The 223,694-nt window shown below is 47.0% G+C and overlaps 5 protein-coding genes and 1 pseudogene across 5 annotated transcripts; all 6 read left to right on the forward strand.

Moving 5' to 3' along the window:
* The first annotated feature begins 5,396 nt into the window (after positions 1 to 5,396).
* On the forward strand, positions 5,397 to 8,849 carry LOC115334409 (protocadherin alpha-2-like). Its single transcript, XM_029998536.1, has one exon. It carries the CDS (start codon positions 5,455 to 5,457, stop codon positions 8,227 to 8,229), a length of 2,775 nt encoding a protein of 924 aa, XP_029854396.1. The 5' UTR covers positions 5,397 to 5,454; the 3' UTR covers positions 8,230 to 8,849.
* Positions 8,850 to 20,803: 11,954 nt separating this feature from the next.
* LOC115334411 (protocadherin alpha-6-like) lies at positions 20,804 to 23,984 on the forward strand. The gene is given in 2 exon segments (XM_029998538.2): positions 20,804 to 22,360; positions 22,362 to 23,984. Coding segments are annotated over 2 exon segments (2,724 nt in total). The 5' UTR covers positions 20,804 to 20,861; the 3' UTR covers positions 23,587 to 23,984.
* A 12,022-nt stretch (positions 23,985 to 36,006) lies between these two features.
* Positions 36,007 to 38,916, forward strand: LOC115334431 (annotated as a pseudogene).
* Positions 38,917 to 51,488: 12,572 nt separating this feature from the next.
* On the forward strand, positions 51,489 to 54,225 carry LOC115334412 (protocadherin alpha-2-like). Its single transcript, XM_029998540.2, is given in 3 exon segments — positions 51,489 to 53,730; positions 53,733 to 53,984; positions 53,986 to 54,225. Coding segments are annotated over 3 exon segments (2,613 nt in total). The 5' UTR covers positions 51,489 to 51,594; the 3' UTR covers positions 54,211 to 54,225.
* Positions 54,226 to 64,647: 10,422 nt separating this feature from the next.
* Positions 64,648 to 68,568, forward strand: LOC115334430 (protocadherin alpha-2-like). Its single transcript, XM_029998549.2, is given in 5 exon segments — positions 64,648 to 64,660; positions 65,186 to 65,309; positions 65,514 to 65,743; positions 65,746 to 65,813; positions 65,815 to 68,568. Coding segments are annotated over 5 exon segments (3,189 nt in total).
* A 12,293-nt stretch (positions 68,569 to 80,861) lies between these two features.
* LOC115334407 (protocadherin alpha-2-like) lies at positions 80,862 to 186,764 on the forward strand. The gene is given in 5 exon segments (XM_029998535.2): positions 80,862 to 82,742; positions 82,744 to 83,716; positions 143,866 to 143,924; positions 146,200 to 146,288; positions 184,380 to 186,764. Coding segments are annotated over 5 exon segments (2,928 nt in total). The 5' UTR covers positions 80,862 to 81,246; the 3' UTR covers positions 184,691 to 186,764.
* The last annotated feature ends 36,930 nt before the right edge of the window (positions 186,765 to 223,694 follow it).

Here is a 223,694-nt window from a genome sequence, read left to right on the forward strand (position 1 = left end):
AGCTGTACAAGCAGGGCAGAAGGCTGGCTTGGCTGAGCAGGGACCATCTAGAACTTAGGCGGAAAAGGAAGGTGTACGGACATTGGAAAGAAGGACAGGTGACACGGGAGGACTACAGAGATGCTGTTTGCCCCTGTAGGGAGAAAGTTTGTGTGGCCAAAGCTCCACTAGAGTTCAAGCTGGCCAGCACTGTGAAGGACAACCAAAAGGGCTTTTTAAAACATGTTAACAGCAAAAGGAGGATGAGAGGAAACATTGGTCTGTTACTGGATGAGGTTGGCCACCTTACAAATAGGGATGTAGACAAAGCAGAGATGTTTAATGCCTTCTTCACCTCTGTACTTTAACACTGATGATGGGCCCTGGGACGCCCCGGAGCCCTGTGTTAGAAGATTGTGACTGGGGCAATGATCAACTCTGTCATAGTCTGACAAATTCTATGTCTCAAACATCCATTGAAGAGCTTTGCTGGAGAAAACGGCCTCTGTAAAAATGCTGGAGTTTTGTGAACAGGACAATGTGGCCAGAGGAGAGGGCCCCACGGAGGGTGGGAACGCACTTCTCCAAAGCCCCAATTCCTTATCTTAAGCGTCCAGGAGAAGGAACACAATATATGCCTTCCTGGAAGAAGAAGGCCCCATGGAAGTTGGGACTGGGCTTCTATCTTAAGCGGTCATGCCAGCAGGAAAAGAGCGGCAACTCAACAATGAACCCCCCCCCCACCCCGCCAAAGCTCACTGATCGATTCCAGTGAACCCCAGGTGTGGGAACTGCGCATGTTGAGATCATCAACTAACACACTATAAAAGAAGAGAGAACGAGTCCTCAGTGCGCACCCTCCAGAACTGGATCTCTACGCTGGCTGGACCAACGCTGGACCCAGGACTGGTGAAACCCTTCTCTTCTCTCATTCTTTCTTTCTTTGTCTCATTCTCTCTCTCCCTCTTTTCCTTCTCTCTTTTCCACAGTCCCTACACCTCATCCTTTTAAACATAAACCGTTCACCAAGTCTGAGACTAGGCGTGGATCTAGCAGCCCCTGAGCTCCTGTTTGAGAAGGAGTCCAGAAAGCAAGGCGGTCTGCTCTGAACCTCGTGACTCAGCGGGAGGGCTCTTCTCCTGACACAGTTTCATGTTCTTTTTTCCATTTCATTTTTCTATACTTCCCTTCTCTTCTCAAACAGCGGCTTAATGACATGTTGCAAGGTTCATATTAATAAGTTCACATGTGCTTGGACAAAGTTAGCTAGGTTGAATAAATGTTGATTGTTGTTTGAACTCCCCTGGTGTCGTTTCACCTTATTCTGACAAAGGAAATCCACGAACCTGAGTCGCTCCAACTTTGCGACGTGACAAAATCCCAGTGAACTCTGACTTTGTTTGAGACTTGCTGCTCCAGCTAGAGGCATGAAAGTCTATGGAGCCCGGTGGGATTCATTGCAGGGTACTGAAAGAGCTGGCCGATGTCATTGTGGGACTTCTTTCCATTATCTTTCAATGGTCTTGGGAGTGTGGAGAGGTGCCAGGCAACTGGAAGCTGGCAAATGTTGTCCCAGTTTTCCAGAAGGGTAAGAGAGAAGAGCCTGGTAATTACAGGCCTGTCAGTCTGACTTCAATGCCTGGTGAAATTATGGAGAAGGTTATTCTGGGAGTTATTGAAAACCACTTGAGAGACACTGCAGTCATTGGCCATAGCCAGCACAGGTTCACGAGGGGAAAGTCCTGTTCAGCTAACTTAATTTCCTTTTGTGACAAGGTCACCCATCTAGTTGACAAAGGGAAGCCAGTAGATGTTGGGTTTTTTGGATTTTAGCAAAGCTTTTGACCCTGTCTCTCGTAGTATCCTTCTGGATAAAATGTCCAGCGTGCCGCTGTCATACTACTTGTCATAAGAAAGTGCAGAATGTGTTGGGTGAGCAATTGGCTGGTGGGTTGGGGTCAGAGAGTTATAGTAAATGGGGTTACATGAGGCTGGCGGCCAGTTCACTGGTGGGGTTCCACAGGGCTGAATTTTAGGGCCAGTGCTCTTGAATGTTTTCATAGATGATGTGGATTCAGCATGCAGGAGTCGAATGAACATTAAGTAAGTTTGATGATGACACTAAATTAGGAGGAGCTGTGGACTCCCTCGAGGATAGGGAGGCCTTACAGATGGATCTGGATAGACTAGAGAGCTGGGCAATCCCCAGCCGTATGAAATGTAACAAGAGCAAGTGCCAGATTCTGCATGTGGGATGGGGTAATCTTGGTTATCCCTACAAATTGGGGGTCAAGAGGCAGGAGAGCAACCCCACGGAAAGAGATCCTGGGGTCTGTGTTGATGGCAAGATGAATATGAGTCAGCAGTATGCTGTGGCATCCAAACGGGCCAACCATGTCCTGTGGTGCATCAAGCACAGCATCGCTAGCTGGTTGAGGGAGGTGATTGTCCCCCTCTGTACTGCTCTGGTGCGGCCCCACATGAAGTACTCTGTGCAGTTTTGGGTGCCTCAAGATAAGAAGGGCATCAAACTACTAGAGTGTATCCAGAGTAGGATGAGCAAGATGATGAAAAGTCTTGAGTGCAAGACGTGTGAGGAGCGGCTGAGGTCACTTGGTTTGTTCAGCTTGGAGAAGAGAAGGCTGAGGGGTGCCCTTATCGCAGTCTACAACTTCCTCAAGGGGGGCAGCGGAGGGGGAGGTGCTGATCTCGTCTCTCTGGTGACCAGCAATCGGCCACGAGGAAATGGTCGGAAGCTGTGTCAGAGGAAGTTCCGATTGGACGTTAGGAAAAGGTTCTTCACTGAGAGTGTGGCCAGTCACTGGAACGGGCTCCGCAAGGAAGGGGTCACGGCACCAAGCCTGTCAGAGCTCAAGGGGCGGACTGTACAATGGTTGCAAAATGTTGGCAGAATGGGAGTAATTTTTTCTTCTGTCCAGCAACCCCCAAAATCTCTGATACTCTTAAGGGAAAATATCCTTTAAAACCAATTCTTGTGTCCTGAAAATGTTTGTTTTCTGAAGAAGCACGTGGTGATGTTACAGGTAAGTACTCATACAGAAAGATGTGTTTTGAGAGGCTGCTGTAGTTTTGTTCTTGTTTAGTCGTGGTATCTTCATGTTGGATGGACCGAATGTTGCCTGGATGGTAATGCCTGTAGGTTTGGAGCAGCAAAGCACCACTGCCTGCTCTCACTGCTTTTCTGCTGCTTCCAGGCACAGCCTGAGTGTGTGGCAGCAAGCACGTATGGAGGAGGGACCACAATCCCTTTCATGGAGTGGCTGTGTTGGGAGCCAAGGGGATGTTCTCAGTGAGAATGCTGTGGTGTTACTGTTGTGGCTTTTGTTTGTCTGTGTGACAGGTGGATCATGCTAATGAGTGAGAGGTATTCCGTGGGGGCTAATGCCCCTGTGTTGTTCTGGCAGTGGATGCCTGCCTGAAAGGGAATGCAAGAGTTTGCCATTCAGCGCGCAGGTGGAAAAGGAGGCCGGAAGAATAGCTCTTCATCGAGATACATGAAGAGTACTCGGGAGCTGTGTTTGCCCCATGCTCTTCCAGTGTTCTTGAAGGATTGTCGTGCTGGCCTGTGATGGGTTTGATTTCCCTAAAGAAGGACTACCCTGGGTTGTTTGGACTCTTTGGAGCCTGCTGGCAGAGATGTCCAAGTCTGTGGGGCTTGGGCTTGTGTTTCAGAGGGTGGGGGATTCTTTTGTGATGTAGCAGTGATGATCTTTCTTTGCCGTGTGATTGCCTTGCTCTGTTATTTGCTGTGTCCTTGAGAGGACTGGTGGCTGACGAGTGTGGCCTTCTTCCAGAAGGGAGGGACGGGGAAGTGCAGGAGCAGTCTGTGTGTCTTGCATTGGCTGGAGGAAAGCAGGAAGGTTGTTATTCACCTGGAGGGATGGAAGGTGGCAGGGAAGAGGAAGGAGAGCTCTTGCCAAAGGGCATGCCCGTGCTTCATGTCGAGTGCGGTGTAGACGTGTAGAAAATCTTTTGGTAAAGGGGAAAAAGAAGAGAAGAGACGAGGGTGGAAGCAGAAGATAAGGGGAGGCAAGGATAGGGCAGGGTGAGGCAAAAAAGGAAAAGGAAGTGAAGGAAGGGCAGTAGGAAAGAAAAAAGATGAAAAGAAGAGATGAAAGGACAAGGAAGAAAAAGTAATGAGAAAGGAAGCAGGAAATAAGAAGGAACACAAGAGAGAGGAAGATGGCAAAAAAGGACTGTATGCAACGAAGAAAGATAGAAGGACAAGGAAGTAAGGAAGGAAGAGGCGATAGAGGATATTACCAGGATGCACTGATGCTATCTCTACATGTCGAATGGAGGTGAGGACCTCGGCATCCTTGGGACCAAGGGGCGCTGTGCAAGGCTTGATGAGAAGTGGTGAGGAAGGGAAATGATAGCTGTTGCCAGAGGGCATGTCCATGCTTCATGGCGAGGGTGAGGTAGTCATATGGAAAACACGTAGGTAAAGGAGACAAGGAAGAAGCAAAGAGGGAAGAAGAAGAGAAGGGCAGGGATGGACAGGGAAAAGAGGGGAAGGGGGAAAGAGAAAGCAGGGAAGGAAGGAAGACAGAACAAAGAAAATCAAACAAGAACGAAGCAAGCAATGGAGAGAAGGAAAATAAAGAAAAGAAGAAAGGATAAAGGAGTTTACTAGCATGCACGAACGCTATGACTGTACACAGAAAGGTGGTGAGGGAGGGCAAGGAAGGAAAGAAGGATCGGTAGAGGAGATTAGCAAAAGGCACCGACCTTACCTCTAGGCGCTGAAGAGAGTTGGTCCCTAACAGCCTCCGCCTCGGTTAGAGTGCCGCGCTCCGGCGCTGCTGGCCCGTAATTAGCGCTGCTGGCCCCGTCTTTGACGGTGTCCGCCGCGGCGCCGGAGGCGACTGGCGAGCTGCCAGCGGGGGTAGAGAAGAGCGAAGGATGGAAGGAGAAGGGAAAGGGGAGTAAAGACTTGGGCACGTGAGGGCAAGAACGAAAAGGAGAAGGAAGAGCAGAAAGAGGACATGGAAGGTGGAAAGAGAAGAAAGCAGAAAGAGGTTGGAAAGAGAAGACGGAACAGAAGAAAGAAGAGAAGAAAAGTGGCAGGAAAGGAAGGAAGAAGGCGAGAAACGCATAAGAAGAGATAAGTGGGGGCGGAAAGAAGAAAGGCCGAAGGAAAGAGGAAAGGCGCAGGGAGGAAGGGAAAAAGAAAGGAAGGAGGCAAAGCAGGAGGAGCACGGAAGGGAGCGAGGCGAGAGGCGGCGGGCTGGCGATCGTGGGGAGCGTGCGAGGCGTCGGAGCAGCACACGGTGTCGCTGCAGGCTCAGAAACGGCGTGGGAGCGGTGAGGCGGCTCCGCCCCGGTGCGGCGGAGAGCCCGGCTGTGAGCGCGGGGGGGCAGCGCGGGGGGGCGGCGCGGGGCGGGCGGGCGAGCCGGTGCGTCCGGGCGGCGGCGGGGAGCCGTGCGGGGCCCGTGCGGGCGGCGGCGGCGATGGGCGTGTGCTGGGGGCCCGTGGTGCGGGTGCTGGTGCTGCAGGCGGCCTGGGCGCTGGGCGGCGGGCAGGTGCGCTACTCGGTGCCGGAGGAAGCCAAGGCCGGGACGGTGGTGGGCCGGCTGGCGCAGGACCTGGGCCTGGAGGCGGGCGAGCCGGAGGCGCGTCGGCTGCGGCTGGTGGCGCAGGGCCGGCGGGCGAGCGTGGAGGTGAGCGGGGCGAGCGGGGCGCTGGTGGTGAGCTCGCGGCTGGACCGGGAGGAGCTGTGCGGGAAGAGCGCGCCGTGCGCCCTGCGCCTGGAGGTGCTGGTGGAGCGGCCGCTGCGCGTCTTCCACGTGGAGCTGGAGGTGACCGACATCAACGACAACGCCCCGCTCTTCCCCGCCGCCCGGAAAAACCTCAGTTTACCGGAGAACTCCCCCCCCGGTTCTCGGTTCCCGCTGGAGGGCGCGTCGGATGCAGATGTCGGAGCCAACGCGCAGCTCTCCTATACCCTCAGCCCCAGCGAGCACTTCTCTCTGGATTTACAGCGCAGTGAAGAATACCGAGAATTCTTGTTTCTGGTACTCAGGAGACCGCTGGACCGCGAGACGATGGCTGAGCACCGTTTGGTGTTGACGGCGATTGACGGGGGCCGTCCATCGCTGACGGGCACGATGGAGCTGGTGATCTCGGTGCTGGACGTGAATGACAACGCGCCCCAGTTCAACCAGTCGGTGTATAAAGTGCAGCTGCCGGAGAGCACAGCAGAGGGGACGCTAGTGGCGCAGGTGAACGCCACGGATCCGGACTTGGGAATGTATGGCGAGGTGATTTATGAAATTGATAGTGTTTTGCCTCCCTCGGCCTCAGATGTGTTCAGCATCGACACGAACAGCGGGGAGATCAGAGTGACGGGCGCCCTGGACTTTGAGACAGTTACTTTCTACGACTTACACGTTAAGGCGAAAGACAAAGGCTCGCCCCCGCTGTCGGGTCACTGCAAGGTGTTGGTGGAGGTGCTGGACGTGAACGACAACGCGCCGGAGGTGTGGGTGACGTCGCTGTCGGTGCCGGTGCCGGAGGACGCGGCGGTGGGGACGGTGGTGGCGCTGCTGAGCGTGTCGGACCGGGACTCGGGGGCGAACGGTCGGGTGCGCTGCGCGGTGTGGCCGGCGGCGCCGTTCGGGCTGGTGGCGACGTTCGCGGGCTCGTACTCGCTGGTGCTGCGGGAGGCGCTGGACCGGGAGCGGGTGTCGGAGTACGAGGTGGAGGTGCGGGCGGAGGACGGCGGGGCGCCGGCGCTGCGCGCCAGCCGCGGGGTGCGGGTGCCGGTGTCGGACGTGAACGACAACGCGCCGGCGTTCGCGCAGGCCGTGTACACGGTGCTGGCGCGGGAGAACAACGCGGCGGGCGCGGAGCTGGCGCGGCTGTGGGCGCGGGACCCGGACGAGGCGGGCAACGGGCGCGTGAGCTACTCGGTGGCGGAGGGCGTGGGCGGGGCCGCGGTGGCGGGCGGGGGGTGGCGGGCGGCGTCGAGCTACGTGTCGGTGGACGCGGAGAGCGGGCGGCTGTGGGCGCTGCAGCCGTTGGACTACGAGGAGGTGCAGGTGCTGCAGTTCGAGGTGCGGGCGGTGGACGCGGGGGAGCCGCCGCTGTGCGGCAACGCCACGGTGCAGCTGTTCGTGGTGGACGAGAACGACAACGCGCCGGCGCTGCTCCCGGCTGCCGGGGGCGGGCCGGGCGGCGGGGCCGCGGGCTCGGGGGCGTCGGGGCCGGGCTCGGGCTCGGGCTCGGGCTCGGGGGCGCTGTGGGCGTGGGCGGCGTGGGGGGCGCCGGCAGGGCAGGTGGTGGCGAAGATCCGCGCGGTGGACGCGGACTCGGGCTACAACGCGTGGCTGCGCTACGAGCTGTGGGAGCCGCGGGGGAAGGGCCCGTTCCGCGTGGGGCTGTACAGCGGCGAGGTGAGCACGGCGCGGGCGCTGGAGGAGGCGGACGGCCCGCGGCAGCGGCTGGTGATCGTGGTGCGGGACCACGGGGAGCCGGCGCGCTCGGCCACGGCCACGCTGAGCGTGTCGCTGGTGGAGGGCGCCGAGGCGGCGCTGGCGGCCGCGGGCTCGTCGTCGTCGGGGGCGGGGCTGCGGCCGGCGGCGGGCGCGGAGGGCGGCGCGGCGGCGGCGGCGGCGGCGGCGGCGACGAACGTGTGGCTGGTGGTGGCCATCTGCGCGGTGTCGAGCCTGTTCCTGCTGGCGGTGGTGCTGTACGGGGCGTCGCGGTGGGCGCCGCGGGCGGCCGTGCTGTCGGGGCCCGGTCCGGCGACGCTGGTGTGCGCCAGCGAAGTGGGGAGCTGGTCGTACTCGCAGCGCCAGAGCCGGAGCCTGTGCGTGGCGGAGGGCGCGGGCAAGAGCGACCTGATGGTTTTCAGCCCCAACTTCCCGCCGCCGCCCGGCCCCGCGGCGAAGGAGACGCAGCCGGAGGCGCCCGCTCTCGTGGACACGGTCAGTGCCCCCCCCCCTTTGTCGCCTCTCGCCCCTTCCCCCTTCTTGTGGCCCTGGTCGCCCGGCCCCTGGGCAGGCGCTGGTGGGAGTCGAGCTCAGGCGGTGGGGGCTTGGCGGGTGCTTCGGGCTTGGCGGGTGTTTCTTAAGGGTGTTCACGGGACCTTTGCGTCCTTGCCGGAGCCCCCGGGCTCTCGGTGTGGGGGAGGAAGCAAGCAAGGTGTTGCCGCACCCCGCAGCGGTGGCCGTCCGAAGCTGAGCTTTGCCGTCGTGGCTGTGGGCTGTTGTCCCGTGGAATGAAATCCCTGCCGACTGCAATGAGAGGTGCCACGACATCAGCTTTGCGGACGCTCGGGCTTGCTGGTGTGCAGCATTTCCACCCGAGCTTGCTGAAGGGGTGCCAGACACGCAGGCTGTGGTGGTGGCAGTCCCGCAGGCACTATTTACTGCTTCTTAGAGTTGCTTTTTGCTGACCGTGCTGGTATCCGCTGTGGTTTCTTGTCATAAACTCTGTCCTCGTCCTTATTTGATTCCCTTCTGCGAGAGTTGTGATGGAAGGTGACAGTTGGGTGTTCAGGGTCTTCTCTCCCCGTGGTGTAATTTCTGCATTTTTGTTCACCCACTGGAGGAATTATGAAAGTAGGGAAGGCAATACGGACTTTTCCTCTGTTTTTTTCCAAGTGTGTTGTAAGGCTAGTTGCTAGTGTAAAGTGTTCAGAGAGAAGAGTGTCACCCAACAAGGTAGCTGTTAGAGACAGGAATTTCCTTTTCATTTTGTTGTTTCCAGCATCCCCCAGGTTTTGGTCTCTTGTTCGTGGCCAGGGAAGTCATGTGACATACACTGGTCTGTTTTGATGTTCTTCTAATATTTGAATCAACAGCCTCATGGTTACAGAAGCCCTGGAAACATCTTCTTGGGGAAAAACTAACAAACAAACAAGCAAAACCAAACAAGCAGAACAAACCCAAACAAAATAAACCCAACAAAACAAAACCCAAACCAGATTCTGATACGTAGTCAATGTCATCTGTTGCAGTGGGGTGCTCATCAACTCTTGGGTTGTTTTTTCAGAGCAAAAAATTGATGCTATTGCTATTTAGAGCTGTGACAATGTCACCCGTAGAAACAGTCTTGCTCCCAGGTCTGCAACATTTCCCTTGGAGAGAGCTGAAGCATTGCCAGACATGATGGGTCGTCAGCAGAGAGTTTGCTGACAATGTGTACGTGATACCTGTGTGTGTTTTCTTCAGTGGTCTCATTGATGGGAAGCATAAGCAAAAGTCGGAATGAGCCGGGAAAGGAAACTGTGACATGTCGTGGAGGTGATTCTGGCACTGGCATTGAGCAGGGCCTGAGCATTTCCTGATGTGAAGGTTGATTTTGAGCAGTGGGAAGACTTGTCTGTGGGAACCGGAAATCCTTGGGAATTCCATGGCCTATGCCATAAGAAGACAAGAGTGGGAGATGTGTGCTTTTCTTGAGAACGCATGTTGGAGAGTGGGGAGTGGAGGCTGCCTGGAGGAAAGCATGAGGCAGGATGGGCAGAGAGTGTTCCTGCCCAGGATTCTTTTCCAGGCTCCAAGAATCTGGAGCTGGAGGCCTTCTGGGTCTTGAGATAGTTACATGGTATTGAAATGCCCACAATGTTGCACGACTATCTCCCAGCAGAGACAGTCCCTTGTGCTGCTGTCTGATTGCTGTAGGCAATGTGTTGGTAGGAGGGGTTGACATGCAGACTGCTGAATACTGTCTGATGAACCTTTTGGCTCCTGTTTTGGGAAGGATGTTGTGGGAGGGTAGTGTTTCAACCTGCTGTCCTTGTGTAGTGCTGGCATCTATAGCAGCTTCCACAGCTGTTGATGTTGCCATGACCGTAGAATCACAGAATGGTTTGGGTTGGAGGAGACCTTAAAGAGGATGTAGTTGCAAGCCCCCTGCAATGAGCAGGGACATTTTCCAGTATATCAGGTTGGTCAAAGCCCCATCCAACCTGGCCTTGAACACTTCCAGGCAAGGGGCATCCACAACTCCTCTGGGAACGTGTTCCAGTGTCTCACCACCCTCCCAGGAGGTAATTTCTTCCTATTATCTAATCTAAAACTACCCTCTTTCAGTGGTACTGAACCATTACGCTTCATCTTATCACTACACTCCCTTATAAAAAGTCCCTGCCTATCTTTGGTGTATGCCCCCTTTAAGTCGTGGAAGGACGCTATAAGGTCTCTGCGGAGCCTTGTCTTCTCCAGGCTAAACAACCCCAAGTCTCTCAACCTGTCACAGGGGAGGTGCTGCAGCCCCCTGATCATCTTTGTGGCCCTCCTCTGGACCCGCTTGAGCAGGACCATGTCTTTCTTATGCTGTGTGCCCCAGAGCTGAACAGAGTACTCCAGGTGGGGCACCACAAGAGCAGAGTAGAGGGAGAGAATCACCTTCCCCAACCTGCGAGCCACACTTCCTTTGGATGCCGCCCGGGACATGATTGGCTTTCTAGGCTGTGAGCGCACGTTGCTGGCTCATGTTCACTTTTTCATCCACCCGTACCCCCAAGTCCGTGTGCACAGGGCTGCTCCCAATCCACTCATTGCCAGGGCTGTACCCACGTTTGGGATTACCCCGACCCAGGTGCAGGACCTTGTGCTTGGCCTTGTTGAACTTCATGAGGTTTGCACGGGCCCAGCTCTCAAGCCTGTCAAGGTCCCTCTGGATGGCATCCCTTCCCTCTGGAGTACGAACCGCAGCACTCAGCTTGGTGTCATGTGCAAACTTGCTGAGGGTTCACTCAATCCCACTGTCCATGGCCCCGACGAAGATGTTAAGTAATACTGTTCTCCATACAGGCCCCTGAAGGACACCACTCGTTGCTGATCTCCACCCAGACACTGAGCTGTTGAGCGCAACTCTTGGAGTGTGACCATCCAGCCAATTCCTTATCCACCAAATGGTCCACACGTCAAATCCATGTCTCTCCATTTTAGAGGTAGGGTTGGTAGAGGTTGTGTGGGACAGTATCAAATGCTTTGCACAAGTCCAGGTAGCTGATGTCAGTCATGTTCCCTTATCCACCAATGCTGTAACCCTGCAATAGAAGACCACCAGAAATTTGTCAGGCATGACTTGCCATTAGTGAAGCCACATTGGCTGTCACCAGTCACCTCTCTGTTTTCCATGTGCCTTAGCATAATTTCCTGGAGGATCTGCTTCACGGTCTTGCCAGGCACAGAAGGGAGACTGGCTGGCCTGCAGTTGCCCAGGTCTTCCTTTTTTTGCCTTTTGAAAAATGGGGGTAATGTTTCCCCTTTTCCAGTCACTGGGAACTTCCCCAGTCTGTCATGACTTTTCAAATATGAGGGATAGTGGCTTGGCAACTTCATCTGCCAATTCCCTCAGGACCCTCAGATGTATCTCATCGGGTTCCATGGACTTGTGCTCATTCACAGTCTCCAACCTCATCTTCTTCTACGGTGGGCAGGACTTCATTCTCCCAGCTGAGGTTTGCAGTTGTGGGTGTGAATTGTTCTTCTGTAGAATAAAATCACTGCCGATTGCGTTAGAGGTGCCACACCACCAGCTTTGCAGACGCTCTTGCTTGCTGGCGTGTAGCATTTCCACTCAAGATTGATGAAGAAGTGTGAGACATGCAGGCTGTGGTGGTGGCAGCCCCCCAGGCACTATTTTCTGCCATTTCCGTTGCTGACTGCTGTCTGCGCTTGGATCGGATGTGCTTTCTTGTGACAAACTCTGTCATCCTCCTCTTTGATTCTCCTCTGGAAGAGACGTGATGGAAGGTGACAGTTGAGACTTGAGGGTTTTCTCTTCCCATGGTGTAATTTCTCCATTTTGGTTGGCTGAGCAGAGTGGTTATGAAAGTAGGGAAGGCACTGCGGGCTTTTCCTATGTTTTTTTCCAACTGTGTTGTAAGTCTAGTTCATAGGATAAATTTTTCAGGGAGAGAGGTGTGACCGAATAAGGCAGGTGTTAGAAATGGGAATTTTCTTTTGCTGCTCCCCCTTTCCCCCAGGTTGTGGACTACGTTCCTCACCAGTGAAGTGTCATGACATATGCTGGCCTGTTTTGATGTTCTCTCGATATTTGGATCAGCAGCGACAACCTTAAAGAATCCACGCAAGCCTTGTTTTCAACCCCCAAACCCCAACCATCCCCAAATTGTCTGACACGTTAGATATCATCCGTTACAGTGATGTGCTCGTCAGCATTTGGGTTGCTCTCTCACAGCATGAAATCAATGCCCATTGCCACTAGAGCTGTCCCGATATCATGGGTTTAGGAAAGGCATGTCCTGCTTGACTAACCTGATCTCCTTCTTTGACAAGACGACCCGCTTAGTGGATGAGAGAAAGGCTGTGGATGTTGTTTGCCTGGACTTTAGTAAAGTCTTTGACACCGTTTCGCACAGCGTTCTCGTGGAGAAACTGGCTGCTCATGGCTTGGGTGGTTGTACTGTTTGGTGGGTAAACAACTGGCTGGCTGGGCGGGCCCAAAGAGTTGTAGTGAACAGAAGTAAATCCAGATGGCGGCCGGTCACAAGCGGTGTTCCCCAGGGTTCATTCTTGGGGCCAGTTCTGTTTAATATCTTTATCAGTGATCCGGATGAGGGAGTCGAGCGCACCCTCAGTAAGTTTGCAGACGACACCAAGTTGGGCGGGAGTGTTGATCTGCTTGAGGGTAGAGACTCTGCAGAGGGGTCTGGAGAGGCTGGATCGATGGGCCGAGGCCAGCTGGATGAGCTTCAAGAAGGCTAAGTGCCAGGTCCTGCATGTGGGTCATAACAACCCAGTGCAAGGCTGCAGGCTTGGGGAAGAGTGACTGGAAAGCTGCCTGGAGGAAAAGGGCCTGGGGGTGTTGGTCAACAGCCAGCTGAATATGAGCCGGCAGTGTGCCCAGATGGCCAAGGCGGCCAATAGCCTCCTGGCTTTTATCAGAAATAGTGTGGGCAGCAGGAGTAGGGAAGTGATCATCCCTTTGTACATGGCACTGGTGAGACCGCACCTCGAAGACTGTGTTTGGTTTTGGGCCCCTCACCCCAAGAAAGACATTGAGGTGCTGGAGCGTGTGCAAAGAAGAGCAATGAAGCTGATGAAGGGTCTAGAGAACAAGACGTACAAGGAGCAGCTGAGGGAACTGGGGTTGTTTGGTCTGGAGAAAAGGAGGCTGAGGGGAGACCTCTACAACTGCCTGAAAGGAGATTGTACCTAGGTGGTTGTTGGTGTCTTTTCCCAAGTAGCAAGTGATAGGACGAGAGGAAATGGCCTCAAGTTGTGCCAGGGGAGGTTTAGATTGGATATTAGGAGAAAATTCTCCCCTCAAAGGGTTGTCAAGCATTGGAACAGGCTGGCCAGGGCAGTACCTGAGTCGCCATCCCTGGGGATATTTAGAAGACGTGGTGGTTAGGGACATGGTTTAGTGGTGGACTTGGCAGTGTTAGGTTAATGTTTGGACTCGACGGTCTGAAGGATCTTCTCCGACATCAACGACACTATGATCATCTCTGGAAATAGTATTGCTCCAAGACGTGTAAGGTTTCCATGTGAGGTTGCTGAAGCATTGCAAACCATGAAGAGTAAGCTGCGGAGAGTCTGCTGGACACAGTGTATGCGATAGCATCTGTATGCTTTTCTGTGGTGCTGCCGTTGACAGAAGTGTCCACAAAAGCTGGACTGAAAGGAAACTGTTGCATGTTCGTGGCGGTGATTGTGGCAGTGGCATTGAGTAGTGCCTGGGCAACTCCTGATGTGAAGGGTGACCTTTAGCAGTGGGAAGACTTGTGTGAGGGAAGTGGAAATCCTTGGGATGACCATGGGCCATGTTGTAAGAAGACAAGAATGGGAGATGTGTGCTTTTCTCGAGGACACATGTTGCAGAGTGGGGAATGGAGGCTTGCTAGAGGAAAGCATGAGGCAGGAAGGGCACAGAGTATTCTTTTGCAGGATTGTTTCCCAGGCTGCTAGGGTCTGGAGTATGAGGCCTGTTACATGGTATTGAAATGCCCACAGTGTCCCTTGAGGTTATGAATATCTCCCCCCAGAGACAGTCATTTGTGCTGCTGCCTTCCTGACCTAGGCAATGTGTTGGTAAGAGGGGTTGAGATGCAGACTTCTGAATGTTGTCTGCTGATCCATTTCACGCTTCTTTTGAGGAGGGTGTTGTGGGAGTGTAGCACTTCAACCAGCTGTCCTTGCGTAGTGGTGGGCATCCATAGTAGCTTCCACCTCCACTGATGTTGCCATGATGGTTCCTTCTCCTCCTCAGGCAGGATTTGTAAGCGGAAGTGATGAGGAGGTGGCTGTAATCCAATGTTCTTTCTCCAAGTGTGTTGTAACCATAGTTAGTATGATAAAGTGTTGAGGGAGAGGAGTTTCACCCCACAAGGTAGGTGTTAGGAACGGGAATTTTCTTTTTCTTTTCCTGCTTCCCCTTTCCCCCAGTTGTGGAGTGCATTCCTCGCCAGTGAAGTGTCATGAAGTACGCTGCCCTGTTTTGATGTTCGTTCAATATTTGGATCGGAAGTCACATCATTGCACAAGCCCTGGAAATCTTCTTTTCTTACAAGAAAAAACAAAGAAACAAACCAACCCAAAGCCAAAAAACCAGCCCTCCCCAACAAAACTGAAACCAAATTCCCCTACGCAGTCGATATCATCGGTTACGGTGTTGTGCCCGTCAACATATGTTCGTTTTTCCCTCAGAGCATGAAATCAATGCCATGGCCATCTCGAGCTGTCCCAGCGTCACCTTTATAAAGAGTATTGCTCCCAGGTCTGCCACATTTCCTTCTGAGAATGCTGAAGCATTGCCAAACACGAAGGGTCAGCTGCAGAGACTCTGCTGGATGCTGTGTGTGTGATACCATCTGTACATTTCTTTGTGGTGCTGTCTTTGGTGGGAAGGGTCTGGAAAATCTGGAGAGAGCCCTGAGGTGGGCAAGGAAACTGTTGCATGTTCATGGAGGTGAATGTGGCAGTGGCATTGCGTAGGGCCTGGGCATCTCCTGATGTGAAGGGTGACCTTGAGCAGTGGGAGAACTTCTTACCTTTGCTGACTGCAGATCATGCTGGTATCGGCTGTGGTTTCCTGTCATAAACTCTGTCCTCACCCTGTTTGATTCTCCTCTGCAAGAGACATGATGCAAGGTAACAATTGGGAGTCTACCCTATAGCGTAGTTTCTCCATTTTTATTTGCCCAACAGGGTTATTGTAAAAGTAGGGAAGGTGGTACGAACTTTTCCAAGTGTTCTTTTTCCAAGTGTATTTTAACTGTAGTTAGTCGCATAAAGCGTTGAGGCAGAAGTGTGTGACCCAAGGCAGGTATTTCCTTTTTCTTGTCCTGCCCTCCCCGGCTGGGTTTTGGACTTGAGATCCTGGCCTGAGAGGAGGCGTGACTGTACACTGGCCTGTTTTGATGTTCCTTCAATATTTGCATCGCCAGCCATGCCCTTAAAAAACTGATGGAAAAACCTCTTTTCAGAAAAAGAACCAAACCAAAACAACCCCAAAAAGCTAAACAGCTCACCCCAAAAACTCAAGTGAAAATTTTTGTACACGGTAGATATCATCGGTGACGCTGGTGTGTTTGTCAGCATTTGGGTTCTCGTTGCACAGCATGCAATTTATGCCCATTGCCATTAGAGTTGTTCCGATATCACCCCTATAACTATTATTGCTCCCAGTTGTGTAACGTTTCCGTCCGAGGTTGCTGAAGCCACAGGAGAGTGTGGCATGTTGCGGAGGTGAATGTGGCAGTGGTACTGAGTAGGGCCTGGCCATTTCTGGATGTGAAGGTCGACCTTGAGCAGTGGGAAGACTTGTCTGAGGGAAGTGGAAATGCTTGGGAAGACCGTGGGCCATGTCGTAAGAAGACAAGAATGGGAGATGATGTGCTTGTCTTGAGAACGCATGTTGCAGAGTGGGGAATGGAGGCTGCCTGGAGGAAAGCATGAGGCAGGATGGGCAGAGGGTGTTCCTGCCCAGGATTCTTTCCAGGCTCCAAGGGTCTGGAGTATGAGGCCTTGTGGATCTTGAGACAGTATGTGAAACTGAAATGCCCGCAATGTGTTTTGAGTTTATGAATATCTCCCACCAGGGTCAGTAGGTTCCCCTGCAGCCTGCCTGATGTAGGCGATGTGTTGTTAAGAAGGGGTGACATGCAGACTGGTGAATGCTGTCTGATGAACTTTTTTTCTCCTGTGTTTTGGCAGGGTGTTGTGGGAGGGTAGTGCTTCAACCTGCTGTCCTTGTGGAGTGGTGGGCATCTATAGCAGCTTCCACAGCCGTTGATGTTGCCATGATGGTTCCTTGATCCTCCTTGGGCAGGATTTGTAAGGGGATGTAGGGAGGTGGGTGTAATCTTTCTGTGCTCGATTCCCTCTACGTGTTCACTTGCACAGTTGGCCTGGGTAGAGATGGTGTGTCCTGTTATGCTTAAGTCATTCAGAGCTGTGCACTTACACGCCAAAGCCTGCCCAGCTCTGGTTTTCTCTGGTACAAATTCTCCCACGCGGTGGACATTGTGAGTGTGCTTCTGCTTCGGTATTTGGTGTGGTTTTCTGAAAGAGTAAATTCCGTGTGGACAGGTGTCAGAGCTGTCAAGCTCTAATCAAAGGATCTTTACGTTCTAATGCACAGCAGTGTTGTTTCCCTCTGAGATTGCTTGAAAAGTCAGAAAACATTCAGGGTGAAGTTCAGGCAGCTGGGAAGAGTCTGTCAGACACTGTGCGGCTTTGCAGCCCTCCGTATGTATTCTGTGCCATTTGTGAGGGAAAGCGAGGATGTGCAAAGGCCTGGGTCATGTTGAGAACGGGGCTTAGAGGTGGGGCATGTTGTGGGGCTGGAGCAGTACCCGGGTGCTGTGGCAGCGATCCTGTGAGTGGCTGAAGTGTGGCCTGGGCATGCGTCATGAGGAGTGTGACCTTGAGTGGGGAAAGGTCTTGCGTGAGGGAAATGGAGATGCTGGTTAGAACATGGTCTGTGTCATTGGGGAAGAAGTGGAGAATGTCCACTTAGCTGGAGATGCCATTGCCCCGGGTGTGGGATAGGGGATGCCAGTAGAAAACGTCAAGAAGAGGCTCCGCAGACAGTGCTACTTGCCCGGGATCCTTTCAGGGCCTCCAGAATTTCTGCATAGCCTTGTGCCTGTTGTTGTCCTCGTGTGTTTCAATACAGTGGAACGGGTTCCTTTGGTTTTCTTCCCTCCTCTTACCAAAACCTCCCATCGTTTTGTTTTCTCTTCTGTCGCATTGGCAATGTGTTGGTAACAGTGGATGAGATGCAGGTGGCGGAATTGTGGCAGCTGTCAGGTTGCAGACATTTGGGCGGTTTGTCATCATTGTGGGGGATGGCTTTTCCACTCTCTTGAGCTGAGCTTGATGTTGACAGAATGTGCTTGGCTTTCAGGTCTCCCTCCTGCTCTCCTTGTGATAGAAGTGCATAAGGGAGCACTGTGCACTGTCAAGCATTTTCCAGGCTTTTGCAGAACATGAGTAATTTTTTTGTGTCCAGCTTCCCCAGGAATCTCTCATAATGTTAATTGCAAATGTCCCTTAAAGCCGTTGTTTCTGCTGTCCTGAAAACGTTTTTTTTATTTTGAAGAAGCAACCAGGGATTCTACAGCTAAGTTGTTCATACCTGAAGAGGATGAGTTTGAGAGGCAGATGTACTTTTGTTCCTGTTTTGTCATGGTATCTTGCTGTTGGATCAACCGAATGTTGCCAGGATTGTCATGCCTGTAGGTGTGGAGCAGCAAAGCACCACTGCCTGCTCTCATTGCTTTCCTGCTGCTTCCAGGCACAGTGTGGTCAGGCGGCAGCAAGCGTATATGGAGGCGGGATCACAATCCATTACATGGGGTGGATGTTTTGGGCATCGAGCGGATGTTGTCATTAAAAATGCCATGGTGTTACCCGCGTGGCTTTTGTTTGGCTGTGTGATGGGTGGGTCATGCTATTCCGAGGGGACTGATGCCCCTGGGTACTGAGGTTCTTGCTGTGTTGTTCTGGCAGTGCATGCCTGCCTGAATGGGAAGCAAGAGCTTGCCATTCAGCACGTAGGTGGAAAATGAGTCTGGAAGAATGGAGGTATCTTTAGGGTGCTTGGGAGCTGTGGTTGCCCTGTGCTTTTTCGGTTCTCCTGGAGGGTTGTTGTGCTCGGCTGTGCTGGGTTTCAGTTCCCGAATGAGAGACTCGCCTGCGTTGTTTGGACTCTGTGGAGCCTTTTTTTTTAAATGACATCCCTGTATCTGGGGCTTCTGTTTCAGAGAGTGGTGGATTGTGTTCTGATGAGTGTCATGGTTTCAGCCCAGCCACTAACAAAGCGCCACGCAGCTGCTCCCTCACCACCACCACCACCACCACCACCACCCCCCCCCCCCCCAGCTACGGTGGGTTGAGGAGAAAATATAAAGGCAGGCTCGTGTGTCGAGAGAAGGGCAGGGAGGGATCACTCACCACTTATGGTCAGGGGTAAAAGACAGGCTCAGTTTGGGGAAGAAACAAAATCAATTTAATTGACTACAAGTCAAATCAAACCAAGGATATTAGGAAGTAAACCCAAATCTTGGAACACCTTCCCCCCACCCCTCCCTCCTTCCCAGCTCAACCCCACTCCCGTTTCTCTCTACCCGCTCCCTCCGGTGGCGCAGGGGAACAGGGGATGGGTGTTGGGGTCAGGTCGCCACACCTTGTCTCTGCCGCTCCTTCGTCCTCAGGGGGAGGACCCCTCACTCTTCCCCTGCTCCACCGTGGGGTCCCTCCCACGGGAGACAGTCCTTCACGAACTTCTCCAACGTGAGTTCCGCGGGCTGCAGTTCCTCACAAACTTCCCTGGCGTGGGTCCTTTCCGTGGGCCGATCTTCAGCCATGCACTGCTCCAGCGTGGGCTTTCGGCTGGAGTCACGGGCATCTTCAGGGGCACGTGCTCCCCTGCTCACCTCCACGGGCTGCAGGGGGACAGCCAGCCGTCTCACCACGGGCTGCAGGGGCATCAACCTCCTCAGGCGCCCCTCGTCCCCCTCCTTCACTGACCTCGGTATCCACAGAGGCGTTCCTCTCACATTCCAATACCCCCACTCACTGCAGATTCCCCTTCTTAAATACCTTCTCCCAGAGGCGCTACCACCATCACTGATATGGTCGGCCTGGGCCAGAGGAGGGTCTGGCTTGGAGCCAGGGGAGCTTCTAGCAGCTTCTCACAGGAGCCACCCCTGCAGCCCCTCCCCCGCTAGCAAAAACCCCCATGCCACACAGACCCATAACAGATGAGGCAGAGATGTTCTTTGCCATTTGATTGCCTCACTCTGTGATTTGCTGGGTCCTTGAGATGGCTGGTATGCCGAAGGGTGTGTTCTTTTTCAGGAAGATAAGGGCAGGTGCAGATTCATAGAGTGGAGGAAAACAGGAGGGTTGTTTATAGTATGGAAGGATGGAAGGTGATAGGGATGAGGAATGAAGAGCTCTTGCCAAAGGGCATGTCCGTGCTTCATGGCGAGTGTGGTGTAGACATTTTTAAAACTTCTTGGTAATGGAAAAAAGAAACAGAAGATAGAAGGATGGAAGTAGAAAAGAATGGGAGGCAAGGATAGGGCAGGACAAAAAAAAAAAAAAAGGGAGATGAGACGGGAAGGAAGAGGGAAAGGAAGAAGGACAGGAAGTAATCTATGCAAGTAAGAAGCAAGCAAGCAAGCAAGAATGCAAGAAAGAAGAAACAAGAAAGAAGGAAGAGATGATAGCAGAGATTACCAGCATGCACCAACGTTGTATCGACACGATGAATGGAGTGGAGGACCTTAGCACCCTCAGTACTCGGGGTGCTGTGTCAGGCCTGGTGAAAAGTGGTGAGGAAGAGGAAGAAGAGGTCTTGCCTGAAGGGGTGTCCATGCTTCATTGTGAGTGTGTTGTAGCCATTTAGAAATTATTTTGGTGAAGGAGAAAAAGAAAGGAAGATACAATGGCTCGGCTGTTTGTGTATAAACAGAAAGGATTAGGACGCAAAGATGAGGCAGGGCAGGGAAAAAAAGGAAAGAGCTAGGGATAGAGCTAAGGAAAGGCAGAAGGAAGAAGACTCAGGAGAAGAAAGGGTAACGAAAAAAGGGAGAAAAGGAAACAGAAAATGGCAGAAGGGAAGGAAGAAGACAAGGAAGGAATTGGTGGAAGTAAAAAGAAGAAAAGAGGACGAAAGAAAGGAAAGAAGAGACGATAGAGGAGATGACGAGCACGACGTGACCTGTAGACGGTGAAGAGAGTTGGTCCCTAACAGCCTCCGCCTCGGTTAGAGTACCGCGCTCCGGCGCTGCTGGCCCGTAATTAGCGCTGCTGGCCCCGTCTTTGACGGTGTCCGCCGCGGCGCCGGAGGCGACTGGCGAGGTGCCAGCGGGGGTAGAGAAGAGCGAAGGATGGAAGGAGAAGGGAAAGGGGAGTAAAGACTTGGGCACGTGAGGGCAAGAACGAAAAGGAGAAGGAAGAGCAGAAAGAGGACATGGAAGGTGGAAAGAGAAGAAAGCAGAAAGAGGTTGGAAAGAGAAAACGGAACAGAAGAAAGAAGAGAAGTGGCAGGAAAGGAAGGAAGAAGGCGAGAAACGCATAAGAAGAGATAAGTGGGGGCGGAAAGAAGAAAGGCCGAAGGAAAGAGGAAAGACGCAGGGAGGAAGGGAAAAAGAAAGGAAGGAGGCAAAGCAGGAGGAGCACGGAAGGGAGCGAGGCGAGAGGCGGCGGGCTGGCGATCGTGGGGAGCGTGCGAGGCGTCGGAGCAGCACACGGTGTCGCTGCAGGCTCAGAAACGGCGTGGGAGCGGTGAGGCGGCTCCGCCCCGGTGCGGCGGAGAGCCCGGCTGTGAGCGCGGAGGGGCGGCGCGGGGCGGGCGGGCGAGCCGGTGCGTCCGGGCGGCGGCGGGGAGCCGTGCGGGGCCCGTGCGGGCGGCGGCGGCGATGGGCGTGTGCTGGGGGCCCGTGGTGCGGGTGCTGGTGCTGCAGGCGGCCTGGGCGCTGGGCGGCGGGCAGGTGCGCTACTCGGTGCCGGAGGAAGCCAAGGCCGGGACGGTGGTGGGCCGGCTGGCGCAGGACCTGGGCCTGGAGGCGGGCGAGCCGGAGGCGCGTCGGCTGCGGCTGGTGGCGCAGGGCCGGCGGGCGAGCGTGGAGGTGAGCGGGGCGAGCGGGGCGCTGGTGGTGAGCTCGCGGCTGGACCGGGAGGAGCTGTGCGGGAAGAGCGCGCCGTGCGCCCTGCGCCTGGAGGTGCTGGTGGAGCGGCCGCTGCGCGTCTTCCACGTGGAGCTGGAGGTGACCGACATCAACGACAACGCCCCGCTCTTCCCCGCCGCCCGGAAAAACCTCAGCCTCGCGGAATTCACCACCCTGCCCGGTTCTCGGTTCCCGCTGGAGGGCGCGTCGGATGCAGACGTCGGAGCCAACGCGCAGCTCTCCTATACCCTCAGCCCCAGCGAGCACTTCTCTCTGGACTGGCAAAAAACAGAGGAGGACTCTGAATCGTTATTTCTGGTGCTGAGGAGACCGCTGGACCGCGAGACGATGCCTGAGCACCGTTTGGTGTTGACGGCGAGTGACGGGGGCCGTCCGTCGCTGACGGGCACGATGGAGCTGGTGATCTCGGTGCTGGACGTGAACGACAACGCGCCCCAGTTCAACCAGTCGGTGTATAAAGTGCAGCTGCTAGAGAGCGCTGCAGAGGGGACGCTGGTGGCGCGGGTGAACGCCACGGATCCGGACTTGGGAATGTATGGCGAGGTGATTTATGAAATTGATACTGTTTTGCCTCCCTCGGCCTCAGATATGTTCAGCATCGACACGAACAGCGGGGAGATCAGACTGACGGGCGCCGTGGACTTTGAGACAGTTACTTTCTACAAGCTACACATTAAGGCGAAAGACAAAGGCTCGCCCCCGCTGTCGGGTCACTGCAAGGTGTTGGTGGAGGTGCTGGACGTGAACGACAACGCGCCGGAGGTGTGGGTGACGTCGCTGTCGGTGCCGGTGCCGGAGGACGCGGCGGTGGGGACGGTGGTGGCGCTGCTGAGCGTGTCGGACCGGGACTCGGGGGCGAACGGTCGGGTGCGCTGCGCGGTGTGGCCGGCGGCGCCGTTCGGGCTGGTGGCGACGTTCGCGGGCTCGTACTCGCTGGTGCTGCGGGAGGCGCTGGACCGGGAGCGGGTGTCGGAGTACGAGGTGGAGGTGCGGGCGGAGGACGGCGGGGCGCCGGCGCTGCGCGCCAGCCGCGGGGTGCGGGTGCCGGTGTCGGACGTGAACGACAACGCGCCGGCGTTCGCGCAGGCCGTGTACACGGTGCTGGCGCGGGAGAACAACGCGGCGGGCGCGGAGCTGGCGCGGCTGTGGGCGCGGGACCCGGACGAGGCGGGCAACGGGCGCGTGAGCTACTCGGTGGCGGAGGGCGTGGGCGGGGGCGCGGTGGCGGGCGGGGGGGTGGCGGGCGGCGTCGAGCTACGTGTCGGTGGACGCGGAGAGCGGGCGGCTGTGGGCGCTGCAGCCGTTGGACTACGAGGAGGTGCAGGTGCTGCAGTTCGAGGTGCGGGCGGTGGACGCGGGGGAGCCGCCGCTGTGCGGCAACGCCACGGTGCAGCTGTTCGTGGTGGACGAGAACGACAACGCGCCGGCGCTGCTCCCGGCTGCCGGGGGCGGGCCGGGCGGCGGGGCCGCGGGCTCGGCGGCGTCGGGGCCGGGCTCGGGCTCGGGGGCGCTGTGGGCGTGGGCGGCGTGGGGGGCGCCGGCAGGGCAGGTGGTGGCGAAGATCCGCGCGGTGGACGCGGACTCGGGCTACAACGCGTGGCTGCGCTACGAGCTGTGGGAGCCGCGGGGGAAGGGCCCGTTCCGCGTGGGGCTGTACAGCGGCGAGGTGAGCACGGCGCGGGCGCTGGAGGAGGCGGACGGCCCGCGGCAGCGGCTGGTGATCGTGGTGCGGGACCACGGGGAGCCGGCGCGCTCGGCCACGGCCACGCTGAGCGTGTCGCTGGTGGAGGGCGCCGAGGCGGCGCTGGCGGCCGCGGGCTCGTCGTCGTCGGGGGCGGGGCTGCGGCCGGCGGCGGGCGCGGAGGGCGGCGCGGCGGCGGCGGCGGCGGCGGCGGCGACGAACGTGTGGCTGGTGGTGGCCATCTGCGCGGTGTCGAGCCTGTTCCTGCTGGCGGTGGTGCTGTACGGGGCGTCGCGGTGGGCGCCGCGGGCGGCCGTGCTGTCGGGGCCCGGTCCGGCGACGCTGGTGTGCGCCAGCGAAGTGGGGAGCTGGTCGTACTCGCAGCGCCAGAGCCGGAGCCTGTGCGTGGCGGAGGGCACGGGCAAGAGCGACCTGATGGTTTTCAGCCCCAACTTCCCGCCGCCGCCCGGCCCCGCGGCGAAGGAGACGCAGCCGGAGGCGCCCGCTCTCGTGGACACGGTCAGTGCCCCCCCCCTTTGTCGCCTCTCGCCCCTTCCCCCTTCTTGTGGCCCTGGTCGCCCGGCCCCTGGGCAGGCGCTGGTGGGAGTCGAGCTCAGGCGGTGGGGGCTTGGCGGGTGCTTCGGGCTTGGCGGGTGCTTCTTAAGGGTGTTCACGGGACCTTTGCGTCCTTGCCGGAGCCCCCGGGCTCTCGGTGTGGGGGAGGAAGCAAGCAAGGTGTTGCCGCACCCCGCAGCGGTGGCCGTCCGAAGCTGAGCTTTGCCGTCGTGGCTGTGGGCTGTTGTCCCGTGGAATGAAATCCCTGCCGACTGCAATGAGAGGTGCCACGACATCAGCTTTGCGGACGCTCGGGCTTGCTGGTGTGCAGCATTTCCACCCGAGCTTGCTGAAGGTGTGCCAGACACGCAGGCTGTGGTGGTGGCAGTCCCGCAGGCACTATTTACTGCTTCTTAGAGTTGCTTTTTGCTGACCGTGCTGGTATGCGCTGTGGTTTCTTGTCATAAACTCTGTCCTCGTCCTTATTTGATTCCCTTCTGCGAGAGTTGTGATGGAAGGTGACAGTTGGGTGTTCAGGGTCTTCTCTCCCCGTGGTGTAATTTCTGCATTTTTGTTCACCCACTGGAGGAATTATGAAAGTAGGGAAGGCAATACGGACTTTTCCTCTGTTTTTTTCCAAGTGTGTTGTAAGGCTAGTTGCTAGTGTAAAGTATTCAGAGAGAAGAGTGTCACCCAACAAGGTAGCTGTTAGAGACAGGAATTTCCTTTTCATTTTGTTGTTTCCAGCATCCCCCAGGTTTTGGTCTCTTGTTCGTGGCCAGGGAAGTCATGTGACATACACTGGTCTGTTTTGATGTTCTTCTAATATTTGAATCAACAGCCTCATGGTTACAGAAGCCCTGGAAACATCTTCTTGGGGAAAAACTAACAAACAACAAGCAAAACCGAACAAGCAGAACAAACCCAAACAAAATAAACCCAACAAAACAAAACCCAAACCAGATTCTGATACGTAGTCAATGTCATCTGTTGCAGTGGGGTGCTCATCAACTCTTGGGTTGTTTTTTTCAGAGCAAGAAATTGATGCTATTGCTATTTAGAGCTGTGACAATGTCACCCGTAGAAACAGTCTTGCTCCCAGGTCTGCAACATTTCCCTTGGAGAGAGCTGAAGCATTGCCAGACATGATGGGTCGTCAGCAGAGAGTTTGCTGACAATGTGTACGTGATACCTGTGTGTGTTTTCTTCAGTGGTCTCATTGATGGGAAGCATAAGCAAAAGTCGGATTGAGCCGGGAAAGGAAACTGTGGCATGTCGTGGAGGTGATTCTGGCACTGGCATTGAGCAGGGCCTGAGCATTTTCCTGATGTGAAGGTTGATTTTGAGCAGTGGGAAGACTTGTCTGTGGGAACCGGAAATCCTTGGGAATTCCATGGCCTATGCCATAAGAAGACAAGAGTGGGAGATGTGTGCTTTTCTTGAGAACGCATGTTGGAGAGTGGGGAGTGGAGGCTGCCTGGAGGAAAGCATGAGGCAGGATGGGCAGAGAGTGTTCCTGCCCAGGATTCTTTTCCAGGCTCCAAGAATCTGGAGCTGGAGGCCTTCTGGGTCTTGAGATAGTTACATGGTATTGAAATGCCCACAATGTTGTACGACTATCTCCCAGCAGAGACAGTCCCTTGTGCTGCTGCGTGATTGCCGTAGGCAATGTGTTGGTAGGAGGGGGTGACATGCAGACTGCTGAATACTGTCTGATGAACCTTTTGGCTCCTGTTTTGGGAAAGATGTTGTGGGAGGGTAGTGTTTCAACCTGCTGTCCTTGTGTAGTGCTGGGCATCTATAGCAGCTTCCACAGCTGTTGATGTTGCCATGACCATAGAATCACAGAATGGTTTGGGTTGGAGGAGACCTTAAAGAGGATGTAGTTGCAAGCCCCCTGCAATGAGCAGGGACATTTTCCAGTATATCAGGTTGGTCAAAGCCCCATCCAACCTGGCCTTGAACACTTCCAGGCAAGGGGCATCCACAACTCCTCTGGGAACGTGTTCCAGTGTCTCACCACCCTCCCAGGAGGTAATTTCTTCCTATTATCTAATCTAAAACTACCCTCTTTCATTGGTACTGAACCATTACGCTTCATCTTATCACTACACTCCCTTATAAAAAGTCCCTGCCTATCTTTGGTGTATGCCCCCTTTAAGTCGTGGAAGGACGCTATAAGGTCTCTGCGGAGCCTTGTCTTCTCCAGGCTAAACAACCCCAAGTCTCTCAACCTGTCACAGGGGAGGTGCTGCAGCCCCCTGATCATCTTTGTGGCCCTCCTCTGGACCCGCTTGAGCAGGACCATGTCTTTCTTATGCTGTGTGCCCCAGAGCTGAACAGAGTACTCCAGGTGGGGCACCACAAGAGCAGAGTAGAGGGAGAGAATCACCTTCCCCAACCTGCGAGCCACACTTCCTTTGGATGCCGCCCGGGACATGATTGGCTTTCTAGGCTGTGAGCGCACGTTGCTGGCTCATGTTCACTTTTTCATCCACCCGTACCCCCAAGTCCGTGTGCACAGGGCTGCTCCCAATCCACTCATTGCCAGGGCTGTACCCACGTTTGGGATTACCCCGACCCAGGTGCAGGACCTTGTGCTTGGCCTTGTTGAACTTCATGAGGTTTGCACGGGCCCAGCTCTCAAGCCTGTCAAGGTCCCTCTGGATGGCATCCCTTCCCTCTGGAGTACGAACCGCAGCACTCAGCTTGGTGTCATGTGCAAACTTGCTGAGGGTTCACTCAATCCCACTGTCCATGGCCCCGACGAAGATGTTAAGTAATACTGTTCTCCATACAGGCCCCTGAAGGACACCACTCGTTGCTGATCTCCACCCAGACACTGAGCTGTTGAGCGCAACTCTTGGAGTGTGACCATCCAGCCAATTCCTTATCCACCAAATGGTCCACACGTCAAATCCATGTCTCCTCCATTTTAGAGGTAGGGTTGGTAGAGGTTGTGTGGGACAGTATCAAATGCTTTGCACAAGTCCAGGTAGCTGATGTCAGTCATGTTCCCTTATCCACCAATGCTGTAACCCTGCAATAGAAGACCACCAGAAATTTGTCAGGCATGACTTGCCATTAGTGAAGCCACATTGGCTGTCACCAGTCACCTCTCTGTTTTCCATGTGCCTTAGCATAATTTCCTGGAGGATCTGCTTCACGGTCTTGCCAGGCACAGAAGGGAGACTGGCTGGCCTGCAGTTGCCCAGGTCTTCCTTTTTTTGCCTTTTGAAAAATGGGGGTAATGTTTCCCCTTTTCCAGTCACTGGGAACTTCCCCAGTCTGTCATGACTTTTCAAATATGAGGGATAGTGGCTTGGCAACTTCATCTGCCAATTCCCTCAGGACCCTCAGATGTATCTCATCGGGTTCCATGGACTTGTGCTCATTCACAGTCTCCAACCTCATCTTCTTCTACGGTGGGCAGGACTTCATTCTCCCAGCTGAGGTTTGCAGTTGTGGGTGTGAATTGTTCTTCTGTAGAATAAAATCACTGCCGATTGCGTTAGAGGTGCCACACCACCAGCTTTGCAGACGCTCTTGCTTGCTGGCGTGTAGCATTTCCACTCAAGATTGATGAAGAAGTGTGAGACATGCAGGCTGTGGTGGTGGCAGCCCCCCAGGCACTATTTTCTGCCATTTCCGTTGCTGACTGCTGTCTGCGCTTGGATCGGATGTGCTTTCTTGTGACAAACTCTGTCGTCCTCCTCTTTGATTCTCCTCTGGAAGAGACGTGATGGAAGGTGACAGTTGAGACTTGAGGGTTTTCTCTTCCCATGGTGTAATTTCTCCATTTTGGTTGGCTGAGCAGAGTGGTTATGAAAGTAGGGAAGGCACTGCGGGCTTTTCCTATGTTTTTTTCCAACTGTGTTGTAAGTCTAGTTCATAGGATAAATTTTTCATGGAGAGAGGTGTGACCGAATAAGGCAGGTGTTAGAAATGGGAATTTTCTTTTGCTGCTCCCCCTTTCCCCCAGGTTGTGGACTACGTTCCTCACCAGTGAAGTGTCATGACATATGCTGGCCTGTTTTGATGTTCTCTCGATATTTGGATCAGCAGCGACAACCTTAAAGAATCCACGCAAGCCTTGTTTTCAACCCCCAAACCCCAACCATCCCCAAATTGTCCGACACGTTAGATATCATCCGTTACAGTGATGTGCTCGTCAGCATTTGGGTTGCTCTCTCACAGCATGAAATCAATGCCCATTGCCACTAGAGCTGTCCCGATATCATGGGTTTAGGAAAGGCATGTCCTGCTTGACTAACCTGATCTCCTTCTTTGACAAGACGACCCGCTTAGTGGATGAGAGAAAGGCTGTGGATGTTGTTTGCCTGGACTTTAGTAAAGTCTTTGACACCGTTTCCCACAGTGTTCTCGTGGAGAAACTGGCTGCTCATGGCTTGGGTGGTTGTACTGTTTGGTGGGTAAACAGCTGGCTGGCTGGCCGGGCCCAAAGAGTTGTAGTGAACAGAGGTAAATCCAGATGGCGGCCGGTCACAAGTGGTGTTCGCCAGGGTTCATTCTTGGGGCCAGTTCTGTTTAATATCCTTATCAGTGATCCGGATGAGGGAGTCGAGCGCACCCTCAGTAAGTTTGCAGACGACACCAAGTTGGGCGGGAGTGTTGATCTGCTTGAGGGTAGAGACTCTGCAGAGGGGTCTGGAGAGGCTGGATCGATGGGCCGAGGCCAGCTGGATGAGCTTCAAGAAGGCTAAGTGCCAGGTCCTGCATGTGGGTCATAACAACCCAGTGCAAGGCTGCAGGCTTGGGGAAGAGTGACTGGAAAGCTGCCTGGAGGAAAAGGGCCTGGGGGTGTTGGTCAACAGCCAGCTGAATATGAGCCGGCAGTGTGCCCAGATGGCCAAGGCGGCCAATAGCCTCCTGGCTTTTATCAGAAATAGTGTGGGCAGCAGGAGTAGGGAAGTGATCATCCCTTTGTACATGGCACTGGTGAGACCGCACCTCGAAGACTGTGTTTGGTTTTGGGCCCCTCACCCCAAGAAAGACATTGAGGTGCTGGAGCGTGTGCAAAGAAGAGCAACGAAGCTGATGAAGGGTCTAGAGAACAAGACGTACAAGGAGCAGCTGAGGGAACTGGGGTTGTTTGGTCTGGAGAAAAGGAGGCTGAGGGGAGACCTCTACAACTGCCTGAAAGGAGATTGTACCTAGGTGGTTGTTGGTCTCTTTTCCCAAGTAGCAAGTGATAGGACGAGAGGAAATGGCCTCAAGTTGTGCCAGGGGAGGTTTAGATTGGATATTAGGAGAAAATTCTCCCCTCAAAGGGTTGTCAAGCATTGGAACAGGCTGGCCAGGGAAGTACTTGAGTCACCATCCCTGGGGATATTTAGAAGACGTGGTGGTTAGGGACATGGTTTAGTGGTGGACTTGGCAGTGTTAGGTTAATGTTTGGACTCGACGGTCTGAAGGATCTTCTCCGACATCAACGACACTATGATCATCTCTGGAAATAGTATTGCTCCAAGACGTGTAAGGTTTCCATGTGAGGTTGCTGAAGCATTGCAAACCATGAAGAGTAAGCTGCGGAGAGTCTGCTGGACACAGTGTATGCGATAGCATCTGTATGCTTTTCTGTGGTGCTGCCGTTGACAGAAGTGTCCACAAAAGCTGGACTGAAAGGAAACTGTTGCATGTTCGTGGCGGTTGATTGTGGCAGTGGCATTGAGTAGTGCCTGGCAACTCCTGATGTGAAGGGTGACCTTTAGCAGTGGGAAGACTTGTGTGAGGGAAGTGGAAATCCTTGGATGACCATGGGCCATGTTGTAAGAAGACAAGAATGGGAGATGTGTGCTTTTCTCGAGGACACATGTTGCAGAGTGGGGAATGGAGGCTTGCTAGAGGAAAGCATGAGGCAGGAAGGGCACAGAGTATTCTTTTGCAGGATTGTTTCCCAGGCTGCTAGGGTCTGGAGTATGAAGGCCTGTTACATGGTATTGAAATGCCCACAGTGTCCCTTGAGGTTATGAATATCTCCCCCCAGAGACAGTCATTTGTGCTGCTGCCTTCCTGACCTAGGCAATGTGTTGGTAAGAGGGGTTGAGATGCAGACTTCTGAATGTTGTCTGCTGATCCATTTCACGCTTCTTTTGAGGAGGGTGTTGTGGGAGTGTAGCACTTCAACCAGCTGTCCTTGCGTAGTGGTGGGCATCCATAGTAGCTTCCACCTCCACTGATGTTGCCATGATGGTTCCTTCTCCTCCTCAGGCAGGATTTGTAAGCGGAAGTGATGAGGAGGTGGCTGTAATCCAATGTTCTTTCTCCAAGTGTGTTGTAACCATAGTTAGTATGATAAAGTGTTGAGGGAGAGGAGTTTCACCCCACAAGGTAGGTGTTAGGAACGGGAATTTTCTTTTTCTTTTCCTGCTTCCCCTTTCCCCCAGTTGTGGAGTGCATTCCTCGCCAGTGAAGTGTCATGAAGTACGCTGCCCTGTTTTGATGTTCGTTCAATATTTGGATCGGAAGTCACATCATTGCACAAGCCCTGGAAATCTTCTTTTCTTACAAGAAAAAAACAAAGAAACAAACCAACCCAAAGCCAAAAAACCAGCCCTCCCCAAACAAAACTGAAACCAAATTCCCCTACGCAGTCGATATCATCGGTTACGGTGTTGTGCCCGTCAACATATGTTCGTTTTTTCCCTCAGAGCATGAAATCAATGCCATGGCCATCTCGAGCTGTCCCAGCGTCACCTTATAAAGAGTATGCTCCCAGGTCTGCACATTTCCTTCTGAGAATGCTGAAAGCATTGCCAAACACGAAGGGTCAGCTGCAGAGAGACTCTGCTGGATGCTGTGTGTGTGATACCATCTGTACATTTCTTTGTGGTGCTGTCTTTGGTGGGAAGGGTCTGGAAAATCTGGAGAGAGCCCTGAGGTGGGCAAGGAAACTGTTGCATGTTCATGGAGGTGAATGTGGCAGTGGCATTGCGTAGGGCCTGGGCATCTCCTGATGTGAAGGGTGACCTTGAGCAGTGGGAGAACTTCTTACCTTTGCTGACTGCAGATCATGGCTGGTATACGGCTGTGGTTTCCTGTCATAAACTCTGTCCTCCCCCTGTTTGATTCTCCTCTGCAAGAGACATGGATGCAAGGTAACAATTGGGAGTCTACCTATCAGCGTAGTTTCTCCATTTTATTTGCCCAACAGGGTTATTGTAAAAGTAGGGAGGTGGTACGAACTTTTCCAAGTGTTCTTTTTCCAAGTGTATTTTAACTGTAGTTAGTACGCATAAAGCGTTGAGGCAGAAGTGTGTGACCCAAGGCAGGTATTTCCTTTTCTTGTCCTGCCCTCCCCGGCTGGGTTTTGGACTTGAGATCCTGGCCTGAGAGGAGGCGTGACTGTACACTGGCCTGTTTGATGTTCCTTCAATATTTGCATCGCCAGCCATGCCCTTAAAAACTGATGGAAAAACCTCTTTTCAGAAAAAGAACCAAACCAAAACAACCCCAAAAAGCTAAACAGCTCACCCCAAAACCTCAAGTGAAAATTTTTGTACAACGGTAGATATCATCGGGTGACGCTGGTGTGTTTGTCAGCATTTGGGTTCTCGTTGCACAGCATGCAATTTATGCCCATTGCCATTAGAGTTGTTCCGATATCACCCCTATAACTATTATTGCTCCCAGTTGTTGTAACGTTTTCCGTCCGAGGTTGCTGAAGCCACAGGGGAGAGTGTGGCATGTTGCGGAGGTGAATGTGGCAGTGGTACTGAGTAGGGCCTGGCCATTTCTGGATGTGAAGGTCGACCTTGAGCAGTGGGAACTTGTCTGAGGGAAGTGGAAATCTTGGGAAGACTGTGGGCCATGTCGTAAGAAGACAAGAATGGGAGATGATGTGCTTGTCTTGAGAACGCGTGTTGCAGAGTGGGGAGTGGAGGCTGCCTGGAGGAAAGCATGAGGCAGGATGGGCAGAGGGTTCCTGCCCAGGATTCTTTCCAGGCTCCAAGGGTCTGGAGTATGAGGCCTTGTGGATCTTGAGACAGTATGTGAAACTGAAATGCCCGCAATGTGTTTTGAGTTTATGAATATCTCCCACCAGGGTCAGTAGGTTCCCCTGCAGCCTGCCTGATGTAGGCGATGTGTTGTTAAGAAGGGGTGACATGCAGACTGGTGAATGCTGTCTGATGAACTTTTTTTCTCCTGTGTTTTGGCGGGTGTTGTGGGAGGGTAGTGCTTCAACCTGCTGTCCTTGTGGAGTGGTGGGCATCTATAGCAGCTTCCACAGCCGTTGATTGTGCCATGATGGTTCCTTGATCCTCCTTGGGCAGGATTTGTAAGGGGTGTAGGGAGGTGGGTGTAATCTTTCTGTGCTCGATTCCCTCTACGTGTTCACTTGCACAGTTGGCCTGGGTAGAGATGGTGTGTCCTGTTATGCTTAAGTCATTCAGAGCTGTGCACTTACACGCCAAAGCCTGCCCAGCTCTGGTTTTCTCTGGTACAAATTCTCCCACGCGGTGGACATTGTGAGTGTGCTTCTGCTTCGGTATTTGGTGTGGTTTTCTGAAAGAGTAAATTCCGTGTGGACAGGTGTCAGAGCTGTCAAGCTCTAATCAAAGGATCTTTACGTTCTAATGCACAGCAGTGTTGTTTCCCTCTGAGATTGCTTGAAAAGTCAGAAAACATTCAGGGTGAAGTTCAGGCAGCTGGGAAGAGTCTGTCAGACACTGTGCGGCTTTGCAGCCCTCCGTATGTTTCTGTGCCATTTGTGAGGGAAAGCGAGGATGTGCAAAGGCCTGGGTCATGTTGAGAACGGGGCTTAGAGGTGGGGCATGTTGTGGGGCTGGAGCAGTACCCGGGTGCTGTGGCAGCGATCCTGTGAGTGGCTGAAGTGTGGCCTGGGCATGCGTCATGGGAGTGTGACCTTGAGTGGGGAAAAGTCTTGCGTGAGGGAAATGGAGATGCTGGTTAGAACATGGTCTGTGTCATTGGGGAAGAAGTGGAGAATGTCCACTTAGCTGGAGATGCCATTGCCCCGGGTGTGGGATAGGGGATGCCAGTAGAAAAATCAAGAAGAGGCTCCGCAGACAGTGCTACTTGCCCGGGATCCTTTCAGGGCCTCCAGAATTTCTGCATAGCCTTGTGCCTGTTGTTGTCCTCGTGTGTTTCAATACAGTGGAACGGGTTCCTTTGGTTTTCTTCCTCCTCTTACCAAAACCTCCCATCGTTTTTTTTTCTCTTCTCTCGCATTGTCAATGTGTTGGTAACAGCGGATGAGATGCAGGCGGAATTGTGGCAGCTGTCAGGTTGCAGACATTTGGGCGGTTTGTCATCATTGTGGGGGATGGCTTTTCCACTCTCTTGAGCTGAGCTTGATGTTGACAGAATGTGCTTGGCTTTCAGGTCTCCCTCCTGCTCTCCTTGTGATAGAAGTGCATAAGGGAGCACTGTGCACTGTCAAGCATTTTCCAGGCTTTTGCAGAACATGAGTAATTTTTTTGTCCAGCTTCCCCAGGAATCTCTCTAATGTTAGTTGCAAATGTCCCTTAAAGCCGTTGTTTCTGCTGTCCTGAAAACGTTTTTTTATTTTGAAGAAGCAACCAGTGATTCTACAGCTAAGTTGTTCATACCTGAAAGGATGAGTTTGAGAGGCAGATGTACTTTTGTTCCTGTTTTGTCATGGTATCTTGCTGTTGGATCAACCGAATGTTGCCAGGATTGTCATGCCTGTAGGCCTGGAGCAGCAAAGCACCACTGCCTGCTCTCATTGCTTTCCTGCTGCTTCCAGGCACAGTGTGGTCAGGCGGCAGCAAGCGTATATGGAGGCGGGATCACAATCCGTTACATGGGGTGGATGTTTTGGGCATTGAGCGGATGTTGTCATTAAAAATGCCATGGTGTTACCCGCGTGGCTTTTGTTTGGCTGTGTGATGGGTGGGTCATGCTATTCCGAGGGGACTGATGCCCCTGGGTACTGAGGTTCTTGCTGTGTTGTTCTGGCAGTGCATGCCTGCCTGAATGGGAAGCAAGAGCTTGCCATTCAGCACGTAGGTGGAAATGAGTCTGGAAGAATGGAGGTATCTTTAGGATGCTTGGGAGCTGTGGTTGCCCTGTGCTTTTTTATTCTCCTGGAGGGTTGTTGTGCTCGTGTGCTGGGTTTGAGTTCCCGAATGAGAGACTCGCCTGCGTTGTTTGGACTCTGTGGAGCCCTTTTTTTTAGTGACATCCCTGTATCTGGGGGTTCTGTTTCAGAGAGTGGTGGATTGTGTTCTGATGAGTGTCATGGTTTCAGCCCAGCTGGTAACAAAGCCCACGCAGCTGCTCCCTCACCCACCCCCCCCCCCCCCCCCCCCCCCAGCTACGGTGGGTGAGAGAAATATAAAGGCAGGCTCGTGGTCGAGAGAAGGGCAGGGAGGGATCACTCACCACTTATGGTCAGGGTAAAAGACAGGCTCAGTTTGGGGAAGAAACAAAATCAATTTAATTGACTACAAGTCAAATCAAACCAAGGATATTAGGAAGTAAACCCAAATCTTGGAACACCTTCCCCCCACCCCTCCCTCCTTCCCAGCTCAACCCCACTCCCGTTTCTCTCTACCCGCTCCCTCCGGTGGCGCAGGGGAACAGGGGATGGGTATTGGGGTCAGGTCGCCACACCTTGTCTCTGCCGCTCCTTCGTCCTCAGGGGGAGGACCCCTCACTCTTCCCCTGCTCCACCGTGGGGTCCCTCCCACGGGAGACAGTCCTTCACAACTTCTCCAAACGTGAGTTCCGCGGGCTGCAGTTCCTCACAAACTTCCCTGGCGTGGGTCCTTTCCATGGGCCGATCTTCAGCCACGCACTGCTCCAGCGCGGGCTTTCGGATGGAGTCACGGCCATCTTCAGGGGCATGTGCTCCCCTGCTCACCTCCACGGGCTGCAGGGGGACAGCCAGCCGTCTCACCACGGGCTGCAGGGGCATCAACCTCCTCAGGCGCCCCTCGTCCCCCTCCTTCACTGACCTCGGTATCCACAGAGGCGTTCCTCTCACATTCCAATACCCCCACTCACTGCAGATTCCCTTCTTAAATACCTTCTCCCAGAGGCGCTACCACCATCACTGATATGGTCGGCTGGGCAAGAGGAGGGTCGGCTTGGAGCCAGGGGAGCTCTAGCAGCTTCTCACAGGAGCCACCCCTGCAGCCCCTCCCCCACTAGCAAAAACCCCCATGCCACACAACCCATAACTGATGAGGCAGAGATGTTCTTGCCATTTGATTGCCTCACTCTGTGATTTGCTGGGTCCTTGAGATGGCTGGTATGCCGAAGGGTGTGTTCTTTTCAGGAAGATAAGGGCAGGTGCAGATTCATAGAGTGGAGGAAAACAGGAGGGTTGTTTATAGTATGGAAGGATGGAAGGTGATAGGGATGAGGAATGAGAGCTCTTGCCAAAGGGCATGTCCGTGCTTCATGGCGAGTGTGGTGTAGACATTTTTAAAACTTCTTGGTAATGGAAAAAGAAACAGAAGATAGAAGGATGGAAGTAGAAAAGAATGGGAGGCAAGGATAGGGCAGGACAAAAAAAAAAAAAAAGGGAGATGAGACGGGAAGAAGAGGAAAGGAAGAAGGACAGGAAGTAATCTATGCAAGTAAGAAGCAAGCAAGCAAGCAAGAATGCAAGAAAGAAGAAACAAGAAAGAAGGAAGAGACGATAGCAGAGATTACCAGCATGCACCAACGTTGTATCGACACGATGAATGGAGTGGAGGACCTTAGCACCCTCGGTACTCGGGTGCTGTGTCAGGCTTGGTGAAAAGTGGTGAGGAAGAGGAAGAGGTCTTGCCTGAAGGGGTGTCCATGCTTCATTGTGAGTGTGTTGTAGCCATTTAGAAATTATTTTGGTGAAGGAGAAAAAGAAAGGAAGATACAATGGCTCGGCTGTTTGTGTATAAACAGAAAGGATTAGGACGCAAAGATGAGGCAGGGCAGGGGGAAAAAAGGAAAGAGCTAGGGATAGAGCTAAGGAAAGGCAGAAGGAAGAAGATTCAGGAGAAGAAAGGGTAACGAAAAAAGGGAGAAAAGAAACAGAAAATGGCAGAGGGAAGGAAGAAGACAAGGAAGGAATTGGTGGAAGTAAAAAGAAGAAAAGAGGACGAAAGAAAGGAAAGAAGAGACGATAGAGGAGATGACGAGCGTGACGTGACCTGTAGACGGTGAAGAGAGTTGGTCCCTAACAGCCTCCGCCTCGGTTAGAGTACCGCGCTCCGGCGCTGCTGGCCCGTAATTAGCGCTGCTGGCCCCGTCTTTGACGGTGTCCGCCGCGGCGCCGGAGGCGACTGGCGAGGTGCCAGCGGGGGTAGAGAAGAGCGAAGGATGGAAGGAGAAGGGAAAGGGGAGTAAAGACTTGGGCACGTGAGGGCAAGAACGAAAAGGAGAAGAGGAAGAAGAAAGAGGACATGGAAGGTGGAAAGAGAAGAAAGCAGAAGAAAGAAGAAAGATGGAAGAGAAAACGGAGAGAAGAAGAGAGAAGTGGCAGAAAGGAAGGAAGGAAGAAGGCGAGAAACGCATAAGAAGAGATAAGTGGGGCGGAAAGAAGAAAGGCCGAAGGAAAGAGGAAAGACGCAGGAGGAAGGGAAAAAGAAAGGAAGGAGGCAAAGCAGGAGGAGCACGGAAGGGAGCGAGGCGAGAGGCGGCGGGCTGGCGATCGTGGGGAGCGTGCGAGGCGTCGGAGCAGCACACGGTGTCGCTGCAGGCTCAGAAACGGCGTGGGAGCGGTGAGGCGGCTCCGCCCCGGTGCGGCGGAGAGCCCGGCTGTGAGCGCGGGGGGGCGGCGCGGGGCGGGCGGGCGAGCCGGTGCGTCCGGGCGGCGGCGGGGAGCCGTGCGGGGCCCGTGCGGGCGGCGGCGGCGATGGGCGTGTGCTGGGGGCCCGTGGTGCGGGTGCTGGTGCTGCAGGCGGCCTGGGCGCTGGGCGGCGGGCAGGTGCGCTACTCGGTGCCGGAGGAAGCCAAGGCCGGGACGGTGGTGGGCCGGCTGGCGCAGGACCTGGGCCTGGAGGCGGGCGAGCCGGAGGCGCGTCGGCTGCGGCTGGTGGCGCAGGGCCGGCGGGCGAGCGTGGAGGTGAGCGGGGCGAGCGGGGCGCTGGTGGTGAGCTCGCGGCTGGACCGGGAGGAGCTGTGCGGGAAGAGCGCGCCGTGCGCCCTGCGCCTGGAGGTGCTGGTGGAGCGGCCGCTGCGCGTCTTCCACGTGGAGCTGGAGGTGACCGACATCAACGACAACGCCCCGCTCTTCCCCGCCGCCCGGAAAAACCTCAGTTTATCGGAGAACTCCCCCCCCGGTTCTCGGTTCCCGCTGGAGGGCGCGTCGGATGCAGACGTCGGAGCCAACGCGCAGCTCTCCTATACCCTCAGCCCCAGCGAGCACTTCTCTTGGAATGGAAAAAAACAGAGGAGGACTCTGAATCGTATTTCTGGTGCTGAGAGGAGACCGCTGGACCGCGAGACGATGCTGAGCACCGTTTGGTGTTGACGGCGAGTGACGGGGGCCGTCCGTCGCTGACGGGCACGATGGAGCTGGTGATCTCGGTGGAGTGAACGACAACGCGCCCCAGTTAACCAGTCGGTGTATAAAGTGCAGCTGCTAGAGAGCGCTGCAGAGGGGACGTGTGGCGCGGTGAACGCCACGGATCCGGACTTGGGAATGTATGGCGAGGTGATTTATGAAATTGATACTGTTTGCCTCCCTCGGCCTCAGATATGTTCAGCATCGACACGGACAGCGGGGAGATCAGACTGACGGGCGCCCTGGACTTTGAGACAGTTACTTCTACGACTACACATTAAGGCGAAAGACAAAGGCTCGCCCCCGCTGTCGGGTCACTGCAGGTGGGTGGAGGTGCTGGACGTGAACGACAACGCGCCGGAGGTGTGGGTGACGTCGCTGTCGGTGCCGGTGCCGGAGGACGCGGCGGTGGGGACGGTGGTGGCGCTGCTGAGCGTGTCGGACCGGGACTCGGGGGCGAACGGTCGGGTGCGCTGCGCGGTGTGGCCGGCGGCGCCGTTCGGGCTGGTGGCGACGTTCGCGGGCTCGTACTCGCTGGTGCTGCGGGAGGCGCTGGACCGGGAGCGGGTGTCGGAGTACGAGGTGGAGGTGCGGGCGGAGGACGGCGGGGCGCCGGCGCTGCGCGCCAGCCGCGGGGTGCGGGTGCCGGTGTCGGACGTGAACGACAACGCGCCGGCGTTCGCGCAGGCCGTGTACACGGTGCTGGCGCGGGAGAACAACGCGGCGGGCGCGGAGCTGGCGCGGCTGTGGGCGCGGGACCCGGACGAGGCGGGCAACGGGCGCGTGAGCTACTCGGTGGCGGAGGGCGTGGGCGGGGGCGGGTGGCGGGCGGGGGGTGGCGGGCGGCGTCGAGCTACGTGTCGGTGGACGCGGAGAGCGGGCGGCTGTGGGCGCTGCAGCCGTTGGACTACGAGGAGGTGCAGGTGCTGCAGTTCGAGGTGCGGGCGGTGGACGCGGGGGAGCCGCCGCTGTGCGGCAACGCCACGGTGCAGCTGTTCGTGGTGGACGAGAACGACAACGCGCCGGCGCTGCTCCCGGCTGCCGGGGGCGGGCCGGGCGGCGGGGCCGCGGGCTCGGCGGCGTCGGGGCCGGGCTCGGGCTCGGGGGCGCTGTGGGCGTGGGCGGCGTGGGGGGCGCCGGCGGGGCAGGTGGTGGCGAAGATCCGCGCGGTGGACGCGGACTCGGGCTACAACGCGTGGCTGCGCTACGAGCTGTGGGAGCCGCGGGGGAAGGGCCCGTTCCGCGTGGGGCTGTACAGCGGCGAGGTGAGCACGGCGCGGGCGCTGGAGGAGGCGGACGGCCCGCGGCAGCGGCTGGTGATCGTGGTGCGGGACCACGGGGAGCCGGCGCGCTCGGCCACGGCCACGCTGAGCGTGTCGCTGGTGGAGGGCGCCGAGGCGGCGCTGGCGGCCGCGGGCTCGTCGTCGTCGGGGGCGGGGCTGCGGCCGGCGGCGGCGCGGAGGGCGCGCGGCGGCGGCGGCGGCGGCGGCGACGAACGTGTGGCTGGTGGTGGCCATCTGCGCGGTGTCGAGCCTGTTCCTGCTGGCGGTGGTGCTGTACGGGGCGTCGCGGTGGGCGCCGCGGGCGGCCGTGCTGTCGGGGCCCGGTCCGGCGACGCTGGTGTGCGCCAGCGAAGTGGGGAGCTGGTCGTACTCGCAGCGCCAGAGCCGGAGCCTGTGCGTGGCGGAGGGCGCGGGCAAGAGCGACCTGATGGTTTTCAGCCCCAACTTCCCGCCGCCGCCCGGCCCCGCGGCGAAGGAGACGCAGCCGGAGGCGCCCCTCTCGTGGACACGGTCAGTGCCCCCCCCCTTTGTCGCCTCTCGCCCCTTCCCCCTTCTTGTGGCCCTGGTCGCCCGGCCCCTGGGCAGGCGCTGGTGGGAGTCGAGCTCAGGCGGTGGGGGCTTGGCGGGTGCTTCGGGCTTGGCGGGTGCTTCTTAAGGGTGTTCACGGGACCTTTGCGTCCTTGCCGGAGCCCCCGGGCTCTCGGTGTGGGGGAGGAAGCAAGCAAGGTGTTGCCGCACCCCGCAGCGGTGGCCGTCCGAAGCTGAGCTTTGCCGTCGTGGCTGTGGGCTGTTGTCCCGTGGAATGAAATCCCTGCCGACTGCAATGAGAGGTGCCACGACATCAGCTTTGCGGACGCTCGGGCTTGCTGGTGTGCAGCATTTCCACCCGAGCTTGCTGAAGGGGTGCCAGACACGCAGGCTGTGGTGGTGGCAGTCCCGCAGGCACTATTTACTGCTTCTTAGAGTTGCTTTTTGCTGACCGTGCTGGTATCCGCTGTGGTTTCTTGTCATAAACTCTGTCCTCGTCCTTATTTGATTCCCTTCTGCGAGAGTTGTGATGGAAGGTGACAGTTGGGTGTTCAGGGTCTTCTCTCCCGTGTGGTGTAATTTCTGCATTTTTGTTCGCCCACCGGAGGAATTATGAAAGTAGGGAAGGCAATACGGACTTTTCCTCTGTTTTTTTCCAAGTGTGTTGTAAGGCTAGTTGCTAGTGTAAAGTGTCAGAGGAAGAGTGTCACCCAACAAGGTAGTGTTAGAGACAGGAATTTCCTTTTCATTTTGTTGTTTCCAGCATCCCCAGGTTTTGGTCTCTTGTTCGTGGCCAGGGAAGTCATGTGACATACACTGGTCTGTTTTGATGTTCTTCTAATATTTGAATCAACAGCCTCATGGTTACAGAAGCCCTGGAAACATCTTCTTGGGGAAAAACTAACAAACAAACAAGCAAAACCGAACAAGCAGAACAAACCCAAACAAAATAAACCCAACAAAACAAAACCCAAACCAGATTCTGATACGTAGTCAATGTCATCTGTTGCAGTGGGGTGCTCATCAACTCTTGGGTTGTTTTTTCAGAGCAAGAAATTGATGCTATTGCTATTTAGAGCTGTGACAATGTCACCCGTAGAAACAGTCTTGCTCCCAGGTCTGCAACATTTCCCTTGGAGAGAGCTGAAGCATTGCCAGACATGATGGGTCGTCAGCAGAGAGTTTGCTGACAATGTGTACGTGATACCTGTGTGTGTTTTCTTCAGTGGTCTCATTGATGGGAAGCATAAGCAAAAGTCGGAATGAGCCGGGAAAGGAAACTGTGACATGTCGTGGAGGTGATTCTGGCACTGGCATTGAGCAGGGCCTGAGCATTTCCTGATGTGAAGGTTGATTTTGAGCAGTGGGAAGACTTGTCTGTGGGAACCGGAAATCCTTGGGAATTCCATGGCCTATGCCATAAGAAGACAAGAGTGGGAGATGTGTGCTTTTCTTGAGAACGCATGTTGGAGAGTGGGGAGTGGAGGCTGCCTGGAGGAAAGCATGAGGCAGGATGGGCAGAGAGTGTTCCTGCCCAGGATTCTTTTCCAGGCTCCAAGAATCTGGAGCTGGAGGCCTTCTGGGTCTTGAGATAGTTACATGGTATTGAAATGCCCACAATGTTGTACGACTATCTCCCAGCAGAGACAGTCCCTTGTGCTGCTGCGTGATTGCCGTAGGCAATGTGTTGGTAGGAGGGGTGACATGCAGACTGCTGAATACTGTCTGATGAACCTTTTGGCTCCTGTTTTGGGAAAGATGTTGTGGGAGGGTAGTGTTTCAACCTGCTGTCCTTGTGTAGTGCTGGGCATCTATAGCAGCTTCCACAGCTGTTGATGTTGCCATGACCGTAGAATCACAGAATGGTTTGGGTTGGAGGAGACCTTAAAGAGGATGTAGTTGCAAGCCCCCTGCAATGAGCAGGGACATTTTCCAGTATATCAGGTTGGTCAAAGCCCCATCCAACCTGGCCTTGAACACTTCCAGGCAAGGGGCATCCACAACTCCTCTGGGAACGTGTTCCAGTGTCTCACCACCCTCCCAGGAGGTAATTTCTTCCTATATCTAATCTAAAACTACCCTCTTTCAGTGTACTGAACCATTACGCTTCATCTTATCACTACACTCCCTTATAAAAAGTCCCTCCTATCTTTGGTGTATGCCCCCTTTAAGTCGTGGAAGGACACTATAAGGTCTCTGCGGAGCCTTCTCTTCTCCAGGCTAAACAACCCCAAGTCTCTCAACCTGTCACAGGGGAGGTGCTGCAGCCCCCTGATCATCTTTGTGGCCCTCCTCTGGACCCGCTCGAGCAGGACCATGTCTTTCTTATGCTGTGTGCCCCAGAGCTGAACAGAGTACTCCAGGTGGGGCACCACAAGAGCAGAGTAGAGGGAGAGAATCACCTTCCCCAACCTGCGAGCCACACTTCCTTTGGATGCCGCCCGGGACATGATTGGCTTTCTAGGCTGTGAGCACACGTTGCTGGCTCATGTTCACTTTTTCATCCACCCGTACCCCCAAGTCCGTGTGCACAGGCCTGCTCTCAATCCACTCATTGCCAGGGCTGTACCCACGTTTGGGATTACCCCGACCCAGGTGCAGGACCTTGTGCTTGGCCTTGTTGAACTTCATGAGGTTTGCACGGGCCCAGCTCTCAAGCCTGTCAAGGTCCCTCTGGATGGCATCCCTTCCCTCTGGAGTACGAACCGCAGCACTCAGCTTGGTGTCATGTGCAAACTTGCTGAGGGTTCACTCAATCCCACTGTCCATGGCCCCGACGAAGATGTTAAGTAATACTGTTCTCCATACAGGCCCCTGAAGGACACCACTCGTTGCTGATCTCCACCCAGACACTGAGCTGTTGAGCGCAACTCTTGGAGTGTGACCATCCAGCCAATTCCTTATCCACCAAATGGTCCACACGTCAAATCCATGTCTCTCCATTTTAGAGGTAGGGTTGGTAGTTGTGTGGGACAGTATCAAATGCTTTGCACAAGTCCAGGTAGCTGATGTCAGTCATGTTCCCTTATCCACCAATGCTGTAACCCTGCAATAGAAGACCACCAGAAATTTGTCAGGCATGACTTGCCATTAGTGAAGCCACATTGGCTGTCACCAGTCACCTCTCTGTTTTCCATGTGCCTTAGCATAATTTCCTGGAGGATCTGCTTCACAGTCTTGCCAGGCACAGAAGGGAGACTGGCTGGCCTGCAGTTGCCCAGGTCTTCCTTTTTTTGCCTTTTGAAAAATGGGGGTAATGTTTCCCCTTTTCCAGTCACTGGGAACTTCCCCAGTCTGTCATGACTTTTCAAATATGAGGGATAGTGGCTTGGCAACTTCATCTGCCAGTTCCCTCAGGACCCTCAGATGTCTCATCGGTTCCATGGACTTGTGCTCATTCACAGTCTCCAACCTCATCTTCTTCTACGGTGGGCAGGACTTCATTCTCCCAGCTGAGGTTTGCAGTTGTGGGTGTGAATTGTTCTTCTGTAGAATAAAATCACTGCCGATTGCGTTAGAGGTGCCACACCACCAGCTTTGCAGACGCTCTTGCTTGCTGGCGTGTAGCATTTCCACTCAAGATTGATGAAGAAGTGTGGAGACATGCAGGCCTGTGGTCGGTGGCAGCCCCCCAGGCACTATTTTCTGCCATTTCCGTTGCTGACTTGCTGTCTGCGCTTGGATCGGATGTGCTTTCTTGTGACAAACTCTGTCGTCCTCCTCTTTGATTCTCCTCTGGAAGAGACGTGATGGAAGGTGACAGTGAGACTTGAGGGTTTTCTCTTCCCATGGTGTAATTTCTCCATTTTGGTTGGGCTGAGCAGAGTGGTTATGAAAGTAGGGAAGGCACTGCGGGCTTTTCCTATGTTTTTTCCAACTGTGTTGTAAGTCTAGTTCATAGGATAAATTTTTCATGGAGAGAGGTGTGACCGAATAAGGCAGGTGTTTAGAAATGGGAATTTTCTTTTGCTGCTCCCCCCTTTCCCCCAGGTTGTGGACTACGTTCCTCACCAGTGAAGTGTCATGACATATGCTGGCCTGTTTTGATGTTCTCTCGATATTTGGATCAGCAGCGACAACCTTAAAGAATCCACGCAAGCCTTGTTTTCAACCCCCAAAACCCCAACCATCCCCAAATTGTCCGACACGTTAGATATCATCCGTACAGGTGATGGTGCTCGTCAGCATTTGGGTTGCTCTCTCACAGCATGAAATCAATGCCCATTGCCACTAGAGCTGTCCCGATATCATGGGTTTAGAAAGGCATGTCCTGCTTGACTAACCTGATCTCCTTCTTTGACAAGACGACCCGCTTAGTGGATGAGAGAAAGGCTGTGGATGTGTTTGCCTGGACTTTAGTAAAGTCTTTGACAAACCGTTTCCCACAGTGTTCTCGTGGAGAAACTGGCTGCTCATGGCTTGGGTGGTTGTACTGTTTGGTGGGTAAACAGCTGGCTGGCTGGCCGGGCCCAAAGAGTTGTAGTGAACAGAGGTAAATCCAGATGGCGGGCCGGTCACAAGTGGTGTTCGCCAGGGTTCATTCTTGGGGCCAGTTCTTATATCCTTATCAGTGATCCGGATGAGGGAGTCGAGCGCACCCTCAGTAAGTTTGCAGACGACACCAAGTTGGGCGGGGAGTGTTGATCTGCTTGAGGTAGAGACTCTGCAGAGGGGTCTGGAGAGGCTGGATCGATGGGCCGAGGCCAGCTGGATGAGCTTCAAGAAGGCTAAGTGCCAGGTCCTGCATGTGGGGTCATAACAACCCAGTGCAAGGCTGCAGGCTTTGGGGAAGAGTGACTGGAAAGCTGCCTGGAGGAAAAGGGCCTGGGGGTGTTGGGTCAACAGCCAGCTGAATATGAGCCGGCAGTGTGCCCAGATGGCCAAGGCGGCCAATAGCCTCCTGGCTTTTATCAGAAATAGTGTGGGCAGCAGGAGTAGGGAAGTGATCATCCCTTTGTACATGGCACTGGTGAGACCGCACCTCGAAGGACTGTGTTTGGTTTTGGGCCCCTCACCCCAGAAAGACATTGAGGTGCTGGAGCGTGTGCAAAGAAGAGCAATGAAGCTGATGAAGGGTCTAGAGAACAAGACGTACAAGGAGCAGCTGAGGGAACTGGGGGTTGTTTGGTCTGGAGAAAAGGAGGCTGAGGGGAGACCTCTACAACTGCCTGAAAGGAGATTGTACCTAGGTGGTTGTTGGTGTCTTTTCCCAAGTAGCAAGTGATAGGACGAGAGGAAATGGCCTCAAGTTGTGCCAGGGGAGGTTTAGATTGGATATTAGGAGAAAATTCTCCCCTCAAAGGGTTGTCAAGCATTGGAACAGGCTGGCCAGGGAAGTACTTGAGTCCACCATCCCTGGGGATATTTAGAAGACGTGGTGGTTAGGGACATGGTTTAGTGGTGGACTTGGCAGTGTTAGGTTAATGTTTGGACTCGACGGTCTGAAGGATCTTCTCCGACATCAACGACACTATGATCATCTCTGGAAATAGTATTGCTCCAAGACGTGTAAGGTTTCCATGTGAGGTTGCTGAAGCATTGCAAACCATGAAGAGTAAGCTGCGGAGAGGTCTGCTGGACACGGTGTATGCGATAGCATCTGTATGCTTTTCTGTGGTGCTGCCGTTGACAGAAGTGTCCACAAAAGCTGGACTGAAAGGAAACTGTTGCATGTTCGTGGCGGTGATTGTGGCAGTGGCATTGAGTAGTGCCTGGGCAACTCCTGATGTGAAGGGTGACCTTTAGCAGTGGGAAGACTTGTGTGAGGGAAGTGGAAATCCTTGGGATGACCATGGGCCATGTTGTAAGAAGACAAGAATGGGAGATGTGTGCTTTTCTGAGGACACATGTTGCAGAGTGGGGAATGGAGGCTTGCTAGAGGAAAGCATGAGGCAGGAAGGGCACAGAGTATTCTTTTGCAGGATTGTTTCCCAGGCTGCTAGGGTCTGGAGTATGAGGCCTGTTACATGGTATTGAAATGCCCACAGTGTCCCTGAGGTTATGAATATCTCCCCCCAGAGACAGTCATTTGTGCTGCTGCCTTCCTGACCTAGGCAATGTGTTGGTAAGAGGGGTTGAGATGCAGACTTCTGAATGTTGTCTGCTGATCCATTTCACGCTTCTTTTGAGGAGGGTGTTTGTGGGAGTGTAAGCACTTCAACCAGCTGTCCTTGCGTAGTGGTGGGCATCCATAGTAGCTTCCACCTCCACTGATGTTGCCATGATGGTTCCTTCCTCCTCAGGCAGGATTTGTAAGCGGAAGTGATGAGGAGGTGGCTGTAATCCAATGTTCTTTCTCCAAGTGTGTTGTAACCATAGTTAGTATGATAAAGTGTTGAGGGAGAGGAGTTTCACCCCACAAGGTAGGTGTTAGGAACGGGAATTTTCTTTTTCTTTTCCTGCTTCCCCTTTTCCCCCAGTTGTGGGAGTGCATTCCTCGCCAGTGAAGTGTCATGAAGTACGCTGCCCTGTTTTGATGTTCGTTCAATATTTGGATCGGAAGTCACATCATTGCACAAGCCCTGGAAATCTTCTTTTCTTACAAGAAAAAACAAAGAAACAAACCCAACCCAAAGCCAAAAAAACCAGCCATCCCCAACAAAACTGAAACCAAATTCCCCTACGCAGTCGATATCATCGGTTACGGTGTTGTGCCCGTCAACATATGTTCGTTTTTCCCTCAGAGCATGAAATCAATGCCATGGCCATCTCGAGCTGTCCCAGCGTCACCTTTATAAAGAGTATTGCTCCCAGGTCCTGCCACATTTCCTTCTGAGAATGCTGAAGCATTGCCAAACACGAAGGGTCAGCTGCAGAGACTCTGCTGGATGCTGTGTGTGTGATACCATCTGTACATTTCTTTGTGGTGCTGTCTTTGGTGGGAAGGGTCTGGAAAATCTGGAGAGAGCCCTGAGGTGGGCAAGGGAAACTGTTGCATGTTCATGGAGGTGAATGTGGCAGTGGCATTGCGTAGGGCCTGGGCCATCTCCTGATGTGAAGGGTGACCTGAGCAGTGGGAGAACTTCTTACCTTTGCTGACTGCAGATCATGCTGGTATCGGCTGTGGTTTCCTGTCATAAACTCTGTCCTCACCCTGTTTGATTCTCCTCTGCAAGAGACATGATGCAAGGTAACAATTGGGAGTCTACCCCTATAGCGTAGTTTCTCCATTTTTATTTGCCCAACAGGGTTATTGTAAAAGTAGGGAAGGTGGTACGAACTTTTCCAAGTGTTCTTTTTCCAAGTGTATTTTAACTGTAGTTAGTCGCATAAAGCGTTGAGGCAGAAGTGTGTGACCCAAGGCAGGTATTTCCTTTTCTTGTCCTGCCCTCCCCGGCTGGGTTTTGGACTTGAGATCCTGGCCTGAGAGGAGGCGTGACTGTACACTGGCCTGTTTTGATGTTCCTTCAATATTTGCATCGCCAGCCATGCCCTTAAAAAACTGATGGAAAAACCTCTTTTCAGAAAAAGAACCAAACCAAAACAACCCCAAAAAGCTAAACAGCTCACCCCAAAAACTCAAGTGAAAATTTTTGTACACGGTAGATATCATCGGTGACGCTGGTGTGTTTGTCAGCATTTGGGTTCTCGTTGCACAGCATGCAATTTATGCCCATTGCCATTAGAGTTGTTCCGATATCACCCCTATAACTATTATTGCTCCCAGTTGTGTAACGTTTCCGTCCGAGGTTGCTGAAGCCACAGGAGAGTGTGGCATGTTGCGGAGGTGAATGTGGCAGTGGTACTGAGTAGGGCCTGGCCATTTCTGGATGTGAAGGTCGACCTTGAGCAGTGGGAAGACTTGTCTGAGGGAAGTGGAAATGCTTGGGAAGACCGTGGGCCATGTCGTAAGAAGACAAGAATGGGAGATGATGTGCTTGTCTTGAGAACGCATGTTGCAGAGTGGGGAATGGAGGCTGCCTGGGAAGGAAAGCATGAGGCAGGATGGGCAGAGGGTGTTCCTGCCCAGGATTCTTTCCAGGCTCCAAGGGTCTGGAGTATGAGGCCTTGTGGATCTTGAGACAGTATGTGAAACTGAAATGCCCGCAATGTGTTTTGAGTTTATGAATATCTCCCACCAGGGTCAGTAGGTTCCCCTGCAGCCTGCCTGATGTAGGCGATGTGTTGTTAAGAAGGGGTGACATGCAGACTGGTGAATGCTGTCTGATGAACTTTTTTTCTCCTGTGTTTTGGCAGGGTGTTGTGGGAGGGTAGTGCTTCAACCTGCTGTCCTTGTGGAGTGGTGGGCATCTATAGCAGCTTCCACAGCCGTTGATGTTGCCATGATGGTTCCTTGATCCTCCTTGGGCAGGATTTGTAAGGGGATGTAGGGAGGTGGGTGTAATCTTTCTGTGCTCGATTCCCTCTACGTGTTCACTTGCACAGTTGGCCTGGGTAGAGATGGTGTGTCCTGTTATGCTTAAGTCATTCAGAGCTGTGCACTTACACGCCAAAGCCTGCCCAGCTCTGGTTTTCTCTGGTACAAATTCTCCCACGCGGTGGGACATTGTGAGTGTGCTTCTGCTTCGGTATTGGTGTGGTTTTCTGAAAGAGTAAATTCCGTGTGGGACAGGTGTCAGAGCTGTCAAGCTCTAATCAAAGGATCTTTACGTTCTAATGCACAGCAGTGTTGTTTCCCTCTGAGATTGCTTGAAAAGTCAGAAAACATTCAGGGTGAAGTTCAGGCAGCTGGGAAGAGTCTGTCAGACACTGTGCGGCTTTGCAGCCCTCCGTATGTATTCTGTGCCATTTGTGAGGGAAAGCGAGGATGTGCAAAGGCCTGGGTCATGTTGAGAACGGGGCTTAGAGGTGGGGCATGTTGTGGGCTGGAGCAGTACCCGGGTGCTGTGGCAGCGATCCTGTGAGTGGCTGAAGTGTGGCCTGGGCATGCGTCATGAGGAGTGTGACCTTGAGTGGGGAAAAGGTCTTGCGTGAGGGAAATGGAGATGCTGGTTAGAACATGGTCTGTGTCATTGGGGAAGAAGTGGAGAATGTCCACTTAGCTGGAGATGCCATTGCCCCGGGTGTGGGATAGGGGATGCCAGTAGAAAACGTCAAGAAGAGGCTCCGCAGACAGTGCTACTTGCCCGGGATCCTTTCAGGGCCTCCAGAATTTCTGCATAGCCTTGTGCCTGTTGTTGTCCTCGTGTGTTTCAATACAGTTGGAACGGGTTCCTTTGGTTTTCTTCCCTCCTCTTACCAAAACCTCCCATCGTTTTGTTTTCTCTTCTGTCGCATTGGCAATGTGTTGGTAACAGTGGATGAGATGCAGGTGGCGGAATTGTGGCAGCTGTCAGGTTGCAGACATTTGGGCGGTTTGTCATCACTGTGGGGGATGGCTTTTCCACTCTCTTGAGCTGAGCTTGATGTTGACAGAATGTGCTTGGCTTTCAGGTCTCCCTCCTGCTCTCCTTGTGATAGAAGTGCATAAGGGAGCACTGTGCACTGTCAAGCATTTTCCAGGCTTTTGCAGAACATGAGTAATTTTTTTGTGTCCAGCTTCCCCAGGAATCTCTCATAATGTTAATTGCAAATGTCCCTTAAAGCCGTTGTTTCTGCTGTCCTGAAAACGTTTTTTTTATTTTGAAGAAGCAACCAGGGATTCTACAGCTAAGTTGTTCATACCTGAAGAGGATGAGTTTGAGAGGCAGATGTACTTTTGTTCCTGTTTTGTCATGGTATCTTGCTGTTGGATCAACCGAATGTTGCCAGGATTGTCATGCCTGTAGGCCTGGAGCAGCAAAGCACCACTGCCTGCTCTCATTGCTTTCCTGCTGCTTCCAGGCACAGTGTGGTCAGGCGGCAGCAAGCGTATATGGAGGCGGGATCACAATCCATTACATGGGGTGGATGTTTTGGGCATCGAGCGGATGTTGTCATTAAAAATGCCATGGTGTTACCCGCGTGGCTTTTGTTTGGCTGTGTGATGGGTGGGTCATGCTATTCCGAGGGGACTGATGCCCCTGGGTACTGAGGTTCTTGCTGTGTTGTTCTGGCAGTGCATGCCTGCCTGAATGGGAAGCAAGAGCTTGCCATTCAGCACGTAGGTGGAAAATGAGTCTGGAAGAATGGAGGTATCTTTAGGGTGCTTGGGAGCTGTGGTTGCCCTGTGCTTTTTCGGTTCTCCTGGAGGGTTGTTGTGCTCGGCTGTGCTGGGTTTGAGTTCCCGAATGAGAGACTCGCCTGCGTTGTTTGGACTCTGTGGAGCCTTTTTTTTTAAATGACATCCCTGTATCTGGGGCTTCTGTTTCAGAGAGTGGTGGATTGTGTTCTGATGAGTGTCATGGTTTCAGCCCAGCCACTAACAAAGCGCCACGCAGCTGCTCCCTCACCACCACCACCACCCCCCCCCCCCCCCCCCCCCCCCCAGCTACGGTGGGTTGAGGAGAAAATATAAAGGCAGGCTCGTGTGTCGAGAGAAGGGCAGGGAGGGATCACTCACCACTTATGGTCAGGGGTAAAAGACAGGCTCAGTTTGGGGAAGAAACAAAATCAATTTAATTGACTACAAGTCAAATCAAACCAAGGATATTAGGAAGTAAACCCAAATCTTGGAACACCTTCCCCCCACCCCTCCCTCCTTCCCAGCTCAACCCCACTCCCGTTTCTCTCTACCCGCTCCCTCCGGTGGCGCAGGGGAACAGGGGATGGGTGTTGGGGTCAGGTCGCCACACCTTGTCTCTGCCGCTCCTTCGTCCTCAGGGGGAGGACCCCTCACTCTTCCCCTGCTCCACCGTGGGGTCCCTCCCACGGGAGACAGTCCTTCACGAACTTCTCCAACGTGAGTTCCGCGGGGCTGCAGTTCCTCACAAACTTCCCTGGCGTGGGTCCTTTCCGTGGGCCGATCTTCAGCCATGCACTGCTCCAGCGTGGGCTTTCGGCTGGAGTCACGGGCATCTTCAGGGGCACGTGCTCCCCTGCTCACCTCCACGGGCTGCAGGGGGACAGCCAGCCGTCTCACCACGGGCTGCAGGGGCATCAACCTCCTCAGGCGCCCCTCGTCCCCCTCCTTCACTGACCTCGGTATCCACAGAGGCGTTCCTCTCACATTCCAATACCCCCACTCACTGCAGATTCCCCTTCTTAAATACCTTCTCCCAGAGGCGCTACCACCATCACTGATATGGTCGGCCTGGGCCAGAGGAGGGTCTGGCTTGGAGCCAGGGGAGCTTCTAGCAGCTTCTCACAGGAGCCACCCCTGCAGCCCCTCCCCCGCTAGCAAAAACCCCCATGCCACACAGACCCATAACAGATGAGGCAGAGATGTTCTTTGCCATTTGATTGCCTCACTCTGTGATTTGCTGGGTCCTTGAGATGGCTGGTATGCCGAAGGGTGTGTTCTTTTTCAGGAAGATAAGGGCAGGTGCAGATTCATAGAGTGGAGGAAAACAGGAGGGTTGTTTATAGTATGGAAGGATGGAAGGTGATAGGGATGAGGAATGAGAGCTCTTGCCAAAGGGCATGTCCGTGCTTCATGGCGAGTGTGGTGTAGACATTTTTAAAACTTCTTGGTAATGGAAAAAAGAAACAGAAGATAGAAGGATGGAAGTAGAAAAGAATGGGAGGCAAGGATAGGGCAGGACAAAAAAAAAAAAAAAGGGAGATGAGACGGGAAGGAAGAGGGAAAGGAAGAAGGACAGGAAGTAATCTATGCAAGTAAGAAGCAAGCAAGGAAGCAAGAATGCAAGAAAGAAGAAACAAGAAAGAAGGAAGAGATGATAGCAGAGATTACCAGCATGCACCAACGTTGTATCGACACGATGAATGGAGTGGAGGACCTTAGCACCCTCAGTACTCGGGGTGCTGTGTCAGGCCTGGTGAAAAGTGGTGAGGAAGAGGAAGAAGAGGTCTTGCCTGAAGGGGTGTCCATGCTTCATTGTGAGTGTGTTGTAGCCATTTAGAAATTATTTTGGTGAAGGAGAAAAAGAAAGGAAGATACAATGGCTCGGCTGTTTGTGTATAAACAGAAAGGATTAGGACGCAAAGATGAGGCAGGGCAGGGAAAAAAGGAAAGAGCTAGGGATAGAGCTAAGGAAAGGCAGAAGGAAGAAGACTCAGGAGAAGAAAGGGTAACGAAAAAAGGGAGAAAAGGAAACAGAAAATGGCAGAAGGGAAGGAAGAAGACAAGGAAGGAATTGGTGGAAGTAAAAAGAAGAAAAGAGGACGAAAGAAAGGAAAGAAGAGACGATAGAGGAGATGACGAGCGTGACGTGACCTGTAGACGGTGAAGAGAGTTGGTCCCTAACAGCCTCCGCCTCGGTTAGAGTACCGCGCTCCGGCGCTGCTGGCCCGTAATTAGCGCTGCTGGCCCCGTCTTTGACGGTGTCCGCCGCGGCGCCGGAGGCGACTGGCGAGGTGCCAGCGGGGGTAGAGAAGAGCGAAGGATGGAAGGAGAAGGGAAAGGGGAGTAAAGACTTGGGCACGTGAGGGCAAGAACGAAAAGGAGAAGGAAGAGCAGAAAGAGGACATGGAAGGTGGAAAGAGAAGAAAGCAGAAAGAGGTTGGAAAGAGAAAACGGAACAGAAGAAAGAAGAGAAGTGGCAGGAAAGGAAGGAAGAAGGCGAGAAACGCATAAGAAGAGATAAGTGGGGGCGGAAAGAAGAAAGGCCGAAGGAAAGAGGAAAGACGCAAGGAGGAAGGGAAAAAGAAAGGAAGGAGGCAAAGCAGGAGGAGCACGGAAGGGAGCGAGGCGAGAGGCGGCGGGCTGGCGATCGTGGGGAGCGTGCGAGGCGTCGGAGCAGCACACGGTGTCGCTGCAGGCTCAGAAACGGCGTGGGAGCGGTGAGGCGGCTCCGCCCCGGTGCGGCGGAGAGCCCGGCTGTGAGCGCGGGGGGGGCGGCGCGGGGCGGGCGGGCGAGCCGGTGCGTCCGGGCGGCGGCGGGGAGCCGTGCGGGGCCCGTGCGGGCGGCGGCGGCGATGGGCGTGTGCTGGGGGCCCGTGGTGCGGGTGCTGGTGCTGCAGGCGGCCTGGGCGCTGGGCGGCGGGCAGGTGCGCTACTCGGTGCCGGAGGAAGCCAAGGCCGGGACGGTGGTGGGCCGGCTGGCGCAGGACCTGGGCCTGGAGGCGGGCGAGCCGGAGGCGCGTCGGCTGCGGCTGGTGGCGCAGGGCCGGCGGGCGAGCGTGGAGGTGAGCGGGGCGAGCGGGGCGCTGGTGGTGAGCTCGCGGCTGGACCGGGAGGAGCTGTGCGGGAAGAGCGCGCCGTGCGCCCTGCGCCTGGAGGTGCTGGTGGAGCGGCCGCTGCGCGTCTTCCACGTGGAGCTGGAGGTGACCGACATCAACGACAACGCCCCGCTCTTCCCCGCCGCCCGGAAAAACCTCAGTTTACCGGAGAACTCCCCCCCCGGTTCTCGGTTCCCGCTGGAGGGCGCGTCGGATGCAGACGTCGGAGCCAACGCGCAGCTCTCCTATACCCTCAGCCCCAGCGAGCACTTCTCTCTGGACTGGCAAAAAACAGAGGAGGACTCTGAATCGTTATTTCTGGTGCTGAGGAGACCGCTGGACCGCGAGACGATGGCTGAGCACCGTTTGGTGTTGACGGCGAGTGACGGGGGCCGTCCGTCGCTGACAGGCACGATGGAGCTGGTGATCTCGGTGCTGGACGTGAACGACAACGCGCCCCAGTTCAACCAGTCGGTGTATAAAGTGCAGCTGCTAGAGAGCGCTGCAGAGGGGACGCTGGTGGCGCAGGTGAATGCCACGGATCTGGACTTGGGGATATATGGCGAGGTGATTTATGAAATTGATACTGTTTTGCCTCCCTCGGCCTCAGATATGTTCAGCATCGACACGAACAGCGGGGAGATCAGACTGACGGGCGCCGTGGACTTTGAGACAGTTACTTTCTACAAGCTACACATTAAGGCGAAAGACAAAGGCTCGCCCCCGCTGTCGGGTCACTGCAAGGTGTTGGTGGAGGTGCTGGACGTGAACGACAACGCGCCGGAGGTGTGGGTGACGTCGCTGTCGGTGCCGGTGCCGGAGGACGCGGCGGTGGGGACGGTGGTGGCGCTGCTGAGCGTGTCGGACCGGGACTCGGGGGCGAACGGTCGGGTGCGCTGCGCGGTGTGGCCGGCGGCGCCGTTCGGGCTGGTGGCGACGTTCGCGGGCTCGTACTCGCTGGTGCTGCGGGAGGCGCTGGACCGGGAGCGGGTGTCGGAGTACGAGGTGGAGGTGCGGGCGGAGGACGGCGGGGCGCCGGCGCTGCGCGCCAGCCGCGGGGTGCGGGTGCCGGTGTCGGACGTGAACGACAACGCGCCGGCGTTCGCGCAGGCCGTGTACACGGTGCTGGCGCGGGAGAACAACGCGGCGGGCGCGGAGCTGGCGCGGCTGTGGGCGCGGGACCCGGACGAGGCGGGCAACGGGCGCGTGAGCTACTCGGTGGCGGAGGGCGTGGGCGGGGGCGCGGTGGCGGGCGGGGGGTGGCGGGCGGCGTCGAGCTACGTGTCGGTGGACGCGGAGAGCGGGCGGCTGTGGGCGCTGCAGCCGTTGGACTACGAGGAGGTGCAGGTGCTGCAGTTCGAGGTGCGGGCGGTGGACGCGGGGGAGCCGCCGCTGTGCGGCAACGCCACGGTGCAGCTGTTCGTGGTGGACGAGAACGACAACGCGCCGGCGCTGCTCCCGGCTGCCGGGGGCGGGCCGGGCGGCGGGGCCGCGGGCTCGGCGGCGTCGGGCTCGGGCTCGGGCTCGGGGGCGCTGTGGGCGTGGGCGGCGTGGGGGGCGCCGGCGGGGCAGGTGGTGGCGAAGATCCGCGCGGTGGACGCGGACTCGGGCTACAACGCGTGGCTGCGCTACGAGCTGTGGGAGCCGCGGGGGAAGGGCCCGTTCCGCGTGGGGCTGTACAGCGGCGAGGTGAGCACGGCGCGGGCGCTGGAGGAGGCGGACGGCCCGCGGCAGCGGCTGGTGATCGTGGTGCGGGACCACGGGGAGCCGGCGCGCTCGGCCACGGCCACGCTGAGCGTGTCGCTGGTGGAGGGCGCCGAGGCGGCGCTGGCGGCCGCGGGCTCGTCGTCGTCGGGGGCGGGGCTGCGGCCGGCGGCGGGCGCGGAGGGCGGGCGGCGGCGGCGGCGGCGGCGGCGGCGGCGACGAACGTGTGGCTGGTGGTGGCCATCTGCGCGGTGTCGAGCCTGTTCCTGCTGGCGGTGGTGCTGTACGGGGCGTCGCGGTGGGCGCCGCGGGCGGCCGTGCTGTCGGGGCCCGGTCCGGCGACGCTGGTGTGCGCCAGCGAAGTGGGGAGCTGGTCGTACTCGCAGCGCCAGAGCCGGAGCCTGTGCGTGGCGGAGGGCGCGGGCAAGAGCGACCTGATGGTTTTTCAGCCCCAACTTCCCGCCGCCGCCCGGCCCCGCGGCGAAGGAGACGCAGCCGGAGGCGCCCGCTCTCGTGGACACGGTCAGTGCCCCCCCCCCCTTTGTCGCCTCTCGCCCCTTCCCCCTTCTTGTGGCCCTGGTCGCCCGGCCCCTGGGCAGGCGCTGGTGGGAGTCGAGCTCAGGCGGTGGGGGCTTGGCGGGTGCTTCGGGCTTGGCGGGTGCTTCTTAAGGGTGTTCACGGGACCTTTGCGTCCTTGCCGGAGCCCCCGGGCTCTTGGTGCCCACACCAAGAGAGGAAGGAAGCAAGCAAGGTGTTGCCGCACCCCGCAGCGGTGGCCGTCCGAAGCTGAGCTTTGCCGTCGTGGCTGTGGGCTGTTGTCCCGTGGAATGAAATCCCTGCCGACTGCAATGAGAGGTGCCACGACATCAGCTTTGCGGACGCTCGGGCTTGCTGGTGTGCAGCATTTCCACCCGAGCTTGCTGAAGGGGTGCCAGACACGCAGGCTGTGGTGGTGGCAGTCTCCCAGGCACTATTTACTGCTTCTTAGAGTTGCTTTTTGCTGACCGTGCTGGTATCCGCTGTGGTGTCTTGTGGCAAACTCTGTCCTCGTCCTTATTTGATTCCCTCCTGCGAGAGTTGTGATGGAAGGTGACCGTTGGGTGTTCAGGGTCTTCTCTCCCCATGGTGTAATGTCTCCTTTTCTATTTTCTTACTGGAGAAATTATGAAAGTAGGGAAGGCAATACAGAATTTTCCTCCTGTTTTTGTCTAAGTGCGTTGTAACGCTAGTTGCTAGTGTAAAGTGCTCAGGGAGAAAAGAGTCACCCAACAAGGTAGGTGTTAGGAACTTGAATTTTGTTTTTCTTTTGCTGCTCCCCCTTTCCCCCAGGTTGTGGACTATGTTCCTCACCAGTGAAGTGTCATGAATTACGCTGGCCTGTTTTCATGTTCTTTCAATATTTGGATCAGAAGTCACATTGTTTCAATAAACCCTGGAAATCTTCTTTTCTTACAAGAAAAGACAAATAAACAAACTAACCCAAAGCCAAAAAACAGCTCTCCCCAACAAAACTGAAACCAAATTCCCCTGCACAGTCGATATCATCCGTTTACAGTGTTGTGCCCATCAACATGTTCGTTTTTCCCTCAGAGCATGAAATCAATGCCATGGCCATCTCGAGCTGTCCCAGCGTCACCTTTATAAAGAGTATTGCTCCCAGGTCTGCCACATTTCCTTCTGAGAATGCTGAAGCATTGCCAAACACGAAGGGTCAGCTGCAGAGACTCTGCTGGATGCTGTGTTTGTGATACCATCTGTACGTTTATTTGTGGTGCTGTCTTTGGTGGGAAGGGTCTAGAAAATCTGGAGAGAGCCCTGAGGTGGGCAAGGAAACTGTTGCTTGTTCATGGAGGTGAATGTGGCAGTGGCATTGCGTAGGGCCTGGGCATCTCCTGATGTGAAGGGTGACCTTGAGCAGTGGGAGGACTTGTGTGAGGGAAGTGGAAATCCTTGGGAAGACCATGGGCCATGTCGTAAGAAGACAGGAACGGGAGATGATGTGCTTGTCTTGAGGACACATGTTGCAGAGTGGGGAATGGAGGCTTGCTAGAGGAAAGCATGAGGGAGGAAGGGCACAGAGTGTTCTTGCCCAGAATCTTTTTGCAGGCTCCCAATGGTGTGGAGTATGAGGCCTTGTGGATCTTGAGATAGTATGTGGTACTGAAATGCCCACCGTGTCTTTTTTGGGGGTTACAAGTGTCTCCCAGCAGAGACAGTCCCTTGTGCTGCTGCCTGATTGACGTAGGCAATGTGTTGTTGGTAAGAGGGGTTGAGATGCAGACTGGTGAATTTGTTCCGATGAATATTTTTGCTGCTGTTTTGGGAAAGGTGTTTTGGGAGGATAGTGCTTCAGTCTTCCGTCCTTGTGTTGTGGTGGGTATCTGCAGGAGCTTCCACAGCTGTTGGTGTTGCCATGATGGCAGCCTCACCAGGCAGGATTTGTAGGGGCACATGAGGAGGTGAGTATAATCTTTGGACTTCCCCTACTTGTGCGCTTGCACAGGTGGCCGCGGTAGAGGTGGTGTGTTGTCTTGTCGTTATTAACACGTTCAGATACATGCATGTGCACGGCAAACACTGCACAGCAGCCCAGCACTGCGTTTTCTATCGTAGAAGTTCTCTCACCCAGTGGCCATCGTGAGACCGCTTGTGCTTTGGCGTTTGGTGTGGTTTTCTGAAAGAGGAAAATCCGTGTGGACTGGGATCAGAGCTGTCACAGCTCTACTCACAGACTGTTTAAGCACTCTGATGTGCAGCTGTGTGGTGTTTGCACCTGAGATTGCTGAAAAGCAAAAGCATTCTGGGTGGAGTTCACGCAGCTGGGAAGAGTCTGCCAGACAGTGAGTGGGTTTGCATGCCTCCCTACGTTCTTTGTGCTGATCAGGAGGGAAGGTGCGGATGTGCAAAGGCTGGGGTCGTGCTTGGAGCGGGGTTTAGAGCTGGAGCATGTTACTGTGTTGGAGCAATATCTGAGTGTTGTGGCAGTGATCCTGCAAGTGGCAGCCGGTAGGGCCTGTGCAAGCATCACAGGGAGGGTGTCCCTGAGCCGGGGACAGTCTTGTCTGATGGAAATGGAGATGCTGGTTAGAAGACGGTCTGCGTCATTGGGGAAGGACTGGAGAATGTCTGCTTAGCTGTGGAGATTCCATTTCCCAAGGCTCGAGATAGTGGGTTCCAGCAGAAAACCTCAAGAGCACACAGTGGTGCTTGCCCAGGATCCTCTCAGAAGCTCCAGAAGTTTGGCATAGCTTAGGGCGCTGTTGTTCTTTGTGGTATTACTGCTTGTGAAGACATCTACCATGCATGGCTTTAATCACTTGTTTCTGGTGTGGAACGTTGTTGCTCAAAGAGAAGCTTTTCCAAATTTGGATCATGCTGCCAGCCTTTTCTGAACCTCTCCTTGGTTACCTCTCTGCTCTTAGTCTTGCTAGGGAGGGGAAGAAGTGGTCTCCGTATTCAAGATACTGCCAGAATTTGCATTTCACTACAGCGGAATGGGATCCTTTGGTTTTCTTCTCTCCCCTCACCAAAACCGCCCACCCTTTTGGTTTTATTTCTGTCACGTTGGCAATGTGTTGGTAACAGTGGATGAGATGCGGAGTGCTGAATTTTGGCAGCTGTCAGGTGGCAGATGTTTGGGCGATTTCCCATCAGTGTAGGAGATGGCTTTTCCACTCTCCTGAGCTAAGTTTCCTATTGAGAGAATGTCCTTAGCTTTCAGGGTTCCTTCCTGCGTCCCCTGTGATAGAAGTTCATACGGGGCACAGTGCACCGTCCAGTTTTTGCAGAACATGAGTCATTTTTTCCTGTCCAGTTTCCCCAGAAATGCTATGATGTTAACTTAAAATATCCTTGAAAAGCAATTCCCCTCCCCTGAAAAAGTTTCTTTTCTGAAGAGGCAACCAGTGATGCTACAGGTAAGTAGCTCAACACCTGAAGTGGATGTGTTTGAGAGACGGCTGTACATTTGTTCCTGTTCAGTCGTGGTATCTTTATGTTGGATCAACAAACGTTGGCTGGATTGTAATGCCTATAGGTTTGAAGCAGCAAAGCACCACTGCCTGCTCTCGTTGCTTTCCTGCTGCTTCCAGGCACAGTGTGAGCAGCCGGCAGCAAGGAGATATGTGGGAGGGACCCCAGTGCCTTTCTTTGTGTGGTTGTGTTGGGCATCGAGGAGATGTTCTCAGTGAACAAGTTGTGGCTTTTCCTTCGTGCTTTTGTTTGGGTGTGTGATGCGTGGGTCATGCTAATGAAGGAGAGGTATTCAATGGGTACTAAATCCCTTGTGTAACAAGGGTCTTGCTGCGTTGTTCAGGCAGAGCATGCCTACCTGAAAGGGGAAGCACGAGCTGGCCATTCAGCGTGCAGGTGGAGAAAGGGTCAGTAAGAATAGCTCTTCCACAAGGTATATGAAGAGTGCTCGGGAGCTGTGGTTGGCGCCTGCTTTTTCAGCTTTCCTGGAGGGTTGTCATGCTGGGCTGTGTTGGGTTTGAGTTCCCAAAGAAAATCCCCTCCATGCGTTGTTTGGACTCTTTGGAGCCTGCTGGCAGAGATGTCCAAGTCCATGGAGCTTGGGCTTGTGTTTCAGAGGGTGGGGGATTCTTTTCTGATGTGGCAGTGATGATGTTTGCCATGTGATTGCCTTGCTCTGTTATCTGCTGTGTCCTTGAGAGGACTGGTGGCTGACGAGTGTGGTCTTCTTCCAGAAGGGAGGGATGGGGAGGTGCAGGGGCAGTCTGTCTGTCTTGTATAGACTGGAGGAAAGCAGGAAGGTTGTTATTCACCTGGAGGGATGGAAGGTGGCAGGGAAGAGGAATGAGAGCTCTTGCCAAAGGGCATGCCCGTGCTTCATGTTGAGCGTGGTGTAATCCTTGAGAAAAAGTTTTGTTAAAGGAGACAAAAAAGACGACTTGCGTTCCTGGCCAGAGAAGTAGCGTGGTGTACACTGACCTGTTTGGATGTTCTTTCAATAGTTGCATCAGCAGGCACAACCGTACAAGAGACTCAGAAATCTTCAGTTTGATGAAAAACCAACCAAACAATTAAAAACCCCACATCCATATCAAATTGTCCAACACAGAAGATACCATCCATTACAGTGCTGTGCTCATCAAAATTTGGGTTGTTATCTGACAGCATGAAATCAATGCCATTGCCGTTAGAGCCGTCCCGACATCACCTTTAGAAAGAGTATTGCGCCATAGTGTGTAACATTTCCATGGGAGAGAGCTGAAGCGTTGCCAAACATGACGGGTCAGCTGCAGTGTCGGGTGGAGACCGCGCACACGATACCATCTGTGTGTTTTTCGATGGTGCTGTTGTTGATGGAATGGACTGTAAAAGCCAGAGTGAGCCTTGAGGTGGGCAAGGAAACTGTGGCATGTCACGGAGGTGAATGTGGCACTGAGTAGGGCCTGGCCATCTCTTGCTGTGAAGAGTGACTGTGAGCAGCGGGAAGACTTGTCAGCAGGAACTGGAAATCCTTGGGAAGACCATGGGCCATGTCACATGAAGACAAGAATGGGAGATGATGTGCTTGTCTTGAGGACGCATGTCTCGGCGTGGGGAATGGAGGCTGCCTAGAGGAAAGCATGAGGCAGGAAGGGCACAGAGTGTTCTTTTGCAGGATCCTTTCCCAGGCTCCCAAGGGTCTGGAGTTGGAGGCTTTCTGTCACGGAAGGGCATGACTTCCATTGGAGGGATCCATTACAGGGAGGGTGACCTTGAGCAGGGAAGAGTCTTGCCTGAGGAAATGGAGATGCAGGACAGAACACATACGGTGTCATTGGGGAAGAACCGGAGAGTGTCTGCTTAGCTGGAGATCCCATTTCCTAGGGCATGGGGAAGAGGATGCGAGTAGGAAACCTTGAGTAGAATTCTGGCACAGAGTGCTACTTGGCCCGAATCCTGTCAGGACCTCCAGAGGTTCTGCATATCCTTGTGCCCTGGTGTTCTCTTCTTGCATTTCGATACAGTGGACTGGGATTCTTTTGAGGTTATGAGTATCTCTCACCAGACACAGACCCTTGTGCTGCTGCCTGATTGACATAGGAAAGGTGTTGGTAGGAGGGGGTGAGATGCAGCCTGCTGAATTTTTTCTGATGAACCTTTTCCCTCTTGTCTTGGGAAATGTGTTATGGGAGGGTAGCGCTTCAATCTGCTGTCCTTGTGTAGTGGTGGGCATCTGTAGCAGCTTCCAAAGCTGTTGATGTTGTTAAAAAAACCAGCTAGCAGGGCTTCTTGAAAGAGCTTTAAACTAGATTTGAAGGGGAAAGGGGTAAACCCAGGCTTGCTAGTGATAAGCCACAGGGTGGCACGTCAGCATTTGAGGGAGGGTGTGCTAGCGAGGTCCTTCAGTCTGCTCCACGACACGCTGAGGACACTGGTACACATTTGAAACGTCTCCATGCTACTGCGAGGAGCATGAGGAATAAACAGGAGGAGCTGGAAGCTTTGTCCCGGTGCCAGAGCTACGACATCAGTGGCATAAGGGAAACGTGGTGGGATGAGTCCTGTGATGGGTGTGCCATGATGGACAGTTACAGGCTCCTCTGGAGGGGTAGGCAGGGCGGGTGGTGCTGTACATAAAGGAGGGGCTGGACTGTATGGTGCTTGCAGTTGGCGACGACACGGTTGAGAGCCTCTGGGTAAGGAATAAGGGAAAAGCAAATAAAGCGGATGTTGTGGGAGTCTAGTCTGGACCACCCAGCCAGGATGACCACACTGATGAATTATTCTACAAGGAGTCAAGAGATATCTCTAGATCAGCTGCCCTTGTCCTTATGGGTGCTTTTAACTTCCCGGACATCAGCTGGGAATATCATAGAGCAGACACAAACAGGTCCAGGAAATTCCTGGAGCACGTTGAAGATAACTTCTTGGGGCAGGTAGTAAGGGAGCTGACTAGCAAATGTGCCCTCCTGGCTTTGTTGTTTGTAACCAGAGGGCGACTCGTGGGCGAAGAGGTGATGGTGGCTGACTTGGTCACAGCGACCACAAAACAGTTGAGTTTCAAATGGTGGTCAACAGGAGAAAAACTGCCAGCAAAACTTCAACCTGGATATAGGGAGAGCAGACTTTGGCTGCTGAAGGAACTAGTTAGTAAGGTGCCCTGGGAATCTGCTTCTGAAGGTATTGGGGTCCATGTATGCTGGTCACTTTTGAAGAGCCATCTCGTAAGAGCGCAGGAGCAGGCAATTCCAAAGTGTCGGAGGTCAAGCAAGCAGGGCAGAAGGCTGGCTTGGCTGAGCAGGGACCATCTAGAACTTAGGTGGAAAAGGAAAGTGTATGGACACTGGAAACAAGGACAGGTGACACGGGAGGACTACAGAGATGCTGTTTGCCCCTGTAGGGAGAAAATTTGTGTGGTCAAAGCTCCACTAGAGTTCAAGCTGGCCAGCACTGTGAAGGACAACCAAAAGGGCTTTTTAAAACATGTTAAGAGCAAAAGGAGGATGAGAGGAAACATTGGTCTGTTATTGGATGAGGTTGGCCACTTCACAAATGTAGACAAAGCAGAGATGTTTAATGCCGCCTTCTCCTCTGTACTTTAACACTGATGATGGGCCCTGGGATGCCCAGAGCCCTGCGTTGGACGATTGTGACTGGGGCAATGATGAACTCCCAGTGAACTCTGACGTTGTTTGAGACTTGCTGCTCCAGCTGGAGGCATGAAAGTCTATGAGGCCCGGTGGGATTCATCTACAGGGTACTGAAAGAGCTGGCCGATGTCATTGTGGGATTATTTTCAACGATCTTGGGAGTGTGGAGAGGTGCCAGGCAACTGGAAGCTGGCAAATGTTGTCCCAGTTTTCCAGAAGGGTAAGAGAGAAGAGCCTGGTAATTACAGGCCTGTCAGTCTGACTTCAATGCCTGGTGAAATTATGGAGAAGGTTATTCTGGGAGTTATTGAAAACCACTTGAGAGACACTGCAGTCATTGGCCATAGCCAGCACGGGTTCACGAGGGGAAAGTCCTGTTTAGCTAACTTAATTTCCTTTGTGACAAGGTCACCCATCTAGTTGACGAAGGGAAGCCAGTAGATGTTGGGTTTTTTTGGATTTTAGCAAAGTTTTTGACCCTGTCTCTCGTAGTATCCTTCTGGATAAAATGTTGTCGTGGTTTAACCCCAGCCAGCAACTAAGCACCACGCAGCCGCTCACTCACTCCCCCCCCACCCAGTGGGATGGGGGAGAAAATTGGGAAAAAGAAGCAAAACCCATGGGTTGAGATAAGAACAGTTTAATAGAACAGAAAAGAAGAAACTAATAATGATAACACTAATAAAATGACAACAGCAATAATGAAAGGATTGGCATGTACGAATGATGCGCAGTGTAATTGCTCACCACCCGCCCACCGGCACCCAGCTAGTCCCCGAGCGGCGATTCCCTGCCCCCACTTCCCAGTTCCTATACTAGATGGGACGTCGCATGGTATGGAATACTCTGTTGGCCAGTTTGGGTCAGGTGCCCTGGCTGTGTCCTGTGCCAGCTTCTTGTGCCCCTCCAGCTTTCTCGCTGGCTGGGCATGAGAAGCTGAAAAATCCTTGACTTTAGTCTAAACACTACTGAGCAACAGCTGAAAACATCAGTGTTATCAACATTCTTCACATACTGAACTCAAAACATAGCACTGTACCAGCTACTAGGAAGACAGTTAACTCTATCCCAGCTGAAACTAGGACAAATGTCCAGCATACCGCTGTCATACTACTTGTCATAAGAAAGTGCAGAATGTGTTGGGTGAGCAATTGGCTGGTGGGTTGGGGTCAGAGAGTTATAGTAAATGGGGTTACATGAGGCTGGCAGCCAGTTGACCAGTGGGGTTCCACAGGGCTGAATTTTAGGGCCAGTGCTCTTGAATGTTTTTATAGATGATGTGGATGCAGGAGTCAAATGAACATTAAGTAAGTTTGATGATGACACTAAATTAGGAGGAGCTGTGGACTCCCTCGAGGATAGGGAGGCCTTACAGATGGATCTGGATAGACCAGAGAGCTGGGCAATCCCCAGCCGTATGAAATGTTACAAGAGCAAGTGCCGGATTGTGCATGTGGGATGGGGTAATCTTGGTTATCCCTACAAATTGGGGATCAAGAGGCAGGAGAGCAACCCCACGGAAAGAGATCTGGGGGTTTGGGTTGATGGCAAGTTGAATATGAGTCAGCAGTGTGCCCTGGCATCCAAATGGGCCAACCATGTCCTGTGGTGCATCAAGCACAGCATCGCTAGCTGGTTGAGGGAGGTGATTGTCCCCCTCTGCACTGCACTGGTGCGGCTCGCGTTGACTACTGTGTGCAGTTCTGGGCACGTCAACATAAGAAGGACGTCAAACTATTAGAGTGTGTCCAGAGTAGGATGAGCAAGATGATGAAACGTCTTGAGTGCAAGACGTGTGAGGAGTGGCTGAGGTCACTTGGTTTGTTCAGCTTGGAGAAGAGAAGGCGGACGGCTGCCCGAATTGCAGTCTACAACTTCCTCAAGGGGGGCATCGGAGGGGGAAGTGCTGATCTCATCTCTCTGGTGACCAGCAATCGGCCACGAGGAATCAGTTGGAAGCTGCATCAGAGGAAGTTCCAATTGGACATTAAGAAAAGGTTCTTCACTGGGAGTGTGGCCAGTCAGTGAAATGGGCTCTTCAGGGGAGTGGTCACGGCACCAAGCCTGTCAGAGCTCAAGGGGCGGACTGTACAATGGTTGCAAAATGTTGGCAGAATGGGAGTAAGTATTTTCTGTCCAGCAACCCCCGAAATCTCTGATACTGTTAAGGGAAAATATCCTTTAAAACCAATTCTTGTGTCCTGAAAATGTTTGTTTTCTGAAGAAGCACGTGGTGATGTTACAGGTAAGTACTCATACAGAAAGATGTGTTTTGAGAGGCTGCTGTAGTTTTGTTCTTGTTTAGTCGTGGTATCTTCATGTTGGATGGACCGAATGTTGCCTGGATGGTAATGCCTGTAGGTTTGGAGCAGCAAAGCACCACTGCCTGCTCTCACTGCTTTTCTGCTGCTTCCAGGCACAGCCTGAGTGTGTGGCAGCAAGCACGTATGGAGGAGGGACCACAATCCCTTTCATGGAGTGGCTGTGTTGGGAGCCAAGGGGATGTTCTCAGTGAGAATGCTGTGGTGTTACTGTTGTGGCTTTTGTTTGTCTGTGTGACAGGTGGATCATGCTAATGAGTGAGAGGTATTCCGTGGGGGCTAATGCCCCTGTGTTGTTCTGGCAGTGGATGCCTGCCTGAAAGGGAATGCAAGAGTTTGCCATTCAGCGCGCAGGTGGAAAAGGAGGCCGGAAGAATAGCTCTTCATCGAGATACATGAAGAGTACTCGGGAGCTCTGTTTGCCCCATGCTCTTCCAGTGTTCTTGAAGGATTGTCGTGCTGGCCTGTGATGGGTTTGATTTCCCTAAAGAAGGACTCCCCTGGGTTGTTTGGACTCTTTGGAGCCTGCTGGCGGAGATGTCCAAGTCTGTGGGGCTTGGGCTTGTGTTTCAGAGGGTGAGGGATTCTTTATGATGTAGCAGTGATGATCTTTCTTTGCCATGTGATTGCCTTGCTCTGTTATTTGCTGTGTCCTTGAGAGGACTGGTGGCTGATGAGTGTGGCCTCCTTCCAGAAGGGAGGGATGGGGAAGTGCAGGGGCAGTCTGTGTGTCTTGCATTGGCTGGAGGAAAGCAGGAAGGTTGTTATTCACCTGGAAGGGATGGAAGGTGGCAGGGAAGAGGAATGAGACCTCTTGCCAAAGGGCATGCCTGTGCTTCATGTCGAGTGCAGTGTAGACGTGTAGAAAATCTTTTGGTAAAGGGGAAAAAGAAGAGAAGAGACGAGGGTGGAAGCAGAAGATAAGGGGAGGCAAGGATAGGGCAGGGTGAGTCAAAAAAGGAAAAGGAAGCAAAGGAAGAGAAGTAGGAAAGAAAAAAGATGAAGAGATGAAAGGACAAGGAAGAAAAAGTAATGAGAAAGGAAGCAGGAAATAAGAAGGAACGCAAGAGAGAGGAAGATGGAAGGAAAGGACTGTATGCAATGAAGAAAGATAGAAGGACAAGGAAGTAAGTAAGGAAGAGGTGATAGGGGATATTACCAGGATGCACTGATGCTATCTCTACATGTCGAATGGAGGTGAGGACCTCGGCATCCTTGGGACCAAGGGACGCTGTGCAAGGCTTGATGAGAAGTGGTGAGGAAGGGAAATGATAGCTGTTGCCAGAGGGCATGTCCATGCTTCATGGCGAGGGTGAGGTAGTCATATGGAGAACATGTAGGTAAAGGAGACAAGGAAGAAGCAAAGAGGGAAGAAGAAGAGAAGGGGAGGGATGGACAGGGAAGAGAGAGGAAGGGAGAAAGAGAAATCAGAGACGGAAGGAAGGCACAACAGAGAGAAACTAAATCAAACAAGAACGAAGCAAGCAATGGAGAGAAGGAAAATAAAGAAAAGAAGAAAGGATAAAGGAGTTTACTAGCGTATACAGACACTATGTCTGTACACAGAAAGGTGGTGAGGGTGAGCAGGGAAGGAAAGAAGTATCGGTAGAGGAGATTAGCAAAAGGCACCGACCTTACCTCTAGGCGCTGAAGAGAGTTGGTCCCTAACAGCCTCCGCCTCGGTTAGAGTACCGCGCTCCGGCGCTGCTGGCCCGTAATTAGCGCTGCTGGCCCCGTCTTTGACGGTGCCCGCCGCGGCGCCGGAGGCGACTGGCGAGCTGCCAGCGGGGGTAGAGAAGAGCGAAGGATGGAAGGAGAAGGGAAAGGGGAGTAAAGACTTGGGCACGTGAGGGCAAGAACGAAAAGGAGAAGGAAGAGCAGAAAGAGGACATGGAAGGTGGAAAGAGAAGAAAGCAGAAAGAGGTTGGAAAGAGAAGACAGAGGAAGAAGAAGATGGAAGAGAAGAGAGAAGAAAGAGAAGGGAAATGTCAGGAAAGGAAGGAAGAAGGCGAGAAACGCATAAGAAGAGATAAGTGGGGGCGGAAAGAAGAAAGGCCGAAGGAAAGAGGAAAGGCGCAGGGAGGAAGGGAAAAAGAAAGGAAGGAGGCAAAGCAGGAGGAGCACGGAAGGGAGCGAGGCGAGAGGCGGCGGGCTGGCGATCGTGGGGAGCGTGCGAGGCGTCGGAGCAGCACACGGTGTCGCTGCAGGCTCAGAAACGGCGTGGGAGCGGTGAGGCGGCTCCGCCCCGGTGCGGCGGAGAGCCCGGCTGTGAGCGCGGGGGGGCGGCGCGGGGCGGGCGGGCGAGCCGGTGCGTCCGGGCGGCGGCGGGGAGCCGTGCGGGGCCCGTGCGGGCGGCGGCGGCGATGGGCGTGTGCTGGGGGCCCGTGGTGCGGGTGCTGGTGCTGCAGGCGGCCTGGGCGCTGGGCGGCGGGCAGGTGCGCTACTCGGTGCCGGAGGAAGCCAAGGCCGGGACGGTGGTGGGCCGGCTGGCGCAGGACCTGGGCCTGGAGGCGGGCGAGCCGGAGGCGCGTCGGCTGCGGCTGGTGGCGCAGGGCCGGCGGGCGAGCGTGGAGGTGAGCGGGGCGAGCGGGGCGCTGGTGGTGAGCTCGCGGCTGGACCGGGAGGAGCTGTGCGGGAAGAGCGCGCCGTGCGCCCTGCGCCTGGAGGTGCTGGTGGAGCGGCCGCTGCGCGTCTTCCACGTGGAGCTGGAGGTGACCGACATCAACGACAACGCCCCGCTCTTCCCCGCCGCCCGGAAAAACCTCAGTTTATCGGAGAACTCCCCCCCCGGTTCTCGGTTCCCGCTGGAGGGCGCGTCGGATGCAGACGTCGGAGCCAACGCGCAGCTCTCCTATACCCTCAGCCCTAGCGAGCACTTCTCTCTGGATTTACAGCGCAGTGAAGAATACCGAGAATCCTTGTTTCTGGTGCTGAGGAGACCGCTGGACCGCGAGACGATGGCTGAGCACCGTTTGGTGTTGACAGCGAGTGACGGGGGCCGTCCATCGCTGACAGGCACGATGGAGCTGGTGATCTCGGTGCTGGACGCCAACGACAATGCGCCCCAGTTCAACCAGTCGGTGTATAAAGTGCAGCTGCTAGAGAGCGCTGCAGAGGGGACGCTGGTGGCGCAGGTGAACGCCACGGATCCGGACGTGGGAAGCAATGGCGAAATGACGTTCACTGCGAGCAATACTTTTCCCACAAATGGATTAAAACTTTTCTTTTTAGATCCAAAGACGGGGGAGATCCGTCTCAGGGGTGCCCTGGACTTCGAAGACATCCCGTCATACGAGATACAAATCGAAGCGACGGATAAGGGGACCCCCCCGCTGTCGGGTCACTGCAAGGTGTTGGTGGAGGTGCTGGACGTGAACGACAACGCGCCGGAGGTGTGGGTGACGTCGCTGTCGGTGCCGGTGCCGGAGGACGCGGCGGTGGGGACGGTGGTGGCGCTGCTGAGCGTGTCGGACCGGGACTCGGGGGCGAACGGTCGGGTGCGCTGCGCGGTGTGGCCGGCGGCGCCGTTCGGGCTGGTGGCGACGTTCGCGGGCTCGTACTCGCTGGTGCTGCGGGAGGCGCTGGACCGGGAGCGGGTGTCGGAGTACGAGGTGGAGGTGCGGGCGGAGGACGGCGGGGCGCCGGCGCTGCGCGCCAGCCGCGGGGTGCGGGTGCCGGTGTCGGACGTGAACGACAACGCGCCGGCGTTCGCGCAGGCCGTGTACACGGTGCTGGCGCGGGAGAACAACGCGGCGGGCGCGGAGCTGGCGCGGCTGTGGGCGCGGGACCCGGACGAGGCGGGCAACGGGCGCGTGAGCTACTCGGTGGCGGAGGGCGTGGGCGGGGGCGCGGTGGCGGGCGGGGGGTGGCGGGCGGCGTCGAGCTACGTGTCGGTGGACGCGGAGAGCGGGCGGCTGTGGGCGCTGCAGCCGTTGGACTACGAGGAGGTGCAGGTGCTGCAGTTCGAGGTGCGGGCGGTGGACGCGGGGGAGCCGCCGCTGTGCGGCAACGCCACGGTGCAGCTGTTCGTGGTGGACGAGAACGACAACGCGCCGGCGCTGCTCCCGGCTGCCGGGGGCGGGCCGGGCGGCGGGGCCGCGGGCTCGGCGGCGTCGGGGCCGGGCTCGGGCTCGGGGGCGCTGTGGGCGTGGGCGGCGTGGGGGGCGCCGGCGGGGCAGGTGGTGGCGAAGATCCGCGCGGTGGACGCGGACTCGGGCTACAACGCGTGGCTGCGCTACGAGCTGTGGGAGCCGCGGGGGAAGGGCCCGTTCCGCGTGGGGCTGTACAGCGGCGAGGTGAGCACGGCGCGGGCGCTGGAGGAGGCGGACGGCCCGCGGCAGCGGCTGGTGATCGTGGTGCGGGACCACGGGGAGCCGGCGCGCTCGGCCACGGCCACGCTGAGCGTGTCGCTGGTGGAGGGCGCCGAGGCGGCGCTGGCGGCCGCGGGCTCGTCGTCGTCGGGGGCGGGGCTGCGGCCGGCGGCGGGCGCGGAGGGCGGCGCGGCGGCGGCGGCGGCGGCGGCGACGAACGTGTGGCTGGTGGTGGCCATCTGCGCGGTGTCGAGCCTGTTCCTGCTGGCGGTGGTGCTGTACGGGGCGTCGCGGTGGGCGCCGCGGGCGGCCGTGCTGTCGGGGCCCGGTCCGGCGACGCTGGTGTGCGCCAGCGAAGTGGGGAGCTGGTCGTACTCGCAGCGCCAGAGCCGGAGCCTGTGCGTGGCGGAGGGCGCGGGCAAGAGCGACCTGATGGTTTTCAGCCCCAACTTCCCGCCGCCGCCCGGCCCCGCGGCGAAGGAGACGCAGCCGGAGGCGCCCGCTCTCGTGGACACGGTCAGTGCCCCCCCCCCCCTTTGTCGCCTCTCGCCCCTTCCCCCTTCTTGTGGCCCTGGTCGCCCGGCCCCTGGGCAGGCGCTGGTGGGAGTCGAGCTCAGGCGGTGGGGGCTTGGCGGGTGCTTCGGGCTTGGCGGGTGCTTCTTAAGGGTGTTCACGGGACCTTTGCATCCTTGCCGGAGCCCCCGGGCTCTCGGTGTGGGGGAGGAAGCAAGCAAGGTGTTGCCACACCCCGCAGCAGTGGCCATCCGCAGCTGTGCTTTGCGGTTGTGGGTGTGAGCTGTTGTCCCGTGGAATGAAATCCCTGCCGACTGCGATGTGAGGTGCCACGACATCAGCTTTGCGGACGCTCGGGCTTGCTGGTGTGCAGCATTTCCACCCGAGCTTGCTGAAGGGGTGCCAGACACGCAGGCTGTGGTGGTGGCAGTCCCGCAGGCACTATTTACTGCTTCTTAGAGTTGCTTTTTGCTGACCGTGCTGGTATCCGCTGTGGTTTCTTGTCATAAACTCTGTCCTCATCCCTATTTGATTCCCTTCTGCGAGAGTTGTGATGGAAAGTGACAGTTGGGTGTTCAGAGTCTTCTCTGCCCGTGGTGTAATTTCTGCATTTTTGTTCGCCCACCGGAGGAATTATGAAAGTAGGGAAGGCAATACGGACTTTTCCTATGTTTTTTTCCAAGTGTGTTGTAAGGCTAGTTGGTAGTGTAAAGTGCTCAGGGAGAAGAGTTTCACCCAACAAGGTAGGTGTTAGAGACAGGAATTTCCTTTTCATTTTGTTGTTTCCAGCATCCCCCAGGTTTTGGTCTCTTGTTCGTGGCCAGGGAAGTCATGTGACATACACTGGTCTGTTTTGATGTTCTTCTAATATTTGAATCAACAGCCTCATGGTTACAGAAGCCCTGGAAACATCTTCTTGGGGAAAACCTAACAAACAAACAAGCAAAACCGAACAAGCAGAACAAACCCAAACAAAATAAACCCAACAAAACAAAACCCAAACCAGATTCTGATACGTAGTCAATGTCATCTGTTGCAGTGGGGTGCTCATCAACTCTTGGGTTGTTTTTTCAGAGCAAGAAATTGATGCTATTGCTATTTAGAGCTGTGACAATGTCACCCGTAGAAACAGTCTTGCTCCCAGGTCTGCAACATTTCCCTTGGAGAGAGCTGAAGCATTGCCAGACATGATGGGTCGTCAGCAGAGAGTTTGCTGACACTGTGTACGTGATACCTGGGTGTGTTTTCTTCAGTGGTCTCATTGATGGGAAGCATAAGCAAAAGTCAGAATGAGCCGGGAAAGGAAACTGTGGCATGTCATGGAGGTGATTCTGGCACTGGCATTGAGCAGGGCCTGGGCATTTCCTGATGCGAAGGTTGATTTTGAGCAGTGGGAAGACTTGTCTGTGGGAACCGGAAATCCTTGGGAATTCCATGGCCTATGCCATAAGAAGACAAGAATGGGAGATGTGTGCTTTTCTTGAGAACGCATGTTGGAGAGTGGGGAGTGGAGGAGGCTGCCTGGAGGAAAGCATGAGGCAGGATGGGCAGAGAGTGTTCCTGTCCAGGATTCTTTTCCAGGCTCCAAGAATCTGGAGCTGGAGGCCTTCTGGGTCTTGAGATAGTTACATGGTATTGAAATGCCCACAATGTTGTACGACTATCTCCCAGCAGAGACAGTCCCTTGTGCTGCTGCTGCGTGATTGCCGTAGGCAATGTGTTGGTAGGAGGGGTTGACATGCAGACTGCTGAATACTGTCTGATGAACCTTTTGGCTCCTGTTTTGGGAAGGATGTTGTGGGAGGGTAGCGTTTCAACCTGCTGTCCTTATGTAGTGCTGGGCATCTATAGCAGCTTCCACAGCTGTTGATGTTGCCATGACCGTAGAATCACAGAATGGTTTGGGTTGGAGGAGACCTTAAAGAGGATGTAGTTGCAAGCCCCCTGCAATGAGCAGGGACATTTTCCAGTATATCAGGTTGGTCAAAGCCCCATCCAACCTGGCCTTGAACACTTCCAGGCAAGGGGCATCCACAACTCCTCTGGGAACGTGTTCCAGTGTCTCACCACCCTCCCAGGAGGTAATTTCTTCCTAGTATCTAATCTAAAACTACCCTCTTTCAGTGTAAAACCATTACGCTTCATCTTATCACTACACTCCCTTATAAAAAGTCCCTCCCTATCTTTGGTGTATGCCCCCTTTAAGTCGTGGAAGGACGCTATAAGGTCTCTGCGGAGCCTTCTCTTCTCCAGGCTAAACAACCCCAAGTCTCTCAACCTGTCACAGGGGAGGTGCTGCAGCCCCCTGATCATCTTTGTGGCCCTCCTCTGGACCCGCTCGAGCAGGACCATGTCTTTCTTATGCTGTGTGCCCCAGAGCTGAACAGAGTACTCCAGGTGGGGCACCACAAGAGCAGAGTAGAGGGAGAGAATCACTTTTCCCCAACCTGCGAGCCACACTTCTTTTGAATGCCGCCCGGGACATGATTGGCTTTCTAGGCTGTGAGCACACGTTGCTGGCTCATGTTCACTTTTTCATCCACCCGTACCCCCAAGTCCGTGTGCACAGGCCTGCTCTCAATCCCCTCATTGCCAGGGCTGTACCCACGTTTGGGATTGCCCCGACCCAGGTGCAGGACCTTGTGCTTGGCCTTGTTGAACTTCATGAGGTTTGCACGGGCCCAGCTCTCAAGCCTGTCAAGGTCCCTCTGGATGGCATCCCTTCCCTCTGGAGTACGAACCGCAGCACTCAGCTTGGTGTCATGTGCAAACTTGCTGAGGGTTCACTCAATCCCACTGTCCATGTCCCTGACGAAGATGTTAAGTAATACTGTTCTCCATACAGGCCCCTGAAGGACACCACTCGTTGCTGATCTCCACCCAGACACTGAGCTGTTGAGCGCAACTCTTGGAGTGTGACCATCCAGCCAATTCCTTATCCACCAAATGGTCCACATGTCAAATCCATGTCTCTCCATTTTAGAGGTAGGGTTGGTAGAGGTTGTGTGGGACAGTATCAAATGCTTTGCACAAGTCCAGGTAGCTGATGTCAGTCATGTTCCCTTATCCACCAATGCTGTAACCCTGCAATAGAAGACCACCAGAAATTTGTCAGGCATGACTTGCCATTAGTGAAGCCACGTTGGTCACCTCTCTGTTTTCCATGTGCCTTAGCATAATTTCCAGGAGGATCTGCTTCACGGTCTTGCCAGGCACAGAAGGGAGACTGGCTGGCCTGCAGTTTCCCGGGTCTTCCTTTTTTTGCCTTTTGAAAAATGGGGGTTATGTTTCCCCTTTTCCAGTCACTGGGAACTTCCCCAGTCTGTCATGACTTTTCAAATATGAGGGATAGTGGCTTGGCAACTTCATCTGCCAGTTCCCTCAGGACCCTCAGATGCATCTTGTCAGGTTCCATGGACTTGTGCTCATTCACAGTCTCCAACCTCATCTTCTTCTACGGTGGGCAGGACTTCATTCTCCCAGCTGAGGTTTGCAGTTGTGGGTGTGAATTGTTGTTCTGTAGAATAAAATCACTGCCGATTGCGTTAGAGGTGCCACACCACCAGCTTTGCAGACGCTCTTGCTTGCTGGCGTGTAGCATTTCCACTCAAGATTGATGAAGAAGTGTGAGACATGCAGGCTGTGGTGGTGGCAGCCCCCCAGGCACTATTTTCTGCCATTTCCGTTGCTGACTGCTGTCTGCGCTTGGATCGGATGTGCTTTCTTGTCACAAACTCTGTCATCCTCCTCTTTGATTCTCCTCTGGAAGAGACGTGATGGAAGGTGACAGTTGAGACTTGAGGGTTTTCTCTTCCCATGGTGTAATTTCTCCGTTTTGGTTGGCTGAGCAGAGTGGTTATGAAAGTAGGGAAGGCACTGCGGACTTTTCCTATGTTTTTTTCCAACTGTGTTGTAAGTCTAGTTCATAGGATAAATTTTTCAGGGAGAGAGGTGTGACTGAATAAGGCAGGTGTTAGAAATGGGAATTTTCTTTTGCTGCTCCCCCTTTCCCCCAGGTTGTGGACTACGTTCCTCACCAGTGAAGTGTCATGACATATGCTGGCCTGTTTTGATGTTCTCTCGATATTTGGATCAGCAGCGACAACCTTAAAGAATCCACGTAAGCCTTGTTTTCAACCCCCAAACCCCAACCATCCCCAAATTGTCTGACACATTAGATATCATCCATTACAGTGATGTGCTCGTCAGCATTTGGGTTGCTCTCTCACAGCTTGAAATCAATGCCCATTACCACTAGAATTGTCCCGATATCATGGGTTTAGGAAAGGCATGTCCTGCTTGACTAACCTGATCTCCTTCTTTGACAAGACGACCCGCTTAGTGGATGAGAGAAAGGCTGTGGATGTTGTTTGCCTGGACTTTAGTAAAGTCTTTGACACCGTTTCGCACAGCGTTCTCGTGGAGAAACTGGCTGCTCATGGCTTGGGTGGTTGTACTGTTTGGTGGGTAAACAACTGGCTGGCTGGCCGGGCCCAAAGAGTTGTAGTGAACAGAAGTAAATCCAGATGGCGGCCGGTCACAAGCGGTGTTCGCCAGGGTTCATTCTTGGGGCCAGTTCTGTTTAATATCCTTATCAGTGATCCGGATGAGGGAGTCGAGCGCACCCTCAGTAAGTTTGCAGACGACACCAAGTTGGGCGGGAGTGTTGATCTGCTTGAGGGTAGAGACTCTGCAGAGGGGTCTGGAGAGGCTGGATCGATGGGCTGAGGCCAACTGGATGAGCTTCAAGAAGGCTAAGTGCCAGGTCCTGCATGTGGGTCATAACAACCCAGTGCAAGGCTGCAGGCTTGGGGAAGAGTGACTGGAAAGCTGCCTGGAGGAAAAGGGCCTGGGGGTGTTGGTCAACAGCCAGCTGAATATGAGCCGGCAGTGTGCCCAGATGGCCAAGGCGGCCAATAGCCTCCTGGCTTTTATCAGAAATAGTGTGGGCAGCAGGAGTAGGGAAGTGATCATCCCTTTGTACATGGCACCGGTGAGACCGCACCTCGAAGACTGTGTTTGGTTTTGGGCCCCTCACCCCAAGAAAGACATTGAGGTGCTGGAGCGTGTGCAAAGAAGAGCAATGAAGCTGATGAAGGGTCTAGAGAACAAGACGTACAAGGAGCAGCTGAGGGAACTGGGGTTGTTTGGTCTGGAGAAAAGGAGGCTGAGGGGAGACCTCTACAACTGCCTGAAAGGAGATTGTACCTAGGTGGTTGTTGGTCTCTTTTCCCAAGTAGCAAGTGATAGGACGAGAGGAAATGGCCTCAAGTTGTGCCAGGGGAGGTTTAGATTGGATATTAGGAGAAAATTCTCCCCTCAAAGGGTTTGTCAAGCATTGGAACAGGCTGGCCAGGGAAGTACTTGAGTCGCCATCCCTGGGGATATTTAGAAGACGTGGTGGTTAGGGACATGGTTTAGTGGTGGACTTGGCAGTGTTAGGTTAATGTTTGGACTCGACGGTCTGAAGGATCTTCTCCAACATCAACGACACTATGATCATCTCTGGAAATAGTATTGCTCCAAGACGTGTAAGGTTTCCATGTGAGGTTGCTGAAGCATTGCAAACCATGAAGAGTAAGCTGCGGAGAGTCTGCTGGACACGGTGTATGCGATAGCATCTGTATGCTTTTCTGTGGTGCTGCCGTTGACAGAAGTGTCCACAAAAGCTGGACTGAAAGGAAACTGTTGCATGTTCGTGGCGGTGATTGTGGCAGTGGCATTGAGTAGTGCCTGGGCAACTCCTGATGTGAAGGGTGACCTTTAGCAGTGGGAAGACTTGTGTGAGGGAAGTGGAAATCCTTGGGATGACCATGGGCCATGTTGTAAGAAGACAAGAATGGGAGATGTGTGCTTTTCTCGAGGACACATGTTGCAGAGTGGGGAATGGAGGCTTGCTAGAGGAAAGCATGAGGCAGGAAGGGCACAGAGTATTCTTTTGCAGGATTGTTTCCCAGGCTGCTAGGGTCTGGAGTATGAGGCCTGTTACATGGTATTGAAATGCCCACAGTGTCCCTTGAGGTTATGAATATCTGCCCCCAGAGACAGTCATTTGTGCTGCTGCCTTCCTGACCTAGGTAATGTGTTGGTAAGAGGGGTTGAGATGCAGACTTCTGAATGTTGTCTGCTGATCAATTTCACGCTTCTTTTGAGGAGGGTGTTGTGGGAGTGTATCACTTCAGCCAGCTGTCCTTGTTTAGTGGTGGGCATCCATAGTAGCTTCCACGTCCACCGATGTTGCCATGATGGTTCCTTCTCCTCCTCAGGCAGGATTTGTAAGCGGAAGTGATGAGGAGGTGGCTGTAATCCAATGTTCTTTCTCCAAGTGTGTTGTAACCATAGTTAGTATGATAAAGTGTTGAGGGAGAGGAGTTTCACCCCACAAGGTAGGTGTTAGGAACGGGAATTTTCTTTTTCTTTTCCTGCTTCCCCTTTCCCCCAGTTGTGGAGTGCATTCCTCGCCAGTGAAGTGTCATGAAGTACGCTGCCCTGTTTTGATGTTCGTTCAATATTTGGATCGGAAGTCACATCATTGCACAAGCCCTGGAAATCTTCTTTTCTTACAAGAAAAAACAAAGAAACAAACCAACCCAAAGCCAAAAAACCAGCCCTCCCCAACAAAACTGAAACCAAATTCCCCTACGCAGTCGATATCATCGGTTACGGTGTTGTGCCCGTCAACATATGTTCGTTTTTCCCTCAGAGCATGAAATCAATGCCATGGCCATCTCGAGCTGTCCCAGCGTCACCTTTATAAAGAGTATTGCTCCCAGGTCTGCCACATTTCCTTCTGAGAATGCTGAAGCATTGCCAAACACGAAGGGTCAGCTGCAGAGACTCTGCTGGATGCTGTGTGTGTGATACCATCTGTACGTTTCTTTGTGGTGCTGTCTTTGGTGGGAAGGGTCTGGAAAATCTGGAGAGAGCCCTGAGGTGGGCAAGGAAACTGTTGCTTGTTCATGGAGGTGAATGTGGCAGTGGCATTGCGTAGGGCCTGGGCATCTCCTGATGTGAAGGGTGACCTTGAGCAGTGGGAGAACTTCTTACCTTTGCTGACTGCAGATCATGCTGGTATCGGTTGTGGTTTCCTGTTGTAAACTCTGTCCTCACCCTGTTTGATTCTCCTCTGCAAGAGACATGATGCAAGGTAACAATTGGGAGTCTACCCTATAGCGTAGTTTCTCCATTTTTATTTGCCCAACAGGGTTATTGTAAAAGTAGGGAAGGTGGTACAAACTTTTCCAAGTGTTCTTTTTCCAAGTGTATTTTAACTGTAGTTAGTCGCATAAAGTGTTGAGGCAGAAGTGTGTGACCCAAGGCAGGTATTTCCTTTTTCTTGTCCTGCCCTCCCCTGCTGGGTTTTGGGCTTGGGTTCCTGGCCCGAGTGGAGGCGTGACTGTACACTGGCCTGTTTTGATGTTCCTTCAATATTTGCATCGCCAGCCATGCCATTAAAAAACTGATGGAAAAACCTGTTTTCAGAAAAAGAACCAAACCAAAACAACCCCAAAAAGCTAAACAGCTCACCCCAAAAACTCAAGTGAAAATTTTTGTACACGGTAGATATCATCGGTGACGCTGGTGTGTTTGTCAGCATTTGGGTTCTCGTTGCACAGCATGCAATTTATGCCCATTGCCATTAGAGTTGTTCCGATATCACCCCTATAACTATTATTGCTCCCAGTTGTGTAACGTTTCCGTCCGAGGTTGCTGAAGCCACAGGAGAGTGTGGCATGTTGCGGAGGTGAATGTGGCAGTGGTACTGAGTAGGGCCTGGCCATTTCTGGATGTGAAGGTCGACCTTGAGCAGTGGGAAGACTTGTCTGAGGGAAGTGGAAATCCTTGGGAAGACTGTGGGCCATGTCGTAAGAAGACAAGAATGGGAGATGATGTGCTTGTCTTGAGAACGCGTGTTGCAGAGTGGGGAGTGGAGGCTGCCTGGAGGAAAGCATGAGGCAGGATGGGCAGAGAGTGTTCCTGCCCAGGATTCTTTCCAGGCTCCAAGGGTCTGGAGTATGAGGCCTTGTGGATCTTGAGACAGTATGTGAAACTGAAATGCCCGCAATGTGTTTTGAGTTTATGAATATCTCCCACCAGGGTCAGTAGGTTCCCCTGCAGCCTGCCTGATGTAGGCGATGTGTTGTTAAGAAGGGGTGACATGCAGACTGGTGAATGCTGTCTGATGAACTTTTTTTCTCCTGTGTTTTGGCGGGGTGTTGTGGGAGGGTAGTGCTTCAACCTGCTGTCCTTGTGGAGTGGTGGGCATCTATAGCAGCTTCCACAGCCGTTGAAGTTGCCATGATGGTTCCTTGATCCTCCTTGGGCAGGATTTGTAAGGGGGTGTAGGGAGGTGGGTGTAATCTTTCTGTGCTCGATTCCCTCTACGTGTTCACTTGCACAGTTGGCCTGGGTAGAGATGGTGTGTCCTGTTATGCTTAAGTCATTCAGAGCTGTGCACTTACACGCCAAAGCCTGCCCAGCTCTGGTTTTCTCTGGTACAAATTCTCCCACGCGGTGGACATTGTGAGTGTGCTTCTGCTTCGGTATTTGGTGTGGTTTTCTGAAAGAGTAAATTCCGTGTGGACAGGTGTCAGAGCTGTCAAGCTCTAATCAAAGGATCTTTACGTTCTAATGCACAGCAGTGTTGTTTCCCTCTGAGATTGCTTGAAAAGTCAGAAAACATTCAGGGTGAAGTTCAGGCAGCTGGGAAGAGTCTGTCAGACACTGTGCGGCTTTGCAGCCCTCCGTATGTTTTCTGTGCCATTTGTGAGGGAAAGCGAGGATGTGCAAAGGCCTGGGTCATGTTGAGAACGGGGCTTAGAGGTGGGGCATGTTGTGGGGCTGGAGCAGTACCCGGGTGCTGTGGCAGCGATCCTGTGAGTGGCTGAAGTGTGGCCTGGGCATGCGTCATGGGGAGTGTGACCTTGAGTGGGGAAAAGTCTTGCGTGAGGGAAATGGAGATGCTGGTTAGAACATGGTCTGTGTCATTGGGGAAGAAGTGGAGAATGTCCACTTAGCTGGAGATGCCATTGCCCCGGGTGTGGGATAGGGGATGCCAGTAGAAAACATCAAGAAGAGGCTCCGCAGACAGTGCTACTTGCCCGGGATCCTTTCAGGGCCTCCAGAATTTCTGCATAGCCTTGTGCCTGTTGTTGTCCTCGTGTGTTTCAATACAGTGGAACGGGTTCCTTTGGTTTTCTTCCCTCCTCTTACCAAAACCTCCCATCGTTTTGTTTTCTCTTCTCTCGCATTGTCAATGTGTTGGTAACAGCGGATGAGATGCAGGAGGCGGAATTGTGGCAGCTGTCAGGTTGCAGACATTTGGGCGGTTTGTCATCATTGTGGGGGATGGCTTTTCCACTCTCTTGAGCTGAGCTTGATGTTGACAGAATGTGCTTGGCTTTCAGGTCTCCCTCCTGCTCTCCTTGTGATAGAAGTGCATAAGGGAGCACTGTGCACTGTCAAGCATTTTCCAGGCTTTTGCAGAACATGAGTAATTTTTTTGTGTCCAGCTTCCCCAGGAATCTCTCTTAATGTTAGTTGCAAATGTCCCTTAAAGCCGTTGTTTCTGCTGTCCTGAAAACGTTTTTTTATTTTGAAGAAGCAACCAGTGATTCTACAGCTAAGTTGTTCATACCTGAAAAGGATGAGTTTGAGAGGCAGATGTACTTTTGTTCCTGTTTTGTCATGGTATCTTGCTGTTGGATCAACCGAATGTTGCCAGGATTGTAATGCCTGTAGGCCTGGAGCAGCAAAGCACCACTGCCTGCTCTCATTGCTTTCCTGCTGCTTCCAGGCACAGTGTGATCAGGCGGCAGCAAGCGTATATGGAGGAGGGATCACAATCCGTTACATGGGGTGGATGTTTTGGGCATTGAGCGGATGTTGTCATTAAAAATGCCATGGTGTTACCCGCGTGGCTTTTGTTTGGCTGTGTGATGGGTGGGTCATGCTATTCCGAGGGGACTGATGCCCCTGGGTACTGAGGTTCTTGCTGTGTTGTTCTGGCAGTGCATGCCTGCCTGAATGGGAAGCAAGAGCTTGCCATTCAGCACGTAGGTGGAAAATGAGTCTGGAAGAATGGAGGTATCTTTAGGATGCTTGGGAGCTGTGGTTGCCCTGTGCTTTTTTATCCTCCTGGAGGGTTGTTGTGCTCGGCTGTGCTGGGTTTGAGTTCCCGAATGAGAGACTCGCCTGCGTTGTTTGGACTCTGTGGAGCCCTTTTTTTCAGTGACATCCCTGTATCTGGGGGTTCTGTTTCAGAGAGTGGTGGATTGTGTTCTGATGAGTGTCATGGTTTCAGCCCAGCTGGTAACAAAGCACCACGCAGCTGCTCCCTCACCGCGCCCCCCCCCCCCCCCCCCCAGCTACGGTGGGATGATGAGAAAATATAAAGGCAGGCTCGTGGGTCGAGAGAAGGGCAGGGAGGGATCACTCACCACTTATGGTCACGGGTAAAAGACAGGCTCAGTTTGGGGAAGAAACAAAATCAATTTAATTGACTACAAGTCAAATCAAACCAAGGATATTAGGAAGTAAACCCAAATCTTGGAACACCTTCCCCCCACCCCTCCCTCCTTCCCAGCTCAACCCCACTCCCGTTTCTCTCTACCCGCTCCCTCCGGTGGCGCAGGGGAACAGGGGATGGGTATTGGGGTCAGGTCGCCACACCTTGTCTCTGCCGCTCCTTCGTCCTCAGGGGGAGGACCCCTCACTCTTCCCCTGCTCCACCGTGGGGTCCCTCCCACGGGAGACAGTCCTTCACAAACTTCTCCAACGTGAGTTCCGCGGGCTGCAGTTCCTCACAAACTTCCCTGACGTGGGTCCTTTCCATGGGCCGATCTTCAGCCACGCACTGCTCCAGCGCGGGCTTTCGGATGGAGTCACGGCCATCTTCAGGGGCATGTGCTCCCCTGCTCACCTCCACGGGCTGCAGGGGGACAGCCAGCCGTCTCACCACGGGCTGCAGGGGGACAGCCAGCCGTCTCACCACGGGCTGCAGGGGCATCAACCTCCTCAGGCGCCCCTCGTCCCCCTCCTTCACTGACCTCGGTATCCACAGAGGCGTTCCTCTCACATTCCAATACCCCCACTCACTGCAGATTCCTCTTCTTAAATACCTTCTCCCAGAGGCGCTACCACCATCACTGATATGGTCGGCTTGGGCAAGAGGAGGGTCCGGCTTGGAGCCAGGGGAGCCTCTAGCAGCTTCTCACAGGAGCCACCCCTGCAGCCCCTCCCCCACTAGCAAAAACCCCCATGCCACACAAACCCATAACTGATGAAGCAGAGATGTTCCTTGCCATTTGATTGCCTCACTCTGTGATTTGCTGGGTCCTTGAGATGGCTGGTATGCCGAAGGGTGTGTTCTTCTTCAGGAAGATAAGGGCAGGTGCAGATTCATAGAGTGGAGGAAAACAGGAGGGTTGTTTATAGTATGGAAGGATGGAAGGTGATAGGGATGAGGAATGAGAGCTCTTGCCAAAGGGCACGTCCGTGCTTCATGGCGAGTGTGGTGTAGACATTTTTAAAACTTCTTGGTAATGGAAAAACGAAACAGAAGATAGAAGGATGGAAGTAGAAAAGAATGGGAGGCAAGGATAGGGCAGGACAAAAAAAAAAAAAAAAAGGGAGATGAGACGGGAAAGAAGAGGAAAAGGAAGAAGGACAGGAAGTAATCTATGCAAGTAAGAAGCAAGCAAGCAAGCAAGAATGCAAGAAAGAAGAAGCAAGAAAGAAGGAAGAGACGATAGCAGAGATTACCAGCATGCACCAACGTTGTATCGACACGATGAATGGAGTGGAGGACCTTAGCACCCTCGGTACTCAGGGTGCTGTCAGGCTTGGTGAAAAGTGGTGAGGAAGAGGTCTTGCCTGAAGGGGTGTCCATGCTTCATTGTGAGTGTGTTGTAGCCATTTAGAAATTATTTTGGTGAAGGAGAAAAAGAAAGGAAGATACAATGGCTCGGCTGTTTGTGTATAAACAGAAAGGATTAGGACGCAAAGATGAGGCAGGGCAGGGAAAAAAGGAAAGAGCTAGGGATAGAGCTAAGGAAAGGCAGAAGGAAGAAGATTCAGGAGAAGAAAGGGTAACGAAAAAAGGGAGAAAAGTAAACAGAAAATGGCAGAGGGGAAGGAAGAAGACAAGGAAGGAATTGGTGGAAGTAAAAAGAAGAAAAGAGGACGAAAGAAAGGAAAGAAGAGACGATAGAGGAGATGACGAGCGTGACGTGACCTGTAGACGGTGAAGAGAGTTGGTCCCTAACAGCCTCCGCCTCGGTTAGAGTACCGCGCTCCGGCGCTGCTGGCCCGTAATTAGCGCTGCTGGCCCCGTCTTTGACGGTGTCCGCCGCGGCGCCGGAGGCGACTGGCGAGGTGCCAGCGGGGGTAGAGAAGAGCGAAGGATGGAAGGAGAAGGGAAAGGGGAGTAAAGACTTGGGCACGTGAGGGCAAGAACGAAAAGGAGAAGGAAGAGCAGAAAGAGGACATGGAAGGTGGAAAGAGAAGAAAGCAGAAAGAGGTTGGAAAGAGAAGACAGAGGAAGAAGAAGATGGAAGAGAAGAGAGAAGAAAGAGAAGGGAAATGTCAGGAAAGGAAGGAAGAAGGCGAGAAACGCATAAGAAGAGATAACTGGAGGCGGAAAGAAGAAAGGCCGAAGGAAAGAGGAAAGACGCAGGGAGGAAGGGAAAAAGAAAGGAAGGAGGCAAAGCAGGAGGAGCACGGAAGGGAGCGAGGCGAGAGGCGGCGGGCTGGCGATCGTGGGGAGCGTGCGAGGCGTCGGAGCAGCACACGGTGTCGCTGCAGGCTCAGAAACGGCGTGGGAGCGGTGAGGCGGCTCCGCCCCGGTGCGGCGGAGAGCCCGGCTGTGAGCGCGGGGGGGCGGCGCGGGGCGGGCGGGCGAGCCGGTGCGTCCGGGCGGCGGCGGGGAGCCGTGCGGGGCCCGTGCGGGCGGCGGCGGCGATGGGCGTGTGCTGGGGGCCCGTGGTGCGGGTGCTGGTGCTGCAGGCGGCCTGGGCGCTGGGCGGCGGGCAGGTGCGCTACTCGGTGCCGGAGGAAGCCAAGGCCGGGACGGTGGTGGGCCGGCTGGCGCAGGACCTGGGCCTGGAGGCGGGCGAGCCGGAGGCGCGTCGGCTGCGGCTGGTGGCGCAGGGCCGGCGGGCGAGCGTGGAGGTGAGCGGGGCGAGCGGGGCGCTGGTGGTGAGCTCGCGGCTGGACCGGGAGGAGCTGTGCGGGAAGAGCGCGCCGTGCGCCCTGCGCCTGGAGGTGCTGGTGGAGCGGCCGCTGCGCGTCTTCCACGTGGAGCTGGAGGTGACCGACATCAACGACAACGCCCCGCTCTTCCCCGCCGCCCGGAAAAACCTCAGTTTATCGGAGAACTCCCCCCCCGGTTCTCGGTTCCCGCTGGAGGGCGCGTCGGATGCAGACGTCGGAGCCAACGCGCAGCTCTCCTATACCCTCAGCCCCAGCGAGCACTTCGGTTTGGAAGTGAAATCCAAAGACGAAAATAAAATTCTCGTAGTCCTTGTATTAAGGAGACCGCTGGACCGCGAGATGATGGCTGAGCACCGTTTGGTGTTGACGGCGATTGACGGGGGCCGTCCGTCGCTGACGGGCACGATGGAGCTGGTGATCTCGGTGCTGGACGCCAACGACAACGCGCCCCAGTTCAACCAGTCGGTGTATAAAGTACAGCTGCCGGAGAGCGCTGCGCCGGGAACTGTGTTTTTCCAGCTAACAGCGACAGATATAGATGAAGGAATTAATCGGGAGATATATTATTCGTTTAGCGACGCTGTTTCTGGCAAAGTTCAGGACCTTTTCATAATTGACAGGAAATCCGGGGAAATTCGGACTGCTGGTGACCTGGATTTCGAGGACGTTCAGTCGTATGACCTAGAGATCGAAGCGAGAGACAAAGGTTGGCCCCCGCTGTCAGGTCACTGCAGCGTGGAGCTGGAGGTGCTGGACGTGAACGACAACGCGCCGGAGGTGTGGGTGACGTCGCTGTCGGTGCCGGTGCCGGAGGACGCGGCGGTGGGGACGGTGGTGGCGCTGCTGAGCGTGTCGGACCGGGACTCGGGGGCGAACGGTCGGGTGCGCTGCGCGGTGTGGCCGGCGGCGCCGTTCGGGCTGGTGGCGACGTTCGCGGGCTCGTACTCGCTGGTGCTGCGGGAGGCGCTGGACCGGGAGCGGGTGTCGGAGTACGAGGTGGAGGTGCGGGCGGAGGACGGCGGGGCGCCGGCGCTGCGCGCCAGCCGCGGGGTGCGGGTGCCGGTGTCGGACGTGAACGACAACGCGCCGGCGTTCGCGCAGGCCGTGTACACGGTGCTGGCGCGGGAGAACAACGCGGCGGGCGCGGAGCTGGCGCGGCTGTGGGCGCGGGACCCGGACGAGGCGGGCAACGGGCGCGTGAGCTACTCGGTGGCGGAGGGCGTGGGCGGGGGCGCGGTGGCGGGCGGGGGGGTGGCGGGCGGCGTCGAGCTACGTGTCGGTGGACGCGGAGAGCGGGCGGCTGTGGGCGCTGCAGCCGTTGGACTACGAGGAGGTGCAGGTGCTGCAGTTCGAGGTGCGGGCGGTGGACGCGGGGGAGCCGCCGCTGTGCGGCAACGCCACGGTGCAGCTGTTCGTGGTGGACGAGAACGACAACGCGCCGGCGCTGCTCCCGGCTGCCGGGGGCGGGCCGGGCGGCGGGGCCGCGGGCTCGGCGGCGTCGGGGCCGGGCTCGGGCTCGGGCTCGGGCTCGGGGGCGCTGTGGGCGTGGGCGGCGTGGGGGGCGCCGGCGGGGCAGGTGGTGGCGAAGATCCGCGCGGTGGACGCGGACTCGGGCTACAACGCGTGGCTGCGCTACGAGCTGTGGGAGCCGCGGGGGAAGGGCCCGTTCCGCGTGGGGCTGTACAGCGGCGAGGTGAGCACGGCGCGGGCGCTGGAGGAGGCGGATGGCCCGCGGCAGCGGCTGGTGATCGTGGTGCGGGACCACGGGGAGCCGGCGCGCTCGGCCACGGCCACGCTGAGCGTGTCGCTGGTGGAGGGCGCCGAGGCGGCGCTGGCGGCCGCGGGCTCGTCGTCGTCGGGGGCGGGGCTGCGGCCGGCGGCGGGCGCGGAGGGCGGCGCGGCGGCGGCGGCGGCGACGAACGTGTGGCTGGTGGTGGCCATCTGCGCGGTGTCGAGCCTGTTCCTGCTGGCGGTGGTGCTGTACGGGGCGTCGCGGTGGGCGCCGCGGGCGGCCGTGCTGTCGGGGCCCGGTCCGGCGACGCTGGTGTGCGCCAGCGAAGTGGGGAGCTGGTCGTACTCGCAGCGCCAGAGCCGGAGCCTGTGCGTGGCGGAGGGCGCGGGCAAGAGCGACCTGATGGTTTTCAGCCCCAACTTCCCGCCGCCGCCCGGCCCCGCGGCGAAGGAGACGCAGCCGGAGGCGCCCGCTCTCGTGGACACGGTCAGTGCCCCCCCCCTTTGTCGCCTCTCGCCCCTTCCCCCTTCTTGTGGCTCTGGTCGCCCGGCCCCTGGGTAGGCGCTGGTGGGAGCCGGGCTCAGCCGCCGGGGCCCGCGGGCGGTGGGGGCTTGGCAAGTGCTTTCTCTCTGACTGCTGACTGCAGCGTCCCTCGTGTCTTCATTTTCTGGAAACTGTTAATACCACTGCAGTTTTCTCATGTCACTTTCTGTTCTTCCTGGGGACCGGAATTTCTTGGAGGCTTTCTGCAGCCGTTTTCCGTAACATCACGACCTCAATGCTAATATCTTCACGTGATCGTTTACTTCTTTATTTCAGTCTGAGGTGTGATAGTGTAGGCTGCTCTTTTCTGTAGCACCTCGTATGTTTTTGTAGAGAAGGCTGATGTGTATTGGGAGAACAGCATAAGCTGGGATTGAAATGACATGTGGAAATATCGAGTCCAAACCGGTCCTGAAAGGTGTGCGTGTCGAAGCTGGATGAGTTTTCTCGCAGTGTTGTCTAATCTAGTTTTTTACATCTGTGCTCCCTATCATTCTTCATGGTACTACTGCTTTGAAGACCTCTGTTGTATTCCCTTTCAGTCTTTCATTTTTTAACACGAGGAAATGTTTCTCAAATAGAAGCTGCTCTAAGCCTGGTTATCCTGCTGGCTGCCTCTGAAACCCTTCATAGTCTCCTCTCTTCTTCTTGCCCTTGTAGGAAGGCGAGGACCTCCACAAAATATTCAAAGTGTTGGTGAACCATGTACTTCCACAAAGTTGGACGAAACGGAGTTTTTTTCCCATGGTCTCATAAGACTTACCCTTTTGGTTGGCACTGAGAATGGAGCTGATATATGTATGTGTCTGTCTTCCCTATGTGAAAGATGTCATTTCAGAGCCTTAAATGTTTGGTTCAGAGTCAGTCACAGTCTCTGCTGAAGCCACGTTTTTTCCCCCATGTCCTCAGCTTTGTGGTGTCCTGCACGGAAAATCTTTTTGCCATTTTCCCACCTAGGTCTTCAGGGTCATCAAATCTTTCTGCATTTCTCGGCAGACATGTATTTTAACTCTGCTCCATTGTGTAATATCTCCTGTAACTTTTGTTACATCACTCTCTATGACTTTTTGAGATCCCCTGATGAGCACAGTTCCTAGCAAAGATCTCTCCCCGACTGCAGTGTTGAACTTACTCTCTTGCTCAAGTGACCAGGTTTGGTTTTCCTGCCATCTGTGTAGTTAATCACAGCTCCAATCACCTCTTGCAGCCTTATTCCATTTTGTGTGAAGTGTCTTCATTTGAGTACATTTTCCTGTCTTGCAGGTAGGCCAGTTGTAATGAGCTTTTTGCTTCTGGCTACTGTGAAGTGCTGGTTTCCAGTCTTTTCTTAATCAGAAGTCTGTCCTCCTTTTTGATTCTCCTCTGAAACAGAGATCATGCAAGGATACCACAGTTGGTACTCCAGGTTCTTATCTGTTCACCTTGCATGGGATATATTAGTTGTGAAGTAATACAGAATTACTATGGACATGGAGAAGATAGTAGAAACATTTCACGTTGCCCCTTTCCGAGCATGATGTAAATGTACTTTCTAATACAAAGTACTTAATGGCAGAAGAGCAGGAACCAAGGTAAGTGTGAAAAACGTGCAGCTGTAATGCTATATTAGGCAAGATGTATTGCCAGAGAACTTGGTTTTGGTGGGTGAATATATTTGTAGAAGCACCTCAGCTATGGTTCCTGACTCTCTAGTTCAATGTACCCTGCAGTGGTAGGCTTTGTATGTCCTTTCTTTTATTTTTTTTTCTTCTTGAGAATACTTTTAAAAATAAACTGTTACTTTGTGTCTCATTGTGTGTGTGCCTCATGATGATCATGTGAATATGAACTGGGATGACACCTGAAGCTCCTGATTCCCCCATAGGCAGCGTGGCTTAGCTTGCCTTTCTCAGGAGATGTGTCAATAATTGTGAGCAAGAGCCATACTGCTGCCAGTGTTGACTGCCTGATTTCAGAATTTGCGCCACTTGCCATCACTGTGGTTCACTGTCTTGTAGTCTTTTAAGATGAGGTTTTCCTCAAGAGAATGCCATGAGACTTCAGGTTTAATTTCTGTTTCCATCTTCATAGAAGGGGATACAGAAATGCTGGCAATAGAGCAGGGATTTGAGAGGCTGGACAAAATCTGTTTGCTTTTCCAGCCCTGCTTCCCCAAAATCGTGAACAGTGATCCTTGAACTCGGCCCTGACAATGGAGACCTGGGAGTAAATCAAGACAACTGTTACAATAGCAACAGGTGTAATTAAAGATGACCTATCAACAGACCTACCTGGATTTTTTTAGCATTTTGTATCTTCATTTTGTTTTGACCTGTTGTTGCATCGTTGATGCTTCTGTGGTATAACCAGCAGCTCACTACTGTGTGAAATCTTCTGTTTCATGTTGCTGCCTGGCCTGCATGGCGGGGTAGCAGCAAGTGTCAGTAGTTGTGTAGAGAAGGGGCCCTGATGTGTTTATGTTGGTGGATGAGGTGGGAGTGTGGGAACATGTTGCAAGATGAACTGTACCCTGCCACAGCAGTGGTGCAACCCTTTTGTGTTGTCTTCAGTTATGTCATGGCTGGATGACTGTACTGAATCCTGCAGCAGCTCATCTCTGTCAGTAATGGCCGCATTGTTTTGCTGTACTGTGAGTGCCTACCTGCCAAAAAAGGTAAGAAAGAACTTGTCATTCATTGTGCAGCTACAAGTGGGGAATAAAACTTGCAGGAAATACTTTACTGAGACACATAACAACTACTAGAGAGCTCAGGTTCCCTGAGCTATTTCGCCCTTTCGAGAGGGTCTGTGCTATGTGGGTTATGTTTAGACTGACATAAAGAGTTAGGGAGTCACTGATGGAGTTGAGAGTCTTTTGGAATTTGTGTGCATTGCAGATTTCTTAGGTTTGACCTATATTTCAAAAGGCAAAACAATTCTGTTATGGACAGACACAGATATTCTTTGAAATATGATGTCCTTGCTCTATTATTTACTGTATGAAAACCAAGGAGAGTGCATGGGATTGCTCTGCTACATCACTGTCACAAAGCCATAAAAAAGTAAGCAGGTTCTGCCTGGTTTTAGCATTGCTGAACTAAGCACAAATAAATTTGATGTGAATCTATGTCTTCTGGAGACCTGAGTTCTTTCCATAGATAGAACATCAAGGATACAGTCGTCTTCTGTAGAGGAAACAGCTGAACTCTCTTTGCAAATAAAGAAATAAATGAGGAAACCAAGTTATGCCTCCTCAGCAATGTGTAGGGAAGACAAAGTCAAGAGATCAGAAGTGACGTAGGCTCTTTTCAGTGATGACCGTCACAGGTATGATTCCTGGAGAGAAGAGAAAAGGAGAAGAGAAGAGAGAAGAGCCACACCACCTAGTATCGTTTTTGGCGAGGGGAAATGTTCCGAAGGGAAATCGCGGAGCGTGTCGCCCGAGCGGGCGGAGGCACGGCCCGTCCTTCCCGAGCGCAGCGCCGCTGCAGGCGGAGGGAGGCGGCTGCTCGCAGAAGGAGCCGCGCTCGGACACCAGGTGCCGCTGTTGGCCGCGAAGGCGCCCTGAGCCGCTCTCACGGCTGCCGTCAGCGGGCGAGGCGGCGGCGGGATGCAGTGGGCTGGCCGGGCGGGGCGGCGGACTGCGGAGCGACGGCCCGCGAGTGCCGGGGAGCCCATAAGGCGGTGTGTCCGGGCGGCGGCGGCGATGGGCGTGTGCTGGGGGCCCGTGGTGCGGGTGCTGGTGCTGCAGGCGGCCTGGGCGCTGGGCGGCGGGCAGGTGCGCTACTCGGTGCCGGAGGAAGCCAAGGCCGGGACGGTGGTGGGCCGGCTGGCGCAGGACCTGGGCCTGGAGGCGGGCGAGCCGGAGGCGCGTCGGCTGCGGCTGGTGGCGCAGGGCCGGCGGGCGAGCGTGGAGGTGAGCGGGGCGAGCGGGGCGCTGGTGGTGAGCTCGCGGCTGGACCGGGAGGAGCTGTGCGGGAAGAGCGCGCCGTGCGCCCTGCGCCTGGAGGTGCTGGTGGAGCGGCCGCTGCGCGTCTTCCACGTGGAGCTGGAGGTGACCGACATCAACGACAACGCCCCGCTCTTCCCTGTGAACGAAGAAGCCTTTACAGTCGCGGAAATGTCGCTGCCGGGGTCTCGGTTCCCGCTGGAGGGCGCGTCGGATGCAGATGTCGGAGCCAACGCGCAGCTCTCCTACACCCTCAGCCCCAGCGAGCACTTCAGACTTGATCATCAAGGGAATAATGACCAGAGCACGTCTTTGGCTCTTGTTTTAACAAAATCTCTGGACCGCGAGACGATGGCTGAGCACCGTTTGGTGTTGACGGCGAGTGACGGGGGCCGTCCATCGCTGACGGGCACGATGGAGCTGGTGATCTCGGTGCTGGACGCCAACGACAACGCGCCCCAGTTCAACCAGTCGGTGTATAAAGTGAAAGCCTTAGAGGGTTCAGAGCTCGGCACTCTGTTAATCTCGCTCAGTGCCAGGGATTTAGACGAAGGGATCAACAGTGATGTTATATATTTATTTAGTAAGCGTGTCGCTGCTAAAGTAAAAGAAATATTCACTATCGACGAAAACAAAGGGGAAATCAGACTTCAAGGGAAATTAGACTACGAAGAAATGGATAGTTACGAGATTACAATAGAAGCAAGAGACAAAGGCTCGCCCCCGCTGTCGGGTCACTGCAAGGTGTTGGTGGAGGTGCTGGACGTGAACGACAACGCGCCGGAGGTGTGGGTGACGTCGCTGTCGGTGCCGGTGCCGGAGGACGCGGCGGTGGGGACGGTGGTGGCGCTGCTGAGCGTGTCGGACCGGGACTCGGGGGCGAACGGTCGGGTGCGCTGCGCGGTGTGGCCGGCGGCGCCGTTCGGGCTGGTGGCGACGTTCGCGGGCTCGTACTCGCTGGTGCTGCGGGAGGCGCTGGACCGGGAGCGGGTGTCGGAGTACGAGGTGGAGGTGCGGGCGGAGGACGGCGGGGCGCCGGCGCTGCGCGCCAGCCGCGGGGTGCGGGTGCCGGTGTCGGACGTGAACGACAACGCGCCGGCGTTCGCGCAGGCCGTGTACACGGTGCTGGCGCGGGAGAACAACGCGGCGGGCGCGGAGCTGGCGCGGCTGTGGGCGCGGGACCCGGACGAGGCGGGCAACGGGCGCGTGAGCTACTCGGTGGCGGAGGGCGTGGGCGGGGGCGCGGTGGCGGGCGGGGGGTGGCGGGCGGCGTCGAGCTACGTGTCGGTGGACGCGGAGAGCGGGCGGCTGTGGGCGCTGCAGCCGTTGGACTACGAGGAGGTGCAGGTGCTGCAGTTCGAGGTGCGGGCGGTGGACGCGGGGGAGCCGCCGCTGTGCGGCAACGCCACGGTGCAGCTGTGCGTGGTGGACGAGAACGACAACGCGCCGGCGCTGCTCCCGGCTGCCGGGGGCGGGCCGGGCGGCGGGGCCGCGGGCTCGGCGGCGTCGGGGCCGGGCTCGGGCTCGGGCTCGGGCTCGGGGGCGCTGTGGGCGTGGGCGGCGTGGGGGGCGCCGGCGGGGCAGGTGGTGGCGAAGATCCGCGCGGTGGACGCGGACTCGGGCTACAACGCGTGGCTGCGCTACGAGCTGTGGGAGCCGCGGGGGAAGGGCCCGTTCCGCGTGGGGCTGTACAGCGGCGAGGTGAGCACGGCGCGGGCGCTGGAGGAGGCGGACGGCCCGCGGCAGCGGCTGGTGATCGTGGTGCGGGACCACGGGGAGCCGGCGCGCTCGGCCACGGCCACGCTGAGCGTGTCGCTGGTGGAGGGCGCCGAGGCGGCGCTGGCGGCCGCGGGCTCGTCGTCGTCGGGGGCGGGGCTGCGGCCGGCGGCGGGCGCGGAGGGCGGCGCGGCGGCGGCGGCGGCGGCGGCGACGAACGTGTGGCTGGTGGTGGCCATCTGCGCGGTGTCGAGCCTGTTCCTGCTGGCGGTGGTGCTGTACGGGGCGTCGCGGTGGGCGCCGCGGGCGGCCGTGCTGTCGGGGCCCGGTCCGGCGACGCTGGTGTGCGCCAGCGAAGTGGGGAGCTGGTCGTACTCGCAGCGCCAGAGCCGGAGCCTGTGCGTGGCGGAGGGCGCGGGCAAGAGCGACCTGATGGTTTTCAGCCCCAACTTCCCGCCGCCGCCCGGCCCCGCGACAGAAAACGGTTCTGCTGGGAAGGGTCTCTCCCCACTTGCTTCAGGCGTGGTAAGTTTATTCGGAACTGTATTTTTTTTCTTTTTGGGTAGTTCTATTTACCCGTCACTTTTCATGGACCATCTAATATAATAAAATACCTTTTCTATGGTAATAATGTTGCCATGCGAGTCCTAGTGTTGTATTTCTGTTGGGTGCAGCCATAATGATCCTTTTTAGACACGTGTGTTCGCCTTTTGAAATGTCATTGTTTGACTACCTGAACGCCTCGCAATATTTCCATGTCTCCTCCCTCCCCTTTTTTTTCTTGCCTAGGACCTTATGGTTAAACGAATTCTTAGCGTTGTAAAATTCCCCCCCTCCCCCATCTACTACTTAGCGTCAAATGGCGGTGGTAGGTGTTAGCAGATGTTTTATTTCCCCTTTTTTAGTGCCTTTCAACGTGTGAAAACACCGGGGAGGTGCCCCGAAGTTTGGTAGCTCCCTTAGGATGACTGTAATTAGGGTACCAGTTGTCTTTGAAACCAGGTGTGGTTATGCTTGGTTTGATGAATATTGTGTTCATGTGCGCAAGGCTCGCTCGGGTTTTTATTGATTCTGAAGCTCTCGGGTTGGTGGTTCTTAAGAAGGTGAAATCCATGGAGTGACAGTTATGGGGTGCAGGGAGAGAAAGAAACGTTGGTGGAGGTCGTGAGTACTGTTCTGTCTCTAGAAGTCCGGTGAAAACGTGGGGAAAGTGGAGTGAGATACAGGATGCTTCATGAAGAAGTGGAGAACTGTTTGAGGGAGGGCGTGCTCCCCGGCCTCCCTGCACCTCTCTCCACAACCTGATCCCACTCTCTCTGTAGCGTTGTGGCGTCCGTTCTACCTCATTCAACCTAGAAACGTGCTGTGGAAAGTATTGTCGAAAGTTGGTCAGAGTCGAGAGAGGGAGGAAGAGTGGTTAAGGCAAAAGTCGAAGGGAGAGCTTTTATATGCCGTATTGAATAGTCTAGAGATGGTGGGTTAAAAACTTTTGGTTCTCCTAGCAGTAGAGCAGAAGAAACATGGAAACACACATTCAGTTAGAAAGAAGGTTTCGATACTGGTTTCCGCATCGATTTCCCTGTGTGGAGAGTGATTGCTTAATACCCGGGTTCTTTTAACACGGTCATCGAAGCAGCTCAGCTGATCCTGGCCATGCACTGATGGCACTGAATCGACTATGTTCTCATCGACACCAGCTCCAAAGTACTCTTTAAGATGAGATGTTATGGTCATGTTTAGTGTTCCTTGTTTGCTGTTAGAAACGGGATATAACTTCTACAGGGAAAAGTAAAGATCTCTTACATCTGATTTAGTTTGTGTTATATCAGCATAAAAACGAAGTCTGTAGGGCTGCCGGGGTAGTAAGAACAAGCAGTACTTTTATATCATTCTTTTTCATGTTATGCGTTCAATTCGCCAAAGACACCCGTTTGGATAACTACCATAGTTTTATGGCAAAGGGATATCTGTAACGTAGTATATTTCTTCTGAGAACGTACAATTCGTTGGGGTTTGCACTAATAGAAGTGTTTTAGACGAAGGACGCGGACTAAAAAAATTAAAATCGGAGGGTATCGGTTCCAAATTGACAAGAATGGTGCTTAAAGGTGTACCGAAAACCAGTAAAGTTGAAAACTGCATGTCCGTTTTGAAAAAATCGTAGGAGTGGGTTATCTCCCCCTGATCCATAGAAAAATGTGAGCATGTCCCACGAATTTCTCTTGCCTTCCTGCATCTATCTTAGATCACTTAGTAACGGCTTTACGTTTGAGTTCTTTGTGTATTTGCTGGGGTTTGTGTTTCTAGTCTCCTTTGATCATGTCCTATAGCTGATGTGCTTAAGGGGAGTGGCTTATCACCTCTTAAGTATGCGTGAACTACCTTCACCTGTGAGTAGCAAGGCTTATCCCAGAGCTGTAGAGCTGTCGTTTTCTTTCCTTAATTCCCATGGATATGATGGAAGGCAGGAACAGCAAACCGCGATCTCCTAAATGAGAAGCTTCTGGTTAAATTTATAAGAAGGTTTCACTAATTCTGTAGAAGAGGATGGAAAACCACAGCACTTGCGCACAGGTGTGGGAAGCAAATCGTTTCCTTGGGCTATGATTAAGGGCGATGTGGAGTCTCTTTAATGCCGATTGTTTGGGGCAGGGGAGGCTTTGGCTTCAGTACGGTTTCTCTTGGTTTCTCTGCAGTAACGAATTGAAGATCTGAACGGGATTTATTATAGACGTACACTGTCAGGAAGTGTCTCAGCATTTCTTTTAGAAACAAAGCGATCTTAACTTTAGAAACAGAGCTCGTGGATGCTTTTACTTCGTTGCATAGTCTGGCCAGGAGTCGTTAACAGAACGCGCTAGAACATCCTGTCAGTGTCTTGAATAAAAGGGAACAACTTCATGCAGAGTTGTCAGTCGCTGCAAACCGAGACTCTCATTCCCGCTGCATATTGTTTTGCGGAATGAATGCTGATTAACAGCCATGTTATCAGGCAGAATGCAATCGTGGCTGCTGAGGCAGGGCTCGCAGCCGGGTGCGCTGCAGAGCGCTGCCGCGGGCGGCTCTGGGAGCGGGAGGGGCGGTGCAGCAGCGGCTGCAGCTCCGGCACCGCCGTGGTGGCCGGAGGCTGTTTTGCAGCCTGAGAACTAGGAATTTTACAGGCAGGGAAATACCTGGCACGGCTGCCGGAGGAGTTGCGAGAGACGCCGGGTGTTGGGCTCGGAGCTGCTCTGCCGCACGAGCGGGACTGGTCCCCCGTACCCTCTGTCGCTGGTGTCCCCCCCTCCCCGGGCAGCTTCCGCCAAGCCCGGTGGTCTCTGACTGGGGGTAAATAGACCGATCTATGTCCTCGCGTTCAAGCGGCGAGTTCTCGCCTGCGATATACCGAAGAGCACGTCGTGAGTCTGTATTTCTGTGGCTAATGAGGATTTTCGTGGGCTTCGCTGAAATCTCGAAATCCTCTGCCTACGAGATTGTTCTCCCAGGCTCCTTTTAGTCATCTCCGCTCCTGCTGTCCCCACGTAGCGGCTGCGAGCTCCCGTGGCTTGTCGAAAGGGCATCCTGACATCGCTGCCTCGTCTTGCCTTGCCTCTGCGGTGGTGGGGGGGGGTCGGAGCTGCGGGAACAACAGCGGATTAGCCCGGCGCTGCGGCCAACAGCAGAGCTGCTCTGCCCGCTCCTTTCGCCGGGGTAGGCGCAGGGCTGAGTGAGCCCGCGGGGGGGGGGGGGGGGGGCCCACGGGGGACAGCTCACGCGGGGGACAGCGTGGCAGGTAGGCCACGCCGGGTCCCGAGCGGGAGGAGCCTGGTGTTTCGGGTCGCTGGGGGTATCGCCGTCCTTGCACTCATCTCTGCCCGGGGAGCCCGCACACGAAAGGCGATAGCAGGGTCCCTGCACCTCCGGCGGCGGCTCCACGCTGGCAACTTGGGCTCGGTCCGAGGAGGAGCTCCGGTCTTAGTCCGCGGGCAGATCCTATTTACTGTGGGGCTGCCGTCAGTGTACGAGCTTTTCACGTGCTTCTTTCCGGGTGGAGATGAGGGCTGGTGCTGCCGGTGTGTCCGGGGACAGCGGCCACCGCGGAGAGCTCATCGGTTCCCCTCGGAGGAGAAACCGCAGTGCTGTGGCTCCGTCTCCTCCCCCGAACGGATTCAGTCCCTTCTGCTGCCTCCCGCTGAAGCGCCGTGTCCTAATTTAACACGACTGGGCGCCCCTCGGTTCTGGTGGGCGCCCCTGGGATTCTCCCAAGCCTCGGTACCGAGCGGGACGCATCCTGCAAACCTCTGCCGAAGGCACCGCTCCGCATCTGCACCGCCTCTGATGCATTGCCCACGGAAATGGCGCCTTAAAATCATCCCTGACGTAGATGATGATGTTGAAATACGAGTGGCTCTTCGTGTGGTGCAGCCGTGTGCTCCACAGCCCCGAGGTAACCCGGTTTTGCTACTCACCTTTATTTTTTTCACCTTTGCTCACTTAACGGTTTCTTCTGGCTGCTACCATTGCTCCGAGTGTAACATGCACGGCTGGACTAATGACGTCTCGTTGCTGAAAAAGGGGACGGTTGGCTGAAAATATAAGACGGGGCGGGAGAAAGAGTACGTAAGGGATGCTCTGGGCTCTGAGGCGGTGTAAATGCAGTGCTGCAACAGCCCGTCGGGCAGAGAGGAAGAGCTCTGTGAGCACGTCGGGGAGCAGGAGATGATGAGAGGGGTTGTGTAGCAGTGGGTGACACCACGGAGGTCCTGGACCATGCCCTCAGGATCGCAAAAAGTTGAATTTCTCGGCAACTTGGGTCAAACCGGTTTTAAGAACAGGTCAAGCTGAGGGAAGGGAATAGGGAACAGTTTGGAGATCGCAAATTGAAGGCGAACGTGAGATCAAAGACGAGGGGGTTTAAACAGTGGTTACATTATCCACTGTGATACCAAGTGAAGTGTCTATATTAAAGGTGTTTAATACGACTGATGTGCAGATAACGTAATTAGGGTAAGTGACTTGAGATGGAGAGGAGACCTTTGAGACTGGAGACCTTGAAAAAAGGGGTTGGGTGGAAGGGTGGCGAAACAAGAGTGAGAGTGGAGAAACTGAGTGTAAAGGCACCCTTGAGACGCCCAGGGCAGCTGCATATGGGAGGCAGAGCACGAACAGGCAGGGAGGAAGGGGCCTGGGACTCTGCCGAGCAGAGCGGTGGCTTCACACACAGGGCAAGGCTGGATTCTGCCCCCATGGCACAATGGTGTTATTCCCTTCATGGCAGGAGTGGTTGTAGCGTAAGCAGCCCTGGATATTTAATAGTACTAAGCACTGGATTTTGGCTGAGGCCCAGAGCTGTCTACCTGAGTGGTGTGTGGATCAGGTGCTCTTCCAGGCTGGACTAGGAACGCAGTGTGGTAGGAGCTGGGTGTTGAGATGGTGCCAGCAACATGGGTGTTCCAGTGAGCAAAGCTGCCTGACTGTCCACAGCAGAGTGTGGAAAAGGAGAGTAGGCCAAGGGTTGCCAAAATACTAAAGTAGGGTTGTAAGGTTTAAAAATGTTGCTAAAAAGAAAGAGGATTGAAGGCAAGTTCCCTTAGAGCCCTGTAAACAAGCATTAGGCAATGCTACAACATTAAAGAGATGTAGCAGAAAGCTGAGGAAGTTATTTTGGATGGTAAAAGAGTAGTAAATGAGTGAATGTGGTGGGTTGACCCTGGCTGGACACGAGGTGCCCACCAAAGCCCTTCTATCACCCCCCTCCCCTCAGCTGGACAGGGGAGAGAAAATAAAACAAAGGGCTTGTGGGTCGAGATAAGGACAGGGAGAGATCACTCAACCAATTACTGTCACGGGCAAAACAGACTCAACTTGGGGAAAACTAACTTAATTTATTGCCAATCAAAGAGAGTAGGGTAATGAGAAATAAAACCAAATCTCAGAACACTTTTCCTCCACCCCTCCCTTCCTCCCAGGCACAACTTCACTCCTGGATTCTCTACTTACCCCTCCAGCGGCACAGGGGGACAGAGAATGGGGGTTACACTCAGTTCATCACATGTTGTCTCTGCCGCTTCATCCTCTTCAGGGGCAGGACTCATCACATACTTCCCCTGCTGCAATGTGGGGTCCCTCCCATGTGAGACAGTCCTCTATGAACTTCTCCAACGTAGTTCCTTCCCACGGGCTGCAGTTCTTCATGAACTGCTCCAGCATGAGTCCCTTCCATGGTGTGCAGTCCTTCAGGAGCACATTGCTCCAGAGTGGGTCCCCCACAGGGTCACAAGTCATGCCAGAAAACCTGCTCCGTGGGCTCCTCTCTCCACGGGGCCACAGGTCCTACCAGGAGCCTGCTCCAGCGTGGGCTTCCCATGGGCTCACAGCCTCCTTTGGGCACCCACCTGCTCTGGCGTGGGGTCCTCCACGGGCTGCAGGGGGACAACCTGCCTCACCATGGTCTTCACCACAGGCTGCAGGGGAATCTCTGCTCCGGTGCCTGGAGCACCTCCTCCCCCTCCTTCCTCACTGACCTTGGTGTCTGCAGGGTTGTTTCTCTTGCATGTTCTCACTCTGCTCTTTGGCTGCCATTTCTGTGTGCCCTGCAACTTTTTTTCCTTCTTAAATATGTTATCACAGAGGCGCTACCACTATCACTGATGGACTCGGCCTTGGCCGGTGGTGGGTCCATCTTACAGCCAGCTGGTATTGGCTCTGTCAGACATAGGGGAGGCTTCCAGCAGCTTCTCACAGAAGCCACCCCTGTAAGCCCCTCTGCTACCAAAACCTTGCCACACAAATCCAATACAGTGAATTAAAGACAAAATTGGTGTAGGCTGCCAGATACTTCTCAAAAGGTGAGTACATCTTGGAAAGAGGCAAATGTATAATTACTTTGATTTTGGCTGTTGTTAGTTAATCAGTTTCTGTTAGCACTGCTGGTACTTCAGGCACTGGAATGCATAACCACAGCTTTTTATTCCAATATTAAGATTTAAAGAAAATCTACCTTTGAGTGGGTTCGTCTGTTCAACAGGAGGATCTTGGGCCCTAAATTCTTGGGTTTCTTCATTGCAAACCCAGTCACAGACAGGTGAATAGTCTGTGTGTTTTACCTGTGTGTGCACCTGGGACACCAACACCTGCCTGCCCAAGCCTTCCCAGACAGATGGATTTATCTTTGCCGCAGGCCAATGTTAAGGGAAATTTATCAGTCTTTCCTGTGACTTTAATAGGTGTTACTGCATTGCTTCTGGGTGTTTATAATGACTGTGCATCACTACAGAGAAGTAAAACTAGCAACTTTTTCCTATATTGTAGATGACATCATATCTTGGCACAAGGGGAGTCTAGGGCTAATTTGGGGCAGAGGGAGTCTGGATGACAATTTTATGATGACTAAGTGGGAATTGGGGATTTCTGCAGTTAGCAATCAAGGAAAAAACAAAACAAACAAACCCCAAGGTAAACAGCGTACCATAAACACTTACATTGTATACTGTGTGCAATGGTGCATTGAACAAATTTATGTAGTGTGTGAATTAAGGTGGATGCACACCAGCTGCGCAGCTCCTGCACTCCCCCCCCCCCCCCCCCCCCCCGCTCTAATGGGTGCTGTAGTGTCAACGCAGTAGAAGTAAAATGCAACATTCAGGTGCTACCAGGGGCACCTGGAGTTAAAAAAAATCATAAGAACGGCAGATACTTGTGCTGGGGCTGACCAAGGCTTGCTCTGGTGCCGGCAGGATAGGAGCCTCGCTGGAAGGTTTTGCTGAGTTGTGAGGATGCAAACAGATGTATCGATTTTTTTATTTAATGTACAACTTTTGGCTGTGCTCCCAATTTTCTCCTATTTTGAAAGGACCTGATACTATGTAAAATTGAAATGTTCTTTTTCACTTGCCCGGAAATTCTCAGCTGCATAAGGAAACACAACGAATGCAAGAAGAGTTAAGATCTGTCCTTGTGGCACATGTGTAGCCTCTTGCTTTTGATCGATCAGGATCTCATGACAATAAGCTCTAACAGAAGGAAGCTGGAAACGGAGGAGACCAGAGGGGTCGCAGGGCTTGAGGCCCATCTGTGTAAATTGCTGCTGAAGGTCATTCCAGGAAGGTTTTCCAGGAAGGTGTTTTGAAATGCTTTCTGCCCTCTCCCACCTGCTTACGGGGTAGTTGCTAACTGTGCCCTCGGTGCAGAAAGTTGGGGGAGCAGAGTGCTTTGATTCCCCCCCCCCCCGCCCCCCTTCACTCGTGATCTGCTATCTCTGTGTGGTATCAGCTTGTCTCTCCCCACAGTTCCTGGGCATGTCCTAAATGCAACACCTCTGTAGCCTCCCACTTTCCCCCGCCCACCCGAGCCATCTCCATCCTGCTTTGACGGACTGGATGGGAGCTCGTCTGTGGCTGCGGGTGATCCGACTGGGGACTGTCAGAGAGATCCTTCTCTCCAATAAGCCTTGTTAATTTACCTTGTCCAGAAGGCGAAGCAGGAAAGAGGCGCTTTTTTTTTTCCCCCCTTCCCCACCCCTTCCTTTTTTAAAAAAAATTTTTTTTAAGTTTAACAGGGGTAGAGTCGACTGCCTCCTTTAATTGTGCTCTTAAAACCCCTCTGGGAAATGTTGTGTTCAGCCGGAGCGTGCCTGGACTGTGCTGACCCATGTTTAGCCGATGCCTGTCACTTCTCATAGGCGTTTCTCTTCCCCCGCGGTACTCTGACAGCGTGCTGCAGCGCATCCTCTCGCTGCCCCTCCTGCAAGGAGAGCAGGGAGGGAGGGAGGGAGCGGGGTCTGCTCCGCGTCTCTCCTTCACGGAAACACACCCATGCCGCGGACTCGGGAGGCCCGGAGCACCCCCTCCCCGTCCCCAAGATCTCCGTCGGGGCGTTAAAAAAAAGAGGGGGGGCGGAAATGGGGGTGAGGGGGAGCGACGAGAAGCCGCCGTCCGGCGGGGCTGCGGCGGCGGGTGGAGCGCAGCCCCCTCCCCCGGCGGCGCAGCTGGCGCCGCGGCCTCTGGGTGGCGCCGCCGCCGCCGCGAGTCTAAGAACCGCGCGGGGCCGCCGCGCCGGTCACAGCGAGCGGCGGCGGCGGCGGCGGGCGCAGCGCGGCGGAGCGGAGGTGCTGCCTCTCCCCGCACGGCAACCGGCGGCGCGGAGGGGAGGCGGGGGGGGGAGGGAGCTGCCGCGGAGCCTTCCGCGCCTGCAGCCAACTTCTCGCCTTGCCGCCGGTGCTCCCCGGTGCCCGTTCGCTTCGCGCTGGGAACTTGCGGTGTTTGCTGAAATTTTGGATTATGTTCCTGCTGAGCCGATCTGCGGGGAGCTGAGCCAGGGGAGGAAGAATGCGGGTCTATTTAATGGTCTTCTGTCTTATTTGCTGCACCGCGAACGGGCAAGTAGTGTATTCCATCGCCGAGGAAACAGAGCGTGGAGCGTCTGTTGGGAACATAGCAAAGGATCTAGGAATAGATGCAGCTACACTTTCAGCTCGGAAATTTCGCATGATCACCGGTTCAAGTAAGCAATATTTTAATATAAATGCAAGCACGGGGGCTTTGTCTGTTAACGAGCCCATAGACAGAGAGCAGCTTTGTGAATTAAAGTCTGCCTGTCTTCTGAATTATGAACTTGTGTTAGAAAACCCTCTAGACCTTTATAGGATGGAATTTAAAGTCTTGGACATAAATGACAACTCCCCCAGCTTTCCCTTAAGTGAATATCATATAAACATGCCTGAGTTCCTGTCACCCGGGGCACGGTTTACACTCCCCAACGCCCAAGATCTTGATGAAGGTACCAACAGTGTCCAGAATTATACTCTGAGTCCTGATGTACATTTCCATTTGGAAATGCAGACACGCGGGGACGGGAGTAAATATCCTGAATTGGTGCTGAAGAAAGCCTTAGACAGGGAGCAGCAAGCCACTCACAGACTTGTCCTTACAGCCAAAGATGGTGGAGATCCTCCAAAGTCCAGTGATGTCCCAGTCATTGTGACTGTGCTGGATACCAATGACAATGCACCAGAATTTGAGCACTCAGTCTACAGGGCGAGTATATTGGAAAACTCCCCCAGTGGCACTTTGGTAGTGCAAGTGCATGCCACGGACTTGGATGAAGGTCCAAATGGAGAGATCAGGTATTCATTTAGCAATACTACTTCTGCTGATCTACAGCGAATGTTCTTTATTCACCCGCACACTGGGGAGGTGACAGTCAATGGCGTTTTAGCTGTTCAGAGACCTCTCCTCGAGATGCTTATTGAGGCAAGGGATAACGGGGCATTTGGCATGTCCAGCACAGCTAAGCTGCTGGTGGAAATCACTGATGTGAACAATCATGGCCCAGAGATAACAATTACATCCCTTTCCAGTCCCATTCCTGAGGATGCTGTTCCTGGCACAGTGATAGCTCTGCTGAGTATTTTGGATAAGGACCCTGGGGAGAACGGGAAAGTAACCTGCCAGATCCCTGATAACCTTCCCTTCCAGTTAAAACCTTCCCTTGAAAACTACTACAGCTTGGTCACCAGCGGGCTTTTGGATCGAGAGCTGATCAGTGGGTACAACATCACCATTACTGCCACAGACTTGGGCTCTCCGCCCATCACCACTCAGAAGACCCTTTGGGTGCAGATTTCTGATGTGAATGATAACCCCCCTGTCTTCGGTGCTGACACATGTGATGTGTTTGTGGAGGAGAACAATCCACTTGGTGCTTTTCTCTACCAGGTCTCAGCCTCTGACCCTGATATGGGGGAGAATGGACGGGTCTCTTACATGCTCAGGAATTCCACAGTTGCAGGCAGTACCCTGGCCAGCTTTTTGTCTGTGAGCTTGGCCAACGGGAGCATCTATGCAAAACGTGCCTTTGACTTTGAGCAGCTTAGGAGCTTCTATTTCCAAGTGGAAGCCAAGGACAATGGGTCACCAGCCCTGAGTGCTGCCATAACTGTGAATGTTTACATCTCAGACCAGAATGACAATGCCCCAGCCATCCTGTATCCCACCAGCCAGAATGGCTCAGTAGCTGTGGAAGTTGTGCCCCGCCTGGCTGATGAGGACTACCTAGTGACGAAAGTGGTGGCAGATGATGAGGACAATGCACAGAATGCCTGGCTTTCCTATCACCTTGCCCACTCCTCTGACTCTACCCTGTTCCGCTTGGCACCACATTCTGGTGAGCTGCGCACCACACGCTCCATGCGCTCCACTGACTTCCTCAAGCACAAGGTGGTTGTGGTGGTGCGGGACCACGGGGATCCGCCGCTCTCGTCTACTGTGACGGTGGGCATCCTGCTGGCTGACACCCTGCCCCAGGCACTACCGGACTTTGATGACAGCGGGGAGCCACCACCACTGCTCAACACTACAAACATCTACTTGATTGTTTCCCTTGCCTGTGTCTCCTGTATCTTTGCAGCGTTCCTCCTTTTTCTTGCCATTGTGCGTCTGTGCCACTGCCAGACTTGCTGCTGCAGTGGCTGCTGCTGCCCAGATGATGAGTATGAAAAGTATTGCTATAGCGTGCACATGCTTCCCAGTTCCCACCTCCCGCCAGACATGCTGGAGGTCACTGGTGTGGGTAAACTGACGCATACCTACTTGTACAGGGCATCTGTAGGTCTTGGGCCTAGTAACGGCAGCATCCCAAACGGTGATGCTGGGAACATTCCCAGTGGTTCAAGGTTGCAAGTGCCAGGACCCTGCATCCAAGTGCAGCAGGTCCAAAGTGATCGGTTGAGTGCTGTCCTCGTGGTAAGTACTTCTTCCTTTTGCTTTTTTTCTTTGAGGCACATGGCCTTGCATCTACGCTGGGTTGCTGTCAGTGCGGAAGAAGGTACTGAGGGTATTTGCAGGAGAGCAGGCATCAGACCTTCATGGCACCTGGAGGAAACTTGAGTTCCTTTTATATCTTTCTGAAAGCCAGGATCTCTTTGGGTGAAATATGGTCATGGGATAAAAAAAGAGATTTTTTTTTCCCACAAACACTTAGGACCTTCAGACATAACTGAAGGTAAAGAAAATGTAAGTGAAAACTAAATACCTTGCAGGCCGAGCCGTTGTCTTCAGATAGCTAAGTAGGGGCATGATAAGAGGCCATGCAAGTTTCTAATCCATGGATGGTTCTAATCTACACTGTATGGAGGCTGTGATTTTTTTTGTTTATTATTTTTTAACACACCACCCCCCCCACCCCCCCCATTCCTGAGATTTTTTCATTGAGGGGTGAGTATTTTGCTGAGCCAAGATGCTGGTTTACAATGCCCAAGGTAAGCCTGTGGTGGAATAACAGGAATTCAATATCCAGCACCTCTTTAGGAAATGTAATTTGTAGTGCTCATCTCTCTTTCTAAGCAATCCACAGGTTTTGTGGAACCTAAAATAATTCTCTTCTGAGCCTTTGACCAAGCTGGTTTCTTCTCAGCAGTATGATGGATGAATTTGCAGGAGAAGATATCTTATTTTGATCACAGTGTAGGGCTACAATGTGGGATATGTCTGCAGGTCTGATCTGTTGGGTGTTGCTGTCACTTGTCCAAGATTCAGTTTTCTTATATGGAAAACAACGCTGGTTATATTTTTAATAGGTTCTGTGAGTCGTCTTTATATTTTTGTGAAGTTTTGAGATGTTTTGCCTGCAGTCTGTCAAATTTCCTTAGTGTGCGTAACAGTAACTAACCACTGTTGGTTCTGCCCAGGCCAGTACTCTGTCATAAGAGCTATTCCAGATGTTTCTAAGGAAAATGTAAGAACCCACGTTAGACAGACATGGTATAATCTGCTTCCTGCAGTTGTTTTTATCCTAGTTTACAATTATTAAAGGTTGTCCTAAGTCTGTAACCATTATGTTTATTTTCATTTTTTAAATCATTATTATACCTTTAAATACATGTAAATAGCCAGCCCCTTTTTGAACTTGATATAAGGGTAGCTTCAGCAAATTCTTTGGATAATCAAATACATATTTAACTATAGAGCACCTCCTTTTATAACTCTTGAGTTTCCAAGTAGTGATTTTTAGCAAGTTTTCCCTTGTTCTAGAAAAGATTCCTGATTTGCTCTTAATTATGCAATTAGTTTATCATGCCTTCTCTTATTTATCTGTTGGCAAGGTGAAATAGGTTTGTGGGTTGTAGTTTTTTTATCCGCCCTCTCACTGTTTTCTGAACACCTTGTCCACATAAATCCTCCTGACAAGGAAAGATATTTTCTCATATTTGTTATTTGATTTACTCGTGATGGTTTACCTAGTATTTAATCAAAGTCATAATCAGTTTTAAGTTCTGTTCTCTGTAGTGGCAGAGGGTTGCACATGTTAGGGGTCTCTCACTATGCAAAGCTGGGGGTGTGGAATAAATCTTGCAAAAGCAGAAGCATCAGTGTCTTTCAGCAAGAAATTGTAGAGTCCAGGAAAATAGCAGTTGGTAGTATGTAAGCAAGAATTTGTGCCTAATACATTGTGTTCTTTGGGAATATCACTGATTATTTTGAGAATCCAAAAAAAAGGCTGAGTTAGGACCTTTGTAATGGGGAGCTAAAAACCTTTTTGGCAATTTCTTAACTCAGAAGGTGTCTGCAAGAACCCCGACAGTGTCTTGGGGTCATGTGTATCCTTGGCTTCAGAGTAGTTCAAAATTGCAAAACTTCTATAACAAAGGTGATACAAAAAAAACCCTGGTGCAACTAATTTCTGTGTTCTTCTTGAGCAAGATCTTGAAACTCGGGTTACCAACACATTAATGGACTAAACAATAATAAAAATGCAAAAGTATCCCTGATTCTCTGTAATGAGAGCAACCAAAATGTATCTCATTACATCTCGCTATATTTCAGTCATTCAGGTAAATTTTTAAACTTGTAATATGAGACACCTTTTTAGGAGCTTTTGCGAGTGGGCAAAATAAATCCGAGATGTCACCTTTGGCAATTTTATTTTCTTGGCTCCTACTATGCAGAAATGCGTAACCGTAGATGTGACCTACATGAGAAGTCCAAAGGCTGTGCATTAATTGGGCTGAGTAGGGGAGCAGAGACAAGGACTGTGAAAACTTATCTATCCTTAGAAACAGAAGGATGTCAGTTGTTAGTAATTTGGTGCTGATGATTCCAGTGGCTAGTGTACTGGAGAATCAACTACATATGTATACACACATATATGTGTATATATACAATTTACATATTTCTTGCAAAATTTGCAAGTTATTAAAATGGCATTCATACTCAAATGATCAGGAGTAGGCAGAAGCTGCAGTCTCTGTACTTTCATGTCTGTACATGCTTTAGACTCACCAAGATTTAAAATAAAGTATAATTATGTTAGAGATGCTTGGAAAATAGTTTCCATTCATCTGAGGTGTCACATGTTCTTGAAAATTATTCCTTAGTCCAAATCCCTGTGGACTTCAGTATGATTTCTATGCAGAAATATCACAGTGATTTTATTAGTGAGGAATATTTTTACTCATTTTATATTAAAGTGAGAGGATTATAATTTTTCAGTGTTTACCAATAGAAATTTCAGTAAAAAATGAAATTTTAAGTTTGGGTGTTGACTAAATTTTGTCTCAGTGCTTTCACACTGACTCATTTGGAGGTAAAAATATAAGCATAAGTGACCCTTTGAACTTCTGAGGAGGGATCATTGTATTTCTCCATAAGAATATAAATCTAACAAAAAGAAAACATTAAATATTTAAAAGGTACTGGGAGAAACTCCACTGTTATAATTCAAGACACTGGAAATTACTCCAGGATTACAATTTTACCAGAACTTAAATATCCCTGATTTTTTTTTTTTCATTTTTTTTTTTATCTGAGGTGGATATTACAGTTTTTAGTGCATGGAAGATAGAAAAAGTCTACATATATCAAAAGTTGATTGAAATTCCAGAAATTATATGTATTTTCAAAATTTAACTTCTTTATTCTTGGTCTTCATTTGCTACTGAATTAAACAATAGGCTTGAATGATTTTTATATATGCAGATGCATGAGACCATTTTATGCTTCTACATCTTCTATTTAGGTTAGAGCTAAAAATAGAACTATGTATGGCCATAATAGCAGTATAGTAAACTGTAATTGTATCTCTTTCAGTATTTTGCTGTCTCTTTCTGTAATGTAGCATAAGTGACAGCTAAGTGAAAAGCATGTTACACTGCTATGCTACTGTGCTGTATGAGAGACGAAGGCAGTAGTGGGATTACTGAAGTCAGCAGTAGTTCACTGAGTATTTCTGGGATCATGATGTGGCCATGGATTGTTACAGTTCTTTTGCTTGCTTGTGTTGTCCATTGTGCTATGCAAAAGGCCTGTAAGATATTCTACATTTAGGGTATAGTGAACTCTGTGATTTGACATTCAATATTTAGGTTATGTCCAAAAATAGATACAAACCTAGCAAGGGAGAATATTTCTTGCTAAATTCTAATAGGAGTGGAATAATTTTGTGCAATGTGGCATGCATTTCCAGTGACAAAAATGGATGCACTTACATTGAGACAGTGGCATGCAATCTAGGCTGAACTGCTGCAGGCTAAGCATCAGCAGCTTACTCACACAAGTAAAGACCAGCCATGTGAGTAAGCCCTCCCTGCATCTTGTTCTGATGGGAGCACACCCCATAACAAAGCTAAATATAAGGGTGAAGCACCTTCCTAATTTTTTCTGTCTGTGCTGATAGCAACCTGCCCAGAACCAGCAGTCATATGCCCACATTGTAAGAATTCAGTTGTGTAGGCAGATTTCTTGGCTACAGAAGTTACTCTTGGGGTCAGGCCAAGAAAATCTTAGAAAGTGTGATCATCAAAGAAAATTCAGCAAGGGAAACTGCTGTAGATTTCCCTCTTTCTGACCACTCCAATTACCTTTTGCAAGGAAGGATGCAGCTCCAATGTTCAACAAAAGAACACTGTGTCCAGGAAAGGCTACAAATGCCTGGGGTGAAACTTTCTTTGTCTGGTGTCTGCCTTGGAGTATTATTTTTAGAGGTAGTGGAAGGGAAAGTGACAGAAGGAGTAGCTTGAGACAAAGGGCTTGAGGAGATGTAGAGGGTAATGTGACTGTATTTGGAGATGTGTAAGGCAAAGGCAATGATCGGTGGATTGGATAGTGGCCTGGGTTGAGGGAGGGTAGGCGCAAGTAGTAATTCTTGTATGAAAGTATAGAACAAGAAAACAGTTTGGATCAAGTCCAGTCCTTTCCTATATCAGCCACCGTTTAATCTTAAATCTTCAAATTCAAAGATTTAAGTTTTAATTGTAAAAATACTCATTTTAATCGTAGAATTCGCTAGGTTGTGCCCATTATTCCTATTATAAAGTTATTCCTCTAAAGCTTTAAAACCTTCTTCTGACATCTTGTCAACAGTTAGTTGCCATGAATTCATAGACATTTGTTCTTGTGCCAGCAGTGTCCTTTTAGTATAAGTAGTTCTCTTCCCTCTTTGGGCCTTGCTTTCTTCATAGTTTAGAGAGCAACCACATCTTTTCTTAGGCTTTGTTTGATTAAGCTAAACAAGTCATTCTCATTCAGTCTTTTTTCTACAGTCACCTCTGCGCTTGTCTGATCGTGCTAATATCCCTTCTCTGCATCTGTTCTTCCTTTGTGGATGTATATTGCAAATATGTGACCAGAATTATATATAATATTTCAGACAAAGGGCTTCCTACACAGTGATAGGAATACTTCCTGGTTCAGGGGATAGGGAATACATCACCTCATACTTCTTGGGATGGCAGTTACCTTCTCCATAGTTGTAATGTGTTGATTGATCAGTCATGTAAGTATTATTGCAGAACTTCTTTGTGGTAGAGATGGGGGGGGGGAAGGTTGGTTCCCCAGATAGTGGTGGTTCCGCCTTAACTTCATCCATCTAAATGCTTGGTGTTTGAACCTTAGATGTTAAAAAGTCATAGCCACCTGCTGAGAGCAACTCATCCTGTTCATCTTGGACATAAGAGTTGAGACATAGTCTACAAATAGCGCTGAGACCAGATGCACAACTTTTAAATAACTGAAACTAGTTGATATAAGTAGTACCTTATGGGAGTCTGCACATTGGGTTATTAGATGTCATCAATTTCTGTGACAGGTGTCAAGTTGTTCCTCCAGTGAATGATGCCAAATGGTTGTCTTCCGCAACTGTTGTTAGAATAACCCAACTTCTTGTGCCATTGTTCAACTTTTTGATGTAGCGCTGTATGGAATATTTTACTGAAATCAGAATAGATGAGATGAATTTCAGTTTGTGTTTTCATTGAAGAGAATTGAAGACCAGTCTAGCAAATAGTTGTAAGATAAATCTATGAGAATTTTCCTTCCTTTTAGTGTACCTTCATTTCTCATTTATTCCTTCCTCCAAATTTTTATCCAAACAGGCAGGGTAGTGGGTTTGTGGTCACATAGGCTGGATTTTACCATTCTAAATCACTGGCACTGCAGTTGCTTCTCTCCAATCTGGTTATTCTACTCCAGACTTGACAGGTTTATCTTAACCCCCCCCCCCCCCCCAACCCCCCAAAAAACCCACAAAGAAACAAAACTCAAACCAAACCCTCCTCAATCCTACACTTTTATTTGTTAGTTCTTTTAGAAATCTGTGATGGAAATCAGGTAGCGGGGATTTGAGGATGCTGAACTCCCAGCATTTTAATTCTGCCTTGGTGACAGCAATTTGCATTCCCTCAGAGTAATTTGTCACATAGTCAACATCATACTCAAGATAATGAAAAAAGAGGAAAATATAGATTTATTGTCAAAAGATGGGACGGTATCTCAAGGGAATGATTGATCCGCATGTACCATGTTTTTGTACTATTGGCCTGTTCATCCTCTGTATCCTGTTGGAGAGAGGCTGCTGGACTTCTAGTGTGGCCCAATAGACCCGCACTCACGCTATGTATTTTTGGGATTACAGGTAGCTTGTTTTAATGTAACAAAAGGAATTCTGCTAAGAGTGTGACTTCCTGAGGACTGTTTAAAGTCACAATTAATAAAAAAAATAGCAACAAAATCCAATGCCAGAACTGAAAAGGGGGGCAAGCAGGCACATGGGAATGAAGATATTCAGTTGAGATTTGTAAGGCAAAGAAAAGGGCAGGGCAACAGCTCAAAGATTTGATGCTCTCAGAGGCATTTGGAGAATAAAAGCAAATTTGACAAATATGGCAAGTGGAAATTAAATATCAGAGAAAGAAGGTACATTATGAAATAAAGAAGAGTTTTGTAGTCTCTAGTCTTTGAGCAGTCTCTCTAAGGAAAATGAACACCTTTTTTTTCTTTGGATTCTTTCTTCTCCAAAGGAATGATTTTTATATTTTGACCTGTTATTTCTTCTATTTCCCCCTAAGCTTGTCCCAGCATAATGGGTCTTGACACCTCATTTAGTTGCTTTTAATTTCTTTCTTATTCTGCAAAAGCTGCCTTCTCAGTCAAACATCTTTGCGTGATTGATGTGCAAAATCAAAGTTTATGATGTTCACTCATGAAACCTGAGGCTGTTGGTTCCAAAAAGTTCTGTGTTGTTGTTCCTCAACATTTTCCAATCCCATTGTAGGGGGTACAAGCCGAGCAAGGAATATTTACAGTTGAATGGGCTCTTCATCTTTTGAACTACATAGCTGTTTCCTTATGTGTCTTGGGAATGTATTTTAGATAGCTATTAGGTTCTGCTTTCTAGCCAATATGGAGATTGGCACAATATCCTTATGGTTAAAGCAGTTTCCGTTGCACGGTATTACATTCACAGGGTTATGATCGGACCTATAGTATTAAGACATGAAGACATTTCAACATAAGCCTGATTTCAGTCTTCTAACTTTGTGACACTCCACAAATTCCAGTACAAGAGAGGTATGGAGCTACTGGAGACAGTCCAGCGAAGGGTCACTAAGATAGCTAAGGGACTGGAGCATCTCTCATATGAGGAAAGGATGAGACAGCTGGGCTGAGAGACCCCAGAGAAGGCTGAGGAGGGAATCTCATTAATGTATGTAAATATCTGAAGGGAAGATATAAAGAAGATGGAGCCAGGCTCTTTTCAGTGGCACCCAGCGAGAGGAAAAGAGGAGGTTCTGTCTAAGCGTAAGAAAACCTTTTTCTTTTTTTCTTTTTCTTTTCTGTGAGGATGCTGAGCACTGGCACAGGTTGCTTATGGAGGTTGTGGAGTCTCCATCCTTGGAGATATTCAAAAGCAATCTGGACATGGTCCCAGACAACCTGCTTTAGTTGGCCCTGCTTGAGCAGTGGGGTTGGACAAGATGACCTCCAGAGGTCCCTTCCAACCTCAACTGGTCTGTGATTCTGTGTTACCCTTAATGGAAGAGTGTGCTGGGTGTACCCTACCTTACAGAGCTGTGTGATGACAGTGGAGAAAAGGTGTGACTTTGGGGATGTGAAGTATATCCTCTAGTAGGTTTCCATTGGATGAAAGACTCTTGGGCAGTTCCTGGGGGAGAGGGTGGTGCTGGGCTACAAATGTGAGATAGATGTGCTAAAGTGTGTGTAAGTGTGTGTGGGTAAATGCTTGAGGATTGCAGAGACATTGCGGAGATATTTTTTTTTTTTAGACTTAACAAGTTTAAGCCTTTGGTTTATTATAATTGAGATAATAATAACAACTAAATTAGGCCATTGTAAAGTTACAGCATTTAGCAAAACTGTTGGGTTTCATGTTTGTGCCTACAACACAGACCAAGTGTGCTGGTCTGTAAAAAGCATTGTTCCTGGGCATTTATTGCTCAGTCAAAATTAGCACAGTGGAGACTGGGTGGGGGGTGGGATAGAATGGGATAATGTAACAAAAGTTTTTAGCAAGTAGGTACTCTGTGAGAGGATGATCTATCCATGGGATCTGTGGTGCCAAGGAATTTCTATCTGAAACATCACACTCCATAGACTTCTATGAGAGTCAATTTTTGTTTGTATGTACTTTGGCACATCTTTTTTTGGACAGAAAATGGAAAAAAACCAAAACTCAAACCCTCAATTATGTGTTTGCTCAGGGAGACCTTTTCTGTGTTTTTCATTTTCACTTGTCTTAAGATACCAAAGATACCAAGAACTCAAAACATCTGGCATTTGGTTAGGCCTAAAACCTGCAGAATTTGAAGTTTTGCTTAGCAGGAAATGGGAAATTTAAGAATACTGATAAATGCCAGTAACAGTGCTACTCAGGGTCATTGGTGAGTTGAATGTTCAGTGACTAAATCTTGTGAAAGGGCATGGGTCTTGACTTAATATTTTATATTGTAAACCCAATGACCCCTGCAACAATGCAGGCTGAGGTGTTCAGTGGTGGTAGTGGTGGGGGGTTTTGGGGGGTTTTTTGGGTTTTTTTTTTTTTTTTTTTTTTTTTTTTTAAGGTTTTCAGATTTGTAGCCAGAATACCATTTGCTTGCATTACCCATTCTTCTCATACCCCTCACATGCCCAGCCCCTAAAAAAAGCAAAAAAAAAAAGTCTAGCCAAATTTATTCAAATAATCTTAATTCTGCTCTATATGTCAGCCTGCTATTTATCTCCAATAGGTTGACATCATGAGAAAATTTGTAATATTTCAGGAATCATTAAAATGTGATGTTGTAAACATGTTTGCTTCTGTTGACTCAGTTTTCTTCTTTGTAGAATACTAGTCTCATGGAGCACGGCCTATAACAGTTCTATTGTCTATATATATATTCCTTCAAGTGAATCCTTCACTTGTTTGGTTTATGTTGTTGTTGTTGTTGTGGGTTTTTTGGTTTGGGGTTTGGTTTGGGGTTTGGTTTTTTTTTTTTTTTTTTGATTGGGCAATCATGAATACGCTAAAGATAATTGAACTCTAAAGATATTCATTTTCAATATAATATTCATAGGAAGGAAATCTGGAGGAAAAAAAGTGACTTCTTCCAGTCAGAGGAGAGAGAACTGCCACCTTGTCTCACCTTTTTTGGGCTGGTGAAGTAAAATCACCCTAGCAAATGACTTGTTGAATCTGAGTTGCCAGCTGGAATACCTTCAAAGGATTTTGAGTTGTTGATTTAGGACTGCTATTTGCACTTTCATCTTTGTTTTAATCTTATTATATATTTGTCTAGGGATTAGAATTAGCAAGTTCCTGTCTTCTCTTTTACAACATCATGCTTCTCTACAAGGCATTCAATCTCTTTAATGTATCTCATCTTATTTGAAAAACTACAAGAAAAATTAACCTGAGCTAATGCAGAACATGGAAAGATGCCAGTTTGACCATGGTCAGAACATAGCTGTAGAATACAAATCTGCACTGAAGAATGTTATCATTTTGGAGCTCTTAATCTGTTGAGGCCCTTTACTATCACAATGTTATGTTTCATGAAAAAGCTTTTCTTCACTCATACTGCTCAAAGAGGACCCAAATGTTTTTGGATAAAATCTGAATTGAACCATCGAGCCCTGGAGCTGTAGGTCACCATTGTATGAATTAATAGTTCATCACTAAGTGGTTCTCTCTTGTATTGTTTGTATTATCATCTAGGATATGGGGCCAATGCTCTTTCATGTAGGTAATTTATGTTCTTGGAAAACTTGGAAAACAGCCAATATTGGAGTTAAACTTGACTGGAAAAAAACCAAACAGCAAACCCCAAACATAAACAAACAACCCCTTCCCCTCTCCAACCCGCCCCTCCCCCCCAAACCCCCAAACCTAACAAAAAAACATGAAGGGGGGAAGTAACAGTAGTTTTCCACTACCTAACAGGCGTTGCAGCGATGGAGAGAGAGGAAATGGTTACAAATTGCAGCAAGGGAAATACTTGCTGGACATGAGGAAGAAATTCTTCCTTGTGAGAGTGTTGCCACCCAGGGACAGGACACAGAGAGGTGTTTGGATCTCTGTCCTTGAAAATACTCAAAGCTTGACTGGAAAAAGGTCCTGAGCAACCTAATCTACCTCTCAGGTTAGTCCTCTGGAGGTTGAAATAGAGACCTCCTGAGATCCTTCCCAACCTATTGTTTTTCCTGTGATTCTTTGAAATGTGGCAAAATGGAAAGGCTATAACAACTTTTAAATGTTTACAAAAATGATGCTTCATTCTCTTTTCAAAAGCTGTACTGAGGTGTTCACAGGGGTTCTGAAACTACCATATATTTCCCAATAGGTGCTCAAATCCCACTGTGAAAGATATGAAAATCATGCCGAAACACCTGAATTTGTTCCCTGTCAGGTATGCAGCTGGTGGCATCCCCTGTCGTAGATCTTAATGCTGGGTTGTACCCAGCTGTCTCCAGCTGCAACTACAGTGATGATCATACCCAAGCAACATAAGTTTAGGAAGCTTTGCTTTGCCACACAAGCATGAGATCAAAACCACACATATCTAGCTTTGGGGAAAGTTTTGGTATCTGAAACCAGCTTTGTAATTTTAATTTAGTCTTGAGTTTCTTCTGAAGGAATCTTTTTCTGCAATAGAATAGCTATTTTCCTTTTCTAGAAAACATTTATGCTAATAATTCAGCTCCCACAGGAAGCCCAGATCTTACTTTTATCCTCAGCTACATATAACTGAGAAGACTTACATTTTCTTCTCTCTCTCACACCTTATAAAACAAGAGTTCCTTAGATAAAACAGTACTATATAAATGATGAGCCTAGTGACAGAGTGGAAACAGCTGTTGGAGATGTGTGCTCAGGGTTCTAGGATAACTGCGAACAGGGAAGAGGAGAGATACTCAGTGGTGTAGTAACCCAATTCAATGGGAAGCCGTGGAAATGGCTTTACTGCAGCTATTAGTTTGTGGTGTACTATATAAGAATCTGTAGCACATATATTGCCTTTTGCAAGGAGATCCTACTCTACTTTTTCTGCTGTGAAATTCACAGGTTCTGTTACTCTGTCTTGAACCTGTTGGTAACTAGCACCCAACCAAAGTTGATGGAAAGGGATTATACACAATCATTGTAGTCTGGGTCACTGTTTGACAAAAGCAATGATGAATGTCATCAGGAAGTTGATTAAAGGAAATGTCAGTTTTCATACATGATACATACTGAATAATTTATTCTTCTATGTATGGCCTAATTTGAAAGGGTACATTGTGTTGTTTTTTGCTTCTCCTGGATGATGTTTTGTGAACTGTTGAAAGCAGGGCTAAAGAGGCAGACAAATTAATGGGGTAGAGATACCTGCCAGATTAGAAATACCAGTAAGATAAAAGAACAAAAGAGAAGTGGGTTGGTTTTGTTTTTTTTTTTTTTCCTAGTGCACTTAGATTAAGTATCATTCTGATTTAATGTAAAATTCAGTTTACTGAAAATCATTGTTAATACTTCAAAATGAACCTGCACCTGCCTAGATCTATGCCTGCATTGTATCATTGATACCAGCTGAGAGCTAATTATCTGTGATGGTGGCAACTGCACCAATCCTTCCAAACTGAAGTCCTGTAAGGAGTTTTTAATTCCTTTTCCCTTCTGACAGATAGCAAGGAAGTTTTTGGAATAATTCATAAATCTCTCCTTTAAAATATGAAATGATAATGCCATCCATAGGCTTTCTTTGTAATGACCTTTTGAATGCTTACTTATCTACTTGCAATCAAGATTCCAATTAATTTTATGAGAATTTATTTATTCATTGTGCTTTTAACAATCTTGTGGTCAGTAGTACAAACTGTACATGGGGGGAAGAAAAAAGCATTTGAGCATCTGCAACCACATTTCACCTCACTTCACACCTGCCTTATCCCCGCCCCCCCTCACAGGGGATTCTTATCTGAGATGACACTATTGTAAGACTCATGGAGACATTGAACATCTACACTGGATCTAGTATTTGAGATTAGATAGCTTGCAGATTTTCAGGGCTACCACTGATGCTATTCTGCCATTAGAGAAGGGAGATGATAATTTGTTTAATGAGACAGCAGTTACTTCTGGACTTGGAGGACTTTGGGGAGTCTTGGATTCCATCTCATGGCAGTCCAAAATATTGAAAAAGAAAAGGATACTTTTAAATGTCCCTTTTCCCTCCTAACTGATTCTGTAGAATAGAAGTCATGTTAGAACAGAAGTAGCAGAATAATGGAGTTACAATAGCTATGGTTTTGTTGTGTTTTTTTTTTTTTTCCTGAAAACATTGCCATATCTTTTTCTCATTTGTAAAAAACAAAAAAACCCAAAACAAAACCCCAAAACAAACAAAAAAACCACCACAAAAACATTGGCTCTCTATATAATCATAGTCTTGGCATAAGCGTTTTTCATGTGCGCTCTGGAAAATCTCCATGACTTGTGGCCATTTAAAACACATTAAAAATCCCAAACAAATGTGTATGACATTATCTCATAATATATTTCATCTCTCTATACCAAGGGCTTCTAGCCACCTCCACAGAGGTAGCAGAATTATCCTTTTTATCATCCATGATGCTGTACAATTAGACTGTTCCAAGTATATGTTTGGCTACTGCTAATGCTTAAGCCTGGTTTGCTTCCAATAAAGCTGGGAGAATTTTATATATAAAAGTGTTCTGCCTGAAAGACACTTTTTAGTCACTATCATAAGTAGTGTTGAGTCACTTAATATCATGCATTTTTAATGTAAAATTAATTCTTCCAAAAGGAATGTTTTTCAAAATACTTTCACAAAGAGAAACTGGACAGTAGTAATCACTGTATATAGTAGCATCTTATGTTCAAACTGAATTTGCTTCTAGTAGCAAACCTATATTATTTATATGGGGGATATTTTGCTTAAACCAAACAGTAGGTTAATGTGCCATCTGAAGATAATTCTGTCACCTCAGTGACAGGTGGAAGGAAATTCAGCAGTGTGAGCAACTTTCAAATTACTCTTTTTTTTGTATAATGAAAGCAATTGCGATTGGTTATATTGGAACTATGGACTTCTATATTTCCAGCTCTGTCCATTACTGAATGAATGAAAACTTTCCAGTGTTTTAGGCTGTGTTCATACCACTGCTTACTATAAAACTCATCTGATGCTATTTTTTGTAAAAACCCTCTAGTTTCTCAGGGTGATGATATGTGTGAACCAGGGATTGCCTGTTAGACAAGTTCAACTGGACAGTTTGGTCATTCCTCAGGCTGAGGGCAGTGAAAAATATTCTTTTTGCCTATAATAAAAATGTGTCTGATCTTTCCTTTAAAAGTCTTGCTGAAGTATATTTTGGAAAAATGACTTGATATTTGTTATGAAGTGGTCTTTGTGTCATGTTTGATAGCCATTAAGATCTGCCAAGTTTGGCTGAGTTACAAGCTTTTTGAGAAATTCTTGTTCACTGTACTTGATAGATACTTGCAAGATCTGGAAAGCTTAGTTCCCTCTGAGTCCTGCCAGCACAGAGCCTTGCTTCAGCCAAGAGCTGGCGGGACCTTCCTATAATTGCAGTTGTATGATTGTGGCCCTGACCAAGGTTGGGGCATGGGCTGGAACTGAGAACAGGAAGATTGGGAGCAAAAAAAAAAAAAAAACCCAAACCAAAAACCAATGCCCAGACGAGGACCAGGGTGCAGGGAAGGGAAGGGTCCCTAATTTCAGTGCAGAAGGTGTAGAAAGGCACTGCACAGGAGGAGACCAAGTGACTTCACAAGCAGACCACTGAACTGATTTGTGGGAGACAGGCAGGATCTGTTCTTGGTTCTCCTGCATGGTCTTGACGTGTCCTTCTGCCGTTGTAAGTCATTTTCCCATTGTAAGTTTATGTCAGTCCTGCTGACTGTTCCTTTGTGAAGTACTTTGAGATGTTCCAAAGTGAAGCACCAAATATAAGCTAAGTGTTGGTGAATATTATGTGTTTCAGGGAAGTTGGGTGAGAACAGGAGGAAGGGAGAAAGCTGGGAGGTGACTTGGAGGTGGTAACAAAGAAACTGCTGAAGGGAGGAAAGAAAGACGTGGAACAGGTGGGAAAAAAAAAAAGACACATGAGAATGCGAATCCAAGACCAAGTTAAGAGTTTCATCAAATCAAGAGCAGTATGTGTATTTGGAGAGCTGTTATATGTATTGTCTTCTTATGGAGTGGAAGGAAGGAGGCTCTATGAAGATTTCATTATCTGACTGCAGTGGTGTGAGTGGTATGTAGAACTTAAGAAGAGCCATTTATTTGGACATCAGTGAAAAACATAAAGTGCCACTTGGGAAACTATTAGAGAAGCTAGAGATATAGATAAAGAACTGACTTTAAATTCCAGAGACTTGTACTAGAGGCAAAACTCTCCAGAGGGATTTTTCTACAGTAGAGGCTTATGAAAGTTCATAACAGAAAAAGTAAAAGTATGGTTTGTTCGATACAGAAATATGAAAGATGCAGTTCCTATAGAGGAAGGCTGGCATTTCATACAAGGAGTACAGAGTCTGGAGGATTCAAGTGGAATGTGGAAGGGTATGTGGAAGGACAGTGTCTGCTCCTTTAAAGGTATCTGGTCGAAGGAACCATAAACAAGAACATACAGAGACAAACCTGATGGACAAATGATAAGGGAGGTAGTGATAAGGACAAATCTGGTCAGTCACTCTAATTGGTAAGGATAAGTGGAGTGTAAGAATGTTTGGTTTTTCCAGTAAGATTATGTGACTAAGGACCTTGCCAGATGGGGATGATAAGGAAAGGGTGGGAGGCAAACACATGGAGACATAAAACCTAACCAATAAGCATAACAGAGACAATAGCAGAAACAAATCTAGTCAGTTCCATTAACTGATAGGCTGTCAAGAAACTGCAGGCAAACTGGGACTTTGCAGCTGATAAGGATGTAAACCTGAGGTCCTAGCATCAGTGGTTCAAGATGCCATAGCCCTTCGGATCTTGACGGGTCCTACAGACTTTGTACATGGAGTCTTGGCTACTGGGGAGACCAGCATGAATGGACTGGGTGCCTGTTACTAGAGTCATAGGGGGCTGTAGGTCCCTCTGGCCTGTGGTGTCAGCAGCTGCAGTGAGTGGGGGTCTCAGTGCCAGCTAGTGGGGTAGGAATGGTGTGTGTCTTGGAAACCAGCTTATTGGGGGACTGGTATGAGTGAGGGCCTCAGTACCAATGGCTGGAGTGGGATGGCAGTTCACAGCCCATGTGCCTGGTGCTGGGGGGCAAGTGTCTTGTATGTTCCCCATATGGGTGTATGTGGGGTATGCATGTGTATTCACCAGCAAACTTCAAGCTGGAGAGTACAGGAGGCCTTGGATCCGGGCAGGCAGCGGCTTATGGTATCCAGGGGACCCATGAATGTGGGGTACCTATTGGATGAGTGCGCTGCAAGTTTGCAGCGAGCATCAAGCTGGGCCAGCCAGCTTGGGACCTGTGGGGTGGGTCAGAGGGCTGGGAACAGGGCAGGGGTGCTGAGCAGCAGAGGGACTGTGCCAGTACTTGGGGGATCCGTGAATGTGTGATCCCAGAAAGCTGTGAATCCAGAGAGTGGGGGGTGTGTGTGTGTGCATGCATGTGCGCTTTCACTGGTGACCTCCTGTCTCTGCCAGCTGAAGAGAAGCAGACTTGGCTGGCTGTGCTCGTGTCTTATGTGAGTCCTGTATGTGGGTGGTGTTGAAGGCAGCGCCTTGGCTGTGGCAGTCTGTGTGACCAGCCATGTCAGTGTTGCGTGTGTGTGTACCTGCATGTGTCTCTGGGGTATGTACTCAGCTTTGCTACTGGTTGAACCTGCAAATGGGAGAGCAGCAGCTGCATCTCTCAGCCTGGGCAGAGACCCTGTTTCCTGGGGCATTGGGCTGGGTTCCAGCAGCCAAGCAGGAGAGGTCCTGATATCCCTTAACAAAATGCAATTAAAATTTTGGGGTGGAATTAAAATAGTTTATTTTAATACAAGTGGGGTTTCATGAATCAACTGTGGCCGAGGAGGAAAACACATGGATTACAGCATGACTCATAAGCTGCCCAGAAGATGTCTGCATCAGTAAGAAAATGTATTGGAGGACACATTAGTCAAGGTATTTGTAGTGATTCTGGGGGAGTACTGACAACATGGTACCCATGGAGTGGCAAGTTCTGATTTTTGCCAACTATGTTCAAAAAGGACAGCCAGAAATGTAAGAGAAGTTGCAAAGGGTTGTGTGTGTGACTGAGGAAAGAAGAGTGTCAAATGAGAATGCAGTAGAAGGGCTTGGGATGTTTAGCAAGTACTGTTTTATTCTCTAGAAGAACTCCTTTAGCTACTTATGCTAAAAGCCAGTGCTTCTCAACTACAAATGGGCATAAAATAGCTGTGATACATGTAGACTGGTAAGAGAAGAAAGACTGTAATAATTAGAAAGAGCTTTCCACTGGGGTTCAGCACCTACCAGCTTTTAAGACTTAGTTCAGTAGGAAAGGTGTCATATGAAGTGGTACCTGGTGTCTCAGGAGACAGTCTTGAAGGGCCCAACTTCTCCCTGTAATCTTACGTTCCTGTTGCATGTAGAAGAGAGTTGAGCTCAAATGGAACAAGAGTCCCCAGGATTGTTCTGTTCTCCACCCTTGCAGAGCTTGGCATTGTTACTGTCAAAGATTTGTTTTCTGTATGTTTTTCTAACGGGTTCCTTTTATAAGGTATAAAAGTACATTAGAAATACATGTTTGGGTCATGCAGTGCTTGAATTTTAGATCAATTGCTAATCAAAAATCCAATCCTTAGGAATATACAAATGGAGGACAGTGGTGTAATGAATACTTAATTAGATTAACTGAGTATTTACTACACCATTGTCCTCTGTTTGTGTCTTCCAGTGATTGGATATGTGTTTTGGCTGGACAAGGACAATCTTAGGAGGAAATTTGGCTCAAAACTTTAGAGGCTTGTAAGTCCTGAGGGTCAGTTACCACATAGTGGAGATTCATAAGTAGAAAATGTGACATTACTTCTTGAACAAATAGGCCATATGAAGCTTCATGTGGGGGACTAGTTTCACAGTATCACTAAAAACACATTAAAGGAGTGTAAGAAACTAAGAATAGAGAAGTGAACAAATCAGAAGTATCAAAGATGACAATAAATAAACAGAGCTTAACTAAGTCATTGCATGATGCAACAGTATAGTAATTAAACAGAAGTATCATAATGGAAGATAATAGATAAAATGTTTGATAGCTCAGAAATCTAATAGCTTCTTTCTTTTAATACTGTTACCTGGAGCCAAGATGCTTTGTTTCACAGAGATTCTAGCAGGACTGAAAAGTGTAGAGGCTTTTGTATTGCAGCAGTATAAAACCAGAAAATAAGTCAGTAGTATTAACATTTGGCAGAGTTCCCATTGTGGCTGGTTTTATGTGCCAGAATTCTTGAACAAAGAACTAAAAAAGAACTGAATGTCTTTGGTGAAAATAAAATGTCAAGGTTTTTCCCAGTGTATGTACAGTGTATGTAGTGTGACTATGGTGTTCACAGTTGCAGGACTAAGTACCCAAAGGATAAGGAATACTGATTGGGTTGTGCCTCCCTGTCTTTCCAAACCTCTTTTTGGCTCTTTCTGCTTTCATTTTGTCCCCCCCAGCTCTTGTCCCTCTTTCCTCACCTTCTCCTGAGATCTAGTTCCTACTCCTAGAAATGTTTTCAGATTGTACTCTGATTTAAAATATATAAACCCCTGAGAGAGGGACCAAACCCAGTCTCCTGTTCCTACCGTGTCCTTTCCAGGACACAGAACCTGGCTACCTTTTTTGACCTCACAAACCTTGACTTTGTTGGCTGGAGACTGGCTCTGTTTCTTACAGAAATGACTCCCCTGACAGCTGTGCTAATGGTTAGGGGAGATATGGCCACCTTCTCAGTGGACTGGACTTGAAAGTCTCTGAACTTTGTGCCTTCAACCCCTGTTCAGTGTGATAAAGAAACCCAGGAGGAACACTGGTGCTGCTGCTGGATATTACTTTAGTTTTTTCCTAACCACATGGCCAGTAATCCTGAAATCTGTCTCTAAACAGGATAGTTTTAAAAGAACATTAAATGATAAGAATCACGCTGAGACATTGCAGGTCTACCTAGTTGTGGAGGACAATGTTTTGATTAGTACAAGAAGGGAGGATTGATTTCAGTGGGTACATGTGATAGCATCATTGCTTATCACTCAGTCTCACGTGTCCTGCTGTGGTTTCTCTGTTCAAGGATGGAAAAAATACACTGAGCTCAGCTGAGTTGTTAAAAGCTAGAAGTCTAGTGTCATCTGAGGTATACCAGGGCTAACAGATGTATCCCTGTAAGGTTTGCAGATATGACCTGTGGGAGGTCTGTGCCCTTCTGGAAGAGCATCTGAGGACCAGGCAGGATACCCTGCCCTCTGCATCACAGAACAATTGCCTGCTGTTGCAGGAACAGGTACATACAATGTGGGTTTCCCTCAGTACCAAAGAATGAGTTTGCCACGTGTATGATCCGTACAAAATGCATAAGGTAAATCTGAATTAATACTATAGTACTAACTAGTACTAAACACCGGATATAGTCTAGCATTTAAAAGAATATTGTATAAAATCAGCTACGCTGACCTGTTCAGTAAGAACTTTTGTACTCAAGGAAAGAAATATTGAACTCTTAATAATTCAAAACATAAATATTTCGTGTTGCTGAGATTTTAAGAATTCTGAAGAGAAGTTTGAAAACAGATTTGCTTAATGTATACTTAAAATAGCCAGACAGTTGTCTCCTTTCAGCACCCATTACAAATAATAAATTATACATATGTATATGTTCCTTTTTCCTTGAGAGTATCCAAGCATTCTTTACAGTAGTGCTTTAAACCTTGCAGTGGCCATCTGAGCCCAGATATTGCTGACATCTTAGGAACCAATTAAGATACTTGCCAAAAATCATGAAGTCCTTGATGTAACAGTGAACAGAACCCAGTTCTCCTGACTTCCTGCTTTTATGGCATGATCAACTGTTTCTGTCACCATCTCACTTTTGTCTTGTCCCATTTTCAAAAGCCCCAGCTTAGCTCCAGGGAGCTTTTTTTCCCCCTTCTTGCTACTGCATGAGACCCATTGCTTCGCAGTCCTTCCTCTGGGCTTCTGGCCACAATCTGTCCCACCACATACATTGCATCTCCCCTTTTCTTTGCTTCCCCTTCCAAGTACTCTCAGATGCTCTTATGTGCTGTAAATCAGAGGTGAACTTGTTGCACTGGTGAATCTGAACAGACCTATCTCACCAGTGCTGAAGGTGGGCATACAGGCCCTGAACTGGGCAGCTGTGGTCAGTGGCTTTCTGTCATCTTCTTAATAACTTGACCACTGTTTCACCCAGAGGTGTGCCTGTCAACCTGTGCAGCACAGGATTTTTTTCATGCCATGCTGCCAAATCCTTTTTTAATACTGTGTGCAACATTACAGTTCTTGTATTTTCTAAGGTCTGTTCACCACTGCCTCATTCTCTGCTGCTGTTCCCATCCAGGTAGTGAGTTGAGAGATGCTGCTGACTGCTCCCATCTCATCTCCCTCCTGCTCTGCTCCTTGCAACCCCTCCCGCTACCTGGAGCTAGTCCTGTTCTCCAGCAGCAATAGCAGCAGCGAGTGGTAGAAGCTGTGAGGAACTGTGGAGAAGGATGCAGGAGCTGGTGCTGATGTCTGTATGTATGTGAGGAAGTGGACCTGGAGCAGAAAGTTAATATGGCTGTGCCCTCAACCCTTTCTTAAAGTTTCTCTGGGTTGCAAAAGTTATTGTTGCTTGATCTTCTCTGTGCCCTTCCACATAGTGTTGTCTGGTTTTGTTTTTTCTTGGTTCCTCATAGCATCATCTGGCTATTGCTATGTCTCATCCTTTCTGACTGAACCATTACCCTCTCAAGACCTGACCTTATGTACAAATACTGTCTCACACAGAAGAATCTGGAATTGTTATGTAGGAAATTAGTATAACAGAACTGAACGCAAGATCTTGTGGGAGGGAAAAGTGAGTTTTTCCTGCAACATCTCTAAAGTTTCCCACTCTCACTCATTCTCTTATAGATTTTTGCTCACTCACACCCACATACTCACAAGCATCAGCTCACGTGCCCGATGGTTACTGGTGACCAGGATCACTTGTGTGCAGTGTAGAAGACAAGAGATGCTGGCTATCATGGCTCATAGGTTGTCATTCATTGGTGACAATAGACTGATCTGGGACTTGCCATTGATTCCCTTTAGGAATGGGTCCTGTTTGGGATCTTTTGTGTCGTTATTTTGTCTCATCCCTTTATAACTCTTAGGTAAAATTAATTTCACAGTTCTCTTGTATTCCTCAGCTGTGCATTTTAAGGCTCCAGTTCTCTTCTCCATCTTCTTGACACCTCTTTTAGGTAATTTTGTTCCTCTTCATTCATTTGGATTAAATCCCCATATAGGGTGCTCTGTAGCAATTAATGCATACTTTTCCTGTTAATACTTATTTTGTATTTTCTTTCTGTGCTTTCACATGTGCACACATTTATATTTATAATTCCTTCATACTAATCTTAAATATATATTTCTTTTGGCAAATCTTGACATGTAAAAGGAAAGATAATAAATGGGTACAGGTAAAATACCATGGATTACAGAAAGGAAAAACTCAGATTAGTTGTGGGTAATGAACTCAAACTACTGACAAATTATTCACAAGAAGTGGGAAAGCAAAATTGTCGCTGTATTTTTGCACAGAATTATTGGCAGACAATCTTTTGGCACGTTACCAGGTACTACTTCTAAGTGCACAGTTAGAATCCAATGCTCTGTGCTGTTCTGATAACCTTATTAAAAGAAAGATACGACTGAGATTGTAGAAGTACAGTAAAGGGCATAAAATACCTGGAACATAGATTACAAGTCAAGAGAGGAAAAATAACAAGTTTTTGCATGTCTATTTAGGAGAGAGTTGGGGGGCAAGGAGGGTGTGGGATCCTACTGCGTGCCAGGACCCCGAAGAGAAACACAAATATAAAATAAAATCATTGGCAGAGAGTGTAAGTTAGGGCCAAATGCTGTTCCTGGTTCTGCTGAGTAAGAAAATCAATAGGACTTGTCTTGAGGTCAGATAATATCAGCAGAATCTGCAGTATTAACATTTTGCCCCTCATATATGTGGTTATAGGTTAAAAATAGTCCAAGCACAGCACAGTTTGGGCAGATGGATTTTTTTTTTAAATAGGATTTGAAGTAAAAATCTTCTAAGCTCAGAAATGCCTGCTGAGAATTAGCAGACAAAACAAAATATTTTCCTGCCCTACTTTCCCTGCTTAGCCATTCCTGTGCAGACACATGAAATACAGAAAACTGTGGAGCAGCATACTGGTCTCATAAAAAATCCTCACAGACTCAGTATGTTTTATGGGACCTGTGCTCTAATCCACTCCTGCCTCTTTTATGGCTCTCAGCTGCTCTTTATAATAGTTGAAGGGTTTTCATATTCTGTGTACTTGACATCATGGTACATGTATCAGAACTGTAGGCAAAGACCTGCAGCTGAAAGAGCAATTGCAAGGGTGGTAAGAGTAGAGCGTTGTTAGGTATTTGGCCATGTGGCTGAGCAAAGTCTTTCCCATTTGCGCTAAAAGCTGGGTAGATTCTGGGATGGAGATTTTCCACAATCATTTGTTCTTGGGGTGAAGTTTCTTCCTTCCCACCATATAGAGAATTGCAAGTCTAAACAATGACTCCTGAGAGCTCTGTGAAAGGCTGGAACCAGATGTGCAGAGGTTCACTCCACACCATATCTGGCTCTTCTGTCATGGCAGGTATGCTGCCAATCTGCAGTCAACCTGTGTTTGTTGTTGCTCTGGGCTTCCAGAGTTCACTACATCTTCATTGTTCCTTCGGTTGCTCGTCCATTCTGCAGCAAGGAACTTTCATGATATCTAGACAGTTCTGCCTACTTTGGCTTGGAGACAGTACCATAGTGGTGACTGAGCCTCTGGCTGCAGAAAGGATGGGAATTGTGTCCAAGTACAACAGCCAGAGGTAGAGGGGATGATTTGCCTTGCTCCTATGTTTTAAAAAGCATAGCTCTAATGATTTAATTTCCTCACAAATTTGACATTGACTTTTTCCAGCATCAAGAAAACAGCAACTAAGCAGTTAATCCTAAAATAAAACCTTGCAAAGGAAAGTAATCTCTATACTTTTAACTCTGATTAAGCATAATTTGTTCTATTAACTTGACAAACTGCTGAAATTTAGGGCAGCTCTTTACAACTCAGTACAGTAGCATTTTAGGTCTGATTTTAGATTGAGAAACTCTGTCCTTCATAATTTCTGTGCTGCTTTACATATTTAGCTTCAGGTGCAAGCTGTAGCTTGCTGCTGTGTAGGAATATCATGGTGGTTTGGAACAGACACTTGTAGCTCAGTGCTAACCTCCCGTATAGCTTTAGAATGGAGATGTGCCAGGAAGAAAGGACAGAACTGTGACTCTCAGCTGTTGGAAGAAATTTAGAGCAACCTGAAAACTGCTTAGTTGTAACCATTGGATGATCCATCCATCTTCACATTGTGCATCTTGGACTTCTACTTGTGTTGCGGGCTGTCTGGAGTGGCTGCAGGCAGTCTGTTGAATGTATATTGGAATGCATTCCTGTGTAGGGAATAAACACAAACCACTGAAGTCACATTTAAGATGTCATGTGGGACTGAAGTTACCCACAGGTCTGCTGTGCTGAGAAAATGCACTCGGTATTAGCAGCCAAGTGCAATAGGTTAATGCATGCTTCAGCTGGTGGTGTGTATTTTTTGAAAATACCAGGAAGCAAAGTGGCAGCAGGTGTGAGAGGTGAGTCTGGTTTTTCTCTCCCCCCCCCCCCCCCCTTTTTTTAAAATTTTTTTTATTTAGTCAGCAGAAGGTCTGCAACATTTTAGGTAACCTGAAGATGAGTTAAGGATGGATTAGACAGGCTTGTAAAAGAAAGTTGCAGTGAAAGAATCTTTGAATAACAAAAGCATGACTTAACCATTCAGTACCAGTGGTAATCTTGTTAGTATGTTAGAAAAGCAACTGTGCTGAGGAAAGGAGATCTTCACAACGTCTCTTTGTGCAGTTTTGTGGCTCTGAATGGACTATGATTGCCCCGATACAGGGCTCAATAAATTAAGTATTGAAATTAAAGCTCAAGATATGCTTTTACAGCTTGAATTTATCATTTTCTAACTTGATGTACTTTCACAGATTAAGCGAATTCTTGGAGTTGCTATTAGGCAATGCAACAAACCTGGAAAAGTCATTAGGTGAGCAGTGGAGCAAGAAAGAAAAGTGCAAATGAAGGAGGAGAAAGTATTGACCTTCCAAAAAGCAAAACCTGATCTAGCACAAGATGTACAGTTTATAGTTAGGGCATTGACAGTCAATACTTCTAACATGCTCAAAGGCAAACTTAGGTCATCATTAAAACAGTGTGATAACAAACCTATTTGATTTTCAGCTCCTTTTCAGATCCAAACTAGGCAGTTTCAGATTTAGGTGGTTAACTTCTAAGAGAGATTTAGGAGTAAGCAGGGAGCAGAAATAAAGTTAATAGATGTAACTCAGTATGTGTTTTCAAGAGAGTGAATACAGAGTACTTGGGTAGTAGTATAGTCCCTTATAATGCAAACCTGACCTCTTTTGCCTATTAAAGAGAGGCACTGACAGGCTCTAAAGAAAATGCTGTCAGTCTTTCTCAGCAGTGAAGAAGGTGACTGTTCCTCATATTACTCCTTGCCTGTACTTTTGATTCTCACTATCTATTTTTATACCTAGGTCTCTGTTTCCATTGGTTCTGTGCCACTGTTTGGTGCTTAGCTTCCTACTTTACCTGAGTTGTGTAGACAAAAACGAAGGGAAAAGGAGACATCAGCATCCCTTATCAGCATCATTTTGGAACACAGTAAATTTCTTGTATATCCAGAAGGACGAATACAAAAGCCCTAGGACACTGAGGGGAAATAAATATGGGAAATCAACATAAAGAGAGGAAGTGAGTGGATGACTCATAAAAAAGGAAAGAGGCAGGACTACTAATGGATATGGAGTAGAAAATAAATGAATGAACTAGAGGTAGAAGATGGAAAGGAAAGAGGATAATATTCAGTGGAAAGAGGCAAGATGGAGAAAGGAATAGAAGCCAAAATGAAAAAAGGGGAGGATAGTATAAATAAAAGATAGAATGTTGAAGTTAAGCTGTGGCTGGTAATAGGAAAAGAAAAAAAACCCCAAAACACAGGGAACAAATATTTAAGAGGGTGAATAGATAGACAAGAAAAGAAGAAAAGGATGGGCTTAAGAGCCAGACTGTGAACAGGAGGACAACACTGGCAGATTTAGAGCTGTCAGTTCAACTTGGATGTCCAGTTAGGAGAACTCAGGAGTCACCAGCAGAGACTTGGACTGATAGGACCATCCAAATCTAGTAGAAAATCTTGTTTAATAGGATAAAGCAATGTTTGAAGTCACTTTGTGCCAGAATGTATCTGTTCCTCAGAAATATGTCTTACTGCCAGATATGTGCATGATGCTGGACAAGTTAGAAAATCTTCCAGGAGAACTGGCTTTCAAGAGAAAAAGATGGAAAATAGATCCTTCAGATTTGAGATCTTCTCATAGGAGGTGTAAAGCTAACAAAATACTTATATGCCTGAACATGAGAATAATATGTATGAAATGCTTCATGTACAGGTATGAATGGGGCTCCCCAAAAGATAAGTCAAGGACTATCTGACTAATAATTAAATTTCATGGGTAGGATAGGAAAAAGGTGACATAAGTGAAAACCATAGACCTCAACGTTTATGTATTTAAAAAAAAAGATTAAAAAAATAGCAAAGAATAAAAGGTGCTATTGCAGTTGTAATGATACTGGCTATGCATTGTCTATGACACTGTGTCATTAGGTTCTGGTACTATGAGCATGAAATGGGAGGGCTCGTGCTGTGAAAGTAGTTTATCATCACTAAAACATAGATGCGTGTGTAAGAAGTAACACAAAAGCTGTGAAACATTGGAACTACTTCTACTGTGAATTATATCCCAAGGTGGTTTAGTATGAAGTTAATAGAACTTCTTGGAGCAAAGTCAGGTTTCTACCACCATCTCCTTTCCAGGTGAGTACCGCACGTATTAGGATACAGGGCGATACTTATATTGCTGCTCTCTTTGACCTAGAATGGCATAAGTTTTCGCCTTGTTTCAGTAAGGAGGTACAGGACATCCTGTGGCTTATGATGAAGGCACTTTCTAGGGAGGGGAGGAAAGAAGTCTGAACTCCTTAAAGCTGAAAATGAAATTGAGTCTTCAGTTTCTGGGCAACTGCCCTGACACATTCATACACAGTTTCCAGAGGGGGACAATTACCTTGTACCTTTGTCCCAGTCCTCAAACTCTAAAGAGAAGCCTGCAACACATGTGAATATAAGCATGGGGTGAGGCAGTAACCAGATCTAGGGAAACAAATGAAGTTATAATCATCTGCAAGAGATTTGTTTGACTAGAGTGTGCCTCACAACCAGTTTACTGAGCTGAAATTTAGTGGTGATTGCTTGAGCTCAAGAATAACAGCCTGCATAGAAGAGTGACAAAGGCTGTGGTGCTGAAGAGAGACAATGGTGATCAAGGAAAACACACCAACCAAAACCTTCAAGAAAACATTTGGCAGTAGAAGTAGCACTTACAGGCTTTGTGGTGTGTTTAGAAAGGTGAAAGTTATTTTGTCATTGTCCAAGTTGTTCATGTCCTTGTGTTTAGAATGGTGCAGTATGTGACATTAAGGTCAATAAATTACTGAATGGATTTTTTAAGTCATCAGGAAAATATAGCAGAAGACAAACAGAATGAGTCAGAGATAGCCATCCTTAAATTTTGGACTAGAAGTGAGAAATAATTGAATGTACACTGGCAACCAGGAGATGAAAAGAAATTTATTTTCTATGTATCTTTGTAACATGTAGTTTGTCTGAATTCAGATTTACAGCACAGCCCCCTCTCCATACCCTAACCCACCACCTCTTTTTCTTTACATGCTGTTTCCTAGAATAAGAGCAAGTATACTACTGCAAAGAAATTGTGACCTATATACAAACAAGATTTTTTCTGGCTGTTTAGCAGCCTTGGTTCCCATAACAGCAAGGTTTTAAATAGTCTGGCTTCAGATGTTTGTGATTCAAAAAAAAAAAATTCTCACCAGTTAGATTCATACCAATGTGAAAAATGGATTTAGGGAAAGATATGAAAGAACAGAGCCAATCTAACTGAGCAATTTGGCACCAGACCTATCTATTTCAAAGTGTAGAAACAAGAAGTTTACATTACCTCAGGGAGGCATTCTGCAGTATTTTTAGGAAGAGGGAGAATCCCATACAGAGAATGCAGACCATATACTGAAAGAGATCTGGTTCAGCTGCAGGGCTCTGTTTAAGGGGTTGCTCAGTGGCTCTGTTCTAACTGCAGAACCTGCTCTCTCATATTTTGGGATCTCTGAGCTCAGATTGCTAAATCAAGACTGATGGAGGCTTCTCAGGCAGGGAGCCACTGCAGGGTATGAGTCCCTTTCACTTCTGCCTTTACGTTGCCTTATCATCTCTAGGTAGTATCTTCCTGACCAGATAGTACTTGAGACATGGAAAGTCACCAGAAACAATCCTGTACGTATTCTCCTTCAGGGAAGAGCGGAGAGGGGGAGATGACTGAAGTAAGTAGGATGCAGAAGAATGCAGGAATCCCAAGAGAGTGAAGTGAAAGATGGGTTTGGAATGAAGAAGTAGTTTGAGCATCCCCTGAAATTATCAAGATGTTTTTTCCATGGCTGTCATGAGTACCCATGGGCTAGAAGATGGTGCTACAGTCCACCATCTCACTGGAAAAAACTGTATATAAGAAACTCCACAAATTTGAGTCATTCCCTTACAGTTTATGGGTATTGTTTTCCACTGTGGTTGATGTAATTTGGCCAGTGACTGATGGCTGTTCCTTTCCTCTTGACTTGATTTAATTCTAAGTAAGGCAGACAAATTGTAGGCAGCACATTCAAGCAGGCACATAGAGAAAATCTAGTTTTTTCTAGAGAATGACACCGCTTACCTGCTTGTTAATGGATGAACTATATGGATTCTCTAGACTTGTTTCCATATTTTTTTACCTTGTTTTATCAGTAGGCAGAAACTGTGTGTGCATTTATATGGTATGCAAATAATCTCATTGTTGCTAAAATCCTATGTGCTGACAAGACTACATGCAAAAATCTAGAGCCTGATCCTTGGAGCTGGTGACTTGCCATCAGTTCAGAAAGGAGCTACTTCATGACATTGAGTCGTTGGATATCATGTTTAAGGGATGTGAGTTACTGAAGGTGAAATTATTTACAAAGAAGCAAAATGTCTTTTCAGATGTTGAAATACCTTAAAGTTCTTCATTTAACATGTTGTATTTTCACATCTTCCTGTTTTCTATATGCCTTTCTCTCTCTTTTTGCTGTGTGAGACTCAGAAATAGCCAGAGGAAGGACTCTGCATAGTGTTCTGCAATGAACAAACTGAACACAGATTTATTGCTGCTTAAGCAAATTTAGGTGATTCTAGTTACAAAATTATACAAAAACATTCCTTGTACAGGTGTGATTTGAAATGGATGAACTTTTCAAGGCCCTACAGAACTATATCTGTATATAATTGTATCACTCCCAAGAGAAATATCTGTACAGAAATATTTCTGTGGCACTGCATTACACAGCTACTAACTCAGGCATATCTGTATGTAGAACTGTTTCAAGGAAGGCTTACATAGGAACGCCAGGACTTTTCAGACTAAAATACTTATATTACTACAACCTTTAGCATAGATATATATCATTGTATTACTATCTTGATATATACTTAATTTTCTTCTGCAGGACTTGATAAAATCAGTGTATTCTTTGCTCCACTTGTATGTTTGTACTCACATTAAAGGGCACGTACCATTTAATTTAACCAAGCTAATTAAAGTGGTGCAATTTTGTATGTCAGCAAAGCCCAATAGGCCTGTGTATATAGATACTGCATACAGGCAGTATCCCATCACTTCAGAGGTTATCAGGTTTATCAGCAAATGGATATTTGGGCCTGTTACATTTTATCAGCTGGTTTTGCTGCAGGAACGGATTCTGATTCTCTTGCTAATGTGTGTTGCTCTGAACTCACTGGGTATATTTTTATTTAGTGAGCTTTGAAAGTGTTTCAAAATTTGATGCTTAGATGAAATTTCAAGAAATTACTGAAAAACAAAACTCTGGGAAAAAGAGAACTAGAAAGCCCCTAAGCCTCGATGCAACTGAAGCTGAGATTATGTTTTTCTGTGTTTCAATTTTTGCCTTTCACTAGAAAAATCCATATTACTACAGACCAGATCCTGAAGTGTTTTCTCAATGGAAGTTTTTCCTGAATTAAAAATCGAGGCCTGCAAGACTGACTCAGCATTACCACTGAAGCTGATGGAAATAACTAAAATTACTGTGGCCATCAATGAATTTTATGTAGATTTAAAGGGGCTCAGGGAACGTTTAATCTGAACAGAAGAGGTTTCAGTATATCACTTATAAACTGTGTAGTCAGCATAAACTGTATAAAGCTAATATTTTGAGAAAGACTGTTACATTTGTAGAGTGCTACTGTGTATAAGCCAAGCTACAGTATTAAGTTGTAAAATGAAAATCAGAGTACCCATTTTATTGGTGCTATAAAACTTACTAAAAGGCAAGAAGCCAGACAATCCTAGGACTTATGATTCTGAAATTAGGAGAAAATTTTTTCTAAGAACTTGAGGTTTAGCAATATGTTTGATGGGAATGAAAAGATTATGGAATATGTTCTAGAATGGCTTAGTTATGTGTGTGTGTCTTACCTCTGTTCTGTTTTACATTCTGTGGTGTTTTGCAAAACTTTGGATGTATGCAGTCTTAGTTGTCCACAGAGTCAGGTGGTGAGGAAAGATGAATCTAGGTAGCGTGTAAATAGTGAGGTGGGTCAGGATTTGAGCGTTTGTCAGCCCTTCCTTGCTGGGGGACCCAGTTGAAATGCACTAGAGCAGAGTCTGAATGTCTATCAGAAGTAACACACTGGGGTCTAGGAACAGTGTGAAAGATTCCTCACTGGCATTAAAACCCCCTGGACGTGTGACTGGTGTGTTTCATTCACACACTGTAAGTAAAATCAACTTGTGGCTAGAAAGGCATTGCCTACAGAGATGAGTTTTGTTTTCCCACCACCTCTTGGCATGGGCATTGTCCATTTCCAGGAGAGTCTCTACAAACACATTCCTTAAGGCAGGGCCTTAGATGTTGCCAATGTTGCTGTGGCTTTTGGCCTTTTATTGGTGTGCTGTATGTTTGTTAGAGGACTTTGTGGCTGTAAACGAGAGGTGTGGGGCAGAGATAATCCATGGACTGTCTGGATGAAACTGCTATTTGATTGTCTGGAAAACTGAGGGTGTGTCCCTTCAGGCTTCTGTTTTATGCAATGACTGCAAGTTGTTTTGACACATGGCCACATAGTCTGTGTATATTAGTGCTGCTATAACTTTTTGTGTAGCTTTTAGCAGGGTGTTGTTTTTTTGGGCCACTTTTTTGTGAGGCTGTCAGGACATTTTGTTCTGAATCTGAATATTGTGATCTTGAAGGTGGGTAGCTAGCCAAAAATTTGAAGCTGATTTCTTTTTTCTTTTTTTAAGTGTTTGGCTCCTGCTTAGACAACTGGATGAAATAGACAAATTTCCAGATGTTCTAGGCACTTGGCATCTCTATCTGCCCTTCTTGGTCTGCACCTACTTTTATCCTACTTAAAAAGATAAACAGGGTTGGGTGGTTCCACAGCGGTGTTTGCAGACAGTGGGGTACTGGGCACATTAGAATAAATATGAGGGCAAATATTTGGGCCATAAAAATGGGCTGAGAAGTAAATGAACCCATCAGCCAAAACATAAATGGGGTAATCCTGCTGTTAATGTTGTCCCTTTTGATAATGGTGGCCACTGATAAAAGCTGATAGACTGGTAATTGTTCTTAGCAGTGCTGAGTCAGAATTAGGGCAATTGTTCTCTGGGGTTTGTGCATCAGGTACATTACAGTAAAAACTTTGGGGATTTGTAGTGTAAGGTTGTGCTCTCAAAAGTCAACATACATGGTGAAGTGTGCCTGGGCCCACAAAGGGCAATGAAAGAGGTTTTAGCTGATTGTTAGGGTCACCCCCTCCCCTTGATAGACCAGCCCAATCCAGAGAGGATTCATTGAACATTCCAAAAGACTTTATGGGGTAAGCAAGGAAAACAAAAACAACCCAACTGGGAGAGAAATACTAGCAGAGAAGCAGTTTCTGCACTGGGGAGTAGGTACAACATAGTTGTACCCCTGAAGGACTATGTACTGTGTGATTTGTCTCATTAAATATGTCACCTTAGTGACTTAGCTGTTGTATGAATGAATGCTTATGTTTATCGTCTTTGCTGGGATTTGTGGTATTGGGGTAAAACTCATTGCAGCTGCAGCACCCTCACCCCTGCTGTTGAGTTTGTTCAATTTCATGGCCCTGTTTTTTGTCAGTCCTCCATCACAAGGGTAGAGAAGGAAAAAAACTGTAACTGGAAAAGAGATCGTGTTCCATCTTCTCTCCAGCTGCACTTGATCACCTTGAGCCTGTGTATTGCATTGCTTGAGAAACTGAAGCCCACCTTAAATGCTCATAACTCGTGGGTGTGACTTGCAGAATTGTACCAGCCGAGCTGCTGTCGGGGCACAGCAGCAGCTGCAGCAAGGGCGAGAGGGAGCTGAGCAGGAGGGTGGAAGTGGGGCCGGGGGGTCCACAGGGGTTGGGCAGAGGGACGGTGCTGCAGCAAGGATGAATCTCCGAGGGAGCAGCGGGGCAGCTCTCCAAGAAAGAGGTCGTCAAACATACTGCAGCACCACACAGACGGCACCAGACCTGGCCGGAGGCCCATTTTTTTTCGGAGCCCTGCGCTGATTTAACCAACCCTCCCAAGCGGATGTACTTTAGCATTGCAGCAGCAGCAGGTCCAGAAGTGCAGGCGGTTTGCGGCCCTTCCCCCTCCCCTCGCCCCCGAAGCTTCAGCAGCGAAGCTGGGGCGGAGACGAGGGGCGGCGGCGGTGCGGGAGCCGCACCCCTCCCGGCTCGGCAGCGAGAGCCCGCCGCCACCGGGAGCGAGGGGCCCGGCTCACCGAGGGGCCGCAACACGTGGGTGAGGACGGTGCGGCGGGGCAGGGAGTGCGGGCTCCGGCAGGCAGCGGGCTCCGGCAGGCAGCGGGCTCCGGCAGGCAGCGGGCTCCGGCAGGCAGCGGGGGCGGCTCCCGCCGGCAGCCGTGCCGCTGTTCCCTGCCCAGGTGCTGAACCGGCGCCAGCCGCGGCTTAGCCTCCTCCCCCGCCTCCTCCCGCGCAGCAGCTGGAGCAGGAGAAAGCGGATCCGGCGAGTCCCGGTCCCTCCTTCTTCCTCCTTCCTCCTTTCTCCTCCTCCTCCTCCTTCTTCTCCTTCCCGGAGCCGCCGTCTCGCGCAGCCGGCGATTATGGACCGGGCGGTGGCGGGGCCGGAGGCGGCCGGCGGCTGCTGCTCACCGCTTGCATGAGGCGGCCGAGCGGCGGCGGCGAGTGAGGCCGGGCCAGGGCCGGGCGAGGCGGCTCCGGCAGCTCCCCCGCCCCGGCCATGGCGGCGGCTGCTCGGCGGAGCCGCGGCGGGGCGGTGGTGCTGGGCCTGCTGCTGCTGCTGGGGCTGTGCGCCGGACGGGCGGCGGGCGGGCCGCTCCGCTACTCGGTGCGGGAGGAGCTGCCGCACGGCGCCTTCGTGGGCAGCGTGGCGAGCGACCTGGGCGTGGATCCGCGGCGACTGGCGGCGAGGGGAGCGCGGCTTACCTCGGGCAGCGGCCGGCAGTACCTGGAGCTGGAGCTGGGCCGTGGGGCGCTGCTGGTGCGGGAGCGCATGGACCGCGAGGCGCTCTGTGAGCTGAGCCCCTCCTGCTTTCTCAGCCTGGAGTTGGTCATCGAGCAGCCCATCGAGGTGCATAACGTGGAGGTGGAGGTGCTGGACATCAACGACAATGCGCCACGCTTCCCCCGCCAGGATTACCGGCTGGAGATCAGTGAGTCTGCCGTGCCCGGGGCCCGCTTCCACATCGAGAGTGCCCAGGACCCTGATGTGGGTACCAACTCTGTGCAGAGCTACCAGCTCAGCCCCAGCCGCCACTTTGCCCTCGACCTTAAAGGCTTCCAGAGTGGCAGCAAACTCCTGGAGCTGGTGCTGCAGCAGCCGCTAGACCGGGAGCAGAGTGCCCTGCAGCAGCTGGTGCTCACTGCTGTGGATGGTGGGGACCCCCCCAAGTCCGGTACGGCCCAGATCTCTGTGCGAGTTGTGGATACCAACGACAACCCACCTGCCTTTGACCGCTCCACCTACACTGTAAGCCTTCTGGAGAATGCCCCGCCTGGCACACTAGTGGTCAAACTCAACGCCTCAGACCCCGATGAGGGCTCCAACGGGGATGTGATCTACTCCTTTGGCAGCTACACCCCACAGAAGGTGAGGCAGCTCTTTAGTGTGGACCCACACTCAGGGGAGGTGCGGGTTAATGGTACCTTGGACTATGAAGAGGCATCCTCCTATGAGATCTATGTGCAAGCCACTGATCAGGGCCCTGTCTCTATGGCTGGGCACTGCAAGGTGCTGGTCAACATTGTGGATGCCAATGATAACATTCCTGAGGTGGTCCTGACCTCCCTGTACAGCCCAGTGCCAGAGGATGCAAAGGCAGGAACTGTGGTGGCCCTGATGAGTGTCACTGACCAGGACTCAGGGCTGAACAAGCAGGTGAGTCTGCGTATTCCCCCTGGCCTCCCCTTCACACTCAACTCTTTCAAGAACTCCTACACCTTGATCACCCAGGGCAAACTGGACCACGAGAAAGCAGCAGCATACAATATCACAGTTACGGCTACCGACTCTGGGAGCCCCCCTCTCTCCTCCCAGAAGGTGATCCATGTGGACATCTCCGACATCAATGACAACCCTCCACACTTCGAGGAACCTGTGTACTCAGTTTACATCCCTGAGAACAACCCCCTTGGAGCCTTGCTGTGCACTATCAAAGCCACTGACCCAGATGTTGACGAAAATGCCTACGTGTCCTATTCTCTACTAGATGGGGAGATTGAAGGGTTACCTGTTGCCTCCTATGTCTCCATTAAATCCGATAGTGGCAACATGTATGCTGTCAGGTCCTTTGACTATGAGACACTAAGGGAGTTCCAGGTGGTTGTCCAGGCTCAGGATGCCGGGATCCCACCACTGAGCAGCAGTGTCACTGTCCACATCTACGTGGTAGATGAGAATGACCATGCTCCACAGATTCTGTATCCTACCTCAACCAACACTTCAGCAGCCCTGGAGATGATCCCACGCTTGGCATATGCTGGATATTTGGTAACCAAAATTATAGCCATTGATGGGGACTCAGGACAAAATGCCTGGTTGTTCTTCCACCTGGTGCAAACCTCAGATCCAGGTTTGTTCAGGGTAGAGCTCCATACTGGGGAGATTAGGACTACTCGCAAACTGGGGGAGGACAGCGCACCTACTTTCAACCTGACGGTGGAGGTGAGAGACAATGGAGAGCCACCGATGTCCTCATCAGTAGCCATCACTGTTGCTGTGGTGGACAGAGTTTCCAAAATCATCCCTGATACAAGAAGGCACTTTAAAAGTCCGAGCAATTACTCAGAGATCACTCTTTATCTCATTATTGCTTTGAGCGCCATCTCCTTCGTTTTTCTTTTCACAATCATTGGGCTTACTGTTATCAAGTGCTACAGATACAGTCTGTATGGGGACTCCTGCTGTGCAGGGTTCTGTGGGGTCAGAGAACGGTGCCCTGCTGAATTATACAAGCAGGCCAACAACAACATCGATGCTAGGTTGCCCCATGGTTTAAAAGTACAACCCCATTTCATTGAAGTGAGGGGCAATGGGTCTCTCACTAAGACCTACTGCTATAAGGCATGCCTAACTGCAGGATCAGGAAGTGACACTTTTATGTTTTACAATACCTGTGGCCCAACAGGAACTACTGGTCCCTCTGCAGTGATGACTGAGAGGCATCTGACAGGACAGAGTGGGCAGAGTGCACAAAACCTGATCATACTTAAAAATGACTCCATTACTCCTAATGAGGTGAGGCTACATTGATAAATGGTCAGCACAGTGCTCTGAGCAAATCTGCACTTAAGCAGAGGTTCAGACTGGAAAACTCAGATTAAGCGTATTCCCTTTTGGGCTCACCGACACACAGCTGTGTAACATGGTTCTAACGAATCTAATCTGTGCAATGCATTTTGTTCTAGGTAAATACTGAAACTTTCAGGGTCCATTTGGTAAGTTCAGTATTGTGTATCTGTTGTTTGAGATTCACTTCGTTTTTGCAGCTTATGCTGTTTAGAGTATTGCCTCCTTCCCTTTTCTCTTACAGATCTAAAATCACCTGCTGCTACAGAGTGCTAGGGAATGACACACGTGGTCTTAAAGTTTTAATGCTAAAACTCATATTGCATGGAAAAAAAAAAGTGATTAGCCTGGAAATCAATAGATTACTTTATGCCAGTTATAGATGTTTGCTACTTCATTGATTGGATCCCTAGGCAAAGCTGTTGAATTTAGATCATTGTAATAATATGCTTTGCTTATTAATGTGGGCATATTTTAGTTGTCTGAAAACTGCAGTCCTTCCTTTGATAATGTTTGTTCTACCTAATGCTGCATTTCATGCTTTCTGGACAGTGACAATCCAGTGACATCTTTGTAGATAATTACAGCAAGTTACCGTCATGATATTACAGTGTGACAACTTCTAACCTGCTGGGTTGCTATTGAAAACTGTTTAATACCTATGGTTTGACCAGCAGTGTATTAACCTTTTCAATATTTTCCCACAGTGAAGAATTAATGGTTGCTTTATGCCAGCGTACAGGCAGTCTGCAATTAGTGTGTGGTTTGCATGTTCTGTACAGTTTCCTTTCTGCACATACTGGAACTAAATCCAGAAGCACTCACAGGAGAGACTAATTCTGGTTCACAAAAGGAAAATTTTGCAATTACTGTGTGTTTTTTATACCCTACAATTGTGACAGACATAAGATCAGTTCATGCATTAATGTGTGCTATGCCTCCAGATGTGGGAAAGCTAGGGGAGTAACTGTGGTGGGATAGAAAGGACCCTGACTTGTGTATTCTTTTCACAGAAATAGAATTTATTTCTTTATACGTACTCACATATGAAGATGTTAGCATCTTTTGCACCTGTTGTTTAGTACACAAAGATGCACAAATCTTAAGGACTAGCAAGTGTTCCATAAAAATGCTTTTAGAGACTAATGATTATCCATTCAAAATTAATCCGTTTAAAATTAATGCAGTGTTTTTCTGTAAATCATAGTGACAGGGTGTGGGGGAAGTATTTTTCCTCTTTCTACACAGTTCTTGTACCTTAAAATCTTTCTGAGTATAATAAAATGCCTGGAATCTGTTTGATACAGGACAGAACATGAGACATACTCTGTCTGTAACTATGTATGCTGAAGGATCTAAGAGTGAAATATCCCCTGATTTTCTGGGGGAAAAAAGGGAATCAGTAATGGAAAATGGCTTTACTTTGGATGCAAGACCAGTAGGAAATTAGTTTAACAGACAGGTTCCTATCACATTTTGGAAGTCACTCCACTGAATGCAATGAATTAGCAAGTTTTGAACACCGGTGCAGATCAGGCAGTGGCAGCAAAGCCATCCCAAATTTCGAGTACAAAAGTAGAGAGATGTATAGAACAAACTAATGAATGCCTGCCTGGGTGGAGTTATGATCCAAAAGAGGAATCAATTATTCAAATAGTTCTATATGATATAAACAGAGGTGAAATTGTAACAAGTTCTACTCATCACAAGTTCTTTTCTTAGGTCTCTGCTTCTTAAACTGTCCTGGAGTAGTACATACTATGAAGATGTAGAAATGTCAAGTGTACATGAAAAAATGGATGAGTGTATTGGTATTCACTAATTACTACTTCCTAGCTAATTACATACTATAAAATCATGTCTTTCCCTTGTTTCAAGCTCAGTATATGCATTGAAGATGCCACCCATCGCTTAGCAACACTGAATTCTACTTTCTAAGAATAATGATCTTTGTATTATTAGATCTTCAGACAACTGTGTTTCTCTTTTTAAAGTGAACTTTTGATCCGTCTGTAAAAGCCCACACCTTCACCTGCAAAGCATAGCAATAGGCATCATTGTCCTTGTGTTGTTTTACAAAGTTAATCTCTGATGTGTATGTTACTTTTGGATAATGAGAACAGGTTTTTTGGGGGTTTTTTTTGTTTTTTTTTTTCTTTTTCAGTTTTTGGAAATTGATCTTCTATTAGTTGTTCAGTGATGAGGATGAGACCGGGTGAATGGGCTTTCTATGTATGCATATTGTACATAGGGTTTCATGAAGGCTAATATTTTGCAGATGTTTATACAGTGAGAGGAAAAATATTTCAAAGTTATTTGGGATTAATCTCGGTAACACGCAATGCAATAAGGTCTTAGTCCTTTTCATATTTACTAGTAAAGTCAAAGATGTTAATAATTACTTTCCACTAAATTGTGACTGACTTCATTGGGTCATTAGCAGGATGAAGTGGAAGGGAAAACCCAGTGTGTGAAGGTTGAAGCACTGATTTCTGTGATTATTCTGACTTGTACTGCTAATGTTGTGATGGGGGAATGGGAGCTTGTTTCTGCAAGACAGCCTGTGCTTCTGCGTTCACGCTGCTTGCCTGTATGGTCCTTTATAGGTTTATAAGAATATCTCAAACCAAGTGTGTTTTGTAAAAGAAGAGATGTACTAACACAGCTGCACTGAAAACCTTAGAAACAGTTATTGCTGGCAGGAGCCTGGTGATAAGGATGAGAACGCGGGGTTAATTGGTATCACACTTTCATCAGCTAGATAACTACTGCAGGGTGACCAGGCAGGCAGTGTGGGAAAAAATATAGGGATAGCAAAATACTGTGGCTTCATTGCTGGCACTGTGTGAGGTTATGGGCAGTCTGGATTCCTGCCTTTCAAAAGAGGGGTGCACACAGCTATGAAGGGGGTGCGTGAAGATGTGATTTTGTTATTGGGCACTGTGGCAGCGATGATCTGTCATTTTCAGGCAAGGTTTCAGTGCTTTAGTCTGGAGTCCTTTTCCTCATATGCCTGTGAAGGTGCCGAGTGATGTCTGGGTAGCGTCTGGTCCTTGGTTTGTCTTTTCATCTCTCCTGTCTTGTTCTTATGTTCTGCGCAGTTAAGCTCCTTCATTATGTCTTGCGCCTCATGGCAACCTTTTCCCTTCAATGCATGGAATAACAATCAAGCCAACATATATTTTAAGAGGTGTTTTCTGCCCCAGAAGGCAGCCTGGCACATTCCTAAAGATGAGTGGGCAGTCTGGATACTTGATAGAACTAGATATAAACTCTCCTGATTATACATTTCCTTGTACCCTTTTTTGTGTGCTGACACATGTCGCTGACAAAATATGATGTTTCATGTGATGTTCAGAAACAGATTTCCATGGTACTCTATGGACACTTCAGAAAGTGAAACAAAAGCTGTGCATTAGTGATGGTAAGACCCAGGGGTTCATTGGAGTTCTATGGCTGTTTGCTCTGCTTCTGGCTCTTTCTCTGTATTTTGCACTTCAAAACCAGCTTGCTAAACACATGGAAAAAAACAGACAACACTTGAGTTGAACACATCCTGATACTGCTTTAAAATACAAGCATGTTTTGAAGTGTCTAAATCTAGTAAACCCACAGCATTGTCTGGAGCAGTCTTTCCAAGAGATTTCTCACAGAGGCTTTAAAGGTATTAGTGGTGGAATATCTTACAATCTCAGTTCAAGAACTTAAGCCTTTAAGAAATTCTCCAGCCCCACTGACATTGTAAAGGTTAACTATAAATGGTTTTTTGGTTTGTTTAGTGGCAGCATCTGAACCTGTTCTGCTAAGCAGGGACAGTGCTCTGTGCTCTAGGGCAGTCAGACTCTTAGTTTGATGCTTACAGCTGTGCCAGCAGAAATTTGCAGCCAATATTAAGCAGAGGTGCTTTCAGATGCACTTGCCTGTCCCCTTCACCTTAGTTTTCTTAGAGTTAGCAATACAAATGAACACTGCCAGGAAGAAAACGTTTGGGCTTCTGAATTACATGCTTTTCCAGTTTCCATTCTGATTTCTTGTATGATAAACACATGTTCAGTCTGTAAATAGTTTGTTCTCCACATCAAGTTAATTCTAAACATTTACAGAAGGAAGTCAGGAAGAGAAGCCTCTGTTTCCCCACATCTGTCAGCATTGTCTCACTGGAAAATAAGAACAACTGTATGTGGTCAGAGGTTCTAAAAGGCCTTTTGTTATTGCTTCAAAGCAGATATATTTGATAAATATACCTTATGTCATTCTGTTGTGCATTTGTGTGGAAATAGGAATGGAGTGGGATCCTTTTAGCAGTCTCATCATCTGGTAACTGTTTGCAAATGTTTGATTCACACTTCTCTACCTCAGACAGGCCCTATTCTAACACCCACTGAAGTGAATGCTAGCCTTTGCACTGATTTTCATGAATACGGGATCAGGGCAACATTAAAAAAATTTAGAAATTCCTTCTATCCCAGGGACAAATCCTTAAAGTATTAGCTAAAAAAGAGAACTGAGCAAAATGTTTGTAACAATGTATTTTCAACTGAACTTATTCTCCATGAACCCATGAAATGATTCTTAAATTAACTCATGCTGTGCAATTTGAAAACAACTGTGTGAAATTTTGCGTGAGCTTTTTTGCTACTGAGGTGGCTCTGTTCTATATTATATGGTCACTTGGCTTGTCAGACTTTCCAGTAGAGTTTGTTGTTTATGACTAGTCACATTAATGCTTGTGGTTATGTGGTTGGCAGAATGTAACCCTGGTGCCTGGAAGAACAGGCAGGAGCAAACTGTTGGCATGAAGTGCTCACCTAATGCAGTGACAACCACCTCTATAGGCACTTGGATAGATTTTGACTCATCTCACAACTATGATGGTGTGTGCTGTTACTAAATCAGAAAAAGCAGGTGATGAGAGAAACAGGGAATGTTTGATTACTTCTGTGCTGGATCGTGTGATTTTTCTCACCTCCACTGATGAGTAGTAATGACAGGACCACTGGACCATACATGGCCTCCAAAAACCTCTGAGGGAAATGGCAAGCTAAGATTACCTTAAAGTTAGTAGAATGGGCTGGCATGTGATAAACAGGGTCTTGGAATGAGCTGGGAGCTGGGGAGGTAAATGGAGCAATATTATCTTCATCAGCATTGTGTGATATAGGGAGAGCATGGGGATGTACAACTGGGAAGCATCTGGACCACTTCAGGGCCTGTATTCCTCTTTGTGCTTCCTCTTTGTAATCATGCTTCCTGGCCAGCTGTACCTTGTCCTGGTGGTGTTGATTTATGACACAGCTACACGGCTCACAGCAAAGTCTAAGAGAGGGCTTTGCAGAGGAGCCCCTTGACAGCTCCTCTGCAGACTCCTGTCCCCTGGGACTGTGCTGAAGACTGCTCTTCTTTGAGATGGGTCATATCGTGTCACGACACAGTGACTGCATGCTGTGTGACAGCACATGTCAATGTGGCAGGTTTCAGTGGGTGATCTGCTAAAGGTGGACTGTTCATAGCCAGAGATACAAGCCAACCCAAACATGCAGACTGTGAATGCCTGATAAGTCTATAAGAAGCAACACTGCTGCGTCTGAACTGGGGAAGGATATTACTGAACAGGTTTGCTTCATCTACTATGCTGTCAATTCTATTATTGGTCATGCTTTTTTGCTTTTCTTGCTCCTATTTGCCCAATCTCATTTAAAGATGTATTGAAACATCTTTTCTCTTATGACCAGAGGATCTTAAAGAACTACAGTCTGTAGCAGAACAAAAGGAGAAGCCAGTTACACCGATAAAATTAGAATCTCACCAATTTTGCCAGTTGTAGGACATTGCCCTGTGATAACACAAGTATGGGACAAACATGCACGTCTTGCTGAGGCCTCAAAGTTCCCAGTCAAGCAGCGTGCACATGGTAAAACTGGGTGAGAATAGGTCTGGACAAAGGCAGACTGCTGCCCAACTGCCTGCTCCTCCTGTTCTTCATGTGAAGACTTAAAAAAGTAGGCAAGTCCCAGACATAGAATTTTTTACAGTTAAAAACAAAAAAACAGCCCCTGACAGGTCTGAAAGTCAACTGTGGCAATAGATCTTTCCATCTCCAGAGTATATTTTTCTGATCCTGTCCCCTCCTTCCTCCTTCTGCTCCTCTGGGAGCAGCACTACAGCCCTGCCTAAAGAGTAGTAGCAAATAGAGAACTGTTTGGGAGTAGCCACAAGAAGCCACAGCTTCTGGATAGTAACCTTTGAAAATTCCAAGATCTCCTAATTGCTGCTGTTTCTGTTATACTGACATGGTGAATGTTGGTCCATGCATGTAGAGTGAATGAATGATGAATTTCTGATGAGTTTCTCCTGCCATCATCACCCATTTATGATCTGGTGTCTGAAGGTTCCCACTGCAACAGAACATAGATTTTTGTCTTCTAGCCAAGAGCTGGAAAGGTTTCAGCTGAAAAACAAAAATCTATATACTTTGAGCGAGTGGCTGTTTTCCTTTTTTCTTACTCCTACCCAACTCGTGTCAGACTTTTCAGCTCTTTGATGTAATCTCACTTCACCTGTGTTTTGTCAGGGACTGGTAAGACTCCTCTTCCTCCTCACACTGCCTATAAGCCTGTACAAATTAGTAACCTGCACCTCTCAAATTTCAAAAAAGAGCAAAGGGGCTTTCCCACCACCCCCAGTCTAGCAGTTCCCCTGCTAGAAGAAAATCTCCAGCAGAGCCAAATCTTCTGCTGTCAGCACCCTTCATACATTAAGAAAGGCAAACTCAGGAGAGGATCTGATCAGTGTGTATTATTTTCTATCCTCTTTCATTGACTATTACTACATGGTTGACTTTAGAGTTGCTTTGACATCCCTGGGACCAGGGCCAAAACGGAATGAATCAGAAAATACTAGAACCATGCATAATGGGCTCCTTGTCAAGCCACTTTCTGCTAAACTCAGCAGAACCTGAGTATGCCAGAGAACTGGGGGCTAAATGGGAAGGAAACTGCTAGCACAGATGTTTAATGTGTGGTTGCAAATAGCAGCCTCCTCCCTTTTGTGTAACTCGGACCATAAAGAATACTAGGATGTGTGTCATCCAAGAGCATCTCGCTCTTGAGTGATGCTGGACCTGGGAAATATGGTGATAGAGCGATAGCGTAAGTTGTAATTGCTCCATTTTTATTTGAATAAAACCTATTGATCCAGGGAAAAGCATACCCCAAACCTCAAGAGGAAAGGCAGAGTTGACTTTAAATAATTCAGAGCATTCAACACTTTCTTTTTCTCTTTCAAGTAATGGGACAAAATTCATTGCTGATCTGCCTCCAATAGCTTGAAGAGAATTAAACCATTACTGTCATATATTATTTGTGTATTTGGCACTGTACAAGACAGACCAGGAATGAGTGTAGTCCATTATGTTTCTGGACGTAAGTTCTCTCTTTGAATTCAAGTGCTTGAAATTAAGCGCTGGCTGTGATATCACCTACAGAATAACATCTTGAGAATCCTGAGAAGTAACCTTGTTATGTGCTTACGGCTTAATTTTAAAGCACCTGAGCTTGCATTCATTGGCTGTAGTTGAAAATTGTTGTGATGGTGCCCTGACAATGCAAAAGAGATTTTCTGGAGCAGTTTTTGATCAACAAAGGATTTCTTAATTATCTCTTTATTTAGCAAGCCATTCTGCAGTAGGTCAGCATATGCTGAGGTTTGTTGGTCAAAGGGTATTGCTGGTTGTTTTCCCCTTCCATCTCTTACACCCTCTCATGAATATGGAGAATGTAGTAGTTCTTGATATTATGAAAGAACATGTCTGCCTTTGATAAAAGACTTGCTGCAGTCTGCAGATCTGATACAATCTAGTGCGGTCCTCTGCAGTACACTAAATGCCAGCAGAAACCTCACAGCAGACAGACTACCCCGCATGTCATCTTCACAGGGGGCTGTATTTTATACGTCCTCAGGCAGGTGCTATTCAGTGCAGCAGCTCGAGTTTCCTCGACTTATCAGGTAAACAAACAATGTGTTTTATGAATATATGATGGGTTTTTTTCCTATGCTCAGAATGTTGATGACTGTACGAAATAACTGTCTACCAGTTTCCAGCATTAAATGTCATTCCACAGAGATCATCTCTAGCCAAAGGCATTGGCATGCAAACAAGTTTCTCTATTACAGAGACACTCTCTGTGTGTCCATTTGAAAGTTTCTTTAGATTTGTAGAAAGATTTGGCAGTTCTGAATGTTCACAAAAATTGAGTAGCTCCATACAGACTTTTCTGACAAAATTAGCCAGATGCGTATGCTTTTCAGCACACTTATACATTAACAACGTTATCCTGGGCTTTTGTTTCTACAGCCAAAACACCCCAATCCTGACTGGCGCTACTCTGCATCCCTAAGGGCAGGAATGCAAAGGTAGGTATGGTGTTTCCCCACATGAAGGAGAATTCTGTCCTTGTCCTCTGTGAAAAGGACAAAGCTGTCTGTCTCCTCTGATGCCCTAGACTGATGATATCTGTACACTGAGAGGGAAAGCACTGAGAGGGAGAGTTCTGCTGCTGTCACTTCCAATCTCCAAGTGTTACAGATTCAGTCTGACTGCATCTTATGCTATTATTGTACTACCGTAGATCTGTCCTTTTTTGTGTTTACCTCCTGCTTTTTTATACATTGACTGTCAAGGCGTAATTGCTCCAATTATTGAATTATTTAACTGTGATTATACACTTTTTGTTTACTTTAAAGCTCCCTGTAATCATCAATGCTGGTGTTTCAATAGACTGTCTGCAGCACTGATGCGTTTTCCATCTTGTTGTCTCTCATTACCATAAAAGAATGCTGCTCCTGCAGTCAGTTTGTTAACCACATGGTGCAATCAAGATGTTTAATACAGTTTAAAGGACATTTTGAAGATATGAGACAGATTTTCAAAGCGGGAAAAGTGAGGCTGTGTCCGAATCTCTTTAGACATCTTGAAAAGTCCTCTGCCTTAACATTACAAGCAGTCTCTGCTATAATTTGCTACTCAGTACACCTGGAAAAAGATAATTATAATAAAGTAGTTTTTGTAGAGCTTAAATAAAATATTTTTGCTCTCCCTTCCTGAGCAGATTAGAAAACTGGTTTTATATTCAGGTGTAATCTTCTGTGATTAATAAGACTACCTTACAGGTTTAGACACAATCATAAGGCTGCAGTAGTTCCTAGTGGCACTACAAAGTGCAGGATGGTATGTTTTTCCCAAAATTGTTAGTGCAATGGGACTGTAGTCATCACCTTTTATCCATTATCCACAGGGCTGAAGAATCTTCATAACGTTGACATCCAAATCTCAGATTCAGATTGTCCATCCCTGAGACTATGCTTCATGTGGGTGAGGGCACAGTGTACCTCTCCAGCTGACTTTGGGCTGCTATATAAAAAAGGAACCTAAACCTCAGGGACCAGAAGGAAAGGAAGAAAGAACAAGCTTGATTCTGTGGCCTGTTGGGCAAACTGCTTTCTTTCATGTTCCTGCTGGGTTTTTTTGTTTGTTTGTTTGTTTGTTTTAAATCCCTGGCTGCTTACTGCAAAATGAATAAACGGTCCAGGGAGCAGGATCCTGAAGCAGGAATTCTCCTGCCTACCTGAGCATCTTATTTACTGGTCCTCAGAGTCAGGCGTGCTCTTGTGTGATCCTGTGGATCTACATTCCTTTCTATACAGGGTTCAAGATCTTGCCTGAAGTTACTTGAATAATTAATGAAAAGTCAGAGCTCATTTAAAGGAATTCATCCCACAAGCAGAGGAGCTAATGAAGCCTTTCTGGGAAATTGTACGTGTTCCTCTGTTCTCTCAAATCAGCAGCCCCCTGTCCTTACCTGAAATCTCAGGTTCTGAGCCTGTGTGACCTGCACAGCTGATGATTTTCATAAAATGCTGATTTTTCATAAAACTTGTAGAAATTTGGTATCTGTAGGACCCTTGACATCTGCTACATTTTGTTAAAACTGTCCATTAAGTTCAACTGGGAGTGTGGAAAGGAGCTGAGAAGCAGATGAGCAGAGACAGGGACACAGTCACAGAATCCTGTTTCTCGAAGGAATTTCACATAAATATGTGCCTAGTTTTGCATTAGAGGTAGCAGATTTTTTTCTTTTCCTTCCATGTAAGGTGCTGCCTAATATCCAAATTGGTACTTTCAAGGCCAAATGCTCACGATGTGACACCGTAAAATTTGCTGTGTTTAGTTTCTGCATTCGAGAAAATATATTTCTCTTTCTGAATTGCTCACAAGAAGCATGCAGTAGCCCAGGAAGGTGGGATCTGTTAAAGTGGCATAATGACAGAACTAACTCCACCAACTTTTTGTCATTTGCTTTAATGGTAATACCTCATAATAGCAAAGAAGGTGTGTAACTTCCTTATTAGCGGCTTCCAGTCAATAAAAGTAAAGTGTCCTGCAGGTATGTTTGGTTTATAAATTATGCCACAAGTGTGTTTTAGTAAATAATCGAAGATATTTTTTGCAAGTCAAAACAGCTAGCTCTCCAATGCTCCAGCAGAATTTGTTAGCATCAGGCGGTACTATAGTAGTAGTTGCACAGTGACAAACAGTTATGACCTTTGAAGAATGACAAGAAAGGAAAGTGTTATAAAGCTCAGGGCAGAGGGGAACTGTATAATCTAACTATGATATATGCTTATTCAGTGCTGTGCATATGGAGGAGGCAGGAGTCATACGTGGAGGACCAGGAGGGCCTGATCAGCAGTGGCCAACAGTCTCCAGTGCTACTCCAGGTAAGGGTGTGAAAATCCAGAATATATGCGAGGAACTAATGTTAACTGAAGTAGGCCTCCTAATGCTTTTGTCTTAGTTTTTCTTCTGTTTTTTTGTCTCTGAGTGAAGTTCTTGTAAATTAATATATGGAATCTAAATAGAGTGGAATAATAAAGCATAAAATACAGCTTTTTCTTTAGTCAGTCTCAGATGAGCACTGGAGATAAGAGGCCTTGATCCCAGCTTTCACCCTGCCTTTGGAGGTTATTGGTTTGTTTAATGGAAGGTCTTCAGTTCTGATGTGTGTATTCAGATTCAAGATGCTTGGATCTAGAGCTGATTTGGCCTCCATTTCAAAAGAACAGTAAAAGTGGGGTAGGAGCTTATCAGTTCTCCCTTTGTTATTTTTACAAACCCAGTAAGTCCCTTTGAATGTCTCGTCTCATTTTCTGTGGTGAAATCAGACCTATTTTTTTTTTGCTAGCTATTTTCATTCACTAGTATGTGATGATGGAAACTAAACTATTATTTGCTTGTCAAAATAAATGACCAAAACCACATTTTAGAATGTAGCTTCATTTACTCAGTCATTGACTGATGCCTTCACAGCAGTCAATATGAATTGACAAAAAGTCCTCATTGAGTTAAGAAAAGAAAAATCAGCTGTATCTTTTGCAGTGCAGGCAATAAAATATTCTCAGTTTTTATGCTGGAGCAGGAATAATATAGAGATGTAGTGGAGTAGCCAGCCACTGGTGTGATCAGTGGTTTCAGTCATGCCCAAACTAAGCTGTCAACCTAGTGGATGCCCTGTGTAGGGTTGTGAGCCCTGTATGACAGCTCTGTGAGCATTGTGAGTCCTCCAGAAATTCAAATGAGGAGTGACAGTCATATCACAGAGGCAGGTCAAAGGCTGAGAAGTGAGGTCTCCAGCAGAAAAGATGTGAGAGCTGCTTTATTTAATACTTCTTGGTGCAAAACTTTCCCTTGGCTTAAATGGGAATTTTACCTGGATAAAGGGCTGAGAAGCAACTTCAGGATTTGCAATCACAGTTACAACATAGCCATGAATTAATGGTGCCCAGCAAGACCTGCATTGGTGTTGCAGAAGGGTTGTCTGCAGAAACAGATTTGGAAATTAATATAATATATAATGAGCCCCTAGGCTATAATTACCTGGTTTTCGTGTGCTCTTCCTTCTGTTGCAGGCTTTGCAGGAAGACACAGCTTATTATGAAGGGTGCGTAACTGTTGACCTTGCATTTGAAAATGTCATCACAAGTACACTCTAACCTTTACAGGGAGTTCCCTCAGGCTTTCAGCTGCACTAATCATCCTTGACTGACTGCTTAGTGTACTACCTTATACCAAGTTTGGTATGGATGCAAATATTCACCTAGATGTTTGCTTGCTGTTAATGCAGATTTCTAAGAATGTGAATGTAATTGCAAAGGTAGCATGGTCCTGTCTTCTGAGGAGGTCCGTTGCCATTTGGGTCCCAGAGCCCTGTTCTACTATGTGGACTCCTCCCTGCTATTCTTTTGGGGTTTTATTATTTTAGACTCACCTGGGGAACCTGAACATCTCTTTGTTTGAGGAGCAGCAGTAACCCTTGGCTCTTATTGTTCTTTCCCTCCATGACCATGCAATGAGGCACTTGTGCAATGCATGCATCCCTGTCACACACGCTGCTCTGTATGTTGGTGGCTTTGTAGGGTGGAGAAAACTGTAAGGCATAGTGAGAGGAGAAGCTGGCAGGAGGCCCTGTGGAGCTGGGTATCTGGAGAGTCCAAGTGCCGAGGCTGTTTACTTTGGCCCTTGGACTGAGCGTTGTAGATCACTGTTTCTCTGTGGTTTTTATTTCTAGGCAATGTATTCAAACAGGTTGTAAGAAGTACCTTCAGCAACAGGAAGTTTTTCTGCCATACAGGACAATGTGACAAATTAAAATTGCATTATGGAATATTCATGCTAGTTACAGCTACCTTTAAATCCAATTTTTGTGAACCAGGTTCCTTGTAAATGAATATCTTTTTTCCTGCACAATGAAGACTCATTTGTTTTGTCTTTGTCCACTCCCAAGGGATTAGTGACCCCAACATAACATTAAATAGCCCTTTTTTTAGTGGATTTCAGGTAGTATTCTTATCCACTCTTTGTAAGCAAAAGCTGGAGATATCCCTGGTCCTTAATAGCAAACAGGCAATTCATTGGGAAATCTCAGTTAGGATTAATGATTGTGTTACTTTTCATAGCTTAAGTACCTCATCATGCATCACATTTTCAGCAATTTACTACCACTGTTTTAGAATCCTATCTGCAGTTTCCCACAAATATCTCTTTCAATGCTTCTTTCTTTTTCTGGCTTAGGTTCAAGACCTGTAATGTTTTTCACCAGGTTAACATACATAACTGATGCTTTTCAGAAGAGATTCAACTCATGGTCAATTGCAGTCAATTGAGTCAAAAAATGCATTTGCTCCTGACATATCATTTGCATATGAATAAAGTGCACCTGGGTCCAGATAAACTCCTAGATAAGCTATTTGTTATCTCTGTTATCATCAGCATACTGTGGCAGCTGCAGGTCTTGACTTCTGATTACTAGAAACCACTTCCAAGCGTGTTCTGTGCACATTCTCCATGCAGTTGTTTTAGTTAATTGATTAATCCCAATCAGTTTGTCACTAAACCATTCATTTAATTTAACAATCCACAAAAGCCAGGGGTAAGATGCCTCACAGAGACAGATTCAGAGTTAATCAATGAGACCATTCAAATTGATGTCATAGGAACACTTTAAGAAGGATGAAAAGTCAAGTGCTAAATCAGTAAATCCTTAATTCCTAATGCATAGCTGTACTCGAACATCACATGATGTTTCAGCAAATATGTGCTGCCCAAGCAAAACCTGGTCCTCATTTGACTGACAACACTCCTATTGACTTTATTGCATATTTCACCCATGCAGGGGACAGTGAACCTCCGTTCATTTGTAAATTGTCTTTGCATTTTCTTATCCACCAGTCCAATAGTTTGTAGATTTGTAGTCAAGATACTTCCAAGTGAGGTGGGACAAGAAGCCTTAAACTCCCTCTGGGTAGAGGATAACGTTGGGTTTAGCTCTGGGGCATCTCATTTGTCCGCCATGTGCTGTATAGTGAGTCCAGGAAATGCAGACAGATTTCTGGTTTCTGCTTTATGTCCTTTGACAGATTCGGCAATTATATCAGACTTTCTATAGGTGACCACTAATCTGAGTGAACTTTGTTTTTTGGATGCCTAACTCAGAATAAATGGAGCTTGATTTACAGAAATGGTGGCGGCTCATAATAGAAACCAATATGAACAGCAACTTTGCTCTGAACATACAACACTGAAGATTTCTGAATAAATCAGACCTATGCATAATTCAGAGCTTAGAATTAGTGGGCATTAGACAAATCTGTGTGTATTTCTCTGTGCTCCTGGTTCCAATCTACAAAACAGAACTGGAAATGCAAGTGCTTCACAAAAACAGTCTAAAGATGCTTTCATAGCACATATAAGACTCAGGAAAATGATAAGGTTTTGTGATGAAAAATATCCATGAGAAATTTTAAATTCTGTATGCAATGTAGGCTTTATATACATGCAGTAAATAAGGCACTGGGCCACACACCACATATATAGAGGGGGGAAAAAAAGACCTCAATTCAGACAGCTCTGTAAACAAAAGAGGAAAGGACCTCATGGAAAAAATCTGCATCTGAAATTTGTAAGCATGTAGGTGAAGACTGTGGGTGAAATACTGGCATCTCTGAAGTCCATGGCAAATAGCCCTCTGACTTCAATGAAGCCAGGATTTCAGTGTCTAGCCTTACAAATATGCACAAGGGGCTGAATTAAGGTTGCATAGGCAAATGCCATCCTAACATACACTAATTTTATGCTTCTGATTTTGCAGTAGTAACATTCTTCTAAGTATATCTGTCATTTTTGTTTCCTTTTCCCAGGTAATTAGCTGGGAAAGAGAGGTGGTAGCCTTGTTTTTTAAAGTGTTCTTATGAAAAAAGCAATTACATTGTGTGAGAATCTACTGACCTCGACATGGGCAGTCCTCCGTGCTTGACATTCATGGTGCATATGTTTATCCCTTGAACTGGCCAAGTAAACAGCAGTAGTAATATTGGCTGCTGTTCCTTAAGGGAAATAAGCAGGAGAGACAGGTTAGCTGTGGGTTTCATAGCTACTTGAAAAGGCACAGGAATATTATAACCAAGAATGGGTTTCAACTCTAGGTCTGAAGAGGACTGTATGTGCTATATAAGTATATAAGTGTGTATATATTTTATATATATATATATGTTTGTATATATATAAAATCTTTATACGAAGACATATAGCTCCTTTTGTCCCATCATCCCTGCTCTGACTCTTTCAACATTTGTCCTCTGAAATTTGTGTCTGTCACAGCTTTTCTCTCTTTATTCAGTTTTTCCTGCTGTTCCTTACCTCCCACCTAACTGTGAGCTTTTTACACATCCCTAGCTAGGGATATTCCATGCTTGTATACTTTCAGACTGTCCTGAAAGACTATAGAGACTCTTAGATTTTATGGTAGGAACTACAGTTGCTCTGGAATAGATTTATGTTGCTCTCAGAGGATGGTTCCTGCTGCAATCATCTGGAATGCAGAAGTCCATTGATGGGGCATGGGCTGTAGAATAAGTGATGAATACTGAAAATTAAATGAGAAGCAACTATAAATATGGCAAATAAGCAAAGTTATCTGAAAGGCAAGTCAGTCTTCCTAGGAAGTTTTATACTGCTGGTTTGGGGTAGAGTGTTGTGAATGGAATGACTGTGGGAAAGCTGTGAAGAAAAGGGATGCTTGCATGGATTTTAACAAAAATGTCCAGGAGTGCCTTGACAGGAGAAGAAATTATTATAATTATCTAGTGTAAGTCATGGCATATACAATTCTGTATTTCACAGACTAATTTGTATGTCAAGCAAATAAATCCTACTTTAATAGGACCATTCTGTCAGAAAGAGACACTTTCTTCCAACAGAACGGTGTGTGAAGGGCCCAGATGAGACAGAGGAGAGATCTGAGCAGAGAAATCTAAGAACATGAGAGAGGACACCAGTAGAAATCTTGGAATAGGAAGGTGAGCACAGAAGACCTGGTAGAGGGAAAAAATTGGAAAAGGATGCTAGAAGGTCTACAGGAGGCAGATAGCATTGGGAATGGCACAATGTAGACTCTTAAGTGACTACTGAGCACACGTCACTGGAAAGAGGATTGGCACACCAAGACTGGGTAATAGATTGTGATGAGGGGGACAGAAAGCCACACTGCAGTTAGTTGTTCTTTTCATGGAATAATCATTTGATCTGTCTGCGTCTTCCATTCCTTCTGTGCTGATGTTAAATGGACTCAGTGATTTTGTTTTTTTCAGGTTGACTTTTTACTGTTGCAACAGGCACTGTTCTTGAAATTCAGCAGGCATAACACTCCAGTGAAAGCTCACAGGGGGGCACAGTACTGTCACAAGGCTCTTGGCCTCTGAAGTATTTTTCTAAAAATTCAGTTTAAAGAGAAAGAGCCTAAGACAATAACTCTGAGAGTTATGAGACCTGAGGTAGAACATATTTCATATGTTATAGCTTTACACTGTGGTTGTAAATGGAGAACAATTTCTTCCTAAATGTCAGTGAGTTTCTATTCACCTTCTTCCTACAGAAAAAGGGTCTAATTATGACTCCTCAAGCAGTCACTGCAAAAAACGTGCAGGGGCTGAAAGTGCTGCTTTGAGACTGTTAAAGGTTAATTTACAAATAACAGCAGAGTACACTGGTCTGGCTTAGCTTTAGCAGTTCATTGATTAAAGCTATAAAAGGTAATAACTAATTAGCAACCCAGAATACAAAACTGGGATCTTGGTTTGTTCCAGAATGCTGCAGCTGTTTAAAATGGAAGGAGCTAGAAAATGCAGCTGTGCGCTTCTATATCTCTATATTTATTTTAATTAATAACCAATTTTCTATGGAATTTCATAATTCCAACTTTCAAAACCAGAATTATCTACATGTCAAAATACCAGCCCTAAGAAACATACCCTAAGTGATCTAAGAAACACTGTGATAATATGTGTAATATTTTTAAAGGAGAAAATATGGAACAGCCAAGTTATTCATGTTTCTCCTGAAAATTAGTCTTCAAATCTGTGATCTAATAAATCCCCAAAATTAAAGTCATAAGCAGTTTAACTAGTTCCTAAGCCTACATAGTAAAGTATCATAGATATTTGGTTCACAGCCGCTTGTAATCATGGAGAAAAACATCCCCATAAAGCATACTAAAATCACTATTTAAAGCTGCAGTATGTCTACTAGCTCAGTAGAGTCCAGGGGAAGAACCTATAGATGCAGAGCAATGACACTGTACTGAAATAGAAATAATCTGCAAGAACCATGTAAGGCTAAATACCTCTCTTTTATCTCATGTTTTGACCTTGGTCATTGAATTCTCAAGTTAATTCTACCTAGTTGCTGAGACCTTCAACGTGATGCACAGTCCTCAGTTTTGCCCCTACTCCCCGCACACTTTACTCCCAGGATACTCCCTGTATACTTCCTGCTTTTCGGCTTTCCACTTCTGTTTCCTCCATTTTCACCTCTTTCCTGTTACCTATCTTGTTTGCCAAGAATGCACCTCTCTCTTCCCTATTTCTCTTCAAAACTTCTTTATTCCTTTCATCTGATGACTCTGGTCTCTTCTTGCTGATCTGTCCACTATGTCTCCCTTCTGTATTGTTATTCCAGGAATGCTGAAATGTAGATAACTGGCTTGGCCACGCATCACCTTTTCAATATTTCCTACTGAACTGAGAATTTTCTGTGATAAATGCTTCTCATTTCTGACAGCCTGATGGAGGCTGGAGAGGACTGATAATTTCAGATGCTGCTTGGGCTGAAAAAAAGCATTTTGAAATCAGAAGGATTTTTCAAAAGAACATGTCAAAAAAATAAATATTTTTATGACAGATGCAGCTTGACATACTGATACTTATTTTTCAAAGACTGATGACTGTTCTGACCAAGAACTCATTTGCTTCACCACATGCAAACTATAGTTGAACCAGGAGTTTGGGCTTTCAGTATTTGCAGCCAGGACTAGGTAAATGAGTAGGTTAGTTTATATTTCTGTTCAGCTGAGTGGGCAAAGAAAGGAGGGAAAGATAGATTATATTATACGAAAACTGCAGTCATGACTTGGCTAATGTTAAATTTACTCTCTGTTTTTTTGTTATTTTCCTCTTAGCTGCAAAAAACCCATGATTGACCTGAAATAGCATTTGTGATCTTTATCACAGGGTCCATTATTTTTCAGTGGAGTGTACCAAGTAAATTAGATGACATGGATGAGAGATTTAATAGTGTGTGATACTTTAGTCCATGAAGACTCAGTGTAAGGAAAAAAAGGACTCATCAGAATTTGAAAAAGGCTAATGCTGGAAACCTCAAAGTTGTGTGGTCAGTCTGTCTTGATATATTAGAATAAGACTTTGTTTTCATTTTGGCTATGAAAGCAAATGGTCTTGGAAGAGTTTATGTCTTCATATACTGCGGAGAATTCTTGATTCCACTTGCCATACAGATTTGTGAGAGGAATTAACCTTTCTCATTAGCCCCAGGCAATGCAGAATGCATTTGTGCATCTTGTCATTTAGTCAAGTCCCTGTCCATGTGCAGTCCTTCCATTTAGATTAGGGCCACATTTGTCCCTGACTGGAGACAGTTGTTGAATTTGCCAAAGTGGATATGACTACGTCCAATTTCTGGTCTCCACATGGGGTGATTGCTCCAGTGCAGATTTCTTGAATGTTCATGTAAGACTGATAGCTCCAGCTGAGATACTGGTAACACAGGAGAGCTGCAACATTTCTAAAACCAGGACTAAAATAAGAGTAATGGGGTCAAAAGGCTAGTGTTTTTCTGTGACTGAGTAATATGAAGCGGGTCTTCCCAAACTGTGGACAAAAGCTGCTGCAGCTCAAGACTGTCATTTTAAGGAGTGATAAAGTAAGAGATTTCATACAAGCAGTTTAGCTAGCTAGCTGGCTATAATTTCTATATTTAGGTGCTAGGAGAAACTTTAATGATAATAACTCCTTGTCTACTTAATTCATCCTTTCCTGTAATAATCTCTTTGCTTCCTCAAAATGGAAGTAACAGTTGCACCTAAAAAATGTTTCTCATTTGATAGCTGTTACTAGCTGTACTCTTTGTTTTAAGAACAAAGTAACACCTCTTGAAAAGTACCTGATCTTGATTATGGTTAATTTTGTTATGTCTGTAATGGCCAATAGTTTGTTAACTCTTTTGAATCAAACACCAAAAACTCCAGGTAGTTTATCAGGTTTCCCACCCTGATTAACCTACCATCTAGAAGTTAGACATACCCCAAATGATGCTGTAACAGACAAAAAAGGGTGGGGGACACACAACACTTTGTACAAAAAAAAAAAAGATTTGCCAGGTGATTGACTGGTTCCTAGATATCTGGTAGGAAATTATTTTGTAAATAAAATAAAGTCCAATTTTCAAATCTAAGCAACTTTTTCACTTGTCCATTGCTCTAGGCATGTGTTTCTTTGTGATCTTGGTAACAATACCAGTGAGTTTGTCTTGCGTGCCTGCTGGTAATATTCTGTAGCTACTCAGAAGACATGAATTTTGATTTCCATCACTATTATTTTCTCAGAGTTTTCAATAAATAAATAGAAAAATCACTCAGTTGCAGCTGTACTACCTTGGGTTGTGATCTTGTCAGAACTTATAAGTAAGCTAAACAAGCATTTATCTGGTCAGTACTTCAGGGAATTGATGGTAATCAAATTGTTTCCACATGAGGTTACCACTGCTTTATTGCCTCCCTTTTGTGTGTGTGGGTTGTTTGTTTGTTTGTTTGTTTTCTCTTTCTCTACTGCTCTGGGCTTAATTTAATTATTTTTAGATTTTTTTTTTAAAAAGAAAATATACTCAAGTAAATGTTAAAACAGTCTGAGATATTTATGATCCCAGAGGAATTTCAACCCTGTTATCTCTTGCAATATACAATTCACTATCTGATAGAAAATAGGTGGATAAAATAAGGAAGGATCTAAGCAATTCTAAGAAATTTTGATCTGGAATGTATTTATATTGCAGCGATGGAAGGAGAAAAGAGGTTGAGGGAGTACAGACTACTCTGTGATCTTCCCCTAATGGATGTCTGCCTGTGTGCAGCACTTTGCTGTACACAAGGGTTATGCATGTATTTTTCATGTGTTTATTTTTGTAACTGGGCATTGTTTCAGCATCTGTTATTAACGTCATAGTGTGGCGGTGCCTCTCAGGTCAGATGGTGCTACACGAAGCCCATACAAATAGCAAAAGACAAGCCTTGCCTTAAGGAACTTACCACTTACATGAGCAGGGCAGACAAGGTCTGGGAACACAACAGAAAGGACATGATCGTTATCCTGTTTTAAAAAGGAAAAAAAACAAGGTGCAGAAAAATTAAAATTATTCTTATCACAGAGTGCTCTGTGGTGATGCTGAGGACTGGATCAGCATCCACCTGGCCCAAGGTACTCTCACTGTGGCAGGGGTAAGCAAAGAACAACAGAGCTGTGAGCCTTGTTTCAGGGCCATCCTTCCCTGCTCCTCTCCAGCCTGCTGAGCCAGCAAGAGCCCGTTAGGTCAGGGCTTCCTGAACACTATGGGATTATCGTTTCAGCCTTCATGTTTCACTGTGGTGCTTACAGGCCCTTTGCCTGCGATGTCAGACCTTTAGCAGCTCACAAGCCCTGCTTTTAAAGATGTAGGCAGAGGCTGCTTCCCATTCCTCTTGGCTGTTATGTTTCTCTCTTTTGCACCCCCCTGATCTCTTTACCATATCCTTGCTTTGGTGGGACTGCCAGAATAGAACTGGGCTGCACAAAGCAGAGAGACCAATACTGTGCATATTTTTCCAGCACACATTCTGGCTGTTCATGTAACATTGAACTAGAGATGCTGAATTTACTGTGAGAGCTAAACTCTGAATATATTCAGTCATTACTTGTGTGCACTCAGAGGGTGTAATGAGAGATGTAAAACAGTAACAGCAGCACACAAAGGCATCCCCTTCATTATAGGGATTTAATTGTCAGAAAAATCAAGGCTCTGGCAGTGGAGGGAATGAATCTGAGTGCAGCTTCTCTGCTCGTCTTGTATAATTGCAGTCACCAATCCCTAAAAGCATCCCCTCTTTGCATGCACACACAGCTAGCAAAATAAATGGGTTGATTAGGAAGAAAAAAAACCCCCACCACAACCCCTTTGTGGTCTTATGAAAATTGTTTCTATGTGTTTATGCTGAGAAAAATAGTGTGCTGCTTCTACTTGCACAGGTAGATAGGACAGGTTCAGAGAAGGCAGGGGAGACTTACTGCAGCCTGTGAGACCTTGTGCAGAGCCTGCACGCCCCAGCTCAGCATGCAGTGCCGCTATCACATACCAAGAGATGACCAGAGCAAAACTGTTAATAGCAGCAGTTCATCCCACAACGCTATCAAGGAGACTGGAGCTAGAACAGGATTCACTGGTAATGGTTTGAATGTGATGAAATTAGATTACTTGTATTTTGATTGAGTTTGTTACTAGGAACAGAGCATTTTCTGTTGTTAGTGGCCCAGTTCTGTCTTGTGCCTGCCTCCCATGACTTGTTTTTTGACTGTTAAGAAAAGGAGCTGTTGAAAAAGCAAGTAAGATTTGTTGACTGGCAAGCAAATCCTGTGCTGATGGATTCATAGAGTCTCTTGGGGAGTGTGTGCTACCCTGTTGTGTAGAGTGGGAGTGGGATTTGAGGGGCTGCAAAGGGAGTTCAATCTCCATGTAAAGGTCAGACCTCAGGCATGTAATACTGAAGCACACACAAGCCAGGCTGCTGCCTGGGCTGGGAGTGGCACTGATTAAATACCTAATTGTGCAGCTAATCTCCTTAGGCTCACTTGGACAATTAATGGCAAGAGAGGGCCTTTGCCCTTCCCTCTCTGCATTTGTCCCTGTGGTTACTAGAGCTGGCTGAGGGATTTTGCCTTCGTTTATACCTTCTTATCCTGTAATCACACCTCTTTGGCCTAGTGCCTGGTCCTATGGATTGCTTATTCTAGCTAGGTTATTCAAACCTTGGAAGAAGAAATACCTTGTTATTTCCAAGAGGTGAGCTCTGGTCTTCAAGTAATTTCAGCAGGTTTTTCACATTCAGACTTTTAATATGTTGGGAGGCACTTGGAAATCAAGAAACCATAGACTGAGCTCAAAAAACAATCAACAAAGTCCTGAACCTCCTTTAGTTCTCTTGATTCAATTTTCTGATATTTTTGTTGCACATAATCACTTGAATATGGTAGCTGAGCTTAAAGGAAGAACAGTATGTTGTAAGACTCAGAATAAAATCAGAGAGGTTTTGAACAAAGGCAGTGAGTGAAAAATGGCAAAACCCGTATTAAAAATATTATCATAATACTGAAAAATGCAGAACGAACAATTCCTCCCCCAGGTTTCCTTCAAAGTCTGCCTGCAGACCTCACAACATTGCTTTTAAGACACAAAATCCAAACTGGATTTTTCATTACCAAGAAACATTACACATTAAACATCTCAGGATCTGCAGTTGCAAATTACATTCTCCTCCTACTCTCAGTTTTTCACTGTCTTGTGCTCTGTTAGTTTTCCATGGTCCTGTATGCTCTCAGGAGCAGAAGACTGTCATCTTGGTGGTAAATCAACTTGCATGCCTATAGTGGTGTTTTAAGTGGTCATAATTAATAACTACAGTAACTGAATACTTTGTCTTCAGTGTTCACCATACCATTTCAAACTGCTCCCATTGTCATCTCAGACAGTATAAGCAGACAGACTGTAATGGCAAGCAGTGTCCTTTCCAAATGCCTGGAGTCAAATGTATTCAGTCACATATAGAGGACAAGCTGGCCCAAAGAAGCAACCTGCAACTGCGGCACACATAGACTATCAGCAGGAGGAGTGTGCTAGTACCACCCTACTCGTTAGGTTTCTGAGGGATTTGTTCTCTCTACTTATAAAGTATAATGTCATCTCTTCATGGCAAAAATTACCTGTTCTTGGCAGATTATTATCTTGCTGCAAATTTATGCTAAGTAGGTAGCATAGTCTCCCACATGCGTAGCTGGAAACAGAAGAATTAAAATAAATTAATATTAGTGTCAGATTATCTGCCCCAGTTATTCCCAGGCTTCACTCCAGTTGGGAGAAATAAAACACCATGATGAACATCACCTTTTACATTTAATTGAGCTTATTTCCTCAGGGGGAAGAAAGATTATAGAGTTTCACAAGGACCACACACACTGTGGTCCACTCTGGATCCCCATCTTTACCCCTCTGAAGAGTGCAGGTGCAGTTATATAGTAAAACTATTTCGAGCAGTGAAGTCTGGAGACAGAAGAAAGCACATTTCTGTTGTTCCACACTGTAAATCAGTATATCCATTTCAGCATACAGACTTAATGGGAAAGAGAACTACTTACTTCTGGGCCCAGAGGAAAAATACATTGGTGATCCTAATCCAGTTCCCCACCAGCAATTTGCCACATTGGAGGAAACGCTATCACAACTGAAACTAATTGGCAGCCCTGGCAGAGAGGCCAGTGGGTCATGCAGACTAAATCCGTTCAGGTCAACTTCTGATCTTTTCTGAGGCATGTTGGCTAGACAGCATGATGAGAAGCTTGGGGGGGTTCTGCCAGCTTTGTAGCTGTTCCCAGTGGAAAATATATTCCCAGCTGTGAATACTGATGCTATGAGTGTTTATTTCTTGATGCATTTTTATGAATCTTAAAATTATATGTCAAATATAATTTTAAAAGCTTAATCTTCATCAAAGTTTACAGTTAAACTCCTTATTCTTGCCTGGTATTTCTCTTTTTACCATTCCCAGATGGCAAGTGTTTGTAACAGACATTGTAGAAACTGCATCTGGGTCCTTTATAGCTATGATGTAAGGTCAGCCCTGGCTGGAGATCTTTGATGATAACTTCACTCTGATCTGCAGAGTCTCCTTTCCATTTGTTCATTTCCCCCAATTAATTTGAATTAAATACTAGATTAAGAGCTCTTCACAGTTCCTTTATGTGGAGTGAAAAATCATCAGAGGATGTCATGTAGGTAAAAGTAAAATGTAGGTGTTTCGTCCTGCTTCATACTAATCTCCCAAGCAGCCCTGGAGTGCACTCCACTTGTGCATTAAAGGAGAGAAAGAGATAAAGAGTCCAAAGTATCTCTTTGAGAAGAGCTGCAACAACCCTATGTTAACGAGTGCTCAGTACAAAATCACTGCCAAGTTGGCCTGCAGAGTTGCTAGGAAACGAAAATAAAAATCCCTACTTTGTAAAGCACAGTGATATCATGAGTGTGACATTTTTGCTGCTATTCCTCTTTTTTTCCTTTCTTTTTTGGTGATGGTTAAGCAAGGTTGTGGAAGATGGATGGAGCACTAGGAGGCTGATCTCTGTCCTGAACATAGAATCATAGAATCATTTAGGTTGGAAAAGACCTTCAAGATCATCGAGTCCAACCATCATCCATGCCCACTAAACCATGTTCTGGAGTACCTCATCTACACGCTTTTTGAATACCTCCAGGGATGGTGACTCAACCACTTCCCTGGCAGCCTATTCCAATGTCTGACAACCCTCTCAGTAAAGAAATTTTTCCTAATATCCAACCTAAGCCTCCCTTGCCGCAACTTGAGGCCATTTCCTCTCGTCCTATCTCTAGCCACCTGACAGAAGAGACCAGCAACCACCTCACTACAAGCCCCCTTCAGGTAGTTGTAGAGAGTGATAAGGTCTCCCCTCAGCCTCCTCTTTTCCAGACAAAACAGCCCTGGCTCCCTCAGCCTCTCCTCATAAGACTTATGCTCCAGGCCCCTCACCAACTTGGTTGCCCTTCTCCGGACACGCTCCAGCAACTCAATGTCTTTCCTGTAGTGAGGGGCCCAAAACTGAACACAACACTGAAGGTGCAGCCTCACCAGTGCCGAGTACAGGGGAACAATCACCTCCCTGCTCTTGTTGGCCACACTATTTCTGATACAGGCCAGCATGCCATTGGCCTCCTTGGCCACCTGGGCACACTGCTGGCTCATATTCAGCCAGCTGTCAACCAGCACCCCCACGTCTTTCTCTGCTGGGCAGCTTTCCAGCCACTCTTCCCTAAGCCTATAGCACTGCATGGTGTTGCTGTGACTGAAGTGCAGGACCCGGCACTTGGCCTTGTTGAACCTCATAGAATTGGCCTCAGCCCAGCGATCCAGCCTGTCCAGATCTCTCTGTAGAGCCTTCCTACCCTCAAGCAGATCGACCCTGCCTCCCAACTTGGTGTCATCTGCAAGCTTGCTAAGGGTGCACTCAATCCCCTCATCCAAATCATTGATAAAGATATTAAACAGAATGGGGCCCAACATCAAGTCCTGGAGAACACCACTTGTGACCGGTCACCAACTGGATTTCACCCCATTCACCACAACTCTCTGGGCTCATCCAGCCAGCCAGTTTTTCACCCAGTGAAGAGTACGCTTGTCCAAGCCATGAGACACCAGCTTCTCAAGGAGTATGCTGTGAGAGACAGTGTCAAAGGCCTTGCTGAAGTCAAGGTAGATAACATCCACAGCCTTCCCCTCATCCACTAGGCAGGTCACCCGGTCATAGAAGGAGATCAGGTTGGTCAAGCAGGACCTGCCTTTTGGAAACCCATGCTGACTGGGCCTGATTCCCTGCTTGTCCTGGACTTGCCACATGAATGCTCTCAAGACAAACTGTTCCATAATCTTCCCCGGTACCGAGGTCAGGCTGACAGGCCTGTAGTTCCCCAGATCCTCCCTCCAACCCTTCTTGTAAATGGGAGTCACATTGGCAAGCCTCCAGTCCTCTGGGACCTGCCCTGTTGACCAGGATTGCCGATAGATGATGGAGAGTGACTTGGCAAGGACCTCTGCCAGTTCCCTCAGTACTCCTGAATGGATCCCATCAGGTCCCGTAGATTTGTGAGTGTCCAGATGGCATAGTAGGTCACTGACTATTTCCTCCTGGATTAAAGGGGGTATATTCTGCTCTTCATCCTCGCCTTCCAGCTCAGGGGCTGGAGTACCCCGAGGATAACTGGTCTCCCTATTAAAGGCTGAAGCAAAGGCGGCATTAAGTACCTCAGCCTTTTCCTCATCTCTGGTGGCCACATTCCCTTCTGTATCCCTTAAAGGATAGATATTCTCCTTGGGGTTCTTTTTACTATTAACATATTTGTAAAAACGTTTTTTGCTGTCCCTTACAATACCGACCAGATTTAGTTCTAGCTGAGCTTTTGCCTTTCTAATTTTCTCTCTGTATGATCCAACAAGATCCATGTACTCCTCCCAAGTTGCCCGCCCTTTCTTCCAGAGATGATAAACTCTCCTTTTTTTCTTGACTCCTAGCAAAAGCTCCCTGTTCAGCCAGGCCGGTCGTTTTCCTCGGCGGTTTGACTTGCGGCACATGGGAATAGCCTGGTTCTGAGCCATTAAGATTTCCTTCTTAAAGAATGTCCATCCCTCCTGGACCCCTTTGCCCTTCAGGACCATCTCCCAAGGGACTCTCTCAAGTAGTGTCCTGAACAGGCCAAAGTTTCCCCTCTGGAAGCCCATAGCGGTGGTTTTGCTAACCCCCTTCCTTGCCTCACCAAGAATTAGGAATTCTATCATTTCATGGTCACTAAGCCCAAGACAGCCTCCAACCATCACACCTCCCACCAGTCCTTCCCTGTTTGTAAACAGTAGATCTAGCAAGGCTCCTCCCCTAGTTGGCTCACCTACCACCTGTGTCAGGAAGTTCTCTTCCACACACTCCAGGAACCTCCTAGACTGTTTATTCACTGCTGTGTTGTCTTTCCAGCAGACGTCTGGAAAGCTGAAGTCCCCCATGAGAACAAGGGCACACGATTCTGAGACTACTGCCAGCCACTTGTAGAATGTTTCATCTGCCTCTTCAACCTGGTTGGGTGGCCTATAACAGACTTCCAGCACAATATCTGCCTTATTGGCCTTCCCTCTCATCCTCACCCATAAGCACTCCACCTTGTCACAATAGTGTAGCTCTGTACAGTTAAAACATTCCCTAACATAGAGAGCCACCCCACCACCTCTTCTACCTTGCCTATCCCTTCTGAAGAGCTTATAGCCATCCATTGCAGCACTTCAGTCATGGGAGTCATCCCGCCATGTTTCCGTGATGGCGACTAAGTCATATCTATCCTGCTGCACGATGGCTTCCAGCTCCTCCTGTTTATTTCCCATGATGCGTGCATTGGCATAGATGCATTTGAACTGGCCTATTGAATCCACCCCTAACATTGGCATGCTGCCCCCAGGCTCATCTCTGGTGCACCCAGTTTCATCCCTTACCCCCTTCAAACCCAGTTTAAAGCCCTCTCTATGAGCCCCACCATCTCACGAGCGAGGATTCTTTTACCCCTTTGAGGTAGCTGGATACCATCTGTCGCTAGCAAGCCTGGTGCCGTGTAAACATCCCCATGATCAAAACCCCCAAATTCCACTGATGGCACCAGCCTCTGAGCCATGTATTAACCAGGTGTGTTTTCCTGTTCCTTTCAGTATATTTCCCTGCCACTGAAGGGATTGAGGAAAACACTACCTGTGCTCCCGATCCTTTCACTAATCCTCCCAGTGCTCTGAAGTCCCTTTTGATTGCCTTTGGATTTCTCTCTGCAATCTCATCACTGCCAACCTGCACAACCAGCAACGGGTAATAATCAGAGGTCCGAACCAGACCAGGGATTTTCCTGGTAATGTCTTTTACCCAGGCCCCAGGGAGGCAGCAGAATTCCCTGTGGGATGGGTCAGGTCTGCATATTGGGCCCTCTGTTCCCCTCAGAAAGGAGTCACCTACAACAACTACCCTCCTTTTTCTTTTTTCAGAGGATGTGAGAATGTGTGGTGCTGCCTGACTGAGCCTAGGCACCTCCCTAGATAGGGCTTCATCTACAACCTGATCTTCATTGACCTGGTCCTCAAGTCCCAGAGCCCCATACCTGTTGTGTAGGGGCAACTGGGAAGGTGAGGGAGTCCGGGAGGGGATTCTCCTGCCTCCCCAAGCAGGGACCTGTATCCATTCCCCTCCATCTTTTAGGTCCCCTCTTGCCTGGTGGCAAGAGGGCAGGGGAACCTCCACTTCTTGCAGAGCCTCAATCTGCTGCCTCTGCCTCAGGGATGGTAGGGTGTGGGTCCACCAATCTATCTCCCTCTCACGCTCCCAGATACTCCTCAACCTTTCCACTTCCTCCTTCAGCTATACCACCAGGCTGAGCAGATCATCCACCTGGTCACACCTCACACAAGAGGTGTCCCCGCTGCCCTCCATCATCAGTGATAGACTCAGGCACTCCCCGCAGCCAGACACCTGGACAGCTGCACGTTTACATGGGAGCTCTGTCTGCCTCACCACATTTTTCCTAACAATGGCTTTCACCCAAGTGGCAATCATACCTGGGTCTCCCTCTGGGCCGACGCCCACCGCTCCAGTAGCCTTCTCCAGCTGGGAAGAGGGGGGCTGCGCCCTACCCGCGCAAACTGCCGCGCCACGCCCCTGGTCGCCGGCGCGCCTCGGGGCCGTTTAAATCTCCCGCGGTGCCCCTGGCAACGCCCGCGCCGCGTCAGCCTCTCGCGAGAGCTGCCGGCTCTGCACGGTCCCTCTGCTCTTCCCTGGGGCTCCTGGGCCTCGGGAACCTCCCGGTCTGCCTCAAAATCTAGCGCTTAGCCGCCAACTTACCGTTGCCTCTGCTGGCCTCACCACTGACTGAATGATGTCTGTAGTCCTACTTGTGTTGCAGGCTTACTGCAATAATTTAAAAAAAGAGTCAGTTTTCAACTTCAGGACAATGGGATACTTTCCTACTCTTACCCAGCTTGAATTCCAAGAAATATGGAGGCAGCTGGCAGGGAAGGTAATGAGGCTTGTAGCAGCAAAGAGCTTGACTACATTTCAGGGAGGCTATGTGGACTAAATGGATGGGCTTTGTGTAGTTCCATATCAGCTTATGCCAGTCTAAGTCTGAAATTTTTTATTTTGCTTTTTCTTTTACTTTTTTGCCATACATTCCAGTCCTCTCTCAAATCAGCATTGTTTCTCCTCCGAGTACAGAGTTAGTTGGTTCAGGGAGCTGATCTGCTTGAAAAGGCTTGTGTAGACTTAATTTTCAACTCAGCTGCCGCTGAGAACTAATACTAGCACAAAAAGAGGTAGGGATACCACAAACTAAATGCATGGAACAAAAGACTGTTGTGCTTGTAGAGAATCAACCTCGGGAAAATATGGTGGCAGAAAGAGGAAACAAGAACAGATCTTGTTGTAGAGTTAATCGTAACAGATAAGGAAGAGAAAAGGAAGATAAGGACTTTCATTATCTGAGTAAGAAGAACACAAACAATGAAAGAGATACTATGTCCAAGAATACTGAAGCATTTGATAAGGTGTTTGAGAAGTACAGTCCCCTGACAGAATTAATTCTTCTGAAATATGTTATTTTTCAAGTATATTTATGAAGTAGAATATTGAATAGATATCCGCATGAAGAACATAGAACTCCAGTGCTGGAGACACGGATTTCCAAAATGAGAGATGAGACACAGATGGGTTACAGCTATGCTCTAACAACTTAGGCTATGCTCAGCATGTGTGGCTCCTCCATATTGCAGTGAACTTGCAAAAATACTGAACATTTCTCTCATTTGTGCTCACTGGTTTGCTTATGCAGAGCCTCAGGTGTGGCTAAGCATTGCATCAGTCAGTGAATCTGGTTTTGGGGCCACTAAAAAACAATTTTTTTTCAGAAAAAAACCCAGATGCACCATCAGAGAAATGCTGGGGTCTTTAGGAGATGGATCAACATTTGACTGCCATAAACAAAAAGCAAGTGTACCAGATGAACATGCATGAAACTAAGAATCAGGAAAAAAACAGAGGGTGGGTTTTTGGTTTAACTTTAGTCACCTGTGGTGTGAATGATAGCAACCCAGTTGGTCACACAAACCTGTGAGCTCAAGCAAATTCTGCTGGAGAGAAATGACATGTTAGGTTTAGTTTGTCAATTCCCAGAGCAGGTAGCTAAAACAGATCAGCTGAATTATGTTCACCAAGTTCCTTTTTCACTATTATTTGAATAACCTATCATGATTACCGGAACTGCTGACATCTGTGGTATAGATGGAGGCCAAAATACACTGAGCCATGACTTCTGTGTTCTTAATTAAGACTATAACCTTTGCCCTGTGCTGGGGAAGACAAGCAGTGACGCTGTGTATAGAAACATTTACTGTAAGTCTAGATACTGTAGCTATCCAGCCTAAGAAAAACTAGGTACAACAATCCACCTGGTGAAGTGGAAACTTACAATGAAGATGAGACCTATGGTACAATTTTAGCAGACCCAGACATTCTCAGTAGATCTGCTAGTCAGAAAGAGCTGCCAGGCATTCAGCTGCCATACGTGCAGCCAGTCTATTTGATCAATGGCTGATTCCACTTCAGATGGATTGTGCTGCCAGCTGCAATATAATCAGCAATACTGATAAGCAGCAATATTGGTTTGGAGAACGTGACCAAATGCTTGTGTTGCATTAACAGAACTATTTAATGGCTAGTGGGCAATTGCAGGCTGTTGAGAAGAAACCCACTAACCATGAGACACTATTGCCTGGAATTCATCATAGCAGATGGAGTAAGTCTTGCACGTGGTTGCGGTGTTGCACGAGCATATTCACAAGAGAGGAGGGAGAACTCATTGTGGGTTCTTCCTGCCCTTCCCACACCCTCTAAGGATATGTTTCTAAGAGCAAGCTGAAGTCAAAACAAATCCACTGTGAAGTTCATGAAACTACTGAAATGCAGATGGCTATCAGATGTAGTAATTCCACTGTAGAAAGAACACAGTCTGTGAAGAAAAGAAATTGCTATATCCACTAAAATTAGAAAAGCAGATCCACAGCCAAATAATTATTTAAAAACTTGCAGGTAAACTGAGAATCAGCATTGACAACCCACTGAAAAAAATATCAGCTATTTCCACCATCAGAGGACAAACTGATCTGCCCAAAGCAGACTTCCCTGATTGTGGTGCAAGGACTGTGTTCTGCCAGACAGAATGAGAGGACTCATCAGACTAGCTGACTGCCTTTGTCTAAGCTTTTGGTAGGCATTTCTGGGAGTAAATGCTTAAGGGCATTAGGGCTTGAAAGATTTTTTAGTATTGACATATGCGGACAATAGAGGAACTCCAAGACATCTCAATGGCACCTATTTAAAGAAATGGCACTGCATTACCATTTTAGTGGAAAAGAAAGAAAGCCTAGAGAAAAATCCCCAAATTATACCCTAGAAATGCCTCTAGAAATGAGTGTAGGAAGCATGTAGCCAACTATCTCCCTTTCATTGCAGAATCAGCTTTACAGTGTATCTAAGTGAGATGAAACCTGCCCCAAGACAGGAAAATTTGGCCAGGCAGATAAGCTGAAGCTTAAGAAGGCAGAAGAAATCCTATACTGAATAATGCTGACATCTGAAAGCTCCAGTAGGCCACAGGGGACCGAGAGCCTGAATGGACAAGCCCAAACCAAAGGACAGGAAGGGAGTAAGCAGTTTATAGTGTCATCAACTGCTTTTCCAAATTCTGTGCTTCCCAATCAGTATCTAGGAAGCCCTTTAGATTGTTGACTTGCAATAATGCAACAAGACCAGATTCGTGAAAGAGTGGGAAAAAAAAAAAATCATTCAGAGTTCCTGCCTATATCCACTCTTTCCTATACTATTAACCCTTTTAGCTACAGGTTTTCTGATGATTTCTTAGTATAGAGGAGAACTTTGTGTATTGATCCTTCACTTCTGGTGAATTCTCCATCTACTTGGCCATAAATTTTTTTCTGTAATCCACATATGGGTAATACCTTGCTCTACTTTTCTCTCTCTTTCTTCCATCCTGTTGAAGTGACAGTGCTATTTTCATGCACTTGTATCTCGCTTTTAGGTAATCAGCTTTATTTTCATGCACTGCATCTCATGCTGTAGGAGCACTTGTAAACCAAGACCAGTGAGACCTGGACTTCTGCAAAATGTCATTGTTTTCTGTTTCTACTGAAATGAACAGGTTATCCAATTACTGTTGTGGACGAGTCCCAGGTTTTCTTCTGAATCCTGGAAATGAGTGAAAATCTTACATGCATGTTTAGCCCATGCTCTCTATGGAAAGTGAGGCTCTGTACTGCTCAAGCAAGTGGCTGTTCCAGTCATCTTCTTAACTGTACTTGTTCCTGTTGAAGAACTGAAATGCTGAGGTTATGGTGAGGGTTGTTTGGAGACTCCTAATTACCTGTATCTTTTTAAATTTTATTTTTAACTTATTTATGGAATGTAGATTTCTCAGTCTAGTTGATGTCTTCCCTTAATGATACACAGTGCCTGGAAGGCCAAACTATTTTTTTTCCCAAGCATGTCAACAGTCTTTGATACTACTGCCTGGGATTTGGGTAATATGTTCATGGATTCTGGCAAAAGTGGACAAGATTGCAATGGACTGCTCAAACATCTACTTTTGAGGTACAGGCTGGTAATTGGAGAAAACTGTAATTAAATATTTGGTCTACCATTTTGGCTTCACAGCAAGAACCTTTCCTTTGAGCTGTGCAGAGCATTATACTTGAGAAGTTATTTGAAAGCTAATTATTACCAGTCCCATGTACAGAGCTCAGTAGTCAAACATCCAAAGATCATCTGATTTTAAAAAATTAAACTTCTTGTTTGTTTTTTCTACATCATCAGAGTTATGATTCTTTTTTGTTCCTCTTTCCACACCCCCCAGCCTTTTCCTAAAGCCATAGGGATTATAGATTTTATTTTGTTTCATTCTAAGATTATATAGTCCTGTAGCAGCATTTGAGCCTTCAAAAAGTCTAGCAGCCATCATGTAGCACAAAATGAGAGAACTGGCCATGTTGCACTTCAGCATAATAACTGGTAAAAAAGTGGAGCTGTATTAATTTTTGTGAACATATAAATACAATTTTCTACAACAGTTTTGGCATGCTAGTCAAGCCAATTTTCAACATACAGTGCTGCTGCTGAACTGTAAATTTTTAGATATCCGTGGTGCTGACTTTTGGACACACAACTGCTGTTGGGTTAATAGTTAAGGTCAGCTCAGATGCTGAAAGTATTACTCTTGAAACTGGTGAACAGGTATTCCTGTGCCAGATACTGAGTTTTTGGCCTTCTGGGCTGTATACAAAGTCCTTCTACTTTCACAGGGGAGCTAAGGAGATGAGAGGATTGTTTGTGTTTTGAATGGCCTTTATTCAATCTGAAAAGAGGCAACTGTTGCAGGTTTTTTCATACAGAACATGTGGTCTGAGACTGTGCAATTCTGATGGTAAATATGAATAATATGTAACATGGATTAAGGTAAGGGGAATATTTGTTTGTTGAGATAAATTTAGTATTTGTAAAAGGGGACAAATTGTTGTACCTGGCAGTGAGGTCTCCTGTTTACTGCAGAGGAGAGGTGCTGGGTGGAAATTTCTACCTCCTTTGCAGACCTACTTGTGTTTTATCTTTGACCTGGAGGAATCAAGGCTAGTAGCCACTGGCTATTTCTTAGCAGTTAGGGAAAAAGGTGTTGTAATTGTTATTTATGGTGTGGAGGTTTGTCCCTCCCACCACTTGACAGAGACCCATCACTTCATAACACCTAGGCTGGGAGGTGTAACTTGCAGCAGATTCTGGAATCTGGAGGTGAAAGCTTCCAAATCAGCTGGGTTTTCAGAATAACTCAGGCACACCTTTATGCTGAGACAACAGTTTGAATGTACAGAGTTTCCAGATGAGAATGTCACTGCCTAATCGGGAGAAACATATTCAGGTCAAGTGCCAGATACAGTTATGCAGGATAACAGTGTTGGTCCACACAGCCTTTAGGGAAGCAAAACAATACTGGAATACTGAAAAAGAAATCCAGAAACCGGTGCACAGCTTTGAAGGAAGCCAGCGGAAGATATTTTTCTCTCTTGCAGACCATGATTATTGATTACTCACTTCTGTGATTCTCAGACACGAGCTCTTCATTGACTGGAATTACATTTATGAAGGCAGTTGCTTTCTCTGCAGCAGTAACACGTATGGCATGTTCTGTTTGTCACAGATGCCTGGGTAAGGGAGAGCACCTGTTATTAAATGCATGATGGTGTAGACAATAGGATGGATAAACAGACCATGAAATTGCACTGAGTCAGTCCTATGCTGCCAATCCCGAACACTCAAAACTTAAGCCTTAAGTACAGGTTGTTTTAAAAGTTATGATTTTTTTTTTTTTTTTTTTTAATAAAGAATGAGTTCCTTTTATTTGCTTTCTGGTGCATTAGCAGCCAAGAGTAACTCCCCCCCCCGTGAAACCTGAGATTCTCACAAAACTACTGATACTTAAGTAAAGCAACAAATATTCTGAGAATTGGCAGGATGAATGGGCATGACATGATCCCACAGTGCAGAGATTAGAGACACAAAAATCTCACACGGGTAGAAAAAGCTACATGAGAAAATTCAGGCTGCAATTTATGCTCTTTCATTATTTAATTGTGATTAAAATACAAGAGCCACAAGAGAACAAGCTTGATTCCATTCTGTGTGTGTTAGACTATGGCAGTGCCACCTGCTCAGCATTTTTCTTTCTTAATGCAGCTTTTGTATTGAGCCTAGAGCAGAATTACTTGGAGAAGCAGCAGAAAATTTGCAGAAAGGCTTGTGATAGTTGAGGATTAGAGGGCAGGAAATGGGTGATTCACTTTGGCTGCTGAAGACAAGCACTAAAACAGAACTGCAGGCAGGCGTGGAAAGGGTGTTTGGGAGTATGAACTGATTCTTATTTATAGAGGGGAAAAATAGCAGGGTTTGCCTTAAAGCTCTGCAGGTTTGGGTGCAGTTGCAGACATAGTTGTCCAAACAGGTGACTTTGGGTCCTAGGCTGGCCTTGGATCAGTAAATTTATCTCAGCTTCTTCAGGAAGGAGAAAGTCATCCCACCTGGCACCATTTGGTATACTTTGGTGAATGACTGAGGCCCTGAAGAGAGCAGCTGAGCAATTAACAGATTATTTTCAGTATTTATAAACAGTTGTTTTGTTGGCATATTGTTGGCTTCCCCTTTCACCTTTTTTTTTTTAAAATTGTGTCTGTATCTCTCAAAAATATTTATGCGCCAAAGGGAAAATTCTGGCCCCTGCACAAAAAGAGTAAAGCCATCATAATTTATTTCTGCTCTTTGTTTCTCTCAGATGCTATAGGCAAGGCTATAGGGCTCATGTCAGTATTTGCTATTGAGCCTAAATATTTGTCCTCTCTCCTGGTATTGTCCCCTCCTGAACACTGACACATCAGCTCTAAGCAACTGGCAGATTTGCTCATCCACAGAGATACAAATCCGTTTGCCTGTTCACTGAGTTGTTTCACTAGAGATGCAAATTGGATAATTGCTGATGTACAAATTGCCAATAGCTGCTTGTTGAAGATCTGCATGCACGATTATACTGTTTTTACAGGAAGAGTTATTAAATATTAGTGCTAGTTTCAGTAAATATGCACACACATTTTTGAATATAAAATTCAGAATTGTATGCTTCTCTGGTGAGTAGAATGAACTAGATTAAGCACAGCATTTTAAAGCATCCTTTTGCTGTCTTCTCCTTGGAACACAGTATATGTGCTTTGACTGCACTTCCTCCAGTCTCTAAGCCACTGCAGAAATTCCAGCCATTGAGCAGCTGCATGTATGCTTGAATGAAGTGTGTGCTATTCCATGTGTCAGCAGGAAGAGATAAAAATAGAGCTTTTTTCTCCTTATTGTCATGAGCTGTGTTTCCGCTGGCTACCCCAAGCCATTTATTCTTCAAGTCCAGTGTAAAGGGAATATGTTTAAATTAGGTTCAGTGCTGCAGTTGTGGATCATAGGGAGACTGTGAAGCAGTGTAAGGATTGCAGCCATTTACACCTAGTGCTTAGTGAGACAGGGCATATCAGATTAATGCATGGCTGCTCTTGCTGCTGTCCAGGCAACTGGCATTTTGCTGCAGAAGTTGCCTTTTGGTTTTTTTTCCCTTTCCAGTGAGGGAATATACTGAAATAGCTGACAAAAATCCCCCTTGATGGAACTGTCAGGTTTCACAGTCTGAGAATGAAGCTCTTTTGGCTTTGTGCTCCCCTGCTGACACATGCTGGTCTCACACCTTTGCAATAAAGAATTGCTGCTGTTGCCAACTCATACACCAAATACTGTCAGCTGAGAGATCTGGAGAGCTGGTGGGTGAGTTGGTTTGCCTGGCACTGAGCATCCCTGAGTGGGCGAACAGTTCCCTGGTATAGCAGGAATATACATTTATCATCATGTGATCTGACATGTGAGCTGCACCACACATCAGGACTCTGTGACTTGAGTGGTCTGCATGGTTTAAAATGGACCAGGACATGATACCCTTTAAGCTACTATTCCAGATACAGGGTTTATAATGTAACAAGCCCTTTCCTCCATGACCTGACCTGGTAGCAGTGTGACTGAGGAGAGATGCTGGGAACGTAGAATCTGAAATGGGGTGTTCTTGGAGGTGGGAGAGGGCTTGGCCCATCCTGGGAAGCACAAAGCTGGTTCAAGAGGCCCTGGTTGCATATGGCTTTGATAGAATTGCAAATAATGTGGTCTCGCCTCACATTTCCAACTCAAATTAATCTTTAAATTGTTCCTGAGGTGTAAGCAGCTGATTTGGCATACAGTTTCTGAAAGAAACACTGTCTTTACATTATGTATGTCAACATCTGTGCAAGGACTACTGTGAGTAATAGCAGGACACAATTTATGCCAAGAATGTGTCAATGCACACACCTCTGTCAGTGGTTTCCTTTCTGCTAAAGAAGTGCCTTGCACAGTGTCCATGGTACAGACTGGCGTACATGAGGCTGACACTTCATGGTGGTCCCTGTTACTGTCAGGAGTTGCTCTATGCATCATTCTGAGTGCACTTACATGTCAAGCATGTAGGTAATAATTAAGAAGCCAGTCACCTCCTCAACAATCACAGAAATTCCAAACAAATGAACCAGTTGTATATTAACATGTATGTATATACGCACAACTGCAATGAGAAAACAAAAGTTTAAAGTTTAATTCAGTGTTAAAATATTTTTAAAATATTCTACGTGTAGATCCCACCACATGGTAATTTAAAATTCCTTTTGAAGTGAAGGATTCAAGAAGCAATAACATCACCTTTTAGCCTTTATAAACACTAAGATCTTTTAAATGTCTCTATTCTTTGACAGCTTGTCCTAGTTACCTGGGCATATGACACATTTCCTGAAAGGAAAATAACTGTGCTATCAATCCTGATACAGTCTGTCCTTGATTTTCTCCCTGCCTTTTCATCTAAAGGATTCACAGCTGTAAGAAATGTGAATTTTCTAAAATTTAATCAGGATAGGATTTTTTTCCTAAGTCAGCCTCCATTAAGCAATAACATAGAAATGAAGTTAATTTTCCTTACTTTGCTCTCAGATATCCATTTTACATCCATTACACTTTATATGTAATAATTCATTTCCCAGGTTTGATCTTCTAGTTCATTTCAAGCCAGTTCTTCCACTTTTAATATTTCCTTCAGAGAAGTGAAATGGCAGGCATATTATATAAATAACTTTCTGATATGTTACTACAACTGTTTGAGCAATGCCTTTCTTGAAAGAGAGTTCATTAGCAAATGAGCAGTTCCTGAGTATAATGTAAAGCATTATTTTACGTGGAAGGACAAGCCTGAGTCATTTCTCCAATTGTTCCATTAAGGGAACAATTCTTGGCTTAAAGTATGACTGGGGCTATAAAATCAAAATCAAAATAATTGAAATATAAAGCAGGTCATTTACTAACTCTTAGACTGGGGTTATGAGGGCTCTATTCTGAAAAGGTTACAGTGATCAAAAATTAACAGAGATGGCTCTACCCATTTTTTGTACGTGTTAAGCCTCCAAGACTTAAAACTTACCATCTGATGAATATTTAAGAAACTGTAGTCCTAGAGACAAGACACAAAAGGCATCTGTAACTTTGTTAAAATGGCTGTTGCAGTGTGGTGCCATCCATTTCAAGCCAGCTTTGATCTGATCTTTACTTAGATAACCATACCTTAATATTCCATAGTTGTGTATTATCCACCCTCAGGTAATCTCTCTGTCAAATTTATTTTGTTTCAACATTATATGGCCTTTACAGCACATCACCTAGCAGTTTGTGATTTCAATTTTTGTGACCAAGTAGAATAAAGCACTGAACAAGTTAGGAGGTTCATAAACACATTTAAATTGGCTTTTAACAGCCAGTCAGAGCAGAACAGCATGCAGATCAGCAGAACTACACAGATATGCCTCTGTTGAAAACCTAATGCAAACTTTTTATAGTATGGTTCAAGCAGGTACTGTCCTGTCGATTAAGAGAGGACACCTTTAGCTGCAGGGAAGGACAAACAGAAGGCTTGGAGCCATGATACAGTAGGTCCAGACTTCCAGGGCAGTCAGTCTGGTTCATCTCATCAGTACCAAAATAATCTACTTTAATGGGTTAAAGACTCAGATGACTTGAGATGATCATAATATCTGGATTTACCTACAACCTAAGAAAAAGTCCGCCGAGTGTGGACCTTGTAACCACTTGGAAGAGCAAAGCTGTTTCTGCAGTAGGAGAATGGATGTGGGGAGTCTTTGCAAGGTCACCTTTATTTTCTCCTTGGAGAATGTTTAAAAGATTCTGAAAAATAGAGGAATTGTGTAGTGTGCTTATCCAGGGGGCTTATCATATTGTATTAGCAGTTACTCATCACATTTAATTAAGATTCCTTTTTAGCTGATGTGAAATATTATTAGCTCCATTCATCCCATATCAGTAAAAAGGAATAATAATGGGATGTGATCCTAATAGGAGATGATAGGAAGCTGCTAATGTGACACACATATCGTGGAAGCGAAAGAGGGCTATGACTGCCAGAGTCTGTTTTGAGGCCTGCAATGCCTTCAGTTTTACAGGCCCTTCTCATGGAAGGTATTAAAGTAACACACCTAGGTAGGTTACTGGCTTACAGCCGTATTGGTGAGAATCAAAATAGACATTGATTAGTATTTAGTTAATTGGCTTTCAGAGGAGGAGACATTTGCAGAGGTTCAGTGATAAACTAGTCAGAGTAGGACAGCGAAAGGATTAGGTAGGTCTAAACTGATTTTATATACCCATATGATATCATTTATTTTTAATTTTTTTAATATTTTTTTTTATATACAAGAGGAATGGTTGAAGCCTGTAAGCTAAACATAGGTGATGAAAAAAGAAAAATAAGTTACTTTCACTACTATTCCTTAGGTGTCCATGATCCATTACTATGCTATCCTTTCTAAGTGGTGAAGCTCACACATTCATTCATGTTTAAAATAGATGCCTCTAAAAGCACTGAAATGTGTCCCTTTTTCTTTCACTACCACTTTAAGCATCCAATTAGTTGGTTAAAATTAGGTTCTTCTTTGAAAGACTAAAATTGATGCTTCAAGTTTCCATAGTTACTGTCTTTCTATTAATTGTGCTCAGTTAAAAAGTAGGGAGTCTCTTTTGCCTGCCAGCACTGGAATTTGGCAGCCATGCTGGGCTCTGTTGTCTTTCTGCACCAGTAGTAATATGGACTGTGCTAAGGTAAGTTTACTTGCAGAAGGTTTTCACAGCTGTAGAGACTGGTACTTCATGAACAGTTTTGTTGAGGGGAAACAGAACGAACTGAATTCAACTGAATTCTCTTAGGAGTGTTCACTCTCCAAGGTGGACTCAAATAAAAACAAGCTAGTCCTGTCCAGGAGATCCAATGCTAGGAGAACATCTAATCCTGCCTTATGTCTTCCCTTCAGGTAACCTGAGATCCCCAACCTGAAATTTTCCTTCTTTGGGGAATCAATCACAGCCAGCCATCGAGATGGGGGCTGAGGCAGAAGGTGGCGGTAGTGGCTGTAGGCATGAGTCCAAGCTGCTGATCCTGTGATCACCCCATAGAAGCAGAGTGGCCTCCAGTGGCAGGAGGCGACTGGATAGATACTGAGTCTGTGCTCTTGGCCTCAGTTCAATAGCTCATCTAGGAGAGAGCAAGGGGACGGGGCGGGCGGAGTTTGACTGCAGAATGCTGTTACAGTCTGCAGCAGCAGCCAGGAAATGCTTCTTCCTTTTCACCTTCACAGCAGGATTTATGATGGTCTGTGAGCCTGTTGTCTTTCACATAAAAGTGCTTGTATATTAAGAATTACATTATTTTTTATTTGAATTTGACAGAAAACAGTAACGAGAATTGGCTTTCCATGATACAGACTAAGCAGTGCACAGCTCTGTTCCTGTCCCCCTGACATTCAGAGCTTTGTCTTCTGCAATGCCTTTTGCTCTCTTTGCAATATTTCATGTCTTTATATAATACAGGCAGCACCCCCACACAGCACCAGTCAGCTGAAAGCAGTTAGAATGCCACCTCCCTCCTGGTCACATCCAGAGGGAGACTTGAGCCACAAATCAGACATCCCAGTTTTTAAAGATTTGTCTCAAAGTCCACATTTTTGGGATGTGTCACCTAGCAATCCTAAAATCACCCCTCAGTAGAGGGCTGGGTAGCTGTTTGCCGCTCCAGTCTGTTCAGTTTAGGGCATTTAAGGAGGCTGCATAGCACCTGGTTTGACACGAAGCCAAAGAAAAGTCTTGTCTTTTGTGGAGGTGGGGCAGGTGGCAGTGAGGCCAACCTACCACGGGTCCTCAGGGGAACATTGTCCCCAGCCGCTGCCCACACCACCTCTCCCCTCTCCCTTCCCAGGTACTGAGGGGCACAGCAGTGCCCCCCCAATACCAAGTCCCATTTTCCTGCACAATTCACTGCCCTTTACCTTACTGTTTGTATTAAAACAAAGGCAGAATGGCTGATGCTTTAGCTGTCCACACTATATTTACAATGCATTTATAAAATGAAAATCATCTGCGTTGTTTTTTTTTCATGTTTTCAACTATGAACTCTTAAAAATAGTCACTGGGGGCCTACAGACATGGTGAAATGCCCAAATAAAAGTCCATCTACTTTATCTTGCAGGAATAGTCTCTCCTTAACAATCTCTGCTTGCAACACATTCACATGCTGCATCCTCCAGAGTCCAGTGTCCGATTAGAGCTGGAAAGATGATACGTAGCATCCTGGATGTGTGCGCACGCTGTCTCGGTGATGCAGCAGATTAGTCCTCAGTTTGGTGAGGAAAATGTTAAAACTTGTGCTGAGCAAGTACTAACAGGTGCTTTCCAAGCCAAATTCTACTGGTGGGAGCAGGACTGGGCACAAGTACAGCACTAGAAGGATGTTACTTGAGAAAGTTGATGTTTTTATGGGAGGAAAAGCCTCTTTTAGTGAAAAGAGAGTGAGAGGAGCTGCAGACACCATGCTCTGTTTGCTTCTTCAGCAGCTGCAAGAAGCCATTTAGCCTGTGTTGTGCTCTGGCCACAGCAGGCTGTGGTAGCAAGCAAATCAATTTTTGCTTTCACATATCTCAGAATATGCTGGCAGAGCTATTTGGTAGCTGAGTCAATTGCTTTAATACACAGCCATGTAAGATTGCTTTCTTACAATGAGATCGATAATCTCTATTTAAATTCAATTTCAATGTCAGCATGGACAGTAACCTGAGACTGAACTGGAAGTGACCTCCGTGCCCACCTCCTGCTTTGTATCTGCATGTTGGAGCAGTGGGGGGTTACAGATCTCCCACAACATATGTGCTATAATTACCCTGTTTAATGTTGGTGACTTTAAATCCAAGCAATGGATTAAAGCTACAGGCTCCTTGGTGGGGAGAAGTTTTCATTTTGTTCATTCCTCCTGTCTCTGAATCATTAGTGCAGAACAGGTCAAACAGATGGAAGGGCAGAGTGAGATTTATTTGGTTTTTCTTTAAGACTCAAAGTTGACATAGTCCTTAGAGATCGTTGTGATTTTTTGAGAAATGGATAGTTTAAATGGTTTGACTTTGTTCTGACTGGATCATTTCTCTGTCTTTCAGTTCAGTATCTGTCATTTTATTATGCTGATGATGGATTTTTATTTGCTTTCTTTGTTGTGTTTCTGGTTGAGGGGTTTTTGTTTGGTTTGGTTTTGGTTTTTTTTTAAATAAAAAGATTAAATGGGCATTTTAATCCCAAAAAGGCTTAGGGATGATCAGTGAAGCCAGAATGTCCGCAGAGATCTTCCAAATGACAGAGAGAGGGTTTTTCAGTGCATGCTGTTTGCATTTGATATGCTCTTTCGGAATCAGTGCAGAATGTCAGACTCCTTATAACAGTGAATATTCATTAAGCCTGCCAGAGGCAGAAGCTGCAGTCAGTACAGCATCAGTGGAGGAGGCAGGGAAGAGAGAAATCAGGTTAATGACTAGCTTTCTCTGCAATTTGCTTCCTGCTTATTGCCTGATCTCAGTTTTAAATAAATTCATTTAATTAATGTGTTTTGCTACTTTGACCTGCGGATGGAAGGGTCTGTGATTAACGATGGGGTATTCCTAGTCTCACGGTGGCTTTAGTCAGCATGTTCTGGTGCCTAGAAAAAAATGTTGGAAAAAGATTTCCTTGAAACTCAATAATAATAGATGGTTTGATTGAAAGCTTTCATCTAAATGATCTCCTGAGTCCATGAGCTACCAGATTTTTAAAGACAGGGACAAAGTGGGGAGTGGGGAGGGGTGGAACAGAGTGAAAGCAAGCTGCTGTCTTGGCTCAGCATGTCATGCTGTGAAAAATGTCTCTGCAGGGAGACAGAGCTGCACAGAAATGCTTTCTTCTTCTCCCCCTTGAGCCGGGGCACATCTGTTCTAACACAAGTTAGCCTTCTTCTGACAAAGGTTCTTTAAGAAAGCAGCAGAGGCATAGGAGGTAGAGACAATGTACATGACACTCAGAATATATGGCCAGCTCGCATTATGGGAAATGAGCACCACCTGTTCCTAGTAAACACCAGATTGGAGCTGTGGGGCTATACAGGGACAGGAAAAGAAACACATGGTCTCCCCAAAAGAGAGAAAAATGTCAGTGAGATAGAAACTGCAGTCTTAGTCCAGACCTGATAGGGTATTGATTTGTGGGCTGAGTGATGACACGTTATGTGAGCAGGCATTTTGCCCCAAATTTAGAAGACATCTCAATTTCAGACTGTTTGTACCCATCACTCAGTGCTTTGACTTTGTTCCACTTACATATCAGTTCGGATGGTTTTACAAGCTGATGAAAGCCAACCCTTCAATTGACTGAATTTGCAAATGCTGCATCTGAAAAGACAGCACTGTAAATCTCAGTGACAGACCTGTACTTTGGAGTTTTGCAGCAGAGTGTCATTCAAGACCTAAACTGTACTGATGGTATTGCTGTCATAACTAAAATGTGGCCTTTTAAGGGATGGAAGTGGTGCAACCTTAACAAGATGGCTGAGCTTTCTCAGGTAGTTCTGAATAGAAGATGCCAATGCCTGCCTAAATGAAAATCCCACAAAGTGATTAGGGATGAGAAAGTGGCCTCATCTTGCAAATAGTTGTAGAGCATCTTTGTGGCTGTCACTGTTAAAGAGATTAGTTTCAAACTTTTTTTTTAAAATACCTTGGCATGGTCATCAGTACAGCATCCCCCAAACCCTGATGCTGCTTAGCTTGCTCCTGAGGGTGGAATTCAGTTTCTTTTGCACTAGCCACCCAAGAGTTAGCTGTGTAGTTTAAATTGCCTGTCTGGGCTTTATCTGTAGCTCAAGAAGCAAAGGTAATACAGCTCCAGCAGAGAAAGGAGAGGAGCAAAGAAAATTCAGTGCATCTAAAACCAGGCGTTTAAGCTAGGTAGATTGAACTGCCTTCTGAGGGTGCTTGTCTCTCTTTATAGACTGTAGCAAGAACTAAATTAGACAGTTTAGATTGGATACCTACTTTTTTTGGTGGCTGAATTTAGAAAAGGGATACCTTACTCTGTGAATGACATCTGAGAAAAAAATTTAGGTGCCTACAGCTACTACATGCTAAATTTCAGGGTCCCTGTTCCTTCTAGTAAGTGCCTGGGCTCCCTGCACAGAGCACGGGGAGAGTTAGGTACCTCTGAAAAACCTGTGTGCTGAGATCAGAACTGCCTGGAACATGGGAGAGAGAAGCTCTGTGCTCAGCAAGGTGACACAGCTCACCTGCAACCTGCTCCCTTTCTGGGACCTTGGAGCCTATGACATCCACATGACACTTTCTATCTGACAATGTGTAGGAAATCAGGTGCTTTCAGAGCAAGTAGGACCTGTTGAACAAGTGCCTATTGACTGAGATTTGTATGTTTTTCAAGTCCTGTGAGAGGTAGAAGGCTACAGCCTATGACCTGTAATGCCTCTGGAAGAGGCAAAAGTAGCTAGGCACTGTACCATACTGCTTCAAGCTTTCAGGTAGGTGATTTTAGGATGTAGGGGGGGTTTTGTATGTAATTCTGCCTGTGCATTTCAGACAACGGTCACTGGATGGAAAAAGAAATATTTTGAAAGACAACCTAGAAGTCCCTTCCTCCCAACTAAATATATGATCTACTTGACTGCAGTCTCTGTTGCTCTAGGTTCCATTTAAAGTCTACTGAGACACTTGTATTTTGGTGAGAGTAGGAGGAAATGGAGAGGGTGAAAAGTTCATTTCCCATTTTAGCTTGCAGACACTCAGGCGAAGAAGCATCAGAAGCTGCAGGTGCAGCCTAGATTGTGTGTTCTGCTGCATGCATGCATTTTAAAAATACATCATTTGGTCATTGAACATGAAGACTGCTGTATTCCTTGAGAATAAAGCAAAGGGGCAGTCTCCAAAGTAATCCATTGAGTTGCACTAGGAAATGGCCAGACTGCGCTTTTATGTGGGAACTCTGGCAAAACCTCCCTGTGTAGCTGTAGGAAGAAGAGAAGTATAATGTTTTAAATAAAGTGTTATAAGTATAGCTGGTAGATTTGCTTTATTTAGATTTTCCTCTAAGCTTAATATACAACTTTAAAGCATTCAATAAGACCCAGAAAATATGCAAGAGAAGTACAACTAATCCTGTTAAATGTAAAATAGCATCTAAGTGGAAAGTTTTTGTTGTTAAATTCCTGCTGATAAGAAACAGAAGAGATGTTTAAGGAAGCTTTGGAAACTGGGTGGTAAGTGACATTTATCCTTGATCTGAAATGCCTAAACATACAATGTTTTTAGTACAGCTGAACTGTGACCTTCCAGCCTGCCAATACAGATAAACACACATGTTATCAGGTAAATCATGCAGAAGGGAAATTTCCTAAGGAGGCTCTTGAAGCCCCACTCATAGGAAATGATGGCTATTAACTCATTAAGTTCTGTCTGACTCTGTCTTTTTGTATGTGATCTCTCCACACAGCTGTAAGGATAATTAGTGTCCTTTGGCTTGCTGAGTATTAAGGAGTATTAAAATGCTTAGTTTGTATGGACAACGAACATATTCAGGGGCTGGGAGAAAAACACAGAGAAATGTGTCTTTAAGTTGACAGAATCCTGATTCCAGGGTAGATGTGATGGGTTTTTTGTGTTTGGATACAGTATGTCAGATGGCTTTGTGATAAATGTTACTGACTTCATCTGGTGAGTGGATTTGTTTGGGCAGAACCAGATTAAAGGCTCAGTATCCTGTTCTGAATTAGATTTCAATAATGCAGACGTGTATATGCACCCTGTTAGACTGGCAAGAGTTTTCATGCAAGAGATACTGTACCTTAAGGATACCCTCTATTCTTGCACATTACTGTATTTGTGTGGTAAAATGAATAATATAAAGTCACTGTCATTGTCTTGTGTCCTGTCTTCAGCCTAATATGCTCATGTCAAAATGGCATGACCACACACCATGTTGTTTCAGCTGTGCTGTGGTGGCACTGCGGTCCATAGACTGTTGTAACCCTGTACGCTTCAAAGCAGGTTTTGGACTATTCACTGCTACAGGGCTTTCCCCAGCCAGAGCAAGGATGGTTCAAAAATCATTTGAGGTCACCTTCAGCTGTTTTTTTCCTGCCAGGAACAGGAAAAGAGCATTGGGTCCATGCCAATGTTGTTTGGAATGAATGTTGCATGGGCTTGTTGGGAAGGAGAAAGGATTTATTTGTCAAATAGGGCTTAATTTATTATGTACAATGTGAAAGCTCACATTTTTGTATTGCTGGAGAAAGACAATTGATTAATAATTTGGAAAAAGGCCAAGACACACAACATTCACCTTTGTAATTTATCATCTCAAAGAAACAAAAGCGATATAAAAGGTATCTGACCAAAATATTTGATTAAGCAGAAATGAAAGCTGGTTCATATTAATGCATTTAGTATGAAAAGGCTTGCTAGGACATTGTTATTACCAACAGCAAACATGTAACAAATCTGAAGTTGATAGTTAAGACCATAGGAAATTTACAGAAAAGCTACAACTGATAAAATAGAGGAACTTCCACATTAATAATAACTTCAAAAAAGAGATTTGAGACTACGGAGGTTAAGGTCACTAAAACAACTTCAGCAGTTCCTGGAAAGAACGTGAAGTCAAATCTTCTTCATCATTAAATACAGTCTTAGGGGGAAAAGAAGTGTACAGGTTCTTCTAATTCTTGGTTAAACATCACATTGTAAAAGCAGTCATACAACTGCCTTCACAGAGATTCCATGTGCCAAACCTATTACACAGATGGTCTCAGAGACAGTTCTGATGTGTCATGTATACACATTTCTTTGGCTCTGTAACATGGACGTACTGTGTAGGTATGGAAAAGCTTAAAAAGGATTCATGCTTTCCAGTGGTGTTTATTTTGCTGCCAGGCAAGAGAAAGACTGTCAAGCAGTGTTCTTTAGCTTTTGAACCAGGAGAGCCTTAGGTCTGCACATATGACACATTTTATTTCACAAAATAGTACAAAAAAATTTACAAATACAAAAAATTGTACAAACAACATTACAGAAGATGAAGAATCATAAAAGAATAAGAAGTATAGGCGATGCTGTTCATTTCATGAAATGGCTGCAAAAGTAAATGCAGTATTCTTCATTACTACTACAAAGGTACAGAGCAGTCAGCTGAGACTTACTGAATAGCATTTTCTGGTCTGGCAAAATGTTGGAGAACTCCCTTTAGATTGTTTACTTTGTTTTCTCTTCCTGCCCTCTTTCACCAGCAGGAGACCTAGGATTTCTCTGTTTCTTCTCCTTCTTTCTGTCCCCTAGCCTCCTCTTCCAAGGGATATGGAGTCCCTCTCAGCTGGTTTTCCAACCCTTCCTTGTAGTAATGCAGATCCTACCTCCTTCTTTACCCCAAACTTCTTTGCCTATTCAACTGGACAGCTCTGGTGCAGAATACATGATGCTGAGGCTTAATCAGATCGATGGTATTGGCATTGTTTGTGTGGTATTGCAAAAATTTGTGTGGGGGTAGGTGTGTTACAAGTGTGACAGGTCCTATGTTTGTGATACTGCACTTTCAGGGTGTAGATAAGAACATTTTCATCAGATTTGAGGGTTTTAGCATCAATGCATGAGCGCTGAGCTTTCCCCTGATCACAATCCTTTAAACACTTAAAATGAGATACTAAAATGTATATACTGTTCCTATTAAAAATTGGGAGTTTTGTAAATTACAAAGAATTTTCAAAGTTTAAGAAAAAAGAAACCAGCCAAGTTTTAAGACTTTCTCTCATAGAAGAACCTAACTTGTGTTGCATTCATTATGCTAGAAAATTGTCCTTGTCAGGGTAACATACATAAACATTTCAATCTGATTAGCTCAATCTTGTCAAAATCATGGAAATAAAATTAAAAGTTGCTTCATACTGCAAGCCTAAAGCCGGGGACAGAACTTGACTTTATATTTGCCTGTATAAAATATTGTGATCTACCATTCTACCATATCAATTCAAAGAACCAAGAGCTAGTCACCAGTCTGGTGTTTTTCAGCCTTTATGTTGTGATATTACAATAAGAAAAAAGAAACATAATAGTGAGGACTTTCCCAGTTTGAGAACTCCCTGCAGTATTATTTACTTCTGAACCATTCTTGACAGCTTACCACAAATTTGGCACCAGCCCTTTCTGATTTCCCATTTTGCTTATAAGTTCATAGTTTAGAAAAACTTTACAACTGTCTTACGAGAGTCACCCCATTTCCTGGCAAAAGGGAACAGGTTGTTAGACCCTCGCCTTGAAGAAGACTATGAATATTTCTGAGACCAGATTCTGCACCCTGATTGAAGGAGTCCTGTTGTATCTCTACCCAGGCAATTCAGTTCACACCTGTTCTTGCTCTAGGGCAGTGTCTGCTGATCAGCCACATTGCACACATACATACATACATGCTAGCTGGTTCTCAGGTTCCTCTTTGGGATGCACCAACTCATTCCCTCCATGAGGAATCCTGGACACAGTTGACAGGATGGTTTGCTAAGATAACCAGCAAGGATGTGCAAACTGCAAGGCTGACTCCCCCTGCCCCAGACACTCCTCTAACCTTATCCCAAAAGACTTGACACCCTCAAACATACCCTTGTGCTATGCAATACACATGCTTGTGTTTCATGCTATAAAACACTACAGTGGGCTGCATCACAGCAATCTCTTATTCCATGCACTTTAAATTCAAAAGAAAAATAGAGAACAACTGTATTTTAAGGCACAACATGGGATCCAGAGCATGTTGGGCCCAGCAGTATGTGGAGTGAGTCAGTGCATCCTAGCATTGAGCAGGCTGGAGAAGAACCAGTCAGTAACACCCAGATGAGCAGCCAGGCAACCAAGAGTCAACGTGGAGTGATACTAAAGCCATAGCTTTCAAATAGGAAGCTGATATTCACTGAGTGCTTGTATTTAATGGTGCTTTAAGCTTTTCTTGCTATTTTGACTTTTTCAGAACCTGAAGCGGGAGAGGTGTCCCCCCCAGTGGGAGCTGGTGTGAACAGCAACAGCTGGACCTTTAAATTTGGACCGGGCAATCCCAAACAAGGTGGTCCTGGTGAGTTGCCAGACAAATTCATTATCCCAGGATCTCCTGCAATCATCTCCATCCGGCAGGAGCCACCAAACAGCCAAATTGACAAAAGTGACTTCATAACCTTTGGCAAGAAGGAAGAGACCAAGAAAAAGAAGAAAAAGAAGAAGGGAAACAAGACTCAGGAGAAAAAAGAAAAGGGCAACAGCACCACTGAGAACAGTGACCAGTGAGGGGTTTATACTGAAAGAACCCACTTAGCCAGTTTTTGTAATAATGGCAGATTTCTCCTATGTAGCAACTCCCAACTTCTTCCTACTGTTAACAAATTTCCTGTATGTACAGACTTGAGAAAATCAGCAGGAAATTCACAGTGTCTGTCTAAATTGCTTAACAGGTTTTGTCTTAAAAGCTTTATTAAGTCTGGTGTTAACTCTTTTTCTCCACTCTGGCTTGTTTTCAGAATCTAAAAAGCAGACACAAGTTTCCTTTCTCCTACGCCGAAAAGGAGAATCTTCACAGTACAGCCAGTGAGAGGTTGGACTCTGCACTGTGGTTCCTGTGCTCCTGTCTTGATGACACTTACAGGACAGGTTTAAAAGTTTTAATGTTGTGCACCCTCTATCTGATTGGAAATATTTGTGTGCAGATGTCAGCTAGGTGATATGAGATCAGATAATAAAATGCAAGAAGAGCTGGTAAATATGCAACAGAGGAAACACCTAATGAACACAAATGTTCAAAGATGTTCAGGCTGGGGAGGAAATGTCTGAAAGGAGATGACCAGACTTTTCAAATCTTGAGAAGTCACTGTGTGGAAATACTGAGTCCTATACATGACGTATTGTACACACTCCTGCAAATAAAAACCTCACATTTACAGCTCTTTAAGATACCATAAATTTTATCTCTTACCAAGCAAGCCATTGGGAAAATTGACCCTTAAAGCCCTGCATTACCCTGGCAAGGCTAGCCCTCAGAGTGTAAGAAGGGCTGGGCTGACATCCCAGGAATGTAACTGTGATGCTCTGTGTCCCTGTTTCCACTCTGACATTATTTTGCACATTATGTCTCTGAAAAGGTCAGAGTTTTTCCATGACACTTATGCAAAAGAGAGAAAAAAAAGAAACATTAACTATGCTATTTGTTATTTGAGATATTTATTTATAAAGAAATATAGCTGTAAATGTTAAAGAAATATGATGCCCTTTAACCCAAACAGAAGTCAATCTAGAGCCATTATGAATTACAATTGCTGCTATTAAAGTGCTTTAGAAAAATTGCCTGAAACATCTGTATTATATCGGCCACTTGCCAATAACAGCTTTATTCTGTCGGGTGACTTGGGGGCTGCCTTTTGCATGTATTAATAAATACAAGAATATCTTCTCTCTTTTTTTTTTTTGCATTAATCTGCACTTTGAATACACCTTTGCAAACAAACTGTTCTAATATGAAGAAGCAGAAGCAAACTCCTCACACAAACGGATTTACTAACCTGCTAGCTCTGTGCAGTACCTTCGTGTTACCTCCCACGCACCCTTTTTTTGATTTTAGTTTTACTTTTCTATGAGATTATAAATTTCTGACCCTACTAACACTCATTATGTAAAATTCAAGTACTGTATGTATGCTGTATGCTCTTATAAGAATCCTGAAATATTTATTCTGTGCTTGTGTATGTGAATGTCAATGCAACTATTATTAGAGTGGACTTTAAGCTTTACAGTTGAATGTAAATTCATTATTTCTTTTTGTACACTTGTGAAAAAGTGGAGTAGTGTTAATTTTTTAAGCCACTGTTGATTATCAGTTTTTTGTGTATGAAACACAAGTAAAATATCTTTCTTAAATCAAGCCATGCATGCATTTTGGGATTTATTGGTAAGAATCTGTGAAGCTAAAGCTCTGTGAATTACTAAACCTAAGGGTATAAATGGAGTACTGAATGTGGTTGAGGATGTTGCTATAAAAGCAATACATGTATTTTTAAACAGAATATAGCTGATGAGGGACTTCCAAGGGGTTTTCTACATTATTGTACGTTCACAGAATAAAGCTCAAGTGTCGTCTTAATTGGAACTGTGTAAGAAACTACATAGCTCTAAAATATCTAACAGGCCCTTTAATCTCGGATCAAAGAGAACAGCTGGATTTCTTGAGACATGTCCTGGATGTTTTGAGTTTCCAAACTGCTGACAGTTCAGAATAAGACAATTTCTATTCATTTTTAAGAACCTGCAGCAAGTCTTAAAACATCACAGAAGGTAAAGCTCTAATAAAAGAATTCATATCTCGAAGCATAAACCACCAATGGCCTCATGTGGTCTCTTTAGAGTTTTCTTTTGCTACCAGTCTTGTTTTACTGGCAATGAAAAAGATGCTACTTGAGGAAGAGAATTCTTGATTCAGTTTTAAAGGCTAGCCAAGAGGAAAAAACTTCAGATTTGGGGAGGGATCTGTTCCTTTATGCAAGTGTGTTATGCCAGTACATCCAGACTTGCTTTTGTATTTGGTGACTAATCCAACAATTCCCAAAATGTTCATAAACTGGAGTTACAGTGGTAACTTAAACACACAGAAGGATACTGTTGGTTTGTACTCATCATAAAGTAGTTCTCCTCAGTGCCTCTTGCAAAAATCCAGCACAAAGATTTAATTCTTACAGGAATCTTTAACATTTGATTATTTTTAGATTTTAATTGAATTATTTTTTTTTTCTTTTGAGTGCTTGCATTTTCCTCTATACAGGCCAATCTGGTTCATTCACTTTTTATCAGTGGTCATACACAGCTAGTTTTCCAAGGTTTGCTTTTATCAGAATGAACCAAAAGCAGCACTATGTCTCTGATTTGCCTGTTTTAACACAAAATTTACCAATGCTGGCTTTGTTGCAGGTGCTTACTGCAGGAGAACTGTATGCCTGCATGACTTGGTAGACAAAAGCAGAATATCTGAAAGTAAGCATTCCAGTATGGAGATCTGATAGAACAGAGAAAAAAAAACTCTCAGCGGAGAGGAGAGGAGATGCTCTTGCTGAAATTGTTTAAGAAGAAGCTGGATTGCGCTAGTAGAATATACATTACACAGATTCACTGTGTTTTCAGAAGGTTGAATCAGGCACCTCACCAGATTTTTAAAAGATTTTTCCATATTTGAACCCCCTAGTACAACTGGAATGCTGAGATATTTTAAGTGAAATTTGGCTATTTCAAAACTAGTATACAAATTATACCACTGACATCCTTTATTTTGGATGTCCAGGAGGAGGAAAAACCCTCAGCATGAAGTATTTTTGGAGGACCGAGGGGGCAGGAGGGCAGAATTTATAGATTCTACCACAGTTTTGGGGTTTACTGTTTAAATACCACACAATAGGAACTGAGAATCTGAGGTGGGCAAGATCAACAAGAATCAAGGAACAAAAGATTCTTTTATCCTCTTGCTGACAATGAAATGGGCAAGACAAAATACACTGCAGAACTTATTAACAAGGAAATTACAATTTGGGGGCTTTTTACCACTTGAACAATTTATTTCTCTCAGAATCCATATATTTTATGTGAGCATATTGTCTTTGGAAGTCTGGGTTTTATGCATACAAGATCAGTGGCCAAAACTATTGGGCTTTTATAACAATTAAGCCTGAGTTATGTTGTATATTAATTACATCGTGTCATTAAAAAAAACCTCATTTTACATTAGGCTTCTAAGATTTAGTCTTGTGCAGTTTCTTTCTGCTCAGTATTTGGGTCATTGCACATCACAGGAGGGGGATCCAGTTAAAGTTTTCCAATGATCTTACGTAAGGGGAAGAACATAGAACCCAAAATGCATTTCCCAAATTTCATATGTGAAACTCTCTTACGGAATTAATTGCAGCCACCTTTGATATCTTTTAGGATCATCTGTCATTTCCTCTTCTTCTTCAGTCATTTGATGTGTTTCAAGGACCACTTCCATTTTTGGAAAAAGCTATTACACCGTTAATTGACTTTCTCCCCAGGAGAAATGGGAGTAAGCTACCTTTATAGAACAGTGCTTATTAGTACATGATACAGTGACTACAGTTTCTATAGGATACATAATTCATGTTGCCTGGTCAAAAAACTTCGACCTGCCCATTCTGGGGCTTAACAGTCTCAAGGTTCCAATAAGCAGCATTTCCTTGAGGAAACCTTATTTTATTAGCTCCCTAATCTATATGTAACATATTTAGGTACAAAATGAGGGAAAGAATCTTCCTGCTTCATGCCACTAAACACTTCAGTTAGAGCTTTCTGTGTTTCTAAACCCACTTGTTCTTAAACTGTAATTACATTCTTAAAATCTAAAGTCACTTACTGCCTTTCTTTTACACAATTTGCCTCACATTTTAATCCAGGTGATAGCCAAGTTTGTGTCAACAACTGGTTAAAATAAATCATATACAATCTTCCTTCCCTATCCTCTTCTCCTAGCAGCAGTTTTGTGGATCTCATATAAGACAAGTATTAAGGATGGAGCTGAGCTGTTATCCTCATTGGAGTCCTAAAGAATGAGTAGGTCGCTCAGTTTTGCTGTTATTTAATTGTTTGGAAACTACTGGCCGTTCTTGACACAGACACTTTTTAAAGATAGTGCCAAAAGTCCCATGTTCTGTTAAGGCTCCTGTAAATATGCAGAAGTATCACCTTGATCAAAAGTTTCACTTTCGTGAATAAGTGTACATTGAAGCCTTTGGTTTCTTCCTTCACATGTCTCTGAGGGAGAAATGAGTGAACAGCTGAACAACATTTTTATATCAGCACACATAATTTAATCTGCATGAAGGAAATATATGCTCTGGAAAGTATTGGACACGCTGAAGATGCCAAGAAATGTAATAATAAAATGTGTATGCGAAGAGCTTAGTATGGTGGCTGGTATATATTAGGCCCTATATGATGCTCACACATGGCTGAGCGGTTGGCTTTGCACAGTGCTCACACAATTGGACATACCAAGAGTGCATAGAATACTTGTAATGAAATAAATGCTTTATCACATTTTAATGATCTTGTGCAGCTTAAACCAGCATGCTAGAAAATCAATATTGCTAGCATATAAGTTAATTTTCCATTAGCTCTTGGTATGGGGATGCTCTACTCTCCTGACTTCTGGCTCCTCTCTGCGGCCTCTGTCCATCACTAGAGGATCCAGTGATACTGCTCTCCATTTGCAGATAGGTATGTGTGTACATACATATATATATATATGCAAGCATTTATACAGATATATATAAAAATCTGGGACCTGGTTATGTTGTTATACAGAATACTGCAACACCTACTGTCAGTGGTAATACTGCTTAGGTAAAGCCTATTATGCAACTCTATCTGATTTTTCAAGGTGATGCTATTATGGTGACATTATGCACCTACTTCTGGAATACGTGTTGTTCAGGTGCCTTTGGCTGGCTTAGAGAGCTAATTAAAGGAATCCTTCAGCATGAAGTACAACAGAATTGCTTCTGCCACATGGTGAGAAAAGCGTATCTTACACTGCGCTGTGGATTCCCTTTCACATCCCAGGACTGCCTCCATGCAATCACTCTGACATAAGTTTTAACATCAAAAGATGACAGAGATGTAGTGAAGTAAACATCTCTCAGAAGCCACACAGCTTGGCAAATATTAAAAATGTTTGCCTGCCAGTGGCACCCAGAGCTAGGTAAGTGTTGTCTGAAAAAGACAGCAAGTAACTCATCCACATTTAAGAACTGATGTCTACAGCATATTACAAGACAGACATGCTAGGCTTGAAAACTAGATTTTTTTAAAACCAGGACCCTGACAAAGTGTTGGAGGCTGGCCTTCATACCAACTAGAGCAGCCATAAGTCTGTTGTCACTCCCACCACTCAACTCACTTGTCCCTCAACATAATGAGCTCCATTGTGGTGGAGAGGAGTGGGACATGTCATGAAGAGATAACTGCATGTATGCTGTCAGGTGGGTAAGGTTATGCTACAGGCATATACATACAGGCAATAAGGCACGTAGACCAGGTGTTGGATGCACCTATGGGGCTTTGTATGAGGTGAAAGGTGAAAGCCCATGTTGCCAGTGTGCTGTTCCAGCAGGAGCAATATCTGAATCTCCTACCAAATGCGAGACCTTGAAGGGCTGCCCTATGGGCCCAGCAGTGGGTATTGCATCAGTGCTGGGGCATTACACATGATTTCAGGCTTCAGCACTGAGATGAGATAACATTAGAGCTGGCCCTGGCAACCCTGTTCCAGCTCCTTCAGTGATATTTTATGGAAGGTTCAAGTGTCTTGGCACCCCTTGAGCAGCACTGAGGAGAATTAGAAAGTCTTTGCCTGTTAATTACAGGAATGGTGCCACACAAGAAGCCTGACAAGACATAATAGTTATTACAACACATCAATCACAGCCACCCTAGACTTTTAATCCTGCAATAGTTTTCCTGTTAGATAAATCCTTCAGCTTTTCTGGGACTCAAATTCCACTCAGTGCAGCCTCAGTGGGAAAAATGTGTGTGATTCTGGGGGAAGCTAGACTGAAATGTGTGGAGATGTAATTCTATGTCCTAACTAAGCCCATACTATATCATAGCCTTCCTTTAGGAAGACATATATCAGTCCCTACCTTGAAGAACTTCCTTCTCAGTGTTTAAAGAATCCTACCTGAAGTGTCTCTACCTGTGAAACAGTGTGCTAAGCAGTTACAAATCAAATCAGTTCTGTACACTAGGACTTAAGGCTTTTCAGACATCACCACTCCTACCCCCAGATTATCTACACTGTCAAAGCCATTACTGACTGGTGTCTACCTTCCTCTTCATCACCTATGGTGCAAACAGCCTTAGGCTCAGTGAGGACCCAAGACCTCATTCCCATAGGCTGGCCCAGGAGGCTCAGGCCCTGCCTAGAGCAGTTACACCAACCTGGCCCTTCCCAGATGCTGTGAAATCCAGCTGCAGTCAGCTTCAGCTGGCACCAGGGCTGAACTTGCTCTCAACTCCCTACCTTGCAGTGTGGAAATTGCCTGGGGTGCATGTTAGATAAGGGACAAACTTAACACCATGAAATTCTGCTTGTCTTAGATGCCTAAAAGGGGATTATGCAACATTTAGGTACTGACATTGGAGAAAGTGATCCACAAAGCTCCTGACGGGTGTTGACCCGACAAAGAGGTATGTAAATTGTGTTAGACCTGTAGACTCAGGAAGTTCTTTGTAAGACTGAATTTAAGCTGCCACCAAGCATTACAAAAGCTACCTTGATCTTTCCAAAGCCACATGTAACAATCTCTTGTTAATCTACTTCACTGCAGTTGCAATATAAATGCAATCCTGAAGATAAGCTGCATCTTACCCTGAAGGGTGACTGCACTGAGAACTGGCAGGTGCAGGTACCTCCCTCTGTTCTTAGGGAGTAAATAGCACAAAAAGGTGAAATCAGTTTTATTTTATCCACAGGCTGCCTTCACACACGCAAGGGGACGTCTCAGCTGGCCACATAGGGTCAGATTCTGGCCAGCAGCACAAGCAAGGAGATATTTATTAGCCAGAAAGTAGTGGGAGTGTTATGTGGGTGAATTTTTCCACAACATTAGAAGATACCAGAGATTCAAAGTGTGACAGGTCAACCCAGGGCAGTAAATGTACTTACTTTCAGTCAGAGGGAGGGGCTATTCTGCCTATAGATCTTGCTAATGTCCCCCTGGGTCAAGCAAGCTTTCATAAATGGACAGCCCGTATCATCTGCAAAGCTGTCAAATATGCTGTTTGGCTGATGGTAGGAACTGTTGACCTGTGAGTTACATTGCTCCAGTTGTTTGTATCTAAGAAAAAATTAAAATTCCTGTCAAGTATCTTTGCTTAGGCCCTTATTGTGCACTGCTGGGCTCCCCCTGTGAACCTGCCAAGCCATGTGGGTGTGGGCATTCATTAGTATGCACACAGACTAATGCAAAACAACCTGGAAGTAACAGGATATTGCAGTGCTATAATGCCAAAACCTCCACAACCTGATCAATGTTGATGGTGCAGTTAGTTCTGCATTGATTAATTTACAAAGTGAAACCCCTACAGCAAGTGAGTTTTGCACCTAAGCGCTCACTGCCACAGTGCCTACCAGAATCATGTGGCTGTATAAAATAATAAATAGGTCACAGGCAAACCACAGGTGTGAGCATGTGCAGCCCAAATGGTACACTGTGCAATGAACACTTACAGGATGGCTGCAAACCCTGCAGGGTAGACTCTGGCAAATTTTTGTTACGCTAAGTCTTGTCCCTCACCAACAGACTAAAACTCTTAACCCCAGAGGCTCTTGTCCATGCTTCCAGACCCCACTCTGCAAGGCGATGTGTATGCTCCACCATATATAACTATATTGTTGACTGTAGGTGCCAGTGGGCTTTGGGCTGCTGGTACCTGCTCTGCGTAGAGGCATAAGGCTGGCTACAAAATCCATACATGCTGCTAACCAGTGGTGCGATTATGGTGGCAAATGGGCCAGCTGCCCTCATGCTCACCCACCCACATGGCAAACAGTGATTTGCTTGAGCCCATCCTGAAAACTCTCAAGGTCTTTTCATGTCTCTGCAGCTGCGTGAGGTCAGGGCTGTCATTCCTCTCCTCTGATAAGGTAGCTCAACCAGAAGTCCTATGTCCGCTTTTAAATGCATGGGGGAGATTATGCCTTTCTGTATTTTCTACATACTGTCAAAACAAAAAAAAGGATTTGGTGATAAAAACTGTGTACTACTTCCTCCTGCCCTAGTCCAGCTCCCCTAGTCTCCTCCAAGAACTTGTTTTTGAAATGTAGAACTGTGCAAGTTCAGCAAGACTGAATTTATGCCCACATCCAGACACACCTTCAAAATGAAGAGACTGTCCAAATGCTTCCTGTCTAAGCCTATCATGTCAGCTTCTCTTCTGCTCTCCCACTCACCCACTGATCCCAAGCTCTGTTTCAGAAAACTGTTTAAAACATTTTGAAAAGCCATGCACCTTCCTTCCTGGCAACTGATGGCTCACAGCTTTTTAGCCATTTGTCAAGTTGAGTAGCCAAGGGCTGACACAGACCAAGGTGGCAAACATCCCCAGCCTCCATCAACGAGTATCCCAATCCTTCTCTGGCATGCGTGACCAGCACATATATCCAGGGACAATCCCAGCTGACATGCAGAGCATCAGCTCCCAACGGAACTGGTTCTCCAACTAGTCCAAAGCCCTTTTCAATACACAGCTGTTATGGATATGATTCCTCTTGTCAGACACATGACCTACATTCTTGATCATACAATGTAATGCCTTTGGACATGGTAAACTATATGTTTCTCAGTTGTTCTCAACCTTCAAAACCAGTTCAGGCTAGTGTGTATAATTGATCTAAGTGTCTCATTTTTCTGTTCTAATAGTATGTGCCATCTGCATGTTTTTCCTTAAATAATTTTATATCCTCTTCTACATTATTAATTTAGCAGCATTTGGTGAAGAAGAAATCCCCTGGAGATGCACAGAAGATCCCAAGAGAAGGATTTACACTTAATTGCTGTATTCTGTTGTAAGACATTTAGTAGCCAGTTTACTGCTTTATTATATATGATCACTGTTGTGTAAAACTAAGGCATACAAATGGATTTTTTTTTAGCAGTGTCGTCTATAAATCAGGCCCGTGAGCCATTAAAAAATTGTATTGCATTTATTTGACAAGACCCATTTTTCATAAAACTATAGTTTTATTCTTTGCTGTTTGCATATCATACCAGTCTTTCCTTAATTTTTCCTGGCTCAAATTTCAGGCCCTTTTCCCTATAATTTTCTAGCTCTTGCCATTTGGCCTCTTTCACCAGTTTCTCTCCAGAGTTCCAAGAGGTGTTAAAATAATCAACCACTGAAGGGACCTGAACCAATTCTTGTATCGTTCTTGAACAAAGGTATCTATCTCACCTGCCATCAGCTCCAGGTTCACTTACACATGCAAAAATGTAAACAGATGCTCACTTATTACACTTCATAGTATTTTATCTGTTTTGACTGTTATCACGGCAGAGGTTTACTTTATTCTTAGCATAGTAGAGCAACAATTTCAGGTGAAGCTTCTGGCCCAATACTTTAATAAAGTAACAATTGCTAGTGAAAAGCCATGCACATTAGAAACCTGTCTAGAAATATTCTCATTTCTTACAGTCATTTTTGGCAGATACTTAGTTAGCAATTTCTCATCCCCTTCAAGGCTCTGTAGAATGAAGCTCTTACAGCTTCTCAGGGCTTGTTTCTTATCTCCTATTATCTCATAGTTACCCTTATATTGACAGTGGGGTGTACTGAAGCTAGGGTTCTAATGAAATGTTTTAATTGGACTACAGTGAAGTGTGATATTCAATATAATGCCTCTGCCAAATGCAGTTTAGTGGAGGTAGGGAAATGTCACAAATCTAATTGTCAAGGCCATCTACATGCTGCCGCAAACTGAGTCCTAAATCCTACTTCCAAGTATCTCATTCCCCAGTCCCTCGTGCAAAAGACTAGAAATTTTGCAGTGGTTTCATTTTCAATTGCTCACATAATCAGTACAGTTCTTCTGAACTGTTTGCTTTAATATGAAATTACATACATGACACACTTTTCCTTTTTTCTCAAGAACCCTGATTGTCTTTTTCTCAGAAAATAGTCTCATAGAAAGTGTCAGAAATTATTAGAGAAGAATTGGAGCTTTTGACACATGAAAAGATGTGGGAGGGGGTTGCAGGTAAGGGAGCTTTTCTGTAAACGTGAAGAGAAATGAAAGAGTTAAACACCTTGATTTCTGAACTATGAATGTTTCATTTCACCATTTTCAGCTCTTTGAGTTGTGGCGGTTCACATTTCTCTGGCTGGCTGGTGACTTGGGACAACCCCTTCAAAATGCAGACATGTTGTCAAGTTTGTCTTCTGTATGACAAGGACAAGCATGAAATAGAAATAAAATAGGAATTTGATCATGCAGTGGGCAAATGGCACAAGGTCTTTCATCAGCCTTTAGCTTTTAACAGTAATGAAATATAACATGCCACAATAAAAGCTGGGGGCAAGTTTGCCTTCGCTGGTATGTTTTGAAAGCAGTGCATTATTACATACACTGCTTTTCTCAGTCAGTACAAGACATTTTCTGCTACAGTCACATAGATGGGCTTCTTCCTCAAATAAGTCCAGCAAGGTCACTGTGATCATATCACTGCTTTTTTTTTCTGCTAATATAAGATCATGGGGACTCACTTGAATATGGCTAAGAAAAGGCACACATAGACTCGAGGCATTAACAGACACTATTTCTTTTCCACCCGAGCAACATTAATAACAAAGCGTCTGTTCTTTGTACGTTTCTGCTGTGGGCAATGACGACACCAGATCCTACAAAGAAATGAGAGCATGAGCGGCTGCACAGGCATACTGCTGTCAGAGAAATGGTCCAGAACTGGCAATTTTAGGTAGTTGCCTGCTTAAAAAGTCCAGCACTGTTAGAAAATACCTGGTAGTCCCACTGAGCATACACTGCCAGGGTGTACATCCTGAACGATGAAACACAATTTTATATTTATTTAATGATTTTTTTTTTTGTCTGAAACAGCTGATCTGGAAATTGAATACCATTGGAAGCAAACGAATTGCTCTGCTGGTCTTATTGTTTTGATTCAGGTTAGAAATCTTATGTATTACTAACGTAGTTTCTTCATTTCGTGACTTTAAAATTCGATCCTTTAATGCTTTGTCTAATGCTCTTCTCACTTATGTAATTTTTAAAAAGATAATACATTATTTTACAAAAGATTTTGGCATTTAAGGGGCAGCTGAGCTTCTTTTAATGCACAGCTTAATATATTTCAGACTAGGAAAGAAAGTTATTCCATGTCAAACCCTTGAGGATAGAGGAAGCTGAAAAAATGCTTTTAATGAAAATGTAAAAGAATAATTTGGTCACAAAAAAGAGAGATGAAAACACCTACTGCATAGTGTTTGGAGGTTCCATGTCTTAAGCACCTAATAACTCAAATTTTATTATTACTGTGTAGGATAGCAATATTTTGGCTATGAATTTGGAGCTCCTGTGTTAGATTTTTGAATTCTGGGAGAATGATTTGTCAAGCTTGTAAAGATCTACTTCTAACACTTAAAAATTGGAAGACGAGTGAACAGGTAAGACATCCTCTAATGAGAAAGACTGTCTTGGGCCACAAAATACCCACTTGTAGTTCTGCTGGTGGGAGGTTGAACTTCAAACATCGATATCCTCCAAAATAGGCAAGGATAGCAAAGATTTGCTACCAGTGCTTTCACCTCTGTAATGTGAACTTCCTGATACTTGCAATTCTGAAGCTTTCCCTTTATATCCCTGCAGCCTGTCTTTCAGCCCTGCAGGCTTCACCAGGCTCTGGGACAGTGCTTTCACCTCTGCACCAAAGTCCTCTAACCCTCCAGACCTTGCACTAACTAACGCACTGCAAATACTTGTTAGGTCTGACACACTGGATTTGTCGTGGGACACCGATGGGTTAATTGGCTTTCCTTTTCCACCTCCTGCTTTGTAGCTTTAATCTAAATCATCTAGGGACCACATTGCTCAACAGATAACAATAGGAGGCAGCGGTCATTTAAACAACTAATGAACATTACCCAAGGATGGGCAGCACAAAGCCTAACAGGCAATTAGCACTGCAATATCTGCACCTCATTAAAGCCTGCTCTAATCAACGCTATTAGTCTAAACAGTGGCAATGGGGAGACTGGGTGCGGCCTGGTGAAACCATATTGTTACAGTTGGAAAAGTATTTGGGGTTTCCTTGTTGCGTTGGAGGAGATGCCCCTTTGGTTGCCAGGAGAGCTTTCCTTTTCTGTTCTTTCTGCCGCCTTTTTTACTTCACTTTTGCCCAGTGGTGGCTTTTTCGAGTTGATGTGTGCTGTCAGCTGTGGATCATCTGAGTAAATCTGTGTGCATGTAAGCCTGCCTCCTTATTTGCTGTGCTACAAGGCTAAACTCCTAATTTATTGTTAAGTGTTGGGATGGGGGGGTTGCTGTAGTATTAAATATTAGGAAGATGCTTAAATATCTTCCTTCCTCTCCCCCGCCTTTTTCTGGTAAATAAATGAGTCACATGAATTTATTTGCTCTTATAAGACACAAGTGTTTATAATCATTTAGGTTCTGAAATCCGTGTTTGGAAGAGAGAGAAGGAAGAAAATAAAATTTATCCCATGATATTCAACTCCCTAGTTATCATTCTGCACTGGCAGTGTCAGAGAAGGACATGAGTTCAGGAAGGTTTCAGTCTGAATAGGTGTCTAGAGCATCAGCCACTCTCAGACCTGACCTTGTGACCTCCGTCCTAAAGAGGCTGTGCATTTCATGTTATGAGACAATGAGTGAGCTGGAGGTGTATCTCCACCTTTGCTCTTGCCTTTTGGCAAGTAGCAGCTCTTGACTGCAACAAGGATGAAGTATTTTTTGCATTTGAAATCTCTATTTTGCCTAGGGGGAAAAAAGACAGAATTTAAATTAAGAAGAAAGTGCTTTCACCTAAACTTAAAGAATCTTTAATTTAAAGAAAATTAATTGTTTAATTTTGCTTATTCTCCTTAAGCCTGGTAGCAATATTGCAGGGGAAACATACTACGTCAAAAAGCACGTGGGCTGGGAGGGTAACTGCAAAGACAGTGGAATAAACAGCTGAGCAACAGGTGCTTTGAATTGGTACCAATTAGTTAAAATGTTTCAGTTAGGCTAAGAAACAACCGGTTTGATTCAGCCTATAAAAGATACCGAATGGCTTGTTCCCTTCCCTAAAGGGCATTACAGAGTCTGGAGTGAAAGAGGAAATGAGAGAAACTTCAGGTTTAAGAATAACAAAGCCACCAAGCTGTCTGTGGTTTTCACAGGCAATGGTTCTTTCAAAAAAGAGGGGAGAATTTTGTCTGTGTGTAATCTCAAATTGTTTGTTGCTTCAAAATCTGGTAGTATGTCTGTCTCAAAAAGAGACTAGGTATTAGGTAGGTGTGGTAAGCAATTAAAAACAATTTAGTAGTTCCTACAGTTAAAAATAATTACAGGAGTATGACTTTGTGAAAGCCTGGATTTCTTCTTTCCAGTTGTAGACATCTTAAAGTGGAATAGTTATTAAAAGCTGCTCTTTTGTTTATTCAGTGACACAAGTTTATTCAAAGTCACTTGACTGGTCTGCCTCTACAGTCAACAAAGGACAGCATTGCTGGAGGGCAACTAACTCTTCCGAGTGCTTTCAGAAGGCAGTTATCACTTGCAGATGCTCATTCTTCTCTTTTAAGAGATCAAATGATCAAAGTCCTTTTTCTTTTCCCTTTTCAGAAGGGAGCGTGTATGTGGGATTACTTCAGATGAAGTAACCAACTACTTAACCGGCTAAAGTCATGCAACAAAGGTCTCAAGAAACTCCTAAAACTCTGACTGAAATTTGTTGGTTACAAATAAGGCTGTGCTGATCACCAATGCTCTGACAAATTTACTGAAGGTACCAAAAAGGGAAGAGAGACACTGGACAAAGCTTTTCCAGATAGCTTTTGATATTTTAAAAAATGGTACTCAGTTCCAAGAGGGTGATAGCAAGTTCTGAATTTAAGAAAATATATTTTAAAAGCCCACATCAGAGAGGAGCTGAGGAATTATATGAAATCACAAGATGAAGTAGGTAATTCAGTGTTGCATTAGAATCAGGAGATTGTTACCAGCAGAGCACTAGCTCTATACTGCAGAAAAAAGTTTCAAGTAGTATTTGATATTGGTTATGGTCCTCATTGTGCTGAAGTTACTTCATTCAAGAAATCAGTTGTTTTCTCTCACTGTGAAAGATGGGACCTTACATAGCTGGATGTTGGTCTAGAGTCTGAACACCGCCTTTCGAGCTCTTTTTTTCTGACCAGCGCTGGGTAAGAAATCCTGGCTATTTTTGAATACTATTCTAAAAGAAAATCCCTTCTTTTCAAATATGTGAAATGTCATGCCTGCTTATGTAGTCCCCAGTGTTGCAAATTGTTGTAAATAATTTTACTCTAAATCATAGGTATGAAACTATGCTGCTGAAGACTGCTATATTCAAGGTTAGACTTTCCAGATTAGTCTCTCTCTTCTTTTCTGTAACAGATTTTAAAATCACTGCTTAAGTTGTTATGCTCGTAAAAAAAGCAAACATAGAAGTCTCACTGAAAAACAAATAGAGTAAACCACTAATTCAAACAGAGAGGCTTGAAGGATCAAGTAATGTAAATTGTAAATAAGGCTACTATTTCTTCATTCGTGTAAAGAGTATTTGTATTTTTGGACAAGGCACTTGAAACCAATAGCTTTTTCTAGATAAGATGAAGCTTTCAGAAATTCTGGGGCTTGAACGTGGCTGTAGCCAAATGAGAAGCCTGTTGCACCCTTGGAAGTAGGAGCTCCATAAGCAGGATATAATTAATATTAACTTGCTTTGAATTCAAACATGAGCACACTCATATTGCATAACTATCAAACACTGTATAAGCATTTTTGTACCTGATGTCCTAGTAAAAGTAGTATTGCCATTGCTAGGAACTGGTCTTGGGCTTTATACTAAATGGGCCAGACTCCAGTCCCTGCCTGTTAGGTTTGTTAGCAGCTTGTTACAAGAACTTTGTGTGAATTCAAGCTTGAACTAGTTTAGCTATATATACTATTTAAACATAGGATAGCAGTGAAGGCCTTGGAAATATGGGCACATGTTGAAACAGAGTCCCTAGAACTAAGAGTCAGTAATGAGTTCATCATTGGTGATCAGCCACTGGTGATTAAAAAGGCACACCCTGGAAAGCTGGGAAAAGATTGCTTTTGCTGTAGGGTGGCAAGGGGGCAGCAGCAGCGGTTTATCAAGAGATTAAAAAAGAAAAAAAATACGCACACACACACACACACACAAATCCCAGTGCAAAACAAAAAACAAGCAACAGGACAAGACACCCCAGCACGCTGCAGTGCACAAGTGAGTGGCTAGGAACTGCCTAGAAACTGAAACACTTATGAAAGGAGGAAACACTTAATTTAGGGACTGTAAACAAAGTATTTTCCTCTTTGATTCCTGCTTCCCCCTTCTCAAAACTGATCACTTTTACCTCATGGACTGAGATCATCAAAGACAGGAGCCCTTGGCCCTGACTATATGGCAACTTCTTCATGGTATTGTACACTTAGAGCTAATTTAGAATAAGATTGTTAAAATCACTTATTTGAATATGTGGTGATGGTTATTAATAATAAGTACCAACAAACATTAGCTATGTTTATTGTTAACATCAGGCAAATAAAGTGGGGTTGATTTTAGTGTTTAAAGCTGCCCTTGTTTATCTGTCTTCTAAAAGCTCCCATCACAGCAGTCTCTATTTCCCTAATTAGTACAGTTGTATTCAGTTGCAACATGGTAAGAGGTCTACTAAGGAATTTTATTCTCAGTAGTGAAGGAATCAAATATCTAATATTTAATACTATAACTAGTATTTATATATTTCATGTTACATGGGACAAATGGGAAATGTGTGGGCAAGATTTCGAAAACCTAGTGGGACTTATCTCGCCAAATCTGAGAAGTCTGCAGCATAGATAACTGCATGTGATCTAATCTTTGAGTTTCCTTTCATATTCAGTGGAGGGAAATAAACTCTTCTGAAATTCTAGTCATTTGTTCTATCTTCGAGTGAGATGAGGTGACCCTTGAAGGCCTATTTCTGCCTCTTTGTAAAGACAGCCCAGACAATGAACTCCAAGGTGACAGTCTGCACCATGAACATCTCCGTTTTGACAGGGGAATCTCACCCTTTGGCTATTAGACATGGCTGCTTCTGCAAACTCATCTAGTCAGAAGTTCCTCTTCTGTCTCTTCATAGGGGAAGCTACTAAAATCTTGTTTTAGAGTAAGAAAGCCCAGCAAGATTACTCTTGTTTGCTACTCCTAATGTTCTCCAAGCAATCTAGTTTTTGGGGTTAAGTAGATATTGGTTAGTTATGAATAAATCAAGTAAATGTGTTATGCAAATTTCTTTTTTTTTCTGCTTAAATTGGTGTTCTCAGTCTCCCTACTCCTTAAGCCGTCGTTGCTCCCCTGCCCCCTCCCCCCTGCCTCATTTGGATCCCATCAGAGTATTGTTTGAGTGTAAGAGGAATGCAGTTTTCTGTGTTAATGAAAAGGTTAATAGGTGGCTATTCTGGGGAGCAAGGTATGATGGCAATGCAATTTATACTGGGTAAAGGGAGAGGATGACTAATGGAATGAAAATCGGGCCCTTCTAGAGGTCACTAGCTCATAATATAGGACAAATAGGCACAGAAAGAGACAGTGCTGTAAAAGTGGTTGTAGGGGTAATTATCTGCACTATAAGGGAAGGCAGGAAACTACATTCAGGCATTGAGGGAGCCATGAGAGTGCCAGAAATGAGGCAGTGAGACTCCTGAGTCTAAAATATTTCCTTTTCTTGTGATTGAAAAGCAATTGCTGACTGAACAGGCTGGAGCTCAAGAGATGCAGACATGAAAGACTGGAGTGGAGGAGACTTATAATAGGTCTGATCCCTAGCACAGGTCCTTGTGCTACTCCTTTCCGGGATCTTTTTGCTGCTGTGAGCCCAGTACCACCTTAAACTCTACTAAGCTGCTGTGGCCAATGCTTTATGCCATAAGAGATGATTTGAGAAGCAGTGGGGAAAAAGAACACTGTAACAGGCCATGGATTAAAAAACAATACATTAAAAGGAAAAAGTATTTGCCACCAGTTTCTAGCCTGTTGCAAGAAGATAATACATGTATGTAGGAGTGTACCTGCCATGCCAGCTGCTCTTAGGAGCCTTGCTCAGAGGATGTGTGCCTGCATTTGCGCTCAGCTTCCAAACAAGGGAAGAAATAAATTTAAAGTGACAGCTGCTAGAATTCAAGGACTAGGAAAGACTTGAGGGGTGTATTCTTCTACAGATTGCAGACAGTTTAAAGGCATGGAGTAAACAAAGGTGGTCTACACCAGCTGTGTGTTTCTGACTCAATGAAAAAAAGTTACACTCTTTTTGCATATATTCCAGCTCCATCACCATCTCCCTGACCTGTTGTATGACTTGGGAACATGATGCAATATGCCTCCTTTAGCTTAATCTAAATTATGGTAAACATGCATGAAGGTTCAGCTAATGAAAGATCAAATACTGTCAGAAGATTTTCTGCCCCCTTCCCTTTCCCTCTCTGTCACCAGGTTAGTAGTGTGCCTTTGGATTCTCTGAACAATTCCAGCTCCTGAAGTCTAGCATACCAGCCTGCTCTTCCCAAGACTCATGAAATAGATCCCCCGTGGCCTCTGTAGACCTTAGTGTGTACTTTTGGTCCTTTCATACAAATACAATGGAACTCAGTCCTATTATTATGGAAAAGAGTAAAGAGCACACATCCCAACCTGTCCCATTTTTATTCCTGATCTGTTGCTGGTTTTTTTCTCTCAACGAATAACTTCAAATACTAGGTGGAAGCTGAAAACTTTTGGATTAGAACAAAGTGGTTGTTCCTTGATGTAATAAAGGGACTGGCAGTTGGTCAACTGCCTAGTCCAGCATTTAAAAGGAATCGTTTCCTATCTAGACACAGAGCAAAGCACAGACACTCCTAAAACTGTTTAAAAACAGCTTGTACTTGCTGGTGGTCTTTGTGCTATCAGGGTTTTTTTGCAGTGGTAGGGGAAAAGCACTTCGATTTACTTTGCTGCTACTAGGTATCTGAGGTCTTTGAGAGCACCTGATGGAATAGACTTCACAAGCTTAAAATAATGGAGTTCAATATATAAACTTCTGAGCTCCTCAGTCATTAATTACTGCAGCAGTTGAGCTGGCTTATCTTTGGGCCAGCCTGTTGTTCTGGGATGTCTTATGCAGCTTCTGTTCAGACTGCTTTGCTTTGTAATTCTTGGGATCTTGGAGGGGTTTTTTTTTGACAGATCTGCCTTATGATAAGTACCTTTCTAATTAAGACTGCATGGACAATCTTTTCTTGCATCTCTATCCTGTTGTAATAATATTTGGCAGACATTATTTCCTGCCCGTTATCTCCCAAGTTTTTGTCTTGTGGTTGCAAGATCCTGTGTTAGTTGGAAGTACAATTCTCTCACCTTGCTGTGTGCATCATTGTTGCTTGTTAAAATAAGGGACCTGCAATGCACAAAAGTGAGAACCGAGGTTTTGAAAGGCGTTGTTGAAGCAGTTATTAAACCTTGGGAAAGAAAGCATATGATATATTTTTAAAATTTGAACAGCTCTGCTTGCTACTGGCATTACGCAATAAAAGTCCCACAAGCGGGCAGGTGAAAGATTATGAGAATTAAAGATAACAAAGTCATTATCAGAGCTCCGTATAAGCAGATTATTTATCTGTTTATTTAAATTTAATTTACTCAAAGCGCTTGCCTTGGACCACTAGAAACTTTTATAATTTTTTTGAAACATAAAAATCCAGCAAACTTCATGTCCTTAAAAATCTACAAAATTCCTTATTCCTCTGCAAAGTTTAAAGCTCCTAAGCTCAGTGTTATAAAACCCACTAACCACATTACACATTGAGAGAATAACATTGCATTTTGTCATACCTAGGAAGGAGGTGAATTCAACACACAGGTCATCAAAAGAAAATATCAGGGGAACAGTTTCCTCCCATTTGAAAAGATTGTTATGTGTCAAAGCAGCTCAGTAACTAAGAATTCACTCAGTGTCACTTGGGGGGAAAGAGGATTTCCAAGGTAAACAAGACACAAATGACTGAGCTTTATAGATAAAAATCAATAGGTTGAAATTCACAAGTGTGAAAACATTGCATTTCAAAATAGGTATGATGTATTCTCTCTGGGTATTGTTTGACGTACAAGAATTTTGGAAATTAGAGAAGTCCAGTGTCAAAAATACCATAGCAACCTGTTGACAAAGTCATAGACTGCTCTAGCAGGATCTGCCCTGTATTAATTTATTTTCATATTCTTTTCTGGTTCATAATGAAACACTGTCATCAAATAGTGCTCCTAATGATCCTTGTTAGTATGTGTGTAAATAGCCAATTATATCAAAGATGGCTGGAATACACTCAATGATATAATTTACCAAACACTTTAGAAAGCCTCTCAAGAATTCTTGCTAACTCTGCAATCAAGATGCTCACCAGTGTGAGGTCAGAACCACAGCCTGGTCCAGTATCATTACAAATAGGGTATGTGTAGATGTAGTGGTAAAATTACATCAAAGATGCAAGAGATGACCAGACTTCTACCTCACTTGAAACATTAAATACATGCAGCTCCTATCCCTGACACATCAGCCAAAATTGTTCTTAAAACTTCTTATTGAAGGGATCCAACTACCTCACCAGATAGCTTGTTCCAGAGCTTAACTATCCTTATAGTAACAAGTTTTTTCTAGTGTGTAATGTAAATCCTCTTTGCTGCAAATTAAGCAGATTACTTCTTGCCCTCCTCCAGAGGACACTGAGAACAATTGATCACTGTCTTTGTTGTAATAACCTTTGATAAACTGGAAGACTCTCATCCCCTTCCTTCAACCTCCTTTTTTACCATCTAAACAATTCTTCTTTAAAGATTGTGTTTTTTGAAAAACCTTATTTTTCTCACTCTCTGTTGGATATTCTCTATGTCTATGCTGCTTAATGCTGTGCCCAAAGCAGGAACCAAGATCTCACTAGTAACAAGTAGAGCAGAATAATTACCTCCCTTGTCTTGCATACAACACTTCTGATAATATACCCCAGAATGAGATTTTCCAGTTTTTTAAAGTGGCATCTTATAGTCTGTGAACTGCTATAACCCCAGATATTTTCTGCAGTACTGCTCACCTATTTATTTCCCCATTATGCTCTGTTATATTTGCTCTGACCTTACTGACTGTACCTTTTTGAATGTGTCATTATGAAATTGTGTCTTATTTCAGACTCTCCCTCCCAAATTGTCAAGATTCTTTTGAGTTCCAAAAAGCTTCCCTTTTTCCCTGTCCCAGGTTGGCATCAGCTAAGATTTTGTGTGCATTACAGTAGCATACAAGGAGCTAGTAAAACAGTCTTGTAGAGTTGGATGCATGACAGACTCCTTTAGGAGTATACATGACATGTCGTCACAGACTGACAGTAAGCCATAGTTTAAACATTGAATTTCTTCAGAGTCAGTTATTTATGAACCTTATGGTGATTTAATCTAAACCATTTTTAGGGTGTAACGAGGTTACTTTTTGCAGTTTATGTGCTTGAGTTTGCAGATAAAATTGTCAGGTTGAACCTTGAGGCAGGGAGAAGGAAGAGATCAGATATGGAGTAATAGGTCATTAAAAGATGACTGTTGATCTACATGGTATCAGGAAAAGAAACCATACTGGAGAAAAAGAAGATGAGGCCAGGCAAAAAGATTCTCAAAGGTTTTCTGGAGGAAGAGGAACAGCGGAAAATTAGCAGACAGTTAGCAGAGACATACTGTAGGTTGGAAATTAAGTGTGAAAAGAGATGCAGTTTTCTTTAGTCAGGAATGGACCAGATTTGAAGGACAAAATTAATTTAGAAAGTAGAAAGATCGTGTTACCAAAAGACTTCTTTCAGAACTGCTAAACATCATGAGCGAAAGCAGCAGAAGTGTGTTTGGGAAATAGACCCCCAACTCTTATGGAAACAACTCCCTTTTGGACGAAAGGGCAAAACACCTAAGGGGGACAGAGAAAACAGACCAGAAACAACAAGGTAACAACAGAGAGAATTGTAATAGGGGATTGAAAGTGTGGATGACAAGTGAACAACGAGATGAAGGGAAAGAGTAGTAAGAGGTAATAGGTACCTGTTTATCTGCTCAAAAAAAGATGTCACTCACCATAGCAAACATGGAAATTGAGAAGGATTGTGCGCAGTGCAAGCTTAAGCTCACATAGACATTTTTGAAGCTGGTTTGCTAAACCAGAAAGATTTTAAGGAGTTTAACCCTTGAAGAAACTGTATTAGATTTCCCATTTTTGTCTACTAACGGTCAATGTCAAGAGCCCAATCGGGATCACTGCCACCAGAAGATGTATTAGAGGTTGTACTTCTATGCAAAGGACAGAAAACTTATTGGGTAACCACTTTTCATGATGCAAGTTCCTCCTTTATGTGCCATCTTTCTGTGTCAGAGCAGTCTGGGATTTCCCTATACATTTACTGTCACTTAAGATCTCTGTAATCAAGGGTGACAGCACAGTGGGGTAAGCCAAGCCCACTGATGCCCATGTAATTGGATGCTCCTATGTACAATAAGCACCTTTTACTGCACAGTTCACAATGTCTCTCGTGTGAATCATTCTGTTCTGCTCATGCTTCCTTCACTCTGCATCGTTTTGTTGCTCAAGGGCATTTTGTTCTTACTTAAAGAAGCCTACACCTTCCTTCTTTAAGCATCACTGTAGATTATTTATGTTTAAGAGCTGAAAGAGTTGAATCTTAAATTTCAGCTCACTGAAGCCTACCTTTAGATTGTCCTTACCTGCTTTCTGGGGCACCAGTCAGCACAAACTCAGTCTCCATGTATGATAAGTGACTAGCTGTAAGAAAGGTCAGCGCTCTTCAATCACATACACAAAGACACACAGGCTTCTTTAAGTAAAGGAAAATAAGAAGTTGGCTTTATAAATGTTCTAGGTGTCCAACTGAGACATCAAGACGTTTTGGACAAGTGGAAAGTTTTTCCTGCCATTATTCTGGATGCAGGCTGTGGTAGGGATCAGTATGAGGGGTATGAGGTAGGTGAGATCTGAGGAAAAAGAGGGGCTATTCAATGAGAAATGATGAGGTCAGAGACAAAAATGTGTTTTTTTCACATCTGCATTTCGACTCTGTGGCATATGTCACAACGCAGATGTCACGAAGAGCAGTAATAAGGAGGATGCAGAAGTGGTGAGGTTCTGAGGAGCTGTATACTTCTGAGTAGAGAACAAATGATACAACTCTAGGATGGGTCAGTGCTGACTCATTTGACACTCCTGAAGATAAGCCTGAGGTAAGTCCCCAAAGGTTTGGTGAGCCAGTGCACCTAGAAAACTGACTGACTGGTTCCCCAGATGGCTTAGTTAATATGGTCCATGGTAGCCATAAAGGAAAACATGTCCAATTTGGTGTATTCAGCACCAATCAGTTGTGGGATTTCCTTTCTGACCTTCACTCAGTACTGCACAATCCCCTTTTCAGGTCTGTTGAGCAATAGCTATACTTCCATACACATAATTAGTCAAGGACTAATCATCAGCTGGAGGCATTTGTGGTATAGAAGTGCAACACAGCACTGTGGCACGAAAGCGTTCCTCCTCTGGCTTTCTCCCCCCATTCATAAATAACTCCAGAAAGGGGATTTATGCATCTTGTTCCCTGAAGAGGAGTACTGGCACAGGGTTATACTATGCAGCTATGTGATGCAATGCAGCTTTCACACATGTACCCTACAAAGTATATAATTAAATGCCACACTAGCATGTGGGTTTTAAAATGTATTACAGTGTATGTGAAACTACAGGACTAAGCTTTCCAAGCATTACTCAATGTACGTGCATTGTTATTACATTTTCTTAGGAAGGAACCCACTATCTTCCTTTTTGTCTATGAAATGACCACAATATCAGCCTGACAGAGATGAATGTGTTGCTTTCTTGCTGCCAAACTGAAAGCTCTGAGAGTCTGCAAACTGAACTCAGAATGTTATTACAAAGAATCAATATGTGTGGCCCCAGCTCTGATCTTCAAAACAGATAGCTTTCAAAGCCTGCATTTAATTTCCTTTCAAATATTAGGCTATTTTAAAATGATCTTTGTAACAGATTACATTGCTGTAAACATTACTATTGGTAAAATAAATAAGTAATTCTTTAACATTCTTTGTTATTTGGTTGATGTTATCTAGAGTGACTGCCTTCAACCTTAACAAACGTTTATCTAGAAACATTTTGGACTTGCACAAATAACTTCAGTGTTAACTAAAGTACAGTTTTGGGGCCAATGTCATCAAACTTTGTTTATTCTAAGCCAAGTAGGGAGATGAGCTTTAGAGCTGAGGAGCGTTCACTAAAGAAGTTTTTCAACAAGCAGTGACCTGGACTTCCTCTAGAACTACTTTCTGGGTAGTACAACAGCGTCAGCCGATATAATCCACCCGAGGGTTGTATGAGAAAATGACCAGCCCTTTAGGTTATAATTAAGTCCTTGCATTCAGCTGAACGTAGGGTGTGATTCCTCCAGTTAAGCCTTGGCATATTAACTGTCCTCAAAAATAAGTGGAAGCTGCTAATTTCCTCTCTTTGCCACACAGCAGCACTGTAAAGATAAAGCAGTAGAAAGGCTTTTTGTTGGCTGGGGGTTTACTGAACAAATAGTGCTCGTTTGGTTATCTACTAGTGTATTCGCAGTGCAGCTATGCTCCATTGTATGTCCTTACCCCCAGCTGGGACAGTTACCACACTTGACTACAGCATAAGGAATAATATCCAGAAAAAGCTCACAGATTTTTCAGAGCCTTTATCCACTCTGATATTTGTTGAAAGGGCAACAGAGTGGGACACAAGCAAGCCAGGTTTCTGCAGTGCATTAATGATAACTCCCTGATACAGGTGACTAAGGAATCAAGGAGAGGAAGTTCTTTGCTGGACTTGATACTTACAAACAAGGAAGAACTGGTCTGGGGTGTGAAGGTTGGGGTAGCCTTGGTTTTAGGGACCAGGCAATGGTGGAGTTAAGATAGCAGCCTCTCAACCCTAGGTTTCAGCAGAGTAGGCTTTGGCCTGTTCAGGGGCCTGCTAGTAAGAACCCCATAGAAGATGGTCCTGGAGAGAAGAGGAGTTCAGGAGAGTTCAAAGTTTTACCTTCTCCAGGTTCCAGAATGGTCCACCAAAATATGTAGAAAATCAAATGAAGGTGGCAGAAAGCCTGCATGGATGATTGAGGAGCTCCTGCCATAACTCAAATATAAAAAGGAAGCATTCAAAAGGTGAAAGAAGAGACATGTGACCGCACAGGAATATAGAGATGCTGTCCAAGATGCATGCAAGGATGGAATAGGCAAGCCAAAGCCCATCTGGAGTTGAGTGTGGTGAGGGATGGGAAAGGCAACAGGCTTTTACAGGTATATCAGTAGCAAAAGGAAGACTAGTAAAATGTGGGCCCACTGCTGAATGAAATGAGGCAGATGGTGACAAAGAAAAAGGAGGCACTTGATGCCTTCTTTGCCTTGGTCTTTATGATTAAGGTTTGCGTTCAGGAATCCCAGGTCTCTGACAGCGGTTAGAAAGTGTAGAGCAATAAAGACTTACACTTAGTGGAGGAGGATCAAGCTAGAGAACATTTAAGTAAACTGGGTGTACATAAGTCCATGGCACCTGGTGGGATACATCCACGAGTGTTAAGTGACCTGGTTGATGTCACTGCAAGACCACTCAATCTTTGAAATGTCGTGGTGTTTGAGGGAGGTTCCTGAGAACTGGAAGAAGGCAAATACCACTAGTATCTTCAAGACTGGCAAGGAGGATCTACAGAACTACAGCCCATCAGATTCACCTCAATCCCTGGGAAAATGGTGAACAAAGAATCCTGGAAACATTTTGAAACATGACAGACAAGAAGGCAACTGGGAGTAGTAAGCATGGATTTATGAAGGGGAAATCATGTTTGATTGACCTGATATCTTTCTACAATGAGATGACTAGATCACTGGATGAGGGAAGAGCAGTGGATGTCATTTACCTCGACTTTTATTAAAGCTTTCAATGTTGTCTCTTTTAACATTCCTACAGACAAATTAATAAAGTATGGCCTAGGTAAGTGGACAGTGAAGTGGACTGAAAACAGGCTAAAATGCCAGGCTCAAAGGATTGTGACTAGAGGTAGGAAGTTCAACTGGAGACCAGTTAGCACCATGAGGAGATGCTCAGAATGCTGGTTGAGCTCATCCTCAAGAAGAGAAGGATCAGGGTGGATTTTATCAAATACCTGATCAGAGGGAGTAAAGCAGACAGAGCCAGACTGTCTGACAGGACGACAGGCCATGGGCAGGAATGGAAATACATGAAATTCAGTTCTAAACGTAAGGAAAAAACTTTCATACTCTAATGGTAGTTGACCACTGGAATGGGTCACCCAGAGAGGTTGTGGATTCTCCATTCCTGGAGGTATTCAAAACCCAACTGGCTGAGAGCCTGAGCAACCTGCTTTAGCTTACCCAGCTTTGGGGGTGGGGGGGGTTGAACTAGACGATCTCCAGAGGCTATGTTCTAACCTTAACTGTTCTGTGGCTCTATGAATTATAGGAAAACTGGTTCCTGATAAAGCAGCTTGACAGTGAACTCCCAGGATGAAAAGATAAGACCAGAATCAAGGGAAAAATTGGTCACATTTAGCTAATGTACAGTTTATGCACTTTTAGGTAGAGGGTGGGTATTCCTGTTTTGCTGAAAGTGGTGTATTATACCTCTACAATTAGATGACCAAAAGATATTAGAGGTAAGCAGATAAATTTAATTTGATGAAGCTGACTAAATTAAAATTTGGTCTACACTTTATCTTTTGATTTCATATATTTCGTTTCAAAGCCAGCTTTTTCCTTTTGTAAGCTTTTCATGCCATATATACCCTATTCATTAACTTTCTAATTTAACAATATGCGGTACAGTGCCAAACCATTTTTATGTCCACAGTTTCCCTCTCTGATATTTGTTACCACTGTGAAAAATTGTCACATTTGATAGGAATAATCTCCCATGTGTGAATCCCACTGAGTCAAACTCTCCTTAATTAAATCATAACAGTCCAGCTGGCCTGCTCAATCTCAGTTTAATGGTGTCCTCTGTTACCTTTCCTGCATTTTTTTTATTCTTATATTTTCCTTAGTATAAAAGACAGGTGTTACACTTGAATCTTTCTAAACATCTCCTTGCTTCCAGAAGCGTACTAAATACATATGCTAATATTGGCCCAGTTCTTTTGGTACTTGCCTCAGGATTCTGTGAAGGAGACTTTCTCATTTTGCACAGTTGCTTAATCTTCAAATGCTCTAATTTTTTCTTTTATTCTCTTTTTTTACTTTCTTTCTTTTAGAGTACCAGTTCTGGCAAAATTCCAGTTTCCTTCAGTGGGTTTTGTTTTCTAAAATAATAACATCTGTTCCTGGGAAAAGTGGCTTGCTTTAATGATTATTTGTTTTTAGTAATTCCCATGGGTGTTCTTGTTTCTCATGTGGCTGAAATACTGTTGTCAGTTACACTGATAACGTGGTTACTGCTGAACAGTCAGGCCGTGGGCCCTTTGTCAAAAACATATGCAGTCTCGTCAAAATTAAACTTGTTCAAAAATATTATATACTTACTGGTGATAAAAATAAGGTGGTAGCACAAACTTCCTTTGCGTTATGATGACCATTTAGCAAGTGATACATATATTACAAGGTGTAACTATAAGGCAGAGATAAAACTTCATAATTTTTATTCGTATTTTTCCTTATCTTTGTACAGCTGGATAAATTTAAAGTTGAGGTTAAACCTGGAGTTTTGATATTAGGAAAGCCAATTTGTTTCAGTAACTACAGCACTTCTTCTTAAATTTTAGGTACTTCCCTGTAAACTTATATTTTTCTAATACAATTTGGAGTTGGAGAAAAGTTATTAGAAGGCAAATGATCAAGTAGGTCAAGAAGATTGATTGTTCTCTTTCATGGTCTCTATTTCTCCATTTTAGTCCAGAATATTCACAAAAAAATCTGCTGTAATCAATTTTAGAATGTTCTTTTATATGGAGATTATGTTTGGACTTGCAGGGCTCTATATGTAAATAAACCCCAACAATTCTTTAGCATTCAGTTTACATCTTCCCCTAAGTAATTTTGTGCACATTGTTCATTTTGTATCTCTGTGCCTCTGCTATTTCTTGCTTCATTGTTGACACGCTTTTGATTTTTGTAGACTTATATCTCAGCTCCTCATCTATTTCTCCCTAAGCTATACATTTTTAACTCTCTTTCCTCACATTTAATTTCCTTCAAGCCTTTTATCAGTTGATAATATTTCTTTGAATTGGCTAAGTTTATGAACATGTTGCATTTGAGCTATCCTGTGTGATGTGGCCATCTGTTCGTTATAAAACGGATATTATAGAAACAGAAAGAATATAAATCAGAATTACACAGGAACCTAGGGACTGTAGTTAATTAAAAATAATGCAAAAGGTTCAGGTCTGCTGTTTAGAAAATAGGAAGCTTACTGAAAGTTCATTGTACTAAACAGAGTACAGAGGTCCAGGGGTGTATCTGAACTTCTTGTCTTTTTAATTTATAGTGGATCGTATAAAGAAATATATGAACAAACCAGCAAGTAATGATGTAGGAAATTGCCAAAATACACAGTTGACTTGCAGAGTACATTGCCTTTTATCTCAGATTACACCAGCTAAAACCAAGGTAACAGCCTAGATGATATGCTAGTTTTCAGGATATGTCAGAAGTGCTTCGCACAATCAACATTTACAGAGCTGGCACGACAAATAAAGGTGTTGCCTAAACTAGAAATAACAATTATATTGATTTTATATTACAATGAAAAACAGTTTATGAATTTGCATTTTCTTTGGACTGGACAAACCAGTAACTATTAGCAGAAGTAGCTATGCTATGGTAGAAGAATTTACCCAGAAAGCCTGTTCTGGGGCTAACACCATAGAGACCTAGGTAAGTACAAACACAATATTTGGCCAAACAGCTGAAATTCCAAGTAGTAACTAACAACATTTGAAGTTTGTCTGTCTTTAGTGATATGTTACCCCCCATTTGTGTGTTATCACATCTCAAAGTGCCTTTTAGCACAATAAATGTGACTCCAAAAACTTTAGGCAAGGAAGTATCTCCTTAGGGATGCTGGTTTTGCCTCACATCTCCTTGTGAACCACTCTGTGGATTTATCAAACAGGGTTTCTGCCTGAGACATTCTCTTTTCTAGGTATATGTCCAAAGGTCTGCTACCTTCGTTGTCTGCTCTTTCACTTCTTCTGGAACTTTTCATTTTCAAATACAATTAATTTACCTTATTAGATTCTATCAAGCCATACTGGAAGAGTAACACAATCACTGTGTCCAACTCTTGAATTTTTAGAAACAGAGGAACTTGCACAGTCTAGGATTTCGAAGATGGCTGCTTTGGAGACGTTTTCTTCTAGACTGCCAAGTGTCACTCACAACACCTGGGACCGGTATATGATACCTCCTGGTGTAAGAAAACTATGCATGTTATCTTGAAGGATGAAAAGTCCCTGAATATTAGAATGAAGCTCACTAGGAAATCAGATTTGGGCAAAAGAGCTGTCTTCTTACAGATCCTGTCTACTCCTTTATCAGTTCCTGGTGATTTTCATGAGCTGTCCAGAAACCCTCCTTGGGCACCTTCTGTATTCTTGCATGAGGAGAGAGAGAACGTAGAAGTAGATTAAGTATAGAGTAACCATATGAAGTTCATAGCTCTCTCTACTCCCCACTGCTATCCAGTGCAGTACACGTCAGCTATACGCTGTTCAGGTTTTGAGGAGAATGTAATGAGTAAGGGACCCTGAGGAGCCTCTGGAGTGCAGAGAGGTGATTCGGTTTGGTATGAACATACGTAATGAGTAGCTAGTATCTGGAGACTGTAGGTTCCTCCTGAGGGAACAGACCAAGTATTGTTAGAAGGGGAAAAGATGACATTTTAATAAAGACAAAAAACCTCTGTGGAGATTCCTTTGATAGAGTCATCAAAACTAACAAGTGTTCATGGATTATTTTAGCTCAGTTTCTCCTCAAGTAAAAAATGGAGCTCTGCCTTTCCTGCCCAGGTATCCAAACAGTTCAGTATTATCTTGTGGTCAGTGGTATCAGTGACAGATGATACATGTAAAAAAACCTCTAAGAACATTCTTTCTTTGTCAGTGGTTACAAGATAATCAACAAATGAAGATCATTTGACAAGTGAAAGATTCTAGTATGAGATTACCTATAAGCCAATCTGGCCCAGAGTTTGAAGAAGAAATTGGGAAAGTTCTTGCTTTACTGATCTGTGGTGAGCAAAGAGGAACCTCTGCCATGGGGAAATCTCTGCAAAGTATAAGGTTGATTTAAGCTTCCAGTTACCGCTAGTAGGGAATACTAAAAGTAAAAGTAGGACACTGCTGCACTCTGCCAATCCCAAACTTATACTCAGGTCCCTTAAAATCTTCTACCAGCTGGCAGAAAATAGAAGATCTTTGAAACATTTCTGATTTATCCTGGAAAGTGAACTTGGTTTTCTCAGTGCTGAGGAAGGAGATGAGTTATTATATCCTTGTGTTTTATCACTACATTGCCACTACAGCAGAGAATATATTAAGCCTGGTCCTCAGGCTTGTCCCTCAACATTTTCTTGGTGGCATGTTTTTTTTCATTGCTTTTAGGTTTCTTCATTCCTCAGAACTTTTCATCTGAATTTCTCAAAATTCACTGGGCTGTCTCTGGGAATTTATTCCATATTTTGCAGAAAATCACTGTCTCATACAAGTTGCTTCTTGCACCTTATCTACAATTGTTCTTCATCACATTCTTCCATTAGCATGGGATGGGATATTACTTCACTTACAAACAGAGTTGTCTTCTCTAAGGAGTAGGTCAGTGGGTGAATCTTGAACTCTAGGGAGCAGAGGGAAAACCAGAACTACAGCTGGTATTTTTTGAAGTTGGTATCAAGTTCTTTGCCGTTGGAATAGATTTGTTATTGCAAAAGAAGCATCAAGGGTTCAGTTTTATGCAGAGACATAAGGCATCACAAGAAAACACCCAGTGCTTTCAGGTACCAGCTGCAGATTTGTCTTGTGCTTGGAAGGGATTGGGAAGCTTATGTTGCTTAACTTCAAATGCACTTCATTATTCTGAATGTGGTGGTGTGATCTGAATATATCATGGTCAGCTGGTGTCCCATTTAGGAAGGAATGTGACAAAAGGAGAACAGAGACAAAAAATGGATGTAAGCAAAGAAAATAAAGAAAATATGGAGAAGCCTGGAAGAGTGAAGGGCTAAAAAATAATGCACAAGGAAACGGAAGTCAGTATGAAAAAAATTATACGGTATTTATTTCATATATGAAGTTCCCCCTTTATGTAAGCTGAGCTCCCTGCTAGCCCCTCTTCCTTTAATGCAGCATGCAGTTTGTTAGTCTGCTGGTTAAAATGCATGTTTTTTATACAGAAGGCATGAAAAGCACATAGTCAAATTACAAGGAAAAGTTTCATGTGACAGAACAAGTTGTAGGATGCCACAAACAAATCAGAGCATTTAAAGCATCCTCACTTTGCCTAATTGTCGTGGTTTAACCCCAGCCAGCAACTAAGCACCACGCAGCTGCTCACTCACTCCCCCCCACCCAGTGGGATGGGGGAGAAAATCATGAAAAGAAGTAAAACTCGTGGGTTGAGATAAGAACGGTTTAATAGAACAGAAAAGAAGAAACTAATAATGATAATGATAACACTAATAAAATGACAACAGCAATAATAAAAGGATTGGAATGTACAAATGATGTGCAGTGCAATTGCTCACCACCCGCCGATGGACACCCGAGCGGCGAATCCCTGCCCCCACTTCCCAGTTCCTATACTAGATGTGACGTCACATGGTATGGAATACCCTGTTGGCCAGTTTGGGTCAGCTGCCCTGGCTGTGTCCTGTGCCAACTTCTTGTGCCCCTCCAGCTGTCTCGCTGGCTGGGCATGAGAAGCTGAAAAATCCTTGACTTTAGTCTAAACACTACTTAGCAACAACTGAAAACATCAGTGGGTTATCAACATTCTTCACATACTGAACTCAAAGCATAGCACCTAGCAGCTACTAGGAAGACAGTTAACTCTATCCCAGCTGAAACCAGGACACTAATCCAAACTAAGGGGAGGTTTCCCTCTGTTTCTGCCATAGCTAATCCTAATGGAGATGTAACAGTATCATTAAACAGAAAGAGGTTCTTTTTCCATTTGCTCATGGGACTCTCCCTACATCTTTGGGCAAGGGGTTTTGTGCGCTGGTGGTGTGCGAAGGTCTTCTGCCTTTACCCTTCTCTCCTTCATCTGCTCCTTCAGATATTTCTTTATGTAAAATAAAGATGTATGTTGTTCAGGTTAATCACTCCTACAAAGCCACATTGAAATAAACACCAGAGCTAAGAGCTGGGGTACCTGGTCTTTTGATAAATCAGAGACTCGGTAAGGGAAGGAAAGAGAAGGCCAAAAGCTAGTATGTCATAGATCTTCTGGCAACTTAAGAGAACAAAATACCCAGCTGATAAGTAACCAGGAGATAGCAAGCATCAAAATAGGTTTTTTATTAGTAATTTATTGAAGCCAATATAAACAGTTTTGGCTTGAAGAGTTGTGTCTGGAGGAGATTTTTTTTTTTTTTTTTTTTTTTAGTAGAGATTACTTATCCTTTTCCATCAGTTTCATTTGCATCCTAGTAATTTGCTATGGAATATCCTCCAGAACTTTCCTTAAACCTGGCTATCATTAAGACAAAAGACAGAACAGGTGAGTGTCAAATATGAAGACATGGGAAATAACAGTGTCAGAAACAAAAAATGCTATGATCTTTTGGGGAAGTAAGTTAATGCAGTCATTAGCAAAGGACACAATGAGTAATATCTGGTGACTGAAGATGTCCTTTTTGATTCGAAATGGACCTTTGTGCTTGCTTTAACTTACAGAACAGGAATAAAACAGGAATAGAGATGGTGACGTTATAAGTAGAATAATGCTTTCTGGCTAGTTTGTAGGAGTTAGAGTTGTAAACACTGCCATTGAGGAAACCCAGGTAATGAAATATTTCAGCTTGCATGGGTAACATATTAAATCCTCCCTCCTGTTTCCTTTTGGTAGTATTTATGTATTTGTGATTGTATAGACCTTCAAAGAGCAAACGTTAATCTGTTTCATTACCACTCTACATCCCAGCTGGTTTTACCCACATCCTGATCACATTCCCCAGAAACTTCTGCCCAACTTACTACTGCAGTAAAGGGCAAAGGACTCAGGACAGACCATTTTCAAGGACAGCCTCCTCAAAACACAAGGAAGTGCCATCCTAATGCATGGGAAGTCAAGCAGGCATGGCAGAAACCAACAAGAATAAGCAGCAAACTCCTGACTGAGCTCAAATGCAAAGAGGAGTTACACAGTGAAAGTGGGGACAGACTGCTTGAAAGGAATATAGAAACCTGACTTGACCATGTTGAGGTCAATGTGGGAACCATGAGTGATATCACAGCAACAAGAAGGCTCCTACAAGTACATTGGCAGCAAAATAGAGGTCCACTACTCGATGGGTAGTGACAAAGGACATGACAAAGGCTTTCCTATTCCAGTTAAGGCAGATTAAACTCATATTTCATTTAAAAAAGCAATGGTGTAAATGCAGGATTTAAGAATCCCACATTTACTGTCTGACTGAACACAGATCAAACATGTTCCTAATATAAGCAATAAGAAGTATGTTTTCTATTGCCAGGAAACACCATTTCTGGTTGAAGTCAGACTGTTTGCACTGTCTGGTGGATAGGTACAATAGGAAAGATTATATATAACACATCACATTGATTTTTATCTTCAGAAAGATCATAATTTCAGGATATACAATGGCAGACAGGGAAAAAGCTGGGTACGGCCATTACTAAGGCCAGCATCTGGCCCTGCAGATGCATCTTCATTAAGACTTCAGTTGGTATTTGTGGTACTGAACAGGATAGATACAGAACTAAACATAGCTCTGGGATCAACATGATATCTACTCTTCAGAAGACAATTGGAATTGAAAAGCGGTATTTCCAAAAAGACAAAATAAAAAACCCCACCAACTTATTCTACTTAATACACATGTATGCAGTCCCTGAGGGACAGCTGAGATCAGTCTGTCATTTTAAAGACTCCTGTGGGAAATGGACTCACAGGAAGCAACATCTGATGCTCACATATGTCTTGACCAGAAAGAAAGGGACCTGTGTGTGTTTCCAAAGTTATGAAGTGTGAACTTTGTTTTATCTTTGCTGTTTCAGTAAATTCTGTGATAATCTCTAGTTCTTTTTAGCTCTACTAGGGACACAAAGCAGAGTAAAAGCTGAATTTGGTTCATTCTATTGTTTAAAATTTTCATTCATGGGGAATCTGAGTGTTAATTAAAAGATTAGATGATTTTAAAAGCTAATAGTTATGTGGTATTTGGGAATCAAATGTGGAGAGGCTAAATAAAGAAGACATGATATATGACCTGGAGCATGCTAGATACCAATGGATATATTTCACAGATGCAATATGAATTTTGTGATCATCTAATCTGTTCTGTGCATGGCATACACTGCATATTTGCATCCACTGCTCCCTGCAACAAGACCACTGACTTGTGACAGAATTACAAACTATCTTTAGAAAGACTCCACCTATTGACATGAAGCTTTCAAATGAGAGGTAACACGCCATATGCTTTGGCCATGTCCTCTTGATGTTATAAATTGTGCCTTATTCCCTGTTATGATTTCTTCTGGATTTAACAGGGACATGTCAGATGTCCTTGCTAGGTTAAAGAGCCATCTAATAGATTCTGTTCATCAGAGTCTGATCAAAACATGTATAACTTCACTACGGTAAGTTGGAGACTGGACTTCTTTCAGCCTCTGTGTCCTGTTCTCTAGACCAGTTATCACTCTCACTGTTCCTCTGTGAACTACCAACAGTTTTGAAGTGCACACAGGGAGGTTGTGTTACAATGGTTTCTATCAAAGGAACGCTGTTTTTCTATTCAGTGTTCTTCTGTAATAATCCATGTATTGTGTTAGCCTTCCCAGTGGTGTTCAAGAGATTGCCTGTACAAATTTTCAGTCTGTCCAGAGCCAGTGGCTTCTGGAGCGCTGTCCAGAGACAGGTCTCTGCATGTGATTCTTTGTTCCTGCAGGAATAACGTTGTGGTTTATTGTATTAAAAAGTGCCTTGGTGTGCTATACCAAGCATTCCACAGGTCTGTGAACTGCTCATTGGCTTTCTTGTTTATCACCATCCCAATATTTATAGAGTCTGAAAACTTTCCAAGTACAAATGTATGTTTACGCTATCATTATATCTCTGTGTCATTGCAAAAGAAGATTGTAACTATATAAGAGCACAAGAGCAGGTCTTTGTAGGACATTACTAGTCTAACTGCAATTATTTGATGCATGCACATTAATTGCAGTGAGACTATCAACTTGACAAATTTAATTTGATTCACTATGTGCCATTCTGATTTTCCAAGGTGCTCTTGTTTTTACTTTTTTATCTGAATGTTAGAGGCATAAAGCCAGAAGTCTTACAAAAGTCTGATTATATTATATCAGCAGTACAGTCTCCGTTATCATTCATATTTGTAATCTCGTCAGAGAAAGATATCAAATCTCTCTGACATAATCTGCTTTCCATTAAGCTGCACTCTCCTCATTAGACTTGTGATGAGAGTTTTAAGATGTTACCACACAATGAGAGGAGTATCTAGAAGAAAGTAGTAAATAAGATATGATACAGTAGGAATTGGGGGGTTGATTTGTTCACTACTTCTGCTTCCTGATGGCTGAAAGCACTGTTTTCCTCTTGCTTGTGACTTTTGCTACATGTTTACCCTTGTGCCCAAGTCCAATAATTGTGTTTCAGAAACAACAGGTCAGACTCCTCTACCTACTGGTTGGCAGCCACTACCATATGCAATAGTAACTGGGATATCCCCAGAGGACTGGAAGATGTAACACAGGTCCTATTGGAGACCCATGTCCTTCTGGCACTAAAGACAAGGCCAGGGATCCTATATGCTGTGTATATATACACCAGGTACATCATGCTGTATTTCATCTTAAATAGCACTAGGCACCTCTATTTAAGCACTGAATGTCACTCAGTGTGCTCACTCTGTCCTGCAATTGTGCCCCAGCGGTACCTTCAAGATCCAGATCACTGTCTTGGCATGCCTAGATGGCATGTTGGAGGTGCCATTTCAGAGGTGACTGGACCTCAAGCTTCCACTAAGCAGTCCCTTCCTGTCCTTTCGATGACCTTGCAGCATCCACATGGAATGAACATTGACAGGGGACCATCTAGGAAGGGTGGGAAGGGCCATGCCAGCCGAGCCTCCTGACATGGTGTCTCTGCAGGATCCCCTTTAGAAGTGTGATTCTGATGATGCAATCCCATAATACTTGTAATGGAGGACCTCTCAGCACTGGAAGAAAGGCAGGAGCAGAGCAATGGTAAATTTGTTGCTGGATCTCTCAGTAGGGATTATGGGGTTCCATGACAAGAGACAGGAAATCTCTAAGGCACTGGCAGAACAAGAGCAGTAGAGGCAAGGTCAGGGTGGTCCTCAGCACTGACACAGCCATCACCTAAATATTTAAAAATTATAGATAAGTATTTCACGGACCAGCCATGTGTAGGATGCAATCTTTGCCAGCATGGCTATCTTATCACTTTCATGTATTTTTTTCAAAGAATGATGATAATTTTTGGCCTAACCACCAAAATATCAAATTTAAACTGACATATACTTCTACAACAGTTTTTTAAATAATGGATCACATGGTTATGGTTGTTGAATGTCTGCAAAATTTGGCCTTTGGCAATGTTCAGCTACTTAGTTACAAAGCTAAGAGCCAAACTGTAGTCCATTATCTGTTTTGGGTAAATGTTTGGTTAAATGTCTTGCCCCTCAACACTCATTGTAACTGTTGTGAAGAACAAAAGACTCACGGTGGGATCATCTATCCTTGCAGAGGAGTACCTTTAGAGGCCTTTTTCAGAATGTCACTCACACGAACAAAATCTGTGAATTTCTGTCTTACTTTTTTTCTGCCAAAGGGATTTCTATATGTAAGGTGTAATGAGTGACAAGAAAATATATGGTGGTTGCCCTTATTTTTCTTTCAGAGTTTTCCTGTGTTCTGTCTTAACTTCTCCATTCATTCAGATAACAAAAGTAACAAGAAACACACAAACAAAAAATAGATAAATGAAGTCCTAAGAAGCTAAAGGGTCCTAAGAATTTAGGAAATTACTACCTCATCAAAAAATGCCATTTCCAGCTTCCCTGTCAAAGTACATAAGAAAAGTCTTATGAATACATTTCTGCTCTGGTTATAGCGTAAGTAGATCAATACATTTAGTGAAGTTTACAATGTTAGTTCAGAAAGCTTCATAAAAGTCTTAGGATTTTGTTCCCATGGGCCAAGAAACCAGTACCTGCAGTCCTCTGAAATGTCCTCAGTGTCTTTCACTGTTTCATTAACTGACAGAAGAATCATCTTCCAAGCTTGATCTTATTCTTAACTGTGTATGATCTCACACATTTTTATTTCAGAGGCAAGTGCAAAAGTCTGTCCAATAGGAAGGGTTTCTTTTTTTTGTTTTTCCCCCACAATTTTCTGTGAAACCTCAAATGATGCATGAAGAGCCTTTGTTAGAACAGTACTTTGGCTTTTTAAAGAAATTCGTTTGACCATTCATATAAAGTCTTTTTAATTTGGATATTTGAGTGGATTGGTAGTTATACCAGCTTGGGGGGTGTGGGGTGGTGTTGTTGTTGTTTGGGACTTTTTGTGGGGAAAAAATGTTTTCTGATTTCACCATTTTCTGTCAGCTCACAACAGTTTATTCCCAGGGGAAGCTTTAGGGTTTTGACTGATTCCGGTATGATAACACAGTTCTGACACTCTCTTACATTTCCTTCTTACTTCTTTTAAGGACCCATTGCTTGTTATCTGCCTGACATTTATAAGTGTCTTCTCTTTGCTGGACAACATTTCATTAAACCTCTTAATCATCATCTCAGTATAAAGCAAAGCTCTCTTTAAAGCTCTGGAAGCTTTAGAAATATCCTACAATGCATTGCAGAAGGATGCATTACATTATGCATCTTCCATTCAGGGATTCTTTAAGTAGACTGTACTTACTGGTATTAACCTTTATGATGGGGTCATGACAGCTCATGTATCTCTGACTAAAATTTATCTCCAGTATCATGCTAACTGCTCCCATATGCTGTACCCAGTATGTGCATTCTGGCTATGTTACAGCTAGATTTCAAACTATTGACAAACTTGACAACAGATGGATGGCTTCTATGTAACAGCAGAAAGCAGTAATATGTTTCAGAATCTGATATATTTTTCCTAAAATAATCTGTTCTTAAAGACACTGGAAGTCAGAAGTTGCCTAACAGAGACTACTAATATTAATAGATCTGTATGATTATTTTGTGTTCCTCAGAATTTCTTACTTTTTCCCTCAACTACAAACAAGCCTATTTTTTTGTTGTTTTGAAAAATGATAAATTAGTTTCCCAGTCTTATCACATAGCTGCTGCCCTAATCCAGCTTTTATTATTGGTACTAGGCCTCACTGTTCTCCTTCGCAACACCCTGGAACACATTGGATATTTTCTTGTGGAAACTGTATTTTCAGCCAGCTGTGTCTCACTTCCAAACTTGGAGAGTATTTGAGCCATCAGTGAGGTAAGGAGGAGAGCAAGCAAGTTAAAAAATGCAGATTCTCAGAGGCAACATCAATTGGCTTGTCTGAATGCTATGTAAATTAAAAGGCTATTATCATATTTGCTTTTTTTTTTTTTCTGATGTTTTACTTGTGAGGCATGTGCATAAATAAGTAAAAGTTATGTACAAAGCAAGAATCACTATATAGGTTTATTCTGTTCAGCTTAAAGATTTTGCCAAATAGTTTTTCTGATGTCTTTTTGTTATGTGCATTTAGTGAGAAGTGTTAATAAACAAAGAGACTGGAGAGCTAGGAGTATCTTGGTTTAGCATTTTTATGTAAAAGTAACTTATACTCCATCTACTGAACAACAATGTAATGAACATTTACCTGCCACTGCATCCAATACCCTGTGTTTACCCCCAGAATGGCAGATGATTTGTGTATTGGGCACAGAGCTGTTTTTTCTATATGTTCAAAAGGATACACATTTAAACTTGGGTTGGGGATTAAAAAGTTCAATTTAAGGGACATGCTTCTTATTCCCACAGGCAGCCAGTACTAATTCTTAACCTCTCTCAGAGTCACCCCTGACTTTGTACCAGGTTTGGGGGGGGTAGGGGGTGGGGTTTGAGCATTTCTTTCTTTAGCTACCTTGATTAATATATCAAGAAATAGAA

The sequence above is a fragment of the Aquila chrysaetos genome, chromosome 22, assembly GCF_900496995.4.
Source record: "Aquila chrysaetos chrysaetos chromosome 22, bAquChr1.4, whole genome shotgun sequence".
Classification (NCBI taxonomy): domain Eukaryota; kingdom Metazoa; phylum Chordata; class Aves; order Accipitriformes; family Accipitridae; genus Aquila; species Aquila chrysaetos.

Excerpts from the sequence above, each read along its gene's own strand:
- LOC115334409 (XM_029998536.1), top strand. The coding sequence starts at position 5,455 with ATGGGCGTGTGCTGGGGGCCCGTGGTGCGGGTGCTGGTGCTGCAGGCG.